Source organism: Dasypus novemcinctus, chromosome 11 (assembly GCF_030445035.2).
Source record: "Dasypus novemcinctus isolate mDasNov1 chromosome 11, mDasNov1.1.hap2, whole genome shotgun sequence".
In the NCBI taxonomy this organism is placed as follows: Eukaryota; Metazoa; Chordata; class Mammalia; order Cingulata; family Dasypodidae; genus Dasypus; species Dasypus novemcinctus.
This window is the reverse complement of record NC_080683.1, coordinates 95,726,968-96,015,325: the sequence shown is the minus strand read 5'-3', so window position 1 is coordinate 96,015,325 and position 288,358 is coordinate 95,726,968. Positions and strand designations below refer to the sequence as shown.

Genomic DNA, 288,358 nt, shown 5'->3' with positions numbered 1-288,358 from the left:
GGTGCAATTGACAGGGAACCTCTCTCCACATCAGAGTTCCCCAGGATCGAATCCCAGTGTATCCTAGAGGAGAAAGACAAGAAGAGAAGACAAAAAAAGAGAAATAGATACAGAAGATCAACACAGACAGCAGAAATAGCAGGGTGGGGGAAGGGGAGGGGAAGGGAAAAAAAGAATGGAATGGAAGTAGATGTGGCTCAAGCAGTTGGGTGCTCATCTACCACATGGGAAATCCTGGGTTCAGTTCCTGGTGCCTCCTAAAGAAGATGAACAAGACAGTGAACTGATGTGACAGGCTGGCACAGCAAGCTGATGCAATAAGATGATACAACAAAGAATAACCACAAGGAAGCACAATGAGAGATACAACAAGTGGAAGCAGAGGTGGCTCAAGCCATTGGGTGCCTCCCTCCCACATGGGAGGTCCTGGGTTCAGTTCCCAGTGCCTCCTAAAAAGAAGACGAGCACACAACAGGCAGACAGTGAGTGCAAGACAATGAGGCGGGGGGGAGGGGAGGAATAAATAAATAAATCTTAAAAAACAAATAGAGTATCTTATTTTTAAAAAAAGAATGGAATATTCCCTGATCCATTCCACCTACCTGAATCTGGCAAGAGAAGCTCTCATCCCTTCAGTTCAGACTCCCATTTCTACAGGCCTTCATGTCACTAGTATCATTGTCCATCCCCTTTTTCAGGGTTTTTGGCATCATGTCTCCAAAGAATTCTTCAGTTCAGGACAATGAGCATGTGAAAAGCAACCACCAAATTTGCATTAGGAATATTCTCCACTGTGGCGAGATGAATTACGTACTCTAACATAAGAAAGGCATTTTCTTAATCTTAGTCTGCGTTCTGGTGGGCGTGAACCCATTGTAAATAGGAGCTCTTGAAGATGTCCTGTTTAGTTAAGGTGTGGCCAGACTAAAGCAGGGTGGGTCTTTTTTTTTTTTTAAAGATTTATTTATTTATTTAATTTCCCCCCCCTCCCCTGGTTGTCTGTTCTTGGTGTCTATTTGCTGCGTCTTGTTTCTTTGTCCGCTTCTGTTGTCGTCAGCGGCATGGGAAGTGTGGGCGGCGCCATTCCTGGGCAGGCTGCTCTTTCTTTTCACGCTGGGCGGCTTTTCCTCAGGCTTTTCCTCACGGGCGCACTCCTTGCGCGTGGGGCTCCCCCACGCGGGGGACACCCTTGCGTGGCACGGCACTCCTTGCGCGCATCAGCGCTGCGCATGGCAAGCTCCACACGGGTCAAGGAGGCCCGGGGTTTGAACCGCGGACCTCCCATATGGTAGACGGACGCCCTAACCACTGGGCCAAAGTCCGTTTCCCTAGGGTGGGTCTTAATCCAGATTCCTGGAGGCCTTGTAAAGAGGGTCTGGAAATCTCAGAAGCAAGCAAGGAGAGGACGTTGTCATGTGAGGGGAAAGGCAAGGAACGCCAAGGACTGCTGGCGGCTAGCACCAGAATGCCTCAGTCTTCAGGAAGAAAGCACACCTTGCTGATCTCTTGATTTTGGAGTTCTCCTAGTCTCAAAACCATGAGCCTATAAACTCTTGTTTAAGCCAGTCCATTGTGTGGTGTCTGTAATGGCAGTTCAGGCAAACTGAGACATCTACCTTTAAGAATTTTATCTTCATTAAGGAAAGAAAATGCTCAGGGGAAAGAAACAATACGTGCTAGAGTGTGGGTAGCCACTATTTGTGAGATAGAAAAATGGCACAAGGGAAGGAGAGGACACTTGTAACCAAGGGAATTGGGGATGGTTCCATGTAGGAGGGTATCTTTGAACTGAGCCCTTCCAGATGAGATGACAAAATGGGTGGAGGAAGTAATGGGAGTGGAGGCCTAGAGAAAAGCCCACAGATTTTTAGAAGCAAAGAATATTGGATAGCAACAAGTTCTGTGTCAGTTTAGTTGCAGTCCCCAAAAAGTTAGAACCAAAAGAATTGATGGCAAGTACTTGTTTATTCCAAAGAGAAGTTCTAGACCACCTTGGTAGGACTTCAAAAGAAGGTAGGCAAAAATCAATTTTGCATCTCTTGGCGCTTTACACAATTACAGGATATATAAAAGTTTAGAATTTATATGTAAAGGATTATGTGTACAAGAAATTAGAAATCAGACAGATAATTTCTTTAGCAAAAGTGTGGGTTTGCTGGGGCAGTTTCCCTTCCTCCCCTATTGAGACATTTTCCTTTCCTCAAAGGTCAATTAAAAGGGGGCTTACGGATACAACTCAGAGACTTGCCCACTGGGTTTTGTGGGATAGAGACTGTGGATGGACCCATGACTAGAAAATCTTAAAGTCCAGAGTTCGTGATTGGTTAGTTGCATAAGGAATGGAGGTTGCTGGGGCAAAGGATACTTGGGTGTTTTTCCCATTAGCCGAAGATGGTTACAAAGGAGAGTTAGTCTGCCCAAGAACCTTGCCTGGAGGGGCCTGTGACCCTAAAAGATGGAATAAATGCCCCAAGTCTCAGGGACTGAAGGAGCACAGTAAACTAGTTAGAGGAAAATGCATTCCCTATATCAGGGAAAATGGGGGGTATAGATTCCAACTGGGGCCTCCATAGACCCACAAATAAACTCCAAGAGAAACATCAGCTTTAAATCTTTCCCATGCCCAGTGGAAACCAGTGCCCCATCCCACTGCTGCCAGTCAAGGTTCCTACCCTAGCTTCTCCCTTGTGTCCCCCTCACACAGGATCTAGGGGCTGGGCTAGTGAGCAGACAACGTGGTGAGCAGAAGCATGGTCTGAAGCTCAGACAGGGGAAATAGCAAGGAAGCCAGTCAGGCCCTGCTTTCCAGGTGCGCCAGCCTAGAGCAGCCTGAAGTGGGGGAGAGAAGTGATAACTTTAAATGAAATTTGGAGTTGACCATTACATGTAAGTGAACAATTTAATTAGTGAAATGAGACTATTCTGAAAACTCATATTGACCACAGGTTTTTTATTATCCCTGAGGGAGCAGATTAGCCATGGAATCTGCCTGAAACATAATTTAGAACAAAGAATACACGTGGCCCCAGAAAGGGGTAGAAGGGGTCATAGGGTGACCCCTTCTTAGTGCATCCTATGAGTCCTATTTAATAAATGCCATGGTTACACTAGTTTAGTTTGGCATGAGCTGTAAGAAGGTGAAGGACGGAAAATATAGCTTTAAAGGTAGTGAGGCCCCTGGATTACCTACATAGTTTGGGATTTATTTTGGAGGCCACAAGAGAAATTAATGATGGGGTGCAAGGAGAATGCAATGATCAGAGCTGTGCTTCAGGCAGGTGAATGTAGAGCTCAGCCACTGTGAGCCTAGAAGAGTAAATCCAGAGCAGCCTGCCCTCTGACCATTTCCTGGCCAGATGCCCCACTTCATGTTTCTAGGACTCACTCATGACCTTCTGTACTGACCTCCCCTGGGGGAAGCTGAAGTCAGACTGCAATCCAGAGGTTCTGTTCAGCTTATGTTCCCCTAATAGTGGTGAAAGTATCTTCTCCATACAGCTAGATTTGTGCTTGCTTAAGTTGGCCGAAAGGAAATTAAACTATATTGTTAAACTATATTGTTTAAGGCATATATTTGGCAATATATATAAATATGCAAAAATGAATAAAGAAAAGCAAAAGAATGATTAGTTCCAAAGTCCGTACAGTCACCTCTGGAAGGAAGGAAGGGGGCCATTGGGAAGGGCTAATGTTGAAGATGCAGTGGGTTTGAGTGGGGTCAACTGATGGAGCAAGGTATTAAAAGTAAAAGATTAAAGAATCAAGATCCCAAGTGGAAGAGCTAACTTTGGAGGTTAGCAGGGAGACTTTATCTTCCAGAAACAATGGTGGAAAAGTTATCTTTTAAAAATGGGAGTGTAAGGAAGAAAAAGGAAGACATTCACAGCAGTCAGTTTAGGGAAGTGGAGTAAAGGCCATCTACCAGGAGTCCCGGGAGAAAGGAGTGGGTGCGTTTCAGGCTCCAGTGTCTGGAACATGGTCGTTGCCCGTTAAATATGCATTGAATGAGGGCTGAATAAGAGTGAAAAAAAAAGTTGGGATAAACACTGTTGATCATTTGCTAGGAAGTAAACCATGAAAGAATAAAAGAACACTTGGACAGCTTTGTGGGTTCGGGTGAGGTTAGGGAGCATGAATCTATTGAGGTAAAGCCAATTGGCAACCCAGGAGATTCCGAGAAGGAAGAAAATGGTGGGCTTGTGACGGAAGGAATGACAAAAGGGAGGGATTCTAGGGGGTTAGTAAAAGCACAATTGAAATAGCCAGTCATGGGTTCAGGCTGGCTAAAGAGGGGAATGAAGCCAACCTGGGAGAGAAGGGTTGAGGGATAAAAAGTTCTCTCTTTAAAGTTTCTCTTTCTTTTGGCTCATTCCCATTCCCACACAAACTTGCTCTTATTTCTCCCATCTAGAACAAAACAAAACAAAACAAAATTTTAAAAAAACCTAAACCCTACTAGACTTAAATTCCCCTGCCATCTACTGCCCCATTTCTCTGCTCTACTTTGCAGCAGCTATCCTTAAAAGAGTTTCCTTTACTCAATCTCTCAAATTTCACTCCTCCCATTCTCTCTCTTTTTTTTTTTTTTAAGAGTTATTTTATTTTTATTTAATTCCAACCCCCCTTCCCCGGTTGTCTGTTCTCTGTGTCTATTTGCTGCGTCTTGTTTCTTTTGTCCGCTTCTGTTGTCGTCAGCGGCACAGGAAGTGTGGGCGGCGCCATTCCTGGGCAGGCTGCACTTTCTTTCGCGCTGGGCGGCTCTCCTTACGGGTGCACTCCTTGCGCGTGGGGCTCCCCAACGCGGGGGACACCCCTGCGTGGGGCGGCACTCCTTGCGCTCATCAGCACTGCGCATGGGCCAGCTCCACACAGGTCAAGGAGGCCCGGGGTTTGAACCACGGACCTCCCATGTGGTAGACGGACGCCCTAACCACTGGGCCAAGTCCGTTTCCCCCATTCTCTCTTAAACCCATTCCAGAGAGGCTTCTCACCAGTGAAATTACTTCTGTCCAGGTCACCATTTACTTCCATGTTCCGAAGTACAATGATCAATTCTCAGCTCTCAGTTTACTTGACCCATCAGCAGCATTTGATACAGATGATCACTTCTTCCTACTTGACAGAATTTCTTCCCTGCCTTCAGCTTTTCTCCAATGTCTCTGCTCTTATCTCCCTCTCCATTGCTAGTTCCTCCTCTTTTCCCTAACCTGCTAGCTTTGGAGTATTCTAAGGCTAAATCCTCACTCCTTTTCTCTTAAATATCTACACCTACTCCTTAGTGTTACATTCCTGTCCCTTAGCTTTAAATGCCACCTCTACCTCCCAAATATATAACTTTAGGTCAGAATTCTCTCCTGAACTTCAGACTTGTACATCTACCTCCTCCCTGACATATTAGACATTTCAAACTCTACTTGTCCAAAACAGAACTTCTGATCTGCCCCCTCATCTGGGCCACCCACAGTCTTCCATCCTCAAATGATAACTTTATCCTTCTAGTTGCTTAAACTGAAAGCCCTGGTGTCAGCCTTTATTCCTTTCTCTGACATTCCACATCCAATCAATGGGTACCTCCTGTCGGTATTACTTTCAAAATGTACCTAGAATCCAGCCTTTTCTCACCACACCTTGCCTTCACTCTAGCCATCATATTTCACATACATAACAGAATAGAATCACTGGAATACTTTGTAAGAAGTCCCCTTGCTTCCATCTTTTTACTCCCCATCAGCTGAACGCCAACTCAATCTATTCTCAACATAGCAGCCACGGTGGTCCTTTAAAAAGTAAATCACGTGGGGATAGTCCTCAGTTCTAACCCTCCAATAGATTCCCATCATGCTCAGAGTAAAAGCTCCAGTCCCTCCAATGGCCATCAAGGTCCTCCACAATCAGGTCTCCTGTTAGCCCTGTGAGCTCACCTTTTACACTGTCTCTCTGTTGCCCACTCCTGTCCACTGTTCTTGCCACTCCTAGGATACACCAGCCTGCTGCTGACTTAGGGCCTCTGCAGCAACTGTTTTCATGGTCTCCGATGCTCTTCTCCCAGGTTATCCCACAAGGCTGACTCTCACCTCATTCATGTGTGTGCTTAGATGTCAAGGTCCTACTTAAAACCGCAGCCAGTCATGTGCTGGTGTTTAACGACTGGCTGTGTGGGAAAAAAGCCCTGCTTTGTAGCATTTGTCAATTTCTCTGATGTAAAAACTCTGCTGATTTCCAGCTACCAACATGATGTCACCAAAACTGATGTTGCTGAAGATCGGCTTTGGAAGAGACGCTCCCAGTTAGCTCTTGGAAACTGGTGCAAGCCAGCCTGGCTGAACCCTGTTCACAGCTCACCCCCCAGCTCACTCTTAGTTTGCCCTGTTTTTTTCAGAACACTTATTTCCTTCTCACATAATGTTATTTATTTTGATGTCTCTTGTTTATTACCTACCTCCTCCCCCACCACACCCCAACAAGGCCAGGGACTTTTGTCAGTTCTGTTCACTGATGGACAGTAAGAACAGTGCCTGGCACAGAGTAGGCAATCAATACATGGATGTTGAACGAATGAATGAATTTCCCAATGAGGCTGATGTAGAGCAGACCTGGTGAGAATGGTGGAATGGAATAATCGGTAGGGCAGAGAACTGTGGTCAGATTTGCAGATCTGAGGTGACAGGACAAGGTGTGACCTCGCTTAAGAAGGGCCCAGGTGTATTGAAGGGCGAGGGATGCCTCTGGGGCTGAGAACGCTATGAGGCTGGGGAGTTCTGAAAAGCTGCTGACCTTCCAGTAGCTGTAGAAACCATCTCCTCTCTTTACAGTAATATGTGGGAATATGACTAGAAACCCCAGGGCTCTTTGAGACTGAATAGCAGCCCCTTGTTTTGAAGCTCTACATTTAACATAAAAACATTATCTCAGAACGCATTATTATCAGTTGGAATAAAAAGAATAGTGTGCATTGAAAGTGAAAAAAAAAATTTACTAAAGAGTGAGAGTTCTCGATAGTTTTAGGAAATTCTTTGCTGTCACTTTTCTTTGAATAATCTGCCTCAAGATATTCTTTTATTCAGTGGGAACCTGTCAGAGTGACACACTCTTAACATCTGTTTCAGGACCTTGAACATCTGGATTTTTCCACTCCCACAAACGATTTCCTTTTACAAAGCAGCAATTCCATTTACGCTGACTCTTCTAATAAAACTTTTTTCCTTCTACCACAGATATCCATTTCCTCTCAATACCTTCATTGACACAGGATCATGGCAGGGACTGTGTTCATTTTTTATGAGCCTAACTGTCAATTGCCCGCTTTTCTGAATCTCCCACTCGGATAAAATCAGCCTCTGTCTACACCACCCTTGATTTGAAAGGGACTTAGCCCATTAACAGCAGTCTCAAGTATTCATAGGCACATTTCTTCTGGTAACTTGTTCTCATTTATCCAGTTTCTCTGAAGGATATCTTCATGAAGGATCTAAATAAGTCATGGGTTCGGTGAGGAGTGACATTTAAAATTTTCCTCTAACATGTTGTTGGAAATGCTGTTTGGGTACAGGGAAGTCACTATGGAAAATAGTGATGTTATGCTTTTAACATTTTATCTAATTACAGTTTTTAAAATTTTATATCCATGGTGACTTTCCAAAGTTGGAAAGGAAAGGAAGTCCTGGATGCAAGTGATAAGTCTGCGTGCTGATTTTGATCGTTTACAAAAAGCGCAACCTTTCCAAGGCGCTCCAGAAGCCCAGCACGTTCAAGAGCTCCTGGAGAATCGTTTTCCACAGCTGTTTATTTTGGCCTTGAGAGAGCTTTGGGCTGCCGAGTGTGGTCCGGGCCGGGACGGCGGGAGTGGTGGGGGCGGTGGCTGCGGTTGGGAAGGCGGCTGCTGTGAATTCCCGGCCTGACTGGCAGTTGCCCTCGCACAGTGCTGGCCCATGGAAGGGCGCACTCTGTTCACCCAGGAGCCAGTTCTTGCCCTCTGAGCAGGTGAACCCCTGCCCTTGACCCTGACGGCTACCAGGTTTTTCTGTGTTGCTCATTGCCCACCCCACAGACCGCTACCTGCCGCACCTGCCTGCTGGTGCCTAACAACCTTTCCATCTCCAAGGAGAGACTCAGGACTGGTCTGAGCGGTGCCGATGAGGCCAAGGCCATGGCTTCAGTTCTGCCTGATGATTCTACACTGCCCTGGCCAGCCCTCACGCTAGGGCCTGTCGTTGTCACAGTAGGGACCACACAACAGACCCAGCAGGATCAGATCTAATTAATCCTCCCAATCCCTTTCCTAGGAAAAAACCTCAAAGTCCTGGCCCAGTGATTCGTTCATTCAACAAATATTAATTTTTTCACCTCCTTCTGGGGTCTGGCAACAGCAGCTTTCCTGGGGACTCAGGAAATTAACAGTAAACAAACAGAATAATGTAGTCGAGAGGGCTGAATGCTAGAAAGAAAATATGGTGAGGAGAGAGAATGTAGCCGTGAGAGGGAGGGCTCTTTCAGACAACAGAAAGACAGGGCTCAGGAGCTCAGTGAGACTTCAGCGTCCCCACAGGTAAATCTGACAAACTCCTGGACACCAAGAATTGCAGCAATTCTTTTTATTTTTTAAATGTGACAGACTCCAAACTTAGAAACCCCACTTTTAAAAAAAATTTTTATTTCCACCCCCACCCCCCTTTGCTGCTTGCTTGCTGTCTGCTCTCTGTGTCCATTCGCTGTGCACTCTTCTGTGTTATCACTTGTCTCCCTTTTCTGTTGGGTCACCTTGCTGAGTTGGCTCTTGGCAGCACTTGTGGGCTAGCAGCTCTCTGCAGCTTGCAGGCAAGCCTGCCTTCACAAGGAGGCCCCGGGACGTGAACCCAGGGCCTCCCATATGGTAGACGGGAGCCCAACTGCTTGAGCCATAGCCACCTCCCTAGCAATTCCTGATAGAATGCAATCTTACTGCATGTATGTTAGGCTTTTGATCATGGAAACGTGAAGATAGAAACTGCAAGAGGCCAAGCAAAATGTAAGTCATTACATTCAAAACGCATTACATTATAATGCATTAAATTCAAAAGGGGAAAAATATATATGAAAGTGGCAGCTTCAGGTTAGACATTTTAATGACTTCGAGCCTCATCTTTTCCTGCTGGTGAGGGGAACATGTGTGTGCACAGCCACGCAAAAGCAGAGCTCCTCCCTCTGCCCCCCCGGCAGGCACAGAACGTGCATGTGTCAGCCTTGCCAGGGAAGTGGCCCCTCAAGCCCCTAGACCGGCCTGCAGCAGGAACGGTCATGTTCCACGTCCCCTGACCCTCACACCAAGAGACAGGGGCCAGAAGTAGGCCCCTGACCTGGAACAAGCAATCCAGAGGCTGGCAATGACCGGTGAGCTGGCCCAGGGTAACAGGACGGTGACCATATGACAAGCCTCTCAGTCAGATGCTCTCTCCTTCTCTAAAGCACTCTCATTCTGGAATTAGAACTAGAAGATATAGAAATGAATTGATCGCAGGAGAAAAAGCAAGAAAGCAGAGACCAGGGGAGAGGCTGAGTACTGGAGTTAGAGCCCACCAGGCGAAGGGTGGCAGAGGCTGCCAGTACCTGCCCAGGCCGCTCTCCTCCCACCCCACATGCAGCCTTCAGGTGGCTCTGGCCGGCTCCGGAGGCTAATAGAAACAAGCTGGAAATACTGGGGAACTTACACCCTCCGTCACCTCAATTAATGGACACACAGAAACTGATATATGAATACCTACCACCCCCTGGGTGGGATAACTCTGAGGTTTGTATTTTGTACCATTTTCTCAAGTTTTCCTGCAAGATTCAGCTTCAGTCACCCACCGTAATAATGGCTTAGTCAGCCTTCATTGCCTGCCTGCTCTATTCTCTTTTCTACGTCTCTACCCATATTTCCTGCACCTCCCAAATAAAGGACTTGCTCTTGAATTTTTGTCTCAGACTCTGCTTCCCCCAGGAGGCTGGAAGATGACTAAGACCCCGTAGCAACTTGGCTCTTGCACACCACCTGCCAAACCACTCCTGGACGTCTCTGCTTGGGGCCCTGGGATGTTCTTGTTTTATGCTTTTTACCATGTTTGTTTAACTTTTATTCAAAAAGTGTCCATGACCAGTGACTGGAAGAGCCCAAATCCTCAAGGCAGGAAAACAGGTGTTTGGAGAAGGAAGAAATTGGTGGCTTCTTAAAGATAGATCTATACCCTGCTTCAGGAAGCCGTTTTCGCACACATTTGTTTCATGCTGGGGTATTCTGTTACAGCAAAGGCAACTCTTTAGTCAGAACAACTAGGGCTTCAAGACTTCCTACCTTTGTGAATGTCCTCGGAGTGGCACCACACAGGTAGGGACAGGCTTTAAAGATAAAAGGGGAGGGGAGCAGATGTGGCTCAAGCAGTTGAGTGCCTGCTTCCCACATGGGAGGCCCTGGGTTCGGTTCCTGATGCCTCCTTAAAAACAAAAAAATAAGAAAAAAAAAAATCACCTCACGGAAGCTGATGTGGCTCAGTGGTTGAGCATTAGCTTCCCACGTATGAGGTACTGGGTTCAGTCAATGGCCCTAGTATCTAAAAAATAAAGAAACAAACAAACAAACAAAAACAGGTAAGAGGTGACTGTCCCTGTGCAAGCCATTCATGCCATGGTTTTGAAGATTTTTATAGCCTCTGTTGCTAGGGGACTCCTTTGGTAATAATGCATAGATGGGAGTGGAATACTTTTCTCTAGTAGACGCCACCTAATGAGGGCCAGAGTACCAGATGCTTCTATTATATCCATTCTGAAGAGAAAATGTTTCTTTACAAGTGCAGCTGTGGAGGAGAGTGGTGACATTATCATACCTTCACACTATAAAATAGTGTGTGCACGATGTCAGGAAAAATCATAAAAGACCTTGAAATGGTAAAAATGATTCCAGGGTGTTCCTGTCTAGACCTGTCTTCTGTGTATTCTGGGTTATTTTATATTCCAAGGTGTGGAAAACTGATAATATTGCAAATGATTCTTGTGCACAGAAATGCAAATAGATTGTGTCCGGTGGAATGCAATTCATCACTGCCCTGTGGCTATTGACCAGTTTGGCATATATGGGTAAATTCATTTCAATATTCCTAATTACCTATGACGGTGTGGTATTTTGAATTCTCCTTTGAGCTGGCTCTAAGTACTTACTGGTTCCATCACTGATAATGAATGAAATAAAATCTCTTAGTAATGTTCATTTTATAATAATGAGAGTCATGGTTTTACCCTTTGAAAAATTATCCTTTAGCAATGACAGATAGGTAAGGGAAAGAAGCAAGCTGTACATTACCATGAATTGTCTGATCAAGCTTCAGGAGAGCAGTGGCCTTGTCTGGAAATTGTTAAGAAGTAATTTCAGATGTAGAGGACTACCTTTAGGATGGGGATGTCAAAATCCTCTAGGGGAGACGGTCTCAGGTGGTGTTAAACACATGGGCCTTGGAACCAAGAGGATTTAGGTCCAAATTCAGATTCCACAATTCACTAGCTTTGTGGCTTTGGACAAAAACCTTACCCCTTCTAAATACCCTTTTGTGAAATAGAAATAATCTTAGAATTCTTGAAGGATTAAATGAATTGGTGCATTTGACATCCTTTGCAGTATCTACACATCTGAATATGGAGAGGCTAAATATATCACCATGTGAATTTCCAAAATATTGCAAGAATGAAAGCAGTTGAGAATAACATGTGGGAAGGTGCTTCCTGGGCCAGGGACAGCCAGGGACAAGGAGACAGAGGGACACTGTGTGTGTCTGATGGGTAGACAGTGGTAGGCAGGATAAGGGGGTTTCAGCAATTACCAAATGTAGCAGTTTGATATTATTGATGAATTCCAAACAGAAATACTGGATTATGTTTGTAAACTGGTCTTTTCCTCTGAGCATATGAGATTATATTAGATTCAGAGGTTTACTTTATTACTTGGTATAATTAAGTAAACCTCTTGTGTCAGTAGGGTGTTGGCCACCCACCCCCTTGGTGGGTGGGGACTTGCAGATAAAAGACATGGCAAAAGACAGAGTTGGAGGTGGTTTTTATTGTTGTTGTTGTTTTTATTTTTATTTTATTGAAGTATATCATTCATACATGAACACACATAAACAATAAGTGTATAGTAAAGATTGCAAACTTACAAAATAAACATGCATAACATCACACAGGGGCCTCATACATCACCCCTCCACCAACTCTTTGCATTGGTGTGAAATGTTCGTTACAAACTAAGCAAGAACATCGTCAAAACATTACTACCCACTATATTCCTTATCTTACATTTGGTGTATTTTTTCCCCAACCCATACTATTTTTTTTAATGTATTTTTGTTACAGATATTGTGAACTTGCAAAACAATCATATAGATGTGTAGATTTCTCGTACAACTCCACACCCTGGTGGAACATTTGTTACAGATTATGAGATAATATCATCAGACTATTACCACCAATCATGGTCCATAGCATACATTTGGCACACTTTTTCCATACCCCACAATTATCAACTCAGTATAGCCTAGCATTAATGCAAGAATATTATAGTATTGCTGTTAATCACAGTCTATAGATCACACCAATTGTAGTTTTCCCATGTTTCTCCATATTCCCATCACCCTGCAATAGTGATGTACATCTGCTCTAGCTCACAGAAGGGCTCTCTTGCGTTTGTACCCTTAACCACAATTCTCAACCGCCTCTGGGTTCACTGTGTTATTCAGTCCCTAGATTATTCTTTAGCTTACTTTCTATTGATATTTACTTCCCCAGACTACCTTTTTCAGTCACAATCCCATTTATAAACCAGTTGCTATGCACTATAATGTATTACTATTAATTCTATCCATCTGAGTTGGAGGGTTTTTGATGTTGGAGTTTGATTCTGAAACCTTAAGCTGGAGCCCCAGGAAGTAAGCTCACAGAGGAAACAGAAACAAGCCCTAGGAAGAGAGGAACCCTGAGACCAGGAAGAAGCAAGCCCTGGGAGGAGGGGAACCCTAAACCCAGAGAGAAGCAAGACCCTGGAAGAGAGGAACCCAGGAAACCTGAACCCTGGCAGACGTCAGCAGCCATCTTGCTCCAAATAGACTTTGGTGAGGGAAGTAACTTATGCTTTATGGCCTGGTATCTGTAAGCTCCTGACCCAAATAAATACCCTTTATACAACCAATTTCTGGTATTTTGCATCAGCACCCCATTGGCTGACTAATACACCAAGTAAGAGTGGGAAAGCACTGGAGGAAAATGAAGTAATCCATTATTCTCTTTTTCCTCTAGAATGGCCGGTTCTGGAGTTTCTAACAGTTCTTAAAGATTTCAAGGTCTATAATAGCCAGAATCGTAATTCAGGCTGAGAAGCCCAAGGAGTAGGATGCTGAAAGTGTTACATGCTTGGATTTTTGCAAGGGGGCCAGGAAAAACCAAGGTGTGAACCGGTAGCTAGGCAGGCCCTGCTAGGCCAGAGAGTTCCGGATCAGTCAGGAGGCCCCCAGCACGGCGATCCCCCCCAGTCCTTCTCTAAACTGTGAGTGTTGGACCATGAACCCCCTGCGGCCCCACCAATGATGACTAATAAAAGTGGCACATGCATGTGTGCACACACACACGCACAGTTGTTCTGAATGCTTCGACAGGAGCAGCCAAGAGAAATTCAACCTGACAGGAGCAGCAGCAGCAGCAGCAGCAGCAGCAGAGCCGCAGCTGACTTTTGAAGCCGAGAGTCAGGGTTTGCGTTGCTTGCTTTCTTCTTTTCCCAGGGTTTTGAAGAACCACAGGCCCCTCAGAGAAGAGGTAGGTCTGGAAATAGAAACAAGAAGCACACTACTGGGCAAAATGGCACAGGAGTCCCCAGGCACCATCACCGTCCCACTGCAGGTGCTTTCTCATTAAATATATTCAGCAGATTGTATTCTTTTTTTTTTTTTTGGTTTTTATATTTTTCCTTTATAGACGGGTTGAAAAGTTAACACACAGTAATTCATATATCCCAAAATATATTCATGTCTCTGTTCAGCTAGGTAATTCTTCCTCTCAAGTCCTCACCTCCTTGGATTAGAGTGAGCTGGAAACCCTAAATCGTCAATTATATGTATGTATTTAGTCTTTTATGGGTCAATATTGAGTCTTTTAGATTTCTTCCTAAGGTAGTGGCTTCATCTTTCACCATTGAGTATGATGTTAACTGTGGGTTTTGAATATATACCCTTTATCATGTTAAGGAAGTTTCCTTCTATTCCTAGTTTTCTGAGTTTTTATCAAGAAGGGGTGCTGGATTTTGCTAAATGCCTTTTCTGCATTCATTGAGATGATCACGTGTTTTTTTCCTTTTGTTTATTAATGTGCTCTTTTCCCCTTCCGTCTCTCCCCTGGGCTGGATGGGTGGCACCTGCTACTTTATCCCTTTGTTTGGCTGGAGCTTCTGTTATGCTATGTCCTTCTTTTCTATAACAGCTAGTCTTGACACGATCTGAGCCAGAGCAAGAACAAGGGAAATTTTAGGACAAAAGTGCATATGTTAGTGAGTTGATGTGGCCCAAGCAGTTGAGCACCTGCTTCCCACATGGGGTACGGTCCCCGGTGCCTCCTAAAAACAAAACAAAAAACAAACAACAAACAAACAAATGAAAAAGCCAACTCAGGGGAACCAGTGTGGCTCAGTGGTTGAGCCCTGGCTTCCCACGTACTAGGTCCTGGTTCAAGGCCTGGCCCTGGTACCTTAAAAAAAAAAGTGTATCAATTAGCATATCAAAAATGTGCAACTGTTATGTATCCTCTGAATCATTCAGAACATGACATGCGTCTGCACGTCAGGCACTGGGCTGCCATCAGAGACACAAATGGTAGTAAAGAATCAGTTCCTGCTCGCTGTGAGCTCCACGACCTAGTTAAGGAGGCAGAGACGACAATAAATCACTTCCCTGCAACAAGACTAGTTCTGGAGTGGAGGTTAAGGTAGCACAGGGACAGCACAAAGAAAGGAGGGACAAGCTCTGCGCCTGCGTGGGCAGTTGGGGAAACTGCTCAGAGGAGATGATACAGTAGAGGGAACAGACTATTTGGAAGAAGGCAGGGCAAAGCCGTGGGTGCAGGGTATGGAAGCTGGAAAGGAAGTGGTATGCTTGGAGAACAGTGAGTGGATGGGTCGGTATGGTGCAGGTGGCTTTGGTGGGGTAAAAGGAGATGATGTGCTAAGGGGGTCTGGCACCAGGTTATCATTTTGAGCCTAAAGAATTTGGAATTATTCCTGTGGGCCATAGGGATCTGTTGGTGTGCTATATCCATTCATGGGCAAGGCAGACCTCAGCCTGCCTTGAAAGCCCAGCTGGGCAAAGGGGCATCATCTCCCATCTGCTCCCAAGCTGTTCCACATTGCGCTTGATTCTTGGTTCCTCCTAAAGCTGCCAATGACATTTCCGCCCGCTGCTGCCTGGAGCTCCTTGACCACTGGGCCACTTGGCACAATGTTGTTGCCTCTGCATTGCCATCCACAGGGACATGAATGTGGAGGCCACCCTGCCTCCCACAACACTGTCACACAAGGCTAAAGACTTAGGAGGCAATCGCTGGTTTGGGGAGATGGAGAAGGTTTACATGGCAGCAAGAAACCTACTTGCTGTTGAATACACGTCCAAACCCAATGTCTACAATTCCTCACTCCAAAAACCTCTGAACACCGCTTAAACATTTTTGTACCCTCCCAGAAAGACTCTGGCCTGTGATATCACGGTTTGGTCACGCTTTTTGGAATGGTTTCTGGCTGCAGGACTGAGTATGTACTAAGAAATTGTCCAGTGTTAACATCATTGTGCAGCCGGCAGATCGCCACTCTCTCAAGCCAGGTGCTGGCCTCGAGGGGAATAAACACAGTCCAACTTGGCTATGGAACTGTGCATGAAGTCAGTGACATGGTAACAACAAAACAGATTTCTAGAAACAGTGATTCTGAGTGTGTGCTACCCAAGAGCTGTAAAAGAGGAGATGTCCGAGCTTAGAGAAAGAAAGGCCTTTGTGCCATAGACATTTATATTAAAGCAGAATTAGTTTCTCCCATCAGAGGCTTCTGGTGGCAGAACTCCAGGCAACCAGCTATCTTTCACAATCACATGTGACTCTTCCTCAGGAACAGAAGCCAATGCCAGAGAATTAGTTTAGGCCATAAAGGTGTAGGTCTTGAATAACAGGCCTAGGAAGAGAAAATTTGCTCTGTAATAATGGGGAGATTTCAAGATTTTAAAGCAAAGCACGGGGCAGCAGACTTGGCCCAGTGGGAGGGCATCCGTCTACCACATGGGAGGTCTGTGGTTCAAACCCCAGGCCTCCTTGACCTGTGTGGAGCTGGCCCATGAGCAATGCTGATGTGCACAAGGAGTGCTGTGCTACGCAGGGGTGTCCCCCGCATAGGGGAACCCCCCACACAAGGAGTGCACCCCATAAGGAGAGCCGCCCAGCACGAAAGAAAGTGCAGCCTGCCCAGGAATGGCGCCGCCCACACGGAGAGGTGACACAACAAGATGACGCAACAAAAAGAAACACAGATTCCCGTGCCGCTGACAACAACAGAAGTGGACAAAGAAGAAGATGCAGCAAATAGACACAGAGAACAGACAACCGCGGTAGGGGTGGGGAGGGGAGAGAAATAAATAAATCAATAAATCTTTTTTTTTAAAAAGCAAAGCATGCATATAAAAATTTTGTGTTTTGAAACAAAAATGCTGGTGATGGTGTCAGGAAACCTAATAGGTGTAGTGCCATAGGCAGATTATTCTAAGTATGATAGGTTGGGGCAAGGTGAAAAGAAGGAGAAAGGAAAGCAGCTAGAAGGCTCCTGCCATGACTCTGCAAACTACTTTGATTACAATCAGTGCACACAGGAAAGTTATTGAAGCCAAATGTATCATTGACTATAAAGATGTATTCAGTGTAACCCTGCTATTCTAATTTGAGGTGGGAATCTACCCAAAGTAGATCATCTAAAATATGGTGTTTTAGTTTGCAAAAAGCTGCCAAGAATGAGTTGGCTTTTACAATGGGAACTACAATGGCAACGATGGTTGCCAGCTTACAGTTCTGAGACTGTGAAAATGTCCAAACCAAGCCATCAGGCTCCTCCAGGTCTCGTTGCTTTCAGCTTCCTGGTTTCCATGACTTCCTCTCTCACCCTCTGGGGGGCCTCTCTCCATGCCTCTGGGCTCTACTGATTCTAGACTCCAGCCTCAGGGACCCTCTCTTTTAGCTTCTGAGGGTTTCTCTCTGAGCTCTTGTGTGTCTCTGTGGCCCACTCTCTCCTCTTTTATCTGTTTATTATACAAAGAACTCCAATAAGAGGTTAAGACCCATGTGGGTCATGTTCTACTAAAGTGAACTAATCAAAAGGAAGGTGCCTTAACTGAATCGAATCAGCAGGGTCCACCTAGGTTCACCTACAGGAATGGATTAGCTCCAAGGACATGATCTCTTCTGGGGTACCTACAGTTTCAAACCATCACATATGGGGAATATGGATAAAGAACATGCTGAAGATGTTCGCCACAGTATTATTTACAGTCAGAAAAAAACTGGAAACAACCTAAATCTTTAACTAAAGAATTACATGGCGGGAAGCGGACTTGGCCCACATGGGAGGTCCGTGGTTCAAACCCCGGGCCTCCTTGACCTGTGTGGAGCTGGCCCATGTGCAGTGCTGATGTGCGCAAGGAGTGCCCTGCCATGCAGGGGTATCCCCCGCGTAGGGGAGCCCCACACACAAGGAGTGCGCCCCATAAGGAGAGCCGCCCAGCGCGAAAGAAAGTGCAGCCTGCCCAGGAATGGCACCGCACACATGGAGAGCTGACACAGCGAGGTGGCGCAACAAAAAGAAACACAGTTTCCTGTGCCGCTGACAACAACAGAAGCGGACAAAGAAGAACATGCAGCAAATGGACACAGAGAACAGACAACTGGGGGGTTGGGAAGGGAAGAGAAATAAATAAAAAATAAATCTTAAAAAAAAAAAGTTATATCTGAAGAGACAAAGAGCCTCCCACCCATAGCCCACATCAGTACCTTGTGCAATCTATAAATATTATTAAAAAAAAAAAAAAAGAATTACATGGAAGTTGTTGGTAGCTGTAAGGAAAAAAACCAGAATAACCAAATGTGGTTTGCACCTTAGCTTTAAAATGCTGTTAGTCCTTCACTTCACTTTTATGTGCTGTAACCTTGTCTTTCCATTCTTAGAGCAAGAACATGATTAGGTAGTTTATCACATGCTGTTAGTTGATAAATCGAAAAAGAAGCACAGAAATTTACTTGCCATCTTCTACTTCTGCATCTTAAGAGACTACATTGTTGTTTAAGGTTTCTCTGTGTGCATTAATTCTAGATTTATTTTTTATGGAAATTGATGACAAAAATTAATCTATGGGGAAGCGGACTTGGCGCAATGGATAGGGCGTCCGCCTACTACATGGGAGGTCCATGGTTCAAACCCCGGGCCTCCTTGACCCGTGTGGAGCTGACCCATGCGCAGTGCTGATGTGCCAAGGAGTGCCGTGCCACACAGGGGTGTCCCCCGCGTAGGGGAGCCCCACGCGCAAGGAGTGCACCCATAAGGAGAGCTGCCCAGCGTTAAAGAAAGTGCAGCCTGCCCAGGAATGGTGCCACACACACAGAGAACTGACACAACAAGAAGACACAACAAAAAAACACAGATTGCCAGGGTAGCTGATAAGGATCGAAGCGGTCTCAGAAGAACACACAGCGAATGGACACAGAGAGCAGACAACTGGGGGAAGGAGGGGGAGAAATTATTAAAAAAAAAATCTTTGAAAAAAAAAATTAGTCTATGGTTCTTTTTAAATCCTCCCAGTACTTGCTGTTTAATCAATAAAATATGCTCAGTTACTTAAAGTACTCACATGCCTTTTTTAAAAAGAAAAAAGTGCTTAGTAGCAACAAATGGCTTTCTGACTGTGTCAGCTCAGGTTACTCAAAAGTCACTTGATGAGAAGTCTAGGGACATTCTTCCCTTTTAAGAGGAAAGTGGATGAATGAGTCAGTGAGCAAGGGAAGCTTGCCAATCTTGCTTGTTTCAAAAGAAACACAATGCCATGTGGAAGGCAAAGATGACAGACTAGTTGCTACAGCTGTAGCAAGGTTTAAAAAAATGAATATTAATGATTGATTTCAACCAGCACTTTGTCTTTTGCCCGCAGCTGATGCTGTAAGGGATATTGAGTCTCCAGAGATTACTGGAGTTGAGGTGGCTATAATTCAGCCAATCACCATTCAAGAGAAAGCCCTTATCCTGTTCAGTTTCATGAGACTTAGTGTTTTTAGCATTCTAATTGTGTTTGTTCACTCCTGTGATGAAACAGATTTTTTCCTCCAGACTGCTTTCCATCTGCTTGTGTTATAATCACAAACAAACTGCGTTAGAGGTAATTTTTAAAAGCCCAATCTCCCGTTTTCTGCTATGTTTAGGTAGGGGAGAATTTAAATGAAATTATTTTCTGATCTTAACATACATTTATTATTTAGGTTAGGTGTGAGCATGTGTGTTTGAGTACGTATATACATTTATCTGCATATGTATGTATGTATACTTTTTCACCTTTATTGGCCCTTTAAGGATCTTTTGTTGTTAAAATTTGTCATGTGCTTTTAGGCCATCAGAGTTTTAGGACTTAGCCTTTGATCTCAGGTATGTGGGAAGAGGCTGACATATGGGAAGACAGTGTTTGTTTTAACAACTCCATCAGGAAGGAAAGAGTTGCTTCACTGTGGCCTGGAGAGCTCTGCGCAGGTGGGGCCCACTGGGGCCCGGGGAAGCGGGTGAGGGCGGTGCCCCCGACACGGCCAGTCTGCTCAGGAGGCTGAGGCAGAGAGGACCCGGGACAAAGCCCGGCGAGCCCTCCCCGCTGGGCCTGGCTCAGACAAGGGCCTTCAGTGACAAATCCACCTCCCATCAGATCTTGAAACCAGGCCTGTCTGTACTTAGAAAGGCGCAGTGAGGCGAGGCCGGGGAGTGGGCAGAGGGGGTGGGCTAACCAGGACTGCTCTCTGCCCCTGGTAAAGCTGCGGGTGTGAACCTTCAGGAAAGAAGGCCTTGGGCGTGGCCATGAGCAGCCCAGGACAGTGCTCTGTGCTGCCTTTGGGAAACCCAGGAAGGTGTCTTTCTTCTCGATGACACCCAGATGCTATGTGGGACCCCGGCTGCACACTGGGCTCCCGCTGCACACTGTGTCCCCCAGCTACACACTGGGCCCCTGGCTGCGCACTGGCCGCCAGCTGCACACTGGGCCCCCAGCTGCACACTGGGCGCCCGGCTGCACCCTGGGCTCCCGGCTGCACACTGTGTCCCCTGCCTGCACACTGGGCCCCCGGTTGTACCCTGGGCTCCCGGCTGCACACTGGGCCCCTGGCTGCACACTGCGCCCCCTAGCTGCACACTGCGCCCCCTAGCTGCACCCTGGGCCCTGCCTGCACCCTGGCTACACTCCAGCACCCCTATGTAGGAAAGACCTGAGTGTAGCTCTGAGGTGAGCAGGGCTTTGAATGGGCTGGGGTGCCCATTCTGTGTGTTTGTGTCTTATTTGTTGACCTCTAAAATACTTGGGGGGCGGCAGGAAGGCCAGTGTCTTGGTTTCTTTTGGCTCCCATAACAAAGTCCCACAAGCTGGGTGCCTTAAAACAACAGACAAGTATTGTCTCATAGTCCTAGAAGTTGGAAGTCCAAAAGCAAGGGGCAGGTGGGGAGAAGCCTTCCCCACCTTTTCCTGGGTTCCAGGGGTTGCTGGCAATCCTTAGCGTTCTCTGGCTTATGGCAGCATGACCCGTCTCTGCCTCAGCTGTCACACAGCTTCCCCTGTGCCTGTCTGTGTCTGTTCTCCCCTTCTTAAAAGGCTGCCAGTCGTCCTGGATTAGGGTGCGCTCTACTCCAGTGTGGCCTCACTTTCACCATCAGGTCTTCAAAGACCCTATTTCCAAATAAGGTCACATTTATATCAACATATCTCTTTGGAGAGACAAAACTCAACCAATAACAGCCAGGGTGGGGAAGGAAAAAAAAGCTTCTCTCTTTCCCTCTTACAGAACACCCTCAGCGAAATACTTCTAGCTTTATACTTCTTTTGAATTTGGATGCTAGTTTAGTGGTGTTTTAGTTTCCCAGCTGCAATTACAAACACTACGAAATGGGCAATTTATTGGTTTACGGTTTGGAAGCCAGGAGAAGTCCAAAACCGAGGCATCAGCAAGGCGATGCTTTCTCCTAGAAGACTGTGGGGTTCTGGGGCTGGCTGCCAGCGATCCTTGGGATTTCTTGGCCTTTCTACCATGTGGCCATGCCCTCTCCTTTCTCTTAAGGGGGTCTAGCTTCTCGTGGCTTTCTCCTGTGTCTGAATTTCATTCAGCTTAGAGAGGCCTCCAGTAAACTGGTTTAAAGTCGGACCTCATTCAGTTGGCCACACCAACTAAAAACAGTATCTTTCACAGGTCCTATTTACAATGGTTTCACACCCACAGGAATGGGTTAAGATTAAGAACATGTTTTTCTGGGGTACATAATTCAATCTACACAAATTATCAATAGAAAAAGTATAGTAAAAGAAAAACTTGCTTCTAAATGCACACACACAACAGTCCTTAATTTACAAGATTCTGGGAGGATCTCTTCCCCTCCTGGCTGCTTCAGAACCCTGCCCTGGCAAGTTATTCTTTCTTCGTATATTCAACCCCTCATCTTTTCTGGCTTTCCTCTCCCAGCAGTTAGCCTGTAAATATGTGCAAGAAATCTTTTAGCCAAAGAAAAACAAACACGAAACCATTTAAACTTGTGCTACCTCTATCAACAGCCCCATTTTTTCCCCCTTTATGCAACTATAGTTTGTACCTGTATCTCTATTTCTTTACGTCCATTTGCTCAAGCACAGCAATCTGTCTTCTGAGCTTATCACTCCTTTGAAATGGTTCCCATTGTTCACCAAAGCCATTCTTTTTTTTTTTAAAGATTTATCTATGTATTTATTTTTCTCCCCTCCCCCCCGCCCCAGTTGTCTGTTCTCTGTGTCTATTTGCTGCGTGTTTTTCTTTGTCCGCTTCTGTTGTTGTCAGCAGCACGGGAATCCGTGTTTCTTTTTTGTTGTGTCATCTTGTGCGTCAGCTCTCTGTGTGGGCGGTGCCATTCCTGGGCAAGCTGCACTTTCTTTCGTGTTGGGCGGCTCTCCTTACGGGGAGCACTCCTTGCGTGTGGGGCTCCCCTACATGGGGACACCCCTGCGTGGCACGGCACTCCCTGCGCGCATCAGCACTGCGCATGGGCCAACTCCACATGGGTCAAGGAGGCCCGGGGTTTGAACTGCGGACCTCCCATGTGGTAGACAGATGCCCTAACCACTGGGCCAAGTCCGCTTCCCCAAAGCCATTCTTATTTTTAATCCAATGGGGCCTAGTGATGCTTTATCTTTCTGGACCTCTTTGCTGTACTGACATCAGAAGGTAAATCATATCTGGGTGGGAATTTTTGTCTGTTTTGTTCACTGCTGTAACTTTGGTGACTAGAACAGTACCTGGCCCAGAGTAGCTGCTCAGTAAGTATTAGCTGAATGAATGAACTGGTAAGTCCTGTCCCAGGACTCACACAAGAGTCCACTCCTGGGTTTCAGGGACTCAGCACCTCCTGGTCCTCTCTGCTCATCCTCCTTGGCTCCTTCATGAACAACCTTTCCCTTAACATCCCTACATTTTGCTATTCCCCAGGGTTTCTTCTTTGTTCACTTCTCATCTCATTCCATACGCTCTGAGAAATCTCATCAGCTTTGCTTTTGTGTTAGCTACCCTTGTGTGCTGAAGACTTGCAAATTAGATTTCCACCCCTAACCTCTCCCTGGGATTTCAGACTCCATATCCAAAAGTCTGCTGGTCATCAATCTCTGCTTGGGGTCCAATAAGAGCCTCAGAATCAGCATTTCTAACCCTGATTTCTTCCTTCACATGGCAGTGTACATGGTGGCTTCAGAAAGCTGCTCAGTTCTGTTGCCCTCCAACTTTTGGCTGCTTCTGTGACTCTCTCCCTCTCTGTCTCTGTCTCTGTGTGTGTGTGTTTGTGTGACCTTCTCTATGAGGCCTTCAGTAATAGGATTAAGAGCCACCCTGATTCAGCTGTGCCACATCTTAACTGAAGTAACCTCCTCAAAAGGGCCTATTTACAAGCGTTCACATCCACAAGAAAGGATTAAGTTTAAGAACATGTTTTTCTGGGGTACATAGTTCCAAACCACCACCCCCCCTTTCCTCTCTTCTGCTCTACATTGCAGAAAGTACGTTGCCTTTGTCAAATGGCTTCCAGGAGCATTTGGCAATGGGAGGCACTGCTGGAAGACTGAGAAGTGGGAGGGGGGGAGAAGCCAGAGTCTTTCTCCTCTTGCTCTGCCTCTGACTGTAGCTCTGCAGGGCAGCTCTTCCCTCCGGGTCCCAGCCCTTCCCAGTCAGCCCCACCACAGGTCTACTTCCCACCAGATGGCCCCACCTCTTCCCTTTGTCCTTCCAGCCTCAATGGCTTCCTGCCTTCTTTGTTAACTTCTGGATTGCCTTACTGTCCTCTCTGTGACTCTTCATTAATTTTATCATGCGATAATCAATCCACTGTATTCATTTCCCTCTCTTTGAAGTGTAGTTTCTGTCTTTCTGATCAGATCGCCCCTAACACGGCTCTCTTATAGGTACTAGCATCCTCCTAACTCCTAATTCAGACCCTGTCACCCCTCCCCTATACCCTAAATCGTCGTCTCCTACCTCATCTTCCTGCCGCCAGTCCTTAATCTTTTAAATCTACCTTTTTCGATCTACCAGAGCAATGGGTCTAGAATACAAATCTGATCTTACTACTGCCATGTTTAAAACCTGTCCACAGTTCCATGTACACTCAGGAAAAAAATTCAGATCTGCACTGCCCAATCAGCAGCCACTAGTAGCCACTAGCTGTATGTGCCTTTGAGCACTTGAAATGTGATCATCCAGAGCTCAGATGTGCAGCAAGCAGAAAATACTCACTGGATTTTGAAGACCTAGCATACACACACAATATTGTAAAATCTATCATTAATAATTCTTAAATACGAATACATGTTGAAATGTTAATAGCCTAGATATATTGGATTAAGCAAAATATACCATTCAAATTAATTTTTCTTATTTCTTTTCATTGTTTTTTTAAAATTTTAAAAACTTTTTGATGTAGTAACAAATATACAACTCTAAATTTCCCATTCTAGTCACAGTCATGTTACAATTCTGTAGTATTAATTGCAGCCACAATATTGTGAATTTTATCTGTTTCTTTTTACTTCTTTTTTTTAAGAAGGTAAGGGGGTTTGAACCCAGAACCTCATACATGGGAAGTAGGTGTTCAACCTACTACATCTGCTCCCCTTCACTAATTTTTTAAATGTGATTACAGAATCAAAAGATAATTTTGCAACTTGTATTCTATTTCTTTTGGGTAGCATGGCTCAAGACCACTTACAGGTGGCAGGTAAGACGCCACAATCTTACCCCGATTATCTCTCTACCCCACTGCTTCCCACCCCCTTTAGGCTCCAAGTAAAATACAGAGCAGGAATATAGTAGTCCTGTCCCCCCAAATTCCTGTTCCTTAGAGTCAGTTAGTACCACACTCTAACCACTAGGGGGTGTACTTCCCCCCCCCCCCCCCCCCCCGACTTCAGCCTCACCCCAACAGAGAAGAATTCTGAGAAGGGCCCAGGACTAGAAGCTGGGATGCTGGGTTAGAGGGTGAAACTTTCCAGGAAAGTCTCAAAAATGTTGGACATGAAAAATTCTTGCTCCTTCCTGAAGGATCTTTTTGAATCCTGCTCTTAGCTTTTGGTTCTTCCTGTGGACTGTTGATGCCCTTGAACTACCCACTAACCTAGAGCTGGTGGGGTATGAGAAGCCAGATTTTCCCTTCCATTACCTCGATTTTAATCCACTCAGTAGGTGTGACTCAAGCAGTTGGGTGCTCGCTTCCCATAGGGGTGGTCCCAGGTTCAGTTCCTGGTGCCTCATAAAGAAGATGAGCAGACAACAAGCAGAGACAATGAGTAGACAGAGTGAGCAGACAACAAACAGATAGGCAAGGGAGCCATGGGGGGGTGGGGCAGGGATAAAGTAGGGGTGGCAAACTCAAATGCCGCCAAGAGCTGGGAGGGATAAACGTGTAAATAAGGTGGATATAAGCAATGGGAAAGAATGGGGCTTATGGTTCACTGGGGAGTACATACCTTATCTCAAGGCATTCACACCTACCTCCTGGGTCTGACAACTGCCTCTGATGGATTGTGTCTTTGACAGCAGGTTTCCAATACACCCTCAGCTTTTATAAGAACCTCTGGGACTCAGGGAAAAGAGATCCAAGACATATTCTGAGTCTACATCTGAGTCCATGCATGGCCCTGCTTAGCTCACCAGGATGGGACACTATTGCAGCAGTCTATGATACCAATAAAGTGGCTTTTACCAGGGTATGTCTTGTGATTGTGGCTCTCGCTTGGCAGCCTGCAGCAGAAGTTGGAAGAAAGATAGAATTCAAGGTTTTAGGAGACTTGATCCTAAAATGATTCAGAGGCACAGCTAATGCATGTAATGCTGTAGCTTGGCTCTGAGACTTTGGTCCTGTGGCCTCCCACCTCAACCCTTTCCTCTGCCTCCTCTGCTAAACCCCCTTGTTCTTAAAGATACCATTCAGATGTACTTCCCGGAATGCTCTCCTGACCCTGGAAATAGTCAGCATATAATTCCATTGTTGGATTTATCATACCTTATTTTACTAATCCATGAATATGTCTGTTTCCTTCATCGGACTATGAGTGTGTTAATAGTAGCAATCATACTTTATTCTTCTTTGGTCTCAGGGCCTGGCCATAGCAGATGATAGGTTAATATCAAATGAATAAATGAATGGATGGATGGATGGCTGCTTTTCTGAGGTTTCCGCAAAGTACCTGACACAATGCCTTATATATATTTTGGGACGAATAATCCTGTTTATTTACTTATTTTTATTTTTAATTTTTTAAGGAGGTACTGGGGGTTGAACCTGGGACTTCATACATAGGAAGCAGACACTCAACCACTGAGCTACATCCATTCTCAATAATCCTGTTTATTTGATGAAAAGTTGGGCTTCCTAGATATGCTCATTGAAATAAGCTACGGAGCCAAAAGAAAAACCAGATTTCTGGTGTTGTTGCCAGCATTTTTGAATGTCAGGGAGATCCCCAGTTTAGACTAAGTTTGGGACCAAATTAGAGGTAGCATGAGGCAAATATGGAGGGAGCCAGATTGGTTGGGTGAGAAGCTGCCAGGGTTCCAGCAGGACAAACAGCTTATGAGCCAAGCATTCTCTCTTTCAAATGCAAAATTTGTCAAGTAACAATTAAATTCACGACTATCAGTAACAGTAACAGAAGTTACTACTGGAGAAGGTACACTGAATCAAGAAGTGGTAAACCTGAGTCATTGTCCAGGTCTGACAATTATGTGCCAGGCCTACTTGACCAAGTGACTTACCCTCTCAGAATCTATTTTCGCATCTGAAAACTGAGAGTAATAATGCAAACTCTGCCAATTTCACCAGGTTGTGGTGAGGATCAAATTGGATTAGGTATGTCAAGAGCTTTGTAAACAATAAATTGTTATACAAACATTGGGTATTATTGTATTGCCATCTCACATTATTTCTAATTCCTTGTGGTATTTAGAAGAAAGTAGCAGAGTGAGATCATAATTTGATAGAAACATTTGCAAATTCAATTATAGTTCATATCAGGCTACCTCTACAAATAGTTTTCACCCATATTAACCTTAAAAGCTAATTTTAGGGAGGTGGATTTGGCTCAATGGATCTGCCTACCACATGGAAGTTCCAGGGTTCAAACCCAGGGCTTCCTGATCAATGTGATGAGCTGGCCCACGCGCAGTGTTGATGCGCGCAAGGAGTGCCATGCCATGCAAGGGTGTCCCTGTGTAGGGGAGCCCCATGCACAAGGAGCGCATCCCGTAAGGAGAGCCGCCCGGTGCAAAAGAAAGTGCAGCCTGCCCAGGAATGGCGCCGCCCACAGGGAGAGCTGACGCAGCAAGATGACACAATAAAAAGAGACAGATTGCCAGTGCCACTGACAAGAATACAAGCAGACACAGAAGAACACACAGCGAATGGACACAGAGAGCAGACAACTGGGGGAGGGGGGGCAGGGATGGGGAGAGAAATAAATAAAAAATAAATATTTTTTAAAAAAGCTAATTTTATTTGGTGGTGTTTCAAAATACGTTAGTTAAAAACAAATCTCTCTGTCATTTTGGCAGTCTCAGTTAAGTTCCCTGACATCTGTGTTTTAACTCTGTTTTGTTTTTGTTAACTAAGCCCCTGGTCCATTGTGAAACTAAGGATGCATTAGGAGTACTTTTGCTGATACACAATCTAGTGTATGGATGTGTGCATGTGTGTGTGTATAGACTGGTCGTCACTTCATTGGGAGCTGCATTTGTTTACTTCTGGTTGAGCATTGTCTTTTCCCTTCAGTCTTATATTACTTTAGCCAAATATTAAGAATATTATTTAAATTATAACTTGGAATTGGCTGAAAAAGTCCCCCCACCCCCACCCAAAGATATCAGGTCCTAATGTCACCTTACATGGGAAAAGGGTCTTGGCAGATGTGATTAACTTAAGGATTTTGAGACAGAGGAATTATCCTAGTATTGGGGATTGAATGTTCAAGTCCTAACTCCCTGTCCTCTAGGTATGAACTCCTTTGTAAATAGGATCTTTAAAGATCTTAGTAAGATGAGACCAAAGCAAATTAGGGTGGCCCTTAATCCAATATGACTGGAGTTGTTTTAAGGAGAGGAAACTTGGACACAGAAGAAGTCAGAGGACACCAAAGGAGACAGATGGCCATGTGACAGAGGCAGAGATTGATTGCCTGCAAGCTGCCCCTGGAATGCTCAGGGCTTGGGGGGAAGCATGGCCCTGCTGATACCTCACTTTTGGACTTCCAGCCTCCGAAACAGTGAGACGATACATTCCTCTTCTTCAAGCCAACCATCTGTTTTACTCTTCATGGCAGGCTTGGCAAACTAAGATGGGCCCTAAATGCAGCCACAGTGTCCTTCTAAGGGAGAGGCAGAGGGCGATTTGACATCAGAAGAGAAGGCCACAGGACTGTGAAGGCCCAGATTAGAGTGATGCGGCCACAATCACGGAGGACCACTGCGACCTCACGTTGGAAGAGACAATGAACGGATTCTCTCCGAGAGCCTTTAGAGGAAGTTCAGCCCTGCTGACACCTTGATTTGGGGCAAGTAACCATGATTTCAGACTTCTGGCCTCCAGAACTGTGAGAGAATATCTTTCTGTTCCTTTAAGCCACCAGGTTTGTGGGCATTTGTTGCAGTGGCAATAGGAAAATGATGCAAACTGTCCTGGGAAAGGGAAGAAGGACACTTGGTTATAAGAATTAGTTAGAGATCAGTAATTCCCAGCTTTTTCTTCAAGTATTTAATAAACTTCAAGTATTTAATAAAAAGCTTTACTCGATCTCTGCAAGGTGCCTGGAACAGTGCTAGATGCAGTAAGGAACATAAAAGGGGTAAGAGACACAGTTTGCTCTTGGAGGAGCTCATAATCTAGTTGAAAAACCAAAACTAATAGATGTAAAACACTGAGCACACAATTCAAGACACTGGCTAAATGGATCAATTCTGTGCTGACAATTGCTCAGCACAGAATTCTGGGTGAGGTGAACAAAATGAGCAAAGGTAGGAGCCAGGACAAACAGGTGGGTCAAAGGTAGGGAGTTTGGCAACCCCCAGCAGATAAAGCTCCTGATGGGAGAGAGTGGCAATAAATTGGGAGGATAGGAAATTTCCTTTGCAAAGGAAAACTCAATTCATGGATAGTATCAGCTTGCTGTTAGAGGGAAAAGGGAGCCATTAGCTATTTGGGGACAGAAGAGTGAACTGTTGAAAGCCGTGTTCCAGGAAGGCTCACTTGTTTTTTGAAGCGGCACTTTGTACCCTCCTGCTCGCTTGCTGGGCTCCTTTTGCTTAACAGGCGTGGCATGGCATTATCTTTTAAAATAACATTTTTTCTGAAAACTTTTTTCTGAGACATATTTCGCACAGCTGTGATGCTGCTTAGGGTAATGAGAAACACTTGGAGATGTGAGAAAACAAGCGATACCATTCCCTTCTCTCAGTATTTCCAATTAGACATAATTGACATGGCCCTGGATCTCTCCAACTTGTGATGCCAGAACAAGAACATTCTTCCTTTAGTATTCAAATTACAGTGGAGGCTAATCCTGCGGACCATGGGAGGCCCATTTTCCTATGGGATTCACCTCTCCAGTGGTTTGGGGCATCCTGGAGAAAGGTGCACGATCTGTACAATCCCAGCTCTCCAGAGTGTCATGAATGTTCCAATCCAAGCTGCTCCAGGCTGCTGTGTCCTCTTCGTTCCTGTCATTCTGAGCTGGGACCCTGGATGCTCCCTTTGATCCTCACAGCACCATCAAGACCAGGTGGTGGTGGGGGATGCATAGAGATGCAGCAGGAAGAGTAACATGCACTGTTGCTAGAAGGATGCTCCTACAGGGTCCTGTGCCCAGACCCAGCCTCTGAGAAAGGGGTCTTAGACTTTGACTTGGAGAGGTCAGATCAATCCCAACTGAAGAGCAGGCATCTCCCCACCTTGGAGTCTGGTCTCAAGAAAAGGAGCTTCTTCCCACCTCCACCCTGGGCCAACTCCTTCCCACACCAGGATGCCTGGCAGTGGGAACATCGATTTCTTTTGGGAACACTCCACCCGCACACACACCCTTGGTTAGGCTTCCCCTGTGGTTATGCATTTAACAGTCTTAAAGAGCATCTCGTCCGGGACACCAGTTGTCGAACCCCAACAGCCCTGGTCCATGCTCAACCCACTCCTACTCGTGGCTTCCTTGGTTTTCGGTTTAAGATGAAGGGAAGACCAGGCTGCTTCTCCCTCCTGCTGGGGCTCGTGTCCCACAATTTCCCATGGGTGCATATTTGGATGTGAGGAGACACGAATAGCACCAAGAAGCAACAAAAATCTTCAAGGAGATTCCAAATTAAATTCATAATTTCACAGTACTCTTCTTGAAGTTGGTAAAGGCAAAGTGTCATGAAATGTACATTTGCTTTTTTTATTACTATAAAGAACATTTAACATCTCTATTCACAAGATTCCCAGTTTAATGATGATTTCGCATTTTCCCCGAAGCAATATGTGATTTTTTTTGCTCCAAATTTGTAATAAATAAATAGCCTATTCCACTGATTTTTTTTCGATGAAAGGAAATGTGTTACAGAGACAGAAAACTGTTAACAGCTTTAATTAGTGGTCCTGTAGCTTTCAAAAATAAATTAGAATCCTGTCTTCACCATACTTTATTACGTACTTATTGAACCCCAAATATGATTCAATACATGTTTGTTCATTCATTCATTCTGCAAATAGTTTTAAAAGCTTACTGGGTGTCGGGGACTGCTCTCGGTACTGGGGGTACAGCCCTAAACAAAACGAAATCCCTGTTCTTGGGCATCTGGTGTTTACACTCCAGTGGGAGGAAGCAGTCAATAAACAAATAAAACTACAATGGATCAAATAATACTACCTAAGAAGGAAAAAAAATAGAGTAAAGGGGCCAAGAGTGATAGCAGGGAGGATATTTTTGAAAGGTGCGGTCACCCCTCGGGCTGAAGTGTGGTTTGCTGGCCTGGCGGGGGAGCAGCCGCAGCAGGCCAAGCCGCTGCCCCCATAATAGGGTGGCTGGTCGGACTCACCGCCACCCCTGAAGGAAGCTCGGCAGGGGCGCAGAGTGCCCTCGGGTCTCCCCTTCTCGGAAGCCATGCTTCCGCTGCCGCCCCTCCTCCCGGATGGCGCCACACGATGCCTGTGGGGCGGCACCCTTCTTCTTCTTTCTCCCTGCGCAGGCGCAGGGCGGAAAATTCCAGTCTGCCCTTTTCCCCTCCCCCGACAGCAGCAACAGCCAGGCGTGGGCGGAAAAATCCAGTCTGCCCTTTTCCCCTCCCCCGACAGCAGCAACAGCCAGGTGTGGGCGGGAAACTCAAGTCTGCCCTCCACCCCAGCAACAGCAGCCACCAATCACTAAACCCTGCCACTTCCCCCAGCAACAGCGACAGCCAATCCCTAACCACCACCCCTCCCCCATCCAGTACCGCCCACTGACCTTTTGCCGGCAACCAATCAGAACAGGGCTTGGCTTCGACCAATCAGCCTTCCCCAGCCCCTATAAAACTGTTGCCTCTCCCTCAATAAAGTGGACTTGCGTGTTTACCTTGTCTCCGCCGTAGTTCTTCTGCCGTGCGCCCTCCAGTCCTGAGAGCCCCCGACAAGGGCCTGGCCTCCCTTGTCCCCAGTTCATCGCCTGCTTCTCCGGGTGACCCCTTCGTCGCCGGCTTTGCCGGGCGACCCCGTCAGCCGAACCGCGCAACCCCTGTGAGACCGACCCCTCGTCTGCTGCCGGACCGACCCCTCGTCCCAAGCGGGACCGATCCCTCGTCCCAAGCGGGACCGACCCCTCGTCCTGAGCTGGACCGACCCCTCGTCCGCAGCCAGACCCCACCTCTACCGACCGAGCAAGCCGTCGCAGAAAGGGAGGAAGGGGAAGGTTTTTCTGATAAGGATGTAGTTGAGGAGACTCCTGCATCGGGGGAAGGGGTATGGCAGAGACTGCTTACTACTCCCCAGTATCCTTTCTTTTTAAATTGCCTTTAGCAATAAACCTTCGCAGCTCTTCTAAGCAGACAGATGTTTCCTTGTCTTCTTCCTTGCAGTGAGATGGGCCATGTGCCTAGGTTTGGGTCAATCAGATGTGAGCGGAAGGGATGTGTGCAACTTCTCAGTCAACTTCTATCTCTGTGAAGACACTTACCTTTTTCCAGTTAGCTGGGAAATGGTGACAATTGAAGCCACTTTGGAAACCACATATTGAGGATGGCAAGCTGTCACCCCACACTTTTATGCAAGAGAGAAATTAAATTCTACTCGTAATTAAGCTGCTGCATTTTGTTAGAACAGCTGAGTTTGTAGCTCCACTAACTCAGAGAGCAAGCTGTGTGAACATCTGGGGGAGCAGTGTTCCCAGCAGAGGGAACAGCCTCTGCAAAGGCTACGAGGTAGGATCTTACTTGGAATGTTCAAAGAACGACCAAAAGGCCAGTGAGTTTGGAATGGGGTCATAGGAGATGAAGTTGGAAAGCATCAGTGGACAGACATAAAAGGCTTGGAGCCTCTCTTAGGCCTTGGCATTTTATTATTATTATTTTTTAAAGATTTATTTTTATTTATTTATTTCTCTCTCCTTCCCCTGCCCCGCCGCCAACCCCGGTTGTCTGTTCTCTGTGTCTATTTGCTATGACTTCTTTGTCCGCTTCTGCTGTTGTCAGTGGCATGGGAATCTGTGTTTCTTTTTGTTGTGTCATCTTGTTGTGTCAGCTCTCCGTCTGTGCGGCACCATTCCTGGGCAGGCTGCACTTTCTTTCACGCTGGGCAGCTCTCCTTATGGGGCGCACTCCTTGCGCGTGGGACTCCCCAATGCAGGGGCACCCCTGCGTGGCAGGGCACTCCTTTGCGCGCATCAGCACTGCGCATGGGCCAGCTCCACACGGGTCAAGGAGGCCCGGGGTTTGAACCGCGGACCTCCCATGTGGTAGACGGATGCCCTAACCACTGGGCCAAGTCCGCCGCCAGTATTTTATTCTTGTGAGCTGTGAATTTGTGTGAGCAACATTACCTGACTTCTGCTTTTAAAAGATCATTCTGGATGTTGTATTGGGAAGAGTACAGGGAGGCAAGGATAAAGAAGCAAGAGACTAGTTTGGAGTGGGTTCCAATAGCCAGATAAGAGATTGAGCTGGCTTGGACTGGGATGGCAATGGTGGAGCTGTTGGGGGGGATTCTGAGTATATTTCTCAAGTCAAGATGCTAGGGTATGCTGATGGATGTAAAAGAGAGTAAGAGAGAAGAAAGGAAGATGAGTGTGGAAGGGAGGGGGATTGACATGGGAGGTCTGGGGTGAGGTAGGAAGGGGACTTCTTTCCTCCTGAGCTTCACAGGACCACCTGCTCTTTGCATAATTGTAATTGGTTTGGGTCTCAGTATCCATCAGTCCGACTGCACAGAATAAACTCAGCCCTCTTCTCTATTTGTTCTGCCATTGTCTTCCTGTCTTTGTCCTGAACATTACTTTGCCCATTTGCCCTTTTGAGGAGATGTTCAGTGTCAGCAGAAGATAGTGATCTGCGAGTAACATACCTCAATTCTCTTCTCCCAAAGCACTCAGGGAAAGAGAAAATGAGAGTGGGGATAGGGAATCAATGTTGAAGATACGCATTGTAATTGGAGAAAGGGCAGGAAGTTGAAAGACTGATCAAGGTCAAGAGGCAGGAGAATCCATGTCTGGGGCTGTGAGAAAAGCGAAAACAGAGTGCGGGAGAGGGTAAGGAAGAACAGAGGGTAGAAGTATCAGTGACTCAGAAGTGAGCCCGAGGAGGGGGAGGGAAGGATGACAGTCCATGCTGGGAAAGAGCAAAGAGAAGGACTGACCTTGTTTCTCCCTCATTCTTAAATGAGGCAGCCTTTAGGTGTCCTGTATATTGCTAGGATTAAGGAATCTTGAGGTAGTAGCCCCAACAGAATTATTAGCATACTTTTCAAGACCTTATTATAAATTATATTTGATTATAAATATACTATGATATTTATATTTAATATGGGATACTGTAATGATAGATTATGTTAGTTGTGCTTATAGGGAAATAGGGCAGAAGTCACCACAGCCCCCTATCCAAGGCTACCCGTTCAAGTGACCTGATGTAGGTAACCATTCTTCATTTCCAGGGAGAAATTATCCACGGAAGTTTCAAGCCATTCAGAGTCTCCCAAAGCCAAAGTCTCAGGGTGGCTCTGGTTTTGCATCTGCTAGAAGGATGCTTCCAGCATGGGTAGTCATTGAATCTGGAACACAGACAGCTTTGAAACCATCCAGGAGACTGCAAAATATCCACCCCTGTATTAAGCATTGTAAGACAGACAAAGAAGGAAATAAGTTTTAAGCCAAGTGAGTGGCAGGTTGAAAGCACATTTGTAGAAGAGGTGACCTCTTAATCAAGAGCTCAGGTTACAAGATACAACAGTCAAATTTTGATTCGATTTTTCAATCAAACCTTGAAACTATATTTGAAACTTTCAGCTTTTTTTTTTTTTTTTTTTAACCTAGGCGTAGTTGGTAGGGCCCTCACTAAATTCTAGACTAAGGTAGATGGAAAACTTTGTTGTGAAAAATACCATCAGACTACAAATTAGTAAGGACAGAGAGGAGATAACATTTAACTTGGACAGTATTCATTGGTGGGGGCTGGGTTGCCAAGATCTTTTTCTGTAAATATTTTCAGAGACGAAAACTTAAAGAACATTTATGAAAAAAAAACAAGAAAATTTTTAAAACTTCCAGGCTTTGTAAAATTAGCAGCCATTTATTTTCTCTTCATGTTGTTATCTTGCTCAGAAAGTAATTCCTAATGTGATGCTTACACATTCTCCACTGTCCAAATCTTGAGGGCTCTGCCTGCTGCTACATTCCAAGAGTTCCTCTCCTAATTAATATTTCATTCTAATAAGATGTTCTGGCTTCTGAAGTGTTGCTCTGTCAATTGCTGGCATATCTTGGATTATGGCCAGGCAATAACTGCAGTAGGACAGGCCGCCTGGGAGAGGCTGGTGAAGCAGGCCCCAAGGAACAGGTGCCAAAAGGAAATGCGGGGGGCAGAGCGGGCGGCAGGGCAGCGCCACCCTCCCCAGGTCAGCACCGACTGTCCAGGGTTGCAGGGGGGGTCCCAGGGATGACCTTGGCAGGAGATACTGGGGCAGGTTATCAGCACCTCAAGGATGAGATAGCCGTCCCCACAGGGAGGATGGAAAGAGCATGGAGGAACCCTTCGTCACCAGTGACTAGGAAATCCAGCAGGTGAAAGGCAAAAGCCTCGGCACTCCGAATCCTAGTATCAGTTCTTAATACAGAGAAAGTCCAGCAAGAGAGACGGAGCCCAGCTGCTAGGGCGTGGGGCTACAGCTCAAAGCCCTTGTGTCGAAAGTCAGCATTAGCTAGAAGCTGGGCGGGGCGTGGCTTAGCACCCTGAGGACCAAGGGCAGAATCTAACATCCTGAAGCTCACAAAGCATGCCAGAATTTATACACCCACAGTGCAAAGACTATTTTGAGATAGAAGCACTCTAAGCCATGTGTCTGGGTTGGAAGGAAAAAGTTTTTGGAAAAATCCATTCCTAAGATTTCTCTGGTATAATCAATAGATACTATATGATCCTAACCATCCTCAGAGAAGGATCCTGAAGAGAGGGAATCTGTGACAATCAGAAACAGAGTTCTGTGTCTTTATATAATTATATAAAATACATATGTATGTATATATATGCATATATATCAGTACGTAGCTATTTATGTGGGTATATGTATGTGTGTGGATGCATGTATATATGTGTATATCTATATACACATACACACAATCATCTATTTCAAGTCCAAACGGGAGGGTACACAAAGCCTTGGGCTTCACAGCAAGAGAAAGCATCTATAAACCAGGAAGGAAATCCTCTCACAGTCCTTCAAGAATTTTGGTAAAGTACCTTCTGTGGACTTTATAGTCAATTTCTGAGCTGGGTCATGCTGGCATTTTATTGAGGAGGAATTAGGTTTGGGGAACTGAAGATATTTTCTCAAGACCATGACCAGGCAATGGCAGGCCTAAGGTAGACTATAACCATAAAGAGGACAAAGGAGAATTAGAGGAATTAGACATAACTTATGTTGTATCCCAGGAAGCCCTCTTCACAACTGTCTGCTCTAGGAAATCTCTGCTTTGGAACTGTAATTGTGGGATCCCCCCATTTAACTAGCCTACACAATGACTGCCTTTATCCTTAGAAGAAAATCAGGAAAAATTGCAAAATGCAAGTTGGCAGAGTTTTGTGATCTTTGTTGAGAAGCAGAAGAACCAGTCCCCTAGAGGACTTCAGAGTTACCCACCTTATTCTCTAGCCTTCAGCCAGCTAAACACGTCTCAGGGGCTTGCAGGTCGGCAGCCATCTAAATGAACAAGTGGCCCAGTCTCTGCCCATTCTTCCTTTCCTAGACTGAGGACAATGCAAAGTGTCAGGGCCTGCCTGGGAAGAAGAAAGCAGGTATTTCAAATAAAAATGCCCCTGAATGCAAAATTTCTCTGATTCCTACTGTGTTATAATTGACCAAGAACAAATCTGCATTAGTTTCCTGTTGATGCTGTAACAAATCACCACAGAAGTTCAAAACAACACAAATGTATTTTCTGGTACTGCTGGAGATCTGAAGTCCAAAATTGACTTCAGCAGGTAGAATCAAGGTGGAAGCAGACTTGGGCTTAGCTCTGGAGGCTGTAGGGGTGAATCTGTTCCTCTGCCTTCCCAGCTTCTGGAGGCTGCCTCCTTCCTTGGCCTGAGGCCCCCATCCATCTCCAAAGCCACATGGCCAGTTGAATCTGTCTCACATTGCATCCCTCTGACTCTTACCCTTCTGCGTTCCTCTTTCACCAATAAGAGCCCTCAGTGGGTTCTTATACCTCGGGCCCACCCAAACAATCCAGTATAATTTCTCTCTCAAGGTCAGCTGATTAGCAATCCTAATTCCATCTGCCTCCTTAATTTCCCCTTGTCATGCATCAAAACGCATGTTCATGTACTTGGAGGACTAGACACAAACACCTTTGTGGGGGAGGTGTCATTATTCTGCCTAGCACAAGATCCTTCCTCAGAACTTTTTTGGGAGAAAAAAAGGGAGGTAGTGAAGAAACTAGGGACATCAGGAGGAGAGGAACCAGGGAACCTAAAAACAATAGGACAACCACTCCTGCTTTCCTTATCTCCAAGATGGCTTCACTTTAAAGACTTGTTGTCCTTCTATCTTATCTCTCAGTTCACCCAGAAATATTTAAATGTCATGGTTTGGGGAGTGGATTTTTGCATTATATACAGATAGTGAGTGTTTGAGGAAATGATGACAAGTGCCTCTTCCCCAGGACAGGTGGTGTTTGCTACTTAAACCAGTGTCTTTCAAAGTACAAATCTTAAACCACTGAGTGCTGACCTCAGTGCATCCAATGAGGATGAACCAGAGAGGTGTGTGGAGAGGGAGAAAGGAAGTGGTAAAATAAATACTAGGCATGATATTCATTTAGATGATTTGAGTGGTTTATGATTTAAGAATCTAATAATTGGGCAGTACGGAAACCACATGTGGAAAGGAGCTGGGGGTGTATGTGTGTGGGACAAGAGGGAGCTAATATTGGTGAACCAGGAAGTAAGTGGGGAAACATTCTGATTGGCTGACAGTTACATTTCCATTTTACATAGGGGATCTTACAAAGTAGGGAGCAGGTACATATTGACTAGTATGGTATCCTTGTCTATTCTCATTAGCTATTGCTACTGGATCCAAAACTGGTCTACTCCCAGGTGTTGTTTCTCTGCAGTCCTGTATGGTGCATTCCACTGTATCATTTTCTTGGAAAACTCCTGCAGGTCATCTATTTTGTCTTTTGGAAAATCCTTTCCCAGAAAGTGGTCCCTCCTGACAATGTTCAATGCAAACAGCTATTTTATTTCTTTTTTTTTTTTTTACTTTATTTTAAATTTATTTTATTAAAAATTTTTTATTCTACTTTACAGAAGGAAGAGGGGGAGGGAGGAAAAATGAAGAAAAAAAGAAATTAAGTGGAATGGATTAGTACATCAGAGCACACCACATATTCCAAGGATAAATATTGTTTCCGTTATATCTACATAACTGTGCCCTGCTTATGGGCTAAACCATGTTTTCACAGTGTAGAACACGGCTCTTGGGGCTCACCAGTGGCCGCAGAGTTTTGCATGGAGAAGTTTCCCCGGCGGAGGAGTTGCTTCTAATCACTGCTGAAAAAGAAGTAAATCTACTTCTCCGAGCTGACGCTTTCAACAACTTGAGAAGACTGAAGAGGAAGAAACGATGAGACGGTGGAGAAAGAAGAACAGAACAGAAGAGGGAGAGGAGGTGGAATTCCAACGGGCGAAAAAAGTGAAATGAAATGGAGAACATTAGTCCTGTGAGACATGAGCAAAAATAGTCAACTCAGACAAGAAAGTGCCGGGAAGACGATGAGGCGTGGCGGCCTTGGGGGCCTTGCGGGCTTGGCTGCGGCGTCCTGCGGGCTGGGAGCGCGGTGCGGGCAGGCGGCGTTGCAGGGGAGGAACAGTGGCCTGCTCGGCATGGATGGGGAGTTGGAAAGAGCTGGCAGCAGGCATCCGTCCCGGCCGGTGGTTTGAGTTTGATGTTTGCTGGGCACCCGGACCATCGCCTCATGGCAAGGACGGTTATTGAGCGCAGTTACAGGCAGGCCGGGTAGCACTGCCCTTCCATAGGGAGAGTGCTGGGTCTCAGAGCCGCCCAGGAACTGGCGAGAGAGTGCACAGCCCGACTCCAGGTCCCTCCTCTCCTCGCAGGCCCCTTTCCACCCCAACAGGGACTTCTGACCTTCAAAAGCCACCTTTCCAAGGAGGCTGACCCATGCCTGTCACCCAAGCGTACCAGCCATTTATGCCTCAGGCATCCATGGTCCCACTCTGCCAGGTGCCTACTCTGAGGTTAGGAGCATAACTCTTGGGGGATGAGGTGGACGCCTTACATTTGGTGGGAGGGTGGGAAGCCCAAGAACACAACTTTCTCCTCTGAGGTGGGTGAGGTGGATGTATGAAGGCAGACTTCTCTTCCCACACATTAAAATGAAGCTTAGCGTCTGGTATCTTCTTCCCAAACTTCCTTATTGATTGCTAAAAAGAAAGACAGATACTTATTGCCAATTAACTCATTGTGATAGTTGATTTCATGTGTCAGCGTGGCTAAGTTATGGTGTCCAGTTGTTTGGTCAAGCAAGCACTGGCCTGATTGTTATTGTGAGGGTATTTTGTGGGTGAAATTAAATCATTCAAAAGGCTGATGACTTCTACAATCAACAAAGGACACTAGGTGAGGAGAAGCGTCTCCTCATCCAATCCGTTGGAGTCCCTAAAGCAAGAACTGAGGGTTTCAGTAATCAGAAAGAATTTCTATCCCTCCCTCAGCCAGTAAGCTTCTCCTGGGGAATTCAACTTGACCTTCATCAAGTTTCCAATTTGCAGGAAGCGGACTTGGCCCAATGGATAGGGCATCTGCCATACCATATGGGAGGTCCATGGTTCAAACCCCAGGCCTCCTTGACCCATGTGGAGCTGGCCCATGCGCAGTACTGATGCATGCAAGGAGTGCCCTGCCACATAGGGGTGCCCCCTGCGTAGGGGAGCCCCACACACAAGGAGTTCACCCCATAAGGAGAGCCACTCACTACGAAAAAAAGTGCAGCCTGCCCAGGAATGGCATCCCACACACGGAGAGTTGATGCAGCAAGATGACACGACAAAAAAGAAACACAGGTTCCTGTGCTGCTGACAATAGAAGTGGACAAAAAGAAGAACATGCAGCAAATGGACACAGAGAACAGACAACTGGAATGGGCGGGGGAAGGGGAGAGAAAAAATAAAATAAAGTTTCCAACTTGCAACCTGCCCTAGGGAATTCAGACTTGCCAATCATCAAGGTCATTCCTTTCTTTTTTTTTTTTTTTTAAAGATTTATTTATTTTATTTTAACTCCCCCCTCCTCCCCTGGTTGTCTGTTCTCTGTGTCTATTTGCTGCGTCTTGTTTCTTTGTCCGCTTCTGTTGTCGTCAGCGGCACGGGAAGTGTGGGCGGCGCCATTCCTGGGCAGGCTGCACTTTCTTTCGCGCTGGGCAGCTCTCCTTATGGGTGCACTCCTTGCGCGTGGTGCTCCCCTACGCGGGGGACACCCTTGCGTGGCACGGCACTCCTTGCGCACATCAGCACTGCGCATAGGCCAGCTCCACACGGGTCAAGGAGGCCCGGGGTTTGAACCACAGACCTCCCATGTGGTAGACGGACGCCCTAACCACTGGGCCAAAGTCCGTTTCCCAAGGTCATTCCTGTAATAAATCTCTCTCCCTCCATTCCCCCCCCTCCGCCTCTCTCTACACACACACACATACACACTCATACACAAAAAAATTTAAACACCTGGTTAACTACTACATTCACATCTGCTTCATGTTCCCCTGATCCATCACTGCTGTTTTTCCTAGCTTCTGTTTTCACTTCTTTTTCTCTTTACACCCTAAAGCACTCCATCCCCTTGGGCACTCCTGCATCTCAATTAGATTTTAATTGAGCGGGACAATGGAGCTGACAGGAAAGTTCTGGAAAAGAGAAGCACTTGAAACTGCCATCTGTGGAATGAAAATGAGGCCTCTCAAGTCCAGGCACCTTAAGGGTGAAATGCCCTTAAGAAGAGGATTCTGGAGGGGCCGGGCTGGGAGAAGGGCTGCAGACCTCTGGAAGGGGCTGGGTGTCAACCAGACCTTCCTAGAAGGTGGATGGTTGGGTAAGAGAAGGTGTCGCCCTGCTTCCACTTAGGAGGAAACAGTAGATTAAATAAAATTAGACAGGAGCCTTGACTTCAGGACTGCGTAGTGATTCTTTTTAGGAGGTACTGGGAGGAGAACCCAGGACCTCGTGGATGGGAAGCAGGCGCTCAACCTTATTAGTGATTTCAACAAACAAATAGGTATCATGAATTTCCCAAAGAGGAATACGGTGTAAATTTGGGTGTGATCCAGATTTTGTGGGTCCTGAAGATTTTGTGGCAGTCCTTTTAAGGAAAGGGGCCCTACGTTCAGGCAAAATTATTATTCATCTTGTTATACAGAGGAGGAAAGTGGATCTCAGAGAGGTCCAGGGAATTGCAGTCCAAGGATCCCAAAATCATGAATATTAATTAGGTGCAGAGCCTGGGATGGGACCCAAACAAAAAATGCTTATGCCTTCTTAGCCCATAGTCAATCTACCTCTTTATCCAGTATTCAAGGGGCCATGTTTCAAAAAGCACCTTGCAGGAAATCTGACTTAAGTCTGAATGTACAAGCTGCAAGGTCCTCGCCAGCTAGCCTGACTCTACCGTGAAGATGGCCCAGCACATGCGATTGTCCAACTCCAGTCCCTTTTGCACACTGCTTTTCTAATCCACAGTAGAGAGCAGTGAGACTCCAGCTGGTACTTCTTTGGCACATAATGATTAAGAAGAAAGCCTCCTGCACCCTGCTGTTGGCTTCAGGGGATTTGTGGTTGTTTTTGTTGCTTTTTGATTAATCCTAGACACTATGCCAAAAGCCAAGACATCCCAGAAACTGGACTGGCAACTGCTACCTTCTAAAGAGAATGAATCAGTGTCCTGAAAACCAATATTCGAGATGCAGCTTGGCCAGCGGAACAGGCAATTCAGCAGAATACAGCTCAGAGGACAGCTCCTCTCATTTTGCTGGCTTTTTAAACACCCGTCCTTTCTGATTCGTGTCCCACAAGTCAGTGTGACAATTGTCAACGGTTAACTTGGGCTTTACATGTGAGAAAATGCTGCAAATGTGTCTCTAATTTCACTAAGGATGTCACTGTACCTGCATGTTAACTCATCACAGTTGATTATTAAGAGTGTACGCTGAGGCTCAAAACTCCATGTTAACATATTTGCACACATTTCTAGTTTTAACTTGGTTCAATATTAGTGCAGGTATTCATGAACTCTGAATTAAATGTGTGGGTTTTTTAAAATTTATTTCCCCCCCCCCCCAGTTGTCTGCTCTCTGTGTCCATTCACTGTGTGTTCTTCTGTCACTGCTTCTATCCTTATCAGCGGCACCAGGAATCTGTGTTTCTTTTTGTTGTGTCAGCTCTCTGTGTGTGCAGCACCATTCCTGGGCAGGCTGCACTTTCTTTCGCACTGGGTGGCTCTCCGTACAGGGTGCACTCCTTGCGTGCGGGGCTCCCCCACACGGGGGACACCCCTGTGTGGCACGGCACTCCTTGCACACATCAGCACTGCACGTGGGCTAGCTCCACACGGGTCAAGGAGGCCCCGGGGTTTGAACCGTGGACCTCCCATGTGGTAGACAGATGCCCTATCCATTGGGTCACGTCTGCTTCCCTAAATGTAAGTTGACTAGCCTTAAATTACAGCACAAATAATTCAGATTAGCTCTGAAAATATATTGTGGGGCAGTTAATAAACACTGAATTAAGTTATTAAGAGAAGTTGTAGAATCTGTTTCCCTGGAGATTCTTAAAATGAAGATACTGGGATCTGGCTGGAAGGGAGAGAGCATGGTCCAGCTATCATGCTCTTCTAACTAAAATCATAGGTACTGTGTTCAAAATATCCACTGAAGAGCTTTACACCCAGGTGACATTTTTTCATGGTTTTTGTTGTTGTTGTTGTTGTTGTTTTAGTAGAGAAGCTGTAGCTTTACCAAAAAATCGTGCATACAGAGTTCCCATGTACCACCCTATTATTAGCACCTTTCATTAGTGTGGCATATTTGTTACATTCATGCAATGACATTTTTATAATTGTACTATTAACTGTAGTTCATTGTTTACAATAGAATTGTGTTGTACAGTCCTATGTTGTTTTAAAATTTTTATTCTAGTAACGTATATGCAATCTAAAATTTTCCCTTTTAACCACAACCCAGGTGACATTTTGATTTCTTAATAACTTGCTTGCTGATGCTATTTATTTTAGGAGAGTTAGAAATTCCATTTCTGGTCAGACTAGTCAGGCATGAACACATTGCCAATTTTGCAGTTCTCCTTACCCGTTGTGATTATTATGCAACGTGAAGTAAGTGACTTATCACTAATACTATTATAACAGTTATTACCTGCCATATTTGAGTACTCACTGTATGTTAGGTACTGTGCTAGTTCTTGCACACAGTACTTCATTTCCCCCCTCATAACACTTCAAGATGAGTATTATAGCCATTTCACAGATGTTTTTAAACTGAGTCTCAGAGAGGCAAAGTAAGCTGCTGATGGTCACACAGCAGAATTCAGACCCAGGTCTGTCTGGCTCTAAAGCTTACACTTTTATGTACCACAAGGTGTGGCTGATGTTTTAAAAAGCATATCAGACCATGTGATGGTTAGGCTAATGTGTCAACTCGGCCAGGTAATTGTGCCCAGTTGTTTGGCCAAGCAAGCACTGGGCTAATCGTAATACAAGGACATTTATGGATTTTAGTCCTCAGTGAATTTACTGCGTCGATGCTGGTTACATCTACATCAATCAGGGAGAGTGCCATCAGCAATGAGTGATGCTGTATCCAATCAGTTGAATGCCTTAAAAGGGAAAGTGATTCCAGCATTCAGGGAGAGTTTCCCAGTTCATCTTTGGACAGCAAACATCTCCCAGAAACTCATCAACGACCTTCACTGGACTTTTATCGGAGCCCCTGGTTTGCTGCCTGCCTGCGGAACCTGAACTTGTGCATCCCCACGGTCACATGAGAGACTCTTATAAAATCTCTTACTATTGACAGATATCTCCTCTTGATTGTTTCCCTAGAGAACTCTGACTAATACAGACCACATAGAACGTTGGCTCCTGTATGCCCTCTCGTTGCGCAGCTACGTCCTTCTCTGGTGCTCAGAAGATGCTGGAACTTCTTTTGGACTTGCCTGTATTCCCACAGATACTTTAGGAGTTTTGCAAGAAGGACCAATTTCTCATTAATCCCTAGAAATTTACATGGGATGAGAAAAACCTTCATGACTATACTGCTTAGTATGGGGAGGTTCCATTAGGAAAATAAAAGTCATGCTTCTAAAAATGTTTGAAAAATATAATACATTCTTGTGAAAATTCTCAAGAGCATCAGAATATCATCCTTTGAGGACATGACTTGGGGAGAAACATACAAACAAACAAACAAAAAAAACAAAACCAACATTGAGGATTATTCAAAGCCAAACCTGCTAAATTTGATAATCCATCCAGCTGTTAAAAAAAAAAAAAAACAAACAACAACAGAAAAAAATAAGATGTGAATGACAAAATAATGATGCCAAATTTCTTATATTCTGATAAGGTACATGCATTCACATCACAATCGGCTGTGGCCCCGACCCTGATGTCCATGTTTTTTGTGTGTGTGATCTAGTAACAGCTCACCTGTTCAATGACCAGTTTCTAAGAAAGGACCAAAACGATGACCTAAAGGAAATTCATTAATTTAGCAGCAGATGAACTTTAGAGGAAGGCAGATGGTAGAGCTGATGCTGACTGAATGTTTCCCCTCTCAGCAAGACTGCCAAAAACATGCTCCTCTGCTATTTTCTCTAGCCAGGAGGGGGTGGGAGGACTTATTGGTGCCTTAAGAAATACTTTCTTCCTTAAAGAAGATGTAGGTCAGAGATAAGCTAGCATGACCTTCATAAATATCATACGTGCGTACTGTAAATGATAAACAAGTGAAACCATTTAGCCTCACAAAAGAAAAAGCACAATATTCTTATGCTGAGAATTTAGAATTTATTATCTGTTTAAAGGTTTGTTTCCATTTCCGGTAAGAATTTAGGTCATCTCTTGGTTGATTGCCATCTGTAGCTAAACGAAGCCAAAACTGGGCTTATTTACTGACCCTGTCCTCCTTAGAAAATCTTCCCGGATCTGAACGTCCCCATTGTTGTCAGTGGCTCCATTCTCCTGCGCGCGAGGTTCCTCACCTCCTTCAACCACGCTGTGTGGATCGTCACTGATTGCAGGATTCCTTGCTGTACAGGGTTTCTCCATTCCCAGGGGCACAGGGGAGACGGAGCCTGAGTGTCACATCTGGACAGTGGGACCGGCTTTACTGGTCTCCTGCCCTTAGCGCCTTCCCTGCTCAAACCTTCCTGTCCAGCAGCAAGCACTCTTTTCATTATTTGCCTGATAAAGTTAAATCAGACTATTCAGCAAGTAGGGTATCAGCTCATTGCTCATCTCATTGCCTGGTATGACTGAACACCTCAGGGGTCCTTCCTGCCGACTGCCTTCTGCCTCTGAGGCACCCACGGACTACTTACTCCCCGCTCCCTCGCCCCTGCCCAATTTTGTCTATCTACCCCCTCCACTCCACAAATGCTTCAGGCGTCTTTTGTGTGAGAGTCAGCTCTCCTTTTTCAGTGCTGCGCCCAGGTCTCAGGCAGGTCCCACACCTGGAACAGCTTTCCAATGGCCCATGCTGAGGCCGGGATCAGCTTTTAAACTTTCCACCTCTTTAAAAAATGTGGACGTCAGAAAGTTCTTCTCTGTGCTATGTAACCAATACGGCTTTTGCCAGATTGAATCAACCCACGGAACAACTTGATTTTTAAAAATATTATTGAAGTGTATCATTCGTACATGAGCATACATAAACAATATGTGGATAGTAAAAGTTGTGAACTTCCAAAACAAACACGAATTACATCATACAGGAGTCCCTTACATCAACCCACAGCCAACACCTTGTATTGTTATGAAAGAATATCGTCAAAATCTTACTACTGGAGGTGGATGTGGCTCACGTGATTGGGCTCCTGTCTACCACATGCGAGGCCCCGGGGCCTCCTGGTGAAGGCAAGCTGGCCCCCTGCCTCTGCAGAGAGCTGACGCAAACAACAAGGAGGGGGAGATAAATAAATGATGTAAAAATAAATGATTTTTTTTAAGTACCAAAAAAAAAAATCTTACTACTAACTACAGTCCATATCTTCTATTTGGTGTATTTTTCCTCCAGCCCACCCTATTTTATATATATATATATATGTATATTTTTAGGTACTGGGGCTGGGGATTGAACCTAGGACCTCATGTGTGGGAAGCTGGTGCTCAAGTACGGAGACACATCTGCTCCCTTGAATTGTTTTTTTGTTTGTTTGTTTCCTTGTTTTTATTGTTGTTGTTGTTGTTGTTTTTAGGAGGCATGGAAATCAAACCTGGGACCTCGCATGTGAGAAGCAGGCAATCAATTACTTGAGGCACATCTGCTCCCAAATATATTTTTATTACAGACGTTGTGAACTTATAAAACAATCATGCACATGAATAGAATTCCTATACAACACCACATCACCAACACACAACACTGTGGTGGAATATTTATTTAGATTATGAGATAATATCATCAGACTACTACCACTAACCATGGCCCATTAGCATACCTTTGGCACACTTTTTCATACTCCCCATCATCAACACAGTACATCTTTGGCATTAATGCAAGAATATTACAGTGTTGCTGTTATCCACAGTCCATAGGTCACACTAATTATATTTTTCCCATGCTTCTCCACATTCCCACCACCTGTAATAGTGACGGACATCCACTCTAGCTCACAGGACACTCTTGCATCTGTATCATCAGCCACAATTCTCATCCACCCCTGGTGAACAACTTGATTTTAAAAGCTGGATTTAAGACATAATTCATGGGTTTTTTTTCCAAATCCTATTAGAAGGACTTGAGATATTTAGAAAATGTTTTCCCTCTGCAGATAGACTGACTGTTAAACAATCAATACGAATTGAAATACCTTTTAAACGACTCAAGTAGGATATGTTTATTTTTAAGGACTGGGTATTTGCTACATGGATTACCCTCCCTATAACTCTTTGAGGTAGATTTTATTATCTGCATAGTATAAACAGTAAAACTGTTTAAGCTGTGTTCACAGTCACCAAGAAACAGATTGTAGTGCAAGAGCAGAGCCTCGGAATCTTACCCTCTACGGTCTACCCACTCTCCTACACGATGGGCCTCTGGTTAGTGCTGAGTCTACTGATGAGAAGGAGGCAAAGACCTTGTGGCATGGTTGACAGTGGTGGGAGGCAAACAGACCTATGGGAAATGTGCCATGTTGATCAGGTAGTAAATTCCCATATGCATTTGGATCTATTTTTGGGCTTTTAATTTTGTTTCATTTGTTTGTCTGTTTAGAAGTAGGTTAGTATACACTGTCTTAATTACTGAGGCTTTATAGTTTAGTATCTGGTAAGACTAATTCCTCCCTCATTTTGCTTCCCCCTCCCCCGATTTTTTTTATTGCCTAAACAGCAGCTTATCTAATTTAAAAACCATTGTAACATATTTTTTTGTTTTATAACAAATTTGTAGATTAAACTTGGGAGAGTTTACAGATTTATAATACTTTGAGTCTTCCTAACACAGAACACTGTAAATTGTTTTTTTTTAAAAAAAATCTGTGCTACTGTTCTTTTGTATCTTCCAGGAAGAAATAGATCATAAAGATAAATATTTCTATATTTATCTTTTTTGGATAATCTTCCTCTCAGTTCATTTCTGTATTTGAGGATCTCTTTCTTTTCCTCTTTTTCTTTCACACAGCACATGTAGACTTACACACCAGCTTCTGTATTATCAGGAGCATTGAGGGCATTTGAAAGAAACTGAAACGAAAAGGACGTTCAGTGAGAGGTGTCTGGTAATGTATCCCTTTTCTCTGGAAGAGAGTGGCAGTGTGGGGTGCTTGGCTGACCAAGGCCTTCATGATGGAGGGACTTGTATCTGTTTTGCTCACTGCACGTTTGCATGTACCTAGAACCATTCTTGGCACATAATGGCACACAATAAATATTTGCCGAGAGAGTGAATGAAAGGTCAAATTCATGTTTCCCCAGTTCCCACTGAAACAAGGTCCTTTGCTTATGTTTTCTGGCAGGTGAAATTAACTCTGGATATTTGTTGTAGAAAGTTTGTTGAGAAGAGAAGCAGTGTGTAGAATGCAGTGATCTTCCCATATGTGGTATACTGACCTGTTTCTCCATTAGAGTGTTAATAATAAATGGCCAAAGCTTTATTGAAAATGAATACCTGTATTCCTCTTTCCTTCTAATTAGCCAAAGGTATCTTCATGCTCACACAATTGATAGCTCTCCAACAGTATCCTGACAGCTGGCTCCTTCTTGAGTTCTCACAGCCTTATGGAGAAAGTCCAGTCAATGTGGAGGTGATGTTGTCAATCAACAATCATTCTGAAGCATGTAACATTCTGAAGTGTGTTACAAAGCAAGATACCAATCAGCTCAGGGCTCCACTGTGACAGTGTTTCCTGGCAGCATAGCATGTAAAGTGTGTACAGGAAACACATTCACACTGTGGTTTTACACGGGAGTTAACGTAGTCTCTTATGAATATACATGTTGGGGTTGGATTACGCTCTTGCCAGTTGAGTTTCTGGAGCTTTACTTAACCCCCACAGACCCATTTCCTGCCTGCCATTTGAAGACGTTCCTTGAGAAGGTTTTAAAAAGTGAGTTGTTTCTCCAATCATGGAGCATTTACTCTTTTTCCTCTTAAAGATGATGACAAATTGCACCCTGATTTATTTTTAATTCACTGTGAGTCACTTGCTAGTCTTATTTTATAAATAATATTTTCTACATCTTGCTCAGAAGCAGATGGGAAAGTTTAAGGAAACACCCTCTGGAACTTCAATCTGGATTGGTACGATGGTGCCATGGCTGGAGACTCCAAAAAGCTGCACAGCCATGAGGAAACACAGATGGCAAATGGCCCTTGAAAGCAGCCTGTGGAGGGGTTTTTTTCCTTTGTTTTACAAGTGACTGTTATTCTGCTCTCATTGTGAATTCTATGTACTCTAGAGAATGCAAAAAACAACCACATAGAAAACAGAAAAACAAGCTGGAAACCCTTTCCTAATCTTCACAACTTCTCTCTTACTCTCTCTCTCCCTCTCTCTCTCTCTCCCTCCCTCCCTCCCTCTCTCTCTCTCTCTCTCTTTCTCACACACACACACACAAATGATTGTTGCATGTGGTCTTTGTGAGAGGAAATGGGGGAAGGGAGGGGAGCCATAGTTCCCCTGTGAGCCAAGCAGCAGTTCCTGCAGGACCCCTCGTGGTGAGCAGCACTGGGAAATACCAGCATGCAAGTCTCTCAACTTTGGCGTTTAGACACTACTCCTGTTTGACAGGCTTTACGAAGCAGAAGGGAGATAGGGGGACTTTCTCTGGTCAAACAGTAAGGGGCAACAAATGGGCAAATGGAGGTTGCTAAGCAGTTGTTTTGCTGTTGATGGGGAGCAGTGCCAGGTGGCACAAAGGCTCTGGGAACATTGTCATTATTCCATGGAGGTCCCAGCCCTTCCATGAAAGAACCTACGCTAATGTTTTTTCCTTTAATGACAATAGTTAGGAAGAAAATGTACGTTCTTTTTAAACGTGCTGTTCTTGTGGCTCCCCTGTCTGACAAGCCCTTCCTGAGTTCTGTTACTTACATAATCAGGGTTGTCGTAGATGACCAGTTGCCAATGAACTGTCTGTTTTGCTTGTTTGTTTTTAATGTTAGACAGTCTTTCCCTACATAATGTTCATACTTTAAAAATTGTCCAGCATTCTTTTTGGTGTTTAAAGTTCATGATTCTAGAGCTATGCTTTTGTTCCATTCTTAAATGGTGAAATAACAGGGTCAAAGAGAGGTCAACAGGATTTATAATCCTAATTTGACTGGATTCTCCTTTTCATGAAAAATTATGAAGGAAAGGAATGTAAGAAAGGGGGAAGGAAGTAAGGGAAGAAAGAAGGAAGAAAGGAAGAATCTCTTTAAGGAAAAGTCTTGAAGAGATGGGATGATATAACTAAAACCAAATTTATCTGCTCTAAACCCTTTTATATGTTCTTCTCATGTCTTCAGTGATTGATTCAACAAATACTTATCAAGAGTGTACTCTGTAACCAGGCATGTGAACAAAACAGCATTTTGGCTACCATTTAATAATAGATTTCTTTTTATTCTATTCCCCAAAAGTAAATCCTCTTTTCATTGTACATTTCATGTTCTGTCTCCAATGTTACTAGAAAATGTAATTACCTGTGACTTTTATTAATACAGTTTTGTTTCATGTCAAGTTTATGGGTGATGTTTTCCCCATGCCCAGGTTTCTTCACTCTGTTCAACTGTCATGGACCATAGAATTTAATCCAAGGCCTTGAAAACATGCTGTGTCTTACAAAGTCATGCAAGTGTGATTTTCAGCAAAGCCTTCATAGCCTTCCATTCAGGCCGGGAGCTTCCATAGCGTTGTGTGCTTCCTGATCACCTCTCTTATTAACCCCAATTGCTTGTGCAATTTTCGGGTTTTCCCCCATAGGCTGAGAGCAACTCGAGGCCAGGGCCTATATATTGTTCATCTATGAAGTGATGACAACATAGTCAACACTTACAAATATTTGTAAGAAATGAATGTTGCAAAAAACATCTTTGTTTATGCATTTCAACATTCAGCATTTTATTTCTATAAGATTGGAAATGTGGGTTTGTTGGTTGAAGTTTATATGAATTTTTTATTTTAATAGGTAATCTTAGATTTATCTATTAAATTTAGCCTTTTTGCTTTTCATAAAGGCTAAAGCAACTCCTTCTCTCATATTTCCACCAGTAATAGGTCTTATGGTCCTTTATATTTTGACAATTTAATATCAAGTAGTACCCCATTGTTTAACTTTCATTTTCTTGACTATTAATTAGTTTGAGTATCTTTTCACGTATTTGGTAGTCGTTTAGATTTGTTATTCTGTAAATTAACTTTTAACATACTTTTCCATTTTAATATGTAAAAGTCAGCATTATTTCAATATATAAAAATATTTAAGGACTTATTTAAAAGAATAAGGCAATTTTTTTGTACTACATGAAAGGATTTCAGTATATTAGATGAAGACAAGCAAGTTGTAAGATATTTATTGTATATATGAACACTGTGGAAGAAACTGACTTTCTGTTTGCATTTAGACTTAGAAACTTACCAGACTTACTAGACTACAGCTGTAACAAGCTGATAGCAATTGTAAAGGCAGGCTCAAATTCCAAAAGATGCATTGAGGGTTTTCTCATACTTTTTAAAAATAGTATGGGAAATGAATATCTTTAGTTCAGCTGGGAAAGGAAGGGAGGGAGAGACACCCAGGAAGTTAGTTCCCTGTAGGTTCAGTTACTTCTGAAGTGTCTGAGAGGAATGGTTTATTGTTTATCACTGTCTCCTATATTGGCTGTCTCAGTTTGCCAGAGCTGCTATGACAAATACCAGCACGTGCTGTCTCACAGTTTTGAAAGCCAGAAGTCCAAAATTAAGATGTCAACAGCACCATGCTTTCTCCTGCCTCAGCAGGGCAGTGTTCTGGTGATGGTGGTCTTTGTCACATGGCCTTCTCTCTCTCCTCTCTGGCATCTTCTGACATCTGGCTTCTACTGGTTTCTTCTGACCAACTTCATACAGAATTTCATCCAGTCATATATATAAAGACCTACCCCAATTCAATTTGGCCACACCTAAACTAATAATAATGTCTATAAAAGGTCCTATTTACAAATGGGTTCTAGAATTTGAACATGTCTTTGTGGGATACATGAGTCAATCCCCAACATTAACCATATTTTATGACTTTCTGTATTATTTAAAACATGTTTCGCAAACTAATATTTACAGCTAAAGATAGATTTTATAACTCACATAGCTTTATAGTGCTAGGTTTGTACTGAAAGCATTTAAGAGTCCTTCTCTATCTTTACAGAGCTTCTCTATTTCATGTCCTAACTTTCCATGTAATTATGACAAAAGCTTAGAACCACATTTAATTTTTCTTGAGATCTTTGCCACAACCTGGTAAGTTAGCAAGTAAGTTCTTTGTTTTGTTCCTTGAATCGTTATTATTCTCCAACTTTTAGCTTTCTTAAATCAGTTTCTAGAAAATAGCTTAATTTAAAACTTATGTTTAGGGAAACGGACTTGGCCCAGTGGTTAGAGCGTCCATCTACCACATGGGAGGTCCGTGGTTCAAACCCCGGGCCTCCTTGACCCGTGTGGGACTGGCCCACGTGCAGTGCTAATGCGCACAAGGAGTGCTGCACCACGCAGGGGTGTCCCCGTGTAGGGGAGCCCCACACACAAGGAGTGCGCCCCATAAGGACAGCTGCCCAGCACAAAAGAAAGTGCAGTCTGCCCAGGAATGGTGTTGCACACACAGGGAACTGACACAAGATGACACAACAAAAAAGAAACATAGATTCCTGTGCCGCTGACAACAACAGAAGCGGACAAAGAAAAACACGCAGCAAATAGACACAGAGAACAGACAACTGGGGTGGGGGAGAAGGGGAAATAAATAAATAAATAAAATATTTTTATAAAAAAAACAAAAAAAAACCTTATGTTTAGGTCCAAGTGATTTGTTTCTTAGAGAATAAAGGTTATCAGCTACTTAATGAAAGACATACCTTTCTGAATGTATTAGTCTGCCAAAGGGGTGTTAATGCAAAATACTAGAAATCTGTTGGCTTTCATAAAGCATATATTTTTGGGTAGAAACTTACAGTTACAAGGCCCTGAAGAGTACAACTCAAGGTACCATATGAGGTACCCAAACACCCAAAGTCTGTTGCCACATGTTGACACAAGATGGCAGGCAACGTCTGCAAGGGTTCATCCTTCCTCTTCCTCCTTAAGGCTGCAAGGGTCCAGCTTCTTCTGATCTCAGCTGTAGGCTGGCATAGGGCTCATCTCTCTTTGCAGGGCTTGTTTCTTTCCAGGCTTAACTGCTCTGTTCTTTTCAAAGGTCAGCTGTAAATTATCAGGTGAATGGCTCAGCTCTCTTCCAGGGGCTGTAGGATCCTCTTCTGTGTCTGTGGAGCTTTCTCTCTTTTCTCACATATCTGCTTCCAAGTTCTTGACTGAGCATCTGTTTATATATCCCACCAAGGGGGTGGAAACTCAACCCTGCAATCCCTAATGATTAAATCTTGATTTAATCAAGTAAATGTGAAGCCTTTGAATTTAAATCAATCAAAGGGCATCATGCCCAGAGGAATACATTAGTTTATAAACATAATCTCTCCTTTTGGAATACATAAAGAATCTCAAACTGCCACACTAATGTTTAAATATGCCCCTGTCAAAAAGATGGTTTAATTATGTAGTTTCCATAACTTAAGAGTATATATATGCCTGCAAACATCTTTATGTATAGAAACCCATAGAAATGAGAAAGCTCTTAGTATAGTTTATGTGCTCCGCGAGAACTTGGACAAGCCAAGGGTATGTTGCGAGAGTTCACTTTTATTCATTTTATTCCTTCTGTAATATTTGAAGTTTTAAAAAATGAGAATATAGGGAAGTGGACATGACTCAACTGATAGAGTATCCGCCTACCATATGGGAGGTCCAGGGTTCAAACCCATGGCCTCCTGGCCCATGTGCAGTGCTGCTGTGCAAGGAGTGCCAATGCCACGCAGGGGTGTTCCCCGCATAGGGGAGCCTCACACGCAAGGAGTGTGCCCCACATTGAGCTGCCCCATGTGAAAAAAGCACAGCCTGCCCAGGAGCGGTGCCGCACACACGGAGAGCTGACGCAGCAAGAAGATGCAACAAAAAGAGACACAGATTCTCGGTGTCGCTGAGAATGCAAGCGGACACAGAACACACAGCAAATGGACACAGAGCAGACAATGGGGCGGGGGGGACGGTCGGGGAGAAATAAAATAAACCTTTAAAAAAAAAAAGAATATTTTCATTTTTTTAAACTCTGTCTTTTTTTTTTTTTTTTTGAGGTACTGGGGCCAGGGATTGAACCAGGACCTTGTATGTAGGAAGCTGGTGCTCAACCACTGAGCCACATCAGAAAGAGAAAAAAAAATAGTAATTGCCAAAAGTCGATATTTTCCCTACCTTTTAAAACAATACCTACATAGATGACAACTTTCTGGAGCATGAGCATCTCCTTTAATTATTGAATAATTTCTGGGACAGTCATGTGATAATAGTTGTATTTATTTACTATCTGTATAGAAAAGAAATAATTGCCAAAAAACACTACAATTTCATTAATACTTCAAAATCAGAAATATCTATTGTCTGCTGGGACAACATACTTTTAAAAAATAGCTCCTCAAGCATAGGCTACATTGCTTAGTTAGGCCTCACAGTCTGGGTTGCATCTCTCTATTCAGACATTGCTTGGGGATAATTCTGGGGTCTTGCAAGGATACTATACCCCCAGGTAGGGAACCACAGAAACATTACGCATAACTCTGGATACCATTTTATGCTCTTAAAAAACTTTTTAATTGAAGTTTATCATTCATACATGAACATCCATAAACAATAAGTGTATAGTCTTAGTTGTGAACTTACAAAACAAACATGCATATCATCATACAGGCCTCCCATAAATTACCCCTCCACTGACACCTTGTATTGTTGTGAAACATTTGTTACAAATTATGAAAAAGCATCACCAAGACGTTACTACCAACTATAGCTAATGTCTTTCATTTGGTGTATTTTTCCAACAACCTACCCAGTTAATGGCACCCTATATTAGTATTATTAATATATGCTTGTTATAGTTCTTTAGAGAATGTTCTCATATTTGTCCTGTTAACCACAGTCCATCTTCCACCACAGGATTCATTGTGTTATACAGTCGCATGCTCTGTACAATCCATTCACAGTTGTATTAGTCAGCCAAAGGGGTTCTCATGCAAAATACCAGAAATATGTTGACTTTTATAAAGGATTTTTATTTGGGCTAAGAGCTCACAGATACCAGGCCATAAAGCATAATTTACTTCCCTCACCAAAGTCTATCTGCACATGTTAGAGCAAGATGGTTGCTGACGTCTGCCAGGGTTCAGGCTTCCTGGGTTCCTCTCTTCCCAGGTTTTGCTTGTCTCTGGGCTCAGGTCCTCTGTTTTCTCCACAAGATCAGCTGTAGTCTATGAGGCTCTTTAGACTTTTCCTTTCTCTATAAGGTCAGCTGTAGATGATCAGGTGAATGGCTCTGTCTCTCTCCCTGGGGTTTCTGCTATGTCTAAGGAGCCATCGCTAGTCCTCTGTTTCTGTTCTCCTGGCTCAGGTCCTCTCTTCCCATGTCTTGCTTCTCTTTCCTCTGTGTGCTTACTTCCTGGGGCCCCAGCTCAAGACTCCAGCATCAAACTCCAAATAAAATCTCCAATATCAAAATCTTCAACTCTCTTCTTTTGCCATATCTTTTATCTGTGAGTTCCTACCCCCCAAGGGGTGGGGCCTCAACACCCTACTGACGTGGCCCAGTGAAAGCCCTAATCATAATTTAATCACACCCGGGTACAGACCAGTTTACAAACATAATCCAATATCTATTTTTGGAATTTATAAACCATGTCAAACTGCTTCAGTAGTGTACACTCAGTGGTTCTCATATTCTTCACATAGTTGTGCTGCCATCACCTCAATTTTAGAACTCCTCATTACTCCAAAAGGAAAAATCCCATAGCCCCTTATACCCGCATTGTTATCCCTTAAAATTTATATAATGTTTGCTATTGCTGCAAAAATACTACAATATTACTGATAACTATCATCCATAAGTTACATTAGTTGTAATTTCCCCATGTATTACTATATACTTAACAGTTTGTAAAGGAAGAACATTCTTATACTATTAACCATAATCCTCACCCACCACCAAAATCACTGTTACACAGTCCCTACATTATTCTCCAGCTTCCTTTCAACTGAAATATTATATCCACAGACTACCCCTTTCAGCCACAATCACAGTTATAAATCATCAGTGTTAATTATACTCACTATAATGTATTACCATCAACTCTATTCATTTCCACACGTTTCCAATAAACCTTGTTAAAAATTCTACATGTATTAAATATCAGCTCGCATTCTCAACCCTAATTCAATTGGCAACCTATACTTTAGTGTTTACCTCTGTGAACTCTATTTTTTAAAAAGCAATTTATGCTTTTTACTACACTTTATCACCTGGGAACTAATCTGAGCTTTGCAACCAAACTATAAAATATTCTCTTGGGTATTACTGTTATTTTTGATTTTCAAATGATAAAATAGAGAAAAATCGATTAAGTAACCTAATTAAGGTCTCACTCTTAATACGGATGGAGGGAGTATTCCAGTCTGCTGACTCTTAAACTAGTCCTCTTTTCACACTTTGGGTGGTCTTCAAATAATATGTATCAGTCCTGTCAAAACAGAATTTTCTACAATCATGAAAATATTCTATATCTGCCCTGTCTAATATGGAAGCCACAACAGGTAACACTTTTTTTTTTAATCTTAAAACCAATTTATATTTATTCTGTACTTATAGTATATCTCTACCAGAGATTACATAAGAACACATTGTTTTATAATTATTTTAGAAAATGCTTTATTTTACCTAATTATAAAAATAATATGTACTCAATGTATATAATGGGAAAACTGAATATTATCAAGCATATGTAATCTACAATTATACTCCTACAGGCATCTACTGTTAAACTTTTCCTATATTTTTCTTTAATTAAGGAGGAAATAGCTTTGATATTTTTTCTTTATCATTTTTTGTCTTTATTTTTTTAATGTTACATTAAAAAAATATGAGGTCCCCATATACCCCCACCCCCCTCACCTCACTCCCTCCCCCTACAACAGGTAACTCTTGAGCACTTAAAATATGACTAGTGGGCGGCGGACTTGGCCCAGTGGTTAGGGCATTCGTCTACCACATGGGAGGTCCGCGGTTCAAACCCTGGGCCTCCTTGACCCGTGTGGAGCTGGCTCATGCACAGTGCTGATGTGCACAAGGAGAGCCCTGCCATGCAGGGGTGTCCCCTGCATAGGGGAGCCCCACGCGCAAGGAGTGCGCCCCGTAAGGAGAGCCACCCAGTGCGAAAGAAAGCGCAGCCTGCCCAGGAATGGCGTTGCACACACGGAGAGCTGACACAACAAGATGACACAACGAAAAAGAAACACAGATTCCCATGCTGCTGATGACAAAAAAGAAGTGGACAAAGAAGACGCAGCAAATAGACACAGAGAACAGACAAGGGGGCGGGGGAAGGGGAGAGAAATAAATAAATAAATAAATCTTTTTTTAAAAATGTAACTAGTGTAAAGGAGGTCTTGAACTTTTTATTTTACTTACTTTTAATTAATTTAATAGCCACATGTGGCTAGTGGCCACTGTATGGACAGTATAGAATATAATCTACATATCATTCATGTTGTATATTTTAGAGGCTGTGGTCTAAGTTAGAACTATTAATTGCTCTCCCAACTACTGTTTTTTTCTGAAATCCTTTCATTACACAACAGAAAGTGTATAGCAGTGGTTCAGAGTTAGGGTTGAATCTACGCTCTGCAATTTACTATTTATGACATCTTGGGCAAGTTACTTTACTCTTCTGACCCTTAGTTTCCTCATCTGTAAAATGACGATAAGAGTACCTACCACATAGAATTATTGAAAAATTAAATGAGATAATGCTTGAAGACCCATTAGCTGCAATGCCTAGTACTTAATAACTCTTTATAAGACAAGACAAGTATTATGATTGTTATTTCATGTTTATACTGCCTCTTTAATTATAACAGCAGCTACCATATATTTATCACTTACTCTGCACCAGGCGGTTTCTAAGCTCTTGGTATATTTTTTAACTAATTTAATCCTCACAACCACCCCATGGATAAAGAAACTGTGATGTGACAAGGCACACAGGGAGTTAAATGGCTAAATTTAATAAAAACAATACTGGATACTTTATTGCTAACTTGTATTTTGATGCTGTATATTTTTCATTATTTTGTTGCAATTTCTCTAGATTGTTAATGTTATCTAGTATGAACTACAGAAAAAAAGCTGTACTAAAGTTCTCAGACTGAAGAGTTAGTTACTTTAATGAAGTGATACAGACAAGAAATGTCTGATAAGCAGAATAGTTCGGAGTTAGAAAATGTTATGAGAAAACATTTTTAATTTTGCAATGTTTTTCTTTTGATCGTTTTTGTCTGAAAGTTGAGTCCCCGCTTCCTGAGCCCAGTGAAAGTAGATTGGACTACATGACTATTTAATCCCTAACATTCCTACACATAATTCAGCAACAGTTCTTGCAATGTAATATCTTCCTACTCGGGTGATAGTTTAATACAGAAAAAATACAGAAAAAAACAACAGCAAATCTGGTTGACTTTTTTTTTTAAGATTTATTTTTTATTTATTTCTCTCCCCTTCACCCACCCCACCACAGTTGTCTGTCTGCTCTCTGTGTCCATTCACTGTGTGTTCTTCTGTGACCGCTTCTATCCTTATCAGTGGCACCGGGAATCTGTGCTTCTTTTTGTTGCATCATCTTGTTGTTTCACCTCTGCATGTGTGCCGTGCCATTCTTGGGCAGGCTGCACTTTCTTTCACGCTGGGCGGCTCTCCTTACAGGTGCACCCCTTGCGTATGGGGCTCCCCTACGCTGGGGACACCCCTGCGTGGCACGGCACTCCTTGCATGCATCAGCACTGCGCATGGGCCAGCTGCACACGGGTCATATATATATATATATTTATTTACTTTTAGGAGGTACCAGGGATTGAACCCAGGACCTTGTGTGTGCAAAGCAGGTGCTCAACCACTGAGTTACACCTGCTCCTTTCTCACTGACTCTTTATAAAGCATAAATCATTCATTCATTCATTTCTTCACCCATTCTCTAAATATTTCTTGCATGCTCACTCTAGCAGCTTGTTAGTGCTGGGAATTAACTCTAAGACAGAAAATGTATCAGTCCTCACAGAACTGAAAGTCAAGTCTACAGACTGACTCTGAACACTTCCAGTGAAGTGAATTATGTGGAAGCAAATGTTTGAGAAAAATGGTGAATGGATGAAATATTTGCTATGGCCAATGGAAGAGAAAATAGCTGGGAAGACACAGGAGGGTTGCTGAGCAACCTTTGGGGCTTGAAGACATGGAGTTGGAATAATACCCATGGCAGAGTTGCGTTATATCTCCAGCAGATCTCCATAGTCTGGGTGCAGACCTGGAAAAACATGAAAATGAGCTCATTGAAGGCTGGAGTTTTTCCAGGTCGATGAAGAGCAAGGGAGTTGAGATACTAGAGAGCGTTACAGTGACGGTTCATGGGATCTCGGCTGTGTGGGAAGGGAGCCAAGGAAGGAGGGAAAGAACAGAAGGGCTCCTAAAGTGAAAGTCCTGATGCTGTCAAAGAATCAGTAGAGTGGCTAAATGAGAGCCTGAAGAGGAAGAGATTGTGCTTGGAGAGGCTTGTCACCTAAGGGTTTCAGAGGTGTTGAAGTTAAGGGTGTGGCCAGTTGTAGGTGGCTGGCTAGCAGGAGGGCTTTGAGAGGTCAAAGAAATGACTGTATGTGTCACTACAAGGAGGATGAAGATGGAGTGGAAGACTGTGCTCTGGGAAGGGTCCCACCGTTTTCATTGACAGGAAGGACTGTGAGAATGTAGAAAGCATCAATGAGGAGGGACAGAAGGGCATAAAGGAGCTAAATATCTAGAGAAACGAAGGGGAAAAAGTTAATGCAACATGAATGGTGTTGGTTGATCCCTGAAGTTGGAGAAAAAAAGTTAAAAGAGAAGTGGATACTTAAGGGTAGTGAAATTTCATGTAACTTTCAGTGGTTTGAACTACGTAAAACTAATACAAATTCAGAAAGTCAAAATCTGTGTTTCATTAGTTGAGATTACCCTAAAGTTAAAACTGAAAATCATATCAAAACTTTCTGAATCTCACAGAAGACACTAACATCTCAAAGGGGGTCGATTCTGAAAGGAAAATTGTAGTCGCTGGCCAAGTCCCTTTCTGGTCAGGCATTCTTAGAATACCTTGGAGTGGGTTTTAGTCTCCTAGGGATTCCACTTTCGGAATATCTACAGCTCTTGAAATTTTCCTCTGCTGAAATGCTCAGTCTGCAAATCAGGATAGTGGGGGAAACATATGGGCTTCATTTCTGGTACTTTGCTGACGAACTTGAACTTTAATATAAAGGAAACTACTGTTCGCCTCCTCTCTAGAAAATGGAACTAAAAATAGGCCCCTTGTCAGAAGGTCTATGTTCCGTGGTTAAATTTAAGGCAATTGATTGAGTGTTCATTACATGTGGGATCTGAGTTCTTGCCCTCAGCGAGGAGCTGGGACACACATCTACTTGAAAAGCTGTGACAAGACTAACAAAGCACCTCCTACCACCACCCAATTAGCACTGTGGTAACTGAGGGCCCAAAGCTGAGAGCAACAATGTGGAGGCGGGGCCAGCAGGGAAGGCCTCCCAGGCATTGCATAAATGCACGAGAGGAGTGAAAGAATTCACACCAGGGAGGGGAATTATTTATGGCATTACAAGGGTGAAAAGGAGATTTCTTCCAGGTCCTGGTATCTCCAGTTACTTTGCCTTAGTGTTTGGACATATGGAAATACCCTGCCCATTAAACTATTAAAATGTTCCAGAAGACTTGGAATCCCTTAAGAACATGTTATGAGCAGGACAGACATACTTCCAATTACAACTTGGGCACAGGTGTCATGTCAGATTGATGTCTGGAAAAGGACCAAGGTTTCGAGGGCTACGTAAGTTCTTGTATGGTTGTTAACCTCACTTTGTGCAAAATCACATTCAACATGCCCCACAACTTCTTGAAACTCAACAAGATCAAGGGCTGTAAGAGGGACAAGTGAACTAATTTGATCCCTACTGGCAGCCTCTTGTAGGGAGGGCTCGATGTGACTCGAGGGTCTTGTAACTAAACTTTCAGTATTTTCTTTTTGTTGTTTCTTTGGCAGAAATTTCATTATCCTTCCCCCTTTAAACTGTGTAAGCTCTAATAGATGTTTTGTGCTTTTTTAGTGTGATTTCAGAGCTGGGACAAATTATCAGGTAAAATGAGCAGTAAAAGTTGAATGAGAGGAGGCGGAGTGCGGGGGTGTGTACATCCCGGCAGCGAGGAGCAGACAGCAGCACCTTCATTTTCTTTTCGAGACCGTTTGGCCCACAGGTTTAGAAAAGCAGGAGAAGAAATGATTTGAGAGAGAGAAAAGGCTATGAGGTGCATGTGATGTTGTTACTTAGCAACAGAAGAGCTTCCGGCTCATATTCTGAATTAGACAAAGGAAAACAGCTAGGAAAGCAAGGAATAAATGAATGGGGGGAAAATGAAAGGAAGGAAAGCAGATATAGTGGAGAGGGTGGCTAAGAGGAGAATGGAAAATAAAACAGGAACAAAGTATGAACAGGTTTGGTGGATACTTAAAAACAGGGCGATAGTGAATAAAAATAATTGGGGATAAAGGTAAGTGAAAGAAAGGTGAAACTAAAATGCCCTGGTGTATTTAATGGTTGCGTAAATCTAGGCTCTTTTCAGAGGTATTTGAGGTCACACCAGGATGGACATGAGGTACTTTGCCCAGTAGAAACCCAGCACCACCCATGTCTGATACGGCTACACAGAAAATGAGCCAGGAGCCAGGTGGTTTCAGGGATACATTATATTTTAAAATAAATGTGATTCCTTCAAATGACCCTAAAATAACTTTCAGACTTTTTGACAACTGTATCAGGCCTGACCCAAAAAGGAAATCCCAAGAGAATTGGGTGGTCTGTAGATAAGGCAAGAAAACCTCTAACTCCATCTTTGATTCCCCTAAACAGCATGTTACAATGTCTCACAGGGCAGGGTGGGTCAATAAATATTTACTATGGATAAGTATGCTTGGATGTTTTCCCATCTCCTCTGTCATGGCTGTTACATATATCTTGTAGCATGTGTGTGTTTGTTTATATTATGTGACAGGTATGGTTTTCTTCTATATTTGTTTCTTAAAAGAACAACTGTGCTTCCTAGCCTTTCCTCCAAGTGTTTTTAATCATTTACACCTCTAAGTAAAAAAGGTTTGAAGAATTTGCTCCCAATATACCTATGTATTTTTATTTGAGAAATTATGTACATGTATTTAATGACATATGGATCATTGGAATGTGATGTGCAATTTATAAAAATAAATTTTAGAAGGATGAGATAAAGATTAAATTAAATATATACATTAATTGTATTTAATATTTAAGGGCTTTATTTTGTTTATTAATGCAACTGTTTTTGTCCCCACCTTCACCTTTGCCTCCCCACCCAAATATCCCTACCAAAGAGAGAATGGAATAGCATGTAGTAGTTAGATATTTGCAGTAGACAAAAGTAGTATGGCATTTTCCCAGCCACTGCTCTAGGCTGACATATCATATTTTGCAGGAATGCATGGAGTTACTTATATATAAACTCCCCTACAAGGCTACATGTGATTTCTGCTTTTCTACATATAAAATAAGATGGGTTTTTTAAGTTATTCCTTTCAAAAAACACCATTCTTAGCTATAAAATACATTTTAAAATTTCTAATTAAGCAAGAAGAATGAAGGTATTCTTTTTTGGTCTGACCCCTCCTTAAATCCCACCAAAATGACAACAAAAAGATCACAAGGGCATTAATCTACAAAAACAAATTAACAAAGAAATAACCAAAAGCAAAAAATTAACAAATAGTAAAGCAAACTTCCTCACAAAATATTTTTTAAAGATTTTTTAAAAAGTTAATTTCTCTCCCCTTCCCCCACCCGTTGTCTGCTTTCTGTGTCCATTTGCTGTGTATGTTCTTCAGTGTCTGCTTGGATTCTTGTCAGTGGCACTGTGAATCTATGTCTCCTTTTGTTGCGTCAGCTTGCTGTATCAGCTTTCTGTGCTGGTGCCACACTTGGGCTGGCCATGCCCCTTTTGCACGGAGCAGCTCTCCTTATGGGCATACTCCTTGTGCCTCTATGTGGGGGACACCCCTGCGTGGCTTGGCACTCCTTGCGCGCATCAGCACTGCGCGTTGGTCAGCTCGCCACAAGGGTCAGGAGGCCCTGGGTTTGAACCTTGGCCCTCCCATGTGGTAGGCGAACACTCTATCAGTTGAGCCAAATCTGCTTCCCCCCTCACAAAATTTTTGAAGCTGGAAAAACATGAATGATGGTAAATGATTTAGCCAACCTGAAAAGCATAAGCAGAGGCTGGCAGCCAGACTGTACCACAGAACCCAGCCAGAGAATTGATTTAGAGGCTAAATCTTTATAGATGGTTGTAGCAGTTTGTCATTGTGGATGAATTCCAAAATTAGATATTGGATTATGTTTGTAAACTGGTCTGTTCCTCTGGGCATATCAGATTGGATTAGATTTAGAGGTTTCACTTTCACTTGATTAAATTATGATTAAGGCTACTGATATCCCACATCAGTAGGACATTGAGTCCCTGACCCCTTGGTAGGCAGGGATTCACAGAGAAAACTATATGGAAGAGGAGAGAGTTGGAATTTTGTTGCTGGAGTCCTGGGAAGTCAGTGCATAGAAGAACACAGAGGAATAGAGACTGCTCCATAGACAGGGCAGAGGCCCCAGTAAGAGAGAGAGACTGATAGTCTACAGCTGACCTTGTGGAGAGAAAAAAGCAGCTAAGCTAGGGAAGCAATGAGCCCCAAGGAGAAAAACAAACCTTATACCAGGCTATAGATGAGACCAGAAGAAGCTGGGACCACAGAGCCTGAAGAAGAAGGCTGAACCCTCACAGAGATTGGCAGCCATCTTGCTCCTACATGTGGCAACAGACTTTGGTGAGGGAAGTAATTTATGCTTTAGGGCCTTGTGACTGTAAGCTTCTATCCCAAATAAATACCCTGTATAAAAACCAACTGATTTCTAGTACTATGTATCAGCATCCCTTTGGCTGAATAATACAATGGGGTTGCCTGTAGGACTGAAAATAGATCAGTTGATATGCTGAATTTAAATACTTAGACTTCCAGAGTGCTAGTAATGCTCTCTCTCTTGACCTGGTACATTCACTTTGTGAAAATTCTTTGAGCTATGTACTTATGATTTATACACTTCTTTGCATGTATGGTATACTTACATAAACTATTTACTTAATTTTTTAAAAACCCTACATTTTCAAATAAAATTAGAAAGCAGTCATAATTTTCAGCCACAATCTGTATAGAAGAAGTGCCAAGGGCAGGGAGTCAAAAAGCTCTAAGACCCCTTGATCTCCATCAAGTCCTCATTAGAGGACTAAAGGTCTATTAATTTAAAATGCTGGCGTGGGAGAATTATGGGCTTGATGTACAAGGCACACTTCAGGGTAGGAGTGTTGTTCTGAACACAGTGAGGGACAAAGAGAAAATTTATTTGCTGAACAGGGAGAACCTTGTCCCCTTTTCCTTGCTCCAAGAAGCCAAACATATTCCTCTGAGGGAGTTGAGGATTCCTATTTGGGAGGAGAAAAGATATAGAGATGATGAGATATGAGGGTTTTTTAATGAAGAGCCCACCCAGATTATTTTACACAGGCCAAATCCAACTCATAGCCATTTTTGTATAGTCTTCAAACTAAGAATGCTTGTTCCATTTTTAAACAGTTGCAAAAGAATCAAAGAAGAATGTATAACAGAAACCATAAGTGGCCTGTAAATCCTAAAATATTTACTGTCTGGCTTTTTGCAGAAAAAGCCCCCTAGAGCAAGAGTTCTTAACCATTTTTGTTCCATGAACCCCTTTGCCAGTCAGGTGAAACCATGGACCCCTTACTAAGTCTACACTAAACGATGTATTAGTTAATAAATATATCACACGCACATCAACACATCCTCATAAGAATGTTTTTTTTAAAATTTTAGTTCAAGCTCACAGACCCCTGGCAAAGAACCACTGCCCTAGAGTGAAGTTCAATAGTCAACAAGCCCAAGCCATGCACTCAGAGCTTCTAATCAGCCTTTGGAAATCTATTCTTAAATATAAGTGGGTTTACTAAGGATCATCAGGCATTTGAAAAAGTACTTGCACAGAAAAGGCTGGGACTAAAACAAACTAACAGGAAAAGGAAATGTGGAGGAAAGAGATAACAAAAAATGTAAAATCAAAATAAAACTTCAAGGAGATAAAAGGGATATTTGTTTCCTTGAAACAAGATCAGAATGTTCTAAAAAGAAAAATTACATGTACAAAAAAGAGCTTTTGGACATTAAAAATGTAATAGTAGAAATGAAAAATTTAATATATCAGGTAGAAGATAAAATTGAAGAACCTTCATGGAAAATAGACTTTAAGGTGGAAAAAAAAACAGAGGATCATTTAGGAAGTACAGAGAGAACAGAGAACACAAATGGTACAAAGTGTTGTGTTCTTAGTACAAAGTGATGGCACGAAATTGTCAAGGAAACAATTTAGGAAAATCTAGAAATGAGAGACTTGAATTTCCAGCTTGAAAGAGCCCCCAGAGGCCAGCGCTATGAATGAAGACCCAATCATTTGCATCATCATCACATTTCAAAACCGAAGCACAAAGAGAAGAACCTAAATTTTTCAGAGAGAAAGAAATGTCACATAAAAAAGATCCGGAATAAGAATTATATTGAACTTCTCAACAGCAGAACTGAAAGCTAGAAGGCAAAGGAGCAATGCTCCAAAATTCTGAAAGAGATTGCTTTCCAACCTAGAATTATATACCCAGCCAAACTATGAATCAGGTAGGAGACAGAATGGAAACTTCAGAAATGCAAATTCTCAAAAGACTTATCTCACATATATCCTTCATCAGGAAGTCAACAAATCAAGGGAGGAAACCAAGAAAAAGAAGTCATGGCAGATCGCATTTTCCAAAAACAGCTGCAACAAAACCTCCCATTCCATGTTTTCTACAATATGATACTTCCCCTCAAGGGAGATGGCTCTAGATGCCTCCTCTTGAATCTTGGTAGACTGTAGCAGAAGTGATGCTGCCTTACTTGCATGGATAGGTCAAGAAAAGAAAATGCAGCTTCTGCCTGGCTTGCTGAACCAAGCTGTTAGTTGCCATTAAATACTCCAACTACCCTGAGGCTACAATGCTATGAGGAAACTCAAATTAGTCCATGCAAAGAGACCATATAGAGAACCACTGAAACTACATGAAGAGGAAGAGAACGAATTGACCAGTTTCCAGCTATTCCAGTTTCCTGCTATTTCCAGGGCTAGCCACCATCTAATTGCAAATGTAAGAGACCCTGAGGCAGAACTACCCAGCTGAGCCTTTCCCAAATTCCCAATATACAGGAATCATAAGAGATGATGAGTATTAAGATTTTAAACCAATACATCTTGGGGTGATTTATTACATAGCAATGCATAACTGAAACATGGGATGTGGGAAATAGGGGATTTAATATAATCAAGAGGTACAGGGAAACTCCAGGGTGATAGTGAAGAGACAACCCTTTTATCTTATCTGTATAATTGATTAAGAATGCAAGCAGTTCCAATTAGAGCAAAAAGGCAGAGGGATCCAGCAGTGAGGAGCTGAGGAGAAATCAAGTAAAAAAATATCGATTATTGATTTGTTTAAACATATTTATAGATTTACAATTAGAGCAGAGTCTGGTGGTGAATTAGTACTAGCTATAAAACACTAAGAAAATAAACGATTAACTTTAGGGAAAATCAAAAGTTGTAAAGAAAGAAAAAATAATCTTTGTATAATACCTCAACTGACTACTTATAGTAAATATAAACGCTGTATACTGATTTAAACTCAAGATGATCACATATCAGTTTTTGTAAGATGGAAAAGAGAAATGTAGTGTATAGCGTTATGTGTTCCTGAACCAAAACCTTATCTTTCATACAAGAAAATTAATAGTGCTTCATATTTTAAAACATGAAGGTAAATACCAGAGGAACCTGCTAAATGTTGAAAGTGGCTATCCTTAGGAAATTAGAATTAAGGATGTGGACAGGTGAGGTAGGACCTGCTTGTCATTATAAACCTTGTAGAACTATTTGAATTTTAAAACTGTGTACATGAATAATTTTGAGGAAATCAAAACTAGATTAAGAAACAAAAAAGATATTTCTACCAAAAACATGCACAATTATTACATTTTTGTGAGAATTTTATATTGACTTCTATCTTTAGCTCTTGGCACATAGTAGACAGTTGATGTAAAATATGTAAATGTCCATCTAGCTTTTTATAGTAAATAACAAGGCCCTGCCTGAATCTGGGCCTCAGATCATCTGGTTCTTGTTATTAGACCTCATTGTGGATGAATGTACTTTTTTTTAATCTTGATTTTTAAAAACCAAGGCTGATTTTACTAGCTAGACAAAAGAAATGTGGAAGCTAATTTTTGTAGAAGCAGAATTATAAAACTGTATCTAATTAGAGATCATAGCTCAGGAACATATCGCCCCAAATAATCAGTTCTTGGTGTTATACAAATATCAGTACCAAATAAAAATATTTATTAAAACACATCATTGAGGATAAATAAACCAGTTCATACTAAAAACAGAATTTTATTAGAGAAAATTTTACATGTACAAATGCAGCTTTTAACACTAGGTAGGAAATATGATTCAACCAAAGGCCAGTAAATGCTTTTCACAACCAAACTAAAGACCAAACATCTACTCTAGTATTTAATATCTGGTTGCCTGAAATACTGCTTTGTTTCTATCTACTGGACAATTCAAATTCCACATTTCAGTAAAAGTACATAAATGAGGAAACAATGAAAATTGTGAAAAGCTTTGTGTATCCATTTTCTATTACTGCATAAAGATGACCCCAAAATTTTGTGGTTTAAAATAACAGCTATTTGTTTGTTCACAATTCTGTGGGTCAGCAATTCTGTGGACTCATTTAGGACAACTCATCTCTGCTGTACTTGGTGTCAACTGGGCTTACTCCCATTTGCAGTCAGTTGGCAGCTAGCTGGGATCATCAGCCAGTGTTCCTCAATTCTCTTCCACCTAGCCTTTCCAGCAGGCTAGCTCAAGCTTTTCCACACAATATCTGGATTCCAAAGAAGGCTAGAGCAGAAGCTGCTAAGACCCTTGAGTACTTCTTCAGAAGTCACACATCATCACTTCCCAGTTGTATTGGTGAGGGCAGATCCAGCTTCTCCCCCTCCCCCACATTTGAATAAAAACATATATTACTCAATTAAATGTACTGGGTACATATACATTTTTTAAAAAATCATACAATATGTTACACAATATATTTGATTCATGTAGTGCAATCATACAGTATTTGTCCTTTTGTGTCTGGCTTGCTTCACTCAACATAATGTCCTCTAGGTTCATCCATGTTGTCATATGCTTCACGACTTCATTACTTCTTACAGCTGCATAATATTCCATCATGTGAATACATCACAGTTTGTTTATCTATTCATCAGTTAATGGACACCTAGGTTGCTTCCAACTTTTGGCAATCGTGAATCATGCCACTATGAACATTGGTGTGCAGATGTCTGTTTGTGTCACTGCTCTAAGTTATTCTGGGTATATACCTAGTAGTATTGTGGGGTCACATGGCAAGTCTATATTCAACTTCCTTAGGAACCGCCAAACAGTCCTCCACAGTGGCGCTACCATTCTGCATTCCCACCAACAGCGAATAAGTGTTCCTGTCTCTCCACATCCTCTTCAACACTTGTTGTTTTCTTACTTTTTAATAGTGGCTGTTCTAATAGGTGTGGAATAATATTCATTGTAGTTTTGATTTGCATTTCCCTAATCAATAGTGATGTTGAGCACTTTTTCATGTGTGTGTGTGTTTTTTGTTTTTTTGTTTTTGTCATTTATATTTCTTCTTTGACAAATGTCTATTCAAGTCTTTTGCCCATTTTAAAATCGAGACCCAGTTTCTTAAAGAACACTCTGGTGGTTCTTCTCCATCTACTGGAAGTGCAGGCAGATAGTCTGTTGTTGAGAAGGGCTCCCAGTTTCAACAGGGGCACTAGAATGGAAGAGGCCCTGTAGTAGCACTTCACTGTGAAAGTTGAGGTGGGCACGCTGGCCATGATGATAGCTGCAGAACTAGTACAGCATTAAAAAATGACATGGCTCCTAGAAATCTTTGAAAGTCTTTTATATATCATGTAGTCACTGAGGATGAAACAGATGGGCAGACCACTAGGATTCTAATTTATTTATTCAAAGGCAAATACTCTGGGATTAGTGATTGTATCTCTGGTGCTGTGTTCTTGAACCCAGTATTCTGGTGGTGACGTTCTGACTCCTGCTTCTTGGCCTTTGATTTAAGCACTTAATTACCTGTCTTAAAAGTCTTTCTACCTAAAATACCTAGACTGGTTTCTGTTTCCTGTACTGAAGACTGACTGATACATTCCTGCAGGACCCTGAATGCTTGCCATGATTACTTCCCCAGTTTCTGGGTGTTTTATTGGAATAGACCACTGCAATGACTGACCGCCGCAGCTGTAGAGCAAAGGCTAGCAAAGCTATCGTGGTAGGAACAACTTAGTGAAAGCTCAGGAGCTCAACATCATAAATAAAAAATATTAATTACGTTTTATTTTTACTGCATCTCTGGGGAAGTCACCATTATGAGTGCCATTGAGGTTGTGTCTCATATCCCCACTTAACTCTCCAATAGGCCAGTATAGAAGATTATTAGAGAATTGCAAGGGATTGCTGCAGGCTAAATCAGGTGGCAACTCCAACTACATATGATCTTCCAAATGTAGTCTCCTTATCACCACCAATAAATATAGCTTTAATCGGGATAGTACTTTCATCTCTGCCTCAACAAATAGGGAACACCAGAAGAAGTTTGATTCCACCTAGAAGTGCAGAAATATGCTTTCAGCTGAGGGTTATATTAACTCTCTTTTCTCTGTGCCATAAACTTGTCTATAGGAATTTGGTTCATCACATCATCCACAGGGCTACATTGAGGATAATATGCTAAAGAGCTCTGGTGAGCAGGGAAGGGCTGTAATTTTAGATTGAAACCATGCATGCCAGAAGGTAGAAAAGGGGTCACCTGGTAATGTAGGAGTTGGCCTTATTGGTTGTTTCCTGGGATCCAGTGTTCTGTAGCATGTGAGTTAACCTTCTCCAAAGTGAAGGACAATTTTTCATAGATTGTATTTCCTAGCTCAAAAAAAAATGCTGTTATTGATGGTACTTTTTGAATTTTAGAAACAGCATATATAAATGGTGTTTGCAGTTCTTCTTTTCATGAATGACATGAAAAGCTGATAGCATTAAGTAAGGTCCAGAGAAGGCTTTCCAGCTGGTCCAGGCTTCAGCAAGGCCATCTGCTTCTTAGGACCCAGTGGAACCAGTGGTGCTCAGAAATCAGAGAAGTCTGTCGAAAGACTGAATATGAGATACACAGCAGAAATGTCAGGGCTTTGGAGCAAAGCCATACCTTCTTCAATGAGTGAAATTTCTTTATTGAATAAATAGCCCTTGGCTTGCTACTGGGCTCTAAATGAAGCTAGGCGACTATGAAATATAAGCTGCCCTCATGAACTGAACTTTATCTGATCTACCCAGCTATAAAGTCACACATAGCCAAGTAGAAATAGCATATAAGGGACTGCATCTAAGGAGGTCTGGAAAGCTCAAGTTTCACATGCTAATGGCTCATCTTCCTAGTATGCCTGTTCATGCCATACTCCCACCTCTCCACCCAATCAATACTTAGAACTCCATGAATACTTCTCTATTATAACTTAACTGAAGTAAAAGAAGAACCAAGCCTCAATTATAAATGACTCTCCATAATAAGCTGGCATCAGCTTAAAGTGGGTTGCCACAGTAACACTTGGTCCCACACAAATGTGACCCTGAAGGTGAAGAGACATTCTCCTTGTAGTTAAAAATTTGAGTGGTGTTCTGTGTTTTGTGTGTGTGTTGCGGGGAGGGGGAGGTTAAAATTTTTATTTATTTATTTTTATTTATTTATTTTTTGTTTTTCTTGGAAAGAGTATATTGATAAACAATATCAAAGGGTTTGGTCATATTGTCATGGACACAGGAAAGAGAGAAGACCAGAGGATTGGTGACAGGGAAGTTTGGGAAGGAGTATGTGGATGGAACTTACAGAATTGGCCCACAGTGTAAGAATATTTGGGTTTCATATAACTTTTCACCATATTGATTGTCAACCCATAGCCACCCACCTTCCTATGAACAAAACTTCAATTCTGTACAATTGGTATGCTCCTCCTTGTATATGTCCTGGGTAACCCTAGCCCTATCGACATCCCAGCAGTCTCCTCAATCATGGTTATTCTATTTCTTTTATGAGTAATAGGGCCATGCAACCCGTTTTTGGCAAATGAGACATTGAAAGAAGCCTGCTGCAGGGTTAGTTGTAGTTAAGTTTTTTTAATCTATTACAAAGAAAATTAGAGATGGTCCCTTGCTCTGTTCTGGGTATTGGTGTATGAAGCTGTGTGACCTGGAACTGCTATGGCCATCTGGGCAACCATGGGAGAACCTAAGGTGACATGCTGAGGATGGCAAAGTAAAAAGATGGGACAAAACCCAGAACCCTGATATTGCTGAACTACTTACCTAACCAACTGAGTCACCCTATCTTAGGTCTTCTTATTAAGGGACATACGTTCTTTATTGTTTTTACCAACTCCGCATGGTTTTCATTTCTTGTAGACAAAAATATCCCAATAAACAAAAAGTCCCCATGTGCAGGAGGCTTAATAAGCAGGTGGACAGCATAATCTACCCTGCTCCTGTTTGTAGGTCTCCTTCTCTATCCATCCCAGCACTTACTCAATGGGCTCATGAACAAAGTGCCTTTCAGCAACGTGGATACAGGTTATACACGGGCTTACCAACATGAATTTTCCTCGCCAGTGCTGAATGCCACTACTGAGTGCCAGCTTGCTAGCAGCAACAATAATTCCTAAGCCTCTCCAGTAATATAAGATCCCACAGGGCCATCCAGCCACAGGGTAGTGGGCTAACTATAATGGGCTCTCTATTATCATAGTAAAGACAATAATTGGTCCTTACTGTATTGGAACTTATTCTGGAGTTGGCTTTTCTTTTCCTTCACTTGCTAGTACAGCTATTCAGGATACATTAAACATCTCACACAAAGGATGGTATTCCCAGTTTTCCCAGAGAGTCCCAGTTTACTGCTGTTGTCCTGATGTAATTCACAGATCCCCTGTCCCCGAAATATGTTCCAGTTTAGATGACAAATTATATGGGCACTCCACTTACACATCATCATGGTGTCTAGCACAACACTGTTTCTGATTGTAAAGCCCATTTTATACTGAAAAAGTAAGATAACAGATTTTAAGCCTGTGGCTTATTGAGTGCCTATTAATCAGAAAGAGGAATCCATGAGACAAATTGCATATTTGGGGTGCTGTTCTATGAAATGTAGTATCTTCTTTGAACCAGTTTTTCTCAACATGTGATCTCAAGACTAGCAAAATCAGAATCACCTTGGAACTTGGTAAAATACAAGTTTCTGGTCCCGCCCTAGACCTATTGAATCAGAGACTCTTGGAATGAGTCAACTATCTAGGTTTTAGGTAATTCTACTGAACAAAACAGTTTGAGAGCCACTGCTCTGAAATTCAACTAATGAATGTTTAATGCTGGTCTTGGGATTTTGATCAGTGAGTTTGAGAACCACTCGTTCAAAGAATGCACCACATTCTGTAGAACACAGTTCTAAATCTATACTCAGAGTTTGTATAAATGGGACCGATATTATTCAGCTCTGGTCAATGCATGAGAGAAGTAATGGGATCCAGTTGTGCCAGATGGTCTCATATTTTAAAAAGAGAAGTTGAAAATCCAGAATTAAACATGAAACATTTTGAGTTTATTTAGAGCATATATCACCTGAGCATATGGTCTCCACGGACCTTGGCTTGACCTGAGGTTACCCCAACACCCTTGCTCTAGACAGCACCGAGGTGTCCTGTCCTGCCACAGTCACCACAGTCACCTCTGGGGATGGGCTGAATTACTGTTTTTTCTTCCCCCAGCTTTCCTTCCTCTCAGGGAGAGCTCGCCCATTCCAAGTTTTCTCCATTCTTCCTTTTTTCAGAACGCTCAGGCCAGTTGGTGCCTCCTAAAGAAATCTCCTCATCATTTCTAACCCATATAATTTTTCCCTCCACTCTTCTAACTTTTGCTGATTGCTTCAAGCAAATTTCTTTACTGTTTTCATCCTTTTTTCCTTCCTTTTCAACCTTGATTTTCTTAACTATCATCCACCACTTTTTCTCTGTGATTGTTTCATTTGTGACTTCTCAAAATGACTATAATCACGGCACTTGCATGAAAGAACAGTGCTGGGGACAATTTAGCTTCAAGAGAATGGGAAGCCAACGCAGTACTTTGCCATGTTAACCTTGAAACTTGAAAGTACCAAGAAGACTAAGAACAGTCTCAAAAGTTCTTTCTCTCTCACCATTTTGCAATCAAAATTTCTCTGCCTTTAACTACATTCACGAGAAATAAAAGTGTTACAACTTGTAGTTTTATAGTTTCACTTACTTGTAGTATAATTGAATTTTTAAATTATTGTACATAATGAACAAGGATATTTGACTGCAAAAAAACATTTTATTTATGTTAATCAAAATACTTATGTGGCCAACTAAAAGCTACATTACTGATATCTATAGAAAAAAATGATGTCTATAGAAAAAAATTATGTCTGAAGTCCAAGCAATGATTTCATGCTTGTATTTGGAATACAACTGTTTTATAAATTGCAGACTGCCATTATTTAATGGGCTTTAAGTATCTTTATGTCTTTTCAAGTGCTATATTGTAATAGTTTCATTGGCCAGCCTTCTTAACTTCTATATTGTTTTATTGCAAGTTCTTTCTGTTATATTCTTCAAAGCAAAAGGACAATTATATCTATAACTAAGCAAAACTAAATTTCACTTTCAATAGAAGAGATGATAGATTATTCATTTTTTCCCTATTCTATTCACATGAAATATATAATGTTAAAATAATTAACATAATAGAGTTCATTTCTTGCTTGCAGAAACAAAGGAATGAACATCTGAATTCCTTTAAAATTCATCATAAAGGAAACAAGCAGGACTGCAGAGCATAATGCTCTGTTACATGAGATTATGAAATAAGGGTCACAATGATGTCTTGACTTAAGGGAGATTAGAACAGACATAGATGTGCCATCACAGACTGCATTCAGGGGTGTAAAGAAGCAGTTTAGTCATATCGGGAACCATGTGGGAAGAAAACACAATGCTGAATTTTCCTGCAGGTCACTAATAATTGATGAGATTCCTTTGCAGCTTCAAAATATCATCAAGCTTTATATATACCTGTTAGTGAAAATTAAGATCATAAACAGCAAAACTCCATTTAAATGTAAGGTGAACATTTCTAATGTAACCCAGGGGGAGAGAAGCACAGCAGAAGGGTTGTGTTTTATGTTTTGATTTTTAATTGCTAATTTCAAAATAGGCTGCTATAGAAAAGGGTGTGAGTTTGTTTTAGCCTTGATCTCCACTTCCTGTGAAAGTCGCTTGGGAGGAATGCTAAAGACAAATATGAAATCATTGAGGAAAAAAACAAACAGAAAATACTAGTATGGAAAATTAAACATCAATTTTCCACGTACTTCACTGGAAGGAAAGACAGTTTGGCAGGGCATAAAAGACTTTGGAAAAATGGGTGGCCCTTTGTGCTGCTCTAGGCTCTCTGAGAAAAGGAAAGATTCTTTCCAGAAGGCAGCAGGACATAATTCAACAAATGCCCCTTTACTCAGTAGGTTGAAGTCTGTGAGAAACAGCTGATTAAGGTCAGGGCTTTCACAGAGTTGGTCATTTTTTCTGAATCCTTCCCTTTTAGTAACTATATTCTTGACCAGACTAGGTAGCTGTAATTGACATGGTTACCCCCAGGTATTAATAATTTCTGACTTCAGTCATGAAAACCCTGGAATCTATGGATGGACATTGATACATCACCGTATATTGACAAGAATATCTTTGTTAAGTCACACTGTGAATGCACCAGGATATTGTATCCATTGTCCAAAATTATTGCTGGAGTTGGAAGGGAAGAGAACATTGCATGCATTCTACGTTAGGGGATATCACTCTCCCTGCATTCCCCTAGGCCAAATGACTCCCTTCAGTGAAGCACATAAAAGGCAAAAATTTAAGTTTTTATATAAATGTAATTGTGGTACATAGCTTCCCATATATAAACTTTTAAAGAGGAAAAAATCCCACCAACTTGACATGAAAAAGACACAATTTTTCCCCAAACATTGATTGGAAGTCTTCCTGAAAGAAAGCTATCTGATCAAATTGCTACACTCATAAGTGGTAAAAACACAATGCACTACATTAAAATGTACTTATCAGGCCCTGTCCCAATCAAGATGGTGTAAGTAAGATGCTTCAAGCTTCTGTTCTCCCATAGAAACTTTGAACAGCCATCAAGAACTGGCAGAAACATCTTTCTCAAAACTCCAGAAAATAGTTCAAGGACTATATTAACAGAGTGAATCAAGAGAAAGGCTATTTATAGGATCTCCTGGCACTGTGGCAGGTCCCATCCCTGACCCCTCACCAGCTTGACACGGAACTGGCCCAAGCTCCCAGCATGGATCCCTGGTGCTGATTACAGAGGAAGTAGAGTAACTTTCATGGATATACTAGAAGCATGTATGCCTGGCCCAACATGTCTATTGGTGGCCTGAGGGACACGCCATTGCAGAGCTTGCCATCCTAGAACTTGCCCTGCATGTGGAGGGCAGCTTACTGAACTCTGGCAGAAGAAAGAATCAGAGAACTTGAAGATAAGACAATTGAAATAATATGTTCTGAGGAACAGAAAGAAGAAAGAATGAAGAAAACTAAACAGAGCCTGAGGAACCTGTGGGACACCATCAAGCCTGACAATATGTGTGTTATGGGAGTACCAGGAGAAGAAGAAAGACAGAAAGGGGCAGACAGAATATTCCAAGAAATAATGGATGAAAACTTCTTTAACTTAACAAAAGACATATCTTGTATTATATATATCTAATATGCTAAATATACTCCAAACAGGATAAACCCAAATAGACCCAAGCTGTGGCTTATTATAATCAAACTGTTCAATGCCAAAGGTAAAGAGGCATTCTGAAAGCCGCAAGAGAGAAACAACATGTCACGTACAAGGGAGCCTCAGTAAGTTTGAGTCCTTATTTCTTATTGGAAACCATGGAGGAAGAAGGCAGTGGGGTGATACATTTTTATTTTTTTTATTTTTAAGCAGTTTTATTGAGATATATTTACATACCATATGATCCATCCAAAGTGCATAATCCATGACTTTTAGTATAATCCCAATGTTGTGCATTTATCACCACAAAAATTTTTAGGACAATTTTATTACTCCTAAAAGAAAAATTTCACACCCCTTAGCAGACATTTCTCAAGGGGATGATGCATTTAAAGTGCTAAAAGCGAAAAACAAAAAACCAAACCTGCTAAACAAGATTTCTATATTTGGCAAAACTCTCATTCAAAAATGAGGGCAAGATTAAGGCATTCCCAGGAAAACCAAGCTGGGAGCATTCATCACCACAAGACCAGCCCTACAAGAGATACTAAGAGCAGTCCCTGAAGGTGAAAGGAAAGGATGATAGATCAAAGCCACATGAAGAAATAAAGATCTCCAGTAAGGGTAACAACTTACGTAAATGCCAGTACTATTGTACTTTTTGTTCATAACTCCACTTTTTACTTCCCGCCAGATCTCAAAGGTAAATGTATAAATGTAGTAATAAATCAGCAGATTTGGACTCACAATGTATAAATATGTAATTTGTGACAAGAATCATGTAGAGGTGGGAGGATGGGAGTTATAGGAACTTAGTTTGTGAATATTATTGAAATTAAGTTGGTATCCATGCAAATGAAACAGTTTCCGATTTAGAGCATTAAATTTAAGCCCCATGGTAACTACAAAGAAAATATTAGAGAATATGAAAGCTCATAAAGACAAAACTGAGAGTATAGATTGCCAGGGGCAGGGGGCAGGGAGAATGGGGAGTTAATGTATAATATGTACAGTGATAACTTCACTTAAGGTGGTTACTTAAATGAATATTCTCATTCTTAGAAAGTGTACATGGCAATATACTAAATATTCAAGGAGCATGATGTATACAACATATATTCAAGTGTTCAGAAATGAATTGATGGATGGATGGAAGAAAGGATGATACAGCAAATATGGCAAAGTATTAAAATTGGTGGATCTGGGTATCTGGGCAAGGGGTAGGGGTATGTTAGAGTTCTCTGTATGGGGTTTATATTATTTTTGTAACTGTCCTGAAAGTTTAAAAGTATTTTAAAATAAAATTTTAAAAGATCAAAAAATGTGGTTTTCAGATTTTTATAGTCATGGTATAGGAGCCCCCAAAATCACCTTGCCTGGAAACGTCAGAAAATACATACCTTTGTGATTTAGGATTAATCACTCTTTTCCAGTCTCCAGGAACTTCTCTCCTTAACTTCCCTCTGTAGGAATTCCAGGGTTCCCACTTCCTTAATCTTAAACCCAAATTAAAATTTGCACTATTTCAGATGAAGTCTCCATCTGCCTGTTCTGGTTCTCTCATCCTCACTGTGGTTTTTATTACCATTCTGGAACTTCACAAAAAACATTAATTTCTAGATCCAAGCTCTAGGAACATTTCCATATTGGAGCTGTGAACTCTAAAATGAATATTTTAGTTCTAGGTACTTGACATCTAAGAGCAAAAATGTAGAGCACTTGCTGAAAGTACGTGTGTGTGCTGTGTGTATGTTTCAGGCATGGGAGACCTTTTCCAGTTGGAAATTGTAGGGCATAATGATATTTGAATAATCACTTCCTCTACCTGAAAAACAAACTGAGAAAATGTTAACAGCCTAGCACTGGAGGGGACTCTCATGTTGCTTGAGACCTTGGGGTGCCCAATCATTCCTATTTCCATAATACATGGTGAAGACACCACTTCTCTAAAACTTTTTCATGAAATTAAACTCTTGGAGTTTAAAGCCTGGGTTTGACTCATCTCTGAATCCCACTCCTCATAAACTACTAAAAACATGATTGATGAATGAAAGGAATCAAAGGATTACTAAACATATATTTTTAAAATGCTGTGACTATTAAATGTAGGACATTTTAGACCACATTTAATATAATAATATATGATATTTAGCTTAAAAACAGCTGCTTGGTTTTTGAATACCTAAAACCATAGAACCACCACACTTTATTTTTCCTTGGTTGTTTTTGTTTTTCTGAGTTTAAGAACTTTGAAGTAAATATTAATGTAGGTAAAACCATGTTAAAGAGTATAATGATAATTAAATGGAGCACAGTTTTTGTATCTTCTAATTACATGTGAAAAAAATGGGTTTAATATGAGACAGCCTGAAAGCAATTAATAATATGATTAAAAATAATTATAGGGGTTAAGTGGCTGTAGCTCAATCGATTGGGCTCCCATCTACCATATGGGAGGCCGTGGGTTCACATTCCAGGGCATCCTTGAGAAGGCAAGCTGGCCTGTGCCCATGGAGAGCCGGTGCAGCAAGATGATGCAAAAAAGGGAGACAAGCAGACACAGAAGAATGCACAGCAAATGGACACAGAGAGGAGACAGTAAGCAAGCTGCAAGGAGGGAGTAAATAAATAAAAAATAAATCTTTAAAAAAAAAGAAAAGGAAAAAAAGCAAGCAAAAAAATAATTATAGGGAGCAAAAGTGGCTCAGGCTGTTGGGCGCCTGCCTCCCACATGGAAGGTCCTGGGTTCACTTTCCAGTGCCTCCTAAAGAAGAAAGAAATGGACAATGAGCAGACAACAAATAGACAATGAGCAGAAAACGAGCAAAAAAAAAAGCAATGAGCAAACAGATGAGGGATCCATGGGAGGGGGAGGGATAATTATAGTAACATAAAACAGAGCTGGGTATTAAATGTACTTAGACTATATTAAAATTTTCTAATCCCCCTTCTTAAAACTTTATCCCCTGTCTATATTAGTGGCATTGCCAGGAATATTTCAAGAAAAGTACAAAATGCCATTAGAAGGAAAATTCAAAAAATTAAAAATTCAGTGGGAAAAATTGAGCAACTCAGATATTTTGAATATTTTTTACATCTTCTTGAAAATACTAATATTAGACTATGTATATTGATAATAGTTATATTGATTTCTTTATTTTTCATTCCAGATCCCTGATAGTATTCTGATCTATCCAATTCCTTGCTTCCCACCTCTTCTCTCCCTATAGGTTTTACATCCACATCTGGTTATTGCTGTTTACATTCTTTTGTTGAGCTTACACCTTCGTAAGTTTTTTAGCAGGTATATGTTGAACAACTTCTGTTTCGTGGTCAAGACAGAATCAATAGGCCATAGATACTGATTTTTCTTTTGTCTATTTCCATGGCTATATCTACTGCCTCATCCTGACTTATAAGCAAAACCTGGAAAGTCTACAAAAAATAAGTGTTTCGTGGTTTACCTAGGAATAATACAAAAATGTTGTTGTTATTTTTGGTGAAGAAAATCAATTTTGTATAGTTTATTTCAATTTAAATAAAATGTGAATTTTGTTTAATAAAAAAAAATTCTATGGATGGGCCTGGGACTACCGTGACCACCTTATACTATATGCCCTAAATGAAAACACAACACAGCTCCTTGTAAAAAAAAAAAAAAAAAAATTAATGGGCTGTTCATCATTGTAATCATGTTCTCATTTGATTCGCATAAATCCATACCTTTTCATTTTAGGGACTGTGTCCAGTTTTAAAATGTTTTGAGGTCAAAAGTGTACTTTTTTATGTTGAATTACTGGTAAGAAACTGGCAATCCTGTGAAGGTTCTTTATGGGCTGGACTCAAAAGCTCTTGTGTACTGTCAATCCAGTATTCATTTCTCAAAGCAAATGTCACAGACACAATAGTTCTGTTGTAGATTCAGGACCAAGTTCCTTTTCAACAAGAGTAGGGCAGTGATAAACACCTCCTCCTCAGAGCGGGTTCCACGGATGTGTGGTTTTAGTCAGGCACTTGAGTCATTTCAGAATGTCTCTGTTAGATCATAAGTTCTTACAGAAACCTAGCCGTTTAGAGCTAAGTTGTTTTCCTGCTTACCTACTACCTAGCTCTGAGTTTGCATGTCAGTTCTACAATTCCACCTAGCATTTGACGCACAAAATGCCAGTAGGGGTTGCTCACAGGTAGAAGGAGTTTTCTAACTTTTTTTCCCCGTATATATTCTACATATTTACACAACAGTGTTGTGATAGTTTTGTAATAAAAAGAAAATAAACTTCATTTTTTTAAAAAAGCAGTGCAATCGTAGATTTTGAGACATTGCATATAAAAGGAGACGTTGTTATTGTTGTTGTTATTATTACTATTATTTTTCTGTGAGTGAAATTTTTTATCTAATATCCTGGCAGACTATGAAACCACTTTGGAAAGCATTTTGCTCCTTACTAGAAGTATGGAGAAACATCCTCTTTTCTTACAGGGTTGAGAAGGTCTTCCTCATCTCTCTTTACTCAGTTTCGTTCTAGTCTGGAAAATGTGGGGTTTTAAAACATGCAGAAGGGAAAGAAAACTGGTGACTTGCAGGTCACGACAGGCTAAAACAACTATTTTGTTTCATGACCACATGATTTAAAAATTGAAATTGAATGCCCCTCACAGGAATTCTTAGTTCTTCATGGGTCCACCATACATTTGGTAACCTGCTTGATCCCTGAAGACATTTGATTTTGACAGACTTGGGCTATCATTCTAAAAAAAAAAAAAATAGACTAAGAGTTGATGGGGCCAAGACATATTAGGCAAAGAACAATGATGGCATTCTGTTCTTCATCTTTCACATGGAAAAAAACAATTTGCAGAATAAGGAAATTATAGATAATTTGGTGTTTACAGCCACATGGGCTCTTGTAAATATAACCTTATGATTTTCTTCTATATAACTTCCTCCCTTTTTAGTCCACTCTGCACACTCCTTGCTGGTTAATATCACTAACATTAATTATGTATTTATTGTTAATTTCCTCCCTCCTTCCTCTCCCCCTACCTTACCTCCCCCCTTTCTTTTTTCTCTCTTTCTCTTTCTTTCCTGTGTACCAGACCCCATATTGGGTGCTAAGAAAACAAAAATGGATACAAGGCTCACAGTCTAATCAGACAAACAGATGTGTACATTGAAAGCCACAGGACTGTGATAGCTGGTAAGAACCGAGTTTTATGGAAACACAGAGAATGAAGATCTTAGGGGAATGTTTCCCAAAGGTGACAATTGAGCTGACTCTTGGAAGAGAAGTAGAAAATTCAGCTGATGATGAAATCAGCTAAAGGCATTCCAAGCCAAAGGGAGAGTGAACCCAAAGCATGAGTTCATGGAAATGGTTGAAAGATGCCAGAAACTGCAAGTAGTTTGGTATGACTGGAGCACCAGGGAATGTGGAATGAGAGTGGGGGAGGGGCGTATTGGACTTATTCATTTAATGATTTATTCAATAACTGTTTAATGGCCTGCTTTGTGTCAAGCATTGAGGATATAACGATGATTTATAGAGCCATGACATTTGTTGCCACAGAGCTCACAATCTAGTGAGCAATAAGAGAGAAGTAAAGAGGCAATATAGTGTGGTAAGTGCTATGATAAAGTAAATCTGAGGGTCAAGGAAACAAGAGGAGGATGTGCAGAGGTAGATAAGAGTCTAGTGGGTTCTTTGATGTGTGGCCCAGAGCCCCCTTCAGGAACAAGGAAGTTTTCTTCCAGCTTCTGGGAGTGCTCCTAGAAGACAACCCTCAAATGACAGCCTTGATCAGGGACATGCATCCTTTCAGGGACAGCCACAGCCAATGTCTGATCAGTGTGGTGTATCAACTCCGCCCCCTCACCCCAACTTGCAACAATTCTGAAGGATCTTTCCAGCTCCAGGGCTGCCTGAGGGGTGGTCTGAGGCCTTTATTGGAGCTGCATCACAGCTCAACTTCTCCTTCTGCCCAATCTTGCCTCCTTCACTGCCCTTCCATAGGCATTGAGCCCCAAGGAGCCCCCTAATAAATGTCCCAAATACTAGTCTCTGTTTCAGAGTTTTCTTCCCTAAACAGATTATAAAGGGTTCTTGAATGGCATTCTAAGTAACTTGGATTTTGTGCTGTTGATCAACTGGAGTCATCGAAGGCTTTTAGCAGGGAAGCAACTTGATCATATATGTGAGGTGAAAGGGTGAAAAACCGAAAAACAGGAAGATTAATTAGAAGGATGTCATAACAGTCCAAACAAGAAATGTTTAGAACCTGAATAAAGGCAGTGACAGAAGGATGGAGAGAGGGTTGTACGTGAGAGGTGTTTAGCAGCAATATCTGAAGGATTTGGTGATTGCTTACAGAGGAAGACAGGGTAAAATCATTGAGGAGATCGCCTAGGCCTTCGGCTTGGGCGGAAGAATAAATTGTGGTGCCGTTAATCAAAATGGAAAACACAGTAGAAGAAGCAGGCTTACGAGTGAATATGACAAGTTCACTTTTGGATCTGTTGACTGATGTAGTGCCTTTAATAAAATGCAGGTAATGCTTGGCAAATAATTGGAAAGATGCATTAAGAAATCAGAAGAGAAGTCATTGCTAGAGATAGAGGTTTGAGAACGCTCAGCATTTATGTAGTAGTTACATACATAGATATAGATGAGCTCAGAGGGTCATTGTTCTGCTGTAAAATGGTCAGTTCTTCCTATCAAGCAGTACCTAACTTTCAACTGGCAATCAGGAAAAAAAAGATATTCCACCACTACAGACAGTAGCAGCTGTGCTTGCCCATTGGGGCCCCCTCCTCATCCAACCCCCTCTATTTTTGTTGTTGTTGGATAAGGACTTCATTATCTTCCCCTGTCTAACTTTCTAGCCTTACTTCCTACTACTCCACTGGCTTACAGCTTATGCGTAGGAGAACAGTGTTAAGACGATTTAGTTCACCCCTCCTCCCCTCCCCTCCCCTCCCCTCCCTCCCTTCCCTTTTTCTCTTCCCCTCCCCTCCCCCTTCCTTCCTTCTTCTCCTTCCTTCTTTTCCTCTCTCCCTCCCTTCCTCCCTTCCTTCCTTTCTCCCTCACTGCCTCCCTCCATTTTTCTTTCTTCTTATTCTTTCTCTTCTTCCTTCCTTCCCTCCCTCCTTCCCTCTCTCCCTCTCTCTCTTTCTTTTCTTCCTCAGAAGAGGAACCTAAGGCCCAAAGAAGCTAAGTAATTAGCCCAAAGTCACACTCCTGGTTAGTAACAGAACTGAGACCCAGAACTCCAGGATCATGGCTTACTATTTTTTACAGCAATACAACATAGAGCATAGAGACTTGACACTTTTCCTAGCAACAAGTTGTCAAACTGTGTAATTGTAAAAATAATTGCAAAAGAATGACAATAATAATAAAGTTTAAAAAAATAACTTTTTCACCAGATTTTCTTGGTCTTGATTTGGCTTAGTCTTCTGCTCTGGGATTTTTTTTAAAGCTATTTATTTATTATTCTAACCTCTCTTTTTGGAAGTCTTTTTGGGATATCCTAGATATGTCCTCAATACATGATTTTCCTCCCATCTTATTATTTCCTTTATCATTTCCCTCTGAGTTCTGGAAGGATTTTTTAGTTTTTCAAATTCATTGGTTTTATTTTCTGCATTTTCCAATTTTGCTCCTTGCTGTTTCCATTGTATTTTTTTACTTTTAGCAACCTTAGTTTTATTTCAAAAGCAATCTTTCCTAATTAAAATGTTCCCATTTAAAATATGTAATGTTCTTTTTTATAACAGTTTTATTGATATATAATTCACACACCACAGAATTCACCCTTTAAAAGTGTACAGTCCAGTGGGTTTTAGTATCTCCAGAAAGTTGTGCAGCGACTATCAGTATCTAATTTCAGAATATTTCATCACCCCAAAGAGAGACCCCATAATCATTAGCCATCACTCCTCATTCCTCCCACCCCCCTGCCTCTGTCAACCACTAATCTACTTTTTGTTTCTATAGATTTACCTATGCTGGACATTTCATATAAACAGAATCATGCAATATGTGGTCTTTTGTAACTGGCTTCTTTCAGTTGGTATATGCTTTCAAGGTTCACCCATGTTGTAGTATGTATCAGTACTTAATTTCTTTTTACTGCTGAATGTCTCTTGAATGGATAAACCACAGTTTGTTTACCTATTCATCAGTTGTTGGACATTTGGGTGTTTTCCATTTTGGCTATCATTAATAAAGGTGCTGTGAACATTGGTATATAGGTTTTTGTGTGGATGTATGTTTTCATTTCTCTTTGATATATACCTAGGAGTGGAATTGCTGGATCATATGGAAACTGTATTTAGCTTTATGAGGAATTGCCAAATTATATTCCAAAGCAGCTGCACCATTTTGCATTCACACCAGCCCTTGTAGGAGGGTTCCAATTTCTCCCTGTCATTGTCAATACTCACTGACTGTTTTTGTGATTATAGCCTTCTTAGTGGGTGTGAAGAGGTATCTTATTTGGGTCAGTCATCCATAATGACTAGATGCTGAGCATCTTTTTATATGCTTTTGGTTTGTTGTATATCTTTTTGGAACACTGTCTATTCAGATTCTTTGCCCATTGTTAAATTGGGTTATTTGTCTTTTTATTGTTAAGTTGTAAGCATTCTAGGACAGAAGTCTGATTTAGTTTTTGATGTAATGCTTTAGAGCACTACACTGGAGTTGGAGACTGGATTGTGCTGCCGGAAGTCCCCAGTATTTCCATATTGCTTCACCCTTTCTTCATTCTTACAGCAAATCCTGGTTATACTGGTCTTTATAATGTAGAAGAGCCAGAAGAATTCCAGGCAGGAATTCTTAAAGATGGTGAAGTGCCTTATTTATCCTTATATTTCCATAGCACTAAGCACAGTGCAAACACATAGTAGGTGCTCAACAATATTAAAAGAAAGAGTAATTGTAAGAACAGTATAACAAAGTCTTAGAGGAAAAAAAAGTCCTCTCTTATTTAAAAAAAAAAAACAACCAGTTGTTAGACAGCTTTTCATTCTTGTATTTATTTTGGTGATGGATTTGAAATGGTACAAATGGATATCAGATTTTTTAAAAATGCAAGTACTTTATAAAAAATACCTGCCTGGAGATAATTAAGAGGAATACCAGACCCTCAGTTAATTTTAACAACAGAAGAGGTGAGACTAGTGATGAAAATTGTACTATTGTCTTCATGGTACTAATTGAAATTGACATATTTCTTATCAACAGAAATGTGTTATATTTTCTCAATTCTGGTCCAAAAAGGATTAGGGCGACTAGCATAAATACATACAAGTCTTAATGTAATAACAATAATAAGTTATAAGGAAAACAGAAAAAGAGCAAAGGAGTGCAGAAAAAATAAGATGAAAGGAGGAGGAAGGTTGGTAAATGAAATTTAAGCTGTAAGGTCACCCACATTCCACATTGACTTGCTTGTGAAGGGCCACGTGTCTGGATCTGATTTTTCCAAGCAGTTTCAAGAGGGTTTACAACCAATTAGAGAGTCACTGTCCATAAAATTGAAACAAATCAATTACTTGGGAGGAATACAATTTCCCCAGTTACTGAAACCAGAGAGAATTTTCTCCCAAACGTCGTCATAAGGACTACACTATAAACTATGAATGTCCACTATACTTAGAGCTAACATAGCACGATTTCCTAAGAGACATTTCTCAATGTAGGCAAAGAACACCCAGTTCTACCCACAGAAAATTCAGTAAACTAATTTTAAAGTGTGCAGCGTGTTTAGCATTATCAATGAACCTGATGGTGGTGGTGGTAGTGAGGAAAGCATTTCCAAGGACAGCCTGAAATGCCTCAATGGCTCTAGTGCAGCTCAAGAGCCTTGAAAAAATCTTCAGGTTAGTGGGCATATTTGTACTGAAAAAATAAAAGAGCAAGAGATCTATTGTACGAGTCAGATTTCTGTTACAAAGTGCTGTATTCAACCAAGCCTAAATTTTAGAGGCTTATAACAATAAACATTTATTTTTCTCACTCGAGGTTTTAGTCAGGTCCACATCTCCTTGACTAACAGTAGATTACAGAAGCAGAAGTATAGCCTAAGGCAGCACTTTTAAAGTCTCTGCCGACAATCACATCTGCATTTCCATTGGCCAAAACAAGTCACATGGGCAAACCAAGATGAAGTAGTTGGTGAAATATACTCCTACTCTGGTGGCAGGTACAGGCAAAGACCCTTAACAAAGAGTGAGACTGTAATTCTATAGCAGGAAGGGAGTGAAGAATTAGGACCACAGGCACAATTTTATTTGCTGTCATATTTCATTTTCCATTTACTACCTCTGAGGTTCATACAATTATAGATTTGTTAGGAAACTTAAAGTTCACCTTGTATGATCCTTTCATGTTACAGAAAAATTATCTGGGGACTAGAAGGATTATGGGATTTGCCTGAAGTCACACAGTCAGTTCATAGCTCTATGTTTAACTAAAGGTTATATCCCTAACTTTCCTATCTGCATCTCACTACCAAACCCCAACTCTACATGGAATTATGGGATTCTAGTTCATGAGATAAATGTACTATTAAGTACCTGAGCTTCAGCCTCCAGAGGTAAAAGCCTAGATTGGCTGTGGATATGAAGCGTTAAGGAACATACTAAAATTCTAGGTTTGGACTTGGAGGAATTGGTTTTTCATAGAGTACCTGCTAGCAGGGGGGATGGGTTCTAATGAAAATATTTACAGATTCTGAGTTACTTAAAAATAGGTAATGTTTCCAAGAAGGAAATGTTTAGCTTGTTTCACAGTTGCTTTCCATTGTCCCCATGTTTCATCTAACAATGAATCAAATGTAAGGAAGGGCAAGCGGGTGGGTAGGTGGAATGAAGATGGAAAATTGCCAGAGATGAAGGAAAGATAGAAAGAAGTGCTTTTAAAAGTTGACGTTTGTTTTTTAAATTTACCTAATACCCCTTCCCTCAACCCCAAGGTAAATGACAAGTGGCTATAGTTTGGCTTACTACTCAGAAGCAGACCTGAGCTGGTAAACAAACTGACCCGCACTGGTGAAGGGTTTGTTTTGAGAGAAGGAAACAGCTGTTTTTCCTGGAGTCTCCTACAGTCAGGGAGCCTATCGTTGCTGCAGTGTTCCTAGATGGTATTGCTTACAGCTCCTTTTGTGTTCTGTTTACTGTTTCAATTCTGTAAGTCAGTTAGATGGGATTTTTTTCCCCCAGAGACACTTAATAGGTAGGGCAGTATTTGTTATAAATGTCCTGTCCAAATTCGAGTTTCTTTAACATTTCATGATTTTACTTCGTTTTGTTTACTTCTGTAAATTAGCTTTCCTGGCAAGAAATTTGATTCCTGCAGATGATATTATCTTGGAGGAATGTAGGGCTAGGCGAGAGGGTAGTTTTTCTGAGAATCAGTGATCTGACCACACATAACAAACAAAGCCAAATAAGAGTAGCCAGTCAATATGAAAAGCAAAGAGTAATAATTTCATCATACAACTTTATAATAGAAATATAGGAAAGATACAAAATATGTTTAAAACAATTATTTTCTCTCTTAACATGTGGTGTTCTTTTTATTTTAGCCCGGAACTTATGGTCTCCAAATTTTCAAGTATAATCCCATTTTTTTTTTTACATAAAAATATTTCACAGTACCCCACATAATAGAAATTATACTTTTAGTAGAAGTTGATTGAGAAAATACATAAGGACAAAAACACTATGCTATGAATCCAGTAATGCGTGTAATGACAGTCATAGTTTATTGAACAAGAGAGCATCTCTGTACATTTGAAGAAGAGCATATATACCAATATAAGCCATGTTATCCAGGATATGGAGAAACATACCTCAAGGAATTGTGGGTAGCATTGTCAAAATTTTAAATCTCTGCAAAGATCAAAAGCCCATGGGTTGAGATGGAAACTTTGTCTTAGTCTTCCATTGTTATTCCTTTCAATTTGGGGAGCTGTCCAACTTGATGACATTACTGCCCTCCTATCTATTCCTATTCTTCCCAGTTTGCACAGCCAATATATAATAGAATCATCAGTGCCTACCCTGTCTTTCTACAAGTCAAAGATTGGAATTGGGGCCTTTGTTGTTGTTATCCACTAATAAATATCCTTGAGGAACTCCATATCTTTAAGCCTGTTTTATTTTTCACCTTTTGTAAAATTGATGGGGAGCTGGGAAGATAGATACTCAGCCCAACACAGATTGTTTTGAGGCTCAAATTAGATTATATAGCACTTAGTCATATAAACAATGGTGGCTGGCCAGTCAGTGGTCTGGTAAAATCCTCTCATCTGGAGCCTAATTCTCAGCTGTTGCAGTACCAGAAATATATAATTCACCCAGAGTTACTTTGACTTGGAAACTCACAGTGGTTCGGGGGACTGGAAGTGGAAGGTGTGTGCAATGGAATGTGGTCTGTGAGTAACAACCTAGATTTAATACTGAACTCTGCACAGGGGGAAAAAAAAAGTTATTTTAAATGACAACAGAAAACAGGCCTTCTGATTCTAATTCAGGAATCCCTTCCAAGTTTAGGAAAACACCTAGGTGGTGCTTTGGATGTGAAGGAGGCAGCCCCGGACAGAGAACTAAATTGCTTTGCAAGATGAAGAATGAATTTTGAGCTTCTTAGAACTTGAGATGAACGTACTGACGCCAGGAAGTAGAAAAAAATAGCCGAGAGTCTCAGGCTCTGTATGGGGCAATAACCTTAAGAGCCAGTATTAAGTTGTTACTTGGCACCACACTGGAACATTCCTTACCTTTCCACCAAAACGTAAATAGATGTTTGTTACACAAGCTGTCTTTGGGGAGAGAAGAAATTGATGCGATGCATTGTAGTATTAGGTGAGATGGCACAGAAAAAGGGAAAGCAAACACAAGGGGACATTTAGAGGAGAGGATTTGGCTTCTGAGTGGAAAAAACAGCCTGTGAGACAAAGAAGAGAAACCTGGAGATGTGAAAAGAAAGGCAGATTTCTCACCGTGTGCGTGATATAAGCGAGCACTTTTCTTTTAGACTAATTTGAAAGGGTAAACAAACAAACAAAACCCAAAAAACAACAGTAAAAAACTGGAGTCTGCTGAAGGACCTGAGCACTCTGGCATTTGAGTTATACATTCAGGATACACAACAGGATTCTTATAACAATTAGAGTTAACGGATGAAAACTCCTAGGACAAAGCAATCATTCGATAAATGATAACTATCATCATTCATCCTCTTGGTTCATATATTATTCAAGGAATATTTATCTAATCCAAGGAAGCTGGACAAAGAGCAGCTGCTGCATGGGGGAGGCAGTGATGCATGCAGGCTCCTGTTCACCCTACCCCAGGCAGAGACTTACCTGAACATCCCTTCTCCTCGCTTTTTCCTCCCTCTCCCCGACTTTCACACCCCTCGCCTTTGTTTTCCACAGAAACTCAGCTCCTAAAGGGACAAACTGGCTTTAGGGCTTGTGCCCTCAGGGAACACAGGCAGGCTTGTGTGATAAGGAGAGGTTTTCCTAAATTGGTGGTATATACCTTAGAGAATGCCCCTAGTGGAAAGTTTTAAAATAATTTCATTAATCAACTAATTTAAGGCATTAGTGACAAGCAGTGTTCTAGAACCTCGAAGCTATTTTACCAGTACGTGACTACAGGGATTGAGAGCCAGAGCACAAGAATAGGTAAGGGCTTTGTTTTCCCAAGATGTAGTCATTGAGATTATTTTTAGATGAATGATTTAGAGCCAGACACACGACTCATAATTATGTTGCTATCATTTTGCAACCAGTTGTTTTATGGAATTGATTCAATGGTGACGACTTTGAAATTGCCACAGTTTCTAGAAAAAAAAAACCCGAACACTTAGAAGATTAAAATTGAAAACATCCCATGACACAGAGCAGTTTCCTGAGAATATGGCACGCCTTTGTGCTTTGGTAGCCTGCATGCCCCATTCCCTCAGGCCCTCTCCTAGTCTCTAGCTCTCAGCCACTACCAATTGTTGAAAGCCCCCTGATAGGCCCTCCTTCCAGAAGCTCTTCTGAAGTCCCCAACCTTGATGGCTCTCCCCAACCTCTGAGCTGCTGCCAGCTTGATGTACTGGATAACCTGTCTTGGAATTCCTCATCCTTCACCTTGAATTTTACTGGATTATCATATGTGTCTCATTATTTCCAAAGTTAGATTTCTACTACATAGTAATTTTACATTACAAAACAATATGGCAGGCCAATATTATAAAAATTTGGAAGAGAGAGGAAAGTAAAACATGCATAATCTCATCATCCTTATGAAAATTCTGTACTCATTACCACTTCAGGTGTGTCTTGCTAAAAATTTTTCTATACTCATTTTTTCATTGATTTAATTCTAGTGGATATTCAATTTCACATTCTAACTTTTTTCAATGAATATGATACATGCATTACTCAAATTGCTATATAGTCTTCATAAAAATTATCTTTAAAGGCTGCATATCAACTTTTTTATTGTTGAAATTTTAGTTATATTCCACTACTATAAATAACACTGAAGTTGACATCTTTGATGAATATAGTTTTTTTCAGTGTGTTTCTGTGTGTATATGGATGTATGATTTGATTTTTCTCCATTAGAATAGCATCCCAAAAGAAAAATTACTGAACCAAAGAGTATGATTATTTTTATGGTTTTAGATACATAATGCCAAGTTGGTTTCCAAAAGATTTGTATCATTTATATCACAAGAAGTGTGAGAAGGTCATTTTTCCAAATTATTTTCTTAATGATTTAAACTTCATATAACAAAATAGGAGGACATTAGTTCTCTAATTTTTACCATGAATTTCAAGCATACTGAAAAGTATGGAGAAAAAAATATATAATACATGGCTTTGATTTATCAGATCTTACCTGATGTTCATATTTTCATTAGTTTTCTTTTTAAAGATTTATTTATTTACTTATCTCCCACCCCACCCCTGGCCCATTGCCTGTTTTCTGTGTTCATTTGCTTATTCTTCCGTTTCTGCTTATATTCTCATTAGACAGCTCCGAGAACCGATCCTGGGACCTTCTGGAGTGGGAGAGAGGTAATCATTCTGTCTCACCACCTCAGCTCCCTGATCTGCTGTGTCTTTTATTGTCTCTCCTCTGTGTCTCTTTTTGTAGTGTTATCTTGCTGCTCTAGCTCTCTGTGAAGGCCAGCGCTCCACGTGGGCCAACTTGCAACACAGACCAGCTTGCCTTCACCAGGAGGCCTTGGGTATTGAACCCTTGACCTCCTCTTTGATAGATGGGAGCCCAATTGCTTGAGTCACATCAGCTTCCCTCATTAGTTTTTTTAAGAAGAAAAATACTACATATACAGTTGAAGTCTTTGCATACCCCCTTCGCAATCCACTCCCCTCTCACCCTTCCTCTATAGATATAACTGGAATTTGACGTTTATCATTCCTTTGAATTCTCATTTCCAAATATTTTAAACATTGAATCTTTGATACTAATGAAGTTAAACTTTTTCCATAACATAGCTAATGTTAAAGCACCCAGATTCTAGAGCCAAATAGAACTAGCTTTAAATCTCTGCTCTACCACTTGCTAACTATGTCTCCTTGGACCTCTCTGTGTCTCAATTTGGTCATCTATAAAATGGAGATAATAATAGTTCCTACTCTATTCCTAATCAATTTGTTTTGAAGATTAAATGGGAAAGTGCATGCAAAAATTTGGCACAGTGCTAGGCACACAATAATATTTTTTATTATTACTCTAGTTTCCATTGTGAATTATTTGTCCCTTGTCCTTCTTAAGATATTCCTAAAACTTGTGATACACTTTACCAGATATGATAATATTTACTCCTTACACAGACTTTATGAGGTAGGGCTGCAAGGATCCCATTTGATAAATGAAGAACTTGAGCCCGAGAGGTTGAGCAGCTTGTGGTCCATAACCAGCAGGGCGCAGAACTAAAGCCAATCCCTGGTGCCTGGTGCCAGAACCTCACACTTTGCCCTTCTAGGCTGCAACCCCTCCCTCTGAAACTTAAGAAGTTGTTATATGACCCCATATTGTTGGCCTGTGAGGTACTTTACTTCTGTTCTTTAACACAGTCATAGATAGATCCCAGTTTCTCTGTAAATGATTTCCTTACCTATTTTTTTCTGAAAGTTCTATATAAAATGTTTATTACTTCTAATAAAACCAAATAAAAGCTTAAGCTGAACAAATAATGTTGCCAATAATAAGTAATTATAATAATATAACTTAAGTTGTCAGAGATTTAGGCTTGATATTAATTTTTTGTAATAAGACAAAGTTCTTAAGCAATTTCTGCCTCCAAATTTCAGTCCATTGGTGTATTAATCCTAAACATTTTAACTAAAATAACTCCATAATGATCCTGGATATTTATTAGTAGATAACTGGAGTAGGATTAAAATTTCATGATTCACAAAAATTTAATTTCAAATGAAAGGCAATAATAATTCTTATCAAAATATATTACATGTATAAATCATATTTCATGATACCTTATTTTTTTACAGTTTACCAATAAAAGGTACCCTGGATACAGGTATTGTAATCTATTCTTGCATGCATTAATAGGACTCATGGATAGTTTTGTTAACAAATCGTAAACTAGAAGACAACTTTAAGATGACATTTTATTATATTTAATAAACTATATTTTTAAAGAGGTTTTAGATTACAGAGAAGTTACACTGAAAATATAAGCAATTCCCATATACCCTCTCCCCGTCCCACATCTTCCCTTATTAATAACATCTTACAATAGTGTAGTACATTTGTTACAATCGATGAATAAATATTTAAACATTGCTACCAACAAAGGTCTATAGTTTACATTTTGGTTTACACTTAATTCCAATGCCCAAAAAATGCTCTATATTCCACATGTTATTCCGTCCCTTCCCTCCCAACCTCTGGTAACCACTTTCTTTATACTTAAGAAAACCAGGTTCAGAGAACCCCAGAGAGGTGGGAGTTAATGAGGCCATTGCAAACTACATTACAAAGCCCCCGGTGGGCTAGAATAAGAGACCATCCATGGCAAGTGCAGCAGCAAAGAGTATCTCACGATTTAGAAACAGCATGAGTGATGGACACATGAACATGCTGAAAATAAATACTGAAATATTTTGAAAAGACTGCTATAGATCCCACAAGCCTAAATCCAGTTTTGGTTTTATTCCAGTAGGAGAGTAATCTGGTTCTTTTTTTCTCTAGAAATACAGGTAAGTGACAATATGGGGTTACTAGGAGTCTATAAAAATCATCACTTTTTAGAAAGGACATTGCTGTCCCTTACCTGGCAACCTGCCAACTGCACCCAGCTACTCACTCTAGCTATCCTCTTGGGTTGGCCTTTTGCCAGTATCTGAAAAGGGATCAAGGCATCTGAGCTCCACTGTGGCTCTCACTTGAGGTCTCCTTCAACTGACAGCTTTCTCCAGGGAGCTCGCAGTCACCTCAGCAGACAGCCACCTCACAGCCTGTAAAGTTTCCTCTTATCAGAGATTGTATTAGCAGGAGGATGCCCACACACACTAAAACATCTTAAGGAAATTCATCATAACCCCCTGGATAAAGGATAACAGAAAAGACACTCCCTGGTGCGGGCTTCACATGCAGCAGGTAGGTACTTTAGGGGTGAAAACTACCTCTGTCTCAGAAACGCGGAGTTTCACACTCTCATCTACTACCTGCAGCTCATTTCCTCTGAAAAACTGTAGGTAATCTGCTCTAAGAATTGGTATATGGAAAGACAAAAACTCCTGACAACAACAACAACAACTCTTCTATGCTCTCTGCTTTTCTAGAAACAGTTTCAGGCAGTAAAGATTGCAACAGGTTCAGGAGGCAAAGAAATTGAAGGGCCATTTTAGGGCAAGCCAGGGTGGGATTAGTTGTTCCATTCTGCACTGCTCTCCTAAGCCTACATGATCTGAAATTTAGACCTTGGGCTTGAGCCAGAACCAGACAACCAGACTGACCTTCAAGGTTGAGCAAAGAAGGCAGCAGCATTTAGGCAACTACTGCTGCCAAGTCTGTCCATATTGTCATTTCATTCCATTCTCCCCTAATGTTGATCGAATGACCCCAAACTTCCATTAGAGCCACTATAACTTCCTCTTGCTGAAATTCATTTACCTTTTTAAGATTATGAAAATAAGTGCCAGTTTCTAACACTTTCTTCTTGTCTCAGGTGAAAATTGTTATCCTTCAGTTATCACTCTATAAATAGCTTAGGCAATTGGCCAATTTTACTAAGGGTAAAGTTTGCTCCATAACTTCATTAGGAGATTACCTGTAGTGGGGGGGAAAAATACCCAATTAATTAATTAATATAAAGATAAATATAAATTGCATAATGTTTCAATTAGGGAAAGAGTATTTAAATTTATTTTGAATCTTATAAACAATAGCTTTTGAAATTTCTTGTATTTTGGTATTCATAATATATGTATGAGGAGTCTGAATTTAATTATAGATGCTTCATTCATATTTAGTTCATTTCACATTCTCTGTGGTCACTTATGATAATGTATTATATATTCAGATGCCATTTTCATGTTTTTGTTTTGCAGTTCAATAATTGGTGATTCAAAATACATAGCAGATTTTAAAAAAACAAGTCTCAAGTACTATCATTAAAGTATAGATTGCTTATTCTCATAGGTTTTTAAAAACTTTTAAGTCTTACTGGATTGTTCAAAAGTCTGTAAGATGTTATTTTTCTGAATTCAGTTTTAGGTTGTACATTAAAAATGGATTCCCCAAATAAAAAATTACCAAATAGCAGCAAAATTTAAGAATCACTTTGTTTATGGTTTAATGTAGAGAAAAAACACAGCAATTTTAATTAATTTTAATTAATTTAGTCTAGATATGTTGGTATATAAGGTACCCCTATTTCTTTCCAAAACACATTAAAAAAACACATTTTTTAGAATGTGGGACAACTTAAAGTTTGAGATTAAAGTAAAATAGTTAAATATCAACTTATAATATTTATGAATTTACTTGTACACATATATAATTCACATATTTATTAAAGATACAAATTTAGATACAATGCTTTTTCCCACTTTCATATTTCAGATATATTTTTAATAATTACAATGTATTAATAACTGAAACATTTCCAAGTGAACTTTTAAAAGTTTATCTTTTCTTTAAAATGCAGAGCCCTCTTTTTTGAGTCATAATTTATGATTTGGGTTTAAACAAACAAACAAACAAACAAACAAATATCACCTTAGATAATATATGTATTTACAACCAGAAAATTCAAATACTATAAGGGGTTATTGTAAAAAGTAAACCAATCTTTCATACACCTGTCCCTATTTTAGTTTTCTTACTCAGAACTTCAATAAATATTAACTAGATGAATGTTTTCTATACTTTCCCCTTTCTGTTTTTAATATGTATTACATTTACAATCAGAAAAAAGTAAGAAATTAGTTCCTTCATATACTTGAAAATTTTTCCTAGACTTGTGTTTGGTTTTCTGAATATACTATACCTGTTAAAATTCTAGGCCTCTGTTGCAATTTTAGCAAAGGGGCCCATTCCTTAAATTATTCCAGATCGCTCTAGAGATTGTCTTAATGATGTTAACAGTTATTTAAATCCCTCCAGAGAACCCTATGCTCCTTCGTTTAAGCTATACGCTGAAAATTCTTTGGAAAGGAAATTTACCAAAGTTAACAATAAGAGTATAGTGAATTGAATTCTCTTTGACCATTGGCTACTACCTAGAGGTGAAGTAGCTATTATGAAAACTGTCTTAATATTTTAAAATTATTTGAGTAGTGAAGTTGTAAGCAAGTGATTACAGTTAAATAAGTAATTATAATCCTGTTGGCCTCCTCAATGAGTTCAGTACACTTCAAAAGTTTGTAATTTGCTCCTAAAAGTACTTTGAATAGTGGCAAACTTTTCCAATTGGAGGAGACGCTGCCGGGACCAACCTGGTCAGGAGTTACTGAGGAGCTTATGCCCAAGAGGTGTTTTGAGTCTGCATATACCTGATGTTCCTTTCAATCCTGCCTTCCTCTGCCACTGTTCTAAGTGTAAGGCACTGATTTTTGTATCCTCTTGCACAGCTTCAGTCCCATGTTGCTATTTTCCCCCTTCTTAGTATCTATTCTTGGTTTACCACCCTCTCTCAAAAAACATTTTCACCATGTTCTGTAGTACCTCCATTTTACTGTTTAAAAGAAATATTTAAGATGTTTAAACAAACATACAAAAACCTAACTCCTTTATATTTTGTGTTTCACAGATGGTATCAGTTGGGGTCTATAGGGAAGCAGATGCTAAAATGGAATTAGGAGCACCAGAGGTTTATTGGAGGGTAATAAGCGTGGGAAAGATAGAAGGGGAAGGAAGCAGACTAGAAAGGAAAGGCTCAGACCAATATGCAGGACGAGGTCTTAGTCAACCCAACAGAGAGCTCCAGAGCAAAGACCAACTATTAGAAGGATTCTGCATTGGACGGAAATGGCCATGCCCCACTATGCCTGCTGTGCTGAGTCATTGGCTGGAGATACCCAGGAAAATCATGGCATCCTCTCAAAAGCTGAAGCAGATTCTGAAGGTGCTAATAGCTGGAGGTTGTCAGAGAACTGCACTCCTTGCAGCTGAATAGCAAGGCTTTTTTTCTTGAATCTTAAACTCTAACATTCTACTTTTTGACTCTAACTTATCTTTCAAACTTTCACTCCTTTCTTTTCATTATATTTGGTCTATGATTTAATGTAAAACTTTCAATCTTATTCCCTCCACCTTCTCTCAGCATTTTAGCCCTCTCTTGATTTTATTGCCTTCTCTAGATAGGCTAGATCCAGTTCCCCATCACTTCATCCATTCTTCAGTCAGTATCCTTAAATTCTTTGCTCCCCTTTCCTTTCTAAGTGTCTACATTGCAAAACACCTGCTCGTCTATCTGCCTTCTTTATTCTTCTAATCAAAGGGCTGCTCCATGATGTAGTGGTTTCATTTCTTACTTATTTTGTCAGTGACTTTTGCAACCCAACTCGGGAGCCAAAGGTACAGGCGGGAATCAGTAACCAAGGACATGAGATGAGGTGTCCTTGCCCTGTTGCACTGACCTCACCATCCTGCTACCTCTCCCTAGTCTTCTTTCCTCTATTTTGGTGGCACTGGGCAGGACAATAAACCCAGTGGCTAAGCATTCATCCAAATGGGGAGTTCAGGGAATAGAAGCTAGAAAGAAGGTTTCTATGAATTTGGCCCCAAATAATTTGATAAATATTTATCAAGGGTGCATTATTTTACCATAATCCTTGGATTAATTGATAAGCTATCAATCAGTACTTTACTCCATTCTGATACATGTTTATAAATCATCATCTATAACTATATCTGGCCTATACTGAGGCAATTTCTTCTTGGTGAGGTATATAGCAGAGTTCCTTTTCTCGACTGATTATATTAAGAATACAGAATGTACACATGTACTCTTCCAAATACTTTACAAATATTAACTCATTTAAACCCTATAACAATCCCACGAGGTAAGTACTATTATAATTCCTAAATTATACATGAGCAAACTGAGGTACAGGCAAGTCAGGAACCTATTTGTCTTCTAATCATCTTTGTATAGTTGAATTGTACCTACAAGGAATCCAATAAAGATTTTCAAATCTATTTTCAAAAATAAGATTGCTTTGGTTTTTTTTTTCATTATTATAAATTATTTTTTGGGGATTACAACCCATAACAAATTGGGTAAATTGTCATTTTTGTGCTCTAGAAGAGGTTGTATATCATGGGAATTATCTGGTCCTTGGAATTTTTTTTAGAATTTATTAATAAACCTGTTTCTATCTAGTGGCAATTGTTCTTTAGGAACTGTTTCAATTGCTATCAATTGGCTCAATTTATGTACTTATTTATGTTCATTTTATAGTTTGTATTTTTGTAAAACAAATTGTTCTCTCAACATTTCCCTATATTATGCACAGGATTTTCTTTAGCTTTAAAATATCACTTTATCCATTTTTATATCCCTCTTTTCAGATTTGTGGTTGTTTTTCTGCCTGATCTAATAAATTTATGCATGAAAAATACATGTATGATACTTAACTTATTTCAGAGATTTATAACCAAAGAATTTAAGATTTACAAATGTCACATTTCAAATTGAGTTTAATATAGTTTGGTACTAAATATAGTGTTTTAAGTGTTATTTTCCTCTTTTATCTACATTCTAGTTTTTAGTCTTAAAAAATCCCCTCCCAAGACATTTTCTAAATTTCACTTGAGTAGCCATAATCATACATAAACATACACTAGACACTCTTTCTTTTTTTATAAATTTCTCTCCCCTTCCCCCGCCCCCATTGCCTGCTCTTTGTGTCCATTCACTGTGAGTTCTTCTGTGTCTGCTTGTATTCTTGTCAGTGGCACAGGGAATCTCTTTTTGTTGCTTCATCTTGCTGCATCAGCTCTCCGTGTGTGGCGCCTCTTCTGGACAGGCTGCATTTTTTTCGCATGGGGCAGCTCTCCTTATGGGGTGCACTCCTTGCGCGTGGGGCTCACCTACATGGGAGACTCCCCTGTGTCGCACAGCACTCTGTGCACATCAGCACTGTGCATGGGCCAGCTCACCACATGGGTCAGAAGGCCCTGGGTTTGAACCCTGGACCTCCCATGTGGTAGGGGGATGCTCTGTTGGTTGAGCCAAATCCACTTTCCCACATGAGACACTATTTTCATTACTTGTATTATCTCTGCTCAATAGAATAAGATACTAAAGATAAACAAGAAACGTCTTTGCTTGTTAGATTCTCCTTGTGACTTATACATATTATCACAACAAAACAAAAATATGCCAATTTACAACATTCGGTTTACTGGTGGTTAGGTAGAATGGCTCTCAATTGTGTGCTATGATAAATTTTAATCATTCTGAGAACCATGGATACTTGGGTGTCCCATGGATGTGAGGGAAATCACAATTCAATATGTACTTGGAATTCATGTGATTAAAAGAATCAATGGTGATGAACTATTTCATATATTTATGTAATATTCTTAGTATTTCAGTTATTTTAATTGCATTAGCTCTCTATCCTCCCAAGTTTAATTTAGTAGGAACACAAACATTTTATAGTACCAACTTCCAAAATAGCAACATTTATTTACTATTTGCTTTTATTCTGTAATAAGTATTGAGATATTCTATTTAGCCTCTGCTTCACATGTCTTTTTTTGGTGTGTAGTGGCATGCCCTTCGGGCTGATAAAAACATGTAGAAAACCCGAGGAAATGATTTTGTTTAACTGATATTTAGAATTGAGTGGAAATTGGCAGTTTGGAAATAAGTATATTTCAAACTCAGAAAAGACCAAGATATGTCTGTAACACTTCACACATTTCCTAATGTGAAACTATGGTGATAAAATCATGAAAAAAGTATAATTTGATATCATGTTATAGTGTCTCATAATTCTCTTTTTGGAATTTACTTTTAGTTTTCATCAACCTATTCTATTCAAGTGTCATTTTAATTTTAATTTTTAAAAAATTTTTAGGAGGTACCTGGATGGAACCCAGGACCTCTTTACATGGGAGCCAGGGACTCAACCACTTGAGCTACATCGGCTCCCCAAGTGTCATTTAAAGGCAGCTTGTGCACATTTAAATCAGAAAAGGGAACCAATTACATTCTTTGCTGTTTGTCACTTTTTATTATCAGAAACACTTGACTCTTGGCCAACATCTCATGATTTGGAGAAATAATTGGAACTCTACGGGAGAGAGATTAAATGTAAACCCGCAATCAGATAAATTACGACACAGATGTGGTAAGTGATAAATTATATAGTGAATGTTCTGGGAGCCCAGCAGAGGGGAAAATATACCCTACATATAACTCAACCTGTCAAAGTTTTAAACAGTATTTCCCAATTTCAGTGCCTTTAAGAAAAAAGACCAAAGAGGCCTTTTGTTAGCAAACTTCAAAGCAGGCAAAAGAACCCCCCCCCCCCTCCGTCTCAAAGCCCTGCGAAGACAGGGATTTGCTTTTTACTTTACCTTTGATCTATTTGTTTAGCGCAGAGCCTGCCAGCTACCGAGGTGCTGGACTAATATTAAATGAACTATTTTGTATCTAAATGCCATTGAGAAGATTGACAATTTAGGGATGCTGCACCCTTTTGTTCTTCATCAGGATGTCTACTCCTGCTCTTGAGGTGAAGGGTGGTGGAGGGTGTGGAACTGACCAGGCCAAGGCAAGACTTGTAAAGTGCAGGGGGTGAGGAGGAAAACAGTCCCATTACATACTTTGGTCCCATTTTGACTCCTTTGTGGTTGCTGGGCTACTAGATTAAAGTAGGACAATTCCCTAAACCCTCCTGGTTCTGATTATAAACGGGCCCTTTCGCCTTCTCTACTTTTTCCCGCATATCATATTTTGGTACCGGTTCTCCTCACCCCCGCCGCCATTATTAAGTTTTGAGGAAAATGACCTGTGTTCTACCCCCCACCCCGACCCCCGCCCGGGCTTATAAACGATATTAGGGGAATGGATAATGACGATCTTAATCCCAATCCCAGTCCTTGGTGAGGCTGGAGGCGCTCCCCGGTCATCGTCTTTATTTCCTGCAGCTGAGATGTGGGGACAAGGGTGCCCAGGAGGGCAGGAGGGATTACCCTGGGGAGTTGGGGAAAGCAAGAGAGCTTCCCGGGCCCAGCTACCGCCCCTTTCTCATCACACGGGGCTCCAGGATGAGGAAGAAGGGTTTAGATTAGTGGGCCCAACCCGCCTATCGGCCGCTAGCACCGCCAAACACAGCAACAGCGCCCACCGGCGCCAGGTCCCCAGTTCCCGCCCCGCCCGGCGCACGCCTTATGTAAGCGCCCGAAGCCCCGCCCCCGCCAGGCCCCGCCCCCGCCGGGCGCCGGCTCGGGCTCCGGCTCCGGGGACGGAGGGGGCGGAGAGAAGACGCAGCTGCAACTTGGCTGGAGCCTTTGAGCCCGGGCTCGGCCGGGGATCGAGCCGCCAATCGAGCCGTAGCCACCGCGGAGTCGCCACTTCCCCGGCCCGGCCTCAGCCCCGCCGCCGCGGCCATGGCAGTCGCCCCCGCCGCCGCGGCGAATCAGGCCCCTGCGCTCGCCGCCCGTCGCTGAACAACCGTTAAGCCGCCCGCCCGCCGTCCCTGGTGCCGCCGCGGCCCAGGCTCCGTACAAGTTTCCGCCGCGCAAGAAGCCGGAGGAGAAGGCGGGGGAGGATGGACGTGGGGAGTCGGGCGCCCCCGGCCCTCTCGTCCGCGGTGTGGGGGCGCTTCCTGGCCCTGGAGGCCGGCGGCCAGGACAGCCCCGGCGGAGCCCGCAGCTTCTCGGCGGGTAAGCAGCGGGACAGTTCCCCCGGCTGGGCGGGGGTCCCTTCCCTGCTCCAGCCTGGCTTCGCCTGGGCCGCCTCCCCTACCCCGCCGCGCGCCCTCGGCTCTCATTTCCTCACGGCTTCTCTCGGCTGCCGCCGCCGGGGCCCGCGGGCTGACATCTGGCGCGCGGCGGCCCCGGCCCTGTCCGCGCCGCACCTCCGCGTCGGGCTGCTCCGCCTCGGGCCGCAGCCCCGGCTCCAGCCGGCCCGGGCCTCCTCGGGTTAGGCTTTGTTGTCTTTCCTCCTCTCCCTCGCCTGTGGGTTTGTGACCCACCTCGGTGACGGGGCTTGCCTGCGGCTGGCGGAGACGCGGGCGGAAAGGGCGCTGCGACCGTGTTGCGGCGGCGCCGGCGGCGGCTCGGGGCGCACCTCAGAGGGGCGGTGGCTCGGCGCCCGCTGCACCTCTGCGGGGCGCCGGACTCTGTCGGATGTGCCTCGGTCCCCCACGGGCGGCCCTGGCACCGCAGTCATTACTGGAGGGCGCATTTTGGGGCGGGAGGAGGCTGCTGGTGATGTCGCTCTCAGTGACCCCCGAGGGGACTCTAGTCCCTCGTAGAAACCGGGTCGCTATCACCCAGCCACTGGTGGTAGGGGGTTCTGCAAGAGCCGTTGACCTTTGAGCAATGGGAACGTTAATCTATTTGCATCTCCCTAGCCCCTTCAAGAAAAATTAGGGGTTTGTTGCGCTTCTTGTGTTGGGGGTCTGTTTGTATAGGCCAGCCATTTCATGCTTGCATCGCCCAGAAGTTGTGTAGGAACCATCAATTCCTAATAAATCTTCCCCCAATTTTAATGGGATTAAAAAATCAGGCTTGGGTTCCTGTAATAAATTAACGATGATGGTCATTCCAGATATTTTAGCTTTATGTGAGATTTGTCCCCCTTCCAGAAGCTGAAAGTTATATGGACCTTTTATTAAGGAAAAAATACCTTTAATGTACATACACAAAAGTTTTCCTGCAATTTTAGGTGGTTCTGGGACCCCTGTTATGTAATCTTACTCCATAAAGTGACTGGACTGGTGTAACTTAGAGACATTTTTGTTTTTTCAAAGCCATTATTTACCAAAACAAAACAAAACAAAAGCAGAAGCAGCATTAGGAAATGGATTTTTGCTGGTAATATTCTCTGCTATTTAAAAAACTTCAGGCACAAACCCGATTACTAAGAAAATTTCAAATGTGCAATTTTATGGTAGTTTAGAAATTTGTGCTGTGTTTTTTAAGAGAAGTAAATTTTAAAATTCCAGGGTTGGATTTGAAATGATTCTCATAAATTTAGTCCTGCAGCACTTTTAGAAAAAATAGACTTTAATGTAGGTGAGTTTAGTAAAAAAAATATAAGTAGGAAATTATTTTTTTTTTAATGTATACTATTTATCCTAAGAAGAGGAGACAACAGTTCAGAGGTTTGTGATGTTTGCTTGAGTCTTCACAGACCCAGCAATCTAACTTCAGTGAATGAGAAGACATTTCTTTATCTCTAGGGCTTTGAAGGAGTGGTTTCAATTATCTGTACATATCAAAAACCATCTGTAATGTCTTTTGTAACCTAACCTTTTAAAATTTATTTGTAATAGTGGCTTGTATGGAGGTATATGGCTGAAGCATTGTATCCATTTTTCTATTGTTTTCTGTGAAGAAAACATCAGAGTGGAATTTAGAGGGGTCTCTAGTCCTTTGCTATGACATAGAATATAGTGCAAGAAGATACTTTATAAATATTAGCACTTTAAGGAATTTAGACAGTATATCTTTCCAAGAGCATATATTTTATTTCAACTTTGACACTGATAAATCAGGACATGTCTTTTCAATAAAAAATTTTCTCAGCCATCTGCTGAGAGTGGATTTCTTTTTTTACAGTATTAGTGATGTAATTATTATATTTCTAAATCTCTTTGTGAGCAAAGGTACATGTTTAAGATAGTTTATAATTCGTTTTTTAAAGTTATACCTTTGTTGAAAATCTCGAGTGTGGTTTCTTTAGCAAATGAGCAGATGGTGAAGGTCAAGATAATGACCTCTGAACTGATTGATGAGGGGATTTTCTTTTCCTTTCTGAGAATTTGGAGAAAATTTTTATGCTTGAAATATTGTCCAGTATATCTTTTGGCTAATTCTAACGATTACGGATTGTCTGAAAACAAAGGGGAATTAGTCTTCTGATTTGAATTTATCAGCAGTCTTTTTGGTCTGAGGGCCTGTGTGAAGATAGGCATAGTAAGTAAATAACTTATTAAATGAGTTTATCTTAATATATGGGGCTAATTCTCTAGGTGTCTTAAAGTTAGTTTGTTTATACAAAGGGAAAAACCAAGGGCAATTTAGAACCAGCTTTCTACAAAATCAGAGGAAACTTTCTTTTTAAGGAAATAACAGTAAAAGAACAAATGAGAATATTAAGAAGCGTGCTTTGGAAAATTCTGAACTTTTGGCCTTTGCTTTAGGATTTAATTTTGTTTTGGCTTTATCCACATTTTCTCAGCTTTACAGAGTAAATGTTATATATGAAAATAAAGTCAATGTTGTTTTTCTGTATTTCCATGCAAAGATCAATTAATTATAAGCCCTTTTTTACTATTGGCAAGTGATTTTTAAAAGCTAATTTAAAATAGAGCAAATGGTATATGTGTCTTTTATGTGTTTGGTTCAGTGCATTTAAGATTACCCTTTTGTTCAAACTATAGACTAGTTTCAAAATTGAGCGAAGGATGGATGTTTTTCCCTTAGAGTTTGAAGTCTAGTATGACAGAATGATATTTTGACTACTTATTAATACCTAGTGATACTGAATTTTACGTTACTTGATCAGTCATTTAATAGTTTTTAAGTGGGCTAAAACTAAGATGTTAGAGAAAATACTTACTTGAACTGGAGAAATATCATTTGTTCATTGCTTCCCACTTTAAGTCTACCTCTTCTAGTTAATGCATTGCCCTCAGGTGTTTAGTGATGTCATAATTGTAGTGGTAATAACTGGTATGATTACATCAAATAATAAGGCTTTCTATTGTGGTTCTCAATTAGATGGACCTAAAAGTACTATGGTAACAATGAAACATAACTCCTTAGCCTAAACTCAATTGGACATGTTCTTTCATAATAGGCAGTGGGGAGTAGGAGTTCAATCTAACTTGATTAATAATTGGAATTCTTGCCTTGGATGAAGCTGGTAAATTAATCTGAGGCCAAGCAATAAATGGTGAGTTGATAACCTCTTTTGTCATGTTGTAAATGATTTTGTATATTGAGAAAAGCAAAGTTTTACAGAGTCAGGATTTTTCTTACTGGATGAAATGTGTGTATGTGTACTCTGAGAAGATGAATACCTGAAGGCTCCTAGATACATTTTACTGAGTGATAGCTTAATTAGTTCCATTATATTGTGCATTAAAAAATGAATAATGTAATCATCCAGATAGCTTTTAAAGCCACAACATGATATTCATTATTATTACTACTTTAAGGAAAAAGTAGTAATAATTTTAGTAATCTTCTAAAAAGTAGAATTTTTTGTTTAGGCTCACTCTTACATATTAAGAAAGGAAATGAGGGAAGCAGATCTGGCTTAATGGGTAGAGCTTCTGTCTACCATGTAGGGGGTTCAGGGTTTGATACCCAGGGCCTTCTGGCCCATGTGATGAGCTGGCCCACATGGAGTGCTGCCATGGGCAAGGAATGTCATCCCACACAGGGGTGCCCCCGTGCAAGGAGTGACCCCTGTTCAAGGAGTGCAACCCTGTGCAGGAGATCAGACCTCCTAGGAGTGGAACTGCCCACATGGAGAGCTGAGACAGGTAGATGACGCAACAACAACAAAAAGACACAGACAATATGAGATGCAACAAACTAGGGAGCTGAGGTGGAGCAAGAGAATGATTTTCTCTCTCCCACTGTGGAAGGTCCCAGGATGGGTTCCCGGAGCCGCCTAATGAGAATACAACAGACATAGAAGAACACACAGTGGATACACAAAGAGCAGACAACGGAGCAGGGGGTGGGGGGATGGGGGGAGAAATAAGGAAAAAAAAAAAGGAAATGATTAACATAAAAAGGACATTGAATTGCTTTTCATAGTAGTATTTTACTTCTACTTTTTATTTTTCTTTCTTTAAAAATTCATTACTACCTAGCATCGGACCTGGCTCATAATAACTTGGTAAATGTTTGGTCATCCTTTCAAGAAATGTCATTTGTGTGCTAGGCCGTTGTACTAGGCCCAGGGGCTATATTATTTAACAAGATATGGCCCTACTGTTAGGGGGTTTAAGTTCTAGTGGGGAGGAGACAGTAAGTAAACTAATAATGAATTAATTCAGCTAGTGTTCATAGGATGGAGTAAAGGAAACTGGGTGAGATGGTAGAGGATGTGCAGATCTGCTTTGCATAGGCTGATCAGGGAAAGTCTCTCTGAGGAGGTAACATTGAACTGAGAGACCTGAATGATGAAAAGGAGCCAAACACTAGGCGAGGGGAAGAGTGTTTTGGTGGAGGAAACAAACAGCAAAAGCTCAAAGGTAGAAATGAGTTTGTGGAGTTTGAGGAACATCAGAATTCCTGGAGCATGGTGAGGAAAGCCTGATAATGAAAGGAGTTTGAATTATATTTTGTATGTGAGGGGATGGGAGTATGAAACACAGGGGAGATGACTGTTCATTCTTTCATGCTACACATTAAGTGCAGTCTAAGAAGCAGTTCCATGTACTGGGGACACAAAACATTTACTACCTATTTTTGATGCCTACTGATCACTCCAGGCTGTTGTGTGTGTGTGGGGGGTGGGGATGGACAGGAGTAAGAATAGCAGTAGAGTGAGAGATGTGGCTTGGATTAAAGCGACTGCATTGGAGTTGGAGGGAAAAGGATGGATTTGAGATATACCTGAGAAATACAGCAACAGTATGTACTGATGGTTTGAAAGTGGCAAATGAGGGGAAGAGGATCCAAAAATGATGTCTTGGTTTTGGCTTCAGTAATTGTAATGAGCAGTGCTGTCCATTTCCTGAGATGGGGATGATTAGTGAAGGGCAAGTGTGAGGAAGTTAAGTGGGAATTGAGTACTGTTTTGGCCATGGGAAGTTTAAGATACTTTTTCTTGTTGTTGTTGGGTATACAAGTCTAGAGCTCAGTGTGTGGAATCAGGAGTGGAGAATGGAATTTGAAGTGGAAGTAAAACTAGGACTGTGTGGTGTTCAGAACAAAGGAGACTGGAGAAAGGAGTTTTCACCAGTCTCAGGTTTCTAAGAAGACATGAAAGACAAGTCAGAAGAGAATGGATCAACACCACTGGCCAGTTTCAGTGAGACTTTTAAAAATTCTGGTAGGAATTTTTAGAGATTTTCTCTAACCCAGTCAACTCACTTTATTTTATAGGGATTGATATACATAGGTGCTCAATAAATGAATTACTTTCTCCTTACCTCTTTTTGAGCTAGGGTGACCAAATGTCTTGATTTCACTGGCTTTCAGTTTTAAAACTGGGAAAAGTCCTGAGCAAATAGTCCTGGTGTGGGTCTTTGGGGATGCTTAACATTGAATGGTGGTCCAAGGTAGACCAGAGGTGCTGGACTCTGCGCACTGTATCTGAACTTATGTAATTGTTCATATAAATTGCTCCTCCCTTTATTCATTTATTTTTAAAAGATTTATTTATTTTTCTCCCCTTCTCCCCCTCTGTTGTCTGTTCTCTTGTGTCCATTCAGTTTGTGTTCTTCTGTGTCCGCTTGTATTCTTGGCGGCTCTGGGAGTCTATGTCTCTTTTTTTGTTGCCTTGTCTTGCTGTGTCACCTCTCCATGTGTGCAGCTCCATTCCTGGGTGGGCTGTGCTTTTTTCACGTGGTGTGGCTCGCCTTGCGGAGCACTTCTTGCTCGTGGCAACACTGCACGTGGGCCAGCTTACCACACTGGTCAGGAGGTCCTGGGTTCGAACCCTGGACCTCCTCTGTGGTAGGCAGACGCTCTTATCAGTTGAGCCACATCTGCTTCCCTGTGCTCCTCCCTTTAGAATAGCAGATATTCTTAATCAGGTGACCAGGTTTAGTTTCATTTCATATCTAATTAACCCTTTATCTGACCTAAGAATCGACCTCAAAATAGTCAGTTTACTTCCATTTTTGCTTCTCTCTTTTGATAAATTATTTTAAGACTATAATAGTTAGTGCTAAACTAAGTGTTAACAGGATTTTATATTACTTTAAAGATAGTGAACTTGAGCTGAGGAAGTTTGTTTTCTTCTCTTCTTTATATAGTAGATATCTAGTAAATAAAACTTGATTACCTTATGGATGCTACTTTTCAGTACTGAAGTTCAGAGTTCCAAAATGAAGTATAGTTGTTAGTAATCGTTCTAGAAAAGGATGGGATAAAAGATTTGGACTGTATTTCATGTAAAGTTTGAAGTTTTCTAGCAAGTGATTACAGTGCTCTTGTAGAGGCAGGGATTGTGTGTCTGTTGACTATAAAAAATGTTATGTATCTCCTTTCCATGAGTCTTCAAAAACAATTGCTTTGTAGTGCACATTTCTGAAAGCTTTTCTGAAGCTTTCTCATTAATACTGAGTATTCCATCTCATTGCAGGAATAATGTACTGAGAAAATTTGACTAGAAATTAAGTACTTTAAGTTTTGGGGCAGAAAAAACCCAGATATTTATAAATTTTCTCAAAGCTTTATTTTGAAGTATTTTGAAACTGAAAATTTTAAACCCAAATTTTTAGTTTTGACATTTAAATTAAAGTAATCATGAGTGGTACTTATGTTCTTAAGTATCAGGAAAATAGAAGATTATTTGAGGAATAATTAGCCTACTCTATGTCCATAAATAAAAGTAGCATTTTTTAGGTCCAATACCTTTTTTTTTTTTAAAAATGGGAATCCCCTTTATTTATTTATTGTAGGGGGTACCTGGAGTTGAACCTAGGACCTTGTGCATGGGAAGCAGGCACTCAACAACTGAGCTATACCTGCTCTCCTCCAATAGCTTTTTTTAAAAAGATTTATTTTATTTATTTATTTCTCCCCCACTCTCATTGTTTGTGCTCGCTCTCTGCTTTCTGCCCCTGTGTGTTGTGTGCTGTCTGTATCTGCTCGTCCTTGTCTTTATTTATTTTTTTTAGGAGGCACTGGGAACTGATCCCAGAACCTGCATTTGGGGAGGGGTAGGTGCCCATTCGCTTGAACCATCTCTGCTCCCTGCTTGTTGTGTCTCTCGTTGTGTTTCCTCGTGTCATCTTGTTGTGTCATCTTGCTATGCCATCCCATCGCGTCAGCTTGCTATCTTGCTCATCTTTGTTAGGAGGCACCAGGAACCAAACCTGGGACCTCCCGTGTGGTAGGTGGGCACCCAACTGCTGGAACCACATTCTCTTCCCTCCAATAGCTTTTTAATATAGGAAAATTTATTTTGATCAGGGTGTTTATTTTCTTTTGGATGCTGATGATAATCCTTCTTTGTTTTGACATAATTTACTACCAAATAGAATAGCTTCTTTATTTGGTGATAAAATGAAGCTGTTTCATTCTAAGACAAAGGTAAACCCCTTTGGAATACCACTTGGTATACTACTACTCCCTCACATTTTTGGTAGTTTATTAACAACCTCTCATTAGGTTTTTAAAAATTTTTTTATTTTATTTATTTCTCTCCCCTTCCCACCCCATGTCCATTCGCTGTGTGCGCCTCTGCATCCACCCCATTATCGAGCTGCACTGGGAAACTGTGTCTCTTTTTTGTTGTGTCATCTTGCTGTGTCAACCCTCTGTGTGTGCAGCACCACTCCTGGTGGGCTGCGCTTCCCTCACACAGGGTGGCTCTCCCTATGGGGTGCACTCCCTGCACGTGGGGCACCCCTACGCGGGTGACCTTTGCGTGGCATGGCATTCCCTGCGCGTGGCAGCACTGCATGGGCCAGCTCACCACACGGGTCAGGAAACCCCAGGTATCGAACCTTCCGTATGACAGATGGATGCTCTAGCAGTTGAGCCACGTCTGCTTCCCTCAGTAGTTTTTACTGTACTTCATTTTTCAAGTTTATGAACAAATCAAGAGCTTATGAAAGACTAAATTAAATATGTGATCCTCATTTCATATAGCTGCTAAAATACTTTTTAGAATACAGCATTTGGTGGAGCCAGAAGACGTCTCTTTGGCTTGTCCATTCATAAATCAATGGGCAGTAATTTCTTTATAGAGGGAGATCGTGTTTACTGTGTTGGTTGCTGCCCTAACCTCCTTAAATTCATTATTTTATATCATGAATACTTGGATATTTATGGGTTTGAATTCATACTTTTGTTGTAAAAGGCAAACGCCTTATTTATTCATTTAATCATAATGTTTTTCAGGTAATTTTAGCCCTTACCTCAGTCAACCTATGTGAAAACCCTTAGAGTAGAATTGAAAATAAGGAAATTCAAAATCACATCTTAAGAATCTTTCTTAAGCCTTTTGTGGTCATGTTTTTAAAATTATTTGCAGTGGTTAGTGAAAGAGCTTACAAATTTCCTTTTTATATTTAGAAAGCAAAGAACACTAGCTATTGATTGCTTAACATTTGATTTAAATCCTCAAATGCAAGAAAGCTGATTGGATTAAGCTGGATTTTTAATGTAGTTCTTTATTTACAAGCTAGTGTGCTTATATGAATAAGTATACTTACTAACTTGATGCTGCTAACATTACTTTAACTGCTAACCTTATTTTAACTGAGTGGACCCATCTTCCATTTCTGTTCAATAACTTTAATTCCCATTCCTGCCCAGAACTGGAATCTGATCCTATTGGTCTTACCTTTCTTCTCACCTAGAATTTCACCTCTGGTTAGAACCAAATATTTCACATCTAAGCTGACCTTTGGATCTCTCTCTATTTTTAATTTTAATTTTTTAAATTTATTTTTTATGTTTTGTGTTTTTGCTCTCTTTTTTTTTTAAGGAGGTTCCGGGGATCGAACTTGGGACCTCATAGCATGGGAAGCAGGCACTCAACCACTTGAGCTACAGCTGTTTCCTTGACTATTTTTTTTTTTTAAAGATTTACATATTTATTTATTTATCCCCCCCTCCATCTATTCTCTGTGTCTATTTGCTCTGTCTTCTTTGTGCGCTTCTGTTGTTGTCAGCGACATGGAAATCTGTGTTTCTTTTTTTGTTGCGTCATCTTGTGTCAGCTCTCCGTGTGTGTGGCACCATTCCTGGGCAGGTTGCACTTTCTTTCGCGCTGGACGGCTCTCCTTACGGGGCGCACTCCGTGCACAGGGGTCTCCCCTATGCAGGGGACACCCTTGCGTGGCAGGGCACTCCTTGTGCGCATCAGCACTGCATATGGGCCAGCTCCACACGGGTCAAGGAGGCCTGGGGTTTGAATCGTGGACCTCCGGTGTGGTAGACAGACGCCCTAACGACTGGGCCAAGTCCACCGCCTTGACTGTTTTTCTTGATACTTTATGACTGACTCTTCATAAAAGAGGCAGGTATTAAGCAAATGTTTTTTGAGAGTATAGAGACTTACTGAACTCCGTAATTTTTGAACATGCGCAACTAGCAGTAAAAAAATTCAGCCAAATGCTCCCATTATATGTGTACAATATTTATCATATTTTATCAATTTGAAGATGTACTTTAAAAATCTTAATTTTTGATATCTGGACACATCATGTATTGCATGGTGTTATTTAATTGGCACCATTTTCTTTAGTGGTGTTTAAAAATAGTATATTGTAAGTGGGAGAATGGGGTATATTTGAAGAAATGTTAATAAATTATATAGGTAGACCTCTATACCAATGTACATAAGTACATTGTACATAAGTATATATGGAAGTAGAAATTGAAAAAGAAAGGTGAAATAGTAACAATTTACAATATTAATGGTTAAAGTTATTCTTTCTAAGTTTTTAAAATAAGCTATGATAGAATCTGTTTCATCATATTTGAGAATGTTGTTTTGTGCTTTAAATGATTGGACTATTCTGAGGGTTGGTTTTAAGTTTATTTGATTTGAATTGTTTTTAATGGCTGGTTACTGAAAAATATAAGTTCATCAAAAGGCCAGTCCTAACAAGCTTATCCTTGGCTATGCTTACTAAGTCATAATACTGTTGTTTTCAGTCCCATCTACAATGATATTAAAATTTGTTTTAATTTGATTTTTAAAATTCCATCTTTAATGGGCTCAGTTGTCCTTGCAAATTAATTTAAAGGTGATATATTCATATATTTTTATAAAAACAGATTCAAAACCCAGTAAAATTCCTGATATGAAAGATTTTTAAGATAGGTTAAAAAAAAAAGCAGTGAGTTCGTGTATGTGACTCACAATATACCCTCTCTGTCTTGAGTGTTTCTTTTAAAAACCATCATCTTTTTCTTTAATGGGATTAACTAGACATTAATTTTTTAAACAGAAAAGCTAGGTGGCATGCTACTCTTATATCTGATTTGTCATTCTGTTTTTTCCTTGCAAGGTAAATGATGAAGAGTGTGCATAGGGGGCATCAGATTGACCATTTTCTTGTTTGGTTATATTTACATCTTCAGTATTACCTTCAATCTGAAGTTTCTTTGCAGTAATATTTTTAAGCCATTGATCCATTTTGTGAGGGTTAGTTTAGGTAAGACTATGTAATGTAATATGTAAATCTGCTTAACCAGGCACAAACTGCTGTATATTGTAGTACACAGAAATCAAGACCAAGACTGTCACTGTCGAGCCTTCTACATAATAGAACGCTGCCTCTTTCCTCAGTTTACTTCACATATCTGACAAACCAAGTGAGAGTACCAGAGTTAATCTGTATTTAAATATTAGCAAAACCTACTGCATTATTTTTTCTTAAAGATAAATCCAATTTAGACAGAATTTCTAGTGTTTCTCTGTCAGCCCCTCAGTGGATTTACTTATGTATTCCCTGGTCTGCATGTACCCATTTTGTAGATTTTAGACATAGAAAGCTCTTCCAGGTTTAGTACCCTAGAAAAAAGATGTGGGTATCAGCGAAGATGGACGTTGTGTTTTGAAGGGTATATTTAGCTGTAAACATGCTAATGAAAAATAAATATTAGGCAGAGAAGCTGGTGATAATGTGACTATACTTGATTAAAAACGAAAGGAAAAGAGTGAGGTTAACAACTTGGAGGAGTAAGATCGAGTACCTTATGAGGAGTAGAAGAGTATTAAATTATGTGGTTTTTGGCAGATTATTTTTTTTTACTAATTATTAAAGTTATGCTTGTGAAAAATTGACTTAGTAAAGAAAGATTTAAAGTGAAGGTAGTAAGCCTTTCCATCTTCTCCTCATGCCATTCCTCCATCTTCTCCTCATGCCATTCCTCCAACTCTATTTTTTATAGTTTTTGTTATCCTGGGAATTTTCTGTTCATGTAGAGTAATAAAAATACTAACTGCAACATTTATTGGGAGCTTAATCATTTGCTTGGCACTTTTTAAATCAGTACATATTATTTCATTTGAGTATCACAACAAACCCATGAGAGGCAACATCAATGCCACCCCCTCTTTTTATGTATAAAGAAACTGAGGCACAAAGTGGTTAAGTGACTTGCCCCAGGTTTCACTGCTGATAGAGGTGAAAAGAATGTGAACTGTGAATTTCATAGTTCACATTAATTTTCTTTAAGCTGGACTGCTGATTTTATAATTAAAAAGATTGACTATTGGAGGTACACTCGAAATAAGCAGTAATGAAATGAAGTGGAAACTGGAATGAAGAATATAAGTGTTACTGTATTATGTTTCTTCCTTCGTAGGTAAATATTCTTCAGTGTTGTATAGATTGCTTAATGATTGAAATACTTTATTAGTTTTCTAATTAAGTTTTAGAAAAAATGTTTAAAAAATTTCCCTGAATTATTTCTTTATTGGTTCAGTGTTTCATTTAAATAATCTCTTCTTTTTAAAAATCATTTATAATTTAGTAATAAGAATTATGATAACTAATATTTTTAGAGAGTTTAAGAACTGGACACTTTGTTAAATATCCTGTGTGCATAATCTCATTTAATGAAGACATCCCTGTTTAAGTTGGCTTTATTAATATCATCACCTGTTTATGGCTGCTCAGGTCTGATTTAATTTCATGTTAAAGATGAATAAACTGAAGTTCAGGGAGGTTAATATTGTCGCCCTGTAATTATACAACTTACGGCAGCAGAGAGTCTGGATTTGAACCCAGTTCTTCCTGATATATTCACTGTTCACTGTGCTTCATTCATTCTCTCCACTTTAAACAACTCTCCTTCACAGTTTACATTCTAGATAGGTAAATAAGTCCTTTCCTTGAAGTGACTGTATCCAATAGTGTTGGCAATACAGCAGAATTTGATTTTTAGTCAAATAAGCAAAATGGTTCAGGATAATGATATTTCAGATGTATTTATTAGATTGCTGTATGGTGTCCTGTTTGTACTTGTGTATGAGGACATTCTAATTCTTATACACTAAAAACCAAAATAAAAAAAACCCCACATATAAGTGGAGTGGACATAGCCATCCCAGGGTCTACAAGATGGAGGAATATAATATGGATTGGAGTGGACTTGTTGATATTTTACTATAGAGCTGTTATGACTCTAGCAATGGAAGAAATTCTATCATTGATGTGGAGACGGGGGCCATGGGAGTTGCTGATGGCAGGGAGAGGGAGGAAGAGGTGTGATATGGGGCATTTTGGAGACTTGGAGTTGTCCTGGAGGATATTGTAGGGGCAGATGCAGGACACTGTTTATCCTACCATAACCTACTGGATGGACTGGGGGAGAGTGTGAGCTACAATGTAACCTATGGTCCATTCGGTGTGGCATTGCTCCAGGGTGTATTCACCAAATTCAATGAATGTGCCTCACTGATGAAAGGGAATGTTGAATGGGAGGAGCAGGGGTGGGGTTGGAAGTGGGGTATATAGGAACCTCTTGTTTTTTTAACGCAATGTTTTGTGTGATCTATTTATCTTAAAAAATAATAAAATTAAAAACAAAACAAATCCACAAACATATTCAAGGCTTACTGTATTTTAGAAGCATTTTTGCCCATGACCCTCAGCAAATGTGTACTTTGTATTTATTTATTTTTTATTTTTAAGGTACCGGGGCTGGGGATTGAACCCGATAGAACCAGGCACCTGGTATGTGGGAAAATGGCACTCAATCACTGAGTCACATCAGCTCCCCTTGGTTGGCTCTCTTGCCTGTTTGCCCATTGTTTATCTTTTCTTGTTCTTAGGAGGCACTGTAATTGAACCTGGGACTTCCCATGTGGGAAGCAGGTGCTCAACGGCTTGAGCCACATCCACTCCCTATACTTTGTATTTTGACCTAGTACACATAAACATGTTCTCTTATTTATATGTGATATACTTTTCTCCCTATTCATTTCATTCCAGTAAAAACATTTTCAGTATTAGGTTACATGATGAGAAATGCATTTAAAAAAACCCTAAACCTTCAAAAATAGGTCCACACAAACAATCAGCTTTGTACACAGTTATGCCCTGAGGGATAGCTCAAAATACAGGAGGATACTGTATTTTCTTGGCTTTCATGTAACACACATGTTTGGGTGTGCCCAGGGCCCCTTGGGAGAAAGTTTTATTTATATCAATGCTTATAAATAACCCATCAAGGAATAGATTTCAAAATGTAATGTGGGAAATGGAGCAGTTCACCCCTCAAGTCTAGGAGAATAAAGACTTTTAGGGAATTTTTCTTTTATATATAACCTGATTTCTTCTATGTCCTTTTAAACGTATTTTGTCTTTAGAAACAATCATTCTAATATAATTTTTTGTGTGTTTAATGATTATCTGGCTTATTTTCTAAAGATACTCTTAATCCTGCTATTATATTGTCTTACTCTGTAAAATATATTTAATATTGTAACTATAGATTCTTTCAAAAACCCGAGAATGACCTAAAATTTTCTATAGTCCCATCACTGTGCTACAACCATAATTAGCATTTTGACCTAGTTTTAACTTTCTATATTTTATTAAATAATACTCTACATATAACTTTGTAGGCTGCATTTTAGTTTATCAGTATATCAATGACTTTCCTGCATGTTATTCATAGTCTCAGTAAGCATTAAAAAAAATAATGTTTTAATCACATATTACATTGATAATTTACATAACGCCTAGCAAGGGGGGATTTTCCCAATATTTAGTATTATAACTCTGTTACTTTTTCCATATTTGGGATACTTAAGTAGCTTCCCAGAGTAAGCTATTAAGATGATGAATATTTTGAAATGCTATAATGGCATTTTGTTGAGTTTTTGAAAATCAGTGTACAAGGTTGGTAGGTTTTCAAATATCATATACTTATGGACTATAACTTTTTTTTTCTCTAGGGGAAGAATGGTAACTTGTTTTATTTGGTGGGTTTTCTGGCTACTGATACTATAATATAAAATTTTTTCTATGTGGTTTAATGTTCTATTTCATTTTTTGTGACTTTTTTTGTCTTTTGACCTGTTGGAGACTGATATTTTTAGGAATTGTGATCATCAACTCTTTAAAATTAATATCTTTCTTTTTCTTAGCTGCTTTGATAAATATTTACTCATTTTTAAGTAGATACTTAAATGCGTTTTATTTATTTTATTTTTCCTTCTTCTTTTTGTCTTTAAATGCATTTTAAATGCAAGGATTGTTTAAAATCTCCTGGATTTAAAAATAAATAGAAAGACAAACCCTTTGTGTTAATCCTTCTTGTAGACAGAAAATATTTTTGTAGCTCTAATTATAAGGCTTCCAAAATTCTAATTTTACCCTGTAAACATTTAGTGGATGCGGATAGTAATAGTGACGATGTTTATTGAGGCACTACCTGACTGTGTCCTTCTGTGCTAGGTGCTGGAAACTCAAGAAAACAGGTTGTTTTTCACTGTCCCCATTTGTTGAGGAAGGAAAAAGGCATACATGGGCTATAATTTAGTAAATGCTGCGATGAAATTTTTAATAATATATTGAGAGTGCACAAAGTAGATAATGCCACCCAGAAGAATCAGGAAAGACTTCTAGAGCAGGTTAAGTCTGAACTGGGACTCTTAAATAAGGTAAAGAAGGGAGACAGTTTGGAGTCACGAAAGTGCCTGAGATCTGCTTGGAAGCTGTGATTAGGTAAGTGTGACTGCAGTGTGTATGTAGGAGAACAGGAAAGGGGTGGTAGGGGTTGCAGAGTGTTGGAAAATGAGGTTGCCAATTGGTAGAATTGTGCCAGACTTAAGGAGTTTGTGTTTTATTAAGTATGTAGTTAGGAGCCTAAAGACCTATGTAAGGAGGAGAATGACAAATGTATTTTGAGTGGGAAGATAATTCTGCATTAGGGTTGAGGCTGGATTGGAAGAAAGCTAGATTCTGGGAAATGATTGCAGCAGTCCAGCCAAAAATCATGACCTATGACAGTGGGGTGGAGAGGAGAGATCTTCTTCAGTTAATACTTCTAAAATGGAATGAAGAATTTCAGAAGTTGATTAAATGGGCTAGTTATGGAAAGGTGTCCCTGGAGTTACTCCTTAATAACTTAGGTCTACATTGATTTCTAGTGATATGTAGAATTAGGACAGTTAAAGGCCATTCTCTGAACTTTGTTACTGTTTCAGAGATGTTAGAGTATGAAATATGTGCATCTTATGCTATATATAGGTAAATGTGCTTTGATGTTTTCTTTGTACTGCTCTTGTCTATTTCATTTAAAAAGACTGGGTTCAACCCACTAAATTAATTTTAAGATAGTGATAGCCTTGTGTTTTGAAAAAAAACACAGTTTATTTTTATTTAGGATTTATTTTATGTATTTCACCCTTTATGTAGACTTGTAAATCTGCTTTGTCAATAGTGTTATTTCTGTTTTCTTCCTAGAGTTATCATATAAATTGAATAAAATTCGTTATTTTTTTTGGTGCAATTACAGATATATTAATATATTGTGGAAGGCTTGAGTACTATATGCATTTTTCCTTCCAATAAAAAAAAGTTTCAGAAGGAAAATGAAATACAATACTTAATTTCCAGTGTGAGAAATATTAATGCTCTTTAAAATAAGTGATCCCTGGATATTTAATACACTATTTAAAAGCATCAAAATTGGTATTGAGAAATGTAGTAAATACGCTTTTAAAGAAAAGTTCCAGTGTATAGTGTCTTGGGATTTTGCTATTCTTATAGTTTGCTTCTGTCCTTAATTTTTAGTCATATAATTGCTTTAATATATTAAGAACTAGCCAGAGATAACTGAGCTTTAAGTTTTTTTTAAGTACATAGCACATTTCTAGAAATTGAGTAGTTCCCATTTCAGTAACCATACTGAACTACCTCAACCAAATTAAAAAATCAACTCAAAATGGATCAAAGATCTAAAGTAAGAGCCAGACTATAAAACTCCTAGAAGAAAACATTGGGAAGCATCTTAAGACTTTGTTTCTTTTTAATATCTTTTTCATGGTTGTTACAGAAAATCATGGGTTAATTAATGAGTAGTTTCATCAACTAGGGCAAGGAAACATCTAAAGTAAGTAAGGAGTACGTTTACTTTACCAGACAGGACTTAGTGCTGATAATGGTCAAGATGTGCCTTTTCACAAACACAGTAAGGCACTACTGCTTTCTCAGTTTAGCTTGCATCTGGAACCAGTATGACAGCTGCAGGAAAGATACCTTGGAACTTCTCAAGTTTAACCTTGGTATACCTCTCACCTTGATGCCTTGCTCCTGAAAACTGGTGAAATTTCCAGTTGGAGGGAAGCACATTCAGCATAGTCTGCATCCCCCTTTGTGCTGTGGCTTACTCGTCAGCACAGTGACAGGTACCTTCCTGCTTCCCTCAGGAACCCTTTCCAACTTGGCATTTCTAACTTTTAGGCAAATTCTTCATAATTTTTGGTTCCCTGTGGCCTCCACCTACTGGTCCAACTTTAAGTCCTTCATCCTTGGATTTAGACCTGAATGGGTGTGCCATTGCTTACCTCTGGGACCTTGACCAAGCTGTTCGCCCTTTTTGATTCTCAGTGTCCTCATATTAAATATTGCACTTGGGTCTGGTTCAGTAATGGGAAGTGGCACAACCACATCCCTCCCCCCCCCTTTTTTTTTTACTACATAGTATTTATATGTATATACCACACTCCCCGGAGTCAACAGCAGTTGTCTCTGTATGGCTTATTTCTGCTTTTTAATTTTTTCTACTTTCTTCATTTTCCTTTATGAGCAAGTGTTCTCTTTCTTTCTTCTTATTTTAAGATTTATTTATTTAATTCCACCCCCCTCCCCCCCATTTGTCTGCTCTCTCTGTCCATTCGCTGTGTGTTCTTCTATGTCTGCTTGTATTCTCATTAGGCGGTTTGGGGAACTGATCCTGGGACCTTCCAGAGTGGGAGAGAGACGATTACTCTCTTGTGTTACCTCAGCTGCCTGTTCTGCTACGTCTTCTTATTTTCTCTCCTCTGTGTTTCTTGTTGCATCATCTTGCTGCACCAGTTCTCCACGTTGGCCGGCACTCCTGCACGGGGTGACATTCCCACGTGGGTCGGCACTCCGTGTGCGCCACCTCGGCACACGGGCCAGCTTGCCTTCACTAGGAGGCCCTGGGCATCGAACCCTAGACCTCCTAAGTGGTACATGGGAGCCCAACTGCTTAAGCCACATCCATTTCCCAGTATTTTCTTTATAATGGAAATAAAAGTATTCCTTGACCACGTGCCACTCTTCTTGCTCCTTAACTATATAAAGACCAAGGCTTTCCTTCTCTCTCCCAAGCTGTGAGATCCCAGAGCCCTTCATCTGACCACAGTATAACAGGTAAACCAACTGCTGTCCTGCTTTCTCTATAAGAAAATTTTTTCTTATTCATCTCATAAACATTTCACATCAAGTTTTTCCTGCTGGGTGATTTTGTATTGATTCGTCTGGAGATAAGACATGCCATTTTTCTCAGACTAAGAATCCACTCAATCTGCATTAAAGATTAGAATGTTATTTTATTCATGACATTTGTTAATTACTGTCAGTATTCTAGGCAAGAAGAATATAGTGGGTCTTTTTTAAGATATAGTAGTTATATTTAAAGGTTAAGACAAATAAGAGTTGAGACTGGAGGAGATAAATTTGATAAATTTATAAATATAATTCTTTCATTTTATTTATTTTTTGTCATTTTGGTCACCTGGATGAATTCCTTTGCTTTCTTTAAAAAGGAAGAATTTAGCAAAAGTAGGATCAGAATAATCCCTCATGAACAAATTGAAATACTAAGTTAAAAGGATAGGAAGTTTTTCTGGATGGGACATCTGTTTTCCCCGTTGATTTATCCAATGAATTATCTGATGTGATTGGACTTGCTGTCTGTTTCATTCCTCCAGAACTCTTTTGAGAAGGGTTCCTTCTTAGAAGAAGGAGGTATATGAGTGGCTATGCTTCCTTCTTACAACTTTAAAAAGCTTCATAATTTTTTTTCTTCTAATGGACTAAATTAATTGTGATATTATTGAAACAGACTTGCAGCTGCACCAACCAAAACAAAGAACCAATCTATTCTAAGGTTTTTATTTTGAATTTTAAGAAATTATCTTCCTTTTAAATTTATGATCCAGATTCATTTTGTGCACCTTAATGTACAGCCTTGTAGTTTTCAATGTGTTTTAAAGTTGTGGTTTGAATTTGATTTCTGTATTAGAGTGTATCCATTTTGTTCTGAATTAGGCCAAATATGATTGTGTTCCCATCCCAGGAAAAAATACCTCCAAAGACATTAATTAGTAGTTATTTAACACGGTATAGAAAAATTAAGAGGTACTTACATGATATGTAAATTCCTAGGTTTATTAGTGGTGGAGGCTAACCATTTTAAAAAATAAAGCAATTTTTTCCTGATTATCTAAGTAAATTGAAAAGAAAAAAGGAAAAGCATAAAGTCAGAGAAATCACCAGTAAAAAATAAACTGAGCAAAAAACTAAAATTATGGATAAAACAGAAAAAAGCCAAATAAAACTAAGTAAAAACAGACAAGTGAAAATAAACATTTAAAGAGTACCAAGAAAAAATAAATTAGGTAGAAAAATAAAGATTATAGATGTTACTCAAAATTGCAAGGAAAAATTAAGCTAAGGGTAGTAAGGTCCTGGTAAAGTTACATTGCAATATAGTTAAGGAGGTTAAAGTCAATTAAAATAATGCAGAATAATTTTTTTTAAAGATTTATTTATTTATTTATTTCTCTCCCCTTCCCCTCTGCCCCGGTTGTCTGTTCTCAGTGTCTATTTGCTGCGTGTTCTTTGTCCGCTTCTGTTGTTGTCAGTGGCACGGGAATCTGTGTCTCTTCGTTGCGTCATCTTGTTGTGTCAGCTCTCGGTCTGTGCGGCGCCATTCCTGGGCAGGCTGCACTTTCTTTTGCACTGGGTGGCTCTCCTTATGGGGCGCACTCCTTGCACATGGGGCTCCCCTATGCGGGACACCCCTGCATGGCACGGCACTCCTTGCACGCGTCAGCACTGCGTGGGCCAGCTCCACACGGGTCAAGGAGGCCCGGAATTTGAACCGCGGACCTCCCATGTGGTAGACGGACGCCCTAACCGCTGGGCCAAGTCCACTTCCCCAGAATAATTTTAAAATCAAGAGAGTAGGATATAGAGGGAAAAATCCACTTAACATTTTAAATAAGACATTTTTGATAAGATTGATAACCAGAAGCAGAAAACAGAATTCTCTAGTCAATGGGAGCTGCAAAATCGGGATTGAATTAAAATATGTTTGATGCACATTTTGGTGACTCTTAGATCACATTGATCTATTTCAATTATTTGGGGCAGAATTTACTCTTATATCTGTGTGTTTTTCACAAGGTCAAAAATAAAAATCTACCTACAGATGATATATATGTATTAACAAGTTGCATATTTTCCTTTATAGGCCCAGATTATTCTTCCTCAGGCTGGTTACCTGGTAATGAATCATTGTGGCAGGCCACAACTGTTCCATCTAATCATCGAAATAATCCTAACAGGAGACATAGTATAGCATCTGACAGTGGAGACACCGGCATTGGAACTTCCTGTTCTGACAGCGTGGAAGGTGAGCTAAAATTTTGAGCTTTTAAATATGAATCTTTGGAGAATGGTTGTGATATGGGAATATTCAAGGGGTATGTTTTATTATTCCAAACTAAGAAATTATAAAGCAATGTTTGAATATTTTATATTGTTCAGTGTTTCTTTATATCAAAAGAAATTGTTCTACTGGTCATACAGTTCTTCCTTCACTTAAAAAATTTTTTTTAAATTTTAGTAACATATTCAGCCTAGAACTGCCCCTTTTAACCACATTCAGAAATATAGTTCAATAGCGTTAATTGCGTTCACAGTGTTTTCTTCATTCACTTTTTAAATTAAACTTAATTTTAAGATCATTATGGATTCACATGCCAGTGTAAGATATGTAGAGAGATTCACTGTACTCTTTCCCAGTTTCCCTTAATGGTAACATCTTGCAAAACTCTAGTATATTATCACCACCAGGATATTAACATTAGTAATCAAGATAAAAAACATTTCCATAGCTTTAAGAATTTTTCATGTTACCCTTTTATAGACATATCCAGTTACCTCTTTCCCCCCTCCCCCACACACCTTAAATCCTGGCACTCATCTATTCTCTACTTCTATAATTTTGTCATTTCACGAATTTATAGAAGTAGAATCATATGTATGTAACTCTTTAGGACGGCTTTTTTTTCCCTCACCACTCAGTATAATTAATTCTCTGGATATTCATTGAGTTATTGTGTATGTCAATAATTCATTCCTTTTTATTGCTGAATAATATTCCATGGTATGGATGGGCCACTGTTTAACCTTTCACCTGTTGATAGATAACTGGATTGTTCATAGTTTTTGACCATTATGAATAAATCTGCTCTAAACATGTGCATTCAAGTTTTAGTGTGAACATATATCTTCATTTCTCTAGTGTAAATGCCCAGGAGTGCAATTTCTAGGTTGTATGGTAATTGCATGTTTAAGTTTTAAAGAAACACTGTAGTGTTTTCTAGAGTGACTATACTATTCCCACCAGCAGTGTAAACCAGCAGTGTATGTATGAGCTATTCACTTTTCTCTGTATTCTTACTAACATTTGGAGTTGTCTCAATTTTTAATTTTAGCCTTTCTTTAGGTGTGTAGTGATACTGTAGTTTTAATTTTCATTTCCCTGATGGCTAATGATATTGAACATTTTTTTAAGTGCTTATTTACCATTTGTATAGTCTCTTGAGTGAAATGTCTCTTCATGTGGTTTGCCCATATTCTAATTGGGTTGTTTCCTTATTTGCTTTTGAGCTTTGAGAGTTTTAAAAAATATACTTTAGCTACTAATCCTTTGTCATATGTATGATTTGCAAATATTTTCTCCCATTGTAGCTGTCTTTTAATTCTCTTAATAAGGTCTTTTGCAGAACAATTAATTTTGATGAAGACCACTTTATCATAATTTTTTTCTTGTATGGATTGTGGTTTTGGTGTCAAGTCTAAGACTAGTTTGCCTAGATCTTGAGGATTTCCTCCTCCTTTTTCCTGGAGGTTTTATGTTTTACTCCGCCCTCTCTGCCATGGCTCTTAACATCTGTCTGCTTGGTGTCTGCTCAGTGTCTGCTCACCATGTCTGCTTGCTGTCTGCTTGTTGTCTGTTCACTGTGTCCACTCGTTGTCTGCTCATCTTCTTTAGGAGGTACTGGGAACTGAACCTGGGACCTCCCACATGGGAGGTGGGTGCCAACCATTTGAGCTACATCTGCTCCCTGCTCATTGTGTCAGCTTGTTGCATCACCTCGTCTTCTTTAGGAGGCACTCTAACTGAAACTGGTACCTCCCATTTGGGAGGCAGGTACCTAACTGCTTGAGCCACATCCACTCCCTAAGTTTTACTTTTAAGTCCATGATTCATTTTGAGTTAATTTTTATATAAATGTGTGAGTTTTGAGGCCCCCAAGACTTATCCTCAAGTAGAATGATAACATAGAAGGACTCACAAAAAGTGGAAAAACTGTTACACTTATGGCTATGGTTTATTACAGCAAAAGAATATAGATTTAAATCAGCAACAGAAAAGGGTACATAGAACAGGGTTTAAGAGATGCTAGGTATGAGCTTCTAGTTGTTTCCCACCAGAGTAGTGCAGTCAGCACTTACATGTCCCAACAGCTATGCACAGAGTATTTGCCAAATAGGAAAGATCATTCAAGCTGTGGTGTCCAGGATTTTTATTTGGGATTGGTCACATAGGTATGACTGACCAACTGCACTGCTAACTTTAGCCTTCAGTCCCAGCTGAGGTCAAGCAGATACCATATGGCTCTAGGTCCCCACCGTAAGTCACATTATTAGCATAGATTATCTGAAGTAACTCCAGGCCTCCGGAGTAAAGAAAGGTACTCTATCAGACACAATCCAAGGGCTAAGATTTTACTTTCCAGGAGCTGGACAAGGACCAAACCTTTCTTTGGAATGTGCAGGGTATGAACATCCCAGGTTGGCTGAGTTAGTCCTTTAATGGACAGTGTGAGATTTAGATTGTTTTTTTTTTTTTTTTTTTGCCTATGGATATCCACTTGTTCTAGTACCATTTATTGAAAAGGTATTTTCCCTCCACTGAATTGCTTTTGTAACTTTATAAAAAACCACTTGGGCATATTTACGTGGATCTGTTTCTGGGTTCTTAGTTATGTTCCACTGATTTTGCTGTTTTTTGTTTGTTTTTGGGAGGTACTGGAGATTGAACTCAGGACCTCATACATGGGAAGCAGTTGCTCATCCATTGAGCTACCTCTACTCCCCAGTGAGAGTTGGTTTTTTGTTTTGTTTTGTTTTTAGGAGGTGCTGGGTATCAAACCTGGGACCTCATCCATGAGAAGCGGGCACTCAACCAATTGAACTTCATCTGCTCCCAGTTCTGTTTCATTGATAAGTGCCTTTCCTGCCACCAATACCACAGTGTCTTGATTATTGGACTATATATAATAAGTCTTGAAATAAAGTAGACTGATTCTCCCCACATCTTTTCTAAAAATTATTTTAGCTGTTCTAGTTCCTTTGCCTTTGCATGTAAGTTTTAGATTAATCTTGTTTATGTCTACAAAAAATCTTGCTCGGAATTTGTTAGGAATTTATTAAACCTATATATCAATTTGAGGACAATTGACATCTCTGCTCTCTTTAGTCTTCCAATTCATGGACATAGTATGTCTCTCCATTTATTTAGATCTCTTATTGTTGTATAATTTTCAACATATGCGTTCTGTATGTGTTTTATTATATTTACACGTAAGTATTTCAATTTTTAGAATGATTTTAAATTTCAGTGTCTCTATCCCTTGTTAGAATATAGTAATACAATTGTGTTTTGTATTGTTTATCTGGTATCCTGTGACCTTGCTCAACTCACTCATTAGTCCTAGGAGTTTTTTGTAGATTCCTTGGGATTTTCTGCATAGACAATCATGTCATCTGCATATAGGGATAGTCTTCTTTTCTAATCTCTATGCCTTTTATTTCCCTTTCTTAACTTATTGCAGTGATTAGAACATTTAACATAATGTTGAATAAGGGTGAAAGAGTCATCGAATAAGAGACTTCCTGATTGTGGTAGATTGCACTATGTATTCCAACAAAGACATTTTCTTCATCTTGTTCCTGTGAGTTTGAACACATTTGTGAGTAGGACTTCTTTTTTTTTTTTTTGATACTGGGGACCTTGTATTTGGGAAGCCAGTTCTTAAACACTGAGTCACACTGGCTCCCCAAGTAGGACCTTTTGAAGATGTTATTATTAGTCTAGTTGTGGCCACCTTAATCAGAGTGGTTCTTGATCAGTATTACTGGAGATCTTATAAAGAGAAGCCAAAAGTTGGTGGAAACTGGAAGAGCATATACAGGGAGTGAAAGATTGCCATGTGGTGGGAGGCAGAGATGCAAGCCAAAGAACTCCCAGGATCACTCAAGCCAATGCCACATTATAGACTGCAGGGAGAAAGCATGGTTTGCTAACGCCTTGATTTTGAATTTCTAGTGTCTAAAACTGTGAGATAATAAATTATTTTAAGCCAACCCTTTGTGTAGTGTTTGCTATATCAGCCTGGCAAATTAAGACACTGATCTTACAGGGAAAGGATTCAGTCTTTCACCATTAAATGTGATGTTTGTTGTAGGTTTTTATAGATAATATTTATCAATTTGAGGAAACTTGCCTCTATGCCTGGTTTTCTGAGATTTTTTTTTAAAATGATGAATGCATCTCAGTGGGGTTTATTCTTTGTAGATATTCTATATCTATATTCTTTTTAGATATGTATTTTTTGTGTATCCATAAGGGAAATTAGTCCATAGTTTTCTTTCTTTTCTTTTGTACTGCATTTGTCTGGTTTTGGTATCAGGGGTAATAACTTGCTTCTTAAAATGAATTGAAAGTATTGCCTTCTCTTCTGTTTCCTGGAAAAGATTGTGTAGAATTGATGTTAAATGTTTGGTGAAATTTTTCAATGAAACCTTCTGAGTCTGGTGATTTCTCTCTGGAGAGTTTTTAAATCATGAATTCAATTTCCTTGATTTCAAAGGGAATGAGTTGTGGTGGTTTGTGTTTTTCAGGGAAATGGTCCATTTATCTAAATTGTCAAATTTATGTGTGTAGAGTTGTTCATATTATTCCCTCTATTATCTCTTTGATGATTGCAGGATTTTAGTGATATCCCCTGTTTCATTCTGATATTAGTTGTTTTTGTCCTTGTCTTAGTTTGCCAGGCTGCTATGATAAATACTACTACACAGTGGGCTGGCCTAAGCAACCATTTATTAGCTCATGGTTTCAGAGGCTAGAAGTAAAAAATCCAAGGCGCTGCCAAACTATATGCTTTTCTCCCTGAAGGCTGTAGCGTTCTAGTTCTCAGCATTTAGCATTCATCTAGGCATGTGGTCATTCATTTCCCCTGTTGTTGTTATGGTGTCCATACTGCAATCTTAAATGGCATCTTCTAGTCTAGTAATGCTGTGGTAGCTTTTTCCCCCTTCTTAAATAAGAAAATACTAAATTTCCGTGGGGTGGAAGTGGGAGGAGGGATCAGGGAGTGTCTCTGAAACCTTTTACCCAATCTTTATTTGAGCTTCTTCCCCACTTTACTCCCACTTCCACAGATACCTAGAATTGTCAGTTCCTGAGCCTTTTTGAGGATTTGTCTCATATAAATTGGGTGCTTACTCCTGGATTTCTCTGCTCCTGATTTAGGTTTCAGTTGAGCTCTTTGCAGACTGCCAAGTAAATTTCTTACTTATTGAACTTTTAGCTCCCAGAATTTTAGTGTTGTTTTCTCTTGTTCTCCCTGTCCTTATAGAGTTGTCTTCGGATATATTGCCTCCCATCCCCCAAGTTTTACTGGAATTTTGGAAAGGAACAAAATGAGAATTATGTCTCCAATTTATCATCTTAACCTGTTTCCTTGGATTTCTTTCTTGGTTAGTGCATAGATAACTAATTATTTTTAACTGGATACACAATTATTTAACCATTTGCCCATTTGTATTTTTCCCTATGATTTGCTGTGTTAGGATTTTCCAGGGAAACGTGTGTATGTGTGTGTGTATATATATATACACATACATACATATATATAAAAATGAGATTTATTGTAAGAATTGGTTCAGGTTACCAGGAGACAGAATCTGGGTTGAAAAGGGGCAGCTGATCCTGAGTATAGAGTTGACAGTAACACATTATAATGAGAATAGCTAACATTATTGATTTATAAATCTGATTGTGGCTGAAAGGTATAGTTTGGGGAGATTAATGTCAATTGAAAGACAGCTAGAGGATAATCTAGGGACTGTATAACAGTGATTTCTGTAGTGGATGAGGATTGTGGTTAATATTATGTGTTAGTTTTCCCAAGGGCTGCTGATACAAAGTACCAGAAATGAGTTGACTTTTATAATGAGAATTTTTTTTTTCATTCAGCAAATACTTATTGAGTGCCAACTATGTGTCAGGATTTGTTCAAAGGGCTAGAAATACAGCATTGAACAAAAAAGTAATAGAAAAAAACAGTTGGCTTCCTTGAAGATTATATTCTAGTGGGTAGGGGGCCTCCCTTGGAGTTTTGAGACAGTGCCATCAGCTGGGCAGCTCTGCCTCCTCAGAGACCTCAGCCCAGCTCTCTGCCCCTACCCCCAACTAATTGAGGTAGTAGTGCTTCCTGTGGTTGCTGTTTCTGTTGCCTGTGTCCTTCTTGCACTTCTTTGGTTCTCTAATAACTGTTCCATCAATTCCTTTTAATACAGTTTCTCTGTTGAAACACATACCATGGTTTTTGTTATCCTGCTTCAACTCATACTGATTCTATACTTGCTACCAGAAGTGGTCCCAAGAAAAAACCCTGCAAAAATGAAATTTTTGGCTTGGTTTAGGCATGCCTTAGCTTTGAATGCAGTGCTAAATTCTTTGCCAATGAGAGAATATTGGTAATCTATGGCATATGGTGGCATCACAATTAATTATCCCCAGTAGTTGACTAGGATAAAGTGCTAACTCAAATGAATGTTCCACATTTTTTACACCTGTATAATAGCCCTATGATGGGAATTTTATTTGGGGTAAAAGCTTACAGTTCTAAGGCCATGAAATTTCCAAATCAGGACATCATAAGAGGTGCTTTCTCACCAAAGTCAGTTGCCATATGATGAAGCAAGATGGTGGGTGATCTCTGCCTAGATCTCTGCTTTACCCTATACGTTCACCATTTCTTAAAACCCAGCTCCTGGAGCTCTGCTGTGAGTAGCCAGGCATAGGACTTGTCTCTTTCTGGACTCCTCTCAGTTTTGGCTGCTCTGCATTCTTCCCCAGTTCAGCTGTTAAGCTATCAGGCATATAGTAGGGCTCATCACTTGAGCATTGAACTGCTCTGTGGGTCCAGCCCCTTGTGCCGCTGCACTCTGCTGGTTCTAGACCCTCTTAGCCCTTGGGACTTCTCTGTTTTCCTGCAGTCCTTTCTCTCACATGGCAGGATCAATGTAGTGGCTTCCTTTTCCTCTGTGTGTATCTCTCTCTTTGTCTCCATTTATCAGACCCAGCAAGAGGGCAGAAACTCAACTTGAGTCATGCCTCACTGACATGGGCCAATCAAAAGGGTCTCACACCCACAGGAATGGATTAGTTAAAAAACATAATCTGGAGTGAGCGTAGCTCAGTAGTTGAGCACTTGCTTCGCCTGTATGAAGTCCAGGGTTCAATTCCCAGTACCTCCTAAAAACAAAACAAAACAATCTTTCTCGTTTTGGGATCCATAAAAGAACTTCAAACTTTCACATATTACAAGTACTAGAATGTTCCTTTATTAAAAGGTATTAAGAATATGGGAAGACTATTGTAACTTATAGACTATAGTTAACAGTAATGTTATAATATTTTTGCAGCAGTGGCAAAGAAGGTGCTATAGCAATGCTAAAGGTCAACAATGAGGGTTTAAGAGGATATAATACTCTTTCCTTCTGGATTAATGAAAATGTTCTAAACCAGACTGAGGTGATGACAGCACAACTCTGATGACATTGAGAGCCACTGAGTGCTCTATACTTTGGATAAATTGTACAAGTCAGAAGACTGTATAACACAGTGAACCCCATGATCTATGATGGACTGTGACTAACTGTACAAATATGAGAACATTTTCCCAGGAACTATGGTAAATAATTAAAACTAAGTTGAGTTGGAAATAAAGCAGGCAGGAGAAACTGCTTTTTAAAAAAATTTAAATTGTATTTGTGAACTCTTTGGTCTCATTAATAAGCTTTTCAAAATTAACTTTTTTGAGGAGAGAATGGTGTGGGAAAAATAACAGGTATGAGGATGTAAAAGTTGCAGAGAGAGGAAAGCAGATGTGTCTCAAGCAGTTGAGTTCCTGCCTGCCATGTAGGAGGTCCAGGATTTGATTCCTGGGGCCTCCTGGTGAAGGCAAGGTGGCCTGTGCGGCCTGCTGGTGTGCGTGGCATGCTGGCCTGCACAGAGAGCTGGTGCAGCAAGATGACATAACAAAAAGAGACACAGAGGAGAGACAATAAGAGAGTCAGCAGATCAGGGAGCTGAGGTGGCACAAGAGATTGAGCACCTCTCTCCCATTCTGGAAGGTCTCAGGATTGGTTCCTGGTGCCACCTAAAGAGAAGACAAGAATACACAGAGAATGGCACAGAGAGCAGACAGGAGGTGCAAAACAACGGGGGTGGGGGTGGAGGTGGGGGGGATAAATAAATAAATTTTTAAAAATCTTAAAAAAAAAAGTGGCAGAGTGGATTCCCTGGGATTTTTTTTAGTGTTAACATAAAGCTGTTTAATTTAATCTATCATACTCTGTTCCTGTATAATGATTTCTTAAACATTGACTCCAGATCCGGAAATAAATTCTTTAGCTTTTTGATGCTTTGGCTTAGAAACTCATGTTGGGAAGCGGACTTGGCCCAGTGGTTAGGGCATCCACCTACACATGGGATGTCCGTGGTTCAAACCCCGAGGCCTCCTTGACCGGTGTGGAGCTGGCCTACAACATAGTAATAGTTGAATAGATATAGCTCTATATACTAAATATAAATTTAAATTTTGGAGTATAGATCAAAGTCTAGGGGATTTTTTTTCTCAAGGAAGTCCTGGGACTTGAACCTTGACCTCGTACATGGGAAGCAGGTGCTCAACCACTGAGTTACACTTGCACCCCTATGGTATATTTTTTATTTAAATTCTGTGGTGCATTACTTTAAACAGTAAGTTGTGAAGTAAGTCATCAAACCTTAAACTGGATGGTACAATTACCCGCCCTCCAGTTTATCATTGTTTATTTTTAACTTAAAGTCCAAATGATGCTCTTTGGTCACTGCAAAATACTCAGAGTACCCTGTAAATCATCCAAAAATAATAACTTGCCCTCATTTTAATTTTAACATTGTGTTTTAATCAGATTCTTTAAAAATTTCTAATCCATGTATGGATATAGGTTAAATTGAATACAGAATACCAATGCTCAATGAATTACAAATACCCAATTTTATAAGTGACTAATATATAAATAGGGGTGCCTTTCCTTTTATTTCTCTCTAACCTGCTAGAATCTTTATTGTTAGTATTAAAAATACACCTTTACACAAACCTGGAGCTTTTTGAGGTTATTTCATTTATTCATTTAATAAATATTTATGGAATGTTTATTATGTATCAAGAACTACAGAATTCTATAAGAAGCTCAAAATGGAGGAGAGGATTATATCAGAATCTCAGCAGGGAAAAGACTCTCGTATAGGAAAATATTATAAAATTACCATTGAGAGATTTGCTTTTGGGCCTAGTATTTAATTAATATTAAATATTTAAATAATATTAAATTAATGTGTGAAATTTTTATATTTAACAAGAAGTTGAGACAAAATTTAACGTTAGCAGTACCACTTTTCAGCCATGGCAGTTTGTTCATGGGATGTCAAATTCCAAGTTGGTAGGAAATAGATCTGTGATGTGAGGCTGGATGGGTCTCCAAGACTACCAGATTATAACATAAGCTACACCAATTTCTTCCTTGGTTACTTTTTCTTCGGAGATCTGGAGTACATGTAAATATCTGCTGTTGCTATAGAAATTAGCTTGAGAAGTAGTAATTTTTGAAGTTATGGAATTTTTTTCTAGGATATAACCTAGATGAGGTGCCAGAGTTGAGTGATTGAGGGTATAGCAACAGGAACTGGGAGTAAGGGCCTTGAGGCAGAGAAGAACAATTTTGCTTAGGTCTGGCTCTTTATCCTTGCATTAGATAGTCATTTTCTACAGTATTACATAGCCCTTGATAAGAAAGCTCTTTTAACCTCCCCCCTCCCCCTTTTTTTAACTGAAATTCGTAAAAAGGTTGCTTTGACCAGTTGTGCTTTGGGCTAACTTTCAAGCATACTTACATATTTTACTAATGAAAGGTACAGTTAAATTTTTTTCTTTTGGTAATTCTCAACTGCTAATTTGTATTGGAGATAATTTTCTCACCTAATTAACCTCATTTATTTCAAACAGAAGGGACTCATAGAAATGGGCTTCAGGGAAGCAGTTGTGACTCAACTGATAGAGCGTCTGCCTACCATATGGAGGGTTCAGGGTTTGATACCCAGGGCCTCCTGACCTGTGTGGTGAGCTGGCCCATGCACAGTGCTGTCATGTGCAAGGAGTGCCGTGCCATGTAGGGGTGCCCCATGCACAAGGAGTGCACCCCACAAGGAGAGCCGCCCTGTGTGCAAAAAATGCAGCCCGCCCAGAAGTGGTGCCACACACACAGAGAGGTGACACAGCAAGATGATGCAACAAAAAAAGCAACATAGTTTCCCGGTGCCACATGACATGAATGCAAGCGGACATAGAAGAACACACAGTGAATGGACACAGAGAGCAGGCAACGGGGGGCAGGGGAGAAAAATAAAAATAAAAAAGGACTTCAATTTAATTATATTTGTTGCTTTTCCTGAGAAATAATAAGGCTATTAAATAATATACATTTTTGACATCATCTTGTGAAGATATGAAAAAGGATGGCTTAGGTTATCATTTAGTGTATTGTCCTCATCTCAGGAAGAATCTAAGGCCTTGTAACATAAAGGCATGCTCAAGGTCATACTGCTAATCATTCATTCAGTCAATAGTTATTGAATGCCTACTATGTGTCAGGTACTGTGCTAAGGGTCAGGAATTAAAGACATTTTCCCTGTTCATTGTATACATAAAATCTGGTGGAGAAGACAGGAAATAATCATAATAAAATATGATCAGCATTCTGATAGTTGAAGTACACAGAGTTGTAGGGAAGTAATAGCAGGAGGACATACCTTAGTCCATTGGATTAGGGGAAGGACCTCTGGTGGAAGTGATGTTTAAGCTGAGACTCAAGAAGGAGAGTAAGAGCTGACAGGGTAAAAAGGGGTTTGGGAAGATAGTAATTTAGGTAGAAAGAATAGCATGACCAAAGGCCAGGTAGTAGAAAGGTACTTTCTGACTTGAGGTGCTGAGGATGGATTAGAGAAGAGCATCTGGATGCTCAGAGACAACTTGCTGTTGTAGGTAGGAGCTGATGGCCAGTTGTTCATAAAAAGACAGTGGTGGGAGTGGATGTGGCTCAAGCAGTTGAGTGCCTGCTTCCCACATGGGACGTCCCAGGTTCTGTTCCCAGTGCCTCCTGAAAGCAAAGACAGATAGCAAGCAAACAAAGGAGAAAACCAACTCAGGGGAGCCAATATGGCTCAGTGGTTGAGTGCTGGCTTTCTATTTATAAGGTCCCAGGTTCAATCCAGGACAGTGGTGAGGAAAACGTAGATGATTCAGGAGATATTGAGGAGATGAAAACCTTACTTTTTTTTGCTTAAGCAGCTTTATTGAGATGCAATTCATGTACCATACAGTTCATCCATTTAAAGTATACAAATCAGTATCTTGTTGTATATTGAGACTTTTGTGCTTCTATCATCACTGTCAATTTTAGAACATTTTCATTACTCCCAAAAGAAATCCTATTTTCCTTAGCTGTCATCTCCCAATCTCTCCATTGCTCTATCCCAATACAATTAAATCTACTTTTTGTGTCTATGGATTTTCTATTCTGAATATTTCATATAAATGGAATCCAACAATATGTGGTCATTTGTGACTGACTTCTTTCACTTAGCAAAATGTTTTCAAGGTTCATCGACATTGTAGCATGTATTTTTTTTTTTTTTTAAAGGTACCAGGACTGGGGATTGAACCCGGAATCTCTTATGTGGGAAACTGACACTTAACCACTGAGCCACATTGGCTCCCCTGAGTTGGTTTTTTAATTTATTTGCTTGTTTTTTTTTTTTTTGTTTGTTTTATTTTTTTAGGAGGCACCAGGGACTGAACCTGGGACCTCCCATTTGGAAAACAGGCCCTCAACTGCTTGAGCCACATCCGTTCCCAACATTTCATTTTATTGCCAAATAATCATTGTGTGGATATATCACATTTTATTTATCCATTCAATTGATGAACATTTCAATTGTTTCCACTTTTGGGTTGTTATGAATCAATGTGTGTACAAGTTTTTGTGTGGACATATATTTTCATTTCTCCTGAATATATACCTAGGAGTGGAATTCCATAGTAACTGTACCATTTTGTATTACCACAGCAGTATATGAGGGTTCTAATATTTCTGCAGCTCCATCACAATGATTGTTATCTGTATTTTGATTATAGTCAGTGAACATAAAGTGGTGTCTCATGGTTTTGGTTTGCATTTCCCTAAGGACTAATGATGTTGAGCATCTTTTTGACGTGCATATTGGCCATTTGTATATATTTTTTGGTAAAAGAGAAATGTCTGTTCAATTTCTTTTAATTATTGGGTTGTAAGAGTTTTTTTCTATATTCTAGATAAAAGTCCCTTATCAGATATGTGATTTGCATTTTTCTACCATTCTGTAAGCTGTGTCTTTTCACTTTTGTTTTTCTAACTTTTGATTTTGAAATACTTTCAAATGTATAGGACAGTTACAAAAATAATACAAACTCCAAACAGAGGACTCCAATATAACTCTGCCCCCACAGATACCCAGATCCACCACTTTCAACATTTTGCCACATTTGCTACGTCATTCCATTCCATCTTTCTATCCATCTGCCCATCTATCTGTCCATCCGTCTATTGGTCCATTTTCTGCATACTTGAATGTAGGTGATATAGACATCAGGCCCCCCAAACACTTAATACTGCTATGTACATTTCCTGAGAACAAGGAAATTCACTTTCATAATTACCTTGGATGCAGTTATCAAGTTTGAGAAAATTAACGTTGATATGAAGCTTACAATCTATATTCCAATTTTTTCATAGGTCCCAATAATGACCCTTTGAGCCCTTTCTTCTCCTTTGCTAGATCCCATCCAGGATCATGCATTGTATTTAGTTGTGATTGTCTCTTCAGTTGCTTGTCCTTCCCTCCCTCCCCTCACTCTCTTCCCTGTTTCCTAGGTACCAGGGACTGAACCCAGGACATACCCAGCAGATGTTCAGTCACTGAGCTACACCTCTCCCTTTCTTTCAATTGTTGGAATTTATGTACAACATAAACTTGCCCATTTCCCAAGCATACCATTCAATGGGATTAAATCACATTCACAATATTGTGGTATCCTTATGACCTTCCATTAACAAAACATTCCCATCTCCCCAAACAGAAACCCTACATGCACTGTGCATTACCTCTCCATTCCCCTTGCCCCCTGCCCCTTGCAACCTATATTCTATTTCTGTCTATAAGCTTGCATATTTTCTTTATAGTTACCATGGGGCTTAAATTTAATAAATCCTAAATTTATAACAATGTCACTTGCTTTGATACCAACTTCACTGAAAACACTATACACAAATTAGTTTCCTTAATCCTCTGTCCCCCCAATGTTTTGCAGTTCTTGTCACAAATTACATAAATTATACATTATGAGTACAAAAACACTGATTTATCATTACATTTTATACATTTGCCTTTTAGGTCCTGTGGGAAGTGACAAGTGGAATTTCAAACCCAAAATACAGTAATAGTTCTGGCATTTTTATTTACCTGTGTCATTACCCTTACCAGAGATATTTATTTCTTCATGCGGCTTTGATCCTATTGTCTGTTGTCCTTTTCTTTCAATGTGCAGAACACTCTCTACCATCTCTTTCAGCTTTTGTTTATCTGGGAATGCCTAATCTCTCATTTTTTAAAAAGACAACTTTGCCAGATATACAATTCTTGGTTGGCAATTTCTTTTTTTGCTTTTAGCACTTTAAATATTTCTCCCCCACTGCCTTCTTGCTTTCATGGTTTCATATGAGAGCTGGGTTCTTAATCTTATTGTGGTTCCCTTGTATGTGACATGTTGTTTCTCTTTTGTGGCTTTCACATCTCTCTTCTATTAACAGTTTGATTAAAATATGCCATGGCTTGGATCTATTTTGGTTTATCTGTTTAGAGTTTGTTGAGTGTCTTACATGTGTATAATCATGTCTTTTGTTAAATTTGGAAGTTTTCAGTCATTATTTCTTTGAATATTCTCTCTACCCCTTTCTCTCTTTCTTCTTCTGGGACTCCCACAATGTGCATATTGGTACGCTTGGTGGTGTTCCACAGGTTCCTTGGGTTCTGTTCGCTTTTCTTCTTTATTCTTTCTGTCCCTCACACTGAATGATTTCAATTGTCTTATCTTCAAATTCACTGATTCTTTCTTCTGCCACTTCCAATCTGCTATTGAACCCCTCTGGTGAATTTTAAATTTCTGTTATTGTGGTATTCAACTCTGTTAGGTTCCTTTTCATAATCTCCATTTTTCTGTTTAGTTCATTTATCATTTTCCTGATTTCTTTTCATTCTTTGTTAGTGTTTTCCTTTAGCTCTGTAAGCATATTTAGGACCAATTTTTAAAAGTCTTTGTCTGATGTGTCTCAGCTCTGGTCCTCCTCATTGATAGTTTCTAATGATTTTATCTCCTTTGCCTGGGCCATCACTTCCTGTTTCTTTGTGTATTTTGTAGCCTTTTGTTGAAACCTGGCCATTTTGATATTTTAATTTGTTTTTGCTGGAATTTAGACTGAGACATTGGTTTCTTAAGTTTTTATCCATTTTGTTATGACAGAACTTTGCTTGAATGCCAGGAGCTTTAAAAAAAAAGAAAACACTTTTCCCATTCTTAGCAGATTGACCTGTGGAAATATTCTCCTTCAGGGCTTTTCCATACAATGAATTTAGGAAATTGCTCTAGAGCAGAAGGTTGGGACCTCCACCTCCCTGATCTTTTCTATGCATGGGTCTTGCCTTGGGCATGCTTATCTGGCCCTAGGAATTCCCTGTTTACATGGTTCTGAATGTCCCCTCTTTCCCAGTTTCCTCATGGTATGGGGCACTTCTGTATATGACCTGCAGCCCCAGGTAGCACTATCTGGCTGTTCTCCCACAGTGTTTGGTAGGAGAATTCTGTGAGTTGCCTTCTACACCCAAGGCAAGTTCTGTGATTGGGAGTCCCTCAGGCCACCACCAGACTAATTGGGCCAGACATAAATACTTACGGTGTGCATAAGTGTTACTCTGCTTCCCTTTGGAATTGGGACCAGGGATCTGGACTGTGTGTGTGCATGCTGTCTTCATGCAAAGTCTTTTGGAATGGGGAAGGGGCCTGCCTTGGTTCTAGGGGATCCTAAGGCTTTTAAGTTGCCTTTTTCTTGATTTGGCATTTGCCCTGTTACTGCAATTCCTTAATTGTTTTTTGGAACATTGAGAAAAGATGTTTTTGTCAGTTCTTTCTGGTTATTCAAAGCTTCTGTCTTTTTACTTTCTTGATTTTTTTTTGCAGCCAAAAAGTGTTTAATTTGGATGATGTCCAGTTTATCTATTTTTAATTTTTGTTGCCGTGCTTTTGGTATCATATCTAAGGAACTTATTGTTTGAATGTCATAAAGATTTGTGCCTAAATTTCTTCTAAAATTTTTACAGTTTTAGCCCTTACATTTAGGTCTTTGATCCAGATTGAGTTAATTTTTTGTATGTGGTGTTAGGTAGTGGTCCAGTGAAAGCTTTTGCAAGTAGATATCAGTTGCCCCAGCACCATTTTTTGAAAATACTGTTCTTTAACCTAACTATTGAATTGTTGGCATCTTTGTCAAAGAAAACCATATATTCCCATATTTTAAAAAGCACATATTTAAGATTGTTGGTAGAATAGAAATATTTGACTTTAACTGTATTATCATGAAGTCAGTTGTACTTTGAAAAAATCTTGTAGGATGTCATGAACTTATTACAGGGTGCTTTCTCTTTTCTTCATTTGTGTATTTTAATACAGTGTTAGATTTATTAGTGTACTGTGCCAAATTGTTTCCTTAAAACCCCTTATCTAATGTAAAATATCCCCCCGTACTTACTTTTAGTTTTTATTTAACAGAAAATTTCAAATATATACCATGTAGAAAGAAGGTAAATTGTGAATCACCACCAAATTTATATAATTAGAACACAGCATTTTAATTTCAGCTATTACTCTACTGCTCACCCCAATCTCTTTGGGTAATATTTTAAAGTAAATCTAGAGTTCCCTTTAAATCCTTTAATAAACTAATATTTTTTGAACATTTACTATATACAAAGCACAATTATAAGAGCTTTATGTGATTATTTTATTTAACTCAGTAGTTAAATGAGTTAGGTGTAATTGTGTACCCATTTTACTGATGAGGTAAATAATATTTAGGCGATTCTCTAACCTATTATTCTTGCTTTATTAAATTCAGGTTATTGGTGAATAAATTCATGTTTTTTCCAGTAACATAACGTCTAAATTTTACAGTGGATTACTTTTTCAGTTTGCCTTAATGTTAATAAAAATAGCTACCATGTATTTTTGGAATATGAGGTTTTGTTCTTTATACATGATTTGTTTTCGTAAGTGAAGTAAAATATAATTAACTTCTTTTTACTGATGGAAAGTGAAACTTAAGAGGATATTAATTATGTGTCCCATGTCATACAGCTATTTAAGTGATGGAGGTGGAATTCTCCAGGTCTAACTCCTAAAGCCCTGCTCTTAATCCCACTGAATTAGATACCTGTACTTGGAAAGGAGAGCCTGGAGAGGGAAAGAAGTTTAAGCAGTAGTGTAGGCTTGTATAGGTAACACTAGACTGAGAAACAGCAGGAGACCAGGATTCTATTCTGAGCTCCATACTTGGCCAACTATTTAACCTCTGTGGACTTTAGTAGTTCATATGCTTAAGGGAGTAGGTTAAAGGTTATGCACAGCACACTTTTTTGGGCTTGTGAAATCAGATAAATTAAAGGCAGCTATTCAAAACAGTCATGATTTGAATTACTTTGCAAATCACAACCCTTCCAACTCTACATAATTTTCTTAGTCTACCGTATTGCTTAAAATGAAATATTTGAATTTTAGATTCTTAAACGTGGTACACAATATCATTTTAGCTGTAGCAAGTTTGCAAAAATTAAAATTATTTGTGGAGATATATTAATTTTTTAAATATCTTTATGGACCTAATTTTCACCCCCAGTGTTTACAATTTTTTTATTTTTTTGCTTTCTATTGTTTTGTTTCTTGGCCTGGTGGAGTGTGAATGCCAGAACCTGACTGAGCTGAATTGAGCTGATTTTAGAGATGTATGAACCCATGGACCTCTGACCTGGAAAGGCTCTTCAGTCACCCAGTCATGGATTTAGAGAAGAGATTAATGACTCCACGTCTCCTGAAACATGCAGATGGATAGAGGACCAAATGATACTTTCCCATCTGTACTGCCATAGGTGATAGTTTAGTTTCTAAGAAACTTTGCATTTTCAAAAATCACATTCTGTAATTTAATGGATCAAGTTATATCCAGTTTGTGTAAAAATTTTTATAGGAGAGAAATAATAGTATGGCTTCTTTTAAGTAACTCTCTGCTAAAACTTAATCTTAAATTGGAAACTAGTGGGAGATAACCAGAAAATGTCACAGTTGAGTGAAATTTTAAAAGCCAGATAGGAAAGAAAATATTTTATTTCAATGTTTGTATAAATAGACAAAGGAGCTGTTTTTGCTGACCAACATTTAAAATAAATATGCTTTGAATTGCTGACATCAGGCTGTACCACAGATTGTTCTTGAATTACTATTAATCTGACTGGGGATCCATATGTTATTTTTAAAAAAAGTTATTAAAAACAACCAGCTTCGATGAGGAGATCGTCAGGGGACAGGTGTTCTTCAGGCAGAGGGTCTCTTCAGAGTGTCAGCATCTCATTAGATGGTGCTTGTCCCTGAGACCATCCGATTGGCCATCCTTCGAGGAGATCCAGAACCACCCGTGGATGCAAGATGTCCTCCTGCCCCAGGAAACTGCTGAGATCCACCTCCACAGCCTGTCGCCAGAGTCCAACAAATAGCAGCTTTTCCAGCAGGGCCTCCTCTCCCTGTCAGTCAGATGCTCGAGGGAGGGGAGGCTTCTGTCTCCAGCTTCCCAAGTACCATTGATACTTCTCGCCGAGCAGGGCAGTGCTTGATACAGGAACAACATTTACTACTCATTCCAGACCCCAGGCCCCTGGAGGCTCCCTCCCAACGCGGGGGACGAGACTCCCCTCCAGGTGCCCTAGGCCCCTCCACTCCCTTAGGTGCCCCTCCTTCTCATGGGTGTCCAGCATTGCTGGGCGTCTGCAAAACCCCGCGGGTGGGGGCTGGGGGGTGGGCCAGAACCCTGCCATGGAGCTGTTCCCTTCATCATGAGTTGTGAATGCCGTGATGGGCCGGGCAGGGGGGGAAACAGGCTGGGACGGGCTAGGACTAAGCACCATTTTAAGTCCGTGTCACCTCTTCTGACTCTTCTGAGTGCCTTCTGTGGGGACTCCGGCTGTGCTGGGAGAAATACTTGAACTTGCCTCTTTTACCTGCTGCTTCTCCAAAAATCTGCCTGGGTTTGGTTCCCTCTTTTTCTCCCCCTCCTTCTCCCCCCTCCCCCCCTCCTTTATATGAAAGGTGCCATGGAAGAGGCTACAGGGCCAAACGCTGAGCCACCTGCCCTTTTTCTGCCTCCTTAGTAAAACTCCCGAGTGAACTGGTCTTCCTTTTTGGTTTTTACTTAACTGTTTTCAAAGCCAAGACCTCACACACAAATGCACAAACAATGCAAATCAACAGAAAAACTGTAAATGTGTGTACAGATGGCATGGTAGTGTACAAAGGGTTGTAGTTGATCTAATTTTTCTTTGATTTTTGCCTTTTAAGTTATTTTACCTATTTTTTTTTCTTTTTGAAAGATACGCATTCTAACCTGGAGGTCAATGTTATGTATTTATTTATTTATTTATTTGGTTCCCTTCCTGCTCCAAGCTTCCACGGCTGCTGTCCTAGTTTTCTTTCCTCCTCTCCTCCTCTGACTTGGGGACCTTTGGGGGAGGGCTGTGCCGCTTGCTCTGTTTGTGGGGTGATGGGACTCGGGCAGGACAGCTGCTGCAGCTCCCTGACTGCCGTGGGGCCCCCCACCCTCTTACCCAAGTGGGTCTGGGTTCTGTGGGTGCTGGGGGAAGGGTGTTGCTGACTTGTGTATAGAGGATAGATTTATGAAAAGCAGTTGTGGGTGGTGTGCCTTCCAGATCCTCTCTGGGGCTGTTTTGAGCAGCATGTAGCCTGCTGGTTTTATGAGTGAAATACTGTACAGGGGAATAAAAGAGATCTTATTATTATTTTTTTTATACTTGGCGTTTTTTGAATAAAAACCTTTTGTCTTAAAAAAAATAAAAATAAAAAAATAAAAACAACCAGCTTTTCAGCCTGGTTTATAAAGCTTATAAAAAGAAATTTCTTAGTTTGTTGTGAATGGTTGCTAAGCGATAATACACAAAGTGGGTGCTTGAGAACTAATTTCTAATTATTTTAAAAAGAAGTTATCTTAGGACTTTTTGCCTGTTTTCCGTCCTAATAGGACTGGGTATGGCTTTACAGATACAAATGAGAAAAAAATATAAGATGGTCAGTTGGAAAAAAAAAAGGTGCTATGGAATAATGTTTTTTTTTTAAAGATTTATTTATTTTATTTAATTTCCCCCCCTCCCCTGGTTGTCTGTTCTTGGTGTCTGTTTGCTGCGTCTTGTTTCTTTGTCCGCTTCTGTTGTCAGCGGCTTTGTCCGCTTCTGTTGTCGTCAGCGGCATGGGAAGTGTGGGCGGCGCCATTCCTGGGCAGGCTGCTCTTTCTTTTCACGCTGGGCGGCTCTCCTCACGGGCGCACTCCTTGCGCGTGGGGCTCCCCACGCGGGGGACACCCTTGCGTGGCACGGCACTCCTTGCGCGCATCAGCACTGCGCATGACCAGCTCCACACGGGTCAAGGAGGCCCGGGATTTGAACCGCGGACCTCCCATGTGGTAGACGGACGCCCTAACCACTGGGCCAAAGTCCGTTTCCCTGGAATAATGTTTTGAACTAAGATTTGAACAGAATTGTGTAGTTGATGTCATGTACAGTTGCTAAAAGATAGGCCATACCTTTGGCTGTAGGGAAACAGAAGTTGCTCTCTTTCTTTAAGAATAAACAACAAAAGTAAACAGTTCATAAAAACATGCTAATTCATGATATGGTCACCTGAGCTACAGTTCTCCTAATATATATATATTTAAATTAGAGATGTTGTGGTTTTACAGAACAGTTATGCATAAAATACAGGATTCTCATATATTGTACCCCCACCTCCACCCCAACACCTTGCATTGGTATGGAGCATTTGTTATAGTGATGATATCACTTTTTAAATAATTGTATTTTTTTGTTGTTGTTTATTTTTGTTTTTGTTAGGAGGTGCCAGGGATTAAACCCAGGACCTCATACATGTGAAGTAGGTGCTCAACCACTGAGCTACATCTGCTCCACATTTATATTGTTTTTTTTTTTTAACAGTAGTTGCCTTTCACAATGGAAGATTATGAAAATAGTACTATTAACTATCATCCATAGTTTATATTAGGTGTTTTGTTTTTTTCATTAAAAATTTTTTTTATTGGAGTATGTCATTCATACATGGACATAAATAAGGAATACTTATATAGTAAAAGTTGTGAACTTACAAAACAAACATGCATAACATCATACAGGGCTCCATGCACTACTCTAGCACCAACACCTTTACATTGTTGTGAAACATTTGTTGTGAACTATGAAAGAGCATTGTCAAAATATTAACTACTAAGTGTAGCCCATATCTTATTTTTGGTGTCTTTTCCCCCAATCCACCTGATTAGTAACACCCCGTATTAGTGTTATGTATTTCTTACCATTTATGAGAGAAAGAGAAAACATTCTTATACTTGTACTATTTTTTTTTTTTAAGATTTATTTATTTATTTTTAATTCCTCCCCCCTCCCCTGGTTGTCTGTTCTCTGTGTCTATTTGCTGCGTCTTATTTCTTTGTCTGCTTCTGTTGTCGTCAGCGGCACGGGAAGTACTTGTACTATTAACTATACTCCATTGTCTATAATAAGAGTTCACTGTTAGGCAGTCCTATGTTTTATATTTAAAATTTTGTTTTAGCAACATATACAACCTCAAGTTTCCCCTTTTTACCACATTCAGCTCTATAATTCAGTGTTGTTAATTACACCCACAGTAATATGCTACCATGACCACCATCCATTTGCAAACCTTATAATCATCCTCAATAGTAATTCTGTACAAACTAAGCATTAGCTCCCCATTCTCTACCTCCACTATATCCCCTTGTAACCTATATTCTAGATTCTAATTAGGTTCATGTCAGTGAGATCATATAATACATGTCCTTTTGTATCTGACTTATTTCATTCAGCATAATGTCCTCAAGGTTCATTTGTATTGTTGCCTGCATCAAGATATCGTTCCTTTTTATAGCTGAATAATATCCTATCATATGTATATACCATATTTTATTTATTCATTCATTGGTTGATGGACACTTTGGGTTGTTTTCTCTTTTGGAAATTGTGAATAATGCCACTATGAATATTGGTGGGCAAGTATCTGTTCGAGTCCCTCCTTTCAATTCTTCTGGGTATATACCTGCTAGTGGAATTGCCAGGTCATATGGTAATTCTGTATTTAGCTTCCTGAGGAACTGCCAAATTGTCTTTCATGGTGGCTGCTTCATTTTACATTCTCATCAGCAATGAATGAGTGTTCCTATTTCTCTACATCCTTGCCAACACTTGGAATTTTCTGTTTTTCAATAGGAGCTATTATAGTGGGTGTGAAATGATATCTCAGTTTTGATTTGCACTTCCCTAATAGCTAGTCATGTAGAGCATCTTTTCATGTGCTTTTTGGCCATTTGTATATCTTCTTTAGAGAAATGTCTATTCAGGTCTTTTGCCCATCTTTTAATTGGGCTGTTTGTATTTTTGATGTTGAGTTGTAGGGTTTCTTTCTATAGTCTGGATATTAAATCTTATCAGGTAAAGTGGTTTCAAAATACTTTCTCCTATTGATTAGGCTGACTTTTCACTTTTGTGTCAAAGTCCTTTGAGCTGCAAACGTTTTTTGTTTTGACAAGGTTCCATTTATCTACTTTTTTTTCTTTTTGTTACTTCTGCCCTGGGTGTAAAGTCTACGAAGCCATTGCCTAATGCAATATCCTAAAGATGCTTCACTGCGTTTTCTTCTAGGAAAGTTATAGTCCTGGCTCTCATATTTAGGTCTTTGATCGATTTTGAGTTAATTTTTGTATATGATATAAGATAGTGGTGCTATTTCATTCTTTTGCATATGGTTATCCAATTCTCCCACCTACATTTGTTGAAGAGACTGTCCCCAATTGAGTGGGTTTGAAAGTCTTGTTGGCCATTGGGGAGTGGGTGTGGCTCAAGTGGTTGAGAGCCAGCTTCCCACGTGGGAGGTCCCAGGTGTGGTTCTTGGTCCCTCCTAAAAACAAAAAAGTAAGCAACAAGCAGACAAACGAGAAAACCTGTTCAGGAGAACCAATGTATTTCAGTGGTTGAGCCCTGGCTTCCCACATATGAGGTCCTGGGTTCAATCCCCAGCTCTGGCACCTCAAAAAAAAAAAAGAAAAAAGAAAAAAAATCAATTGGCCATAGATGTCAAGGTCTATCCTGAACTCTCAGTTCAATTCCATTAATGAATGTATATATCCTTATCCCAAAACAACATACAGTATTGTTTTTAACGCTATAACTTTGTAATCTGGGGTTTTTTTTTTTAGAGTATTTAAAAACATTCAGTTATAAATATAGACAATAGTTTGAAATGTTTATTTGTTAAAAAAAATAAAGGGTGTTACATGCGGCATAAAAATGTTTTTTTCCATCTTATGGTATTATGGCATTAGCAAGGGAGGGGAAAAAGTGTCATAATGTTGTCTGAACCTTAACTATTACGTTTGGGTAGATAAATTCTAAATTTTTGAGTTCAAATTTAATTGTAATATTTCATATTGGCTGATAAATATACTAAGTTGTTACATTTAAATCAGTATTTTTATATAGGGTTATATACTTTTCTGATTACTTATTTTGTTTATAAAGACTCATGATTTATTGTAATAATGTAGTTTTGAAGAGTGTGGGTTTTTTTCCTTTTTACTATGGAAGGATAGAAAAGAAAGAGATTATTATTCCTGTATATGAGTAAAGAAAGAATGTCAATTTATTAGTTGAATGTCAGATAAGAATAATATGACAGTGAAGGGAAAGGTTTGGATTCTTTTTTGAATTAAATATGTTATTTTAAATATAATTCACTTGCATAATCAGTTTACAGGGGTGTGATGTCCTTTTCTTGTATTCTGTCCTTAAGCTGAAATCCATCTGAAATCATTAGCTCTTCTGTGCCCTCTCACAATGTCCTTGTTCTCTGGGCTTTAAAAGGACTACCTACTGCTGGTTTCAGGTTTCACTTGGATGTAGGCTGAATATCTTTGTAATAAATTCCATTTGGGATTTGTGGCTATCATTAGGTAGCTGAAGAAGGCACTTTAGGAACTGTGTTTCATTATGGCAGAGGAGCATTTCTAAAGTGTTAAAAATTAACATTTTCTGGACTCATCTCTATCTAAGATATAATGTTCCCCAGATATTAATATTTTGAAATATTTAATTTCTCGCTCATTAATTCATATTAGATGTGTGACTAGACTAAACTTTGATCCTTAGTTTTGATGATAATGAATTCTGAATGTCACAATAAATCAAATTTTATACTAGAATTCAGATGTTGGTGATTTTGAGCTTAAGATAGTTTCAGAACTGGGATCAGACCTAGATGAAATGATACTGTAGTGAGTGTAACAGCAGAATCACTTATTGAAAAGTGACATTTCCTTCCCCTGCTCCCCCCCAAACAGTCTCTTGTATAATAGTATGGCCATGGATCCCAGGTTTTGTTTTGTTTTGCATACTAAACTTTGAGACTTTCATAAGTGATTTAGTAGTCAGTTCCATGTGCAATGTAATATTTTATGAACCGCATATGCCAGTTGCTTTCAGGGTGGTAGTAACCACTAATCTGATATAAAATTGCTTTTTTTTTTTTAAATCACCAGTTTTTGACTTTCTTTTTTTTAAAGATTTATTTTTATTTATTTAATCCCCCCCCCCCCCGTTGTCTGTTTTCTGTGTCTTTTTGCTGCGTCTTGTTTCTTTGTCCGCCTCTGTTGTCGTCAGCGGCACGGGAAGTGTGGGCGGCGCCATTCCTCGGCAGGCTGCTCCCTTCTTCGAGCTGGGCTGCTCTCCTTATGAGTGCACTCCTTGCGCGTGGGGCTCCCCTACGCGGGGGACACCCCTGTGTGGCATGGCACTCCTTGCGCATCAGCGCTGCACGTGGGCTAGCTCCACACGGGTCAAGGAGGCCCGGGACTTGAACCGGGGACCTCCCATGTGGTAGACGGACGCCCTAACCACTGGGCCAAAGTCCGTTTCCCAGTTTTTGGCTTTCTATATTGAGCTAAGTAAAGGTAACAATGAAAGTAGCACATTATCACGTACAAGTAGCTGCCAGGACTGGTGGTATGGCCTCAAGGACTTTAGGTATGACATGGAAAGTGAACCAGTCACTTGATAAATTATTTATACTTTTGTAGCAGCATTCTTCTTTTTTTAATTAAAAAGCAAAGACTCTTTAATTCTCAATTTAAAAGTGCACATTTCAAAAGTTTGCCTTATTTACCAAACTCATTCACTCACGGGTAGTAATTCTTTTGTAGCTTTTGTAAGGGGCTTGATAAATAATCCTAAATGGGGTTCCTTTAAGTATACAGATTGATGTGTCATCACTTTTATTTTATTTATTTATATAATTTTAAATTGATTTTTAAAGAAGCTTTAGATTACATAAATGTTACATCGAAAATGTAGGGGACTCTCATAGTCCCCACTCCACCCTAGTATTTCAAATTTGATAGGAAACTTGTTTTTGTTTGTTTTAAAAAATAAAGATATTTTTGAAAGACTCAATTATAATACTTCTCCCTTTAGGTACTGTTGATAGCCTTTTAGATATATTTGTCTATTTCTATTTAGAACTGCCCCTCAGTGTCATATTCCTTTCTATTATCTTGTCCTACTGATTACCATAATAGTTAGTGGGATAATCATCTTAAGTACTGCTTTGATGGTGTCACTCATTCCTTTGGTTGGAAACTTTTGGTAATAATACAGTTCTTGTTGAATGGAGACCAAGCTCAGGGCATTTGAGGACTTATACAACTCTGCCTCACCTTTACCTTTCAGAAGTATGTTGAGCAACTTTTCTTAACACTTCCTGGTGCAGATAGAGGGAATCATTTGTTTTTCTTCTTTCGGAGCCACATTCTGCTGGCTTCATACTTGGATCAGTCAAGGTTCTTAAGCCATAGATGAAGCTGACTGACTGCCTGAGCTTATGAGGCATTTGTATTTAAGGTTATCTGGTAGCTTTAGAATTTTTGGGAGGAATACTGAGAATGATTACTTTCCTGCCCACCAAGCGCTGGAGGAAACCATCAGGCTGCCACGCTGCTTCCCACATCTGCGGAACAGCTTCATTTTGCATCCGATGGGGGGGTACCACTGAATCTGCCATTGTGGAAAACTCATGCCTCTGTTGTTGCCTGTATCAGCCAAAAGAGCAGCTCCACCCACAGCTCATTTTCTTGTGTGATTCACTTCTGAAATGAAGCCTTGTGCAGGTGCTTCTGAATGTCTGTATTACAGATATAGAATATATTGGAAATTTGAGGTCTAGAATTTATTTTGTGAGGTTGAACTCATAATGAACACATTTTCCTGAATACCTTGACTAGGGTAAATGTCCACTATAATACTTTCCATACTCCTCCATTGTAATGTTTTTCTCTTTTCATTTCCAGGTGAGTAAATTCTTTGCAAAGACCAACTGAAATTTCATTTTTTATACTAGGCTACCTGGCTTTTTCTTTCCTGAATTTTCTTATGGTTCTATCAACATTTATTTTCCCATTACTTTATTTCTTTAAAACAATATTGAAAGCACAAAGTAGTATTTATTTATTTATTTTAAAAGATTTATTTTATTTATGCCCCCGCCCCCGTTGTTTGTGGTTGTTGTCTGTTCTCTTTGCCCATTTGCTGTGTGCTCTCTATGTCTACTCATCTTCTCTTTAGGAGGTACCAGCAACCGAACCTGCAACCTCCCATGTGGAAGAGAGGTGTTCAGTTACCGGAGCCACCTCAGCTCCCTGGTTTATTGAGACTCTCATTGTCTTTCCTCTTTGTGTCTCTTTTATTGTGTCATCTTGTTGCGTCAGCTCACCGTGCCAGCTCGCCTTCTTCAAGAGGTACTGGGAACTGAACCTGGGACCTCCCATGTGGTAGGTGGAAGCCCAGTCGCTTGAGCTGCATCCTCTTCCCACAAAGGTGTATTTAAATACATTCTTGTCTAAGGATCAAACAAGAATGGAAGAATGGAAGGATGTAGAATAATTTGTGAAAGGCACCTTTTACTACTCACCTCCTGTTCTCTTTCAACCTCAAATTGCTATCCCTTTTCTAGATATCACCAATAATAAAATTATATTTTATGTTAATTTGGTACATTTGATGATGATTTGATGTTTAATGGTAAATTCATTGAGTGCAGAGGCCCTTATTTAACTTTTGATCTTCACAGAAGCTTCCTAAAACTCTTCCTACGTGTAGAATAGTATGATGCGAGAGCCTTAACTAAGTAGATTTTCAGCCATTTGGGGAAAAAAGTTAACAACTTGATTAAATGAATGTGCAGAGAAAATTAGGAGCCGAAGTAGGTGTTAGGAATTCTAGCTTGGGAATTGCATCGTTGGTGATGCCATTCAATGAGACTGGGACTGTAGACACCACTCTATCTCCATGAATATGGTGCTAAAATCCTTGCCAGTTATTTTCTATTTTTGCATGAGCTCCTTTACCCATATTTCTGATTTGAATTATTTGCTGAGGTGCTGAAATATTTAGATTTGGCATAATTTTCCACTGTCCAGGAAAAGCATTGGAGAAGCCATTTCTGATAGAGTTGTGTCCAAGGCTTCAATGCTGGGTTACTAGTAAAACTTTTTTTTTTTTAAAACAAATTAATTTTATTGATACACATTAATAAAGCATACAGTTAATCCAAAGTGTACAATCAGTGGCATTTGGTATAATATAGTTGTGCCTTCATCATTTCAATCATTATTAGAGCATTTTCATTATTTCAGTAGTAACAGTAAATGAAAACCATATAAGAAAATTAGAAAATTCTTCACCTCTCAGTATGTTCCCTCTGCTGTACATAGCAGCTATTCTGGCTATTTTGCACAATTATTTATTTATTAAGCAGCTTTATTGGGATAAAAAGCCACTGATTACATACTTTATTTTTTTTTGAGGTACTAGCCCTGGGGATTGAACCTGGGGCCTCATATGTGGGAAGCAGGTACTCAGCCACTGAGCCACATAGTCTCCTCTGAGTTGTTTTTTTCATTTGTTTGCTTGTTGTTTGTTTTTTTGTTTTTAGGAGGTACTGAGAACGAAACCGGGGACCTCCAATGTGGGAATCAGGCACTCAACCACTTGAGCCACAATCTAGTTCCGATTATAACTTTAGACTGTGTGGTATATGAATATATCTTAGTAAGACCTTTTATTAGGGAAATGCATTTCTTTCTTTTTTTCTTTCTTTGTTTCTTCCTCTTCTTCTTTCTTTCTAACAATACTTAGTTTAAATAGAGTGACTATAAACCTCTTTTCCTGTCATTTCTCATCTTTAAATAGATGGTAAATGGATGTATACTTTATGTATTCCTATTTAGAAACTAATATTTGAAAGTATGATTGACTTGTTTTCAGAAATAATAATATTATCCCTCATTTTGAGAAAGCGCCTCTGAAAAACTTGTATTGGGAACTGTATTCAGATTTTTATTTTGGTATCTTGCATTTGACCTCATTTTCTTTTTTTCTGTTAATTGTAACTTATTTGGCAATCTTTTCTTTCCAGATCATTCAACTTCAAGTGGTACGTTATCATTTAAGCCAAGTCGATCATTGATTACTCTTCCTACTGCTCATGTGATGCCGTCTAACTCCAGCTCTTCAATTTCCAAACATAGGGAATCATTGACATCCGATGGCTCAAAATGGAGCACCAACCTCATGCAAACAATGGGAAACAGCAGTAGAGGGGAGCAGGACTCTTCACTAGACATGAAGGACTTCCGCCCCCTCCGGAAATGCTCATCTTTATCCAAACTCACTGCCCAGGATATCTATAGCCAGGGTGGCATTGTACATACAGAAGTGTCTAGGAATGGTTTGGAAAAGACAGGGAGGGGAAAGATTTTAACATCACAACTAAGGACAGTTGGGCCTAGCTGCCCACATGATAGTATGGAGATGCTTAAGTTAGAAGACAAGGAAATAAATAAAAAACGATCTTCAACTCTGGAATGCAAATATAAATTTGAGAGCTGTAGCAAAGACGACTTTAGAGCCTCTCCTGCATTTAGGAGACAGGCCCTAGACATGACGTATAGTGCCTTACCTGAAAGCAAACCCACTGGGACAAGCGCAGAGGCCTTTGAACCTCCAAAATATTTAATGCTTGGTCAACAGGCAGTAAGTGGGGTTCCCATTCAGCCTTCTGTGAGGACTCAAATGTGGCTTACAGAGCAGTTGCGGACAAATCCTTTGGAATGTAGAACTACAGAGGAATCTTACAGTTTAGCGCCTTGGCAGCAGCAGCAAATTGAAGAATTTCGACCAGGTGGTGAAACACCATTGCAGGTAAGAGGGCAAATCTAGTCTTTGCTTCCCTCCAGTGGATGATTTGAGTACAACAACAGAACATTTGGAGTAGGCATATCTCCAGTGTCCACCGCCATAATTGTTTTGCTTTTCTTTCCCCTTCAATTCAGTATTATAAATTTGAAAAATATTGATAATAAACAAAACTTATGAAACAATTGAGACTCATTAACATGAAAAACTTGAAACCTTGGACCTGGCTTGATATTTAACTTTCCTTCTCATTTGTTAAATGATCTTGAAAACATACAAGACAAAACATGGTAAATTTTTAAAAGCTTGAAACAGAAAGAAGTGGTATAGTATGATAGAAAGAACATGAACTTGGGGTCTTGGGTTTTATTCCTGGTTTTATCAGCTCCAGTACCTGGATAATTCTGAATCTCTTGCTTAATTTCTGTTGTCCTCAGCTTCTTCATGTATACAATAAAGAGAAACTAAAGCCATTTATAAAGTTTTGATAATGTTTGATACATCTTTTAGGTTTATGAAACAGGTATCTTATTTAAAAAAATAAAATTGGGTGTCATGATTTGTTAAGCATTTAATTAAAATACTTTATGAAAATAATATATATGAAGAGAAATAGTGTATAGGCGCTAATTAGTTTGGGGACTAACATGTAAAGATGTAAATTTGTTGTTCTGGAAATGGTTCTATTCCAAGCTAATTTTCTATATTTCATTGTATTAGTCAGCAAAAGGGTTGCTGATGCAAAGTACTAGAAATTGGCTGGTGGTGGTGGTGGTTGTTTTTTAAATTAATTAATGAATTAATTTGTGTGTTTGTTTGTTTATTCCTCCCCCCTACCCCTGTTGTCTGCTTTCTGTGTCCATTCGTTGTGTGATCTTCTGAGTCCACTTGTATTCTTGTCAGCGGCACCCAGAATCTGTGTCTCGTTTTTGTTGTGTCATCTTGCTGCATCAGCTCTCCGTGTGTGCGGCGCCATTCCTGGGCAGGCTGCACATTTTTCCCACTGGGTGGCTCTCCTTATGGGGCCCACTCCTTGTGCATGGGACTCCCCTACGTGGGGGACACCCCTTTGTGGCACGGTACTCCTTGTGTGTGTCAGCACTGCACGTGGGCCTGCTCATCACATGGGTCAGGAGGCCCTGGTTTTGAACCTTGGATCTCCCATGTGGTAGGCGGATACCCTATACATTGGGCCAAATCCGCTTCCCTGGCTGGTTTTTATAAAAGGTATTTATTTGGGGTAGAAGCTTACAGTTACCAGGCCATAAAACATAAGTTACTTTCCTCACCAAAGTCTGTTTCCAAGTGTTGGGCAAGATGGCTGCCAATATCTGCAAGGGTTCAACCTCTCTCTTCCTCTTAAGTCTTTGTGGTCCCAGCTTCTTCCAATATCAGCTGTAGGCTGGGATAAGTCTCTCTCCAGGCTCAGCTGCTCTATTGTATACACAAGGTTGGTTACCTGTAGATTATCAGGCTCTCTCTCTTCCTGGGGCCTTTGCCATGTCTATGAAGCTGTCTCTTCCTCTGTGTTCTTCTCCTGTGTGTTTACATCCTGGGACTCCAGCTCAAAACTCCAGCACCAAAACTCCAACTAACTTCTCAACTAACTAATGTCCTGATGTGGCCGAATCAAAGCCTTAATCATTATTAAGTGAAACCTCTCAATTTAATACAATCTAATATATCCAGAAGAACAGACCAGTTCACAACCATAATCCAGTATCTGTTTTTGGAATTCATAAACAATATCAAACTGCTACATTCATTTTAACTGGGGAGACTGATTATCTGTAGAATTTTTCATAAATACTTATCCATTTTTATTACCAGAATTTTCTTAAACAAATTACAAAAATTTCCTTAAAGTAAAAACCTAAATCTATTATTTGTTCCTAATAATAAAAAAGTAATAAAGGATATGTGAAAGGAATATATTATGAAAGAAGATCACTTATTTAGTTAGGGACCTAAATCATCTGACCCAGAACTTGTACACCTGATGTTCTCCATTCCTAGGTGAAATCTTAGAGCATTCCATGTGACTTCTTTACTCTTATTTTGGGTACAATTTAAAAAATCTTGATTATGTATATTTAAGCCAGATAGCCAAACATCATTGTGATGTCTGAATTGCAAATCAGAAATGAGCAATTTAAATAGATTTATAAATGATTGGTCAGTTCAAGTGATTGAAAGTCAGGAAATCTAATTTTAAAAATACTATTGTATTTTAATTCTCAAATGCTTGTGATTATAGGAGAACAGGGATCACGCAGTTATTTTTCCAGCTTGTGTCTTTACATAGAATTGGAGCTGTCCAGGGGGACTGAGTATTCTTCTTCAACCTGAAATAGGTGTGAGAGAGAAAGGTAACGAAGGGAACTTGGCAAATACAGAGGAATAAGTACTAATGGACATCTTTCATTCTGCTTGGAGGAACCTCTGCTGTCAAGAAGGCTTTCTCCAGCCTTGAAGCAATGTAGGGAATGGACTAGAGAGGTTGAAGGTACATCCTGGGGTAAAGCTTACATTTTAAAACTTTCTTCACAGGGCATTGTAGAGGGAGAAGGCTACTAAGGGACAAAATTTGGATGTAGCATCCTGGAAAGATGTACTTCTTTTTTTTTTTTTTTTTTTTGATTTAATGTAGTTTTTAGAGAAGCTTTATATTACATAAATGTTATGCCAGAAATATAGGGTATTCCCATATACCTCACCCTTCCCCCTCCCACACATTTCCCCATTAACAGCGTCTTTCATTAGTGTGGCATGTTTATTACAATTGATAAACACATATTGAAGTAATGCTACTAACCATGGTCTGTAGTTTACATTATGGCTTACATTTTGCACCACACAATTTTACAGGTTTAATAAAATATATAATGGCCTGTATCCATCTTTGTAGCATCATGCAGAACAATTCCAATGTCCCCAAAATGCTCCATGTTATACCCATTTTTCCCTCTCCCTTTCCTTAAAATCTCTGGTGACCATTATCATCATATTAGTGTTACAAGTTCCTCTATTACTAGGATAATAATGTCTACTTTGGTCCATAATTACGTTTCCCTCTTATGTTTATTCATTCCTCAGTCTCGAGGATTTGGGAGACCTATTTCTGATTGAGGAGGGGGCTTAGATCCCAGGGGCAGATGGATGGAACTGTCTTTCTTGCTGGTGTAGATAACTCTGTTTTTTGGGATGGGTGTTGACCATCATCATCCTTTTGCTGTCCTGGGTGAGTCCGATGAACTGGAGAATAGGCTGCCAGTCTCCTGAGATTCAGGGCTTAACCTGCATATGAACTGCTTGATGATTTAAGTCTCTGAGACACATATTTAATGGATATAGTGCCAACTATAGGTTCAAATAAAAGGGGCAGAAGAACCATGTGTAGGAAAATTATAAATGAGTCCAACTCTGATATACTGTGGAGATAGGTTATCATATATTCCAAGGTAAGACCCACTGACAGGGTGCTGAATTCCTGGGGTTTTCTGACCTGCCTATAAGATCTTATTAATTAGACTTATTTGGGGTGGTCTTTTTTTTTTTTATCGCATTCATAGTTTTGGAGTAGAAGGATGAAACCATTAAAGAAAACTAGATATTTCATTTGCAATCTTTAAATGCCAATATAGAAATTCCCTTCTTGGACTAGTAAGGAAAAAAAAATTTAATTCCCTTCTTGGACTACTACAGAAAAAATTTCTTAAATACCTTCTCTTTGGAGGTTCCATGTAATGTCTTTGTCATCATAGTTTCTTAAAAGTTTCTTTAGACCAAGTTTTACATAAAGGGAAGAACCTTTATAAGGATTGAGTAATCCACCTAATAAATGATAAGAATGTGTATATTTTTCAAGGGCAACTGCTAAACTCTGACCATGAGTAACCTCTTGTACAATTAAGAAAGGATTTGCCTGAAAGACAAGATCTAACACCACGATAGATTGAACTTTGTAGCTCTCAGAGTGATTTCTTTCATTTGATCTTCACAGCCCCCTTCCTCTTTATCCTCCTGAAGAGGCTACTACTGTAACATTGAAGTTGTGTACTCTTTAGGATTCAGTCCAGAATCATCACTGAGCCAATCTCATGTGCATGATGTTTCTTAATTTCCTTGGTTCCCTTCTAAACCATCGTGCAAGTATTGTAGTTCTGTGAAGCATTTGCCTTTGTGAATGAAGAGAAGCCACTTATGGCTGTCAGCCTCCATGTGCAATGCCACCACTAATTTTTGATTGTTTCCTCTGTTCTACCTCACACCCCTGGCAGGCTGTCTGACCCTGCAGGGATTGTGAAGAAGAGAAAAACAAACACAACAAAGTCTTGTCTTCTCTTTGGGAAGAATGAGTCACTTCTCATGTTCCCCATACATTCTTTTAAAATTTTTTATATGTGTGTGTGTGCACATGTCTGTACACAGCAATGTTTCCCTTTGGATTCCTGTACGCCCACAGTGGATCTCCCAGACAGGAGTGAAGAGGTGGTCTCTTCATTGACTAAGTTTTTTATCAAACTCTTTTTTTTCTTTTTCTAGGATGTTTCTAAGCTCTGGGTTGCAAGCATTAAAAAGAAAAAGGTACTACTTTAGGTCTATTTTAATTATAGAGGGACTTGGTCAGCCAAAATATTGGCACCTAATAATTTTAGCATATTCTACTTGAAAATTTTTCTTACATAAGTTAAAATATATAAACCAAGAAGTTTGATAAAATGTCTTAAAGTTAAGTATTATTGAACATGAAAAGGAATGGAATAATTTTATTTCTAACTTGGTGGATTGTTTCATATATTCTCTTACATCCTCTGAAAAGAAGGCTTTCTTTGCTTATTTTTATACTGTTTTGTCTTTATTATTTGTTTGAGATAATCTTCTAACTGTATTGAAAGATGTGAACCACTACGATACTCTCAATATAGTATATGACGTTTTGACACATTCAATAAGTTGCTAAAAAGCCTATAACTGATTTTTGCATGCACGTTTTAATAAAATTAGCAAAGCGTTTGGCATTTTCATCTTTATAGTTTTCTGTCAACTTTTTTATACTGGCATATCATTTCTAGACATTTTAAAGTATGCTGTTACTTAGTCGAGCAGATCTATTTTGAAAGTTTATCATTTTTCCTATACCCAGGAGACTCAAAAATAATAATGGATAAGTAATCCCTAATTAGTAGCAAATTCATTATTCTTGTGTCTGTGTTAGAAAATCTTTATTTTATTTTTGAAAAGTCACCAAAATAAACCTGGAAAATCAAAACTACTTATAATTGGGTAGTATATGAAATCTTATAACAATTTGTGTGTAATATAGAACAGTTTCATTGCCTCAAAGAGCATTCATTTTATTTAGGTGATTCTGATTATTTGTATTAAAGAAATATACATTTTAAACCAACTAAAGTGTAGAAGACAATATTAAACATTTAAATATTCTTTTTAATACCATGTAAATTAAGATTAGAATTCATTCTGTAATAGAAAGTATTTGAGCATTTGTATTTACAATTTTTAAATACATTTTTTCTTGATATATGTTATTCTTTACAAACAGATAAATTCAATTTAAAAAATGGGTTTTTGTTAGATATTTTAATGCATTCTGTAATCCTTATAGTTATAACGTTTAACTTACACGAAAGGCAGAATGAACTCTTTATTTAAGTTTGCAGTTCTTGAGTTTTAATTTCAGTTCAGTTTTACGGAGGGAAAATTACCCATAACTTCATAGTAATAGTGTGAAGTTGATGTTGTATTCAACAGTGTAATGAAAGGAATAGGATTTATTTAAGATTTTCCACTTAAAGATCAGTGCAGCTAATTATAGAACTTAGCTACTTTTTATTTGGGTAATTATTGAAACCTGTGAGATTGAGCGCGGTCTGTTATTTATAAGCTTTCTAGTTATTATTAGGCATCTCCAACCAGTAAGGGAGCCATTGTTCAAGAAATCCTCCCATTAATATGAGACCCCATTTCCCTCTGTTTATCAGCTAGTACTGAGCCCAAACCATTCTTCCATCACCGGTAAATCTCATGACCTCATAGAATTTGAATGCAGTGTCCTTCACTTTTCAGTCAGCAGCACTTATATAGAAGCCAGCATCAATATTGACATTTCAAATTCTTTTAGTAACCTGTTTTAGAAAATCACATGGTAAATTATGTTGTTGAAAATTAAGCACTTTTCATGTTTACATGTTTACTAGTGTAATTGATGTAATAGTACCGTATCTTGAACTGATGTTAAACATTGTTGGATTATACAGTGTAGGTGTAAAAATTTTAGACTTAATTTAAAACTGTCAATTTAAATTACCAAATTTTGGTGAATATATTTTCCAACACCATTTTTTCCCTTAATGTCTGTTGTTTTATGAGTTGTTGGTAGATAGTTTAAAATAATCAGAGGGGAAATTGAAAAAGTATTCAGCAAAAAGTAATTGTAGATTAGCATTGCTTGAGTCTATAATTTAACTCAGTAGAATGGCCTGTACAACCATCTGCTTGATAGATTAAGGGAAATAACTATATCCTATCATAAACAATGGATGTGAAAAATTTTATTTCAAAATATAATCAAATAATTAATATTTGGAGAGAGAATTCAATTTTAAAAAATTAATGCTTGAAATAATTTGTCTGTTGTTGGAATCTTTTATTCTTTTCTCTGCCTATATTGGTTATGAGCTGGAATAGATGAAGATCTATAACATCATTCTAAATTGTAAGATTTCATTATTTCAAAGATTGAGTGTGGCAAGATACATTCTAGCTCAGATAATCAGCTACAGTGACATAAATTAAGCTGGCCCATTAATGTATTAGTAATTATAGCTAATCACACTGTCAGATGTTGAAATTAACCACTAGTTCTCATCTATTGATCAGAATGTCCTGGGGGGAATGATTTGATTTACCTACGTGTAGTTGAATTCTGTAATTCTTTGAAAAGATTAGTTAATGGGAATTTTATTTTTGTAAGACTGTGGCCTTACTTTTTTTCACTTGATTCTCTTAAGCTTTTAAAAATGTTAATGGTGGTATAGTAAAACAATACCATTTCTTTTTAGAATGGGGATTCTGATAAAGTGTTACTACAAAGATTTGTTTAATAATAAAGATAACAGATGTGAGGAGTCACTGGGCTATTTTTAATTGTGATACTTCATTTGAATCATTATTTTGATACTTGGTAAAGACCTGAAGAATACTTAATAAGCATCAAAGAAGCTTTTACAATACAATATATATCATATATGCCACAATCAGTGAAGCTAATGCTTTGTATATGAAGTGGACATGTTAGCAGTGCAGTTTCAAAAGTAAACCCCTACTTCATCCTCAGAAAAGATTTGGGATAGAAAGAAAATAAGCAGTTATAGTACGCACAATTATAGTCATTTTTAAGTTAATTGTTGTAAATGAAGCACTTTTCATGTTTCCAAGATCCAGCAGGTGAATAAATTTGCAAACAATTTGTCTCAATCTTGACCTTTTCACAAAGAAATTCTTCTCAGGAAGTGGTGTGTTACTCAGTATTGTTTTTCCCTCTTCTTTAAGCTGATGTGGTAAGTTGTAGAACTGGAGGTTGCAGTAGAACTTCAGAGAAGCATCACAATGATGCAAATCAGTAAGAGACATATCAAGATGAGACAGAAATTGATAAACAGGTTTTGGAGATTTTGACGTGCTTGTTGAGGCATTTCAATATTTGAAGCTCTTCTTATAGCAGAGCGAGTGAGATATTGGACTTTCTCCATGATACCAGGACAACAGGAAATCTGAAGTTTTAAACAGTCAAAAGAAAGAAAAGCTGGCAGTCAAAATGTTAGATTACTGTCTTCTTTTAGATATCCTGGAATGTAAAAATAGTAAACAGGTGATGATCACATGCATAATTTATTCTCTGAGCAGTAAAACTATTATGCGTTAATCTTCCTCAAAATTATTTGTATTTATAACCTCCAGTGTCTATAATTTATGTGTATGTGTATGTGAGTATCTCCTTTTCTCTGTCTTTTTTGGGGGGCGGGGTTGGTGTGGGTGGGCTCCTGACTCACTTGTCTGGATTTCGGATTGACAGTTTTTGCCCCTTCACCCCATTTTGCAGTTTGGTTTAGGGTATATTTTATGTTGGGCTATTCCCCTGGGAAAAATTCTTACAAATAGTTTCATAAAGCCTGTTTCTTAGTGAGCATAATTGGAGTGAAGAATTAGCTTATTATTAATAGCTCCAGAGCAAATCTTATAAAAGAAACACATGTAACAAATTATTTTCTGGGATACTGATTGTGGACCAAAACAGAAGAGTTAAATGGAAGTGTTTTACCAGAACTAGAGATTCAAATTGTATGTGGTTCCTTTTATGATTTTATAGCTTTGTAGAATGTTATTTTAAATTACATCCTAACAAGACGATATTAAGTACTGAAGACTCTCAAGCTTAGAAGATGTAGTAATAAAATTATCATCATTTCATATCTACCATAGACAGTTTAACTTACAGATGATCTGTTCATGAGAACAGTGGCTTTCACCTTGACTTCATTCAGAGCTACCACAAAGTGTTGCTACCTTTGGGATGTAAGCCGTTAATTAATAGACCAAACAAAAACTTTTAAAGTAATGTCATTATAGAAGAATTTGAAATGTTTAAAATTGACTGTAAATTAATTGCACAGAGATAATGGCTGTTAACATTTGGTGATAAATCATTGTTAACCAAGATATTACTGTCTCACCCGAGCTGCCGGGCATTCCTTCAATTTCTTCCTGTGTCTATTTCCCATCAAAGCTCACCTCAACCCTATTCCTGAGACAGTGAGTCTCATGCTGAGGAGAATATTGACAGAATGGGAAAGGGAGAGAGATAGTTCAGGCACAGCCAGTTAGAAATTGGCATTTTGTTTTACAAAGAAACCATGTGGTATATGGTGATTATATTCTTTAATATTAGTACTTCAACTTGGCTGTAGTATATTTTGAATTATGTAATAGACTGGATTTTCATTTGACCTGAGACTCTGGTCTCCTTCATATTGATCCATACTAAGGAGTTCCAGATGGCCGACTTAACATCAAACTTAAATCTCTTAAAGAGTTGGTAACAACCTGCATTTCTCTAGCATATATTCTTCATTGTGCAATCAAGTGGCTATTTGCAAGCCTAGTTTTACCATCCTTAAGGCTGTTATTTATTTATAACACTCCCTACTTAGAAAATTGTAGCTCAAACTTGGTATATATCTCTAATTTAATTACTTTTGTTTGAATTCTTCAAATATACTACAGAAATAAAGAGTTTTTCTTTGTTCTTTAGGAAAATGCCTCCTTTTAAATTGCTTCTTATATTTGCTTTGTCTTAGATCTAATGAATTTGTACTGTTGGGAGATTGTGGGGAGACTTCTTATATTCCTATATTTATTTGACTAGTAGATTTATTTAAGAATATATAACAACATAACTAAGGAAAGACTAAAAACTAGCCTTAGTAATTCCTATTTGAACTTATATTTTTGTGACGTTTCAGGGCTTAAATGGTCTAAAAATGCCTGAATTAAAAGACAGAATACTGAGATAAAACTCGTTCAGATATACATGGAAATAAGGAAGAAGCTGGCCAAAAGTTTATCATGAAGCATGTATAGGAGTAATTCCCTGACACTGATGAGTGGTACTCTAGTCACATGAGATATGTCACCTTTCCATAAATACTTTGTTCCCTTTTTATGATTCTGTTCTTTGCACATGTCGTTCTGGCTCTGCCTGGAATCCACTCCCCATACCCCACACTTCTGATTCTCTGCCAAGCAAACTCCTTTTGATTGGTAAGGCCTAATTTAAGTATACTTTCCTTAATGAAACCTTCCATTAATCATTAAGGTAGAATTGGTTGTTCCCTCCGCTAGGTTTCCAGGAAGGCTTTGATGTTAACCTGTATGAGGATACCTATATACCTATCAGGTTGTGTTATAATTTGATTTACATGGTCTGTACCTCCAACTAGACTTCCACTTCATACTGAGTCTAAGGAACCATGTATTCATTTTGTGCCCTAGTACTTGGCGCATATTTGGTATCATTCGAATGACTAAATGAATGAATTTGAGGGATATTTGTAATTAGAAATTTTAGAAAATTGTTAATGATCAAAGATAGTGTGGTGATGGAAAGATTAACCAGTTAGAATAACAATTTTATAGTTGAACAGATAATGTCTAATGGTTATCTCAAATCTCTTCCATCACAGATGAAGAAAATGAGACTTAGAGGATTTACCTAAAGTCATGGTCTCTTGGTTAACGTAATGTTAACTTGAACTATTTTTAACTAGGCTTTTTACAAATGGTTATTTGGTGTTTATGAGATACAAAGAAGTGTTATGGCCTGAAGAGATGAGCTCTCTACTATTGGAATATTAATGAATATACTTTAAAGACTGATCTCATAATACTTCAACTATTATTGAAAAAGTAGATTTTATTCCTGGAAACAAATTGGGTATAAAGAATGACCAAATGTTAGAATCCTGGTTTTTTGGTCAAACTTAGAAATATGTTATAATTCTAAAGTGATGTGTAGTATTTCTTTATAATTTTATGCTAAAACTGGAAAAAAAATGCTTTACCTACTGAATTATTAGCTGTATACATTCAATTTATTGGGCCCAATTAATTTTACTGTAATACAGTCTGAAATGTGTTGAAACCTAATTCTGCTGAACTTCCAAAGTTTGTATGGTAATAATTTGGTTTCCAGATTTTATCCGTAGAGATGGGGCTTCTTGTCATATATTGAGAATTGAAAAGCAGTGTGTGAGAACGGCACACTTCTATTTTTGGAGTTCTCTGTGACCTTCACTACATCATAATTTATAGCATGTTTGCCAGGTGTTTACCATTCTTTGCACTGGCAGTCACACGAGTTTAGAATTGCTGCTGTCTTTTTTTTTCTTTTCTTACACCCAAGTCTGTTGATTCAGTGATATTTGATGGAGAACTTAGAAAAGTAAAGTTTGTTTATTTTCATTTTATCTGATATTTATGGAGCGTTCTTTCAGAAGAAAATGATTATGTTGAGATGGTCTGACCATGCATCTGGAATAAATAACCATAGAGGTTGAAATTCTGAAATTAGCCTTTTTTAAAAAAATGAAGATGAGTATGTGTAAATTAGGTGTTTTGAGACAAGAGGAGTAAGGAGGGACATTGTAAAAATTAATTCATCATTCAAGTCCTGGAATCAGAATATGGAGAATAAAAAGATGCTTGATAAGTGTTTGATTATAGAAATCCAGGTGTTTATCTATTGAGCTGCAATTAAGAGGCAGAAGAGTACCTTACAGAATAATGTCTTGTGTGTCTGTGGGATCTATGATTATCCTAATTTTTGAAGGGATGGGAAGAATCTAGGTAACTCCTTACTGTTCTTTTTTGTAGATTTATAAAGCCTTTGATTGTCTGTTTTTCCTCTCAATCGAAGATTAAAGTATCACATAAAAAATAACCCTCAAGTTCAAGACAGTATTTTATCTTTTTGAAATGGAATAAGGAGAGATACAACCTACAGGAAACTCTAATCCTTCAACAGATACCATGTTAAGCAACATTTTTGGTAGAAGTCACTGTATCATGTTCTGTATAAAGTCCCTACTTTGTCTTCAGTGCATCTTATTTCTTAATTACAAAATCAGATGCATTTTTTGTGTAAAAGGAACCTCAGTATTGACTTATGAAAACTTTTGATAGCCTGCTCTGTGATTTGCTAGACAGTTGATGCTCTGACAGTGTTTTATGTATGCTGAGCAGTAATCTCCACCTATTATTAAAGCATTTTCAGTGCTTTATAGAACTTTCCAAGCTTTAGTTTTGCTGAAATCAGAAATTCTTGAGATTCCTTATCTATATTTACTTTTGTTTTTGTCTGCTTATTCTTTGAGCAACCCGGGCATATTTTGCTAGTCAATTCAAGTAATACACATCCCAGACTACAGTTTAATAAATAGATTTTAGGTTGGCTTATTTGGCCCCATTTAATTGGTTCAAAGACTAGAATTCTCATTTGATTGAATATATAGGACTTGTTTGTGTTAGAATTATTTTGAGTCTTTATTTTTTTCTACTATTTTCATTCAGTTCCACAGAGAGCCAGAAGTGATTGGATATGTATCCTTTTTTTTTTTCTTTTTTTACTTTTTATTTTGAAATAATTTCAAATTCAGGGAAAAGTTGCAAAATACAAAAATAATACACAGACCTCCAATATACCCCCTACCCAGTTACCCAGATTTACCAACTTTTAACACTTTTCCACATTGTCCCTCCTTCCCTCTCCCTCTTTTCTCCCTCTGGTCTGTCTTATCATCTATTTAAAAATTTGAGAGAATGCATCACTCTCCTTCATCATAATACTTCCATGTATATTTCATAAGGACAAGGATATTCACTTATGTAATAACCACATTAAATACAGTTATCAAGTTCAAGAAATTTAACATTGATATAATGCATAGAGTCTATACTCCACATTTTTTAGTGCCCCAATAGTGCCCTTTTGGGCATTTTCTTCTCCATTATTATATCCAGTCCAGGATCATGTATTTAATTCTCTCTCTGTCTTTTTAAATTGTGATAACATTTATACAACGTAAGATTTCCCATCTCAGTGACTCCCAAGCAAAAGAATGGGCATTAATCACATAAGGCTGCCATCATCACTGTCCATCACTGAAACTTTTCTGTCATCCGATAAAGAGACCCTGTACCCATTTATGTATGCATCTTTTTGACTAGTTGAATTAAATTAGGGCAATTTATTAATAAGTTTATCATGAATCTTTTGGCATCCAATAGTTTACTCTGGTAGAATCATTCTTTTTGAGATTGCCTAATACTAAACTTGGCAGTTCTATTTAAAGTTATTGTGTGGCAGCATCATTCCATAACTGGCCCAGATAGGCTATTTCAAAAGAATCTTGAAACTTCTACAGCCTGTTTTTAAAAGAATTGTGTAGACATAAAAATACATATATTTTTACCTCCTAAATTGATCCCATAGTAAAATGTTTCCCTTTGCTTTAAAGCTTTGACTTGAGGAGAATTCATTTAAACAATGGCAGAAAGATTTTTTTTCTGAAATTGGCACATTGCTGTTGCTGTTTTGCCCTATAGGCTTGACTTCATCATCTTTTTATTCTGTTAAATACTGAAACAATGATTTTAAAATTAATTTATTTGCAATTAAAATATCCTTTTTACCCTTGGCACTTAAATACCATTTTATAAAATATACCCTCACTAATATAAGTGAATTGTGAAGTTTTTTTTGGTTGTTGTTAAGTCCTGGAGGCAGAATAATACTTTAAAAAGGCACTAGAGGTCCTCAGTTGACTGCAGGCATACTAGGTAGGAGTGTGCATTTACTTTAGTCTTTGTTTTCATTTGTTTATTTGGTAACACATGTTTAAGAATTAGGGGGAGACAGTGATAGACTATTTCTGGAAATGTCCAAAGAAACTATATCTTATCTGATTTAGGTCAGTGTAATTTAGAAGTATTTCCTTGATTTCTAGACATTAGGTTTGCTTCTTTGTCAATCTGGTCAGCACTATTAATTTCCCGTTTAGGTAAATTTATTTTTTTAAAGAATGAATAACAAAGTAAGATTCCTCTGCTCAAGCACTGAAAACAAATGGGGTGGATATTTAAATGGTAGCAAAGTATCCAGGAGGAATTAGTCTGAATTTTAAGCATCAAAGCTAAATGGATCAAAGCCATGAGTATATTTACAATGAAACAAAGTTAATTTTATTTTGATTGAGTCTGATGTATATTTTTGTTTTTTAGTGTCTGTGTAGTTATTTTGAGTTTTACCATCCAGGGGTATTGCTTAATAACTAAGGAAATCTTTAACTCTCTTATATCCCTGTTTTAAAAAATGTTCATGAGATTGGAGTGTTACTTAGGTTATACATAATGCCTGATGCATAAATTAACTTGAAATAGAATATTTTCAAATTAAAATAGTAATCCCTATCCTCTAGGTTTGCCTTTTAGAATGCCAATTACGGTATTTGAGAACTCCGAATTTATTGTGTTTTGCCAATATCATGATTTATTTTTATGCTCACTAGTATATAGGGTGAGCCTGTGGTTTCGAGTTGTAAAACCTTGTAGGCCCCTGTCAAGGCTCCACCATTTCCTAGCTTGTGACCTTGGGCAATTCACATTTTGGCATTTGTTTCCTAAATTATAAAATGGAGGTACAATAACAGCAAACATTTAAGGAGTTAAGAGGCTCAGATGAGATATTTTTATCCAACAGAGCGTTTAGAACTTTGTTCAAGAATGAAGAAGGGAATTTTAATTGACCCTCCTCATTTCTGGGATTGGTAATAGGTACATTGTCTAATTTAGAAAGGTAATCTAACCTTTATAATTTAAACATTTACATTTTCTTTTATTGAACTATTTATACAAAGTATTCTATCACCAATTAATGAAATTAAGAAGCAATTGATATGTATAAATATGTAAACAAGTGTTTGTTTACAGAATATTATTTTCCTTTGACCATCAAAATATTAAAATATTTTTGATATTTCAGTATTAGGAAAGGATAGTAATATGACTCCTCTTAATAAAGCAAATATTCTAGCTCATGTTTTTAAAACTTAATTTTTCATAATTTAAGCATCTTTCACTTCCATTTTATTTCACCTAATTCTTTATAAACCTTATGATAGGAGAGATGAACTAGTTGGGATTTAATGACTGGAACCTAGGGCATTATGTTTGAAATTTGAACAGCAGTAATTATACCTGTGATTTTTATTAACCTGGACACACTGTTTAGCTAAGGCTAACTTTCCTAGAATTTTTGCCCTTTCTAGAGACTCTGCTTTTTGGAGCAATATGTGAAATTCTGGTGCAATAAAAAAACCCATGACACCCCATTTTAAGTGTGAGCTACATGTAATTTGATAGATATTTGAGTGAAAATGCATAAACATGCACTAAAACACATGCACTCAGTGGCTTTTGTGTAATATTAAAGAGGAAATATTTTAAGAATATGAAGATATTAGAGACAATTGTAGTGTGTCCATGATGGAAAAAAAGTTAGAAAGTTTTTACAAGTCTTACGGAAAGCTGCTTATGGAATACAAAGTTCTTATCTAGTGAGCAGTAAAGTTAATACTTAGAGATTTCTAGAGGTAAATTTTACTTTAACATTTATATGAAAAATAAAAATAATGAAATAAAGTCTATGTATTATCTTTAGGACCTGATAGAGATTTAAGAATGAGTAAAACATTCCACATCTGTATTAAATTGAGGATTGTAACATAAAGAGTACAGTAGAATTCAAACAATTCATAAAATTTGTTGCAGCCTGTCTATTCCTGGGCATTCTTTTTCTTTCTTTTTCCCTTCTAAATGTGGAAGAGGAAAACTGAGGAGCCTTGGAGGATAATATCTGACAAAAGTATGTCCATTAATAGGCAGAATAAAGGTTCATTTTATCGTATTGGCTCAAATGAAATTTTAGGAATATTTATATTGCCAACATAACTTATTTTTAAAATACTGTATTATTTTCTGTAATTTTAGAAGGACTTAGTTTTGACAAGTGTTTAAAAATTTCTGACATTCTTTATAATATGCAGTTTAACACAATTTGTTAATATAGCTTATTAAAAGTTTAGATTTTTTAAAGTGTAAATTTTATTAATAAACTGGACTTTATAGAGGAAAAAATCTTCAAGAGCATTTTAAAAGTAACTTGTATGGTATATTCTTATCTCCAGTTTGTTCCTATTCCTGTAAGGAGTCTCAGTGAGTAATATAGAGTAGGCCTGCCAGTTGTGTGCAAGTTGTGCAGCACACGACTATTCACAGTATTCCAGATGTAAATTGCCCTTTCCTGTCTGACTTCTCAGCAGAATACCAAATAATAAAATAAAACCATTGTTTTTACATGGTGAAATTAAACTGTCACTACTACCAAATATGGTAACATAATTGGAGGATTTTTAAGTTGGCAGAAATTCACATCTGGAAAACAAAATAAAAGTGAAAGTTAAATCGAGAAACCAATAACCAGGTTCAAAGATAAATGTGACCCTTATTAGAAATTGAACTTATTGTCTAACTTTGAAATTTACAAAATGTGATTCTTTTAAAAAAGCATAGTAAGTTTAAATTATAGAAAGTAAGAATTAGCAAAATGAATAAAATCTACTTCTTACCTTGGCTGCTCTGATTATCACAGTAATAGAGTATTGTGAGTTCTATGAAGTCTTAAGGGTGTTTAGCTGGGAAGTTTTCTGACTGTTACCAGGTTTGTGGGAACAATTGAAGTAGGTGGAGGAGAAAAAGTGTTGTAGGGAGGAACTATGATGTCACAGAGGAATTCTGAAGTTGTGATTGGTTAGCCGTGGTTTTATCACAACCAGACTCTTCAGAACTTCACTTATCTTTAGGTGTGGAAAGGTCATTCACACTTTGTGCTTCATTTTTTGGTTTTGTTTTTTTATTTTTAAAAAGGTATATGGCAAATAAATGAAAAATTAAGTTTGGGGTGGTGTTCAGAAAGTTCTCTTTAAAGATTCGTACATCTACAGGTTTAGAGATAAATGGATAATGTACAATGTCTGATGTTGATAATATTGAAAAGCCAAAAGATCATAGTAATAGGAATTTTAAAAGAATAAGAAAATAATACAGGCTTTCGCCAAACAACTTTCAGTGAGTTGGTACTGCTGCTCTTGTTTTAATATTGCAGCTTCATAATGTTAGCTTCTAGCACAATAGCAATTAAACATTTTTACAGAATCAAATTTATACCTTTTTCTGACTTATTTTGCTCTTGCTCCTCATGCCTTTATATGTGGGGGGCAGTGTGTATGAGGTTAACAAATGGGTAGTATTTCTAAAAAGAATGGGCTTCTTTTGGAATGCAGCATTTGCTTTCCTGAAAATTATTAAATGAAATTTTAGTAAATGGAATGATATTTTGAACTTTGTAGAAGAGCTTATCTTATAGTAGGACTGGGAAAGAAATCTTTTTGAAAAGCTAGGCGTCATTCTCCTGTTTCCTGTGTATCTAATTTTTAGTTTTGTATATTGTATTTATTTAAATCACCACACCCACATATTCTGACCTTAAGTTTTTTCTGTGAAGTTTAGAGGAGCTATTTGCTATGAAATTAACATTTATAAGAATGATTAATTTTTAAGGGTATTTTAAAACAGCTTCTGAAGAAATTAGCAGTTTGAGCTGGGAATATTCTTCTTGATTTTGTTTTCATTATTGTTCAATTGTTTATATACTGTTGAGTTAGTTGAATAAGTCATAAATATAAAGACATATGAAAAAAGCTTTTTGAATTTTTAATTTTTTGAGGCTTATAGCAGAATGAACTCAGCCTGCCTCACTTTCTTATGGGTAACTAAAATGTGTAGCAGCAGCTGCTGATGAGTCCTTAAATGGAGATTATCTTGGCTTCTTCCAAAGAAAGATAAAATCCATCTCCTGAGCAACTCTGTTTTAAACAGTCAGCTAAAACTAACTGAAAAATAGTATTTCAGCAAAGAACTGTGAACACTGCTAAGGGAAAATATGCAACTTAAAAGTCAACACAAAATTAAAGAAATTACATGAATAATATTTGACACCATATTAAGCACCCTACAAGCTTTTTTTTCTTTCAGTCCTTATGTAAGGATTTATTTCTTATTATCAATTATGAATGATGACTGATAATAAGAAACCTCAAAACCTACGGTGGTTTATTGTGATTTATCAAAGGTGACAGCTGCAAAGGGACAAACCAGACTCAAATCTAGATCTGTTTAGTTATAATTCTCTGATGTATTAGCATTTTGGGGGGGGGGAATCATAATTTGGATTATAACATTCATAGAGTAGCTTATGTCAACTAAGAAATTTATCAAATGGAGATAAGGTGCATTGAAGAGACTTGTTATTTTTAATTTTTTAGAAAGTCTGTTTTAAGTTTGCCTGGCAATTACATATTCATTTGCAAATGAAGTTTAGAGAATAGATCATTGTAGCTTGAATACCTTTAGTTCTAGAAAAATAGAATTAGTAACACTTGGATAAAATTAAACTGTTATAGAGTGAATAAAATATTCCCCTAGATATCTCACATTTGCAAATTAAAAGCATATATAGGTATACACAGCCCAGAAGGGTATTAACAACTGCATGTGTCAGAGTTGGGAAATGCAGACAAAATTTTACCCTTCCAATTTGTGAAAGCATAGGGAGCTTCTGTGTTTACCCTTTTCCTTTGGTTTAGCTTGCCATTTTTATTGTAAGTACAAATGTTTCTCTAGGAAGTGTTACATTTTAGTTTTAACCTAATTTCCCAAACAGAAAGTTGTTTATTAGATATTGATGAGCTACAGTATAATCAGTAGAGAGTTTCTCATAAATTCCCTCACCAAGGAGCTGGGAATTTTTCCAGAGATGCTTTGTGAGAATTTTCATTGGAGTCAGACTATAGTTTGAATCTGTTTTTGGTCACATGGCCTTTTATACAAATAACTTTCCTAAACCACCTTATGGGATTGTAGTGATGGGTCAGTGGGACTAAGTGGGTATAGTGACTTGCAGAAATCTTGCAAATAGTGTCTATTTAATGTTAGTACTTATTTTCTCTTTTCCTTTAGAGCTTCTTAACAAGGGGTCAGTGAGCTTGAATTGAAATTCAAAAGAACATTTACTTATGGGGACATGTTGGTGATGGTGTGATATATTTATTAAATAATACACAGTGTAGTGTGGACTTAGTAAGGGGTCTTTGGTTTTCACCTGACTGGCAAAAGGGTATGTAGAAGAAAAAAGGTAAGAACCCCTGCTTTAGAGGATTGATTCTTAACCTGGGTGGGGGAGGGGAGGGGCCATGGATAGTGATCCTTGAACTTGGACAGGGAAAAATTACATCTTTATTTTTTTCCAGAGCTTTAAGAAATGCTCTGGCATTTCTTCAGTTTTGACCGTTGGCCAAAAAATTCAGAAGTATTAGAAGTTCATGTGACTGTTGCCATAGAAATCTCAGATAATTTCATATATCATGGTTGTTGCAGATGGCTTGAGATATTGTTTACATTCATCATGACTTTGAAATTATTGTAATTAGACCTGCCTTTATATATTGTTATTTGTGTTAAGAACCACCTATTAGTACTTCTCAAATTTGTTTTTTTAAAATATTTCAATATACTTTGTTTCCTTTCTAATCTATGTATTTTTTTACTTTTTAAAAAGTTTTTAAGAAACTGTTCAAGATTTATATAGCTATTGCAAAGATAACAGTTCCGTGTACTACTCCACACCCAGTTGTTTCAAATTGTTAATATATTAGTATGGTTATTTGTCATAACTAATGAAGCAATATTGACAGGGTATTAGTAACTGAAGTCCATACCTTTTCAGACTTCCTCAGTTTTCTCTTACTGTTACTCCTTTCTGTTCTAGGATTCTCATCCATGATACTATGTTACATTTAGTAGTCATGTCTTCTAAGGCTTCCTTGGTTGTGACAGTTTCTTTTAACCATGACAATTTCAAGGAGTACAGGTCAGGTATTTCTGTAGAATTTCCTTCAGATTTGTCTGATGTTTTTCTCATGGTTAGACCCGGGGTATGTGTTTTAGGGAAGAAGACTAGAGAGGTAATGCATCATTTTCATCAAGTCATATCAAGGGCATATATACTGTCAACATGACATATCATTGTTGATGTTAACCTGTCTGAGGTAGTGATTGCTAGATTTCTCCTCTGTAAAGTTACTCTCTTTTTCTCTCCTTTCCATATTGTATTTTTTAGAAGGAAGTCATTATATGCAACCCGCACTTAGGCTTCACCACCGTAAGGGTAGAATGCCTACATACATTATTTGGAATTCTTCTGTGTATTTTATGGATATAAAAACATTCTGAGAATAGATTAGTAGGCTTTAGTCTGCTGATGAGGGGGTATATGGCATACTTTCAAGTTAAGAATTCCTGTGTTGGAGAATGTTTCTGTAGTTTATGGGGCAGTGCTAATTTTTTTTTTTAATTTTTAAAAAATTTATTGACATACATCATTCATACATAAATATACATAAAAATAAGTGTATAGTGATAGTTGTGAACTTAAATAACAAACACATAACATGATACAGGGCTCTCATACCTCACCCCATCACCAGTACCTTGCATTGTTGTGAAACATTTTTAACTAATGATTAAAGAGCATCCTCAAAATATTACTACTAACCAGACTATCTTACATTTGGTGTATTTTTCTCCCAATCCACCCTATTATTACTATTATTATTATTATATCATTTATACATGAACATACATAAACAATAAGTGTTTAGTAAATATTGTGAACTTAAAAGCAAACATGCATAATATCATACAAAAGTTCCATACATCACCCCACCATCAAGACCTTGCATTGTCATGAGGCATTTTTTACAAATTATGAAAGAATATTGTCAAAATCTTACCACTAACTGTAGTCTTTATCTTACATTTGGTGTATTTTCCCCCCAACACACCCTATTATTATTTGTTAAGTATATATATATATATATTTTTTTTTTAAGGTTTATTATTTTTTAATTTATTTAATCCCCCCCCCACCCCGGTTGTCTGTTCTCGGTGTCTATTTGCTGCGTCTTGTTTCTTTGACCGCTTCTGTTGTCGTCAGCGGCACGGGAAGTGTGGGTGGCGCCATTCCTGGGCAGGCTGCTCTTTCTTTTCACGCTGGGCGGCTCTCCTCACGGGCGCACTCCTTACGCATGGGGCCCCCCCACGCAGGGGACACCCCCGCGCAGCATGGCACTCCTTGCGCGCATCAGCACTGTGCATGGGCCAGCTCCACATGGGTGAAGGAGGCCCGGGGTCTGAACCGCGGACCTCCCATGTGGTAGACGGACGCCCCAACCACTGGGCCAAGTCCGCCTCCCTAAGTATATTTTTATGACAAGTTATAAACTTACAAAACAACCATGCACATGTGCAGAATTCCCATACAACACCTCCCCATCAGCACTCCACACCGTGGTGGAACATTTGTTACAGATCATGAGATAATATTATCAGACTATTAACCAAGTCCATAGTGTACATTTGGCACACTTTTTCCATACTCCCCCTTTATCAGCACAGTATATTTTTGCCATAGATGCATGAGTATTATATTATTGTTAACCACAGTCCAAGTCACTCTAGTTGTATTTTTCCCATGCTTCTCCGTATTCCTACCCAATAGTGATTTACATCTGCTCTAGCTCACAAAGGATACTCTTGCATCTACCATCAGCCACAATTCTCATATACCTCTGGGTTTACTGTATTATTCAGTCCCTAGATTATTCTGTGGCTTTTTTTCAATTGACATTTGCATCCCTAGCCTACCCTTTCCAGCCACATTCCCATTTATAAACCCAACTATTACTAATTATATTGTGTTACTATCCACTCTATACGTTTCTACCCTCTTACAGTAAAGCTAATTAAAACTTCTACATGCATTAAGCATCAGTAGTCCATCTCCGTCTTCCTTTTATTCTTTTAAGAATCCATCACCTACCACCAGGTTTTTAAAATTTTTTAATTTTTAATTTCTCCCTTCCCTCCTCTGCAACTCCCCTCCCCCTTTTCTGTTCTCTGTAACCATTGACTGTACATTCTTCTGTGTCTGTTGTGTTCTCATTAGGTGGCTCTGGGAACCCATCTTGGGACCTTCCGGAGTGGGACAGAGATGATCATTCTTTTATGTCACCTCAGCTCCCTAGTTCATTGCGTCTCATATTGTCTCTTCTCTGTGTCTCTTTTCGTCATGTCATCTTGCTGCATCAGCTCTCTGTGTGGGGCGGCACCACTCCTGGGCGGGCTGCAGTCCTGCATGGAGCACCACCCCTTGAGCGGGTGACACTCCTTGCATGTGGCAGCAGTCTGCGTGGGCTAACTCACCACATGGGCCAGGAGGCCCTGAGTATTGAACTTTGGACCTCTTATGGTAGGCAGAAACTCTATCCATTGAGCCATATCTGCTTCCCAACCACCAGGTCTTGAAGTTGTTTTCCTATATTTTCTTCTAGAAGTTTTATGGTTCTTGCTTTTATATTTAGGCTTTTTTCCATTTTGAGTTAGTTTTTGGGTAAGGTGTAAGATAGGGGTCCCCTTTCCTTCTTTTGGCTATGGATATCCAGTTCTCCCAACACCAGTTGTTGAATATACTGTTCTGCCCAAACTCGGTAGGTTTGAGAGGCTTGTCAAAAACCACTTGACCATCTATGTGAGGGTCTGTTTCTGAACCATCAATTCAGTTCCATTGGTCTATGTGTCTGTCTTTTTTGTTAGTTTGTTGTTATTTATTTATTTTGTCTTTTTTTAAAAGATAAATAGATCGCACAAAACATTACATTAAAAAAACATTAGAGGTTCCCATATACCGCACTCCGCATCCCTCCATGTGTCTCTTATGCAAGTACCATGCTGTTTTTACTACTGTAGCTAGATAATATGATTTAAAGTCTGAAACTGAGAGTCCTCCCACTTTTTAAGATGTTTCTGGCTATTTAGGATCCCTTATTCTTCCGAATACGTTTGATAATTGTGTTTTCCATTTATTTAAAAAATTTAAAAAGTGGAATTTTTTATCAGGATTGCCTTGAATCTGTATATCAATTTGGGTAGAATTGACATCTTAATGATATTTAGTCTTCCAGTTTGTGAGTATGGAATATTCTTCCTATTATTTATGTCTTTTTTGATTTCCTTTAACAATGAGTTGTAGTTTTCTGAATATAAGTGCTTTACATTGTTGGTTAAGTTTATTCTTAAATATTTGATTCTTTTAGTTGCTATTGTAAATGGAATTTTTCCCCCTGACTTCCTCCTCAGATTGATATTACTCGTGCCTTCTAAATCCTGGTTTCATCTGATATATTTACTCCAACTTTTTGTTGTTGTTGTTACTGCATGCACAGAATATCTTTTTGTAGCCTTTCACTTTCAATCTATTGGTATCCTTGGGTCCAAGGAGAGCCTCTTGCAGACAGCATATAGGTGACTCATTTTCTTATCCATTCTGCCAGTCTGTGTCTTTTGATTGGGGAGTTTAATTCATTAATATTCAGTGTTATTACTCTAAAGGCAGTTTTTATTTCACCGATTTTGATCTTTGGGTTTTATCTGTCATATTTTATATCCACCACTCTTGAGACTTTTAGTTACTTTTACTGGTAAAATCTTCATTTCTAGACTCTCTTCCAAGCCTCTCTCTCCTGTCTTTTTTTTTTTTTTAAGATTTATTTATTTATTTCTCTCCCCCCCCACCCCGGTTGTCTGTTCTCTGTGTCTATTTGCTGCATCTTCTTTGTCTGCTTCTGTTGTCAGTGGCACAGGAATCTGTGTTTCTTTTTGTTGCATCATCTTGTTGTGTCAGCTCTCCATGTGTGCAGCACCATTCCTGGGCAGGCTGCACTTTGTTTTGCGCTGGGCAGCTCTCCTTACGGGGCGCACTCCTAGCGCATGGGGCTCCCCTACGCGGGGACACCCCTGCATGGCACGGCATTCCTTGCGCGTATCAGCACTGCGCGTGGGTCAGCTTCACTTGGGTCAAGGAGGCCCAGGGTTTGAACCGCGAATCTCCCATGTGGTAGACGGACCCTCTGACCACTGGGCCAAGTCTGCTGCCTTTCTACTGTCTTTTCAGACTGTAACACACCCTTTAGTATTTCCTGCAAAGCCGGTCTCTTGGTTACAAACTCTGTTTCTGTTTATTGGTGAATATTCTAAACTCATCTTCATTTTTGAAAGACATTCTTGCTGGATATGAGATTCTTGACTGGAAATTTTTCTCTTGCAGTGTCTTAAATATATCATACCATTGTCTTCTTGATTCCATGGTTTCTGATCAGAAATCACATTTAATCTTATTGGGCATCCCTTATACAATTGACATTCTGATTGGTATGTATCTCGGAGTTTGTCTCTTTGGGTTTATTTGGGTAGGGGTATGTTGTGCTTCTTGGGCATGGATCTCTATGTCCTTCAATATGGTTGGGAAATTTTCTACCATTATTTCATCAAATATTCCTTCTGTCCCTTTTCTCTTATTCTTCTTGGACACCCATGATATGTGTGTTTGCAAATCTCTTGCTGTTGTTGAGACCTTGTTCAATTTTTTCCATTCTTCATCTGTTCTTTTGTATGTTCACTTTTGGAGGCCATTTCTTCAAACTCACCAATCCTTTCTTCTGCCTCCTCAAATCTGCTATTATATGATTCCAATGTTTTTAAAATTTCATTTATTTCACTTTTCATTCCAGTAAGTACTACTATTTTTCTATACACACTTTCTTCTTTGCCAGGTGTAGGGACAGAGTCACAGCTGTGTATAATAATCCAAGTAGTTGAGGCCTAGACTGTAGCTGCCCAGAGAGACTGATGAAGGTTCACACCCCTTTCACCCTTGCCTGGGGTGAGGATGGAGCTGCAGGTGTGGGCAACAATCTATGCTGTGCAGTTCCCAAATACCTGCAGTTGCCCTGGTAGACTTCCACCTATTCAGTCGGTGCCAGCTGAATGTACCTGCAGTTACCCAGAGAGGCTGGTGCAGGGCCCACCAGCTTCCTCTGTACTAGAGGTGGGGCTGAAGCTAGAGCTGCAATCCAAACTGGATGGAAAGAAGCCAGTCCCTACCAGCACTGTGATTTTCAGTCAGCCCCACTTCCCCTTGTGCCAGGGGTAGAGTTAAAATGGTGGCTACCAGCCTCTTTCTGACTTGGACAGATTCAAATTTTAGCAGTTCTTAGGTTTGTACTTTAGACAGCAGAATTTACTAATCAATAGCTGAAGTTGGTGCCCAACCCTCTCTTCCTCCCCTGTTTTTGGGAGGTGGAACTTCCCATTCCAGCTGTGGATTAGCTCCTGAGGTGGCTTGTGCTGTCAGTGAAGGATGGGCACCAGCCTCCGTGGTGTGGTGTGCTCTACTTATGAATCTTATCTGCACATAGGCAGTCTCTCCTTTCCTTCCTTCAAGGATGTTACAGGATGCTCTTCTGGTCTCCTGGAGCCCCCAAACCAGTGCTTTAGATAGCTCTGGGTGATCACTAACTGCCCTGTAGCATGAGCTGACTCCAAGAGCTCCTTATTCCACCATGTTGCTGGTTCCTGGGGGCAGTGCTTTTTGAGAAAGGAAGACTGGATTCTCAGGCTTAAAATCAGATCTCTTAGTTTGGTATTTTAGATCCTGTTTTCCTAGCTTCATCTCTTATTACATCCCATTTTACCTCATGCTCTGGCTCACAACTGCCTGTGGCCATCTGAACAGGCTATGCTAATTGAAGCCTTAGTACTTTTTGCAGGAATATCTTCCCTAACCAACCCTTATTCCCATCAAAGTGTTATTTTAATTTACTTGTTTTATGAAAAAGCCATCCCTGCCTTATGCCAAACAATTTTGCACGTACCTGTATTATGTCTGTTCTTACTGTGCTTATTAGTCTATCTGCAGGATCCTTGAGAGCAGAGCCAGTGACTCATATTTGTATTTTTTATTCTTTATAGTACTATCACCTAGCATAGAACCTGGCTCATAGTAATACTTATGAATGAATGAAAGAGAGAAAGGCAAAGAGTGTCAGGAGTTCAGTTATCCTGCAGAGGTAAATTTTAGGGTCATCTAAGATGTCCTTCTCAATTTTAAAGCTCAGTATGGGGAGGAAGAGAAGAATGTAAATGATTGGGAGCCTTGGGAAGAAGAATGACTGAGAAAATAACTTACTATCTTGTCATTTTAAAATGTAAAATATTTAGAGGGTAAAGGTGAAGGAAGGTCATATCAGAAGCCCAAGCTTCCTAAATTGAGCCTTTTTTTTTTTCATTAAAATTTTTTTCTTTCTTTATTGGATTAATAATAAAAACATGATTCTTTATGTACTCTTTTTTTTTTTTTTAAAGGAGGTACTGGGGAATGAACCCAGGACCTCCTACATGGGAAGCAGGCACTCAACCACTGAGCTATATCCACTCCCCAATGAGAGTTGGTTTTTTCATATGTTTGTTTTGTTTTTAGGAGGTACAGGGGATCAAACCTGGGACCTTGTATATGGGGAGCATTGCTCAACCACTTGAGCTACATCCACTCCCCTATATACTCTTTTTTAAAATCAAACAAATTGTATTGGCATGTAAAAACAAAATTCCTCCAACTCTGAAATGTATTTTAATATTTATGTGTTTTTTTCTCACTGCAGTATGAGGAAGAAATCACAAACACTTTGGAGAAACAGAGACTATAGTGTAGATTTTTACAAAATCACTTTTTAAAATCTGTATTGTGCTCCTCAAATGTCCAGAGCCAGTCTTTGCATAAAATATCACAGCTTTGTCTATGACCTTAAAATTATGCAGCAGTCTAAAAATATGGATAAAATATACCACCACTTGCCGTTTTGAAATATATCTATTATCATATTCAACCTAATGGTAGTATCTAAAAATCTCTTTGTTCCGTAGGAAGTCTCTGACAAGCTGTTATTTCCTCGAAGTTAAAAGAATCTGGAGGAAGAAAAAAAAAATTACAATCTGGGGGCAACATTTACATTTATCAGAACAATTAAAAAATGCTTAAGTTAATGCTTTCTTTAGATGTGAAATCATCACCTGAAACAAAAAGCCAGGATGTTAATAATATATCTAACCACTTGGTCATGCCCAATTCATCACCCTGATTTGTGGACTGATTGTGTGTTGACCATGGCTTATTAAGGAGGAGTTGAAGAATTTGAACTGTGATTTTAATCTTTCTGGTTCTATTACCTTTATGATTTCCAGAAAATAAACCTGTACTGTAGTTTTTTCATAAATAGAATTGAGGAAGATTGAATTAACTTTTAAAGTCTCTTTGAAGCTCATGCATTCTGTGATTAGCTTCAGAAAATATGCAGTTACTTTTCAAAGCGGTTATTAATTTTAGCTAGATCTGTTAAAATAAACATGCTGCAAATTTCACAAAAGTCATTTTCTGGCTCATTTATTCCTTTTGTCAAATTACTGGTTGCTAGGCACTACAGTAGATGAGATAGGTAAAAAAACAACAATGTCCTTGTCTTCATGGATCTTACATTTTAAAACACCATAAAAATAAATAGTTATTAAAAATTTTTTACAAAATATGTTTGGACACTTTGATTCTATTGTGAAGTTTAATCATTTTTAGTATATAAATGTGGCATACTTAATTAGTCTCATTGGATATGAGATGATTTTTAATTTTTGTCATAAGCCATTTTAAATAACTGATAAATATCTATTCTGAGCAAATAAATCTCCTTGTTTCTCTGTTCTGCAGACTTGATATACTTCAAATGTTAGTTTATGCAAGGATGATCAGGCTCTTAATGATTTGATTTATATTTGAAATCTAATTTGATAATTTTGTAGTGTTAGGTAGTTGATTGCATTTCTTTATAATTAGAGAATTTTTTTTTTTATAAAATAAGCTAAGAATAGAAGATACAGTACAGATTAGACTCTGAAGCAGATAAACATCCTGAGTTATGACTTTCCATCTTGTTACACTTTTAGTTTGGATCAGGTGACTTTCTATACTATGCTCTTGCACTAAGGATGGGTAGGTAAACCTACCTAAATTTAGGTTTGAGGTTTTATTTAAGACTTTTGATAATATCATCATTTAAGCTATGTCTTTGATTGCCTTAGTGAGAACCTCTAAAATCTAATAGCTCTATCCTTTACTTATACAGTTGGCCTTATTTAAATTTCTAGAATAAAAGTGAAACTGACTCTTGGTTTTGTCAGCATGGGCATGTTCTTGAAAATGGTATATAAAGTGGACTTTGATATGTAGAATTCATATTTACCTTCTAAATAAAGAGATGTAGAGTGTCTAATTGGAAAGGATTAATAAGCCCGACTTCCTTAAATGTAGATATTGGGACTTTTTACCAACCATTTAATCAATTTATTGGGAACTGTATATCATTTTGATATATTTCAGTAAAACTGTACTTTCTCCTTAATCCATCTCCCATTTAAAAGCTTATATAGCATAGCAAAATGACATGAACATCTTATCATCTGCAGTTTTCTTTTGTTCTTGAGTTATTTAGAGGTGCTGCCTGGGCTTCAGGACCAGCCCCAGGATCAGGATCAAATAGGATGCTTTTGGCAAAATCATTTATTTGGTTGTCGTTTTACTGCATTGTTTTTTAAATGGATTTATTGCTTAGTTGTAGTCATGGATATCTGAAAAGTTGGTATTTGGCTCCAGCATTAATGTGTTGAATTTTTCTTTCTTGTTTAATTTGATAAAATAAATTATTTTAAAATGTAACATTTGGGTACTTGTGAATTTGTCATGAATATTAGACAATCCAAAAGTATTCTTGAGACTGCAGATCTCCAAAATAGAATGCACTATGGCCATTGAAGACATCTTTCAATTTTATTTGTTTGTAGCAACCTAAAATTAAATTAGCTATTTAGATTAGTAAGAGATTCCCTGGGTCTGACAGAAATGAGGCTAACTCTCACAGGCTTGATAGTGTGATTTTTATTCAAATATAAATTTTTGGACTGATCTTTAAATTGTAATGTAAAGTTGTAAATATTTCTTCCTATTAAAAGTATCATTGTGAGGAGTGGGTGTAGCTCAGTGGTTGAACACGTGCTGCACATATTTCAGGGCTGGGGTTAAAAAAAAAAAGTGTAATTGCAATGATACAAGGTAAAAGCCTACTCTGTCTCTCCACACAAGATAACCACCATTGATACATAATTTGTTTTGAATCTTATTAGAAAAATCTTTTCATACAGTTTTAAATAATGTAGGCAGTGGTTTGGTTATAAAACACTTTAGATACTTTTTTAAAAGATTTATTTATTAATTCCCCTCCTTGCCTCGTTGTTTGCAGTTGCTGTCTGTTCTCTGTGTCTGTTTGTTAGTGCGTGTCTTCTTTTTAGGAGGTGGGAGGGAGGTGTGTGCCTGATGTCTCTTTGTTGTGTCATCTTGTTGTGTCAGCTTGCCATGGCAACTCACTGTCTTGCTCATCTTCTTTAGGAGGCACCAGGAACCAAACCCCACCTCCCATGTGGGAGGCGGGTGTCCAACTGCTTGAGACACATCTGCTTCCAAAACATTTTTTTAAATTAGATATTCTTTTATCTCTTGATAGTACAATATGGTAAAAGACTTGATAAAAAATATTTTGATTTTTTTTTTTTTTTTTTGAAGCATGGGGGCTGGGGATTGACTCTGGACTTTATATGTGGGAAGCTAGTGCTCAACCACAGAACCACATTGGCTCCCCTGCGTTGATTTTTTCATTTATTTGCTTGTTGTTTGTTTTGTTTGTTTGTTTTTAGGAGGCACCGGGGACTGAACCCGGGACCTCCCATGTGGGAAGCAGGGGCTCAACTGCTTGAGTCACATCTACTCCCTGGTAATTGCATTTTAGAAATAAGTGAATTATACTAGTTTTTTTTTTGCTGTAGTTCTGTTTAAATTGAAGCTGGTTCTATAGTCTGGTACATTTGTTACTCATAACCTTGGGCAGGGTCCCAAATAGACCACATTGTATTAAATATTTTTCATTTTGATAAATTTCTCTACATTTCCATTTCTTCTCATAATCATTTCAAGAATTATAAATTATGCCTCTAAATTTTTTTTTTATACCAGTTTGGTTGCTAGTAGTAGCTGTCAGGTTTGTTAATTTACAGCAGTTGATTCACTAAATTCTACTATTCATATATTTATTCATCATAAGTTTATAAAAAGGAAATTATAGCAACAAAGAGTTTAGTAAAGGCTGTATTATTTATTTTTTAAGTAAATTCATGGTTAGTTATAGTTTTGAAAACTTAAGCTTCATTTGTTTTTTTTATCATCTAATTAATTGTTTAAGGAAAGTAATTTACTCCTCGAACTTGGATGTGCCATTTCCCCCCCTCGCATTTGCATTGCGACAATGAGATTGTTTCACACATGGATCATTCCTTTCTTGGCTATTAAACATGATAATGTTTGCACAGATTGGATATAAACCAGATTATTTTTAAATTTTTGATTTTTTGAGGTACTGAGACTGAGAATTGAATCTGGGACTTCATATGTGGGAAGCTGGTGCTCAACCACTGAGTCACTTTAGCTCCCCTGAGTTGGTTTTTTTGTTTGTTTGCTTGTTGGTTGTTTTTGTTTTTAAGAGGCACTAGGAACTGAACCCTCAAGCTCCCATGTGGGAAGCAAGTGCTCAACCTCTTGATCCACATCCACTCCCCAGATTGATTTTTAAGAGGAAATATGTCCCTCTCCTCAAAAGAAAAGAATTAAATTTATCAGCAGTATAATTGTTTAGGATGGTAGAATTCAGAAATACTTTTAGGGTTCTCTTTATTTTCATGCACATATATTTTTAATCTATGAAATATAAAGTCCTCTCATAACTTTCTTTTTTTATCATTTTATTACTTTTGAAATAACTGAATATATTTGAATTATTCAGTAAATCATATTAGGATGACAAGGACATTTTAGTAATAAAAAATTGAAGAAATAATGAGGTTATTAAAAACATAGTTCCTTCTGTAACTTAAATTTCAAGGGCCAAGATGAAGACTTAAGTTTATAATGGATCATTCTGAGGAAAGAGTTACAGATAGACTTTATTTTTTTTAAATGTATTTTTTGTTTGTCTTTTTGTTTTTATAGAGAAAAATATATGGTAATAAACCCCCAAAAAATCATTACATGGGCTTAGTTAAGGCATAATTTCTTTTTTTAAATGTGCCATTCTTTTAGTAATAATAAAATCTTTACCCCCTTCTCTTGATGAATAAAAAGCTCTTTAAATTCTATGTAATTTGTAGTTTATTTTCATCTCTATTATTGAGTTTTGTGAATTTATTTACTGGTAGGAAGCTGGTATGATTCTTTTACCTAAAAGCACTAGTAGAGTACCTCTTTAGATAGCCTATTCCAGGAAACAGAAGGAGATTAGTTGTGTTATTTGACATGTTGTGAGTGAGGAATGAGCTGCAGGACAAAGGCAGTTGAAGGAGAGATAAACTTGAAGAATTGCAGAGGTTGTAGTCTAGTTAAGTTTGGTAGAACTAGATTGTCTAAATTTAACAGTATTTGTCCGGGCTAAGGCCAGAGATATTTGAGGTATTTTCAGCTTCAATATAGACAGCTTTTATTAGAAACATGTTTGGCCATTAAGTGACATATTTTGGCAACATTCACAGCATCTGGATCTCATCTTAGTAGTGTGTATTTGGGATTTCTGAAGATTCCTGTAATCTGGATGCAGTTATGAGAGTGGAATTTGCCATTTCCAATAAGAGGTGCCTATGTGTATGTCTTCTGGGTGTATAAATCTCTATAGTTAGGGTCTATATGTAGAAGAGTTAGGACTGTAATTTCACTAGTATATAGCTATTCTGTTCTCTAACCATTATTGTCACAGTGTTATATACATTTTTAGGTAAAACATTCAAATGAGGCATTTCCAACCTTCTCTGAGTTTGACAAATACCAAATATGTATGAAACATATTTAATTGTAAAAAGTATCTTTTTTTCTTTCTCCTTTACAGATTTTGAAATGTTTGATGACATCCTTACTTCAAATTAGCTCATACAGATGCATGCCTTTTACATTTTTACATTTTACCTTTCATGTTTAAGTTTTTGGTTCTAAATTTTATCCTTCATAAGCTATAAATATTAATGATATGGTCATAAATGTTCTCTTTGATTACTTATATTGGCTCAGGAAGCATCATGATAGACTGAGAGTTTAAGTAGAATAGCTTAACAGCAATGATTTTATATTTTGTTGATAAATTAATTTGATACATTTTTTTCTTTTAGAATTATTTTAAAAATCTCTTAGGTGTGCCTTATTCACATATTATCAAAACAATACCTGCGTTTTCTGGAATATGGTCAAAATGTCACAAAATGGTATGCGTCTCATGGCCAGTTATGATTTTATTGAGTAATAATTCTTTATTGCTTTCTAGCTAGTTGAAAAATTTTTTTTCCTAATGGGCTGTAGGGAAACAGTTATTTGAATATAAAATGCTTTCCTCTTTTCCGTATTAGAAACATTGTCCTCCACGTTATATAAAGCTTGTTTGGTCTCTTAAGGGCAAGCTCGTAGGTTATTACCAACTTTGTTGCTGCATTTCTTGAGTACGATAGTTATTTCTTCTGGCCTTTTCTCTTGATTATTTGCAGATGTAGAATAGCACCAAAGTAATGAAGAGCTATGGAATTATAGCAGGGTAGTGCATCGTATCTACAGTGCAACTTTGAGTGCTTGAAGTATTCTTCCTTAGCAGAGAAGGCCTTCTTTTCCCTTCAGTCCGACATTTAGGTAGAGAGTGAAATAAAGTAAAAGTTATTTCCTGTGGTTATTATTTTATTCTTATTCAGGTCTATCATACAGTAAATACAGAAATGTACAAATCTTAAGTGTAATAGCAGGGCTGTGCTATTTGATCAGTATATAGTTCTACTCAGATCAAGGTATAAAAAATTGCCAATATTTTGTAAGTTTAAAATATGTCTCTTCTCTGTCTATATAAAACATCCAGGAGCAGATGTAGCTCAAGCGGTTGAACACCTGCTTCCCACCCAGGTTTGGTCCCCAGTGCCTCCTCCTAAAAACAAACAAAACAAACAACAAGCAAACAAAAGGCAAAATCAGCTGATGTGGCTCAGTGGTTGAGCACTGGCTTCCCACTTCTGAAGTCCCAGGTTCAATCCCCAGCCCTGGAACCTCAAAACAGCAACAACAACAAAAAACAAAACCAAAAATATCCCACATCTCACCCATATTCACTACTCCGACTTCTATTATCTTTGAGTATATGTGGTTCTGTTTCTGGATTCTTTTTCTGAACATAATGTCTCTGACATCCATCCATGTTATTGAGTATAGGAATAGTTCTATTTTTATAGCTGTGTAATTTTCCATTGTTTGCATATCCCATGATTAACCATTCTTTTGTTTTTTAACAAAAGACGCATCTTTTTTTATTTAAGGGGATTGAACCTGATACCATTTAGTCACTTTTGTTGTCCCTTCCACCGTAGCTATAGAAAATAATATTTGTATTCTCTGTGTGATACAAATTGCATGTTGAAATATATGTATCCTGAGACCGATAGATGCACATATATATTGCTGTATGTATACATGTACTTCCTCACATTAGATCAAGTCAAATTACATTTTTAAAAGGTATATATCCTTATTTATTTTTATCCTTACCTCAGGGGTTGGAAAAATTTTTCTGTAAAGAGCCATATAGTAAATATTTTAGGCTTTGCAGGCCATATGGACTGTTCACAATTACTCAACTTTGCTTTGTAAGAACAGCTATCATAGACAATATGTGAAAGAATGAGTATTGCTGTGTTGTATAAAACTTTGTGGGCACTGAATTTTTAATTTCATAAAATTCTTATGTGTTACAAAATATTTTTCTCTTGATTGATTTCACCCTGTTTAAAAATGTAAAATCCATATTTAGCTTGCAAATCATACAAAAACAGGTGAAATGGATTTGTTGACCCCTGCTATACCTGATCTATTTTGGAGACACATGCTGAAGTCTTCACCATGATTGTGGATTTGTTTCTCCATGTATTTTTAACCATTTTCCTTTTATGATATATATTGTTAAGTACATGAGCATTTTTTCACTGTTTTTGATCTCCTTGATGAATTTTACCCTTTACTAATATAACATTTTTTCATTTTCATTTAATGCTTTTTTTGACCTGAATTTTATGTCCAAGGGTGATACTGACCCTTCTGCTTCCAATTTATTGATGTTAGCTTGTTTTGTCCAAGATCCACAATAAAATAAAACAAAACATTAACTTCATTATTGGGCTTGCTTTTCAATAACTTTTCATGTGAAGGTTTTAAGGCAGTTGTACCCAGCTTTTTTTCCCCATATATAATAATGTGCCAATGCTAAGACAGTGCTACCTAGAACTTTAAAGTGTGTATTTATGTATATTCAAAATTTGTATTTATGTCATTATCAGAGGGAAAAGGCTTTTCCCTCCTAGTTGTTTATGGACATAATATTTGATATTAGATAATTGATATTAGTTAGGTTTTATAAATTCCCTTCAGGCTACTAAATGTGTAATATAACCATGTAAAAACAATTTTTGTTTAAAAAATTTTGTAACTCTTTTGGATGCAAGAAAGGATTAAAAAGAAAAAGGTAGGTTTGCAAGAGAAAGAAAGACAGCAGTTCACTATAATGCTTTAATGGGGAGGAAACTTTTTTAACATTTGCTGACCTATTAGATTAGCAGTACTTGAAGAGAATCTCTCTGTAAGACTGTAATGTGGAAATGACAGGAACAGCCAAGAACATAATCTAATTCTCTTATTCTTAAACCCATGTATTATAACTTTTAAAAGATAAATAATTCCCCTGTAGATAGCTGATTTCTTCCAGGTTTAGTGCAAAACAATACTGTCTTAGTTTGTCAAGAGATGCTATGACAAATACAATTTGGAGACTGGAAATCAGAGATCAAGGGCTTGCCAGGCCATGTTTTCTCTCAGAGACCATAGCATTCTGGTGCTGACTTGCAAGCAGATCATTTTAAAAATGCCTTCTGGGCTTATAATATTGACTGGCTAACTAACATATCCAAAGAATAATGTATTTACCCTTAATAGGTTGATAATCCTATGCATCATAAAAAGGGTAGGCCTCTGACTTGGAAGGTCTGACCTGAGAGAGATGTTGTGAGACAGTATAAAGAACATTTGGCTAGCAAAAAGGACTTGAACCTTTCTCAGAGTCACCTTCCTCCCCTAACTAGCTATGTAATTTTAGCAAGTCATTTCACCTCTCTCAATTTTATGACTACTTCCTCATTCTCATTTACCACTCCATCTTCCCCTCAATGTTGTATGAAACCAACAAGTAGTATAGTGAACTGCTGCCTTTCTCTTGGAAACCTACCTTTTTCTTCTTTTTAATCCCTCTCTTGCATCTAAGAAGTTAGAAAATACGAAAAGGCTTCTCAGAAAATTGTCTGCCATGGGAAAATTTTTTTAGCAGGGGACTTGTGAAGAGTAGAACAGCTAATGGCTTCACTAGAAGGTTATCACTTTTTGCCTAGGTACTTATCTTATTGAAATAGGCACAAGATATATACAGTGAAACTTGGCTTCAAGTAATATGATATAAATCTTTCCTGATCTGTGGCAGTCAGAAATGGAGGAAACTTTTTTAGATCTTTGGAAAGGGAGATCATAGATCCTTTAGCTACCCTGAAAGTTTTTAGTTAGGTGTGGTAGCAATATACAAAAACCAATATTTAAAATGTATGTCAGCTTGTATAAGGATATAAATTAGTATATAACTCAGTGTGTAAATCAAATATATTCCCTTTTAAACTCCAGATAATTGAAATGTTAGTATTTTAAATTATGGCACAAATTGTTCACATCATTCTAATGATTTACAAGTCTTGTGTTGAGTTTCGAAATTGTTGAGATGTTTTTCTGTTTTGTTTACCTTTCACCAACTTTGATTATAGCACTTTTGGGCCACAGTTTGATGAAAGAAAGTATATCAAATATACTTACTATTAAATTGATAGTCATTAAGTATCATGTCCTTCCAGCGAGGATAGGATTTCTCTTTATAGCAATAGTATTGTTTGTGGTGCTGAATCCTCTCCTAGCTTTAACTAAACTGACAACAGTTGCTTTCAAATATTCCAGCCCTTGTGATGATATGAAATTTGGAATACTGTTGTTAGTTAGGCCACAGTAGGGACTGTTTAACAATGTGGTGTTTAAGAGCAGTTTTCTCCATTTTGGGCTCTGCCAACTGAATATAAGAGGGTAGGTAGTGTCTGGGTGTGAAGATTTGGCAGTGTGTATGTGGGAGGTGGCGAGAGGTAGCATGGAGTGGGATGCTGACTAGTGCAGGGACAACCTGTCTGAGAGGTTGCCATTTATGGATGGAGCAGTAACTAAAAGGCCTGTTTATGCCAAGAAATAATCCTTTATTTGCTGGATTATGGAGAGTCCTGGGGAGGGACCAGGGCAGGAGAGGGTACATACAGGGACTGACATATCTCTACTGGTACATACTGGCTGAATAGCAGCTCTAGTTACATGCTAGGCAAAGGTAAGAAATGAAATTCAGAGACAGGACCTGTATGTGTGTCACTAGCCTTTCCCTACAATACTTTGTGTCACCTACATTCCAAATAACTCCCCATCTGACAATATTTACTTTGTAATGTAAATATTATCTGGTTTGTAATGTAAATATTATCTGGTTTCTCTCCTTTCTATTTTGTTCATCATATCCCATCTTTCTTCTGCCTGAATCATAACGTCTTAATATTGACAGTCATCTTAGTTTAAAAGTTTAATCTAGGACTGGTTGATGGCACACAATTAGTGATTTCCTTAAAAGTAAGCCTTGTTAGTAGCATCTTTGGAAAACATGACAAAAATAGTACTGCACGTTTGAATTTTTCTAAAGCAGCACTGTAGTGTTTATATACATCAGTTAGCTTGCCAAGGAATTTACGGTATTCTGGTTTAATTTACCAGTATTAAATTTTTTAGTATTGTTACAGTGATAAAAACTTGAGGATTCTGTCATATTGTTTTTATTATTGTTGGTTTGTTTGAAATGTCTGAAAATTTTCTTAAATTCTAAGCAAAGTTTTTTCCAAATGACAAATTTGCACTGGAGGCCAGTAATCACCAAATTATCTGCTTAAGAGATATTCATATTTTCTATGGATATATTTACTACTTTTTGAAAATATTTGTACTTTTGAAATTTTAATAGAATTCAAATGATGAATGAAAACTTGTCTGAATACTACAGATTCTGCTTTTATTTCCTCATGGAAACCATTCTGGTAATGTTCTAGTCTAGCCATGGCTATTCCATTATTGTACTCCTTCCTTAGGCAAAGATTAATCTCTTAATTCTAGAGAGTTTCCACAGAGTAATGTGAAAAAGTTCTTACAGATGCATTATAGTAAGCCAGGTTAAATAAATGGCCTATTGTCAACAATTCTTCATAAAGACTTTTTAAAATTTACTTTGGAGCTTCCTTGAAATTCTTCAAGTTACGTTGTACTTACAAGTATGATTTTAAATAATTTTTAAAAAAAAATCAGACAAAAATACTCTTTTTTAATGAAAATCATTAGAAATCATTAAATGCTATATAAATACTCCCTTTAGACGCTTTTACTATATTAATAGTGTAAAAATGTTTGTGCAGGTTTTGACTGGATCATCTCATCAAAGTTATTCACCTTCTGGCCATCAGGATTTCAGTAAGTGGGAATCAGTGCTGAAAATAAAAGAAGGACTACTAAGGCAAAAAGAAATTGTAATTGATCGGTGAGTCTGTTTTTCATTTTGTAATTACTAAATATTTCAGGCATAGAGAAATGTAGATTAATTTGCATCTTCTACTTAGGGCTTAAGAAATATATTAAAAGTTTGTTTTGCCCCTCTCCAATCCAGATTCCTTTAAGAACCAGAGTCAGAACTGAGTTTGCTTATTTGTCTGTTTTCTATTGTTCCTCCATTCTCATTAGTGTAACTCATTTGGTAAACCCTCTGTATCTTCTTTATACATACAGCAGGTTAACTGCAATGCTAATAAACTAACATAGCCATGAGATGATGTCTTCATGTAACACGTAGGAACTATCAAATTAGAAAGCACTTTAAATGGCAGTTTCCTTTAATCTAATGTATATTATGTGTGAATCCACAGAAACTAAAAAACCATGAATGCTTAAGATTAAATGACTGATAAGAATTCTGGAGGTTATTCAGGACATCCCAAAGTTCTTGGATGTTTGCTTACCAAAACTCTGAAGTAGAAATTGAAGTATCTTGATTATTCTGAGCAATAACCCAAATGTTATTTATCTTTTATGTATATTGGCTCCGCAGCATTTATGTATACTTTTGGAGATAAACATGTTGTGTATCATGGTGATTGGGAAATAGCTTGAGGAGACTTTTTTCTTAATCTAGTTACTGCTTATTTTCATGTGCTTAAATAGAATAAAGTAGTAGGTAGTTTAGCCTTAAAATTAAATTTGAATTCAAACCTTTAAATATATTTAACATTTGAAATTTACAAAAGTTTTGCTCAGAAATGTAGTAGTGTTATGAAGATCTCTTGGATATAAACTTAGAATAATGTTGGAAAGCAGACTTGGCCCAATGGATAGGGTGTCTGCCTACCACATGGAAAGTCTGAGGTTTAAACCCCGGGCCTCCTTGACCCATGTGGAGCTGGCCCATGCACAGTGCTGATGTGTGCAAGGAGTGCCCTGCCCACAGGGGTGTGCCCTGCCCACAGGGGTGTCCCCCGTGTAGGGGAGCCCCATGTGCAAGGAGTGTGCCCTGCGAGAGGAGCCGCCCACAGCAAAAGAAAGTGCAGCCTGCCCAGAAATGGCGCCGCACACACAGAGAGCTGACACAGTAAGATGACGCAACAAAAAAAAGAAACACAGATTCCCAGTACCGCTGATAAGGATAGAAGTGGTCACAGAAGAACACACAGCGAGTGGACACAGAGAGCAGACAAATGGGGGGTGGGGGAGGGTGGGGGGGTGGAGGAGGGAGAAGGGGAGAGAAATAAATTTTAAAAAAATCTTTTAAAAAAAAAGACTTCTTGACTTTCTTGTTCCCCAGCATCTCAAACAGAGCATGGCACATATTACCTGCTTAATATTTGATGCTTCCATACTTAATAAATGAATGAGGATGGTAGAAAGTAGTTTAAATGTCATTTACAAATTTTAGATGTTTTTTAGTACAAATAAATCTTATATATGCATAATTACAGACCCACCCAGCTGGATACTTTTAACACTGATAATTTAATACGTTATACATACTTGAAATTGATACTTTTTTAAATAGACAAAAATTCAGATTTTTATTAATATGTATTTGCCCTTCCTCAAGCAATCAGAATCAATTAGATTTAGCTACTTTTTGAATATCATAATTACCATTCCACTGGGTATAAGTTAATAGGAGATGCACATCATTATTGATATAGACCTTTATAGATCTATAGATTGTGTAGATTATAGAAGGAGGTGCTAAGGCAGCGGTTCTTTTTTTAAAAATATTTATTTTATTTGTTTATGTCTCCCCACCTCCTCCTTGTTTGCACTTGCTATGTCTGTTGTCTTCTTGTTTCTTTAGGAGGTACCAGGAACTGAACCACGGACTTCCCATGTGGTAGGCAGGAGCTCAGTTGCTTGAGTCACATCTGCTTCCCTACTAAGGCAGGGGTTCTTAATCTTTTTTGTTCCACAGACCCCTTTACCAGTTAGGTGAAAATCCCAGGCGCCTTACTAAGTCCACACTATGCCTGTATATTATTTAATAAATATTTTATGAGTCTGCTATAGCTGCTTTGTCAGGTCTAGGTGGCCTCAGCTGGGATGGCTTATCCTAACATGGTAGCCTGGGTTTGTTTATGTGGTGCCTGGGCAGGGTGCCAAGAGAGATGAAGCATACAGAATCTCTTGGTGCCTAGGCTCAGCACTGGCTTAGTCACTTCTGTCACACTCTATTAGTCACAAAGCCAGCAGCCTTCACATCTAGATAGTAGGAGCAGCAAAAATGCATTGTAAACATGTAAAGGGGCAAACATAATTACAGGGAAGGAAATAATTGTGGCCGATTTTGTAAATAGTCTACTATACCCAATGTCTTAAGTAGTAAATAGTCTACTATACCCAGTGTGTCTTTGGTTTCTTTATGAGTTTATTATAAAATTTTTATAATCATTGCATTATCAATTTATCTATTGTAGAAAACAGAGAAGAAACTAGCAACCAGAAACTTTTGCTTTTAAAATAATGTAACCAGCATTTAAAAGTAAAAATGTTCATTATGTTAAAATCTTGTGCTAAAATATATATCGCTTAAAATTAGACCAAAATCTATAATATTTATTTATTTATTTTGGAGGACCAGATTAGACTAAGAGCCTTTAAAATGATTATGATGCATGTAGAGACTCTTTCGGAAATAGAGTTGACAGGATTTGGTGTCTAACTGGATGGAACAGAGAATCATTAATGATGCCAAGTTTTCTACTTTGGAATATGGTGTGGTTGATGATACCTTTGGGGTCATTTAACTAAAAATTGTATGCTGAGGTGTATTTCTTTAAAATATCCAATTAACCACAATTATAGGAGAAAAATGTGTTTTTCGTTGGTATATATATGACTTTTATAGTAGCTGACTCTGAATTATTAGGTCTAAAGAGGTCAAATGTTTGGGGAAAATAACTGCTGTAGAAACTATGCCCCAATTGTGTTTCATCTCATGAGAAAAAGAATATAGATTAATTTGAAGGAAGCAAGAAACTTGATTGCTTTTATTTTTTGCCATTAACCATTTAGGTAACTCTAAGGTGCTTGAGCTTTTGCACCTCGACCTACTTGTCTGTCTACATAAAGGGGTTTCACCACTTAAAAAAGAAGCCTCTAGGCAACTACCCTCTTCCATCCAATTTATAGGATAAGAATTAAATGAATGTATGTAAAAAAACTAATATACTGCCTAATGCATAGTAGCTGTCAATAAATAGTGGCCACATATATATAATTTTGTATATATGACTAGTTATGTGTATTGTATATGCCTGTCTCCAGTAGACTTTGCACTCCCTCACAAAAGAGATAGTTTCTTGTACATTTCATTACTCCTAATAGGTTCTCAACAAATATTCGGGGTAAGCAGCCTAATTTTATTAGAAAAGAGGTAGAGATTGCTCGTTAACCAGTACTGTTGCTGATACTAGTAGTTCTTATAATGGTTTACACTTGGAAATTGCTTGGCTTTTGGGAAGTTAGTATGCTCCTGTACAGGTAAGACACAGGGTAAGTCAGTGCACTTGAGACTGAACCAGATAGGCAACCTCTATACTGTCATGGTGACAACTGTGTTAGAGCTATCCGTAAATGCCACTGGTACTATACAGGAGAACTCCCATTTTGTTGCAATTTGCAGTACATGTATTTCTCATTTAATTATATGTACAAGTAAAATTACATTATATTTGTGCTAGATAAGCTACTAAAAACCACTGGCTAATTCTTTGGTGTAGTGTGGATACTTTTTAGAGAAGGCATACTGTCCTTATAATTCATCTCTTTTATCATTATGTACACATTTCTTAAAGCAAACCCTAATTGTACATGTCATGGTTATTAAAAAGACTCTAAAACCCACAGATTTGATTAATTAAAACATGTGAGGCTTTATTCATGGCAATTAGTAATGCATTCCTTTTACTTTAAGATGCACCTCACATTGCAGGAGTCATGGTTATTTTCCATTTCAGGTGTTGGAATGAGATTTGTTTAATTTTTTTTTTCAGCTGACTTAAGCATTTAATATTTATATGCAGTTTTTTTTTAAGATTTCTTTTATTATTTATTTCTTCTCACCCCCTCTTCATTTGCACTTGCTATGTTTGTTCATCTTTCTTGTTTCTTTAGGAGGCACCAGGAACGGAACCCAGGACCTCCAATGTGGGAGGGAGGTGCTTAATCGCTTGAGCCACCTTCGTTTCCTGCTTTGTTGTGTCTCTTACGTTTTTCCTCCTGTCTTTTATTGCGTCATCTTGTTGTATCAGCTTGCTGCATCTGCCCATTGCGTTTGCCTCTTTAGGAGGCCCCAGGAACCTCTGCTCCCTGCATTTGTTTCGTCTCTTATTATGTTTTTCTTGGGTCCCTTGTTGCATCATCTTGTTGTGTCAGCTTGTCATATCTGCCTGTTAAGTCAGCTTGCTGTCTTCTTTAGGAGGCACTTGTTGCTGAACAATGGACCTCCCATGTGGTAGGTGGAAGCTGAATCACTTGAGCCACCTCTGCTTTCCTTATATGCAGTTTTAATAGTTTATTTCTGTGTCAGTTATTTTGGTTGTTTATACCTAGGCATGAAGCATTATAGAATTGATGTTTAACCAGTAAGAAAATTTGTAGATATATACACAAACACTCTTTTAATGTGCTTTGGGAATATTTTACAGCCATAAACTTAGCAGTGTTTGGCAGGTACACCTGGGAGAAATAGAAAATTATGACTAGCCAAGAAAAATAAAATATTCTTCCTCCTAATCTTGTTAGCATTAAAAGATGCCATCAAAGCATATTTAGAGGTACATTACAAAACTAAAGACAAGGATCATATTTTGTATTTGCCCATGCTTTGTGTAAGCCAGTTGTGGGGGGTAAAGGTGAGGAGATAGGTTCTCAAAACTATTTATCCCTTACAGTACTAAAAGTAATTTGAAAACATGAAATAGAAGGTAACTTTTTATTTCCATGGTTTTAGATTTTTATTTTTATATGCCTTTTTTGGAAACCGTTTGGGGAAAAGAGAAATACGTGGATAATTAAAAGAACAAAATGTCATTGGCCCCCCATCCCTCACCCCAAACATTTGTCCACCAGTTCTTTTTCTTTTTGTTAATGTATGAGGGTGTCTCTTTGATAGCCATCCATGACAAATTATTCAGTACCCACAGATATTTTGATTGATATGATATTTTGGAAATTTGAAAAGCTTTCCCATTTTTAAAGGAAGGGGAACATATCAGGAATATTTGAGTCATTTTCATTTTGGCTAGTTTTTATGTTTGTCTTGTTAAAATTAATGAATTAGCAACATTCCCTCTTTAATAATATACCTTTAACATCTCAGTTTATCCTAAACATATACTTGTACATAGGCCTACACAGATACATATATAAGAATGAGTAATTTCACATAGAGATTTTAAAATACCTTTTGTCCTACAACTAAAATTCCTATTGTAATTTTTAAAGTAATGTTTACAGTTTGAATATATTTACTGTGTAGTAGATTGGGGCCTGTATTTACAAAATAATGTGGGTTCACATTCCAGATGTTTAGGGGAGGTCCCCGATAGAGCCACTTCTGGCCCTAGTCTCAGAACAGACTATCTACTTAGGCTCAGAATTTCCCACCATCAGTTTCTGATTTCTTTGTGCTTAAGAGTTCATTTCTGAGCTTATTTCTTTCTTCTTGCATTTCATTGTAAGCTGCAAGGAGAAACTAGGCTGCACCTTCCACACATAGCTTGGCAATCTCCTCAGCTAAGTATCTAAGTTCATTGTTTTCAAGTTCTGTCTTCCATCCAACAGCAGACTTCAATTTCATAGTTCACTGCCACTTTCAAACAAGGATCACCTTTCTTCCAGTTTCCAATAATCAGTCTTCCTTTCCTTCCAGGCCTCATTGGAAGTGTCATTAGCATCCACATACTTCTGTCAGTCTCTTCAGAGCAAACTAGGCTTTTCCTGTCAGGCACCTCACATTTCTTCCAACCTCTACCCATTACCCAGTTCCAAAGCTATTTCCACATTTTTGGAATTTACAATAGTAGCACCCCACTCTTGGTACCAAATTTTGTTTTAATTTCCTAAGCTACTCAAGCAAATACCATGCAATGGTTTGGCTTTAAAAAAGGGTATTTATTAGCTCATGGTTAAAGGCTGTGAAAAAGTCCAGATCAAGGCACCATCAGTGCGATGGTTTCTTCTTGAAGACTAGTGTTCTGGAGCTGGCTGTCTGTGATCCTTTGTCCTGGGGTCCTCTGTCACATGGTGATGCACATGGCAGCCTCTCCTGGCCTCTCAATTCTCTTCTGGGTTTTGTTATATTTCAGTGTCTTGCTTCCTATGACTTCTCTCTCTGAATTTCATTCCACTTATAAAAGACTCCGGTAATAGGATTAAGGGCCATCCTGATCGAATCGGGCTACATCTTAATTGTAACTTTGATGAAGTAACCCCATCAAAAGGTCCTACTTACTATGGGTTCACCTACAGGAATGGATGAAGTTTAAGAACATGTATTTCTGGGGTACATGCAGCTCCAAACCACCACAAATGTTAAGCAGGATAATTCATTTGAAGAAAGATGAGTTTCCAAGTAGTGTTCTATTTCACTTCTCACTAACCTGTCTGAATTGTTTCAGCAAGTTTTATCTGTCTTCATTGGCTACTCCAGCTGATCTTTGGAAATATATATGTGAATGTCCTACCGATTTGTTCATTGCAAACAAACACCTTTCTCTAACCTCATTACTGGAAGTCTTAGATCTTGCCGTTTTCTAGGACTGTGTGCTTCACAGGCCATGAGATGTCTGATTTCTAGCAACTATTTCTTAATGCTCTAGAGGAAAGTCCTCATTATGTTCTGATCCCCTCTCCACCAGTCCTTATGCTGGTTTCTCTCCCCCTTCACACTTCTTTTTTTCACTTTTTTTTTTAATTGAAGTATATCATTCATACATGAACACACATAAACAATAAATGTATAGTAACGATAGCCAACTCACAAATAAACATACATAACATCACACAGGGGTCTCATACATCAACCCTCCACCAACTCGTTGCATTGGTGTGAAACATTTGTTACAAACTAAGCAAGAGCATTGTCAAAATATTTCTACCAACTGTAGTCCTTATCTTGCATTTGGTGTATTTTTCCCCCAACTCATACTATTTTTTTTTTCTATGTATTTTTGTTACAGATATTGTGAACTTGCAAAACAGTCATACAGATGTGTAGATTTCCCATGCAACTCCACACCTTGGTGAAACATTTGTTACAGATTATGAGATAATATCAGACTATTACCACCAATCATGGTCCATAGCATACATTTGGCACACTTTTTCCATACATCTCTATTATCAACACAGTATAGCCTGGCATTGATGCAAGAATATTATAGTATTGCTGTAAACCACAGTCTATAGGTCACACCAATTGTAGTTTTCCCATGTTTCTCCATATTCCCATCACCCTGCAATAGTGATGTACATCTGCGCTAGCTCACAGAAGGACTCTCTTGCATTTTGTACCCTTAACCACAATTCTCAACCACCTCTGGGTTCACTGTTACTCAGTCCCTAGATTATTCTTTAGCTTACTTTCTTTTGACATTTACTTCCCCAGCCTACCTTTTTCAGTCACAATCCCGTTTATAAACCAGTTGCTACTCACTATAATGTGTTACTATCAAGTCTATCCATTTCCACACTTTTATAGTCAAGTTAATTAAAACTTCTATGTACATTAAGCATCTGTAGTTCTTCTCAACCCTCCTCTTATCTCCTTATAACCTATACTCTAGTTCTAATTCCATGTGTTTATTATTTGTATTTAGTTCATGTTAATGAGACCATGCAATATTTGTCCTTTTGTGTCTGTCTTTGCTTAGTATAATGTCTTCAAGACTCATCCATGTTATCACATATGTCCCAATTTCATTTCTTCTTATTGCAGCATAATATTTCATTGTACGTATATACCAAATTTTGTTTATCCATTCATTGGTGGATGGCCACTTGGGTTGTTTCCATCTTTTGGCAATTGTGAACAACACTGCTATGAACATTGGTATGCAGATGTCTGTTTGTGCTATAGTTTTTATTTCTTCTGGATGTATTCCTAGTAAGAGGAATTGCTGGATCATATGGCAGTTCTATATTTAGCTTCCTGAGGAACTGCCAAACTGTTTTCCACAGAGGCTGCACCATTTTACATTGCCACCAACAGTGAAGGAGTGTTCCTATTTCTCCACATCCTCTCCAGCACTTATTGTTACCTGTTTTTTTAATAATGGCCATTCTGTGTGATGTTAGATGATATCTCACTATTGTTTTAATTTGCATTTCCTTAATAGCTAGTGATATGGAACATTTTTTCATGTGCTTTTTGGCCATTTGTATTTCCTTTTTGGAGAAACGTCTAAATTTTTGCCCATTTTTAAATTGGATTGCTTGATCTTTTATTGTTGAGTTGTGTGATCTCTTTATATAGAATAGAAATCAAACCCTTATCGGATAAGTGGTTTCCAAATATTTTCTCCCATTGCCTGAGCTGCCTTTTCACCTTCTTGATGTAGTCCTTTGAAACACAGAAATGTTTAAGCTTGAGGAGGTCCCATTTATATATGTTTCCTTTTGTTGCTCATGCTTTTGGTGTAAGGTTTAAGAATCCACCACCTATCACCAGGTCCTGAAGATGTTTCCCTCCATTTTCTTCTAGGAGCTTTATTGTACTTCCTTTTATATTTAGGTCTTTGATCCATTTTGAGTTAATTTTTGTATAAGGTATGAGGTAGGGGTCATCTTTCTTTCTTTTGGCTATGGAAATCCCATTCTCCCAACACCATTTGTTGAATAAACTGTTCTGCCCCAACTGGGAGGGCTCGACAGGCTTGTCAAAAATCACTTGGCTGTGATGTGAGGGTCTGTTTCTGAACCATCCGTTTGGTTCCATTGGTCTATGTGTCTTTCTTTATGCCAATACCATGCTGTTTTTTCCACTGTAGCTTCGTAACATGATTTAAAGTCTGGAAGTGAGAGTCCTTCGACTTCAGTTTTCTTTTTTAAGATGTTTTTGGCTATTGGGGAACCTCTTACCCTTCCAGATAAATCTGATAATTGTGTTTTGCATTTGCTTAAAAAATGCTGGTGGAATTTTTATTGGGATTTTGCATTGAATCTGTATATCAATTTGGGTAGAATTGACATCTTAATGATATTTAGTCTTCCAATCCATGAGCATGTAATATTCTTCCAATTATTTAGGTCTTTTTTGATTTCTTTTAGTAATGCATTATAGTTTTCTGAATACAAGTGCTTTGCATCCTTGGTTAAGTTTATTCCTAAATATTTGAGTCTTTCAGTTGCTATTGTAAATGGAATTTTTTTCCTGACTTTCTCCTCAGATGCATTATTAGTGTATAGAAACACCACTAGTTTTTGCATATTGATCTTGAATCCTGATATTCTTTTGAAATCATTTATTAGTGCTAGCAACTTTGTTGTAGATATTTTGGGATTTCTGGATATACAATCATATCATCTGTAAATAGTGAACGTTTTAATTCTTCCTTTCAATGTGGATGCCTTTTATTTCTTTTTCTTGCCTGTTTGCTCTAAGTAGAACCTCTAGCACCATATTGAACAATAGTGGTGACAGTGGGCATCCTTGTCTTGTCCCTGATCTCAATGGGAAAGCTTTTAGTTTTTCCTCATTGAGTACAATGTTAGCCGTGGGTTTTTCATATATGGCCTTTATCATGTTAAGAAAATTTCCTTTAATTCCTATTTTTTGTAGTATTTTTATCAAGAAAGGATGCTGTATTTTGTCAAAGGCCTTTTCTGCATCAGTTGACAAGATTATGTGATTTTTCTTTGATTTATTAATCTGGTATATTATGCTGATTGATTTTCTTGTGTTGAGCCAGCCTTGCATGCCTGGTATAAAATCCACTTGATCATGATGGATAATTCTTTTAATGTGTTCTTTTTTAAAAAAAAGATTTATTTACTTATTTCTCTCCCCTTCCCCCATCCCGGTTGTCTGTTCTCTGAGTCTATTTGCTGCATCGTCTTCTTTGTTCACTTCTGTTGTTGTCAGTGGCACGGGAATCTGTGTTCCTTTTTGTTGCGTCAGCTTCCATGTGGGTGGCGCCATTCTTAGGCAGGCTGCATTTTCTTTTGTGCTGGGCGGCTCTCCTTACAAGGCACACTCCTTGTGCATGGAGCTCCCCTACATGGGGACACCTCTGCGTGGCACGGCACTCCTTGCGCGCATCAGCACTGCGCGTGGGCCAGCTCTACATGGGTCAAGGAGGCCCGGGTTGAACCCCGGACCTCCCATGTGGTAGATGAATGCCCTAACCACTGGGCCAAGTCCGCTTCCCTTTTAATGTGTTCTTGAATTCGATTAGCAAGTATTTTATAGCGGGTTTTTGCATCTGTATTCATTAGAGAAATGGGTCTGTAATTTTCTTTTTTTGTAATATTTTTATCTGGCTTTGGTATTGGGGTGATATTGTCTTCACAGAAGATGTTTGATAGCATTTCTTCTTGTTGAATTTTTTGGAAGAGCTTGAGTAAAATTGATATTAAATCTTCTTTGAATGCTTGGTAGAACTCACCTGTGAAACCATCTGATCCTGGGCTTTTCATTTTGGGGAGCTGTTTGATAACTGTTTCAATTTCTTTACTTGCGATTGGTTTGTTAAAGTCTTCTATTTCTTCTAGTGTCAGTGTAGGTTGTTTGTACATTCCTAGGAATTTTTCCATTTCATCTACATTGTCTAGTTTTTTAGCATAAAGTTGTTCATAGTATCCTCTTATGATCTCCCTTATTTCTGTGGGGTCAATAGTAAAGTTCCCTTTTTCATTTTTTATTTCATTTATTTGCATCTTCTCTTTTTCTTAATCAATCCTGGCTAAGGGTTTGTCGATTTTGTTAAATTTCTTGAAGAACCAACTTTTGGTTTTGTTAATTTTCTCTATTGCTTTTTTGTTCTCAATTTCATTTATTTCTGCTCTGATCTTTTGTTATTTCATTCCTTCTACTTGCTTTAGGATTAGCTTGCTGCTCTTTTTCTAGTTCCTCCAGCTGTGTAGTTAAGTCATCGATTTTTAGCTCTTTTTTAATGTAAGCATTGAGGGCTTTAAATTTTCCTCTCAACACTGCCTTCGCAGCATCCCATAGGTTCTGATATGTTGTATTCTCATTGTCATTCATCTGGAGATATTTATTGATTTCTCTTGAGATTTCTTCTTTGACCCACTGATTATTTAAGAGTGTGTTGTTTAATCTCCATATATATGTGAATTTTCCCTTTATTTGCCACTTGTTGATTTCCAGCTTTACTCCATTATGATCAGAGAAAGTGCTTTGTATAATTTAAATTTTGTTGAATTTATTGAGATCTGCTTTGTGTCCAAACATATGGTCTACCTGGAGAAAGATCCATGAGCACTTGAAATGAATGTATATCCTGCTGTTTTGGGGTGCAATGTTCTGTATGTATCTATTAGGTTTGGTCCATTTATCATGTTATTTAAGCTCGCTGTTTCTTTCTTGATCTTCTGCCCAGGTGTTCTGTCTAATGCTGACAGTGGTGTATTGAAGTCTCCAACTATTATTGTAGAGATGTCGGTTTCTCCCTTCAGTTTTGCCAGTGTTTGCCTCATGTATATTGGGGGCATCCTGGTTAGGTGCATATACATTTATAATTGTTATTTCTTCCTGGTGAATCATCCCTTTTATTAATATGTAAGGTCCTTCCTTGTCTCTAATAACAGTTTTGCTTTTAAAGTCTGTGTTATCTGATATAAGTATAGCTACCCCAGATTTTTTTTTGGTTACTGCACGCATGGAATATCTTTTTCCAGCCTTTCACTTTCAGTTTATTGGTATCCTTGAGTCTAAGGTGAGTCTCTTGCAAACAACATATAGATGGCTTATATTTTCTTATCCATTCTGCCAGTCTGTGTCTTTTGATTGGGAAGTTTAATCTATTAACATTCAATATTATTACTGTAAAGGCAGTTATTTCATCCATTTTGATCTTTGTGTTTTGTCATTTTATATTTGACACTTTTATTTGCTGTTACTGATACAGTTTTCATTTCTAGACTCTCTTCCAGACCTTTCTCTCTTGTCTTTTCAGGTTGTAACATTCCCTTTAGTATATCTTGCAAAGCTGGTCTTTTTGTTATAAACTCTCTCAGTTTCTGTTTATCTGTAAATATTGAAATCTCATCCTCATTTTAAAAAGATAATCTCGCTGGGTATAAAATCCTTGGCTGGCAGTTTTTCTCCTGCAGTATCTTAAATATATCATACCATTGCCTTCTTGCCTCCATGGTTTCTGATGAGAAATAGACACTTAATCTTATTGGGTATTCCTTATGTGTTATGCAAGCTTTTCTCTTGCTGCTCTCAGAATTCTCTCTTTGTCTCTGATATTGTTTGTTCACTTTTGGAGGCCATGTCTTCGAGCTTGCCAATCCTTTCTTCTGCTTCCTCAAATCTGCTGTTATATGCTTCCAGTGTATTTTTAATTGCATTTATTACACCTTTCATTCCCATAAGGTGTGCTGTTTTTCTATGTATGCTTTGAAATTCTTCTTTGTGCTCATCCAATGTCTTTCTTAATATCCTTAATCTCTTTAGCCATCTCATTGAATTTATTAAGGAGATTTGTTTGAATATCTAAGATTAGTTGTGTCAACTCCTTTATGTCACCTGCAGGCTTATCTTACCCTTTAATTGGGCCATCTCTTCTTGTTTCTTGGTATGGATTGTAATTTTTTGTTGTTGTTTCCGCATTTGACTTGCTAGATGTATTTATTCTGGGTGCAATTTCTCCCTTTAGTTTAGGGATTTCTTATCTTTTCTCCCTTGCTGGTTGTGTAGTAGGAATCAAGGATGTAGTTGGTGCTGTAAGGTATGGAGACTGAAGCTGCCCACTTTGCCCCAGGAATTGATGAGGTTTCTCTCACCTTTCTCCTCTGTCAGGGGTAGGGATAGAGCTGTTGCTGTGTACAATAATCCCAGTTGGGCACAGGACTGTCTGTAGTTACTCAGAGAGACTGATGAAGCTTTATACCCCTTCCTCACCTACCTTAGGGAGGGATGGAGCTATAGTTTTGGTCAGCAGTCTATGCTTTTTGCCCCCTTCACACTTTTAAGGTGATATATTTGTCAGCTTTTATTTAAAAATTAGTTATTACATGTATTTTTAAAATATAAATGACTGTTTTAGAAAATGGAACCTTAAAGACACATTAGAGAAATAAGAATAGCTTTCTTATACATTTAACACATTTTTGTAGCCATGAATAAAAATGCTACTTAATAACGGTTAAGGTGAACTATTAGTAACAAACCAGGACACCAAGCTGGCCATTAACTTTAAAATACTGTAAAACTTCTGTGTTTTGCTTTACAGTTCTTTTGTCCATGAAGCCGAGCTTTCCCTTAATTACATTTTTTTCCTCAAATAATTTACACCATGGAAATGGTAGGAATGTAAAATGGTATAGCCTCTGTGGAAAATGTTTGACAGTTCCTCAAAAAGTTACATGTAAAATTACTCTGTTACCTAGTAACACCACCTCTAGTTAAATAAGAGATTGAAAACATATGTTTTAAAAATGTGTATCTGAGTGTTCATAGCAGCATTTTTTATTTCTCTCTCTATTTTCTTTTTAAATGTTACATTAAAAAAACATCGGGTCCCCATATACCCCCCATCCCCCTCACCCCACTCTTCCCACATCAACAACCTCTTTCATCGTTGTGGGGCATTGACTGAATTTGGTGAATACATTTTGGAGCACTGCTGCACCATATGGATAATGGTTTACATTTTAGTTTACATTCTCCCCCAGTTCACCCAGTGGGCCATGGCAGGACATACAATGTCCAACATCTGTCCCTGCAGTACCACCCAGGACAACTCCAAGTCCTGAAAATGCCTCCACATCATATCTGTTTTTCCCTTTCCCTACCCTCAGCAGCTACCATGGCCACTTTCTCCACATCAATGCTACAATTTCTTCCATTACTAATCACAGTAGTTCCATAGTAGAATACCAGTAAGTCCACTCTAATCCATACTCTATTCCTCCATCCTGTGGACCCTGGGATGGTGATGTCCACTTGACCTATATATTGAGAGGGGCCTTAGATTCCCCATGAATGATGGATGCAATTCTCCTGCTTGAAGTTGTAGCCAAAACGTGGAAACAACCCAGATGATCATCACCTGATGAATCGGTGAAGAAAATTTGGTATATACATATAATCAAATATTATTTAGCAAATAAAAGAATAAAGTGCTGATAAATGCTAAATGTTATGGAGAACTTAAGAATAAATCTATTGAGTTCAATAAATTTTTTTGAAAAAAAATTTAAGACATTGAAAGTTATAAAAATGGATGCAACTAAATGAAAAGATATTAAGTTGTGGAGTAGAAGACACAAGAGTATAAAGATCATTTTTCCCCAAGTTTATTTATAAATTCACTGAAACTCAATCAAAATCCCAACAGTATTCCTTGTTACATTTCTTAAGTTTGTCCTAAAATTTATATTGAGGGGCTATAAATAGCCAAGGCAATTTTGAGGAAATGAAAGCCATATAGCACTTGCTTTACAAAAATGTAAGAATATACTATACAGCCACTTATGTCAGATAAATGTGGTAGAATAGGTCTTCATACAATTGAAAATCATATGACAAAGGTGTTAGTTCAATTTCATAACCAGGAAATAGATCATTCATTCACACAATGCATATTGTTGAATAACGACTATATTCCAGGCCCTTCTTAGATGCTGGGGACACAGTGGTGGGCAAAACAAAGTTCTTGCCCTCATGGACCTTATATTTTATGTGGGGGAGGGATGGAAAATAAATAAGTGAAATCATCGTTTGTTAAATGGTGGAAGGTGCTGTTGAAAAATAAAGGGAGTTCGGGTTCTTTTTTATTTAGAGTGGTTAGAGCAGAAATGACTTTTGACCTGAAGGAAATAAGAGAACTTGTCATGCACATATCTAGGAGAAAAGTATTTCAGACTGAGAAGAGCCAGAGTATAGGTTCTGAAGTAGAAGTAAGCTTGTGGAGTGTTCTGGAACAGCTTAGAGGCCAATATAACTAGAATGGACTGAATGAGGTAGAGTCATAGAAACTGAGGTCAAAGAAGTAGCAGGAGGCCAGAAAAGTGTAGAATCTTGCAAGTAATTATTTGACCATTTACCCAGAAATGGGGAGTCATTCTAGGCAGACCAATGATACTGTCTTTTTAAAAAAATGCATTTTTATTTATTTTTAAAAGATACATACATCACACAGTATGTTACATTGAAGAATATAGTAGGAGGTTCCCATATGCCTCCCTCCCCACATACCCCGCTTTTCCCACATCAACAACTTCTTTCATTAATATGGTACATTCATTGCATTTAATGAGTACATTTTGGAGCACTGCTACACAGCATGGATTTTAGTTTACATTGTAGTTTACACTCTCTCCCAGTCCATTCAGTGAGTTATGGCAGGATATATAATGTCTTGCATTTGCCCCTGCAATATTATTCAGGACAACTACAAGTCCAGAAAATTCCCCCATATCACACCTCCTTTTCCCTCTTCCTGCCTTCAACAACTCCCATGGCCACTGTCTCTACACCAATGATATAATTTCTTCCATTGATAGAGTCGCAATAGTTCTATAGTAGAGTACCAGTAAGTCCACTCTTAAACCATATTTTATTCCTCCATCCTGAGGACCTTAGGGTGGCAGTGCCCACTCCACCTCTCAGTTGAGAGGGGGATTCAGTCCCACACGGCTGGTGGATGGGACTCTTGTGCCTGCAGCTGTACATTCTCTCAGTTCCTTGGTGTGGTGGTTGTCCATTCTCTCCTCCCTGTCAGCTCATCTGGGTAAGTCCAACAAACTGGAGAGTAGGTGCTGCAACATCTCTGAGGCTCAGGGCCCAGCTAGCATATGGACAGCCCAGAGAGTCAAGTCTCCTGGGCATACACCAACCCCAGCACCAACCACAGGTTCATTAAAAGGGACAGAAGAGGCAAGTGTAGAGAAGTCACATCTGAATCCAATTCGATTACACTCAGGAGCACAAATTCCAAAGTAGGGCCCTCTGGCAAGGCACCGAACTCTGGAGTCATCTGCCATGACTGCAGGACCTGAGTGTCCCTGTAGTCCTCAGAAGTACCACTACCTAGGGTTGTATCTACTTTGGCTATGTCTAAAATCCTGCTAAGCACAACCCCCTGATGATCTCCTGACTAATTTTGAAGTCTCTTAGCCATATAACTCATTTGTCTACCATTTTCCCCCTTTTATTCAAGGTGTTTTTGCAGTTGCATTACCAGCTGGTGCTTGGTAGTAATCCCTCAGTGCCAGGGAGGCTCATCCCTGGGAGTCATGTCCTATACTGGGGGGAATGTAATGCGTTTCTATGCTGAGTTTGGCCACATTTGAGCAACATGGAGGCTCTCAGAAGGTAACTCTTAGGCACCCTGCAACACCAGGCCAAGTTGAAATTTCAAGTACAACAGACACATAAGCATAGTCGTCAGTATCAAGGGCCCATAATTGGACTATCCTTGTTCACTGGTCCTTGCCCTTGCACTTGGGGGATTGTTTCTGTTCCATTGGAGAATGCAGAAGAGCTCCACAGGATGTGAACCCAGCACTCCCTCAGTTGTCGTGTGACTCTCTGCCCACTGTATTACTATCCAATGAACATCCAAACATATCTCTATATACCCTATATGCATGCTCAAGCCAACTCCCTCCCATGCATCCTCCATCAATGATGTCTTAAATTTTAAAAGAATGTCTCTGTAGTTACTGTATAGAGAAGAAACTATATGGGCAAAGGTAGAAGCAGGGAGACTCCTTAATCCATTTTTAAGCCAAGTGAGAAATGACGGTGGCATAGTGGTAGTGATGGAGATGATAACAAATGGTTAGATTTAGGATTTGTTTTGAAAGTAGAAACAATAAGATTTGTTAATGTTAAGTATGGGAGACTGAAGGCTGAGCAGCTGGAAGAATGAAGTTGTCAGTTACTGAGATGGAGAAACCTGCAGGAGGAGCAGATTTTGTGTTGGGCTCTCAGTGATTTAATTGTGGACAAAAAAGATCTCAAATAGGCAGTTGCACTTTTGAATCTGGGGTTTAGAGGAGAGTATACTAGCACACATACATATGATTGACAAATTTTTCCCAGATATGGCTTGCTTTTTCTCCTTCCCTTAACAGTGTTTTTCACACAGCAAACGTTTTCAATTTTGTTGCAGTCCGATTTATCAGATCTATTCCACTGATCTATTTATTTATCTTGACAGTTTATCAGACAATACGACACTGTCTGATTACTGTGGCTTTGTAGTAAGTCTGACGTTAAGTAGTACAAGTTCTCCAACTTTTTTTTTTTTTTAATAAAAGTTGTTTATGCTGTCCTAGGTCCCTTTCATTGCTGTTTCACTTTTTTTTTTAAAGATTTATTTTATTGTATTTATTTCTGCCTTCCCCCTTTATTGTTTGCACTCACTGTCTGCTTTCTGTCTCTATTTGTTGTGTGCTCTCTCTGTTGCTCGTCTTCATTTTAGGAAGCACTGGGAACCTAACCCAGGGAGGAATGTGCCCAATCATTTGAACCACATCTGCTCCCTGCTTCTTGTATCTCTCTTTGTGTCTCCTTGTTGCATCATCTTGTTGTGTCATCTAGTTGTGTCAGCTCACCATGCCAGCCCCTTGTGTCAGCTCACTGTCTTGCTTGTCTTCTTTAGGAGGCACTGGGAACTGAACCTGGGACCTCCCATGTTGTAGGCAGGCACCCAACTGCTAGGGCCACATCTGCTTCCCCCTGTATCACTTTTAAAATCAGCTTGTCAGTTTCTACAAACATGGAAAAACACCACTGATTTAGGTTTGTGATTTCTCTCAGAATTGTTTTGTAGCTTTCAATATGCAGGTTTTGCACATCTTTTGTTATATTTATCTCTACATACTTTGTTTTTTGATGGTATTGTAAATAGTATTTCAATTTCTGGTTGTTCATTTCAAATACATAAAAACAATATTGATTTTTGTATATTGATCCTGTATCTTGCAACCTTGCTCACCTTTTAGTTTTAGTAGCATTTTATAGATTCCATATGATTTGCTACATAGATCATTATGATATCTGTAAATAAAGGCATTTTTACTTTCTTTTCAACATAGTGCCTCTTTATTTCGTTTTCTTGCTTTACTGAACTGTATTGTACTTCTAGTACAATTCTGAGTAAAAGTGATGACAGCAATCTTTTCTTGTTCCTGATTTTTTTAAAGGGGGAAAGCATTCAGTCTTTCACCATTAAATATGATGTTAGCTGTAATTTTTAAAATTAGATGTCCTTTTTAAGTCATGAAAGTTCCCTCTTTTTCCTAGTTAGCTGATAACTTTTTAAGGTCAAACCTACCTTGCACTGCTGGGATAGGTCCCACTTTGCCATGAACTATTTTCCTTTATATATATTTTTGGATTTTATTTACTAAATTCTTTTAAAGAATTTTTATATCTACATTCATGGGAGATATTCGTCTGTAGTTTTCTCTTGTTTATCTGGTTTTGTTAATAGATAATGCTGGCCCTAAAGAATGAGGATAAGTTTTTGGGAAGGTTATGTGTAGAGTTGGTATTATTTCTTTCCTAAAGTTCAATAGAATTCTCCAGTGAAGCCATCCGGGCCAGGTTTTTAGCGACAAATCCAATTTATTTAATAGATATAGAGCTATTTAATTCAACTTTCTTTTTAATTCAACTTTAATAGTTTGCATCTTTCAAGGAATCAGTTGTCCATTTCATTTTAGTTGTCAAATTTATTACTATAAAATTGCTTGTATTATTTCCCCTTGTTTTTATTTTCTGAAGTCTGTAATGTTACCTACCTCATTCCTGATAATGGTAATTTGTGCCTTCTTTTTTTCCTGATCAGTCTGACCAGAGGTTTATCTATTTTGTCTGTCTTCTCAAGAGACAGCTCTTTGTTTCATTGATTTTACTCTTATTTTTCTGTTTTCTTATATCATTTCTTCTCTAATATTTAATTCCTCTTGTTCTACTTACTTTGGGTTTCATTTTTTTTCCTTCAAGTTTCTGAGAGAACTTTCTTCTTTTTGAATGAATGTAGATTCCTAGGTTCTCTTTTAATAGCATCCCACAAATTTTGATTCATTGGGCTTTTGTATTCATTCAGTTCAAAATACTGTGTAATTTCCCTTTTGACCCTCAGGTTATTATGAATTTGCCTATCTGACCCTCAGGTTATTATGAATTATATAGTTTCCAAACGGGGATTTTCTGGAGATCTCTATTACTTATTTTAATTCCATCATGATCAGGGAATATATTCTGTATGACCTGAATCCTTTTAAGTTTAGTAAGACATGTTTTATGGCCCAGAATATTGTCTATTTTAATTAATGTTCCATGTATACTTGAAAAGAATGTGTATTTTGCTATTCTTGTGTGGAGTGTTCTAAAAATATCGATTAGGGAAAACTGGTTTAGAGTGATGTTTACATCTTTATTTCCTTACTGATTTCTGTCTACTTGTTCTGTCCATTATTGAGAGCAACATGTTGGAATTTGACTATAATTATGAATGTAACCATTTCTCTTTGCTATTGTTCTATGAATTTTCACTTTGTTAATTTTGAAGCTGTGTTATAGGGTACTTAAACATTAAGGATTGTTAAGTTTTCTTGACCCTTTCATTATTATGAAATTACCTTCTTTGGCTCTGGTAATGGTCTTTGCTTAAAATATGCTTTGATTAATATTAACAGAGCCACTCCAGCTTTCTTGGATTATTTTTATCATGGTATATATTTTTCCTTTCTTACTTTTTAATCTATTAGTGTCATTATGTTTGGAGTAGCTTTTTTGTAGGTAGCTTATGGTTGGGTTTTACTCTCAGTCTTGTCTTGACAATGTCTTCCTTTTAATTTGGGGTATTTTGACCATTTACATTTGTGAATATTGTTGGGTTTCAATCTACTATTTTGATATTTTCTATTCCATTTGTTTTGTTTTTTTTTAGATTTTAATTAATTAATTTCTCTCCCCTCCCTCCCCCCCCAGTTGTCTGTTCTCTGTGTCTATTTGCTGTGTCTTCTTTATCCGCTTCTGTTGTTGTCGGCACGGGAATCTGTGTTTCTTTTTGTTGTGTCATCTTGTTGTGTCAGCTCTCTCTGTGTGCGGCGCCATTCCTGGGCAGGATGCACTTTGTTTCGCGCTGGGTGGCTCTCCTTATGGGGCGCATTCCTTGCACATGAGGCTCCCCTACGTGGGGACACCCCTGCGTGGCAGGGCACTCCTTGTGCGCATCAGCACTGCACATGGGCCAGCGCCACACAGGTCAAGGAGGCCTGGGGTTTGAACCGCGGACCTCCCATGTGGTAGACAGACGCCCTAACCACTGGGCCAAGTCTGCCGCCTCCATTTGTTCTTTGTTTCCCTTTGCCTTAGAATAGTTTAGTTTTTTTTATAATTCCATTTTATTTCTTTTGTTGGTTTATTAGCTGTCTTTGTTGAGTATTGTAATGGTTGCTTTAAGGTTTATTGTATATATCTTTGAATTATCACAGTCTACCTTTAAGTGCTACTTTACTACTTCATATATAATATAAGACTCTCTTAACAATAAATATACTTCCTTTTTTCCTGTTCCAGCCTTAAAGCTGTTCTATTATACATTTTATTTCTACAAAGGTCATAAACCCCCCAGTACATTCTTTTTGCTTTATACAGTCTTTTGTCTTTTAAAGAGATTTAAATAATAAGAAAAGCCATCTTATGTATTTGCCCATGTACATAGTATCTCTGGTGCTCTTTTTGTAATGATCCAGGTTGTCATCTTTCTTCTTGAAGATGTTGCTTTATCATTGCCTATAGTTGAGGTCTGCTGGCGATGAATTCTTTCAGCTTTTAAATATCCAAAGAAGTCTTTATTTCACCTTTGTATTTGATTATTTTCCTTGGATAAAATATTCTAGGTTGATAGTTTAAAAACTTTTTCTTGAGTAAAGAATTCTGGGTTAATGTTTTTGTTTTGTTTTAGTTTATGAAAATTTTAATACTTTAAAGGTATCACTCTACTGTCTTCTTGTTTGTTTTATTTCCAGGGAGTAATCTGCTGTCCTCCTTATCTTGGTCTGTCTGGATGAGTTTATCTTTTTTCTCTCATTACTTTTAAGGCTTTCCCTTTAAGCACTGCTTTTAAGCCATTTTATTATGTGTCTTGATTAAGTTTTCTTCATCTTTCTTGTGCGTTGGGTTTGCTGGGCTTCTTGGATCTGTGGTTGTATAGTTTTCAACAACTTTGGGAAAATTTTGGCCTGTTTTCTACAAATATATTTTCTATCACTCTTTCTCTCTCTTTTTCCCCTTTCAGGGATTCCAACTACACCTATATTTGACTTCTTGACGTTGTCCACCAGCTCATTGATGCTCTGGGTTTTTGTCTGTTTTTCTCTGTGTGTTGCTTTTTTTGGTAAATTACTGTTGCTTTGCCTTCAACTTCATCTTTTCTTCTGCAATATCTAACCTGCCTTTAATCCCATTCAGTATATTTTTTATGTTTTCCATCTGCCTACTTCTGTTCACTCTTTCCTCCAGCTTCTTGAACATATGGAACACAGTTAAAATAACTTTCAATGCCCTTGTCTAATAGTTTTACCACCTGTGTCAGTTCTGGCTCAGTTTTAAGTTGATTGATTTTTCTCCTTGAAATGGATTATATTTTTCTGCTTCTTTGCATGCCTAGTAATTTTTGATTAGATGCCAGGCTATGGATTTTAACTTGTTTTGAGTGTTACATATTCCTAAACTCTTTCTGGAAAATGGTTAAGTTACTTGAAAACAATTTGAAAATTTTTTGTTCTTCCTTTTAAGTTTTGTTAGATGGCACCAGGGCTGTTGTTTATTATAGTTATTTTTTTCTGCATTACTGAGGCAAGACCCATAGGGTTTCTCAACTTTAGTGCTGTTGACATTTGGGATTATACAATTCTTTGTTTGGGGTGGGGGGCGTCTGTCATATTCGTTACAGATTTTTAGTATCATCCCTAGTCCCTACCCACTAGATGCCAATGGCATCCTGCCCCAATTAGGGCAATCAAACATGTTTCTACATTTTGCCAGATGTCCCTGAGTATAAGGGTAGGGTTAAAATCACCCTCAGTTTAGGTCGACTGCTAACCTATGCCCTGACAATCGTGAGGCTTTCTACTCTGGCAGTTGAGAACAGGCACTATTCCTGGCATTGTGTGAGCCTCAAACACTGTTCCCTCTAATCTTTTTGGTTGGTCCCCGTGCCTTAAGTAGTTTCCTCATATGCACGCAATAATTAGTACCCAACTGAATAATCAAGAATGACTCTGCAGATCTCCTGAGTAGACAGTATGTCTCTCTTCTCTTCATTACTCTGCCCTGTGAATTCTAGATGCCTTACTTACTCAGGGAGGCTGCCTTTGCAGTGCTAGGGCCTGAGAACGTTCTCTCAGCAGTAAGCTGGGGTGATCACTTTAGGACTCATTTGAGAGAAATTTTCTATCTCTTTTTTTTTTTTTTTTTTAAGTTTTATTTTTTTATTTATTTAATTCCCCTCCCCTCCCCCGGTTGTCTGTTTTCTGTGTCTTTTTGCTGCGTCTTGTTTTCTTTGTCCGCTTCTGTTGTCGTCAGCGGCTCGGGAAGTGTGGGCGGCGCCATTCCTCGGCAGGCTGCTCCCTCCTTCGCGCTGGGCGGCTCTCCTTATGGGTGCACTCCTTGCGCGTGGGGCTCCCCTACGCGGGGGACACCCCTCTGTGGCATGGCACTCCTTGCGCGCATCAGCACTGCGCATGGGCCAGCTCCACACGGGTCAAGGAGGCCCGGGGCTTGAACCGCGGACTTCCCATGTGGTAGACGGACGCCCTAACCACTGGGCCAAAGTCCGTTTCCCTATCTCTTAAAGATCACTGTTTTTCATCATTTGATTTTCAATATCTTAAGAGCCTTTGTTTCCTATATTTTGTTCAGTTTTTCATTTGTTCCAGATGGGAGCACCAAACTATTACCTGTTACTCTCTCTTAGTTAGAGGAAGTTTTCTTTTCTTTTTAAGCTTTAACTCATTTGAAAAGTGTTATCTTGACTAGTCTCTCCTAATGAGCCTATTTCTTGTTTCATGCTTTCTGAATGGATTTTCTTCAAGCATAGCATAATTTTTAAAAAATAAAAATGACTCTGAGTAGAACACTTTAATGTAGTATGCAACATCAAGCCTAGCTTGTTCTAGAAGTTACTTTGAAAATAATTTCAGAAAGCATCTAGCTATGTTTTTTAAGCCCTTCTGTCCTTATTGTTCTTCAAAGATTTTCTCTCTTGCATAACCTTATTACAAGACTTGTTACTAAATTTTTGAAGATTAGAGATGATATATATAGAAAGCTTTTAGCCTGATGCCTGGCACATAACACTTTCCAAATATATGAAAATAACGATCACAGAAGTTAAATAACTTGCTTAAAGTAAGCTATGAGCTGCTGAAGCAGAATTTTAAATTCAGTGTGTCTGATTCCTGACATGCAGCAGGCTGTATTGCTAAATGAAATTGTCCGAGCTATCCAAAGATGGCAAGCTGTCACTGAATTGAGTGAGTTCTCCCTCACTGGTAATGTTTGTGTACAGACTATGCAATTTGGGATGTTGTAGCAAAGATACAGGCATGCAGTGGTAATTGAACTAGATGATCTGTATAAAATTCCTTTCCCTCCTCTCAATGAGATTCTTAAAACCTTCAATTAGCATTAAGGGTTGAACAGAGTTTGGATGAATGAAAGTAATAATTTAAGGTAAGGGCATCCCAGGCTGAAGATAAAACGTTTATTTTAAGTTAGGTAACAAGAAGAAAGAAAGCAAGACATAACTTTGTTAGAATCTAAGAAAAGCATTCTACAATAGACTATATTCTATAAAAGGCTAGAGGTACTGTACAGTATAAGTAAAATCTTATTGTATTCTGTGTATGTTAAAGTACTGTGGTTTTAAAATACTGTTATTAAAATTGCGAATACTTTTAACTCTTATATCAGATTATTAAAGTACTAAACGTTCTGATTGTCACTAGCATTGCAACAAATTTAAGTAGAGATTATATTTTGGAAAAGTATATTCTATATAATGTCACCTCCATTTATTTTTTGCAGGCAGAAGCAACAAATTACCCACCTACACGAGAGGATAAGGGATAATGAATTACGGGCACAACATGCCATGTTAGGACATTATGTAAATTGTGAGGATTCTTATGTGGCTAGTTTGCAGGTAAGAGAAAATTTCGCAGTTGTTTTCTTAGTAAAGTATGTGTTAATAATATGTTTATCTTGTGAGATTAGAAAAAAAATAAACTTTTGAATCGATAATGCATTCATATGGTTCATATTTGTGTGTGTAGTGAAAAGGGTCTTCTATCTTTCCAGTTCACACCACCTCCCCAACATATAAGAACTGCTGTTACTAGCTTCTAATGTATTCTTCCAGTTTATGCATATCACAAACAAATGTAAATGTGTTATATTCCCCTAGCTTTCACAGAGTATCAGAATATATACATTATCCTGTACTTTTTATATTACATAAAATTATATAAAATAAAACAATTATTTCTTATCATTACATAGCATCCCTTTCATTTGCTTTTACAGTTGCATGGTATTCCAATGTATGGGGGATAGCATAATTTATTTAACCTGTCCTATACATTTCAGAGTTTGGGTAGTTTCTAGGTTTGGGCTATTCTGAGTAATGCTGTGAAGAATAACTTTTCATAAACATTGTTTTGCCCATGTGCAAGTATTTTTGTCCATTTAATTTCCAGAAGTGAAATTTTTAGGTGTTGTATGAGTTTGTAATTGTTACTGATATTGACAAATTGCCATCCAGGAGAGTGTATCGTGTTCCAATCTTTACTATCTACCAGAAGTGTTTAAAACTTCCTCCCCAGTCACACTAACAATGTTTTATCAAATTTTGCCATTTTTGCCCTTTTCATAGGTTTACAAAAAGAGGGGGAAAAGTTATATGCACTTTGTTTTAAGATGTATTCCACTGAAGAGTAATGTGGCACTTTTTATATATTTCAAAGCTATTTATATTTCTTTTTCTGTGAATTGTCTTTTCATAGCTGTTACTTATATTTTTGTTAGGTTTTAGGTTTTTGCTTATCGATTTTAGGAACTCTTTATATATAAAATGGATTAACTTTTTATCTGTGATTGATTTACAAGTATATTTTCCCAATTTGTCATACTGTTTTCTTTCCATGTACACCATTCTATTTTTTTCCTACCACCAAGTCTGTCTGATTCTAATGAGTATTTTATAAATGAATCCCACCTTTACAAACACATCCATTCAACAAAACAGTTATGAAACATCCACTGTGCCAAATGCTAGGACCACAAAATTGAAGAGCAGTCCTTGTCTCCAAGGATCTCAAAACCTGTAAAAGGAGATCATAAAGGAAAACATGTTTATCCCTTCCTTCAGAAAGTATTTGTATTCACTATGAGTAAGAAAATGTTAAGGCCCAAGGAATGTCAGTGTGAATGAGATTGGTTTTACCTTCAAGGAATAGAAAGTCTCATGGGAACAGACATGGGCTCTGTGAGGCCTCCTAACAAAATTCTTATGATTTGGAAGGACTAGTTTCCCTAATTAGTACAATTAGTCCTCTTCTTTTTAAAAAGTTTTCCTTATATTTTTCTATATGAACTTTACATTTGGCTTCATTATTTCCAAAAGAAAAAAAAATACTATTGCCATTTTTATTGGGATCAAAAGTGAAGATTGATAAATTTATTATGGTATGTAATTCTGTGGATGGAGGTATTTTCTTGTCCTCTTCATTAAGATCTTTATTACCAGAATTAAAATCATTTTAAGTGGAATTTTACCCCTCCATTATATCTCTAAATGTGTTTTGTTTATACGTGTTAAAGATATTGATATCTATATATTAAAAATCAGGAAATATTGAGAGATCAAATAACTAACAAACTTCTGTGATCAGAGGTATTAGACATAGAGATTCCAGTTTGTTTTTCATTTTAGTTACTAATACATCAAAAGATCTCATTATGATTTGGTATCAATCTGTGAGTTTCTATCACATGATAGCAAGACTCTGGTACTGAGATTAATAGTGTACAGTTTTTTAAAATGTATTATTTATATGCTATATTAGTAGTATAATTTGTTTTGGTAACTATTTTTAGTAGAACCATTCCATTCTCCTTGTAACATCATTCTGCATAATGGTTTTACTTGAATTATATAGTTATTATTATACCACCAAAAGCATGTAAAACTGTGAAACTGAAAACTGAAGAAACACTTTTTTTGACACAGCACAGGCCAGTAGAGGGCTCTCAAAGTCAGTCTGCAAGGACAGGTAAAAAATATCTGCAAAGATATGGAAAAGGGACTGCTAAAAATATTAGAATGACTTAAAATCATGTTGGAAATTAAAATATGGTTGAAAAATTTTGTTTTAAATATAAGGGCAGTTCATAAATGCAGTGCAATGAAAATTCTAAGTACAAAATGGATTTGATAAACATGAAAGATGAACTTTTATATTTAGTTAAATAGCTGATAAGATGATAAGAATTAGAACAAACAATAAATAAGATAGAATTTTTCTTTAGCAAAGTAATTTTTACCTAGGATCTATGAACAACTTTTTTATACACAGTATTTTGTATATGCATGTTTCTGACCCATAGCTTGCATTCATCCATATTTTATAGTATATTAAACAAAGAAAATTATATTTTGAAAATTCTTTATTCTAGATCAAATAAAAATAGTTTCTTATGAATTAATAGACAAAAAACTTTATTCTTAAAGTAACTTTCATTTACCTGTTAAGAACTGACCACCCTTACAATTAAAATGACCTGAGAAGTGAACTTCTCTAGATCTCATAGGTAGAAAATAAGTACTAGGTCTTTATCCTAAAATACAAAACTTCTTAAATTGTTTTGGTAGTAGAACCAGTGGAACCAAAGTGTGGTTTGTACTTTTAATGCCTTATTCCAAAATTCCTATCTGGTTAACAGGCCTTTATGGAAAAACAGTATGTGATAGACCCCTTTTCCTTTTGCTAACTGAAAAAGAAAGGATTCTCTTCCATGTACTGATGAACTTGGCAAAACCAAGTAAATAATATTTAATCTTATTTAAGCTTCATTCTTATTTAAGCTTCATTGATGCAGCATTCCTTTTTTTTCCTTTCCATATTATTGGTTTCTCTCCATTTATATAATTTTATCTATTTCTTTTTTCCTTCAGCTATTTTTTCTACCACCAAGTCCCTTTGACTCTGAGTATTTTATAAATGAGTCCTACCTCTACAAACGTGCCCATTCAAGAAAAACGATTATTAAACATTTGTTGTACCGAATGCTCGGGGCCACAAAAGTGAAGAAGAGTTCCTGCCTTTATAGATTCAAAAACCACAGAGGGAGACATACAGGAAACATGTTTATCCATTTATTGAAAAATTATTTGTATTCATTATGGGTAAGGCACTGTTTAGGCCCAGGGAACATAAATGGGACTGAAATTAGTTTTGCCCTTAAGGAGTGTACCATCTCATGGGGAACACAGACAAACAACAAACAAATGCATTATGTTAGAAGTGCAGTGCTAGCACCTCCTAAGAACATTTAAACTAGTCTTCATAGGTCAGACAGTCAGGCTTCCTACAGGAAGGGATGTTTAATCTGAGAAGCTGATAAACCAGAAGAATTGAGCCAGGTGAAGGGAGTGGTGGATTGTGCGCGAGGCATAGTGTACACAATACATGAAGCGGCCCAAAGGAAAGAGGAAATAATGCATTTGGAAAACTACAGATTATTCTGTATGGATGAAAAATAAAATGAGAGAAGGGGTAGTAGAAAGAGAAGTGGTTTAGGAGGGGAGCAAGGGCCAGGTGCCCTTTACTGAGAAGTAAAGGGTCCATCTGTCCAAGTTGCTTATGATAGTCCCTGTTTATGCCTGTTGTAGTAGTGTAATTATTTACTCTGCAGAGTATCCGTATCCTAGTTTGGTTGATAAATTATATGGTTATCCTACTAATAAGTTTTTAAATTGTTTGAAAGACAAAGGGGAGTACACTCTGGCAGGTGATGAAATAGAAGTAGTTTTGTTCTGCTGGTATAAAGTAAGGTTGCCTATGCTTGCAGAATAGCAAGGAGTGCTCATTTATAAAATTCTACTGCATTGCGGTAAGTGGGGTTAAAAAGATTAAACTGCTTAAAATGTTGGGGTGTACTTTACCATGACAAGTCCAAAGAGTTGTTTTGTTTTGTTTTAGATTTTTTATTTTTAACTTCTCTCCCCTTCCCCGCCCCCAGTTGTGTGCTCTCTGTGTCCATTCGCTGTGTGTTCTTCTGTGTCTGCTTGTACACTTGTCTGCTTGTCAGTGGCACCTGGAATCTGTGTCGCATTTTTGTTGCATCATCTTGCTGCATCAGCTCTACATGTGTGCAGCGCCATTCCTGGGTAGGCTGTACTTTTTTTGTGCTGGGCGGCTCCTTATGGGGCACACTCCTTGCACATGGGGCTCCCCTATGCGGGGGACTTCCCTGCATGGGCCAGCACTCCTTGCATGCATCAGCACTGCGCATGGGCCAGCTCACCACATGGGTGAGGAGGCCCCAGGTTTGAACCCTGGACCTCACATGTGGCAGGCGTACGCCCTATCCTTTGGGCCAAATCGGCTTCCCCCAAAGAGTTTTTGAGAGTTGTGAGAAAAGAGGCTGAAGAGGTAGGGAGATCCTGAAAAGTGTTGTGAGCCCTGTAAAGAAACCTGTTATCTTTAGGGTTGGAGAAAGTAACCAGTAAAAGATACTAAGAATGGGAGCAGTGTGATTTAAGATTAAATTTTTAAAGGTTAGGCCGGTGGCATAATAGAGACTGGATTAAAGATAGATGATATTGGAGACAGTGAAATCAGTCAGGACATTATTTCAATAGTCCAAAAATTAAATGAGTACCTGAATTAAAGCAGTGATGGTCAAGGTGAGAGGAAGAGCATTTTTTAAATGTCTGTGTGACAAGTATGGTAAATGAGCTAGAATTAGCGACTTATTTAATGTGGTGAGTGAGGGAGAGTGATCTCTTTGTTTCAGATGGGGACACTACTTGATTTATAGTGTCACTGACCAAAATAGAGACTACTACATCAGGAAGAGATTTGGAGGAGAAAAATGAGTTAAGCTTATGCATTCTAAATTTGGGACTGAGATGAAGACTGAGGCTGAATTCATAGGAACAGGTTGAGCCAGAGATTAGAGATTTAGGAGCTCTGTCTATGTGGGTGGCTGTGGAAGCCTGGGGCATGATGAGGTCTTCCAGGCAGTGTGTGCAGTGGGGAGAAAATGGGGGGAGTCTAAAGGCAGAAAAGAGTTTATTTGAGAAGGTAGGAGAAGAGCACAACTCGTGAAGGAGCATTGGCAGGGGGGTATGGAGAGGGAATTCATAAAAATGAGGGGAAGAGGGACTCTTTAGAGAGAGGGAGTGGTTGTATGCCATGCAGAGAAAGTAATTAAAGGTCAAAAAGATTCTATTTAGTGTGTAGGAATTAAACCACTCTTCCTTCAGACTTTTCTCTGATTAATTTCATCTATAGCTTCAACTATAGTTTATAATGCTACATGACAAAGTTCTCTTGCGTAGTTTTGTTTATACACAGTTGTTAAGAGGATGATGTCAGTATAGTTTTCCCCCACCCATGACTCCCTCATCTGTTTGTTTGCTTGTTGTTGATTTTTTTGCTTGTTGTCTGCTCATTGTTTGACTTCTTTTGGAGGCACTGGGAACTGAATCCAGGACCTCCCATGTGGGAGGCAGATACTCAGCTGCTTAAGCCACATCTGCTCCCAATCAGTGTAGTTTTTTTTTAAACAATTTTTAAAATCCACCCCCTTGCAGCTTTTTGCGTGCTGTCTGTTCTCTGTGTCCATTCGCTGTGCATTCTTCTGTGTCTGTACTTTATTTATTTCCCCTCCCCCCTTGCACCTTGCTTGCTGTCTGCTCTCTGTGTCTGTCACTGTGCTCTTCTGCATTTTTTGCTTGTCTCCCTTTTTGTTGCATCACCTTGCTAAGTTGGCTCTCCACGGCACTTGCGTGGTGTTTGCGGGCCAGGTGGTTCACCACAGCATGCGGGCGAGCCTGTCTTCACAAGGAGGCCCCAGGTCAGGAACCCAGGGCCTCCCATATGGTAGATGGGAGCCCAACTGATTGAGCCTCAACCTCTTCCCTTTGTCAGTATAGTTTTGAAGTCTCATGGGTTCATACACGATTTTTTTTTAAATTGTCAAGGGGAATTAGAATAGTGGAAGTAAATTATAATCCTTAGCAAACAAGGAAAAAGAAGATTTCAGCTTACCCTATAGCATTGGCAGCAGAAGCCCTTTTTACTACATTTTTTTAAAAAAAGAGCCTTCACTTTGAGTGTACTTCCTTGAGAGAGGTACTCCCTGCTTTAGTGACTCAGTTCAAGGCAGGTCATGCTACTTCCTGCCCACCTGAATGGCAGTTCCCTGTAGTGCAGAGTTTTTCCTTCTATCATGTCAACACCTACCAGACCTGATCTAATTCAAGTCAAACCAGCATTTTGACTCTGTGTGTGTAGTTAATACCAACTGTGGTTGCCTACCCAGAGGATCCAAATATCTCCTAGTTACTACTTTCATTTGTTGCCCTGGTTACAAAGCTACACGGATTTTAAGTGGACTGTCCCTCATTCTGTTTTTCCTATGAGTCCTATTATTTTTAGTATATGGTTTTCCAGATGTTTTCCAGGGATGTCTATATTGCATTATAGTTGAAACACCTGTATTAACTTTTTTTTTTTTTTAATTTCAAAGTATGGTTTTATTAATGGACTTTAGGACAAGTGCCATTCATATGCCACCTTTTCCTGGAAGAAATATTCCCAATTATAAATAATCACAGGATAAATTTCATTAGACAAACACAGTGTGTGTGGGGGTGGGAGGTTTGTTTCATTTATTTCATATTGTAAATACAATCTCACAAATTTTGAGTTTACAAACAATGAGTGACAATATTTTCTTCTCAGATTTTCTTTATGGCAGATCTTTGTAACGTTGTGCATATGACTAAGTTGCAGTATAGTTTTAGCAAGTTTAATTGTTTTAGTTTCTCAGAGACAATAACATATGGTCAGGAACAAGCAACAGAATTTCTTTTCTAGTCCCTCTACCTGGCCACCATATAAAGAAAAACACAGTATAAATATATACTGCCACTCCCCATAGTATATATACATATACTGTAGCAAAAACATTTGAACAGACTTCACAGCTCACTTACAGCTTTATTTTACAGTCTTTCACATGCAAGATTTCTGATGTAGAAGGTTCGTTTGGAAAGAATTCCTCACTGGGATTCCAGTGTTCTAGATGAGTAATGGAGAAGTCCTTATTGAGTGCAATGTCAGATATTTTACTTCTGTTCATTCCTGGTTTTCTTTCAAGGGTTTTTAATTACTTTTGTGTCATCATTTTTTTGTCTTTTTCACTTATTTCCTTTAATATGTTCTCAGGTAAGGCAAGTCTGTATCTGTATAAATAACCGTATTGGTGAAGATGATAAATGAAGTATTCTAATTCATACGTAGTTAAAGGGTCAACTCAATGAAATGAAATTGCAAAATCAGAACAGCATCTGGGACCCTCTACAGGAGGATAATAATTCCACTACCAAAGGTTTTAGGTAGATAACTTTTGATTAAGTGGTGTTTAGGTAGAAAGGGATAAAAAGTCTCCTTTCCAGTGATATCTCTGGAATCTCCTGCTTCTATATTTATAATTTCCATTTATCTCTCTAGTGTTAAGTCTTCATTGGAAGACTGTACATTTGTCTGTTTTAATGCACCAACAAATCTCTTCAATGCTTCCTTGCTCCACAGGTATCTTGTACCTCTAGTCATGTAGCCATGCTTTACATGAGGCTTAAATCTTTTTCCTAAGTAAATGGGTTTTTCAGAATCATATTTCAAAAGAAGCCTTCTCAAATTGTCGAATATGGCATATGTATCTTCATCTGCTTTCATAAACCAATCAGCATCTTCTAAATAATGGTCATAAACACACCGAAAAGCTTTGTTTTCTAGTATAGTTGGTCTCTACCTTCTTTGGTTTTTAATCCCGCAGTAGGGTAGTCTTTATTTCTTCTGAACTCATAAACAAAACTTTATTACAACCTTGGGCCCATATAGCTTTGATATGTTTGGCCTTTTTCCTCTAGATTTTGAGATTCTGCCATAACTCAGCAAAGAGTTTTAACCTTCTGATAAAGTTTTCCAGCTATGTCTGTGTCCTCATCTTTTGTAGGTTGGTACCTGCTTTGAAGTTCGTAAGTCCTTCTAGATGACTCTGCCCATTATTATCTGAATGTCTAGCATGAGGATTATTATGAGGAATATTAGGCTTGGTGTCAATTTCTTTTTCCAACAAAATACTAAATAGCTGAGAACATTTTTAAAAAAAATCCAATTGCTGATCCACAGAGGAAGATTAAAAAATTCAGCCAAGATTTCGATGCCATTGCCCGAAAGTGTATTACTGATGGCAGTGGTGGCTCCCTCTCCAACCTCCAGGGGGGTGGAGAGAGGAATGACATGGGGCCCTCCTTTTGGTGGCCTCAAAAGTGACTCAGCGATGCTAGCCAGGGCCACCTGCTGCCACCTAAATCATTCTGGGGCAGCGACAGCGACTGAGGTGGGCCCAGAGCACCTGTCCATTCCCTCCGCACCTTTCCACAGAGCGTCCAGGCTTGTGGCCAGCCTATGGGGCAGCCACCACCCAGGGGTCTTCTAGTGCCAACCCATATTAACTTTTACAGTTTTCTAGTCTACCTATTTTCCTGAGTTCCAGATCCATCTCTCTAACTGCCTCATGTTCATTCTATTTGTAGGTTCAGCTACCATTTCAGTACCTATAGGCTCTAATTGTCATTAAATACATATGCTTAACTCTTTTCTATATGACTTCCTTACCTCTACTCAGTCTGTTACTCAGATTCAAAATCTCAGGCCTTGGTTATTTTTAACATTTCTTGTCCTTTCACATCTTAAAAAAATTTCCCTTCAATTCTGCTTGCAGTGTTTCCTTATTTTGTTCTTGATGTTCTAGTTCAGTTGCTCAATTCTTATCAGCCAGACTGTTAGTTTCTTAGTGTGTCCATATCCATTCTCAGTATGCTCTAGCTCATCCTGTCTGCTGCTTCCAGTTTTGTTGTTACTTTTGTTCTAGAATTCTCTTGCCTTTTTTTTTTTATTTCCTTCCTCTCTTACCTTCCCACCCTCTTTCATCAAAACTTGTTGAGAATCTAGGTACTGGGCTAAATGCCAGAGAATATAGAGATTTACAAAATAGAATTCACAGTTGTCCTAAATCGTATTACTTGCTCATTCTAAAACCACTACTATCTCCCTAGTTCATACAAACTCAGGTTGAACCTTGAAATTCTATAATATAATCCCAAACCAGGGTTTCAAATTTTCCCTTACCCCTTTACTATACTTTAGATAGAGATGGATACTCCCATCTCTCTGTATATAGTCCATCTTTCACCTTTACTTCATGTTCTTTCTATATGCTTTTCTTCATCCCTATCTGCCAGAATCCTCCTTATTGTTCAAAATCTGTCTGAAAACCACCTTTCCAGTAAAGCCTTTTTCCTCAGTCTCCAATGACATCTTCATTTATCTTGCTTCTATAATCTACCCCACCCCCAATCAGCAGTTTGTATTTAAGAGGACCTTTCTTCAGCAACTATATTGTCATATATTATAATTATCTAAGGGTTTCTTATGCTGTTGATTAGAATTTACATTGATAAGGGCAGCCTGAGTCTGTTATCTCTGAAATACCCTGCATGTGGTAAATGCTATTTATGTAATTATTTAATTGCATTGCCATCTTTTGAGATAGTATAATTTCTTCAAGGCCTAGTTCAAATTCACTTCATTCACTTCTGTAGAGCTTTTCCAGAGGTACTACACATACAACTGTCTTAGCGCTCAATTTTCATTATGTATTTTCTTGTCTGATGTTTCCATTAGACTGGCGGGACCTTGTTTTAGTAAATATAGAGCCCCAGGAACCTAGCACAGTACTTAAAATATGTGCTCATCCAAATACTTGTTGAATAAATGTAAAAATATTCTATTTCCCTGCTTTCACAATACTTTTTTTTTGTATCTTTAGCATTTATCACATTCCAATTATTTTGAGGAAATATTTGTATTTACTGCTCTCCCCTTCCAGGTTGTAATCATAAAATAAAGGGGGAAAGGGAGAGAAGATCTAGTCTGCCTTTCCTACAATGCCCATAGGAAGCAGTAATACATTAATAGAGAACTCAGTTAGTACTATTGTGTTGTTATTACTTTGTGTGTAAGTTATTACTGTGTGTAAGTTATTACTTTGTAGCAGGCACTTTCTAAGCAGATAGGATATAAGAGCAACTAAGACTTGAAGAAATATCAGACTTCATTTTCCAGTTGGGGGAATACTCCCTCAATGCTTATTGAATTCAATATTCACTGAAAATTATCAGTTACGGGAAACTTTTCTTTAGTTTTGTTATTTTTCGTAAGGCTTTGAATTCTATATATTGAATTTATATAATGTACTACTTGCATATGCCTTTTCACCAAAAATAGCTGCCATTTATTAAGCTTTTGCTATGTGCTAGGAACCTTATATAGTTTATCTCTATTCTTCAAAACAAAGTAGAAGACTCTATTATTTCTGTTTCATAGATGAGAAATACTTGGACATGGTAAGTAATTTGATTTAATCATGATCATGTGACTAGTAAGCATAACTAGTAAGAACTGGCGTTTTAAACCAAAGCTTTTGTCTATTGATGAAACCTGTACTCTTTGAACTATACCTCACTTCCTGCTTATTTGTTCAAGACAAGTCAATGTTTAAAGTCCTATCTGCTTGTTTTTCCCTCCAAATAGCCACAGTATGAGAACACTTCACTCCAGACTCCATTTTCAGATCAATCACTATCCCATTCCCAGCAAGAACTTGAGCAAAAGCTTGCATCTGCTGAGAAAGAGGTTTTACAGCTCAATGAGTTTCTCAAACAAAGAATAAGCCAATCTAGTGAAGAGAAGAAGAAACTGGAAGAAAAGGTAGGGTATTTTTAATAAAGTTGCATGACGTGAACAACATTCCTTCAACAAATAATTTTTTGTCTGTCATCTACTCTGTGCCAGGTGCTATACCAGGTTAGTTTAACTTTTAGAGTAGTTAGTATTGTTTAACTTTTAGAAACCCTGTGCTATTAACAAAAATCCAAAGATATTCTTGAGGGATAAAAATACTCCTGTATATTATATCTTTGTAACTAATAATGAAACATTTTTAAAGTCAGTTGCCTACTCTGAGACTAGTACTACATCCTTTTCCTTTTTGGGCCTCTAATTCTCTGTTTCTTTGTCACATTGGACATGAAAGGTTAGTAAATAAAATAAAGCTGGACTTTTTTTCTTGACTGTGACTTCAAGTTTAAGCTGAAACCCTGATTGAGAATAACTAGCTAAAAGCCAAATACATACACACACCTTTACTTTTTTTTTTTTTTGACACTTTAACCTTTATTGGAGTGTTTTCACATATTTCATCTCATTTTTCTATATCATTAAAGATCAGGTAGGATACATTCTATCCCTAATATATGAAGAGTAAAGTGAGGCACAGATCTTTGAGCTGCTATTTAGTGGCAGGACTGGTTTTAGATTTTTCTCTTGATATACCCAGTTTTATCATTCTATTAACTGTGCCTTCCATTCAAGTGATCTTGAAGCAGGTCACCATGATTTCTGTAGGCAGGATTGGAGCTATTAATAGAGAACTCAGTTGGTACTATTGTGTGTCTGTGTGAGAGAATTGTGAGAATTGAAATTTTTTATTTTCCAAAATTTTGCATGGTCTATCTTTCTTAGTTATATGTCATCTTTTATCTTAACTAATTTTAAAGTATCTTAAGAACCTCTTTCTTGTTTCTGTTCTCTGTTTTCTTCTGCTTTATACAATACCATAATCTCAAAAGAGCTAATAAAATAGCCTTTGGTGTCATACTGATAGGAGAGGAATTAAAATATTCCCTCCTCTGAGATGTGCTAATTATTAAGACATAGTGGTGACAATAGTGATGATTCAGTGGATAAAATTTTTTAAATTTATTTTTTATCTAATTTTTTTCTCATCTTTTATTTCTCTTGGTGCCCAATGCTTAATAAAATCCATTTATACAGTTAAACCTATTTGGCATCTACTTGGATGTCTTATAGGCATTTTAAACTTTTCATGTCTAAAATGCCATTGTTAATATGTCTTCTGTCTGCTTTGCTCTTCTCAAACAAAACAAAATTTTCCTTGCTGTATATTCCGTTATTCATGCTAAAAATTTTGCTAAGTTCAGTCAAGGCTATCTCCCAAATGTATATAGAATCTGTCTAACACCATCCTGGTCCAAGTCATCATCTCTTGTTAAGGCTTTTGTAATAGCCTCTTTATTGGTGAACTTTTGAGTTTGGATGCTGGCATTTTGTTTCTGGAGTCTTGAACTGGAGCCCAGGATGTAAGTACAAAGAGGAGCTTGGTTGCGAGGAAAGAGAAGCAAGCTCCGGGAAGAGAGGAACCCTGGGCTCAGAGAGAAGCAAATGCTGGGAAGAGAGGAAACCTGAACCTGGAGAGAAGCAAGCCCCAGGAAGAGAGGAACCCAGGAAGCCTGAACCTTGGCAAACATTGGCAGCCATCTTGCTCCAACATGTGTCAAAAGACTTTGGTGAAGGAGGTAACTAGTGCTTTATAGCCTGGTAACTGAAAGCTTCTACCCCAAATAAATACCCTTTATAAAAATCAACCAATTCTGGTATTTTGCTGACCAATACATGTATATATGACCCCAAATTTCCCCTTTTAACCACATTCACGCACATAATTCAGTGCTGTTAATTACATTCACAATATTGTGCTACCATCACCACCATCTAGTTCCAAAACTTTACAATAAGCAATACAGAAATTGTGTACAAATCGAGCAATCTTTTTAAATTTATTGAAACTTGGTTTTATGACGCACCATATGGTCTCCTGGAGAACAATTGATGTACACTTGAAAAGAATATATATCCTGCTCTTTCAGGGAAGATTGTTCTGTGTTTTTCTGTTAGGTCTAGTTCATTTATCATTTTATTCAAGTTCTCTGTCTCCTTTTGATCTTCTGTCCAGATGTTCTCTCTATTGATAAGAGTGGTGTATTAAAGATTCCAGCTATTATTGTAGAGGTGTCTATTTCTCCCTTTGGTTTTGCCAGCATTTGCCTCATGTACTTCGGGGCACTGTGGGTAGGTGTATAAATATTTAAGATGGTTATTTCTTCCTGGTGGATTGTCCCTTTTATTAATATGTAGTGTCCTTCTTTGTCACTTGTAACAACTTTTGACTTAAAGTCGATTTTGTCCAATATTAGTAAGCTACCCCAGTCTCTTTCGGTTACTATTTGCATGGTGTATCTTTTCATCCTTTCACCTTCAACCTATTTGAGTTTTTGGTTCTAAAGTGAGTCTCTTGTAAACAACATATAGCTGGATTTTGCTTTTATATCCATTCTGCCAATATGTGTCTTTTGACTGGGGAGCTTTATCCATTAATATTTAATATTATTACTGTAAAGGCAGTGCTTACTTAAAGTAAATAGTCCATTGGTTTTTATATGTCATTTCTTTTTTTTTTCTTTTTGTCTCTTTTCCTTTATTGCGACCTCCTTTTCTGTATAGTTGATCTTTTGTATTCTAACTGATCCCTTTCTCATTCCTGTTTCTGTATATACTTTAAATATTTCCTTTGTCATTACCCTTGGGTTTATATTACACAACCTACATTTTTAATTCATTAATTTGAAAAGATACCAAGTTAACTTAAATAGTCTACATGTTCTCTGCTATAATATCCTTCTGTTTCCTTTCTTCATGTTGTATTTGTCCCTCTTTCCCTCTTTATATTTCATGTTCATGTTCATTATCAGGAAATATGTTTTCCTGATTCTTATAGAAATTAAAGAGTAGAGTTGCATGTTGAGGATATAGTACTATTGGGTTTTGCATTTACCCTTTTAGTTATCCTTAGTGAAAATCTTCATTTCTTCATACTAATTCAAGCCACTGTCTTCTCTCTTCCTTTCAACCCACATAATTCCCTTTAGTAATTCTTGTAAGGCAGGTCTTTTGTTGACAAACTCACTCATTTCTGTTTATCTGTGAATGTTTTAATCTCTCGCATTTTTGAAGGACAGTCTTACCCTATAAAGAATTTCAGCTGTCAGTTTTTCTCTTTCAGTACCTTAAATACACATACCACTGCTTTCTCACCTCCATGGTTTCTGATGAGAAATCAGCACTTAGTCTTAAATGAGGGTCCCTGTGTATGACGAATCACTTTTCTCTTGCTGTATTCAGAATTCTCTCTATCTTTGACAATTGACTTTTTGATTAGTATATGTCTCAGAGTAGGTCTATTAGGATTTATCCTGTTTGGAGTACATTGTGCTTCTTAGACATGTATATTTGTCTTCCATAAGAGTTGGGAAGTTTTTGACCATTATTTCCTCAAATATTATTTCTGTTTCCTTTCCCCTTCTCTTTTCCTTCTGGGATACCCATAAGTGTGTGTTTGTTTATTTGGTGCTGTCATTCAAATCCCTAAGACACTGCTCAATTTTTTTTCTATTCCTTTCTCCTTCTGTTCTTCTGACAATATGATTTAGAGTGTCCTGCTTCTTGTTCACTGATTCACTCTTCTGCCTGTTCCTGCCTGCTACTGTTGTATGCTTGTATTCGTCAACCAAAGGGGTGCTGATGCAAGGTACCAAAAATCTGTTGGCTTTTATAAAGGGTATTTATTTGGGGTAAAAGCTTACATTTACAAGGCCCCAAAGAGTCCAACTCAAGGCTGCTTTCTCACCAAAGACTGTTGCCATGTGTTGAAGCAAGAGGGCAGACGGTCTCTTGAGGGTTCAGCCTTCCTCTCTGAGAGCTACAGTCTGGCTCATCTCTCTTCCCAGGGCTCCAGGATCAAATTTCTCTCCTCTGCCATGTCTATGGAGCTCTCTCTCTTCCTGTGTCTTCTTCTGTGTGTATCTGTTTATATCAGCCCACCAAGGGGGTGGGAACGCAACCTGGAGTCATGCCCTACTGACATGATCAAATCAAAGCCCTAAACTTAACAGGTAAATTAAACAAGACATGTCGGCTGAATCTAATGCCTTTCGAAGAGTATCACACCCATTAGAATAGACCAATTTACAAACATAATCCTTTTTTTGTAATTCATAAATAATATCAAAATACTACAATGCCTCTAGTGTATGTTCAATCTCTATTATTGTACCTTTCATCCCTATATTTTCTGTTTCATTTTACACTTTCAAATTCTTCTTTATGCTCACACATTCTCTTCTTAATATCCTTTACCTCTATTTTCATACTTTCCTTTATCTCATCGCATTGATTTAGGAGATTTGTTTGAACTTCTTTGATTAGTTTTTCCAAATTCTCTTATCTCTGAGGTTTAATTTGTTCCCTTGACTGATACATGCTTTCCTGTTTCTTAGTATGGCTTGTAAATTTTTGCTGTTGACTGGGCATCTGATTATCTTGATGAGTTAGCTCTGAAGGTCAGTTTCTCTCTCTTGTCTAGGGCTTTATTGTTGATTTGCTTTATGTTAACACTCTTCTTGTCACTTGGTCCAACTTATTCTGGATCTTTAAAGTATCCCATGTTCAACTGAACAGATTTTCTCAGGTCTTCTACATCTGATTGCTGCTCTGAATATGTGGTACGATGTTTAAGATTGTACTTTTTGTGCAATTTCTTTCCTCTGTGCCTTCTCTAAGAATTTTGATCTGTTTTGTTTTTTGTGCAGAATTTTCTCTCCAGCTGTTTAGATTTGTTTAAATTTTCTCCCTCAGTGCCCCCTTTCTCTTATACTTTTCACTTCTGGGACTTACCCTGTCTTAACAGTAGTTCAATTACTCCCCTCCCACCCCCACCTCCCTTTTTTTTCTGTGAGGCTCTTTTGCCTCTAGTTTCTTGCCCATTAGGGTATCCCTCCCCAGGAGCCAGATGGGGTCAATCCATGCAGGTGGTTCAATCCAGAAAAGTCCAGTTTGTGTTTAGGTCATCTAGCCAAAAGAAAAAGGATTGAATGTACGCATCTCTTGCCAATAGTTCTGCTGCAGTCTCTCTCTCTCTCTGTGCTTTTTTTGTTTGTTCATTTGTTTGTTTTTTCCCCACCTGGAGTCCCTTTTGTATGCAACATACAGCACAACTCATTTGCTTGTGTTCTGTGAACTTGGGTGCCTGAGCCTGGATATGCACGGGGTTCTAACTTGTATCTGTGAGTTGCTCTATAATCTGCACCTGTGGCTGCAGGGATCTGGGCCATGTGGCCTGTGCATGACTCCCAGTCTATGTGGGACTGAGTAAGGTGGAGTAGTGTGGCCTGGCTAATCTGGGACAGAAATTACCTGCCTGTTCTTGGAGATTATTTTTCATCTTCTTTGATTTACATTTTGTAGAATCTTTCTACCATCTCTATTGTCTTCCAGAGTTCTAAGCAAGTGGGATTTGTCCTTTTATAAGTAATTCTGAGGGGGAATTTTTCCATGGGATGTCTTATTTCACTGTGTTGATGATGTCCTTTTGTATTTTTTTTAAATTGAAGTTTTTATTTATATTTGGTAAAATGTACAGATCTTGGGTGTTCAGTGTGATGAGTATTGCCAATAGTGTATGTAACCACCATCCAAAATAAGTTAACAAAGTATTTCCATCACCCCAAGAGATTTTCTTATACATCTTTCCAGTCAATCTCTGCATCTTCCGCAAAACACTTTTTATTACTGGATCAGTTTGATATTATTTATAAGTTCCAAAAAGATATTGATTATATTTGTAAACTGGTTGGTTCCTCTGGACATGATACCCTTTGATTGTATTAAATTAAAAGGTTATGATTATTTGATTAAATTAAGATTAGGGCTTAGATTTGGTCACATCAGTAGGCATTGAGTCCCTGCGCCCTTGGCAGGCGAGGACTCACACAGAAAAAGACACAGCAGAGGAAGAGAGATAGCTTGAGAGACAGCAGAGGACCTGGGAAGAGAGATGAGCCTGATAGTCTACAGCTGACCTTTTGAAGAGACCAGAGCAGCTGAGCCTGGAAAGAAATGAGCCCCAGGATGAGAGATAAGCCTTATGCCAGCCTATAGCTGAGTTTGGAAGAAGCTCAGCTATAGGCTCTGGGACCACAGAGCCTTAAGAGGAAGAAGGAAGGCTGAACCTTTGCTGACATTGCCCACCATCTTGCTTCAACATGTGGCAGATAACTTTGGGTGAGACAGTACCTCTTACGGTCCCTCGAGTTGGACTCTTTAGGGCCTTGTTTCTACCCAAATAAATACCCTTTATAAAAGCCAATAGATTTCTGGTACTTTGCATCAGCACCCCTTTGACTAATAAAATCAATCACTATAGATTATTTTTGTCTCTTCTTGGACTTGATTTGAATGGATTCATACATTATATATTATTTTGTGTGTGGCTTCTTTTACTCAGTTTCTATTTGATATTCCTGTTTCCTTTTTTGCTGAGTTGTATCCCATTATATAGATATACCACAATGTAGGTTCTCCTGTTGATAGATATTCCGGTTATTTATACTTGGAGCAATTATGAATACGACTACTATAACATTTTTCTATGAGTTTTTTTGTGTACATATTGCTTTCATTTTTCTTAGGTAAATACCTAGGAATGGAATTGTTTAATCATGGGGTAGATGTTTAACTTAAACTACACCAGTTCTTCTGAGTGTTTGTATCATTTTACAGTCCAACTAGCAATGTATGAAGAATTCCAGTTATTCCACATTCTCCCTAATCCATTCTTGAGTCTTCAGAGGCCTGAATTTCTAAAAAATGATCTTATTGTTTCTTATATTCACTCAAAACACTCAAGACCCAGTGACTGTTTGCTCAACGCGTGACCGACCAATAGGGGAGAGTATTGGCAAAGATTTGCCAAGAGTGGCAAGCTTGACATTACAGCAAAGAAGACAGTTGGCCAACCAAAAGAAAAAGAATCTTTATTTTAGAGACCACATGCCTGAACTATTCCAATAACTGTGTTTTGAGGACATTCATCTCACATTTAAGACACTTCAACAACTCTGTATATTAGGGAGCATTTACTAAAAAGAGACTGTTTAGTTACATTTGTTTCTGTAGTTTACAGTCATTTGCTAAGGCCAGAGCAGTCTTGGCTGATGAGGAATTTAAGAATAGCTGGTTGCTAGAGAACCTCTGGGAACCTGGTCATGAGTATTGTGGAAGAATGGAGAGAACATTGGTTTTCAGTTAGATGATCTAGGTTTAAATCTCAACTTTGTCTCTGTAACTTTTACCGAAGTCACTGAAGATCTTGGGCCAAATATTTAAAAGAGGAATTGTTATCATGTGGTCTTTCAGTTACCACAGGTGTCAGGGGTCTGTGAGATTATTCTGAGTGATCGGATCACAGGTTAAATTACAACACTTATGTGCATTCACCTTTATTCCTAAGAAACCCCAGTAAAGAATAGGATTTGCCTGTTTACCAAGTGTTGCTCTTGATCCAAAGTAGTAAATGCGTCCTAATGTTATCAATGGAATGAATAAATAAAATGAGATTTTTTATTTTTCCAATTGAAGTTTTATTGGAAGTTGTTATGTATTGGACCTGCAAGAAATTATACCAGGCATGAAAGAAACTAGATTAGAGACAAGAGTTAGCTTTAATAAAATTTGAAAGAGTAATCCATTATATGGCTAATTACTGCTACTGATTTCCCTGGTGAATATGAGAAAGGCAGTAAAATATTTTATTTTATTTTATTTATTATTTTTTAAAAAAAGATTTATTTATTTATTTAATTCCCCCCCCTCCCCTGGTTGTCTGTTCTTGGTGTCTATTTTTGCTGCGTCTTGTTTCTTTGTCCGCTTCTGTTGTCGTCAGCGGCATGGGAAGTGTGGGCGGCGCCATTCCTGGGCAGGCTGCACTTTCTTTTCACACTGGGCGGCTTTCCTCACGGGCACACTCCTTGCGCGTGGGGCTCCCCCACGCGGGGGACACCCTTGCGTGGCACGGCACTCCTTGCACGCATCAGCACTGCGCATGGCCAGCTCCACACGGGTCAAGGAGGCCCGGGGTCTGAACCACGGACCTCCCATATGGTAGACGGACGCCCTAACCACTGGGCCAAAGTCCGTTTCCCAGTAAAATATTTTAGAACCCTGTTTCTAAAAGAGCATTAACTGGTTGGAAACTGGTAATTTAAGGTAAACATGAGCCTGGAGTTAAAAGTCTGGAATTAAGTACTTTTTAGGCAACTATTCATGTACACGTGTTTTGAAATGATCTTAGGTATGACAGACCTTTGATTATGAGACATGAAATTTAAAAGCGTTATATTTCAGGTGGAAAGGTGAAAAAATTAAACATAAAATCTGAAGTTCAGCTTATACAAATTGAGATTTACTAAGATCATGTACAATATGTGTTCTGTGGTAGATAATCAGTTAACCTATTTCATCAATCCTAAGAAGGCATCAATAAAGACACGCCTTTATTTTATGTACCCTTTAGGAAGAAAATATGCTGCAAATTAGGTTATGACAGAATGCCTTATGAGTTGTCTTGTCTGAGGCATAGATTGGAATCAATAGCCCCTCATCTGTTCCTAGGAATTTGGTAAATTCTCCTGCCTTTGGTTGCATTGCTTGGTGTACACTATAAGCATCCCTTTTCATGTCTGTTAATAACAAATAGCTTTAACCATGATATAACTTTGTTAAGAAAACAAGGAATTGGAGTCATTCCTCCAGAGATAAATATTTGCTTTATTGATAGCAAATTATATCCTGAGGGTCTGTTTCTTTGCCTTTCTGGGTACCCAAGAACCTTTGTTTCAATGCCAAACTATAATGCAGCATTTTTGAAGATATTTTAAGCATCTTCTAAACTTACCACATAGTTTCAACATGTACAAAACTATTGGAAATGGAAAAGATGTAAACAACTCTGACCAAGTTGGCACATGTGCAAGCAGCAGCAGCTCCATCATGACTGCCACACAACTGACAAGCTATTTATAAGATGCCATAAGTTGTAAAGGCAAACAAGCAAACAAGAAAATAACCAGAACAAACTCCCCAAAACTCTTGATTGCAAAGATACATAAATTTTAAAAACAATGTGAATCTTAGAATTGATGAAATAAAGTATAACTTGAGTTGATGGTGGTCTTAACTACAGTCTAGAATTCTTGGTGAATTTGATGGTGCCTAAGATTAAAAGATTGGTTTTATTATTTTTAATGACTCAGAGCCACTAAATATTCATAATCTTTTTCTTTAGCTTAAAACCAGAGATAGATACATTAGTAGCCTGAAAAAGAAATGTCAGAAAGAATCTGAACAAAGTAAAGAAAAACAGAGAAGAATTGAAACTTTGGAAAAGTATCTGGCTGATCTGCCAACTCTAGATGATGTACAGAGACAGAGTCTACAGGTAACATTAAATTCAGTGTTCATCTTTTAATAAGAAAACGTGTTGTTTTGTTAACTCTAGAAATTTAGCAATTTTTAAATTTAAAAATATATATTTATATGTTCAGATATATTCAATATTATATATATCATGTTTAGTTGCTGTTTTCAGATTCAACTTTAGTTGTAAACTTTGTTCACCTTAGCGTGAATAGATCTTTCTTGTCAGTCAGTATAGGCTTACCTCCTTAATGACATATGTGGTAACTCTTTCATTTAAGGTTCTCATCTTAAAGGTAGCTTCTAAACCAGTCTGACTCTCTTCCCCCTCCCGAACATGCACGTTTGTGTACTTCCCAGATCTGGCTTTCTCCATATTTTCTGGGTTCTACCAGGCTCAACAAGACCATTTGTTAACTGTTATTCCAGGCACCTGGTTAGTTTTCTTCATTTTCTTAACCTTTCCATAAATTAGAATACCTTGATTTTGATTCCCATTCATTCTTCTTTTGACCATTTCCCTTTCTTAACAATACCCCTTCTAGTCTTTCTACCAGCTCTGGTGAGGTCGGTCCACTTGAAACCTTACTTATAAACCTGTTAAGCCTATTCTTCAGTCTTTCCCCCAAATCTTTCTAATCTAGGGTTGCTCACACTCGGTATTATTGACATTTGGGTCTTATGATTTTTGGTTGGGGGGAAGGGATCCCTGTCCTATGCATTTGTTTAGCAGCATTCCCGACCTTTATATATTAGAGGCCAATAGCACTGCTACTCCCACCCTCCCACAACCAAAAATGTCTATAGACATTTCCACATGTCCCCCGGAGGGAGTGAGGAAGCATCCCCAATTGAGAATCACCAGTCTAGTCCATAGAGTGTAGTTATTCTGGAGATTCTAGATCTATATAGCTTCTCTATTTCATGTCAATTTAAAAAAAACTGCAAGAGGTCAAAGGCAGGATAGAACTAAAGAAGTACTACAGAACTTCACATGAGCCAGGGACATAGATCAATATGGACTTTAAAATATAAGTGTTCACCCTTCTCTCTGTCTTCTAGAAATTTCTGACCCCATTTTCTTCATCTCCGTAATCCCGTTCTCCCAGCTCCCTTTCACACAAAGGAGGAGATAGCATGTTAATAAGTACTCTAGATAGAATGAAGATCATGTGGTTGTTAACCATAAGTGCAGTAATCCTTAAGAACACAGTAAAAATTTGTAATGGAAACACATTTAGTATTCCATGTGTTATGAACTTTAAAAATTTTTCTCCTTAGCTGCAGGTTCTAGAAGAAAAAAATAAGAATTTGCAAGAGACTTTGCTAGATATGGAGAAAAAGCTTGAAGAACTCAAAAAACAATGTCAGGAGAAAGAGACTCAGTTAATATGCCAGAAGAAAAAAGAAAAGGAGTTGGTAACCACAGTGCAGAGGTAGGAAAACCTGCAGTAAGTTTTTACATTAGTTTAAAATTATTTTTCGTGAAGTATTTCTTATGAAAAACTTTAATTTGTAATTATTTTTCTATTCTTATCTTAAAGATGTACTATTAAGAACCAGAAGTATAAATTTGATTTAATTGAAACAGCTTATCTCAGTTGTGATTTAGCATCTCGATGCAACATATCAACAACTTGCCAAAGGCTTTAGGTGAAAAGAGTGAAAATATACCAGTTGAAGACTTGAATTTAACATAAACCCATTATCTGAGAACTTTGTCAAAAATAGGTAAAAAAAATTGAAGAAGAAAAATGGGGGCAGCAAAAATATGGTGCTGCTGCAGTCCTTAGTAAGATACGTCAAATTGAAGTAATGGGCTCCTGTATCACCTCACTGTAACAGATGGGGCCTATTTGCCATGTGCCATCCCAATTTACTCATATATCTTGCCTCATGTGACTATTCTCTTTTAAATTAATACAGTTGGAATTTTGGTGAATATCATTTGTTAGTGTATTCAGCTAGTATACTTAAGCTTGGAAATTGATACTGGATTCCTGAAAAACCTAGAGAACTATGTTATATACATATACATAGATACACATATTCTCTTCTTTTGTAAAACTTAAACCAGTTAATAGATTATCAACTATAAATAGATAAAACTGTCCTGAAGTGTAAGACAGGATGTATATAAGACAGCAAAGCAGCAGAAACTAACTGTAAGAAATAGACTGTTCGTGCTTACATCAATTATATAATTCATTGTATTCTGAGCTTTTTAATTAAATCCATGTTATAATTTCATGTCAGTATTACTTTAATACTACTTTCAAAATCTTATAACAAAAACAAAACTTAAGTGTGCCTAGTCTACTATTTTATGGATTTCTGGGACAGTTACTGCAGTGTTTCTAATCTCGGCTCCAAATTTTAAAAAATCATATAATTTTGACTCTACCTTTATTTTTTCCTGATTATCTCCTATCTTGCTCTTTAATTTCCCTTTTTACAACTCCATATCTTATACTCTACTCCCTGGTCCAAAATTTCCTGACCTCCATGAATTCAAGCATAAATTTTTTTCATTCATCTTTACTGATTAAATGAAAACACAATGTATCTGCTCTGTTTTATAGAAGATTATGATCATAAATTCAAGCTGTGTTGTTTTATGAACAGAATTAGGAAAACCTGAAAAAAGTTGAAATGTTTGTGTTTTTTTCTTTTGTGTGCTTTTATATACTTAATCTGATTTTAGATCTATTAAACTTTCTCTTGTTAGGTTTTTGTAGAACACTGAACCTAGCATTCTATATTTGGAAACATATAGTACGATGCATTTCAGAATCCATTTTCCATTTTTTAACTTGGTCTATCTGAGTTGACATCATTCCAGAAAATCTGTCTTGATTTAAAATAGATACAGAGGACCGAAGAAGGACTTCTACACTTCTTCAGTAATTGTGCGGCTGTGCTGTCACTTGACTTTGATGTGGCAAGTGCTAGCTCAGTGTTCTTCATTCTGTAATAAAATTGCCCTTACTTTCCTGAAGAACATCAGATGTATGTGTGACTATGGATTATATCATTATAGTTATTTGCTTTTATATAATATTTCTAAGTTCTCTTCTTTATGAATGTTTAAGAACATTTGGAATTTATATATGAAATAAGAAAATTTTTCCAATAGAATGAAATCTAAATAAGCTATGCAGATAGAATCCCTACATGAAAGAATAGATACCTTTGCTATTAAAATAATTGATTACTTTCCAAAATAAGCAGGCTTCATAAACTGAAAATGTATATATGATAGAAAACTTCCTTGTTATTTTGCCATGAATACATTTTCCCTCTTCATAGCTCTTTTAATTTGAAGGACTTAACATTTTTAATGTGTTATATTTATCTTGAAATGTTATAAAAATACATAGAAGTAGTGTTTTAATACCAAATTGTGGAAAAAAACTTAAGATGAAATAATTTTTCACTTTTAGACTGAAAAAGCAAATAATTTTATGATAAGTAACAAGGTATTACAAAGCAGTGTACTACATTGATAATGCATTAAAAACCTTTGCAGTTCCATTATTTAACACATTTGAAGCCCTCTTTGTACTGTCCAGGACTGTTATTTCACTGTCCACAAACAGTATATGGCACACCTTTTTTAGAAGAGAGGAAAAAAATACAAGATAGCCATAATGCTCCAAAAAAGAAAAATAATGAAAAACAAAATCCAAATTATAAGTGTATTTCTTTTAGTTACTCTGCAGTTCTTGAGTATGATTGTAAGCTAAAGGAAGACTATTCCTAGGTTTCTTGCTGATAATGTTTTTGCTTTGGTCATCATTGCTAATGGGCTGATTCCTTTCACCCAAACATTATTACTCTTTCTTCCTCAAGACTATCACCTTTCCCCCCATTTATCCTTTTACTCAGTCTACCAGAGGGGCTTCCTTTTGTTGTTTCCTCCTCTAAAATACAGCTCAGTGCCATGGATAGAATGAAATACTGTTAGGTCATATAGTAAGCATAATAAATTGCTGCTCTTGTTAATAAAGGAGAAGTGTTATTCTGATGGTTTAAGCAACAACTACTCCTTACAGGGAAACTTTTGCTGAGTTCAGAATAAATGGCAAAAGACCTGTATTCACATTCTTGGTCTCGCTACTAGTCATCTTAATCAGGGTACTCTCTGTTTTTTTGGTGGAGACAGGAACAGGGGTTAGATTGCAGAGAACAGATTAGGGTAATGAGGGACCTCACTAAGGCCTTAAGGTTGTCACATACTGAGCAACTCTTGACTCTCTCTGGTCTCAAATTTGCTATTAGATGATCAGATACCAGCTGATTATGACCCCTTCATACTTGTGTGAAATACAGGTACTCACATTTTTTCATCTGTGGGGCTTGATCATTGCTGGATTGAAAAATATAGGTCCTGAAAAGGGACTTCATTTATGTTGAAGTCATCTACTAAACTAGCAAATAGAGCTTATTTTCTTCATATAGTTATGTCTTTCTGAAACAGTTTGCAGCAAAAAGTAGAAAGATGCCTTGAAGATGGAATCCGCCTTCCCATGTTAGATGCAAAACAGCTTCAGAATGAAAATGATAACCTCAGAGAACAAAATGAAAATGCTAGTAAGGTCAGTAGATATATTTGAAAATCTGAAATCTGTACTGTGTGGTTATGTTTTTATAGCTATATAATTTATAGTTTTAAATTGGTTTATATTTTTGCTAATATTTTAATAGCTATATAATGTTTGAATGTTTTTAATTTGGAAAGAAAATAGGGATTTAAATAACTTAAATTTAAATAAAAGCCAAACTAAAGGAATTATATTACTTCTTTGCTAAGAACAATGATCTTTTTCCTTTTGAAATTATTTCAAAGTCTGTCTCAAAGTTAGTTCTATAAATTGCATAAACTACAGAAAAGTTTTATCAAGAGCTAGAGGAATACTTTTTGGTTTGGATATATGTACTCCAAACCAAACTGCTATTTAGAAGAGACTTGGTATGAATACTTTTTTTAAAAAGTAACATCCTGATTATTTTTAAATACATTAATAATTCCCTGTGCTTTTCTTTGTGTTCTCGAATTATTGGCACTGTTAAAAGGCATTGGAGGAGTGGGTGTAGCTCACTATTTGAGTGCCTGCTTCCCATGTACAAGGTCCTGGGTTTGATCCCCGGTACCTCCTCTAAAAAAAAATACAGCAATGGAAAAATTATTTCAGACCATTTTTAATTTTCTGTGTTTTAGATAATAGACAGCCAACAAGATGAGATTGACAGAATGATTGTAGAAATTCAGGTAAGGAATGTTATATGCTCTTTTTAACTCTTCTAATTTATCTTATTGGTTTCCTAACCTAAAAATATTGAAAGATATATTTATTTGTCTAAAAAGTTAATAATAGTACTTGAGGTGAAGTTTGTAAATTCTTTAATATTATTCTTTCAGTTTTTTTAGAAATAAAATATTGTTTGATAAATCAGTTCTTAAAAAATTGTGATTTGAAGCTTCCTCTTCTCTATTCCTTACTTCCCTTCTCTTTTAATTGGGCTATAATCTTATCTCCATTACTCAGAACACATTTGACTAAGGTCATCAGTGACCTAATAATTAAGGCTATGGACTATTTTTAGTCCACATATTATTTGATCTTTACACATTATTCTCATTTGGAAACACATCTCCAGCACCACTTTGTCCATCTTATTTCCCTCCATTATATTTTCTTCAGAGCTTTATATGAGCTCCATTTCTCTGCCTCACCCCTTAAATATTGGTACTCCTCATGTGTGTTCTGTCCCAGGTATTCCCTGTGATATTGCCTAACATGAAGCTCTCCATAATCATACTAGCTCTCTTCTCCTATCTTGTTTTCTCCAGCTTCGAATTATGCCCCTCTCCCCCACTGCCTCAGTCCTCTATAGTTCCATTCATGTGATGTTTCTCAAGTGTAGAAGTAATCTGGTAGGTTCCTGTTATCTGTGGGATAAAACCCAATGTTTTCAGCATGGCAGTCCCACAATCTGCTTCTATATCTCCTTCCTACTTCTCTCCCCTCAGAATGTGCATACTATGCCTATGCATGCACTGCATACACACATATGCATACACATAAGATGTATCAGTAAATTTCAATGCTTGTAGTTTCCCAAAACGGGCCAAATGCATTGCCCATCTGACACTTAGCTTTCAGGACTCTGTAGAAGCATTCCTTCTGTACAGTCTGAGAGGTGCTTTTAGGTAGAATTGACCACAACCCTTTTATCTTCCTCCTTACCCCAATAATTCTGTAATATTCTGCCTGTAATATCCATAATCCTTTTTTCAAGTATTTGGGTCTCTATCCCTTACTTAGTTTCTTGATGGTGAAGAATAGGGTAGATCATTCATGTACCTAGAGCTTAGCAGAGACATGTAATATCCAAAATTTGTTAATTAAAATGAATTTTCATTCCTGTATTCATTTACCAGATATTTACTAGCACCTATGTATATACCATGCACTGTGCTTGGCACTGGGGACTCATCAGTCAACAAAACAAGTCTATCTCCCAAAATGGGAGATGGAGAAAATGATAAACTTAGAAAGTGATAAGTGCTTTTAAAAAAATTAAGTAGGGTAGAAGATAGTGACAGAGTATACTTCTGTTAGATAGACTGGCCATGAAATTTTTTTTCTGAGAAGGTAATTAATGTTTGAACAGAGATCTGAGGGAAGATAGCCAGGGAAAGAGCATTCCAGGTAAAGGAAGCAACAGATGCCCTGAATGTACCAGCAAGAGGCTGGCCAGTCTGGGGTGCAGTGACCATGAGGTAGAAGGGTAAGAGGTGATGGTAGGAAGTAACCTGGATCTGGGACATGTCTTTGGATTTTATTCTGAGAGTGATGGGAAGTCATTGAATAAATTTTGCTGTATAAAATTTTGTCCTTATACTGCGAATATTATTTTAATATTATTTCTTAAAAGAAAAAATAGTGAATTGAGTGTCACAGTCAGAAATCTAGACAGTTTGCTTTGCCCTATTAACTGATTTATAAGTAGTCAAACAACCAGTCCAATTCAACAAATGTTTGGGCCTGATGGATTAATTCACAAAGCGTATATATGTATTTTTGTATTCCTACATAACTTCGGATGTTCCATAACCATTAGAGACACAAGATCATTAGGTTCCCTCAGCCATCTGACTTCTTACCATATCTACAGTGAAAGGGATTTCTATTTCATTTAGAACATTTTCCAAGAAGCAGATCTGAGAAAAAGGTATCTTAATCCAAATTAAGGATAATCAACATATTGAAACTTTGGTGGATAAGACTTTTGTAATATTTTATTTATCACATACTAGCTCTCACATTATAGGTGCTTTGTATATATTTATATTAATTGAAAAGTATATTTTTTTCATTTGTAGCAGCATCTTAGTGCAATTTACTCCTACACACATTGACCAAATCTTTAGTCATACTTAAATGTGTCATGACCATATAAAAATAAATATGTAGAAGAATACATAATTATATGGCATTCTATTCAGAGATCTTAAATGATTGAACAAATATATTTCTTTCATTTCTTCAAACTACTTAAAGAACTGAAGTTAAGTTAATAAGATGTATTTATTTCCAAATATTTGGGTTCAGACAATATACCCATCAATTCTATTGTCTGTTGGAACAAAGACAGTTTTTTTGGTGTGTGTGTGTGTTTTGTTTTTTGGTCTTAGCATGCCATTTACCCATTCTGGCCATTTAGGACTATAGATCTAATATATAGTTTGCTCACAGAAATCAGAGTAAATGTTGATAACTTGCCAACTTAGCTATATTTATCAAGATGCTTTTGAATAGTAAATTATAGATATAAATATACCTCCATAATATGATAAAATTATTTCCTTAACATTATTGTTTAAGCTCAAGTTATGTTTTTGTCCCCTCAATTGGAAAAGCTCAGTGTGTTTTTTGCATGTATGAAGTTGGTGGTTTGTGATGAATGTAAAAGATGCCTATTCTGAAAAATTAGCACTAATAATTTCCCTAGCATTGGGAACCACAGAAGGAATCTTAAAAAGAACACTTTGGATTGAAAAAGTGTTCTTGTTTTGTACTTCAGTTAATGGACATATTATCAAAATGGATATGCATAATAGAGCACTTCTCCTCAATTACTGTTAAAGCTGCTTAGTTTCCCCCCATCTGCTTAAATAAAGGATGGCCACTCTTACACCTATGTAGATTAATGTCTTTCCAGTATATTATTATGGAAATTTTAATTTCTTCAAATTCCTTTCCACAGCCAGAGTAGATTAAAATATGATATAATTAGTGACAGCATAGAGTCTCTCAACCATTTTTAACTTGAATTGCACATTTTGGCTATACTATTAAATTTATTGTAAAATTTCACTGTCATTATAATTTGGGTATTTTGTTGTTGTTCCTCCACAATGCTGGGAAGTTGTTCCATTTTGGAGTTTTTAATAGATAAAGCAAATTTAATATTAGAATTTCTTGTATCATTGCTTCTTTATGTCTCTGCAAATTTTTGAAAAGACCAATTTGTTAAAAGTTCATTTGGCTGATTTTAGGGTTTGACTTTGCCTTGGGTACAAGCAGATTATTTTTAGTTTAAACTGATCATGAAGGGGAAAAAAATCCTCAAAATCCATGTAAATTTTATGTCCAATTTTTAAAGGAGATTAAAATAATACACTGTTTCATAGTGAAAATCCTACATTTAAAAATGGAACTGTAGTCAACCACCTTGCACCATAAGTGAAACAAATAACTTCTCTGGTATAAAAAAAGTAGTGCTTCATTTAAAAGTATGTGCTTATTCTGAAATTGAGTTCAGTGCTATAAAAATACAGCTCTGTCTACTATTTTGTTGGTCAAAATGATATGAACTAGCATGAATACCTTGTTTGCTCATGATCCTTTAGAAATTTGCCTTTGTTTACATCCTTGGAACCAGTGTAGCTAAACTGGCTTCTTCTCCTACAGGTTTTTCTTCTGTCAATATACAATATAAAAAGACACTTTGCAGCAGAACGGTCCCCATCATTTCCGTAAACATTCCGAGCTGCAGTCAGAATGTGATTGAGTTCTCCATTGGCATTACCTTCCTTCCTATTTATTTCTCCAAAGTACACTTCATCTCCATAAGCCTGTTTCCAGTGAGCTGTTAACAGAAATATGTTATCATTGTAATCTTTTGGCAGAGTTTCTGTAGAGTCAAAAAGTTGTTTACCTGTTTTCTCTAACAGATTAAAATGTTTTCCTTATTGAAAGAACTTAAGCTTTTAAATGTTTTTTTAAATGAACAGTTATCAAGTGATCACAATATCACAAAAGGCAGAATGACTGCTTTAGAGGTCATTAAAGCTGTTCATTCTTACACGCGTTGTTGAACCCACCATTCTCAAAACAATTTATACAGTTTTAAGAGGAAAAGTTTCTCTAGCCTCAGAAGACTCTATTCTAGTTTTTAGCAAGTCTCTCTTAAAGCCTATATCTACCAGATTAAGACTCAGTAAAAATGAATATATATCTACAATGTCTTATACATAAAATATAGCTCTTTAACCTAGATAAGTATCAATAGCTTTAATGCTTTCCCATTACTATTGTGTAATTTTTGAAAACTTTATCCTGGTTTTGATGTTTCTTGACATAAAGTTTCTTCCTGAAGTTATTTTTAAATTTAAAAAATTTTCACCTGTGTGAAATTACTTCATGATTAATAATATTTCTTATCAGAAATTAATACTAAATCTTGAAAAACTTAGTACCCAAAGGATGTCTTCTAGCAAAGGAAAAGTCGCTTTTAATAACATAAGCGTACTATTCAATCTTTCTACTTATAAAGAGAAAAATTATTCTTTACATGTAAGCTTGTTTTATGCATATTATAGTTGTTGCATTAAAATGTCAGGAAAAGAATATTTAACTTTTGCAAAATCAGTTTTTCATGTGTAGGGTGTAGGGTTGCAAGAATGATGGCAACTCATTGAATTATGAATGTTTCTGGGCATAAATGTGCTATTAGTGGTCACCAGACTGTATGGATATTCAAACAACTGCTTCAAATATGTATTTTTAACAAGTGCCCTTGGTAATTTTTAATTACAGCCTGGGAGTTATCCTAGTACTGGAGCCTTTAGGAAGTGTTGTGACTGTCTTCGTCATGTTCTTTGGACTAAAAGTATGATTGAGTGGGAAGATTGAGGTTTTAAAATAAAAAGTTTATTTTGAGACAGCTGGGAGTGTCCTTCAACAAAATTAACTGTTTTGGTAGATCTTTTTTACAAGCCAGAAAGTAGATCAGCAGCTGGAAGAAAAGGAACAAATTGTTGTTGTTTTTTCAATTGTCCTAATTTTTTATAATAGCTTTATTGGGATCTAATTCACATACAATTTGCCCATTTAAAGTGTATACTTCATTAGTTTTTCTTTAATTGCTAATTTTTAATGAGTCATTTAGAATTTAGCTTTTTAAAGATTTTTTTTTCAAAGGAGCTTTAGATTACATAAATATTACATAAAAAACATATGGGTTTCCCATATGCCCCTCCCCCCTCCCCCACCTTTCCACATTAACAACATCCTTCATTAGTGTTACAATTGATGAACATATATTGAAGCATTGCCACCAACTGTAGAATATTGTTTACATTATAGTTTACATTCGCACAATTTTGTAGATTAGGACAAAATATATGATGGCCTGAATCCATTACTGCATTGTCCTGCAGGACAATTTCAGTGTCCCAAAAATGCTCCCAAATTACACCCATTCTTTCCTCCCCCTCCCCTCAGAACCTCCATCGCTAGAATAATAAGTCTACTTTAGTCCATTGCTCATTTCCCAATCTTGAGGATTTGGGGGATGGTAATGCCCATTGTTCCCAATTGAGAGGAAGCTAAGATCTCGTGGGGCATATGGATGGAACTATCTTGCTTGCAGTTGCAGGTACTCTCTGTTCCTTGGTTTGGGTGTTGTCCATCATCATTCCTTATTTGTTTCCTAGGTGAGGCTATTGAACTGGAGAATAAGTGTTGCAACTCTGCTAAGATTCAGGGCTCAACTGGCATAAGAATTTACCAAAGATTTAAGTCTATGGCACATGTATTTAACAAATATAGTGCTAATTATAGGTTCAGATAAAAGGGGCAGAAGAGCCATGTGTAGGGAAACTAAAAATGAATCTAACTCTGTTACACTGGGGAGTATAAATTCCAAAGTAAGTCCCACCAATAGGGTGTCACATTCCTGAGCTTGTCTGCCCTGCTTATAGTGTCTGGATGTCTCTAGAACCCTCAAAAGCCCTGCTTTTTGAGGCACTGTTTCTTGTGGCAGTCAATGAGATCCTGCTGAGATGTGCCTAAACATAACCTCTGAAATGACCTCCCAACTCACTTTGAAATCTCTTAGCCATAAAAACTCATTTGTATTTACCATTTCTCACTTTTGGTCAAGGTCATTTTCCAAATGCACTGCTAGTTGGTACTTAGTAAAAATCCCTCAGTGCTAGGGAGGCTCATCCCCAGGAGTCATGTCCCACACCAGGGGAAAGGTAGTGCTTTTATAAGCTGAGTTTGGCTTAGAGAGAGTCCACATTTGAGCAACAAGGAGGCTTTCAGGAGGTGTTCACAGATGTATGCAACTCCAGTTAATTTTAGAACATTTTTATTACCTCAAAAGAAGGTCTACATCATTTAGCTATCACTCTTCTCTCCCTATCACCCCTACATCTAAGCAGCCACTAATCTACTTCCTGTCTCTATAGATGTGCCTATTTGAGACATGTCATGTTAATGGAAAAATGGAATCAGATATGTGCCCTTCCGTGGCTGGCCACATGTTTTTTTGTATTATTTATTTACTCCCCCACCCTCATTGTTTGCACTAGATGTCAGCTCTCTGTTTCCATTCACTATGTGTTCTTCTGTGTCTGCTTGTCTTCTCTTCTCATCTTTCTCTTTAAGCAGCACTGGGAACCAATCCTGGGACCTTCTGAAGTGGGAGAGAGGTGCTCAATCACTTGCGCCACCTCAGCTCCCTGGTCTGCTGCTGCGTCTCTTGTCTCTCCTCTGTCTCTTTATATTGCTTCATCTCGCTTCACCAGCTCTCCACACAGGCCAGCACTCCTGTGCGGGCCAGCTCGCAATGCAGGCCAGCTTGTCTTCACCAGGAGGCCCCAGGTACCGAACCCTGTGTGGTAGACGGGAGCCCATTCACTTGAGCCGCATCCACTTCCCTACATGTTTTTGTTAGGCATGGTGTTTTTAAGGTTCATACAGCATGATTCAGTACTTCATTCTTTTTTGTGGCTGAATAATATTCCATAGTATGGATATAACATTTCATTTATTCATTCATCAGTTGATGGACATTATGAATAATACTGCTGTAAACATTCATGTACAAGTTTTGTGTGGATGTATGTTTGCATTTCTCTTGGGCATATACCTAGGAATGAAATTTCTGAATCATAGAGTAACTTTATATTTTAGCATTTGAGGAACTGTCAGGCAGTTTTTTAGTGTGTCTGTACCATTTTACATTCTCACCAGCAGTTTGTGAGAGTTCTGATTTCTCCATACCCTCAATGACACTTTTTAGTTTGCCAAAGGGCTGCTGATGCAAACAAAGTACAAGGAATGTGTTGGCTTTTATAAACGTTATGTATTTGAGGTAAAAGCTTACAGTGCCAAGGCCGTGAAAAGTCCAACTTAAGGCACCATAAGAGATGCTTTCTCACCCAAGTCAGCTGCCATGTATTGAAGCAAGATGGCAGATGATCTCTGCCTGGCCTCTGCCTTCCCCTTCAGTCTGTACATTCTCCCATAGTACAGCTGAGAGCAGCGAGGTTTAGGGCTTGTCTCTTACTGGGCCTCTTCTCTCAGGCTCTTATTTTCTTCCTGATTTCAGGTACAAGTTGTCAGGCAAATGGCTCATCTCTCCCTGGAGCCTCAGTTCCTTGAGCCTCTTCTTTCTGTCATATGGCAGCATCAGATGTGACAAGGGCTTTCTTTTCTGGTGTGTCTCTTTTTTATCAGACCCGGCAAGAGGGGCACAAAGATAGTCTATTGAAAAAAGGTCTTACACCCATAGGAGTGGACCAGCACACAAATATAATCTTTCTCTTTTGGGGATTTATACAATAATTTCAAATTGCCACACACTTATCATTTTGATTTTCTGCATCCTCACCAACTCTTGTTATTGACTTTTTAATTCTAGTCATCATAGTGAATGTGAAGTGATAACCTATTGTGGTTTATATTTGTATTTTCCTGATGACTAAAGATGTTAAGCATCTTTTCATGGACCTATTGGCCATTTGTAATCTTCTTTAGAGAAATGCCTATTCAAATCTTTTGCCTATTTATTTGTCTTTTTATAATTGAGCTATAAGAGTTCTTTACATATTTTAGATTCAAATCCCTTATCAGATATATGATTTACAAATATTTTTTCCCATTCAGTTGTCTTTTCACTTTTTTAAAAGTATACTTTGAACACTGGAAGTTTTAAATTTTTATGAGTCGTTTGTCTTTTTTTGTTGTTGTTCATGCTTTGAGTGTCATATCTAAGAATCCATTGCCAAGTCCAAGGTCCTGATTATTTGCCTCTGTTTTCTTCTAAAAATTTTATAATTTTAGCACCTAAATTCAGAGTTTTGATCCATCTTTTGTATGTGGCATCCTTTTTTCCCAGTACCAGTTTTGAAAGACTGTTCTTTCTCTTGTTGAATCATCTTGGCACCCTTGTTGAAAATCAGTTGAGCATTTCTTGTCCTGCCATACTACCTATTGCTGAGGCTAAGTTCTGAGTAAGTTCAGGAAGGAGGTGGGTAGGGGTTCACTTCTTTGAACCAGGCCTGGTTTGTTGGAGGATTTACCTTGTGTGCAGTACCTCTGAGAATACTGGGACCCTGATCACCTTTGCCCTGGCCTTGTGCCATGCCAGGAGAGGCAAGTTAAGGAGATCTAGGTCTGCTACACCCTACCTCAACTGAGTGCTTACTTCCTAAAGTGAAAATCCTTGTGCCAGTATCATGCTGTTTTGACCACTGTTGCTTTGAAGGAGTTTTAAAGTCTGGAAGTGTGAGTCCTCCAACTTCGTTCTTCTTCAAGGTGTTTTTGGCTATTTAGCATCCCTTATCCTTCCAAATAAATTTGATGATTGGCTGTTCCATTTCTGCAAAGAAGGCCATTGAAATTTTTATTAGTATTGCATTTTATCCATAAATCACTTTGAATAGAATTGACATCTTCACGATATTTACTGTTCCAGTACATGAACACAGAATGTTCTTCCATTTATTTAGATCTTCTTTAATTTCTGTTAGCAATATTTTGTAGTTTTCTGTGAACAAGTCCTTCATATACTTGGTTAGATTTGTTCCTAGATATTTCATTTTTTGATTACTATTGTAAGTGGAATTTTTTTTCTTGATATCCTCTTCAGATTGCTCATTGCTAGCATATAGAAACACTGCTAATTTTTTGCATGTTGGTCTTGTAGCTGCTACTTTGCTGAGTTTATTAGTTCTTGTAGCTTTGTTGATTTTTCAGGACTTTATATATATAGTATCATGACATTTGCAAATAGTGCAAGTTTTCGTTCTTCCTTTCCACTTAGGATGTCTTTTCTTTTTCTTGCCTGACTGTTCTGACTAAAACTTCCAGTACAAGGTTGAATTGCAGTGGTGAAACAGTAGGCATCCTTGTTTTGTTCCAGATATTAGAAGGAAAGCTTTCAATCTTTCACCATTGGTTGTGAAGTTAGCAGTGGGTTTTTCATATATGCCCTTTATCATTTTCAGGAAATTTCCTTCTATTCCTGTTTTTCAAAGCATTTATCAAGAAATGATGCTGGATTTTGTCAAATGCTTTTTTCTGCGTCAATAGAGATAATCGTGTTTTTCCCCCCTTCATTCTATTAATGTGATGTATTACATTAATTGATTTTCTTATATTGAACCTCCCTGCATACCTGGGTTAAAACCCTCTTGATCATATTTTATAATTTTTTAAATTTGCTGTTGGATTCAACATGCCAGTATTTTGTTGAGGATTTTTGCACCTATATTCATAAGAAAAATTGGTCTGTAATTTTTTTTTTGTATCAGGTTTTGGTATAAAGATGGTGCGGCCTCATAGAATGAGGTAGTGTTCCCTTCAGTGTTTTGGAAGGGTTTGAGAAGGATTAATATTAATTCTTTTGATAATGTTTGGTAGAATTCCCCTCTGAAGCCCTCTGGTCCTGAGCTTTTCTTAGGTGGGAGGTTTTTGAAGACTGATTCAAACTATTTGTAAGTGGTTTGTTGAGCCCTTCTATTTCTTCTATAGTCAGTGTAGGTTGTTCCTGTGTTTCTAGGAAGTTGTACATTTCATCTAGGTTGTCTAATTTGTTGGCATTCAGTTTATAGTATCCTCTTATTATCTTTTTTATTTCTGTAGAGTCAATAGTAATTTTCCCTACCCTCTCATTTCTGACTTTATTAGCATGCTCTTTTTCCTTGTATAGTCTAGCTAAGGTTTTGTCAACTTTATTAACCTTTTCAAAGATTTTGATTTTTAATGCTCTATTGTTTTTTTTCACTATTTCATTTCTGCTTATGTTATTTCTTTCTTTCTGCTTTCCTTGGGTTTAGAATGCTGTTCTTTTTCTACTTTCTCTAGGCGTGAAGTTAAGTCTTTGGTTTTTAGCTCTTCTTTTTTTAATGTAAGTATATAGGGATATAAACTCCCCTCTGAGCACTGCCTTTGCTACATCCCCTAAGTTTCGATATATTTTCTTTTCATCCCTCTCAAAATATTTGCTTACTTACCTTGTGATTTCTTCTCTGACCCATTGATTATGTGTTATTTAACTTGCATATATTTGTGGATTTTTCAGTTCTTTGCCTGTTATTAATTTCCAGCTTCTTTCCATTGTGTTCAGAGAAGATGTTTTGTATAATTTCAGTGTTTTAAAGTTTAGACTTGTTTCGCAACCCAGCATTTGGTCTATCTGGGAGAGAGATCCATGTGCACTTGAGAAGAATGTATATCCTGCTGTTCTGGGGTACAGTGTTCTATATACATCTTTTAGTTCTAGTTCATTTATCATATTATTCAAGTTCTCTGTGTCCTTATTGGTCTTCTTTCTAGATGTTCTATTGATGAGAATGGTATGGTGAAGTCTCCAGCTGTTGTTATAAAGGTATCTATTTCTCCCTTCAGTTTTGCCAGTGTTTTCCATATATTTTGGGGCACAGTTGTTAGGTGCATAAATATTTAACATTATTTCTCATTGATGGATTGACCATTTTATTATTATATAGTGTCCTTCTTTGTCTCTTGTTAATAACTCTATTTTGTCTGATATTAGTATACCCCAGCTTTTTTACAGTTACTATTTCACAGACTATCTTTTCCTATCCTTTCACTTTCAACCTATTTCTTTATTTGGGTCTAAGGTGAGTGTCTTGTAAACAACATAGAGTTGGATCATGCTTTTTTTTTTTTTAAACCCACTTTGCCAGTCTTTATCTTTTGACTTGGGAGTTTAATCCATCAATATTCAGTGTTGTTACTATAAAGCAGTACTTACTTAAGCCATTTTGTCCTTTTTTATACATCATTCATATTTTGTCTTTCTTCATTGTAGCCTCCTTTTCTGTATAGTTGATCTTTTGTAATATGTCTGACAGATCGCTTTCTCATTTGTTTCTGTATATTTTTTAAGTACTTTGTTGTTACCCTGGAGCTTGTATTATACAACCTACATCTATAGACAACCAATTTGAAAAGATACTACTTAACTTCAGTAGCATACACATTCTCTACTCCAGTTTCCCTTGCTTTCTCCTCTTTGTTTTTATCCCTTATTACCTCTTTATATTAATATTTTGTTTTATCCATTATCAAGAAAAATGACTTGTCATGTTCAGTTGTATTCTGGCTCTTATATGAATTTAAGAGTTAGTTATGTATTTGAGTGTACAGTATTGTTGGGTTTTATATTTATCCATCTAGTTACTTTTACTGAAGGTTTTCACTTCTTCACTTGGCTCCAAGCCACTGTCTGACATATTTTCCTTTCAACCCGAAGAACTCCCTTCCTTTAGCTAGCAATTCTTGTTGGACAGGTCTTCTTTTGACCAGCTCTCTATTTATCTTTGAATATTTTAAACTTTCATTTTTGAAGGGCAGTTTTGCCAGATAAAGAATTTTTGTCTGGGAGTTTTACTCTTTCAGCACCTTCAATGTATTACACCACTGCCTTCTCACCTTCATGGAGAAATTGGTACTTAGTCTTATTGAGGATCCCTTGTATGTGATGAATCACTTTTTTACTTGCTGTTTCAGAATTTTCTCTTTATCTTTGGCATTTGACTTTCTGATTTGTATGTGTCTTGGAGTAGGTCTATTAGGGTTTATTCTTTTGGAGTATGCTGCGCTTCTTGGATGTGTTTTATTTTTTGTCTTTTATAAGAGTTGGACATTTTTTGGTCCTTTATTTCTTCAAATATTCTTTCTGCCCCTTTTCCCTTCTCTTCTCCTTCTGGGACACCCATGATTTGTATATTTGTATACTTCATGCTATCATTCAAATCCCTGAGACCCTGAATCTTTTTTTCTGTTCTTTTCTCTGTGTTCTTCTGAGCGAATGATTTTGACTATCCAGTATTTCAGTTCAGATTCTCTGCCTTTTCCAGTTTGTTATAGACCTCTAGTGTATTTTTAATCTCCATCTTTCATTCCCATAATTGTTGTTTCTTTTTAAACTTTGTAATTTGTCACAGTATTCTTTAGTTCTGTATCCACCATTAGTTCATTTCTATCCATAGTTTCCTTCATCTCCTTGAATTGGTTTAGGTTTGTTTGAACTTCTTTGATTAGCTGATCCAAAAGTCTATGTCTCCTTTAATTTGTTCTTTTGACTTAGCCATATTTTCCTGTTTTACTATAGCTTGAAATTTTTTGCTGATGTCTGAGCATCTGATTATTTTGATGTGCTAACTCTGAAGGTTGGTTTCTTCCTTTTGCCTGGGATTTTATTGTAGGTTGGCCACATTTTAGGTTCTTCTTTGATGCTTCGTTCCACTTGCACTGGACCTGTAGAGCAGCCTGTCTTCAGATTTTCTCTGCATCTGATTCTTGCCCTGGAAATACAGTACAGTTTTTAATATTGCTCTTTTATGTGCAATTGTTTCACCTCCAAGAGAAAGCTTCCTTTCCTTTTCCTGATCTGTTCTGTTTGTCTTCATGTAGCATTTTCTCCCCAGCTCCTGATTTAACTTCTCTCCCTCACTCAGTGTCCCCTTTTCATTATACTTTTTTTCCTGGGACCTATCCTGCCTTACAGTAGTTCAGCACCCCCCACCCCAACCCACCTTTTCTTTTTCCTATGAGGCTTTTCTGCCTCTGATTGCATCATTAGTATAACATGATGTTCAAAAGGATCCATTTGTTCATTTAGGTTATCCAGCAATTAGAGACTGGGTTGAGTGTGTACACCTCTTGCCAGCAATTCTACCATGGTCTCATTTATTTCCTGGGGGCCTTTTTGTATATACTCACAAGCCACTTGTGTTCTACCCTGAGTTTCTGCAGACTTGGGCCTCTGTACCTGGATATGCATGGAGTTCTCACTTGCTGCTGTGAGTAGCTCTATGGTCTGAATCCATGGCACGAAGTCCCCAGGCTATGCTTCCTCTGTGTGACTACTAAGCTACCTGGGACTGAGTGTGGGGTAGGGTTCTAGACCGGGATGTTTGATCATAGATCTTTTTCCTTTGGTGCTTTCTTTTTTTCCCCTTCAATTCAGCATTTGTGGAATCCGTTTCCAATCTCTGTCATCTTCCAGAGTTCCGTGGAAGCAAGTGGAATTTATACTTATATTGTTTCTAAAGTGAGACTTTTAGTAGGATGTCATGTATTGCCATGTAACTGATGTCACTTCAGATGGATATTTTTGGATGTGGTCATGATGTCCCAGAGCCACGGGTGTCTCTCCCTTGAGTCCTGTGGGATCAAAGCTCACAGTCCTCATTTTGGAGATGCTGCCGTGATCCACAGAACTGAAAGTAGAGACGTTTGGGACTGAAGTGGACTCCTCAGACTCGTCAACATGGAAGGCTTCAGGAAGGAAGGCCCATCGAAGTGGAGGTGTTCCTGTTCCATGCCAGACTCTTCTGTTTAGTCAGATGTTTTAAGAGTTAATATTTGGTAGGAAAATGATAGTTAAGAAAACGATTTTGAGCTCTATACTGTCTTTACTAAGATTCTTAGAACTGAGAAACATGGCTCTATTTAAATTTTCACAAATTCCTTTTCCTCTTAGATTTTACAAATATTTTGAAATTTCTCCCCTTTTTTCAGCCCAGGGGGATAAGAAAAGGGATTTAATGTTTGTTTACACTTGGGCCAAACTGAGAAATGAAGCCTCTGGGGTAAAGTAGTGTTTGCTAAGGTGTCCGTGAAGTGATGATGATGATGGTGATGATATTACGTGTTCTAGAAACTGTGCTTTGTGGTTTACATGTTGTTTCTAAACATTAATTTTGTACAATAAGAAATACCATCTTCTTTTTATAGTTGAGGGAACTAAGATTTAAAAGAACGTGTCCTAAGTCACAGCTGAACCTCTTATTCAGGTCTGTTTGACTTCAGGGTTTGTGCTCTTGGCATTACTCCTGACTTCCTAAAAGAGATAAATCCCAAGAGAAAGATGAAAAATACACAAGAAAAGTGTTGGCTTGATTCCTTCGTTGCTTATGCCTCAGGGGAAGCAAGCATTTAAGTAAAAGGTCTTGTCCTGCAGTGAAAGATATTTAAACAGGAGTCCATCGGAAAACTAGAATCTTCTGTGGAAAACACACTCAGTTGTCTAGAAGTAGAATTTGGAAGTTTTCTCTCTAAAATATCTATAGGATAGTTCACTAAATATCCTATATTCTTTAAAGTAAATTAAGTTCTTCAATATGATATAGTTAATTCCTTGAGAGCAAATGAAATGCCTGGTTCCATATTCTGATACATTTGTTTCAGGGGCTTTATAATAGATCCCCTAGGGTTATACACAATGTGTTGTGCATAATAGATGCTCAGTAATTATTTGTTGAATGAGTAAGCATAGCTTTTCATTAAACAAAAACAAATTGGGTATTGAGTGAGTAGTACCTTTCATACTTTTCTGTTTATTCCTTATTTCAACTCATTCAGTGATTTTTTACCAAGGGCCTACCATGGGCCAGCTACTCTTGTAGAGGAAAAACAAACAAAAATCTTTGCCCTCCAGAAATCTCAGCCTCTCTGCTGAATTTGGAAGGCTTTTAAAAATATTTAGTATAAGAAGAAAAGATTTAGTGTTTGCTGTATAAAATTTTTTTTCCAGTAGAAGTCATTTGGGGTTTTTGACTATAAGCAGTAGAACCAACTCAATTTGACCTAAGAAAAAATAATAGAATCTACTGTTACAAGAATGAAGAGAAGTCTTGTGGAACCCAAAGAAGGAATGAAGCTGGGCTTCAGGAAAGAAGAGGTTTTGTTGCTTCTCTCATCGCAGTATGTCCCATTCTTTCTCTTTCAGTGCAGACTGATTTGTCTTATTTTTCTTCTTTAGCTCGCATGGCAGGATATGACTGCCCTACAGATCCTAAGTTCCATAGGATCATTCAGCTACTTGTAGAGATTAATTTGTAGATTCTAGCTCCCAATTTGTCACATTTGTCAAATTTGATCAAGTGTTCTTTCAGCTATGACCCAAGAGTACAGAATCCTAGTACTATGACTTACAGGATTTGTAAACTGGGTAAACACCCAAAGATATCATCTGAATACACACTGTAAATTTCACAATTACTTACAAGATAGGAAAGTCTTTCTGACTGAAATTGGGCCCAGAAAGGCTGAATAACATATCCATGATTGCATAGCACATAAGCTATGAACCCAAAAACTACTTTTTTCTGACTTTAGAATCTTATGGTATCACCATTAATTCTATACTTTCACTGAAATCATTTTTTAGTTGTTGGGAGAAAATATCTTACCTTGTTGAATATACATGCTCATTATTCATTGGTCTTTCTTATGATACTAACACCATTATCTTAGTATGTTTACATAAATTGCAGAAATAGTATGCCCGTATTAACAGAATTATAACAGTGTGAGACCTTTCACTTGTTCTCAGCAATAAATTAAAAATGACTGCTATATCCAATAAAATTTCAATAAGAACATCTCAGAGGAACTTACTTTTTAAGGTTTTGTTGTTGTTCTGGTTTCATTTAACTAGACATCATAAGCTTGAAACCTGTAACATAAATCCTATTGTAATGTATAAGCAGGTTAGTAGACTAGTATGTGAAAATCAGATTTAATACCTTATTAGAAGCTTTTCCATTTTATAATTTAGTAATAAGTTTAGTTTTATTTGGATATTAATAATGAGGTTTATTTTAAAGACACAAATTCTTTTAAAAAAATACTGTTTCACATTAAGAAAGGGAGTTTTTTTTTTTTCTTGTCAGTATTCTCAATCTATGCTTCTTCCTTTGGCGATCTTACGCAGATTCATGGATTTAAATACAATATGTATATATGCTCATCACTCCCTAAGTTTTATGTCTAGCTCAAAACTCTCCCCTGAACTCCTGACTTGAATATCCAATTATTTCTTCAGCATTACCACTTGACATATAAGACTCTTAACATGTTCAAAACAAAATTTCTTATCCTCCCCCAACCAAAAAATAAATAAACCTTGCTGCACCTTCTGTATTTACCATCTCAGTTAATGGTAAATCTGCTCTTCCATCTTCTCAGGCTGGAAACCTTAGATATATCCTGGTCTGTCTCACCTCACACCTGTTAGAAAATTCTATAACTTTCAAAATAGGTTTAGAATTTGGCCCCTTTTCATCATCACGACTGCTACAACACTTGTCCAAACCAACTTCATTCCCCATTTGGGCATATTTTTTCCTGCTTTCACCCTTGCCTGCCCACAGTCTGTTCTCATCATCAGCCTGAGTGTCCTATTAAAAATCAGATCCTATTACATCTTTATTCAGAAACCTTCAGTGATTCCTCATTTTTTTTTCAGAGTAAAAATAATAGTTCATACACTGATCTATAAAGACCTACACAAACAGATTGTTTTTATGCTGAATTTCACAGACCCAACACATTTCTAGAAAAGAATATGTATAATTTCACTTACGCATAGTATAGTACTGCCAATTTGAAAAAATATGTTTTTTAAATCTTAAAGATTTCAAAAATGCTTTGCATATACTTTGTAAAGTAACATATGCATTAATCATCCTTGATAGGACAAATTAAAAACTGAAACTTCTCCCAAGTTTTCTATCACATATACACAGGAAATAACCAATAACTTGGTATTATGGGTTCTTATGTCAAAGCAAATATACTGTACCATTTATATTTATAATATATAATATATTACTAATAAGAGTAATAATACATACTTCAAAACTCAAGTGAACTTTAAGTAAAATGTCAAAAAGGAACTAGTTACCAAAACCTCCTTCTGTTGTTAAAGAACAGGACGGTTTTAAAAAGTAAGAAATGGCATTGCACACTGCCTAAACTATGCTTTATTTTGGAGACCTAGTATAATAATCAGTTTTTGTTCTGTTTTAATTTTAATCTGGTGAGACCATTTAAAACTCAGTAGAAATTTTCCTTTCTCTTTTTCACCCTTAATTTGAAAGTGTATGTTTTTTCTTACAAATTAGGATGGAGAAGTAATTAGTGTTCAGGTGAAGTGTTACTGACAGACACCTGTAACTCTCATACACCTAGTATTATCCCAGAAATTGCACAGCATTTGGTCCTACTAGGATAAGCGTATCTGTGAGATCTTTCTCCTATTAAAGTGCTTCTTGACCCAACCAACAGGTCATATCAAACTTAATATGTTTCCCAAATCCAAAAATTTTTTCTTGTAACAAATAATACCACTGCCAACCATTTCTAATTTATTTTTATGCCTGTTGCTTCTCTGATATAAATTCAGTCTTACATGGTACATATTAATCAGATTTACTAATTATTAGTCATATTCAAACATGACTTTGAATTGGAGAAAACAAACACTATAATCTTTTAAGGAACTGTACTACAACATTATGAAAATATCCTCTTAGGTTCAGTTTTCATTGTTCAAATATGAGTTTTAAAGTAGTTTATTGTGTGGTACCGTTCATCTATAATTCTGATAAACAGCAGCAAATCTTAAGAAAACGTAGGTTGAATTCTGGATTCCAGTCAAATAATCTTGTCAGGCCAGTAAGAATAGATTGTCACCTAGGTAGATAAATCTCCAAATGACAATTCTATCAAATAACTGAGATTTCAAGGGAATTTTGGTGTACAAAAATATACATACTTAGAGAGCCCCATATTACTTTGTGCTGTTGGATTCATTTTTGTTGAATACAAAACAAATTTTCCCTTAGAGAAAACCGACCCTTTTCCGATTTTGGTTTTATTTGAATCCAACTTTTGAGTTATTAAATATAATATTTTTTCAGTTTATCAGACAAATGACATTAAAAAGCAGCAGTGTTAAATATTTGTTATTTAGATGAGAACACTGCTTTGTATTTACAGAGTCTTGTCTGAATCCTTGGGGAAAGCTATTTTCTTCTATTCCATCTAGAAGTAATGTGAGGAAAAAATTTTCATTTGTTCTATTTAGTTGGGTGATCCACAGTCTGATGTATTTTCAGAGTTGAGGCTAAATATAGGGATGAAAGTAAAATATGAAATTTCTCATCTGGTCATATGTTTGTTGATCTTTTAGGCTAACAAAAGGGAAAAAAGTAATAAAAACACCTAGAATTCACTAATAACTACAGGGCTTATGGCAAGTTTTTCTCTGGTGTATAGCTGAAAATCAGATTTATTAGCTAAAATGATCAAGTAGTCTTTAAATAGCCTGTATGTTGCTTTGCTATACACTGGATTTTCTTGTGGTAGTATCATGTCTAGATAATTTCTAACCTTGTAATGGAGTAAAAAAGAGATTAATTTATCAAAGTTCCGTAGTAGGCCTTTGGCCTGAGTTCAACATTATATTCACTGCTTCGAATACTCTACCCTGAGAGAAGGGAGTTTAGCTGTATTTTAAATTATGGGAATGATAAAAATTATATCTTATTACCATAAGAAAAATGTAAAAAATATGGTATAGATTTTTTTCTAACACACTGCCAACCTGTAACTATTTATAATATAGCATTAAAAAGCAACTTGGGGAGTGGATGTAGCTCAGGTGGGTGAGCACCTGCATTGCATGTACAAGGGTCCTAGGTTCAATCCCTAGTACCTCCTTTAAAAAAAAAAAAAAGAGCAACTTTAAATTTGAACCAGATTGATTTGTTTCTACCCAGCTTAAAAACTTTCTTGGTGAAGAGGCTTTTTTCTTCTCTTTAGATTCATCTGCTTTAGAAGTAATATGGCTTGATGTAAGAGTAAAGACTTCATTTTATAAGGGTTTAGGGAGGAAAGAAGATCTGAAGTATTCAGAGCCAATATTTATGGTTATCTATGTTATATTGACATTTTTCTTTAAATGTTAATATTCTTTGCTTTCCAATTTGCTTCATTGTAGTCTATGCAAGGGAAACTTTCTAAAGAGAAGTTAACCACTCAAAAGATGATGGAAGAGCTGGAAAATAAAGAAAGAAACATACATAGATTAACGGAAGCATTGCTTGAAGTAAGTAGAATAAATTCATATTGCTTTCAAAGGATGATTTACTACCTATTTAAGTTTAAGTAAATGCTTATTTTTTACATATTTATAAAACATTTTAAAATTGACATTTTGCCCCTAAGTACTTAAGAATGCATTTCCAAACATTAGGGGCATTTTCTTATATAACTGTAATACCATTACCATACTCAATAAGAATAATAATTCCTCAACATTCAATAATACCTAGCCCATAATCAGATGTCCCAGTTCTTCCCCCCAATGTGTTTTTTTATTTGTTTGTTTGTTTTTTCTATAGTGGATGTGAAACCAAGACCCATTCATTGTTAGGTCATAGAAATCTAAGGCCCCTTATTTCCCTCTTGATAAGGATTTACTGAAGAACTGGACCTATTGTCTTATAGACCTGTAGATTCTCCTTCCTTCTGGAGATGTCTAATTACTTCCTCATAGTGTGGTTGATCCTGGTCTCAGCAGTTAGAGCTAAAGTCTTGTTTAGATTTTGGTCATACTTTTTTTTTTTTGCATCAATATTTTGTAGGTGTTGTTCACATCATTGGATATATAAAGTTTGGTTATTCCCCTGTAAGTGACAAATACTCATCACTGAGTTAAGGTAGTGACAGCCTGATTCTTTCCAAACAGCCAGTAATCTTTGGGGTGATACTTAGAAACTGTATAAATAAGCAGTTTGCTAGCAACCTTTCCCTTGATGGTTTTAGTAGCCATGGATGGTTGCTGCCTGAATCATTAGAAAGTTGAAAAGTTTTTAAATTTTTTCCCTCTAATTATATCCTTCCTTTTACATTTTATTAGCTTGCAGTAGTCTATAAAAAAGTTCTTTTCCTTACCAACCCAGACTATTTGGTTATTTCAAATCAGTTCCAAATACAGTTAAAGTGCCCTTTAATTTGTAATTCTCAGGTTGAGCAGTGGATAGTAGTTTTGGGATGAGGTGAGGGTAGCGTTCTCTTGAATGCCTTCAATCATGAGTTTATATTGATACTTCCACTTCAGATTTAACAATTCAGAGTTGTTGGGTTTTTTCCTTCTTTGGTTTTATACTTGTATTTCTCTTACACTGAAATTTTTGGTTCCTATCAACATTAATATAATAACATCTGCTTTTTTTTCTCATTATAAAAATAATTTAAAAGTAATTTGCTGTTACCACTAACAAAACTAAAGAAAGTAGTAAAAATTTCTTTGTAGTTCTTTTTGTCCTTGGAATATATCCCATGGTAGAAAAATACATACACTAGCAAAATGCTCATTATGTGAGAGTATGAGAGAGCCCTAGAAACTGATACTCTTCGGATTTATGTTTCCTTTGTTGGGTTTACCCTAGGGTGTCAGGTGGCACAGTGGAATTATCAGAGGAATCACTTCCACTATTTAAATTGTCTTTCACTGTATGTATGCATTTGAATCTGCTTAATGTGTATAAAATATGACTCCACTATTTTGTTTATAAACTTGGGGGAGAAAGTTAACCTATATGACTTTTGAGTGTCTTTCCTCTCTTCTAACAACTTCATTTGTTTTCTTTGCACATTGTAGAACCAAAGACAAACAGATGAGACGTGTTCTTTATTGGATCAAGGCCAGGAAGCAGACCAATCCAGGCAGCAGACATTTCTTTCCAAAAGGCCACTATCTGATTTGACTGTGATTGATAAGCTGTTCAAGGAAATGTCCTATTGTTTGTTTGACTTGAAAGCATTGTGTAGTATTCTTAATCAGAGAGCTCAGGGCAAGGAGCCTAATCTTTCATTATTACTGGGAATTAGATGTAAGTGGCTGATGACTTGTCCTTACTTTATTGCCTAACAATTAAAAACTTGTCTTCATGAATCAGAGATTTCTGACTGCCTTTTCCCTATTTATTTTTATCTCCTCCCCTATTTAGATTTATAAGTCTGAATCATTCTGTGGGTTTATGTATACCTGTTATTACTAGAACTTACCTCATTATACTTTTGCTACATGAACCAGGGTCATAGTTGATACAGACTTGGCAGCATGCCTAAAAATCTGCTGTGTGAATGAGCAGGATGTTTCTTGAGTTGAATCTATAAATACGGAACTTGAGTAGTAGTTAGGTATAATTTCCTGAGAGGATCCAGCATCTCTGATCAGTTAACAGTATTTTAACTCTTCCAAGAAAAGTAATGGTTCCTTCTCTTTGCTTTCATGTGATGATTATATACATTAATGACCCAATAATATGTCCACTGGTAAAATATTTGTGGAGAAAACACTTGTTTTCCTATGCCATGTGTGTTTTATGGCAGTTGCTTAATATGAATGCCAGTGCTGTCTCAAGAGAGGGTTTTCATAGGCTACAGAGCTATTGCCCCCATCATGCATAAAACTGGCCTTGCCCCTTTCGGTGTGACACACACCCTCTCTCTGCTTCAGTTCTACCTTCCTCCACACCTAATTGTAAGAGCTGCCACAGTAACATCCTAGTGTCCCTTCCCTTCTTTGGTTTCTTTGCAGAAATATTTATTTCTGCATGTGGTTGTAAAATAGTCAACCTCTTGGTCTTTTTTTTAATACAGAAGAATTGGACTTCTGTAAGGAGATAAGAATGGAGTAGGGTCACATTGTAATAAAGTTTATGAACCAGCATGCTGTATTTAGTTACTGCTTAATAGTAATTAAAACGTGGGGATTTTTTTTTCTGTTTCATAAAACAGCTCCATCTTACATCATAATAGTTATTTTGGCAAACCAAATAATGCTTTTGGTCAAAGTCACAGGATTCTGGAAAGAAGAAAAATGAGAAAGCCTGCTCCCTATGTGAAATTGCATCATTTCTAGTACACTGATGCCTTCATTTTCAAATATAAACAATGCAGTCATTAACTGTAATCATCCAGACCTGTTGTTGAATATCTTATTTGAAAATGCTCTACTACATTTGGGTCTAAGCTGTGAAGTTACTACAAATGCATCACATGTTAAATAAAATGTAACTCTTTAGTCAGAAATGTCAGAATCTTCTAAATTCTACTTACATGTTTTTATAGATGTGTGTGCACATTTTGAATGTGGGTATGTAAAAAACACATTGAATGTTTAAATATATTCACTCAATTGGTAAACATCTATCAGATGCTTACTAAGGCCTAGGCATTAAGTTCAGTATAAAATCACACAGACAAATTAAATAAAGCCCTTGGCCACCCATAACCCAAATTGTTAGAGCATTGAGGTAAGTGCTGTAATTAAGATGTGGGCAAAGTATAGTGGAAGCACAGGATGAAAAAATCCAACTAAGTCTACCTGGTCAGTTCTGTGAAGGCTCCATGGAGAGCCGATATTTGGTTTGAATTGTAGGAAAAGGAGTTTGCCAGGGAACATAGGGTATTTTAGTTAGAACTGATCTCTTGGGAGCAAAAAACAAAAGCTCACACGCAAACAACTCATTTTATCCACCATTTGAGAGCTGGTTACCCTCCAATTGTTTTGTAATTTTCCACATTTGCACTATCCTAGATAGTATCTCTTAACATTTTCAGTAATAGGGTAGTAGAGTTATCCTAATATGAATAAAAGGGAGATTCAGCAGCCTTATACCACCTTCATCTCCCAACATGGACTGCTTCCAGTCTTTAAAAGTTCAGCCCCAGAATTCTTACCTTGTTGTTTGACATCGTGAAAATATGACCAGCCAATTAATTTGTAAAATACTGTTACAAATGGGTTCTTTTTAATCTTTATCTCAGTGCTCCATTAGTTACCTGTCGACACTGCTCCCTTTGCTTTTCTTCAGATTCTGTGCCACCTTGGTTTCCATGACATCTTCTCTAAGTTCTGTTTCCACTTCTACCTTTATGACCACTTAGTCTCAGTCTTCAGCGGACTTCTCTGTACCTTAAATATCAGTGTCCCTCAGAGGCCTGATTTATTTTGTTTTCAATAGTCACTTTTTTTTTTTAAGAGTTATTTCTCTTCCTTTCCTCCTGCCCCCCCAGTTTTCTGTTCTCTGTGGCAATTTGCTGCGTGTTCTTCTTTGTCCATTGCTGCTGTTGTCAGTGGCACGGGAATCTGTGTCTCTTTTTGTTGCGTCATCTTGCTGCCCAGTTCTCCATGTGTGTGGCAGTTCTCCGTGTGTGCAGTGCCATTCCTGGGCAGGCAGCACTTTCTTTCGCGCTGGGCGGCTCTCCTTACAGGGCACACTCCTTGCACACGGGACTCTCCTACGCGGGGAGCATCCCTGTGTGGCATGGCACTCCTTGCGTGCATCAGCATTGCACATGGGCCAGCTCCACACGGGTCAAGGAGGCCTGGGATTTGAACCATGGACCTCCCATGTGGTAGACGGATGCCCTATCCGTTGGGCCAAGTCTGCTTCCCTTGTTTTGTTTTTTTTGTTGTCATGGTTTGGCTTTTGGTTCTTTTTTTTTTATCCGGTACTTTGAATAATCTTACCCATGTCTTGTTGTTGTCTTTTACCACTATTCCTTTGACCCATACATGCATTCATCTTTTACCCTGCCTAGACATCTCTTTTTGGGCCCCTGATTATATTCACTTATTTATTAGAACCTGGCTATTTCGTAGCCATCACTGACTAAACATGTCCAAAACAGAACCCACTTTTTCTCTCCCCCAAACCTGCTTTTCCTTCCCCCCAAACCTTCTTTTCCTCTCTGATTAGCATCACCATGCACCCATCACCTCAAGCCATATCTTATCCTTCACCTTGCTTTTTCATTCCCCCGACACGTGTCCTGTTCCAATCTCTGGCCCCCATGCAAGTTGTCCATGATGGAGCTCTATCAAATCTGTCTTATCCCATTACTACTACTTATATTTATTCTTGTCACTCCAGCTTTCCATAGCCCTTCATCTATACTGGTCTCTCTGCCAACCATTTTGCCACTCCCTCTCCCCAATCCATTTTTCACATTGTTGCCAAAGTGATCTGTTTAAACAATGAATCTGATTTACTAATAACTTACACTCCCCTGTAGTAGAAATAGGTATACCCACCTATCTCTCTAGCCTCATTTCTTGACACTCTTATCTCTCACAATCTGTGTTTGACCATTTTAGAGGTGGTTACTGATCTTGAATTTTCTCAAATTTGGCCACATCATTTGGTTTTCCTGACTCTGTACCTTTGTTAATTATGCTTCCTTGGCCCACTGTGTGAACAAGTACCTACCACCAAGTTAGACTTGGTTGTTCTTATCCTTGTGCCATTATAACCTGTGTATAATGATAGGTCACCTGCAATACTTATTTGTGTTTTTTTGCTTATGAAACTATATGTAAATCCTTGAGAACAATGTGCTGTGTCCGTTAATTTGCTGACCTTAGCATCTAGTATAATGCCTGGATCATTGCAGGCATTCAATTAATGTTGGTTAAAGTAACAAATCAGGTATCTGATCCTCATGCCTCTGGGAAACTACTATGGCCAATGAAGGTATTCGGAAAGGTTATTTCGCAATCACTGCCTTCTTTTATGTTATGATATGAGTCTAAAGAGAGACATATGAACACACTCCTTTTTAAACTTTTGGTATTTTGTCATTCAGTAAACATGTCATATTTGTACACAGCACTGTATGAATTTAGTGTATTTAAAGTAATTAACAACATTTTAAAAGGACCAAGTAGATAAGATCTATTTGATATTGAATGGTACATAATATAAACCTGAGCCTGGCTGGTATTAAGTGTCCAGCATTTGTATTTCCACTGGTAATTAAGTTGAGAATAATAATATGCTTTTGCTTAAAAATGAGACATTCTCTCCATGTTTTATTTCCACAGCAATGAACTTTTCAGCTGAAGAGACTGAGAATGATCACAGCACAGAAACACTCACTAAAAAACTGTCAGATGTGTGCCAGTTACGGAGAGACATTGATGAATTAAGGACTACAATATCAGACCGCTATGCTCAGGACATGGGGGACAACTGCATTACCCAGTGATCAAGTGTTGGTTCCGCAGCAATAATGACCCATTGTTAAATGCTGCTGTATTATGGCTCTTTCCATTTCTTTTAAGGAGTTCTGATGGAAGGGGCAAGTGACAAATGACTTGCACTCAGGATTTTTTTCCTGTGGATTTGATTTATTGGGGGAAAAAAGGTATGAGGAGGTTTTGATGGGGCTTATCTAATCAGGCCAAAAAATCAAATTACCGTTTGAAAAATGTGATAAAGTCTACAAGAAAAAAATGTCTGAATTCTGAGACTACTGATTGTAGGACCAAGCTGTGAAGAGTGCCATTCAGATAAAGGGGTAGGAGTTCTTTTAACCCTAGTGGGTATGTGTCTGTGTGCATGCACACATGCGCTTTATTCACAAAAGTGTATGGATTTCTAGAGTCAAAACAACCATTCTGAGAAAGGCACACTCTGTTTATTCTTGTATTTCTTTCACGTCAAAGCTCGTTTTGTACTTAAGGGTTTTCAAGGGCTGGCTGAACATGGGTTCCAACAGCAGTCTAATAGTTGTACAGCAGCAAAGCCATTTGTATTTTGTTGAAGAATCACTTTGCTGAGATGATGAGGTGGTAGGCTGGCTTTGATTTTAGTAGTGAAGGTAGGACAGCACTTTTCCAGGGTGATTGTGGGTTGTCTTAGAGGTGTGAAATTTTGATATGATCTCTTTTTTTATGAGGAAGTTTAATATTATTTGAACTAATTTTAACATGTCCCTTACTATTTCCAAATTTTTATTTATATGTTTTATATATCAATGAAAACAAAGCCATAGGAAATAATGCAAACCTTCTAAGGCCTCAGACTATTATTGTAAAAGAAAGATTAAGAAAATGACTCTAGAATAATAGTTTATTTATCCAAATCTCAAGTTTACATTTTAACAACATCAGTTAAAATTTAACTACTTTAAGAGAAAGCCCATGTGTTCTTTCTATCTGAGTAATTACTAGCATAAAACAAAACCTAGACATAGATGATATTTTAATTCATTTTATCAGGTAAAGTATATTCAGTAATGAACAGGGTTTTTCATAGAATACTAACTTGGCCAGGTTAGCTCTTCACATGGAGTACAGGGTAGTCCTATGAAATGCAATGATTTAAACTCCCAAAGAGTATTGTCTCTGATTTAGTTAGCGCTTTAGAAGAACTTTAGAGCATTCGTTACATTCTTTTAATTATACTTAATTATGGCAGATTGTTGTCCTTTGACAAGTTGCTTTGATTTTACATTGCAACCCAAGTATCACTTAGGCCAGGACTAAATAAGGGGAGAAGGAGTGAGGGACCTGAATCAAGCAGGGTAATATTGTTTTGTTCAAGAGCAGATCACATGCCTGTTTTCTTGCCAGACTTATACTGGTATAAAGGCTGCTCCTAGAACATGTTTATCTTAAATATTTTCAGCAGTGAAAACATTTGTGGGATAAGTATAAGGCCTCCGAAGAGACTATCCAGGAAGACACTCAGTTCAGAATTTTGGCTTATTTAGAGCTTTCAATAAGTTACTTTGTAATTACATCTCAGTAACCAGAAATAATTACACATTGTAAAGCCTTGCCTTCTGCCTGAGTCCTCCATGCCATTCTTTCTTCTCAGGATCAGGGTATTAAGGAATCCATGCAGAAGTTCATCTAATGTGATAAGGTCAGGGACTAGGCCTTCTTATCTGTTTATTTGTTTTCCAAGGTTGGTAGTTTGAAGACAATCAGGGAGTAGTGTATTTGTACCAGAAATTGAATGCCAAGAATTCAGATTTGCAAAAATTAGTATTTGAAAAAGCCCCTTTACAGTAAGGTAGATAATAGGATCTAAAATAGATCAGGCACAAGTGCTGCAAACATTTTTACAGTCTGAGTAAAACCCCCTCCCCCTACCTCCAAGACACTGGAAATAAAGATACCCTAAAATGATAATACTCATGGGCAAACATTTGGGTCACCAGGTTCTTATTTAAACATCTAGGTTTTTAGTATATGTTTGGGGATTTTATGGTTGTTGTTTTAAACAAATTTATGGTCATTTGTTTTAATCTTCTATAAATGCAATTTGTGTTCTGGCTTAGTTGGGATAAAATAATTTTTTATTTGTTTTAATAAGGTAGTTTTCTAAATCTTAAATAATTTCACTTAAAATCACATTCTTGAGGTAATTTTTTTAACTTATTGGGAAATTGACAGACTACTGCTGATGCATTTCAGTGTTCAATATGTATACATTCCATAGGAAAGATATAATAGTTTAAGTATAATCTTAAACTACAAAGTTTAATTGCTTGGAGTCAGGAGTTTATAAAGGAGCCTAGATAATAAGTAGACAGCTTTCAAGGAAATTTTTTTGGGAGTACAGGGGGGAAATGAAACTAGAAGTATTCTATTTTGTCAGTATTTAATTTTTGTTTTGATTTTTCAGAAAATTCCCCTCCCAGTCTCTTGGTTAAAGTAGTAGTAATAAAGGAATCCCATTGAAAACAAAGATTTTACCATTAGACCAAGTAAGATGGGCATATAAAAACATCATAGTGTCCTGCTTCAGGCTGAGCTGGGATGTGCTCAGGAGTTATTACAGTGATATATGCCTGAAATGAAAATTAACCTAAATTTTAAAGTAAATCTTTCAATTCCCTGTGATATGAAACCACTTTTTACTTATGCTTTTGTGAATTAAATGCTTGTCCTCTTAAGAATTTTCTCATGCAGTATTAACATTAATTATTGGTCTTTTGGGTTTTGAAGTTGAGCTTATTCTGTAATAAAGTAATAGTAGTTCCAGTGAAACTCCAAAATTACTTGTGCAGACACAGTTAACTGATTCAAAGTCACAGTTGTCATTTCCTTTGATTTCAGAAAAGTAGGATACCTTTAGTTAAGTAAGCTGTTAGTAAAATTTCAGTGACCTCTTGATTTTAAAATCCAACTATTGACTGAATAAGATATGCATGAATTTATTTTACTAAGAATGGCTCTTTTTCATATTTGAAATGAGTGACTATTTAATGTTAACAGTATTTTAGTGAAATTTGTTTCGGTCATGATAGTTTATGAATCTGAATTAGACTTTATTCAATAGCTTGTTTGAGACAATCTCAACCAGTAGAAAGTATTGCTAAAATTATAATTTAGTAATGGGCTTAATATAAATTAACTTTGGCATAGTTCAAGACATAGGAATTGCTTAGAAGACATTTTTAGAGGTACTCTTTTATTTGGAAAACGGTCTTTAAATAATTGTAATAGTTCATTGAATAAAATATTAACTGAGAACCTGGACTGTGTTTATATATAGCAGAGTTCAGTTCAGGCACACCTTTAATTTGGGTTAATGGCATTCTCTTATGTAGCTATGTAATTACAGTAATAAGCATTTCTCATAGCCAGGCTCATTCAAATTCTATAATTTGAAACTGCCAGTAGCTGTAGCTCTTATTGCCAAAGTTAATTCATTTTGGTTCCATTTTTGACAGTTCTTTTAGTGTTCATAAAACAAGAGAAACTTATTTCCTATTTGAATTTTTGGTATAAAGAGCAAAATTTTCAACTTTACTCCAAAATGCCATGATGGTATATTGCTGTATGATTATATCATACATTGAATCATGAAGGGGGAACGAGTTTGATTTTTTTTTCTTAATTTAAAAAACATATGAGTTTAAGAAGAATGTAATTTCAAATTGGTAAATCTTTTAACAATACTGTTGCAGCTGCAATACTGAGAACCTTTTGTGCCTTTTTGCCCGCAGTAAGCACTCATTTCTCTATTACATGAGCTATAAGAATGTTAATTGTTGCACCTTGTTCTTCTTTAAATAGACTTGATTAAGGATTTTTTTTTTTAAGTAAGGAACAATTCTTCATTAATAGGTGAGAAAAAGTATTAGAAACATGTCTTTGGAACCCAGCCTTTTCCCTTTGTGTAGTGAGCAGGAAACTCTTTTGGGAAGTATTCACTTGTGTGTGTATGTGTGTACATGTATGTATAAATAGCTATTTAAATACATAAACATAAAGTTCAGCATCACATTGGTGTGATGACAAGAAGTAGTAAGGTGCTAGGTGGTTACATTAAAAGCACAGCTGAGTGTTTAATCAGTCACTGTGACTGGTGGTTTTTGTAAACTAGGTTCAATTTTGAACCAGCCAGAATACCTCATCTGTAAATACAATGTTCATGACTTAATTGAAATACAGTTATTGTAAAAAAGAATTATAAGCCACTGGTTGGCTTATGCCTTTTGACCTATAGTTCTTACCTCTTTTTTTGTAAAGGGGTTGGTTTTGTTCTTTTTTTTTTTTTTAAAGGGTTTGCAGCTAGAATTTTGAATGCCAAAGTTCTATTTATTAAGTAAAAAAAAAAAGTTTTCAATGTTAATGGCTAGTATTTTTCCACTGGGGGAAAAATTTGTTTGTTGATGTTTGAATTTGTATTTACAGAGTAATAAATTTTTTATAAAATGATCTATGTCTTCTAGTGCCTAATGTTAATATAAGAATGTATTTGAAATTTCACACTCACTCTCCTGAATTCTCAATGACAAGAATGTGCTGACTTGACTTTTAGGTAAAAGCTTCCTTTAAATACACAAGAGAATCTTGAGCTAGAATATGGAAACTTTTGCCTTCTAAGTCTGTCTTCATTTCTTTTCAGTCATCTGAAAAACTGAATTTCTCAGCCACTTCACAGGCACTGAAACTTTCTGATGACAGGCCTATAAATACAAAGTCCTGCCTGTATCCATTTCAGCTAATAGCTCATTGTCCCCTCTTTGAATTTCATGTTAAATCAGAAGTCTTCTTTCTATTTTTCCAACTGACAGTATCTGGCCTCAGCTTTCCACATGGCTGAAAGTCTGGGTGAGCACATCAAATCTTTTTTATGTCCTCCCCTCTAATCAAAGGTCGATGCCTTATTGAAACACAAATAAGGACTTGTGTTTCAGTTTGCCAAAGAGCTGCCAATGCAAAGTACCAGAACTGGGTTGGCTTTTATAAAGAAGATTTATTTGGGGTAAAAGCTTACAGTTCCAAGGCCATGAAAAATCCAAATCTAGGCGCCATAAGAGGTGCTTTCTCAACAAAGTCAGCTACTGTTAATTCTGTTGTCCAGACATGTGGCAAAGCATTATGGCCCCTCCAGGCTCACCATCTCCTCTTGAGCTGCCCTCTGGGCCCAGCCTCTTAGGGGCTTCATGCTTAAGTGATCCTATAGTGCTTTCTCACATGACAGGATCAAAAAATGGTGGCTTCCATTTTCTGTGTGTCTGTGTCTCCGTTTTTATCAGACCTAGCAAGAGAGCAGAGATTCAACATGAATCACACCTCAGTGATTTAGCCCAATCAGAAACCCTAAAACTATCTTATCTGGTAATCTAATCAAAGTACCCTCATCTGAATGTAATGCAATCAAATGGTATCATACCCACAGGAATAGATTAGTTTATAAGCATGATTTTTCTCTTTAGGGGATTCATAAAATAATTTCAAACTGCCTCACCTTGTTAAAAGTTGCCATGCAGGGTGCTTGGCCATCTCTGCTTTTTTTTAAATTATTTTTTATTATCTTTTTTTTAAAGATACGTAAATCACACAAAATATTACATTAAAAAATATGAGGTTCCCATATGCCCCCACTCCCCACCCCCAACTCCAGGCCTCCCACATCAACAACCTCTTTCATCAGTGTGGCACATTCACTGCATTTGATGAATACATTTTGGAGCACTGCTACACAGCATGGATTATAGTTTACATTGTAGTTTAAATTCTCCCGCAGTCCATTCAGTGGGTTATGGCAGGATATATAATAACCTTCATCTGTCCCTGCAATATTCAGGACAACTCCAAGTCCCAAAAATGTCCCCATATCACACCTCTTCTTCTCTCTCCCAGCCCTCAGCAACTCCCGTGGCCACTGTCTCCACATCAGTGGTACAGTTTCTTCCACTGCTAGAGTCAGAATAATTCTATAGTAGAATATCAGTAAATCCACTGTAATCCATGTTTTACTCCTCCATCCTGAGGACTCTGGGATGGCAATGGACATCTTTGATGGTTTGCCTATCTGGGCCCAGAGATGACCTCGGGATGACTCCCTGGATCCTTGCTCTAACACATTGGTCTATATCTTAATTAATAATTAGATTAGCAGTATCTGATCCTAGTCCAGCTAACTTGGCATTGCTCTATCAGAGTCTTTAATGAGATACGTAATTGTTATCAGGAAAAAAGGATCACTTTGGAAATCCTGCATGACAGACTTATTTAGGTTGCAAGCAAATGTCTCTTAGAACGAAGAGTAGCATGGATAAAATCCTAGAGAATTTCTGGGGTGAACAGTGAAGAGGTTTCTCCTTCAGAGTGCAAGGTATTATAATTATTTTTTACCTGTTTTTTTAAAGTCCTTTGATGGAAGAGTCAATAAAGAGTTTTTATGTTAAAATACTGATGATTTTGCCAACAATTTGAGCTGCTTTTTATGCCAACTTTCTCCAACCAATCATTCTATTAATATATAGAAAGCAGGGCACTCCTTTAAAAAGAGGCATGAGATACTGTGTTGGTATGGCACAACATGGCAGGGTGTAGATCCAAAAGAGCAAACTTTGTAAATGAATAGCACTCTAGCATCATGTCAGTTAAGACATTCTCCTTGATTTAAAGGAGATACCAGTTTGGGGGCTGAAGTTATGATAAAACTTTCCTAAAATGGTTAAGTAAAACTGCTCCCTCTGACAAAAATTTGCTGTGATCACAAAAGGGAAATCTTTATGTTGGAGCCAACCTGTTTTGACTTAATCATAGTCTCACTTCACTAATTCTATTGATAATAGAAATTTTAAATACACATCGACCCTGTGACCCAGCAATTCTCCTACATGTTTAACTTTTGAGAAGAATAAAAACATATGCCCACAAAGAGATTTGTATGTGAATGCCCACAGCAACTTTATGCATAATAACCATAAACTGGAAACAGCCCAGTATTAAGAATTCTTGGTCTTGAGTTGAATGACAGTAATTTACAACTTATGTTCTTTGTGCTTTTCAGAAGATGAAGTAAATTCTGTTTCTGCAACAAGGTAGTAGAAAGTCAGAGTTGGAAAATAGAACTCTAGTTTACCTGAGGGACCTTTATTTACACTTTTTCTCTGGAATATTGTCCTTTGTCTTGCCACCCATTTTCTATGAATCTTCACAATTCATGTGAAGTACTTAGTCTCATGCTTCCTGAGATAAAGAAGCTTTTTATTCTGTCGTTTGTTGGTTAAATGGGTGCTCTCTTCCTAGCAGACTTTGAGATTTTTAAAGGAGGCATCATATGTTATTAAACTTTGTGTTTAATGAGCAACTAGCATATATTGATGTGCAAATATTTGCCTCTAGCCCCGAGAAGGAGGAGCTCTATTTCCAAGGAGAAAATGTCTTTAAAGTCAAAGCCTGGAAAAAAATAAAATAAATAAAAATAAAAACAAAAATAAAACCTAAGCATGGAGCTTTTAGTAATAAATCCTACTTAGGCAAGTTCCATTTTTCTCCACCTCTTGGATCTCTTGTTAATCTCTTCCTGTAGCTGTACTCTTTCAACCCTGCAGGGGGTCCAGGCCATAAGCCTGGCCTGGATCCAGCTCCATGTTCTTGTTATTACAGAGGAATATGAAGACAGATAATTTAAAAATAAGGGGATGGAGAAAGATATACCATGCTAACACTAATCAAAAGGGAAAAATGATACTGATTCTGTACAATTTTTTTCCAGAAACTAGGAGAAGAAATGCTTCCAAACTCATTATCTGTGGCCAGCTTTACCCTAATAACAAAACCAGACAAACACAATACTAGTAAAAAATTCTTTCTTTTAGCATGAATGCAAAAATCTTCAATAAAATAGTAGCAAATCAAATCCAATAATTTATAAAAATAGTTATATTCTATAGCAGTAATATGTAATCTGAATTACGTACCCCAACAAGAGGCATAATCCACATTCCTGTGTGCATGAAATTATTTGTAAATATGTCCGTGTGAGGGCTCTTTTGTGAATAGTTTCCTTAAAGGTGCTATTTAGGGGTGGCCTAGTAAATCAGGATGGGTCTTACTTAATCCATAGTACTGGAGGCTTTGTACCATCATCAGCATTTGAAAATCAATTAATGTAATCTATCACATCATCAAGCCACAAAAGAAAAAAATCATATGATATCAATAGATACAGAAAAAGCATTTGACAAAATCCACCATCCAGTCATCATAAGAGCTTTCAGCAAACTAGGATGTATTCAAAATTCAATTGCTTTCCTGTATACCAGCAATGAACACTTGGAATTTGAAATTAAAAACACACCATTTGTATTAGTACATTCACAAAAAAGAAATACTTAGATATAGATATAATAAATAGATATAATAGATATAATAAATATGAGGAAAACTACAAAACTGATGAAAGAAATCAAAGAAGTTCTAAATAAATAGATATTCCATGTTCATGGATAGAAAAAGTTAATATTGCTAAGATATCAGTTCTTACCAACTTAATCTATAGAGTCAATGTAATCTCACTCAAAATCCCAGCAAGTTATTTTGTGGATATTGACAAAATGGTTTTAACATTTCTATGGATAGGCACAAGACCAAAAATAGCCAATACTGAAAAAGAACAAAGTCAGAGGATTGACACTATCCAATTTCTGGACTTATTATAAAGCTACAGTGATCAAGACAGTGTAGTGTACTAGTGAAAGAATAAACATAAATCAATATGACAGGTTGGAGAGCTCAGAAATAGGTCTACACAAATATAGGCAACTGATCTTTGACAAAGGTGCAAAGTCAATTCAATTTACAAAGGGCAGTATTTTCAGTAAGTGGTACTGGAAAAAGCGGACATGCACATGCAAAACAATGAATGCAGACAGCCTTACACATCTAACAAATACTAATAAAAATGTCATAAACCTAAGTGTACAACGTAACTACTATGTAACTTCTAGAAGATAACATAGGAGAAAACAGAGGTGACCTTGGTTTTAGGTACTACACTAAAGGCATAATCCATGAGAAATATCAATAAACTGGACTTCATTAAAATAAAAAATTTCCACTCTGCAAAAGACATTGTTTAAAAAAAAATGAAAAGACAAGTCACAGACTGGGAGAAAATATTTGCAAAATACATCTGAACATATATTTGCATTTCCCTAATAACTAAAGAAGTTGAAAATTTTTTTATGGTTTTCAATTTTTTTTCCATTTGTATTTCTTCTTCAGACAAATGTCTATTCAAGTCTTTTGCCCATTTTATTTCAACAAATCAATTTTATTGATACATATCAACAAAGCATACAATTCATTTGAAGTTCACAATCAATGGTATTCTGTACAATCACGTAGTTGTGCATTCATCACCTCAGTCATCATGAAAGCCTTTTCATTATTTCAATAATAAAAAACAAAAAAACAAATTTCATCACTTGCCCATTTTTAAATCAAAGTTGTCTTTTTATTTTTTATTTATTGTCTCTTTATATATCATCTGATATTAAACCCTTATCAGATATGTTATTTCCAAATATTTTCTCCCATTGAGTTGGCAGGTTTTTACCATTTTGACAAAGTCCTGTGAGGAGCAAAAGTGTTTAATTTTGAGGAGTTCCCATTTATCTATTTTTTTGTTTGTTGATTGTGTTTTGGGTGTAAGAGCCAAGAAACCACCACCTACCACAAAGTCTTTAAGATGTTTCCCTACATTTTCTTCTTGTAGCTTTATGTTCCTGGCTTTTATATTTAGGTCTTTGATCCATTTTGAGTTGATTCTTGTATAAGAAGTGAGATAGGGGTCCTCTTTCATTCTTCTGGTTATAGATATCCAGTTGTCCCAGCACCAATTGTTGAAGAGACTGTTTTGTCTTTTTAATATGGCTTTGGTTGGTTTGTCGAAAACCAGTACTGTACAGGAGAGGGTTTATTTCTGGACTCTCAATTCTATTTCACTGATCAGTGTGTCTATCTTTATGCCAATACTATGGTGTTTTGATCACTGTAGCTTTGTAATATGTTTCAAGGTCAGGCAGTGAAATTCCTTTTTTAGAATTCTTTTTTTAGAATGCTTTCTTTTTTAGAATGCTTTTGTCTATTTGGGTGCACTGATGAATTTGGTAATTGCCTTTTCTATTTCTGTAAAGTAGGCTGTTGGAGTTTTGATTGGTGTTGCTTTTAATCTATCAATCAGTTTGGGTGGGTTGGCATCTTCACAATATTTAGTCTTCTAATCCATGAGCACAGAATGTCTTTTCTTTTGTTTAGGTCTTCACTGATTTCTTTTAGCATTGTTTTGTAGGTTTCTACATATAGGTCCTGTATGTCTTTGGTTAAATTGATTCATAGGTATTTGAGTCTTTTGTTGCTATTGTAAATGGAATTATTTCCCTTGTTTTCTTCCTCAGACTGTTCAATATTAGTGTAGAGAAATATTACTGATTTTTGCTTGTTGATCTTGCATCCTGCCATTTTGCTGAACTTGTTTATTAGCTCAAGTAGCTTTGTCATAGACGTTTCAGAATTTTCTAAATATAGGATCATGTCATCTGCAAATACCGAGAGTTTTACGTCCTCTTTTCTTATTTGGCTGCCTTTTTTTTTTTCTTGTCTAATTGCTTTAGCTAGAACTTCTAGCACAGTGTTGAATAACAAGGGTGACATTGGGCATCCTTGTCTTGTTTCCAATCTTAGAGGGAAAGCTTTCAATCTTTTCCCATTGAGTACAATGTTAGCTATGTGTGTTTCATATGTGCCTTTTACACTTTTGGGAATTTTCCTTCTATTCCTATCTTTTGAAGTTTTTTTATCAAGAAAGGATGCTGGATTTTTTCAAATGCTTTTTCTGCATCAATTGGGATGTTTATGTGATTTTATCCTTTCAATTTGTTAATGGAGTGTGTTAAGGTAATTGATTTTCTTATGTTAAACCACCCTTGCATACTAGGAATAAAATAGTCATGATGTAAAAATCTTTTAATTGCTGTTGGATTCTATTTGCAAGTATCTTGTTGAGAATTTTTGCATGTATGTTCATTAGAGAGACTGGTCTGTAATTTTCTTTCCTTGTAGTGTCTTTATCTGGCTTTGGTATTAGGGTGATGTTGGCTTCATAAAATGCATTGGGTAATTTTCTCTCCTCTTCAAGTTTTTGGAAGAGCTTAAACAGGATTGGTGATAATTCTTGACATATTTGGTAGAATTCACTGTGAAGTCATCTGGTCCTGGAATTTTCTTTGTTGGGAGATTATTGATGACTGGTTCAATCTCTTTAAATGTGATTGGTTTGTGAAGTTCTTATATTTCTTACTGTGTCAGTGAAGGTTGTTTGTACATTTCTAGGAATTTGTCCATTTAATCTAGGTTGTCTAGTTTGCTGGCACACAGTTACTCACACCTCTTACAATCCTTTTCATTTCTGTGGGGTCAGTCATAACTTAGGCCCTTTCATTTCTCTCTTTTTTTCTTTGTTAGTCTTGCTAGGGGTTTGTCAATTTTATTGTTCTCAAAGAACCAGCTTTTTTATTGATTTTCTCTATTTTTTGTTGTTCTCAATTTATTTCTGCTCTAATCTTTATTATTTTTTTCTTTCTGCTTGCTTTGGGAATGGTTTGCTGTTCTTTTTCTGGTTTCTCAACTAGTTTCTCAGTTAGATCTTTGGTTGTAGCTCCTCTTTTTTTTTTTTTTTTAATTTTTTAATTTTTTATTGACTTTGTAATAATATTACATTAAAAATATATATGTGAGGTCCCATTCAACCCCACCCCCCCACCCCCCCTCTCCCCCCCCCAACAACACTCGTTCCCATCATCATGACACATCCACTGGACTCGGTAAGTACATCTCTGGGCACCTCTGCACCTCATATACATTGGTTCACATCATGGCCCATACTCTCCTCTATTCCATCAAGTGGGCCCTGTGAGGATTTACAACGTCCGGTGATTACCTCTGAAGCACCATCCAGGGCAGCTCCACGTCCCGAAGACGCCTCCACCTCTCATCTCTTCCTGCCTTTCCCCACACCCTTTGTCCATTATGTCCACTTTTCCCAATCCAATGCCACCTCTTCTATGTGGACATTGGATTGGTTGTGTCCATTGCACCTCTATGTCAAGAGGAGGGTCAGATTCCACCTGGATGCTGGATGCAATCCTCCCATTTTCAGTTGTAATCACTCTAGGCTCCATGGTGTGGTGGTTGTCCTTCTTCAACTCCATCTTAGCTGAGTGTGGTAAGTCCAATAAATCAGATTGTAGGTGCTGGAGTCTGTTGAGGCTCAGGATCTGGCTATCACATTGTCAGTCCAGAGATTCAAATCCCCTAAATATATCTTAAACCCCAACATTAACTGCACCTCCAGCACATTAGCATGAAAGTCTTATGAAGGGAGATCCCATCTGAGTCCAGATTCATCACACATAAACACCATTTCCAAAGAGGGGCCATCTGCCCTGGTAGTTAACCCCATCGGCCATGACCATAACTCCCATGGGTCTCTTTAGCCCTCAAAGGAACCAATATCTGGGGGTTGTATCTGCTTTATCTGTCTCTCTGACTCTGCTCAGTTGTGCATGAGGGCAAACCTTCTGCCAGCCTCCAGACTCTTTTTTAGAAACTCGTAGCCATATAAACTCATTTCTCCTTTCCATTTCCCCCTTACTTTAGGTCAAACAGCATTTTAAAGTCATGGTATTTTATGTAGACATGGATATTCTGCTGATCCGCATTGAACCTTCCGTATTAGGTCATTTTCCAGTTGCATCATCAGTTGGTAGTTGATAGTGGTCCCTCGTTGCCAGGGAGGCTCATCCCCGGGTGTCATGTCCCGCGCTGGGGGGAAGGCATTGCATTTACATGCTGAGTTTGGCTTCAAGACTGGCCACATTTGAGTAACATGAAGGCTGACAGAAGGAAATTCCCAGGCACAAAGTTGCTCTAGGCCTTGTTCTTATTTTGGGTTTATCAGCTCACAAGCATAGTCATTAGCATCTGGGGCTCACTGTTGAACCCTCACTCCCTCCCGGTCCCCACCACTGTACCTGGGAGACTGTCGCTGCTCCCCTAGGGACCACGACAGAGCACCACTGGCCAGGAACCCAGTACCCCCCCTACTGTGGTTTTTAATTGTTGCCACTATGAGTATATCCAAACATTACCATGCACCCTGGACATATGTTCTGTACAGCTCCCTGTCAGTCATATATCACCTGTCATTGGTATCCCATACCAGTATCCCTCCATTGCCATTGTTGAAACACTCTGTGATCCAGAGCTCCCCGAAATTTGAAGCCCAATATAATGTCATGGTCCCTTACTAGGGAATGGCATATAGCGATGAGTTTAAAGGATAGATAAAGAACTTGGATAAAGTTAGATAAAGAACTTAGATAAAGAATGTTGACTTGAAAAAATTCCACATCCTATTTCCCCCCCCCCCCCCCAATTATTCAGCTTTTCTTCACAGGAGTCCTAGACCACGGCAATGTATATATATAATATACAGCACTCCCACACATCCACCAGAAAACCTTTTCCCTTCCACAGTGATACTCTTACGCCCTATTCATATCATATTTACTTAAAGTGATGTACAGAGTCTGAGACATTAGCTTTCTAACAAGGTGACATCTGTGCTTACATTATGGTGCATACTTTAGGATACACAGTTCTTTACATTTTTAGTTATCCTATGTTTTACATTATGGTTTACATTATCAGTCTGTCATCTCCTATATGTTATGGTGTAATATTACATGTTTTATATCCATCTTTGTGTACTCTCAAGAAACTCCTCTCTTACCCCCCATTTACTTTGGTTCCACACATTTAACGTCCATTTTCCCTTCCACCTTGGTGCCCTCAGTGATAGCCAACCTCCGTTTCCTGAGGAGCCACTTCCAGAGATAGATGGAATAGTGTTCAGGGCCTAACTTGCTCAACTGCCCCAATGCCCTGGGAGCCACCCTTTCTCTCGAGGGATACAGTTCCCTCTATTGGATGGCATTAGTCCTCCCCAGGATGTGGGTCCACCCCCACTCTCACTACTTGGGTTTCTACCCCATGGTGTCACCCACTCTGGCAGAATGAGCATTTAGACATTCCCCAGGAGCCCGTCCTGCATCAGACCCTCCCCTCCGAGCATTCTAAACAGGTAACCCTCTTTATTATATTTTGATATGATTTTCTCGGCATTTTACTCTCCACCAACACCTGACCCTCTCCTGGTTCGTATGCTACCCCTCCCTCCCCCCACTTTTGGGCAACGTTACCCATCCGTCCCTCCCCAGCCACCCTCAAACCCGCAAAGGCCCAAGCAAAGGCAACCCCTTGCCCCCCTTTTATCTCTTCTTTGTGTTCATACTTACCACCATCTCGTCTTAAATTCCACCCCTGCAGACATCGGCTCATATCCTTCCTCCACCCTCCGATTTCCTGCAAGCCTATCGTTCAGTCTCTTGCTATCTAGGGCAGCTTGTTTATTTCATATCATTGAGGTCATGTAGTATTTGTTCTTCAATGTCTGGGTTGCTTCACTCAACATAAGGTTCTCAAGATTCATCCATGTTATCACATGTGTTTGTAGTGTGTTTGTTCTTACAGCCGAGTAGTATTCCATTGTGTGTATATACCACATTTTATTGATCCACTCGTCTGTTGATGCTCCTCTTTTTTAATGTAAGTGTTTAGGGCTATAAATTTCATTCTTAGGACTGCCTTCACTGTATCCTATAAGTTTTGATAAGTTGTGTTCTCATTTTCATTTGTCTCAATATATTTACTAATTTCACTTACAATTTCTTCTTTGGCCCACTGATTATTTAGGAGTGTGTTTGTTCAGCTTCCATACATTTGTGAATTTCCCTATTTCCCATCTATTAGTGATTTTGAGTTTTATTCCATTATAATATGATAAAGTTCTTTGTATTTCAGTCTTTTTATTTTTTATCAATACCTGCCCTGTGACCTAACATGCAGTCTATCCTGAGCCCTTGAAAAGAGTGTATAACCCGCTGATTTGGGTGCAATGTTCTATTAAGTCTAACTTGTTCATCACATTGTTCAAGTTCTCTGTTTCCTTGTTGATCTTCTGTCTAGTTGTTCTATTTAATTATGTGAGTGGTGAGATGAAGTCTCCATCTATTACTGTAGAGATGTCTATTTCTCCCTTCAGTTTTGCCAGAGTTTGCTTCATGTATTTTGGAGCACCCTGGTTAGGTGAATAGATATTTATAAATATTATTTCTTCCTAATGAATTGTCCCTTTTATTAATATATAATGGCTTTCTGTATCTCTTATAACTTTTTGGATTTAAAGTCTGTTTTGCTCTATATTATTATAGCTACCTCTGCTCTTTTTTGGTTTCTGTAAATGCGGAGTATATTTTCCAACATTTCACTTTCAGCAGGTTTATATCCCTGGTTCTGAGTCTCTTGTAGGCAGAATATGGATGGCTCATGTTTTTTTATCCATCCTGTCAGCCTGTATTTTTTGAGGAGTCAATCCATTCACATTCAATGATATTACTGTATATTCATTAATTACTTCCACCATTTTATTCTTTGGTTTTCATATGTCATATCTTATTTTCATCTGTCTTCAAACTCTTTTGGTTATCTTTCTGCCATTCTTTCTTCGATACTCTCCTCCAAGCATCTTTCTCCTGTCTTTTTCTTTCAGGCTATAGGCTATCTTAATATTTCCTGCAAAGTTTGATTCTTTTTTACAAACTCTATTTTCAGTTTTTTTTGTGAATATTTCAAACTCACCTTCATATTTGAAGGACAATTTTTCTGGATAAAGAATTCTCAGTTGGCAGTTTTTCTCTTTCAGTGTCCTAATTGTACCATACCACTGTCTTCTCATCTCCATGGTTTCTGATGAGAAATCCACACTAAGTGTTACTGGGCATCCCTTGAATGTGATGATGGTTTTCTTCTCCCATGTTGCTTTCAGAATTTTTTTTCCCTCAATTTTATCTTTATCTTTGATGTTTGACATTCTAAGTAGTATGTGTCTTGGAGTATGTTTATTTGTATTTATTCTGATTGGGGTACACTGTGCTTCTCAGACATCTAAGTGCATTTCTTTCTTGAGAGTTGGGAAATTTTCCACTATTATTTCCTCAAATACTCTTTCTGCCCTTCTCTTCTCCTTCTGGGTCTCCCATGGCACATATGTTTTTGTGTTTCATGTTATCATTCAACTCCCTGAGCCTCTGCTCAAATTTTTCCATTCATTTTCTCTCTTCTGTTTCAGTTGTTCTGTCTTCTGTATCACTTATTCTTTCTCTTATGAAGAGATTTCTTTTGAATCTGCTGTTGTACACCTCTAATTTTTTTCTTTTTCTTTCTTTTGTTTTCTGTTTACTTTTTAGATCTCAGTGCTGGGGATTGAAGCTGGGATCTGGTGTGTGGCAAGCTGGTGCTTAACCGCTGAGACACACTGGCTCCCCCCAGTTGGTTTTGTTTATTTGGTTGGGTTTTTTTAGGAGGTACCAGGATCAAATCTGGGACCTCATACATGGGAAGCAGGTGCTCAATCACTTGAGCTACATCTGCTCCCCTCTAATGTGTTTTTTATCTCATCTATCATGTCTTTCATTCCTATGAACTCTGTTACTTTCTATCCAGGTTCTCAAATTCTTTGTGCTCACTCAGTGTCTTCTTGATGTCCCTTATCTCTTTAGCCATATTTTCTTTAACTCATTATTTGATTTTGGAAATCGTGAGCATCTTGTTGATTAGTTGTCTCAAATCTTGTGTTTCTTCTGGGGTTCTGATACATTCTTTTCCTTGGGCCATTTCTTCCATTAATATGGCTTATAATTTTTTGCTGATGTCTAGACATCTGATTAGGATGGTGAAATTACTCAGATGCTCAATTTCTCTCTTTTTCATAGAGAGTTAGTGGTGGGAGAGGGTATGTTACTGCTGTTCTTTGATTCTTGGTTCAACCTGTTCTAGATTTTTAGGATTGCCCCTGTTAGTTGCTCAAATATATGCTCTGGACCCAGTAATAGGTTGCAGACCTGCTTCCTAGGTCTTTGGGGAGGGAGGCTGTAAAGGCAGGAAAAAGCTTCTCTTATTATTTACTTTTAATGTCTTCATATGCACTTACTTGGTCAGCCAACAGATGGCACTCTTTGTAAGCCTTCTCAGTCCAATTCCTGGATGGAATGTATTTGCTGCAACATGAACTGGATCTGTGTGATGGAGGATCCTGCTAAAAACCTCATAATTCAAACTTTCTCAGAGGCAGTTCTCCAACCTTAGCAGGCAGCCCTCTCCCTTCTCCTGGGTGGGAATTAATTCCCCTCCCCTCTGCATCCTCAACAGCCAGTCCTGGTCAGTAGAAAGGGAGATTAAGAGGGTGGGGTCTCTTGAGTCCCTTGCCACCTCCCAGGGCAAGCAATGGCATAGCCCCCTGGCCTGGAAGGGCTCCTGTGACACAGCAGACCCAATTTGTGGGTCAAAAGCTGAATCAGTCTTAGACTGTTTCCCTCTATCTCCCCTTTCCTGGGAAAGTGGATGGATACCTTAAAACAACTGAAATTCATTCTCTCACAGTTCTGGAAGTGTCAGCAGGGCTGTGCTCCCTCCAGCGGCTCCACAAGTGTCTGTTCTTTGTGTCTTAAAGCTTCCTCTTACTGCCTGGTGTTCCTCAGCCTGTGGCTGCATCCCTCCAATCTCTGCCTCTGCCTGTCCATCTTATAATGATTTGGGTGATAACGTTTGGGGCCCACCTGGATAATCCAGGACAACTCCTCCTCTCAAGATCCTTAACTTAATCACATCTGCAAATAAGATGTTTATTTATTCCCCCAAAGTCAATGTTCACAGGTTCCACCAATTTGATATGGATATCTTTTGGGGGGTCAATTTTGGCCTGCCAGAGTGGTGTAACTTTGTTTGCTAGGTTATGATAGAGAATTCCCAGTTTCTTTACCATTTTGTCCCTTGTAATGCATAGGCAATGTATAGAGTAATATGTTTAGAATATGTAAATATCTTGTTTCTCATTAAACTTTCACCTATTGGTTTTGCACTTTTTTTTTTACCTGAATCAATTATTACCATGATGGTTTCAGTGATTTTCAAACTTTTTCATCCCTTCTGCAATTTTTAATTGGCATTTCTACTGTAAGTAAGGAAAAACATTCTTCTTTTTTTCCATTTATTCATATCACCATGGACTTGTGGATTATTATTTTGTTCTATGGGTTACACCCAGATGCTGTCATTTACTATGACGCTCAAATTCTCTCAGGATTGACCAGTGAGAGTTTATTCAGGCTGGCTCCTTGGTTCTTTTTCACGTTCTCATCCTTTCTTTGAACACTTTATAAATTTCTGGCACAAAAAGATGTCCCAGGCTTATCTTGTTTATTCCTGGTCTCAGCCTTGGAATGAGCTGTTATCTGATTAGCTCTGTCTCCTTTAGTGGAAAATGATATTTAGAAACCAAGATCCAGGCATTAAGTGTGTTCATTGTTATTGGAGTGTCACTGAGCAGAGCTAAGAAATACATATATGATTTTATCTATCAATCCCCGTAGCTATCCATCTATAAAAAAGTGAATTCAAAATGATATAGCCAGTTTCAATCTAACACTAGAAGATTCATTCTAAGCTCCCTTCTTCCCATATTTGTAACTTCCTTCTCCAATGATGAGAAACCTGGTTCTCTTTGTCCTTAAACGGTGCTTACTCACCTGGTCAACCCTAGAAAACAGAGTAGCTTCAGAGTTGCTATCCCATACCACTTTGAAAAACAAATCTACTAATTAGAGTTCAGTATTTGTTTACAATTCATTTTGTCATTAGATTGAGGATGTATAAAGTTACTCTTAATGTGGTTATGGTATTCATTTGAAACAAAGTTAAGTTTAATTTCCCTGTTTGTATGACTCCTATAGCTTTTCTTCATCGTTGTTGATTTTATTGTATAAGACATTAACATAGTTCCAAAAGACTAATTTATACCAAAAAAAATTATTCTCAGAAAAATAGTATCCTTCCCCCATTCTGTACTTTCCATTCCAATCCTGTAGGAAATCAGTCTCATTATTTCCTGATTTATCCTTCCCTGTGTTACTTTCTTGAATAACCTTGTATGTATGTGTTTTCATATATAAATTTCATAATGGAGGCTATTTTCAGTATAAATTGCTAAAAGCAGGATTCCTTTTTAAAAGGTAGAGCATATTTACTTTTAATTAAATATTACAAAATTATTTTCCATGATCATTATGCCAATGTTTATTCCTTCCTCTCCAGTAATGTATGAGATGCCAATTTCCCCATAGCTTTATCAACAGAATTTGATAAATGCTTTAAGTTTTGTCCACTTGATAGGTGAAAAATGGTATTTCAGTGTAGTTTTAGTTAGGGTTTCTCTCACTGCAGGAGGGGTTGAACATTTTTTCACAAGCTTAAGGGCATACATGCTCTGGTCTTTCCCCCACTTTTCTGATGGGTATTTGATCTTTTATTTTCTCTCAATTTTTAAGAGGTTTTTAAAAAATGTATCTTAAGAATTATAGCACTTTGTGATGTATGTTAAACATTTTTTTGTTTGTTTATCTTTCAACTTTGAGTATACAGTTTTCTGCCATGAAAAAGTGGTTAATATTTTCAATTGGTTTTATTGAGATATAATTTATATATAGTCAGATTTACCAGTGATTTGATTATTTGACAAATTTTGACAGAGGTATATTGTGTAACCACCATCAAATCAAAATATAGAATATTCCCGTCAACTCATAAACGTCACTTGGGCTCCTTTGCCGTCAATCCTTTCCTTTCATACCCAGCCCCTGACAGCTTCTGAACTTCTTTCTGTCACTATCTTTTTGCTTTTCTGGAATTTCTTATAAATGAAATTATACAGTATGTAATCTTTTGCGTCTACTGCTCTCACTCTAAATATTCCTTTTGAGATTCATGCATGTTCTGTAATTAGTTCCTTTTCATTGCTGAGTTGTAGCCTATTGTCTGGATGTACATGGTTTATTAATCCATTCCCCAGTTAATAGACATTTGGGTTCTTTCCTCTTTTTTTTTTTTTGTCTATTATGAATGTTTGTAAACAAATATTTATGAAGACATGTCTTCATTCTGGAATTACGGGGTTATGTGGTAACTGTGTGTGTAACTTTATACAAAATTGTCAAACTGCTTTCCAATGCAAAAAATACTGCATTATTTTTTCATTCCCATCACTAATGTACTAGACTTTCAGTTATTCCACATACTTACTCACCAATCCTTGGTATTGTCAGTCTTTTTTATTTTAGACAATGTAGTGTATATTTGTAGTGGTATATCACTGTGATTTTAATTTACATTTCCTTCATGCCTAATGATGTTGAGCATCTTTTCGTTTGCTTATGAGCCATTTGTATATTCTCTTGAGTGAAATGTCTTTTCAAATATTTACCCAAGTTAAAAAAAAATCTGATTGTTTCCTTGTTATTGAATTATAAGAGTCCTTAAATATATTTGGGGTCCAAGTCCTTTGTCAAGTATATATTTTGCAAATATTTTCTCAGTCTGTGGCTTGCCTTTTCATTTTTTCAACAATGGTTTTCAAAGAGGAAAACTTTTGAAATGTTGATGAACAGTATGTCAGTATTTGTGGGTTGTGCCCTATCCACAAAATCTTTCTTAAACTAAGTATCAGAAAGACTTTTCTCCTACTTTTCTTCCAGAAGTTTGTAGTTTTAACTCTAATAATTAGTATATGATCCATTTTAAGTTACTGCTTATGAATGGCATGAGTTAAGATAAAGGTTCATATTTTATTCTCTGGTTGTTCTAATACCGTTTGTTAAAAAGGATTCTCCTTTCTCCTTTCTCCCATTGAATTATCTTGGTTCTTTTTTTTCGAGTTGGAATCATTTTTAGTATTTAAATGTAAAAGGTGTGAGGAGTGACTTTTTTTTTTTTAAACACACAAAAGTCTAATGACCAAAATGCACAGAGGAAATGAGCGCTCCACCAAGGCTTCTGCCAGCCCTCCCTCCTCCTCCCCAACCCCTTGGCTATTCAGAGTGGCCGCTTCATCCTACAGCTACGATGCATTTTGTCTGTTTCATAAACTGGGTGCATGTCCTTCCCCAACGTCGCCAGTCTAAAAACCAGACCAAACAGTCTTTAATGGTCAGGGGTACCTCCCTCCTCCTGGCATCTGCTCCTGCCTCACAATGCGATCAAGAGGGATCTTCTGCTTGAAGCAATTTAGTGAAAGGGGTGGGGTGACTGGTGTCGGAATAACTGTCTGCATTGCGGCACTCCAGTATTAGAGTGAGGACAGAAATAAGTCAGGTCAGTGTGGAGGGCACAGTTGCAAGTTGGGAGTCTCTGACAAAGTAGGAAGAATTCTCCCCACTTGGATTAGATAGATTAATGTGCCAAAGTTAAAAAAAAAAATCGAAATAAACTGCAATTCAAACACTATTTTTTTAAAGATTTTTATTTTTTATTTATTTCTCTCCTCTTCCCCCATCCCGTCTGCTTTCTATGTTCATTCGCTGTGTGTGTTTTTCTGTATCCGCTTGTGCTCTTGTGAGCAGCACTGGGAATCTGTGTCTCTTGTTCCGTCTTCTTGCTGTGTCAGCTCTCCATGTGTGCAGCCCCACTCCTGGGCAGGCTGCACTTTTATCATGTGGGGCGGCTCTGCTTATGGGGCACACCCCTTGCACGTGGGTCTCGCCTACGCAGGGGACACCCCCACGTGGCACGGCACTCCTTGCCTGCATCAGCACTGCAGGGGCCAGCTCATCACACAGGTCAAGGAGGCCCGGGGTTTGAACCTTGGACCTCCCATGTGGAGTCAAATCTGCTTCCCTGAGCCAAATGCGCTTCCCCAAACACTACTGAATCTCAAATTTCTCCCACAAGGCAGCTCAAATATAGCAGCAACAATCTAGATCTTTCTGGGAAGTGAATTAGAGCCCCTGGCATTCCTCCTGACAGCCCAGTGTTGGACCTTAGCTGCCACTGCTGCAATTGCTTTTGTCGCTCCGTTAAAGAGGGAGAAATCAAGTGGCTCCATCTGCAGTCGGGACCCTCTCCAGGAACATCTCCGTCAGAGACCACAGTCTTTCTGACAGGGTCTCATCCAGCTCCTCTTTGCCGTCCTCCTCCAGCTCCTCTCCTGTCTTCCCTGTATCCACTTGGGGATTACCTTGTCAGGGGACAGCAGTGCCCTAGGATTGGCAGCAGAGGTGGTGGGGCAGCCAAGGCTGTCTCTTAGGTTCTTTTTCTAAAACCAATTGATCCTATATCTGTGGGTCTAGTTGGGACTCTCCATATTATGCCATATGCCTGTATCGCTATCCCTACACTAATATCACACTCTCTTGATCACTGTAACTTATAGTAAATCTTGAAATCAGGGAATGTAGTGCTCCAAGTTTATTCTTATATTTTGAAAATTGTTTTGACTATTCTAGGTCCTTTGCATGCTCATACAAATTTTAGAGACATCTTGTCAATTTTTATTAAGAAGGCTGCTGGAATTTTGAATGAGACTGCATTACATCTGTGGTAGAAGAGGTATTTTAACAATATTGAATATTCCAATCAATGGGCAAAGCATGTCTGTATTTATTGGGTCTTTTATTATATTTTTCTATGATATTTTATAATTTTCTGTGTAGAGGTCTGATGTATCATTTTTTAAAAATATTTTTATCCTACTGTAAATGGGATTTAATTAAAAAATTATTTGTAATTTTTTTTCTTTAGGAGGGACTGGGAACCAAACCTGGGACCTCCTGTGTGGTAGCCAGGCACTTAACTGCTTGTGCCATATCCACTCCCTGGTCATTTGTTTTTTGCTCATTCTCTGATCATTGTTTTTGCTCATTGTCTGCTTGTTGTTTGTCTTCTTTAGGAGGCACCAGAACTGAACCCAGGACCTCCCATGAGTGAGGCAGGTGCTCAACTGCTTGAGCCACATCTTTCCCCCTATAATTGTTTTTTTATTGGAATTTTGAAATGCAGTTGAATTTTATATATTGGCCTTGTATCCAGTGACATTAATAAATTAACTTTTCTTTATAATAATATATCTGTATTTAATTTCTTTAGTAGTTGTAAATGTCAATGTTTTGGGTAGAATATTGTACCTAATATATTCTTTTTATCTTTTCCATGCTGTAAAATCTGTAAGGACGCTCCTGTGAGGGCCAGTCTATATCTAGCTCAACTAGCAGAGTCCCAATCTGGCATTTCTCAAGGTCTCCAATTTTTATCTTCTAGCCCAGGAATCAGCGCATTATGACCCACAAGTCAACTCTGATCCACTGCTTGATTGGGTAAATAAAGTTTTATCAGAATACAGGCATAAGCCAAGCCCATTCGTTTATAATACCTATTGACTTGGACAACGTTTGTGTTACAAGGAGTTGCAACACATATCATGTGACCCACAGAGCCAAATTTATTGGCCTTTTACAGTAAAATTTTGTCTTCTCCCATGATAGCTCCTCTGCCTCTGAGCTGCCTCTTCCAGAAATGACAAATAACCTTAGAGAATAAGTAGCCCCAAAGCCCAGGGTTACTTCTTTTAGTTCTTTCCTCTACTGAATCTTGCTCTGTAGAATTCTTGTTGCTTTGCTGGCTTTCTGATGTCTCCAAATAGATTTTTTTGTACAGCATTTCTTAGTTGCTCTTTGGGAGAAGGTTGGTCTAAATTTGTCATTACTGGAAGCAGAAGTCTGTATAAAAAATGCTTATGACATATTTTTATAATTAGTTTTTAACTCAACTTGAGCCTAAAAATGGGTACTACACCATCCCCTTTTTTGTTGATTAAAAAATTGTTTACCAGGGATATCATCCTTTGTTATTTTCGATCTCTGGTTGTTTGCTACAGAGCTGGCTTTCATATTTATAAGAACTGCTATCATCACATAAAAATGACTTCCTTCCCAGACCACTTCAATAATGTTTTCTTCACTCAGGTCCTTCTTCTAATCTGTCCTGCAAATCCATGGCAGAATAACCTTCAAATCGGCAGCCCTGATCAGACTCTTAAAACCTTCAATGACTCTCCATTGTCTACTAAAGAAATCCTTAACCTGACATGCAGTGTCCTTTATTTTTATTTTCCTTATCCTATATTTCAAGTTTTCCTCTTATGTATCTGATATAAAGACATTGCTCTCCAGTCAAACAGCTCATTGTAAAAAACAAACAACAAAAAAAACAGGCAATTTAATGCTTTTTTCCTACCGCAGAATGACTTCCTCCATTCAACCCAAGGTAACGGATGTAACTCAAACGGTTAAGTGCCTGGTTCCCATGCACAAGGTCCTGGGTTCAATCGCTGGTACCTCCTCAAAAAAAAAAAAAATTCTTGAGACTATATCTAATCATATCTTCCTTATCTTTATATTTCTCACAGTGCCTTGCACATAATACACATACAATAAATGTGTTTTTGGACTGGGAATAATTAGCGGGTTCTAAAATATTTGCTTTCAATATTTCTCTCAACATTTCTCTTAGAGAAAAAAGATAAATTATTATTCATTGGGGGTATTGTCAATCTTTTGTTATTCCTTCCACAAGTGTTTGAGTCATAAATAAATGTAATTGTTAAAATTATTGAAATTTATTTCTAATATTGGTATGGTTATATAATAATCATTGAATAAGTGCATTCACAAGAGATGTTATAGACATTTCTTATAATCATTTTAAACTGTTGACAAGAGTTGAATCATTTGACTTCAATTCCTATTTTAATTCAACTAATGTCAAGGTATATCATGAAACCAATGTAAGAATCCTAATTTTTATGCATTTAGACCCTTTATTAAGCATACTAATCTTAAGTCTTTGGGTAAGTTTTTGAGAGAATCTTCAAGAATACACACAGGTTAGTTAATATAAGAATCCAGAGAAATATGTAATGGGGAAGTCTACTTGAGAGAATATGGGTTTTAAAACTTTCTGAGCTAGACTAAAATGCCCAATTTTCTAATGTGTGTAAAGTTAGGTAATTATCTTCTTGAGTCTTTGCATAAATAACTTTTGTATAGTTCTTGAATCTGTGATGAAAAATAATTGAATTTGTATTGCATCTTCAGATAGTTGCCTTCGATAGTTAAGTAGTGTTGGTAAGTGGCAGGCAGTGTACAAAGTGTAATGATTAGTCTATGTGTCAAATGGGCTAAATTATAGTACCCAGTTATTTTAATAAAAGA

At 38.1% G+C, this 288,358-nt stretch overlaps 1 protein-coding gene, 1 non-coding gene and 1 pseudogene across 7 annotated transcripts; 1 reads left to right on the top strand and 2 right to left on the bottom strand.

Moving 5' to 3' along the window:
* Window positions 1–48,217: 48,217 nt before the first annotated feature.
* CEP85L (centrosomal protein 85 like) lies at window positions 48,218–267,557 on the top strand. 6 transcript variants are annotated; one of them, XM_058307330.2, is made up of 14 exons: window positions 48,218–48,354; window positions 99,591–99,699; window positions 121,199–121,360; window positions 149,328–150,112; window positions 187,493–187,614; window positions 211,897–212,014; window positions 222,762–222,938; window positions 232,267–232,419; window positions 233,679–233,833; window positions 236,878–236,995; window positions 237,619–237,669; window positions 257,025–257,132; window positions 258,690–258,921; window positions 262,923–267,557. In XM_058307330.2, exons 2-14 carry the CDS (start codon window positions 99,618–99,620, stop codon window positions 263,084–263,086), a joined length of 2,427 nt encoding a protein of 808 aa, XP_058163313.1. In that variant the 5' UTR covers window positions 48,218–48,354; window positions 99,591–99,617; the 3' UTR covers window positions 263,087–267,557. The 6 variants fall into 6 exon arrangements, with proteins under 6 accessions (XP_058163313.1, XP_058163312.1, XP_058163318.1 ...); XM_058307332.2 differs by lacking the exons at window positions 48,218–48,354; window positions 99,591–99,699 and adding an exon at window positions 138,455–138,646 and having other exon boundaries at window positions 121,230–121,360; window positions 149,328–149,345; window positions 149,440–150,112; XM_071218639.1 differs by lacking the exons at window positions 48,218–48,354; window positions 99,591–99,699 and adding an exon at window positions 138,467–138,646 and having other exon boundaries at window positions 121,251–121,360; window positions 149,328–149,345; window positions 149,440–150,112.
* Window positions 157,252–166,521, bottom strand: LOC101420793 (uncharacterized). The gene is made up of 2 exons (XR_009188029.1): window positions 166,372–166,521; window positions 157,252–157,976 (listed from the first exon to the last, which is right to left on the bottom strand). It is a non-coding gene; the product is annotated as an uncharacterized protein (transcript).
* On the bottom strand, window positions 219,257–220,333 carry LOC131280435 (glycoprotein-N-acetylgalactosamine 3-beta-galactosyltransferase 1 pseudogene; annotated as a pseudogene).
* Window positions 267,558–288,358: the final 20,801 nt, after the last annotated feature.

Excerpts from the sequence above, each read along its gene's own strand:
- CEP85L (XM_058307329.2), top strand. The coding sequence starts at position 101,125 with ATGGACGTGGGGAGTCGGGCGCCCCCGGCCCTCTCGTCCGCGGTGTGG. Across the intron at positions 222,939-232,266 it reads AGAAGAAACTGGAAGAAAAG|CTTAAAACCAGAGATAGATA; the intron begins GTAGGGTATTTT and ends CTTTTTCTTTAG. Across the intron at positions 258,922-262,922 it reads ATTATTACTGGGAATTAGAT|CAATGAACTTTTCAGCTGAA; the intron begins GTAAGTGGCTGA and ends TTATTTCCACAG.